The following is a 288,358-nucleotide window of genomic DNA, read 5'->3' as shown; positions in this document are numbered from 1 at the left end:
ATATTGTTGCCTTCACCAGTCTGCCTTTCACCATGAACTGTAACACACAGTCATCAATAATGTTTCCAATATTGATTATAAATACAATCTCTTCTGTCAGAATTTATAATACTAAGTTACACAAGTTCTCTCCAAATTTCAGCCAGATCCAACAGTTAAATAAAAAGTTATGATCATTTTCCCAAAAACGGGTAACCCTTGACAGGGTTTTGACAATTACTGTAAAAACAAACATATCTTGCCAAATACTCCACAAAAATGCATAATAAAGGATTCATCTAAAATATATTTTATTAATATATCATTCAATAAAATCTACATACAAAATTACATCAAATGTGATCCTCCATGGATCTATGACAGCCATAGATTCCTTAAAACCTCATGACAGTTTGAGGGTTTGATTGATAATCTTTGTCAAATCCCCTCCAAACTGATCTACCTTCTTGATTTCGACAAAACATGGTTTTATAAACCATTTAAAACTCCTTTCTAACTACTCCAACCACCTCATAACCAATGGATTTAGTTTTTACACTTTTGTTGCACTTTTTGGCAATAATGCAACTTTGCAATTTTTACAATTTTTGACATAAATGACTCTAACTCTTACATGGACACTTTTAAAACTTCAATATGGACCAAATATGATATCTTTGGACAAAATGTCTCATTTATCCTTACATATTATGATTCAATAGAATCAAATAACCTTAATACATTATGAATGACTCAATTGAAATTGCTCATATTATGACTTTTGACTTCATGGTATGCTTGTGTGCTTAGGTGCCTCTGCACCACTCCTCAACCTCTATCTCATCATCCATGGATCCTATTAATTTATAGATTACAATTTGTTTTTCTATAGCCATTGTAGGATCTCCTCCTACCCTAGCATTCATCCCTATCATTTCATAGGCTACTTCTAACTCCAAGGGGATTTCTTGAGGATTGAGATATGCATGTTGATTGTTGTTTCCTATCTCACTCTTGTTAGGACTGTAATTCTCCTAACACTTATTTTAAACTAATTGCAGCCTCTCTAACTAATCTTTCACCTCAACCCTAAAGATGTGTGTATCTCTAATAATTTTTTTGAGGGATTATTTACTGTTCGAATGGGATACTATGTTCACTTTTGGTTGAGACTGGGTTTGAATCTTCTGGTTGAGCTCTATGGGAGGGCTTTGTTGGCCTGTCCTTGTAGATTAAAAATAGAACCCACCCTTATCTTCATTAAATTTGATTATAACATCTGGCTTTGGGGATAGAGGCTTATTGCTCTAAGAGTTCTTTTGAGATTTTCTAGAAGATTTTAATAAAATATCTATTTCATCAATAAAAACCTCATAGAGGGTTGACTTTACAGTCCAATTCCCTTTGTTTGTAGTCAATACCAAGGGGTCAAACTATTTAATCTTAAGATCTAGATTAATGAGAATCTCGATGTACTTGGACTGGTCTTCCCTATCCAAGCCTTCACATCCAATAAAAGAACCCAACCTATTACCTATTTCCTCTAAAATTTGTGGGAAAAAGTATTTGACAAGGAGTGGACCTAAATCAATCCATTTAAATATTTGTTTAGGTTTGAAAGAGCTTGGATCAAAATTGGGAGTCCATTCGCAGCAACAAAAGTTATATCCTTTAAACAATTTTAAGCTACCATAAAGAATTTCATTTCTGATGTTTATATTTTGGCATAAAATGAACAAAAAGTCATTTTTCGAGGTGAGAGATACTTACCTTTCATGGGAATCTGTGTTCCCACCACTCAATTACATCCCAGAATGGTTGATCTCTTCCATTCTATTTGACCAATAGACCTAATTTGGCATATACATCCCAAGTTGGTTGGAGCAATGTCGATCCCAGATTGATGATGCCCTTCTTCTGTTGTGGCTTAGCATTGTTCTCATGTTGTTTTTGATCTAGTGCAAAAACCCTAATTCTCCCAAGAGGAATGTGGTTGGCCCCCGAGGCTGGTAGGTGAGGGTTCTTCCAAACCCTAAACGAGGATTCGATTATGCAGCAATTCTTTCTAGGGTTACTATATTTAGGGCGGCCTTGATTCTTTTTCATAAGTTTTCTAGCCCTTTTAGAATGATAAGTTTTCCATTCATCCTTTGAACTAGTGGGAATACCATGAGGGCTCATAATTTTGAGATTGTTATTTGCCTTATGGCGTAATTTTTCATCCATTGGCATTTGTCCACCCAGCGGCCCTTTTCAAAAACCCATTGAGGGCGAATTCTTCTGTCAGAACACTCGCCTTCCCTTCTTCGAGGTAACCACAAGACCTCCTACTTCTGATGGGGAGGAGGAATAGTAATATAGTATTCCCTCACAGAAGCCCTTCTAGGGATACCATGACGGAGAGTCGGACCTTAAGCTTGAGCCTGCCCTCTTCTATTGTGAGACATTTAGTGGAATTTTTTATTTCACATTTTTAAGGAAGAACATTTACGATAAATTTGGATTGTATTTCAAAATGGATAAAATAAATAAAATTTTAATAAAACAAAAAATATAAATTAAATTAATTCTAATATCTTTTAATAATTATCTATAATTCTGTAAGAAGACATAAATAGTTAAAATAAATTTTTAAGTTAATAAAAATCCTTCAAAGAAAAAGAACTAGAATACATTAAAAAACAAGATAGAATATCTAATTAAAAAAAATAACATTAAAATATATTCTTATAAAAAAAAATAGTTATAAAAGAAAGATTTTAATTCAAAATATAATTATTTTACAATAATTAAAATTCTAATAAGATAAGTAATTATGATATTTCTATCTTGATATATTCTACTTATCAAGATAATTAATTATAAATTTAAATTAATTTTAATATTTTTTAATTATTATTTATAATTTTAATATTATACTTAATAAAAAATAATTCTTGAAAGAAGAAGAAGAATTGGAATAAAGTTAATTCTTTCCTTTTTAATAATATTTTTTTAAGAAACTTAAAAAAATATTGAAAATGTAGATGTGGGGCAAGAAAAATAGCATGAGGAAGTTGGAGGATGGAATTGTGACTTTTTTTAGCTTTAATGGCTAATAAAAAATAAATTAAATATTATAGAATATTAAAAGAGGAAAAAGATTAAAACATTGTTTGTTGAAGCTAGATTGTAAGTTTGCAACGAATAAGTCTGCAATTTGAAGGACATACATATATGAAAGGAAACAAACAACACAAGAATTGGATTTTATCTATGATTTCATTTTTTCATTAAATCCTTTTAGTAGAGGAGAATTAAATCATAATAGTCTAAGAAAAATATTGAATAAATATTTGGTAATATGTTCGGGGTTTTATGACAATGGATGGGAGTTGCTAAGAACATGTTAAGTTATTGAAAAGAATTTTGTGTAATAAGAGAAGAAACTTTGTTAATAATTTTTTGTTGTGATTGATGTATTTATATATTCTTAAGCAAATCTCAAAAATTTATTTCAATAAAATAATTATTCTAGTTTTATGTAAGATCCCTATGAAGTTAGAAATGTATTAGATTGGGTTGTAAGATTCAATTTTAATATTCAATTAAAGCTACGGATAATAATTATATATTGGAATCAACTCATTAAAACTAGCCTCAACTAGGCTAGCATGCCAACAATAACATAAATAAATAAGACAAAAAGTAAAAAGAAATATCTAGCTAGAATAGGGTCATTTGTTAGTGAATCTTGTCATTGATTATGTTATGGTGAGAACTGCGGTTTCCACCTTTAGAGGGGAGAAGATGACTAATTTCTCTTAGATAACCAATTACATAAAAGAGGGGTGAAGCCAAAAGATCTAACCACAAATCAACAAAGATAGAGTTGAGAAATTTTATTGGATTCATTGGGATGGATATGGATTGCCCTATTTTAAGTTGAATTGTGAAAATGTTGAAATTAAGGTAAATGTGTCAAAATTGACTTGTAATTATGTGTGAATAGTTAGCTATAGTCGCCAGATTGAGCCACAAACCTATATCTAAGTAATGTAAGTATATTTAAATCTGTTCCCAAAAGGAGCTCCTGAAATGTCGAGATCGATATGCATGTCGCATCGGTCCTCTGCACTTTTCATTATTTAAAGGGGAATCTATTCGTCTCTATAAATAAAGCTTATCTTGAAGATTGCAGCTTCGTACCTACTTCCTACATAGAAAAACGTGGAAATAGGTTGGGAATGGGGGTTTGTGTAAGTCAAACCCCGGTTTAGGAATTAACCTTGAATGAAATATTGCAAATACTGAAATAAACAATGGAAAGATATACCTCAAATCTGCAATGATTGATAATGATGCTTTGCTTCTTGAATGTAATCACATATGTTTTATGAAATGGCATGAACATGACAAAACCCTAATCACACACACATGCTTGCATACAAATGATGTAATTTTATTCCACAATGGTTGAATGAAAGAAATGCAGCCTTGAAGATCTCCGAAAATTCTTGATGAACACTTCACAAATGCCTTAGGTTGAATGTAGATGAATACTTATGATGTTTAAAGTCTTAGGATTGAAATGAATTGATTAATGTACTTATATATGAGATCCTAGGTCAATTTACTAATCAGGCCAACCTCCAACGGTCATATAGAGCCACCAATTTCATTTCCCACCAGAGAGATAGGTCCCATCCTCCCCTTGAAAATTGGGCCCCATTGAGGGGGACCAAGGCATTGGGTGGTTCTCCTCAATCAAGGACCAAAATTAATGCCCAAAGAGGAAGACACCCCTCCAGAGAATCATTTGGTAGGTGTATATGGCATAAAAACTGGAGTTAAGGCACTAAATGGACCCGGATAGGAGATAAGGGGGAGGCGTGCTAAAGTAGGGTCACAAACATGAGGTGTAAATTGGCTCGGTGATAATTTACTATGCTACATTTAGCCCCCACTTTAACGAGTGTATGATCCTATACAAATACTCACGATAAAGTAGACGAAAGAGAGATGAGGGAGATGGAGGAAAGGAGCACAATCATATGGAGTATAAGACATCATTATTTTTCGAGGAACAAAGCCCCTAATATTAGGATCTTAACTCACTCAAATGCATGCAAGGGCACACAAAACAAGGCAACAAAAGACAAACAAAAGGCAACAAAGATAATAAAAGATAAAAGGTAAAAGACACACAACACTAAAGCTAAAGACCAAAAACAAGACCTCGATTCAACTAGCTAGAGAGACCTCGATATCAAAAATGTTTCAACCACTAATATCATTCTTGAAAAAATTATCTCAAAAACACAAGTGATCACATAAAAGAGGAAGACAATGCATCATCCATGAGCCACCAATAGAAAAGCTATGAACTCATGAGAAGAAGAGAGAGGACATTGATACACATTCTAATATGTGTTTTTCTAAGAGATCCATGAGAAGAAGAGAGAGGACATGGATACACATTCTAAATGTTTTTCTCTAGGTGATCCATGTTGGGGAGGAGAGTAGGAATAGTCTAGTTGTGTTTTTCTAGTTCCACTCATCCTCGTGTGTGTGTGTGCAAGTGATGTCTACTTTCAAGTATATCTTACCCCGTATAAGAGTTTGTTATCTTTGTTTTTGAGCGTGCTTCAACTTGTTTAAGAAAAATAATGAAATAATTCAAATGTAAATGCCAAGGGGTGAATGTTTGGCTTCGGGAACATCTCATATAAGAGTTTCTTTTCTCTAGTTTCAAGAATGTATATCGCCATTTAAGACAAATACATGCCTATTTTTAAGGACATCTTGTGTAAGATTGTGTTTTCTTTGGTTTCGATGATGTGCACCCCATCTAGGACATATATCAAATGTTGCATTTGATTCTAGGTATGAAGCATCTCATATAAGAGTTTTTTTTTTTGGTTCTAAGTCTGAACACTCCATTTAAGGCATGCAAAGATATGATACAATATGGTACAAAGAGGCAATATGCATGCCCCCCCTTAAGATGTCAACATGGCCCTATGTTTATGTCTTAAGGAAGCTAGAAACAAGGATACTCGCCTTCAACACTAAGGAGATATATCCTTTAAGAAACAATGTTCATAAATCCAAGCTAAAGAGGCAATACTCTTAAAAGCAAGGATAAGATAGCTGAAAAAGAGATATCTTGCAACAAGTGTAAAGAGGATCCTTGGAGAAGATATCTTTCTCAAAACACACCTACCTCCAAGAGGAGTTTCTTGAACAAACATAGCATCTTTTACCAAAAGAAGGGAAGGAGAACAAGAATGCCTACCTTCCCTCTATTGCCAAGTGAAAGGGACTCTTAATGAAGGATAACACACTTTTGACCCAAAGTGAGGGGCAAGTTTATAATAGATATGCATTGCCAAGTGAAAAAGAGATTGTAGCCAAGGACATACACTTCTTGCATAAGAGAGAATTATTGAGCAAACAATAACTTCACATAAATAATGACATCAAATCATAATAAAATGCCACTCAACAAAGGAAAAATAGATCGTTAGAAAGGATAAGAGGGATCAATGGCCCCAAAGCATAGAGACAATGATAAGAATTAAAAAACCTCTAAAGAGAGATTAGACATAAGCAAATGCATAATATACTCATATGAATAAATATCCAATGTAAGAAAAGACATTAAGACATGTAAAATACAAATCTAAAGATGAGGTAATATTCAAAGGGAAAGAGGGAAAATTGTAAGGAAGTTAAGTAGCGGAACAACTTCCTACACTAACCTTGAGAGGAGGATAATCTTACAAAAAATTTATAGATTTTCACAATAGTTACATAAAATAGAAAAAGATATAATAACATTCAAATGTCATAACACAATGATTTACGTGGGGAAAACCATTTCGAGAGAAAAACCCCACACTCAAAAAACCGCCCAATATATTATTCCACAATCAAAAACAAATTACTATATACTTTCAAAGAAAGCTCTTCGCAAGAGTGCCACTAATCAGAGATTCAGATAACTCAATAGTTATAAGACTATTGCACACAACCTATATCTCACATACCTCATATATAGGAGATACAATACAAGAAATCATCAAACATTATTACAAAACCATGGGTTAAAACCACCCAATAGGGTGTATCTGACCTTATCTCCCTTCTAGATGCCCTATGACATGTGTCCCTCCCTTTTACAGCTCATTTATGTGTCTGACGTATTTCATATTTCCTATTTCAGGAGTACAAACTTCCGAAGGCCATAAGTTGAGAACCGTGTGTCCTATTGACGAACTGTTTGAAGCGTCAAAAAGCTTGTGAAGTTCTCTATTACCTTGTAAACCACTACACCATTTATGCCCACTTTTTATGGTGTTTCAAGACCTCTAAAGTCTTCAAAATCAAATTTAACCTTTCATTGGACCTCTCCAAAATGAAAACTTTAATATCCTCAAAACTAGATGTGATATTGCGACGTGACTTTACCGAAATGCTTATCTAGCCAACCAGAAGCTTCAGGGAGAATTTTGCACCATTTCGTGCCCAATTGAAAACTTACTATAAATAGTAACCTCATGTAAATGCAAGGTTGAGATACCATTTTCCCAACAAATCTCCCATTTGTCAAACACCTTGCAAGAGCAAAGGGAGTATCAACACAATGAATCAATTGCTAGGGGCCATGAGGCCCATAGACTCCTAGCACCATCTGAACTTCTTTGTGTTCATAGCCTTAATTAAAGAATCTACAACATTCATCAAATTTTCTACCTCAACCAGCTTCACCCTGCCATCTTCGACCATATCTCTAACAAAATGATATGGAACATCAATGTGCTTGGTCCGAGAACGAAATGTTGGGTTCTTAGCTAGGGAGATTGGATTTTAACTTTAAAAATAAACTGTCACTGCTCCTTATTTTATTCCAATGTCTGAACCCGGTCTCTTAAGCCAAATGGCCTCTTTACAAGCATGAGAAGCTGCCATATACTTTGCTTCACTAGTGGACAAAGCAACCACATCCTATTGCTTACTCATCCAGCTAATTGCACCACCAAATAAAGTAAACACATAAGCACTGGTGGATCTTCTGCTATCAATACCACGTGCCTAATCTGAACCCACATAATCATGAATATCAAGGGAAATCAGGTCTCCAACTGAATTACCATGATAACACAAAGAATACTCTGAGATACCCTTCAAATATATGAAGACTCTTTTGACTGCATCCCAATGTACTCTGCCAGGATTAGACATATATCTAGACAGAACTCCCACTGCTTGGGCAATATCTGTTCTAGTACAGACTATAGAATACATAAAACTTCCAACTGCACTTTGGTAAGGCACTCTGATCATGTCCTCCATCTTTGATAGGGATGTAGGACAATCTAAAGAAGATAATTTCATTCGAACTGTAAAAGGAACACACAATGGTCTATAATTATGCATGTTGAACCTCTCTAACATCAAATTCTCATACTTACTCTGACCTAGCCATAGCTTTCTGTTCACTCTGTCTCTTTTAATTTCCATCACAAGAATGTGTTTCACTACACTAAGATCTTTCATTTCAAATTTAGCAGCGAGTTGAGACCTAAGTTCTGAAATCATACCTTTCCCTTTACCAATGAATAACATATCATCAACATACAATGCAATGTATAGGAAATGATCACCATCATATTTATAATAAACAGAGTGATCTGATTTAGAATGCTCAAATCCCAAACTCAACACATATGTATCAAATTTTTGGTACCACATCCTAGGACTCTGTTTCAGGCCATACAGGGATTTCTTTAATTTACAGACCAAATTACTTCCAAATTACTTTACAGAGATTTCTTTAATTTAGAGACCAAATTACTTTTACCTTTCACCACATAGTGCTTTGATTGTGTCATATAAATATCCTCCTCCAAATCACCATGAAGGAAAGCAATTTTCACATCCATTTGTTCAACCTCTAAATCATAAGTAGCAGCAATAAAAAGCAAAAATCTAATGGATGTCATTTTGGAAACAGGAGAAAATAGTTCACCATAATCAACACCCTCAACCTGATAGTATCATTTTGTAATCAACCTCACTTTATACTTCTCAATGCTTCCATCTGAACCAATCTTTTTCTTGAACACGCATTTGCAACCAATAGGATTTTGTCCTTCAAGCAATGGTACAAGATCCCATGTATCATTCTTTTTTAAAGCTACCATTTCTTCTACCATATAAATCTTTCAAGATTCTACATCATTCATACCTAATGCCTCTTCTACAGATTTTGGTTTATCCACATTAGTATTCAAAGAAAAAATATATTTCCAATCATTAGGTGAATACCTTTCAGTTGGTTGTCTGTGTCTTGTAGACCTTTGAACAAGCTGATTTGGAGGGTCTTCCTCCTCTTCTGAAGATTCAAAGCTAGATGAGCTCTCCTCAACTTCTTGCCTATTTAGGGGTCTTGATTCAACTCTTTCAGGTGTAGAAGGAAATTGAATGGCATCTTCCTTTTTATTTTGTTATGGCTGCAATGTAACAGAAGGAGACTTAATTTCTCTAAAAATAACACTTCTATTATGAATTACCTTTTGTGCAACAGGGTCTCAAAGCTTGTATCCTTTCACACCATAATTGTACTCGATGAAGATACATTTCACAACCTTGTTCTCCAAATTTTTTCTCTTCTCCTTTGGCACATGTGCATATACCTCACAACCAAAAACTCTAAGATGTCTCAATGAAGGCTTGTGACCCAACCATGCTTCTATAGGCATGTTATCAACAAGGGTTGATGTAGGAGACTTGCTAATCAAGTAGTAAGCAGTGGCAATAGATTCAGCCCAAAAAATTTGTTCTAGACCAATACCACTCAATATACTCCTAGTCTTCTCCATCATTGTCCTATTAATTATTTCTGTAACTCCATTCTGTTGTGGAGAATATGGATTTGTCTTTTGTCTATTAATGTCATTGTCTTTTGTCTATTAAAATCATTAGAGCAAAATTCACCACCATTATCAGTCCTCAAACTTTTAATTTTCTTTCCAGACCGTGACTCAACCATTGCTTTAAATTCTTTAAATCGACTGAAAACTTCATATTTACTCTTTAAAAAATATACCCATGTCCTTCTACTAAAATCATCAATAAATGAAATATAATATGTGGATTTTCCAATCGAAGGAACATCTACAAGACCAAACACATCAGAATGAATAAGATCCAAAACACCACAAGTTTTATGAGAACTCGAGTAAATCTGAACATGGTTTTGTTTTCCATAAATACAATTCTCACAAAAAATCAAAGTCAAGATTACAATCATTCAAACCTTCAACAAGGTTTTTATTTTTCAAGGTCCTTAGACCCTTTTCTCCAATGTGGTCAAGCCTTTGGTTCCATAACATAGTCTTCTCTGCATGTAGCTTTTCTTCAAAAGAAAGATCACCCTTAGGTACACAAAACCCATTGCCATCTGTGGAAGGTGAAACTCTAAAATCTTCCATAGATTTTATTTTTACAAAAGTGCTATTACAATCAACAGTGTATGCATCTAGCTTATACAAAGTGTTGAACCTGATACCTTTAGCAATTACCATATCACCCTTAATCACCTTACATCCTACTTCAGAAAAGACTACCTGTACACCCGCATCTATCATTTTTCTCATAGATAATAGATTTTGTTTTAATCCATGGAAATGCAGCATAGCATTAATCATTTTTATTCTACCGTCAAAAAACCTGATTCTAACTTTACCTCGACCAACAATGTCTAAATGTGAATCATCACCCAAGTACACCTTACCTCCATTAAATTCTTCATATTCAAAAAACCAATCTCTATTGGTAGTCATATGAAATGATGCACCTAAATCAATTAACCAGGCATCATTACCTGTATGAGTCGCCAAACTTACAATGAATGCATCACCATCTTCCTTCTTAGACCCAGAATCAAAATCAATCTTCTTCTTCTTCTTTTTCTTTTCTTCTTTTCTTCTTTGCAGTCCTTACGGATGTGACCTAGTTTACCGCAATTCCAACAAATGACTTTGGACTTTCCAGGAGATTTCAATCTCCCTCTTGATTTGGGCGTATCGCGCTTCTCATTATTCTTAGCTTTCTCCTTAGGTCTTCCATGAATAGTTAGGGCTTCCTTAGACTGTGGGATACCTTCCTTTGCATCTCCTCACCAAGTAGGACACCCACCACATCTTCAAACTTCAAAACAACAAAAGTACTACCAATAGCCATAACAAGAGAATCCCAAGAATCGAGCAAAGTACAAAGAAAGATTTGGCGTTTCTCCTCTTCGTTTATCTTAACACTGATACATACTAATTGAGTCACCAATATATTGAATGCTTCCAGGTGGTCTGCAACTCGTCCACCCTCTTCCATCTTAAAGGAATACAATTTCTTCCTCAAGAAAATATGATTTAATAAATATTTTGTTTGATACATTACACCAAGCTTAGTCCATAACTTCTTTACAGTGTTTTCTTTGTGGATATTGATCAAAATAGAGTCTGTTAGGAACAATTTGATTAGACCCTTGGATTTTTTATCCATAACATCATACTAATCCACCACAGTAGGATCTGAGGGCCTTTGGACATTTGGATCAACAACATCCCATAGATCACAATCTATTAGCAGATCTTCCATCTTCAGCTTCCACATGTGAAAATTTGTTCCATTAAATTTCTCCACCTCTATTTTCCCTGATGAACTTGCCATCTAAAAATTCTTGCAACAAGATCAAAAAGTATCTTCTGCAAAAGCTCCCACTCAAATCTGGATTAGTTCAAAAAACCCAACAACCCACAACTAAAACCAAAGGTGATCAAGCTCTGATACCACTTGTAAGGAAGTTAAGTAGTGGAACAACTTCCTGCACTAACCTTGAGAGGAGGATAATGCAAAAAACTTTTACAGATCGTCTCAACAATTACAGAAAACAAAAATAGATATAATAACATTCAAACCATAACATAGTGATTTTTGTGGGGAAAACCCTTTCGGGAGAAAAATCCCACACTCCAAAAGCCGCCTAATATATTATTCCACAATGAAATATAGATTACAATATACTTCAAGAGAAATCTCTTCGTGGGAGTACCACTAATCAAAGATTTAGAGGTAACTCATTAGTTACAAGACTCTTACACACAAACTCTATCTCATGTACCTCATATATAGGAGATACAATACAAGAAACCGTCAAACAGTATTACAAAACCATGGGCTAAAACCACCCAATAAGGTGTAGTCAACCTTATCTCCCTTCTAGATGCCCTATGACATGTGTCCCTCCTTTTTATAGCTCATTTATGTGTTCGATGTATTTTATATTTCCTATTTCAAGAGTACAAACTTTCGAAGGCCATAACTTGAGAACCGTGTGTCTTATTGATGAAACATTTGAAGTGTCAGAAATCTCGTGAAGTGCTCTATTTCCTTGTAAACTACTACATTGTTTACGCCCACTTTTTAGGATGTTTTGGGGCCGAGATAATGTCCTCAAAATAAAATTTAAACATTTCATTGGACCCCTCCAAAATAGAAAATTTAATATCTTCAAAACTAGCTGTGATCTTGAGACGTGACTTTACCGGAATTCTTATCTAGCCAACCATAAGCTTCGAGGATAATTTTGCACCATTTTGTACCCAAATAAAAACTTACTATAAATAGTAACCTCTTGTAAATGCAAGGTTGAGACACCATTTTCCCAACAAAAATTAGAATGAAGGATCACATATTCCACTAAAGAGAAAGATTAATCATAATATACCCTTCCACACAAGAAATGATATCAAAACATGAACAATGCAACACCTAAAGGGAATAGTGACATTTTAGATAGAGGGAAAGATAAGGATAAGGCTCTTTCCCCAAAAGTATAGAAGCAAGAATGAACCATGTTTCTGCCCCAAGATGTTTGATATTGAAAAAGAATCACCTCTTATGACAAAGAGCCAACATGAAGAGTGAATGGAGTGCTAAGACGTTGCCTTTTCACCAAGAAAAGAGCAAGATCAGTTTTGTGAGGTATGCGAGCAATATCATAATGGTCTTGATCAAATTCTTCACATGCTTTAAACTTTCGAAGAGAATGACAACCATCACGATGAAAAATGCAATGTTCACTACCTTCTTTATACTTATTACTAAATTTTACAAAAGGAAAAACAACATTCTTATCATACTTCAATCTCCAAAATATTCTAGTTTCTAATTGCTCTTGATCATAAATAGGTGTAGATTTAGTATTTTGAGTTGTAGGACAAGGGTTAGTAGAAGAGGAAGGATTGTTATTTATGATTTTAATAGTTTCATTATCAATTAGTTCTTGCATACTTTTTTGAAAATCTAGACAATCATTAGCATGATGGTCGTGAGTTTGATGATATGAACAAAAAGGAGTGTTTGAAGAATAAGCACCATTAGATGAGTGATAAGTCTTATGTGTTGCAAGGAAATATTTAAAAAATTTAATTTTGAGATCATCCATAGGGGATTCACGATAATGTCCTAGACCTTCATTATTATCTTGTGTAGGAGGGTTTATAAGGACTCTTATTCCTTGTTCAAATTTCCCAAGTCCTTGTCCTCTAAAACCTTGCTTTGATATGATGTTATAGCCACTAATATAGGAAGTTCTCAATTAAGGAGGAGGAACATTATAATGGATCTCTTTAAAATTTCTATTGTAAGTGTATTTAGAAGGAGAAAAGGGAAAAGTGGATGAAGAATGAATATCTTGTGTAGGGAGATTTTCCTTTATATCATCATGTATATTCGCTTTGGTAGATTGGTAAGGTAAATCCTTATCATCTAAGGCCTCATATTTACTTAATGTTATGTTGGGAGATAGATCATGAAGGAAATGCATAACACCATCTTCTATATAAATATTTTCATGACTAAGATAGGTAAGCTAGGAGAATAAGGTGGAGATAGAGAGATTGAAACACCAATAGCTTGATCTTGCCCTCCTTGCACTAGGTTATGCATATGAGAAAAAGATGGAGTCATTTTTCTCTTCAATGCTTGCTCTTCATTAGAGAGATCATTGATAGGAGTATTATCTTGTTCTCCATTCACATTAGATACCCTATGAGAGCTACAAGTATTAAGTTTTCCATTAGGATCTCTAGGATTGGGATCTAAAAAAGCCTCAATGTGATCTATATATGTAATGCATTTTCCTAAAAAATATCACAATAAAACAAAATGTTATATAAATGAAAGCTTTGAGATCTAAATGACTGAAAGGAAGGAATATGGAAATTCTAAAAATGCAATATGTCAAAGTGTTATGAATGAAAAGAAGTAATGTGAAATGAAAGAAACCATTATTCAACACATGATTATGGTAGATGTAAGTAAAATAATTGCAATAATATGTGAAATAGAAAATAAATCAAATCTATTAAATATTTAAAATCAGATTTGAGAAGTAAAGTGATGAATTGTACAACCCACAAATCCAATTAACCAAAATAAATTAGGGTTTTTGTGAATAAGCCTCTAAATTTATGTAATTTGATTAAAATAATAGCTATGAATATAAATTTTAAATTTAAAAGTTTCACAAATCAAATCTGAAACAATTAATCCAAATTAGACAATTCACAAGTTCAATTTTAGAATTAAAAATTAGGGTTTTTGTTGATTTCACCTCTAAATTTTTTAATTCAATGAAAAATTAAACTTGTAAATTTCAATTTCAATTTCAAAATTGCATGGACACTCATATCTAAGAACATAAATTAGAAATAAAGGTGTAAGGAGTCGAGTTCACCAAAATGTAATGGTAAAAATTAGGGTTCCACCTTTAGAGGGGAGAAGACTATTAATTTTTCTTAGATAACCAATTAAATAAAGAGGGATGGACCCAATAGATCTAGTCACAAATCAGCAAAGATAGGGTTGATAAATTCTATTGGATACGATAGGATGGATATCGATTGCCCTCTTTTAAGTTGAATTGTGAAAATATTAAAATTAAGGTAAATGTGCCAAAATTAAAGTAATATGTGTGAACAGTGAGTTACAGTCGTCAGATCGAGCCTCAAACTTGGATCTAAGAAATTTAAGTATATTCGGATCTAGTACCAGAAGAAGTTTCTAAAATTTCAGGATTGGTATGCCCGTCACACTGATCCTCTGCAGTTTTCACTATCCAAAGGGGAATCTGTTTGTCTTAATATATAAAGTTTATCCTGAAGATCGCAACTATGTACCTATTTCCTACACACACACAAAGGGGCAATAGGTTGGGAATAGGGTTTTCCTAAGTCAAACCCTGGTTTAGGAATTAAACTTGAATGAAATATTGTAAATACTGAAATAAACATGGAAAGATATACCTCAGATTTTCAATGACTGATAATGATGCTTTGTTGCTCGAATGTAATCACATATGTTGTATGAAATGGCATAAATATGATAAAACCCTAAGCGCACACACATGCTTGCATATAAATGATGTAATCTTGCTCCACAATGGTTTAATGAAGGAAATGCGGCCTTGAAGATCTCTGAAAATGCTTGATGAACACTTCGTGAATGCCTTAGGTTGAATGTAGATGAATACTCGTGATGCTTCCATAGTCTTAGGATTGAAATGAATTTATTAGTGTACTTATATAAAAGATCCTAGGTCAATTTATCGATTAGGCCAGCCTTCAACAGTCATATAGAGCCACCAATTTCATTTATCGATGGAGAGATAGGTCCCATCCTCCCCTTGAATATTAGGCTCCATTGAGGGGAACCAGAGTGTTGGGCACTCTGGTCCTAGCGCCCTGGTCCTTCTCAATCAAGGACCAAAATTAAGGCCTAGAGGCAAGGACACCCCTCCAGAGAATCATTTGGTAGGTGTATATGGCATAAAAATTGGATTTAAGGTACTAAATGAACCCAAATGGGAGATGAGGGGGTGACGCACTAAAGTAGGGGCACAAACATGAGGTGTTAATTGACCTAGTGATAATTTACAATGCTACATATTATAATTCCCTGATCTATGAATTAATTTATATGAGTGATGATCATAATGAATAAATAAATTGATTCCTCAAAATGATGAAAATATTCATTATCAACTAGTTTGTGGAGGAGCACAATGATATCTTAAATCTCCTCAATGAAATGTGATTTATGTAGCTTTTCTTATATTTGTGATTTCCCCCTTTTAGGCATTGCCAACCATCACCTTATAATTATTACAACATACACATTTCTTCTTGATGAAATATGGATAAGCGATTGTAGTGTCACTTGGTTGAGAAATACCTCTTTGGTGCAATCTCAAGAGATTGTTGAAGTATTCATTATCCAATCTAGAAATCACTCTATTTTTTCAAACATTTACCTCTTGAATCTTAACATCATAGTGATTAATATATTTCAAAACTAGGTTTGTGCATTGTATGCTGGTGGGAAAGCCAACCACTTCTAATAACCTATTATCTACCAAATTTTGTGTAATAGGAGACAAAGTATTAATATGTTCATTATTCCCCAAAAGTTCTCAAGGTTGACTTGTCCTAGTCTTGTATCCCCAATTTCAGGCATGTTGTTGTTGAAACCACACAAATACTTCGAGCCAAGGTATTTTGTATTTGTATTTTAGCCAAGATAAAATTACAAATAATGCAAACCAAATTTTTCAACAAACACCTAAACAAATCTATATAAATTTTAATTCTTGGGAAATAGTTTTGCACTTGAGAATTTTTTTTAAATTAGTCTACATAACAAAAAAATTCCTACCACAAATTATAAGAGCAAAAAAAGTTGTGTACCTTTACCTCCAAGAATATTATCTACACTATATGGCACCTGAAATCATCTTTCTACTTGTCAAATGCATCTTGTAAATTTTCCTTCATGTCTTCATTAACTCTCAACAATTGCCAATTATAATGTCTTCTTTTCATTTCACTTTTTCTTTATATTGGATAGTATTTAATGCTCTTGAGGTTTGTAACGTTAGCATGTGTGTAATATTATTATATTAATGATGCCTAGCTCCTTTTCAAATCTAAAATTTTTAAACCTATTTCTCATAAGTTTGATGGATTTTCAAAATCTTATTGGCCTTTGTTGATGTTTTGAAACTATTTGTTGGAGCCAAAAGAGATAATCTGAATATTGTTTCAAGTTTCAAAACCTTGTCAAGGATTGACAAGGTTATAATAACCTTATTAATATTTGACATGATGGTGAAAACCTTGTCATGGTCTTGTTGTCCTCATTTTTCTTTTCAAAAATGAAGGACCATTACATGAATTTTTGTGAAAAAAATAAAAATTTTACTCTATGGCATGGTTCTTGAGGCATAATTTCGACTAATCCTTGGACTGGCTTAATCCTCAATCCATCCTCGAACTACGTTTCAAATTTTGTCAAATTCTGGGTTCGTTTGCTATGTCTTTCCTTCAATTTCAGTTTTTAAAATCCCGACTGCAGGTGGAGAATTTTCTTCAAACTGCAAGTTTTAATGATGTCCATTGTTTTGGTCTTTGTAGGGAAATTTTCAGCTTATTACATGTGCACTTTTATTAAAAAATGAAAACTTGTAATTTGTTTTAAATTTCCCCTTTGTTGTTTTATTATTTTTATTGTTTTTTGGCTTGTTTAGTTAAAATAGGGATTTTTTGGCTAAATTACAAGTAAACTTGTAGTTCTCTCCAAAAACCCCTACTTTAATGGTTTTTACATGTAATAGGGATTTTAAACCCCTATTACATATGTGCAAGTAAGTTATAACTTGTTGTAGGGGTTTTATTTCCCCTTTACAAGTAAGTAAAACTTGCATCTCTCTCCAAAAATCCTGATTTTGCCTTGCAAGTGAAAAAGTGACAATTTAAAACTTGCACTTTGTCTCCAAAAACCCGATTTTGCTCATAAAGTGCATTTTTGACATTTTAAACTTGCTATTTGGCCAAAAAATCCCGATTTTGCCTAACATGTTGAAAAAGTGAAATTTTAAACTTGTTATATCCTCCAAAAAAACCGATTTTCATTGTTTCATGCATTTTAAACTTGCTATTTGTTCCAAAAAAGCCGAATTGCAAGGAAAAATGTTTTTTTTTAGGATTTTAGGCAAATTTTTGTGGAGATTTTTTGGGAGATAGAAGGCGTTTTGGATTCCTCCCTATTTTTATGCATTTTCAAACACCTTTCACGCCACATGGGGTTAAGATTGCTGGTTTTTAGCTTTATAACAGCAGCCACGTTTTTTCAAAAAACCACATTTTTTTGCCATTTAGAATGCCTTGAATCAACAATGTTATGAATCGTTTTGGCTTGGTATGCTAAGGTGTTGAGGTTAGAAAGAGTCTTGGCCATTTTCCATGCCATTTCTCATGCATTTTCTGCCACGTTTTTCAGTTTTGGGCATTTTTTTCAAAAACGTGGCTAGGGTTTTGGAATGCAGTTAATTTCTTTTTAAGAGTTCTCCTTCCTTATTTCAAAGATTAATCATCTTGTTGAAGAGACATTTTCAAATTGGAGCAAGGTACTTGTTTCATTTTTCTTGTTGTTTTTGTTTTCTTATTTTCCTTTCTAGTTATATGTTTTGTAAATATGTTGGTTCTTCCCCAAAAATCGGTTTTGTGAGACAGATTTTCCCCTTTGTAAAGCAATTTTAGAATTGCATTGTTCTTCCCCATTTTCCCTCTTTAATTGTATTCGGGATTTTAAATCCCGATTACAAGTTGGATGAAAATAATTGTTCTTCCCTTACGAATAAAATATTTAACCATCTTTTGTTTAAATATGAAGTTGCAAAGATGAAAAATACCCATTCTTTCAAAATCGAGTTTTTAGAACCGGATTACATGTTGAAAGTTCTTCCCATTTTCTTGAAGATGATCTTCCCAAAATATTTTCATATTCATTTACATCATCCGTACATACCATTTCATCCACTCATTTCACACCTTCATTCATTTTCCCCATTAAAAGTCTACCTGCGGTCAACCATCGAGAACCCAAAATTGGTCCAAAATGCACTAAAAAACACTTGAAAATGAGTTCTAAAGGTCCAATTACAAATGCAAACTTGTAGTTACCCATTACACATATGAAGTTGCATGTTTGTTCCCCACAATTGCAAGTTAATGCTCTTTTTTATCCCACACATGTAACGCAGCTTCCAAAACCCAAAATTCACTTGTGAGCCCATTTTTGCATCAATTTATCCCTTCCCTTGTTAGTCTGGTTTGCACACATGATCTACCAAATCAATGGATTAAGGCATGGGCCTTATTTTGCAAGAAAATTTCAAGAGTGAAGGATGATACAAAGAAGAGATACAATAAGAATTCATGGTTGAGAACATAGAATGCTTTCAAGACAAAGATGGTCATGACATAAAAAGAGGAAGGCCACCCTTTCCCTCTTGAAAAACCAGTACTACCCCAAGCAAGAAGATAAGGATGCAAGTTCCCGTTCTAGTTCAAGATGTCTTTACCAATCCAGAATACTTCAACTTCTAGCATCCTGAAGCGACATGAAGATCATCATAAACAAAGGATGATGCAATTAGAGTCGTGTCTTTAGACACATGGAATAGTTTTAATTATGCATTTGTAATTTTGTTTTGACAAGTTACATGTAAAAGTATTTTTGGTAAAAAGAAAGTTACACATTACTTGCACTTTTGTAATTACATGTAAGGCAACTACAAGTTGTGTCTGATTAGGACTGTAGTTGGAATAAGTCTTAGGTAGTTAATGAAGTCTTAGTTAGTTATTGAATAAGTCTTGGTGGTTGAGAGAATCTCTCAAGTTAGTTAGGATCCTCCCACCTTTTTCTCAAGGCCCCTTTTCTATAAATACTTGAGGGGTCTATTGTAATGTTTATCTTTTAGAAAGAAAGCAAAAACTCTACCAAATTTACAGCAAGAAGTCTTTGAGCTTATGTATGTGAATTGAAAGTTTTGAAGAATAATAAAGAAGGATTACTCAAGTTTTGAGTCTTTGAGCTACATGTTTGAGTTTGAATCTTTTTATTTATTTCATGCAAAGTGTTTCTAAAGGAGCTTAGTTTAATCTAATTTGAAGTCTTTGAGCTACAAGTAGAGAAGATTAATTAAAATAGGAAAATCTCTAGAAGGAGCAGCAAGTCTTTGAGCTTGCATCTATTCTTGAGGAAAAATTATTGTTTGATAAGAAATAGAAACAAGTCTTTGAGCTTGCATTATTTCTTGTCTTTGTGTTGAAAGAATAGATTATTCCAGTCTTTGAGTTGTTGTCTTTTATTCATTGTAAAATTTAGTATAGCAAAGGGTAAATAGGACTTCCAATAGTCAAGTCTTTGAGCTTGATATTGTTGTCACGTCCTAAAGGAAGTGACGGGAGTCTTTGAGCTTTCAAGAAAATTCATTTCCTTTCTCTCGTTTTCATTTGAAGTTGTTACCATTATTATACATTTTATTGCTATCACTTTTCTAAGGAAAGAAAAGGATATAGGCTTGCTTGAAGAAAGAAGGAAGACTATTGTCCCATCCTGTTTTTATTTCAGTTTTAGATAGATAGGGGGAGCCTTCCCTTAATTAGGAGAGTTTCATACTCACACACTATGGTTGAAGCCACAATTTTGTTTTCTTTCACGAGTGTGCAGAATTTTCAACCAACAGGTCTGAGAAAAAATTTTAAACCATGTTGAATCAATGTCACTTTGAATATCTCTTATCATCATAATAGACACCTGGACATGATAAGGAGATACCACATGTCATCCTACTTAAATATCGTGAAATACACATGTTTCCTCAATGCATTTATGTAACTTTAGGAAGCAAACACTTTAGCAAAGTTGCACTATAAAGGAATGGTGCACCACAATGAGATAGCAGTAGATGTCAAATAATTGTTCACTTTCATTTGATCAATCATATGCCCAATAAAGACTAAAAATTATATGGACATAGCAACTATGGGTGACACTTGTCAAGAAGCACATTGATGTGACTTATTGGTCAAAGGTAACATTTAGGAATTACATTGTAAAAACCTAGTGTGCTATAGTTGAGAGCTACCTCTTGTTGTCATTGCATGTTAGTGCAAAGTCAAGCTGCATTACTCAATGAAAAATGCCTTGCAAAGAGAGAGAGAATGGTTAACTGATACATAGACATAGGTAGGGAGCACCATTTTAATAGAGATGAAATTATGTAAACAATACAAATCAAATTTCACCTAAAGAAATCCAGAGGAGTTTAATTCTTAGAGAATAGTTTTGTAGCTAACAAAATTTCATAAAATTAGTCTAAAACATGTTTAAATACTTATTGATCTTTGTTGATGGTTTTAAAACCACTCATTGGTCCAAAAATATGGTTATGAACATTGCTTTGAGGTCTAACATAGTTCTGTAAACCTTTTTAGGGATCAATAGGGCTTCAATAACCTTGTCAATCTCTAATGTGGTGATGAAAACCTTGTCATGCTCTAAGAAAAGTTTAAAAACTATATAGATAGTTGTCACTTTGAATATCTCCAACCACTACAATAGATACCCACACCCAATAAGGAATGGCCACATCACCTTCCTCGAATTTCATGAAATACACATGTCACCTCAATGTGTTGGGGCAACTTTAGAAAAAAAAGATTTGGCTAAGTTTATCTTTAGAGGAATTGTACATCACAATGACAGGATGACATATGTTGAACAACTATTTTCTTTCCTTTGATTATGTCCAATAAAGACTATGAATCAGTTGGGTCTAGTTATCGTGGATGACTTCTCATTAGAGAATATCAATGCGAGTATGGTCAAGCAAGATATTTTTAAAATTATATTGCATATATTTGTGCACTATAATAGAGAGGTTTCACTTGTTTCCTTAGAGTAATAGCACAATATCAAGTCCCAACAATCAATGAGAAACTATGTTGCAAAGATAGAGCATAATTTAATCAATAATCAACATGTAGATATAGGGTGATACCACCACCACATTGCACTCTCATGAGTGTTGAATTTAGTTGTGAAGCCACCCAAGATCAATGTGATTGAAGGTAAGCAAGATAGAAACCCAAAGATGAACAAAACTCAGCACTCTCCTAGCATTTAACTAGACTTGTAATTTGAGCCAGTGTTCTTAGCATAGAGAGAGGTGAGAGTTGTTTGTATAAGAAAATATCCACATATAAATTAAAAGGAATAATAACTCCCAATAACCCAAAGTAGGTGTGATTTTTAACTAATTGGTAAATTCCAAATAAATGGTTGTGCCAACTTAGGTAAAGAAAAATAAATGGTTAGGGGGAGATGGCTAATAAATCCAAAAGAGGGTATGACATTCAACTACCCAAATGTGTGTGTGAATGACACATGTGATTGTACGATTATGCCACATTTCCTCATATTAACCATTCTAATTTAACCTAAGAAAGCTTAATAATGTGTATAGAAAAAATAAATGTTCCCTCACATAAGAAAAATAAAAAACCTACACTAACACGCTCCCTTCAACCTAGCTTAGGTGGGTGAAAATACATAAAGATGGGTCACAGTTACAAAGCCATGTTAGGTATCCATGTACAAAACAATCTCTCACAAATAGAGAAAAGGAGAAAACCGAGTGCGACAAAACTCCTCCCCAAAAGAGAGAAAAGAAAACAAGTTTCCCAACACAAGAAAGAATCCCATGCAAGGAAGAAATCCCCTCTAAAGTAGAAAGGATAAGAAAGACTATGTAGTTCCTTCCCTAAAGTAGTCAATTGTACTGATGGTTGATGCTTGAAACATGATGTAGAAGATGGACCATGAACGTCCAACAACATTCCTCCCTTTAGGAAGAAACAAAACCAAAGGTGTATGAATATGGTCTTCCCATTCCTAAAAGGAAGATGTAGGAATAAAGTGAAAAATATATTCTTTAAAAATTGTTCATGTGTCTCTATGTTGATGTCGAAAGTTGTCACATTTGAATCAGGTATTCTAGGCTAACCTAATGAAGATGAAGACATATGAACATTTTTTTAGAGACTTCATATATTTTTCACTTTCTTTGTACATCTTCCTTTCAGAAATGGGAAGACAGTCTTCATATAGCTTTGGTTTTGTTGACTTATAACCTTTATTTTTGGTACTAATACTTTTGACATGTCAATGTTGAAATTTATCTATAAAGAGACAAATGTATCTTTCTAGAATTTTGTGTGTGCTTTTATAATAACATTTTGAGGGTGATACTTAGCATTTGAGACAAAAAAATTTGTTAAGGTCTTTTTATCTAGTTGACTTGGAGCCTTTATTTTTGGTACTACTACTTTTGGTGTTTTTGCTTTTTGCTTTATTTTCTTTATTTGCTTTACTTTATTTTTCTTTGTTTGTCTCATTTATTTTGCTTAATCTTTCTTTCTTTTGATGTTCTTGTGTTAATTGATAAGATTCCAAGCTTGGCGGCTTACTTCCCTTGACTAAGTGACATCTTGTCACTTATATTTCTTTATCTCATATGCTTTCTCTACTTTAATGCAAGTATGAGTGTAAGTTCATACTCTTTCTAAAGTGGGGGCTAAATGTAGTGCATTGAATTATATTCCTTTACAAATTTACACTCTATTTGAGCCCCTACTTCAGTTTTCTTTATCCTAGAGCATTTTAAGCCTATTTGGGTCGTATCCTTCTCTATAATTTAATTTTTAATCTTGCAATGTAATTATTTCCATATGTTAATTTAGAGACTAATCTTATGTTCTGGATCTCAATACTCTACCACCCCTTTTACCAGTCCAATTTGGAGTGGACTAGGGCACCCAATGCCCTAGTCCCCCTAAAAAGGATCCAAATTCAAATGTGTGTGTGTCAGCCTCTGTCATTTATGATCCAATTTTCATTTGATTGTTGGTCATTGAATTACATTCAAAAATTCCTTGTAAACTTAATATAAAGAATATCTTCTATCATTCATAAGGGGTAAGAATTTATGAGTTTCCATTTTATGATCAAGCAAGCACTTCAAATACAAGTATTCAACATATTGAGGAGCAAGCTACACCAACCTACATTCAAGTATGATTCCATTTTGATTATGTTTTGTTATCATTTTATTGTATTAACACATGAGGGACTTTTATAAAGAGTGTTTCATCACCATCATTTCTATTACCAAGGTATAATCGTGTTATTTTAGAATTTTCATTATTATTTAGCCTTTGTCCTTGTAAAGATAAGCTCTCTCTTTTTCATTAGTCATAGCTATTGTGGAGGTAGGAACACTAACATGAGGTTTCACTTAAGAAAGCCCCTATAGAACACAACCATATTTACCTATTCTCATGTTGCAGGTTTAGATCTGACAACATAAAGTGTTATATATTTACAAAGAAGATAGTGAAAGACATTCTTAGATTTCAAAAAGGTGAAAACACCTAGACTAGAGTGCCCTCCAACCATGTCTAACACTTTTTTATTGAATTTTAGAGAGATGGACCTACAATACCTCCTGAATGTGAATCTGTAACTTTTTGTGTGCGTAGACACCATCAAATTGGGGTGCCCTCCAACTCTGTCTAACATTTTAAGGCCCAAATTATAGCTACATGTTCATTTTTATGTTTTATTTCCATATTTGAGTTACTTTTAGTTTTATGTTGTATATTTCATTATTGTTGTTGAAAGTTATCAATTTATTATCATTTAGCCTATATTTTAAACACACAATTCATAATCTCAAATCCATTGCAACAAAGAATAATAATCACAACTATTTAACTCTCCTATTAGGATTGTACCAAAACCTATTAATGATTCCAATGATCAACCATGTAGATTTGAGATCTTAGTTTACATTCCTAGACCAGGATCTCATTTCCCATGTATCAATAACAAATATTTAATATTATGTAAATAAATATTAAGTTTAAGTTTAAAATCCATAGCATGTTAATATGTATTGTATTTCACTCAAACAAAAAATTTATTTCATATCTATACCAATAATGTTCAAGTAAAGAATATTTGTGTAAGAAGAAGACTACAATATAACCTTTTAGTAGTTAAGCATCTCAATATTCTAGTATACATTTTTTATTCAAAACATTAAATATATCATTTATTTACCTCTTACATTTTGGCTCTACTATAAATGAATTAAAATATTTTTAGAAAATCAATACAAGTTTTGTATTAATCAATGATAACACTATACAAATTATATCCAGTTTTTTTGTAGAATAATAAAAATAATAATAATATATTAACTAGAATAGACATCTTAAATACATCTATCTAAAAAATGATGGATGAATTTATATACTTAAAATTTATTTTATTTAATTTTGGAACCTTTTTCTTTCATAACACACATATAAACATGGTTTTTTTTCTTTCTTATTTTGGAAATATTGTGTTTATTATTATATATTAATATATTTTTTAGATAAGTACTACAAGATAGTGGGGCAGCTCCCTTTCATTAAACATCTAATAAAGCATTATATCATTTTTGTAAAGATTAGTGATAAAGATATCCTATCCTATTTCCTATTTCCTATTTCTATTTCTAGTAGCTTATCCACAATCTCATGTGGCATCAAATCTTTGCTCTCATTCATGAAAGCAACAAAATCATCTAGATTGTATTTTTTCTCCACTCCGATTTCGTACAATTTTCATTATTTATTCATCTTAATTTTGTTCCTTCTTCATTTAAGTCAAAAGAAAAAAAAAACCCTTGCATTACACCTATATCAGGCACCATTGCCAATCTGTATATTGCTAAATAAATAGGAGTTGTTAGCTCTTTTCACACCATCCTCCTAGCCATTCTCAGATACCTTAGGTATAGCCCAGAACTTGTGCCACTTGGGAGAAGAGGTTGGCAAAGACCTCTCCATCATGGACATGTCGATTTTCTCAAAAATTGATAGCTGACATATGTTCCTCCTTTGTTCCTTTTCAAAATAGATATGCAATTTACTCCTCTGGTTTTTCATCAATGCATCTGCATTTTACCCCAAAGATCTCTATGATCTTCATTGGGGTGCAAATTTAATACTGTTAAATTGTTTATTAATAGTTGATTTCTTACTCACATCTCAAACCTTTTAATATTTGCAACCATCTTACTATAAGATATGGCTATATGATTCATTTTGAAGATGAAATTTCTAATTTGGTTGTAGTCTAGCTAATGTTGTTTTGTGATTGTTATTATATATTTATATTTTAATATGTAAATGATTCTTAAATTTAATATAAAAGGTAACAATTTAAATTAACACACTCACACCATTACACTACAAACCTTACTGTAAAGTGGAAAATTTGGGGCTTAGCCAATTCGCCACATGAAAGAAGAGGGAATTTACTAAGCTCAATTTTCACTTGAGGAAACTTTACATTAAAAAGAGGGGGATGAATCTAATAGATCCAATCCTAAAATCATACAAGGACTGAATATTAAGTAGATTGATTGTGTTTGGAATGTGTTTGACCCTCTTTTGTAAGTTGAATAGGCAAAGTGTTGGAATTGAAGATGAAATAGGTAAAACAGTGAGCTACAAATTCAAGATTTATTCATGCACCTCAATTTGAGAAGTTTGACATGACTTGGAGATGCTCTGCTAAATTCGGCAAAAGTTGTAGGGACCGTGTGTTCAGACGAGGGCACCCTCCTATCGATCCTCTGAATTTCTCATGTTATGAAAAGGGTTTTTTTGTCTCTATGAATAAAGCTTAATTCCAGAAGTGCAGTTGCGCACCTACTTCCTACAAATAGAAAGAAGAAGAAATGGGTTGGGAATAGGGGTTTGCCTAAGTCTAACCTCGGTTTGGAATCAACCTTGAATGAAATACTACAAATGCTTGAAATAAATGATGGAAAGGTATATTTGTAGATGATGATGATGCTTTGCTTCTTAGATGTAATCACATATGTTGTATCAAATGGCATAGACATGATAAAACCCTCACACATGCACATGCTTACAAATGAATAATGCAATGTTGCTCCAATGGATAAATGAAGAGTATGCAACCTTAAGGAATTAAGAATGCTTGATATTGGGAAAATGGTGTCTCAACCTTGCATTTACATGAGGTTACTATTTATAGTGAGTTTTCATTTAAGCATGAAATGGTGTGAAATTCTCCCCAAATCTTCTGGTTGGCTAGATAAGCATTTTGGTAAAGTTACGTTGCAAGATCACAGCTAGTTTTGAAGATATTAAATTTTCCATTTTGGAGGGGTCCAATGAAAGGTTTAAATTTGATTTTGAGGACTTTAGAGGCCCAAAAACTCCATTAAAAGTGGGCTTAAATAGCATAGCATTTTATGAGGCAATAGAGAACTTCGTGAGCTTTTTGATGCTTCAAACGGTTCGTCAATAGGACACATGGTTCTCAAGTTATGGCCTCTAAAAGTTTGTACTCCTGAAATAGGAAATATAAAATACATCGGGCACATGAATGAGTTGTAAAAAGGGAGGGACACGTCATAGGGCATCTAGAAGAGAGATAAGGTCGGCTACACCTTATTGGGTGGTTTTAGCCCATGCTTTTATAATACCGTTTGACGGTTTCTTGTATTGAATCTCCTATATAGGAGGTGCATGAGATAGAGGTTGTGTGTAAGAGTCTTATAGCTATTGAGTTACCTTTGAATCTTTGATTAGTGGTACTCTTGCGAAGAGCTTGCTCTGCAAGTATATTGTAATCTATTTTTTATTGCGGAATAATATATTGGGCGGCTTTTGGAATGTGGGGTTTTTCTCCTGAAAGGGTTTTCCCCACATAAATGAATGTGTTATAGTTTGAATGTTATTATATCTTTTTATTTTCTATAACTATTATGATGATCTGTAAAAAAATTTGCATCACCCTCCTCTCAAGGTTAGTGTAGGAAGTTGTTTCGCTATTTAACTTCCTTACAAGTGGTATCAAAGATTGAACACCTTTGGTTTCAGTTGTGGGTTGTTGGGTTTTTTGAACTAATCCAGATTTGAGTGGGAGATTTTAGAAGACACTTTTTGATCTTATTCTGGGAATTTTTAGATGGCAAGTTCGTTAGGGAAAATAGAGGTGGAGAAATTTAATGGAACAAATTTTGAGATGTGGAAGTTGAAGATGGAAGATTTGCTAATAGATCAAGATCTATGGGATGTTGTTGATGTGAATGTCCAAAGGCCCTCAGATCCTACTGTGGCGGCTTAATATGATATTATGGACCGAAAAAGCCAAGGGTCTAATCAGATTATGCCTGCCAGACTCTATTTTGATCAATGTCCACGAAGAAAACACTGCAAAGAAGCTATGGATTAAGCTTAGTGAAATGTATCAAGCGAAATCTTTATTAAATTAGATTTTCTTGAGGAAGAAATTGTATTCCTTGAAGATGGAAGAGGGTGGACAAGTTGCAGACCATCTGGAAGCATTCAATATGTTGGTGGCTTAATTAGTATCTATCAATGTTAAGATAAATTAAAAGGAGAAATCTCAGATCTTGCTTTGTTCTTTGCCCGATTCCTGGGATTCTCTTGTTATGGTTATCGGTAGTACTTCTGTTGATTTGAAGTCTGAAGATGTGGTGGGTTCCCTACTTGGTGAAGATATGTGAAGGAAGGTATCCCATAGTTTGAAGGAAGCCCTCATTGTTTATGGAAGACCTAAGGAGAAAGGCAAGAAGAATGAGAAGCATGATAAGTCCAAATCGAGAGGGAGATCGAATTATCCTAGAAATTCCAAATTCTTTTGTTGGAATTGCGATAAACCAGGTCACATCCGTAAGGACTGCAAAGAAGAAAAATAAAAATATTGATTTTGATTCTGAGTCTGAGAAGGAAGATGGTGATGCATTTATTGCACCTTTGGCGACTCATGCAGGTAATGATGCCTAATTAATTGGCTTAGTTGCATCTTTTCATATGACTGCCAATAGAGATTGGTTTTCTGAATATGAAGAATTTAATGGAGGTAAGGTGTACTTGGGTGATGATTCACATTTAGATATTATTGTTCAAAGTAAAGTTAGAATCAGGTTTTCTAATGGTAGAATAAAAGGATTAATGGTGTGCTTCATGATGGGATGGGGTATGGGATAGACTAGCCTAGTCTATGCTCCTGGATCCTTTCCTTGGCTCACCTGGTGTTCTTCTCACACCCTAGTGTCTCTAGGACTCCCTTTGCTTGAGTAATCCCCTCACCTTTCCCAATCCACCCACCAATGAGTTGCTATGCTGCTGCTAAGGTCTCACCTACTCATGAGACTCAAAACCCCTTACTATGGCTAATAAGGGCTAAGGCTTGTTCCACACTTTTCAAGGTCTTAGCAAGGTTAACTCAGGTCTCAAACCATGTTTTACATCCCTCCATGTTCCTCCAAGAAGTTGCAACCTTCATCCTTTCTACCGATTTCACTGTTTTGTGTTTTTGCTTACAAAACAGGGCTACAAGGTTTAGGACCAATTAGGCCTCCTAACTGGTCTTCTAGGGCTCCCTCTCACAAACGATGCACAAACAGCCCTAACTCCCAAAATGGACTACCATTAAATTTGCAAGGGCTCAAGGATTTTCTAGGTTTTGGGCCTCCAAGTGGTCGTATAGTGCCTAGGGTGAATTTTGGGTTTTTTTAAAGGGTTTTGTGGTCTGTCTGGGTCACAGTGAAGGTTTTGTGTGTTAGCCACCTTGTTTGGATTGGTGGAGGCTCCTCCTTCACACCAATGATGCTTCTAACACTCCTCTACACCTCCTCCAAAGTATATACTCTCCTCTATCCAACCTTTCTCTCCAAGACCTCTGCAATCTAACCTCTCCTAACCGGGCACTGTCCAGTCTCGCCTAGGAGTAGGTCTTTTCTTGGCCTTCCTACATTTTTAAGGGCCCTTCTTGCTTGGGACTATAGTAAAAGGTATTCACATCCATTCCCCATGGTTTCATGGTGGTTCCACAACAGGGAATGGAGTTAAGACTTCATTTACACAATCCTGTCCAAAACATAGTAAGAAGACAATTTACAAACTATTTACACACACACTCAATCTACAAGTAAAAACCTAAAATAATTGCTTGAAATGAAATTATTTACACCATGAAAGACAAACCACATAGTTTTGGATGTATCTCAATCCATTAATTTGCTTGTTTTCTTCATTCAAACTGACTGGTAACAGTTTTACAGTCTCAGTCTGATCTCTTTGCTAGGGTCGTACTATGTCTGACATCCAACCCATGAATTTAGGGTTTGCAAGTACTTATACTTCCTTTTCCTTAGTCTGTGTGCCCAAACTAGGGTTTTCCATGCTAACCTAAAGAACTTGACATCATGGTGGAAAAGTTGCTTGACAACTTTTAAAAGTTGTCATGCAACTTTTGCAACTTTTGAGCAACTTTCCTAATGTTGCTTTTTATGACTCCTAGACCCAAATTGGGCCAACCTAAGGACACCACCTTGTTATAAAGGACCCCTAAACACTTCCAGGACACACATACCCTCCATTTTCAAGAAAATCACAATCTTGACTCATGACCCCTAAGATCTCCACTAGGACCCTAACTAGGACCTAGTCTAGCACACATGAGCTCATAGCTCTTATTCATGTACAATGGCTTCTAAAGAAGCATGACACCAACTAGACAAAAAAAAAAAAGATTCTAGAAGGGTGCTCCTCCACCATACTCCCCCTCTGCACACAACTTAAGAAAAAGAAGAAGAGATGAGAGCCGGGTCTATTCCAAGTGCCTTGAATTTGCTCTCCTCCACCCATGTAGCTTCAGATACTGGTTGATCTGCCCACTTCACTAAGTGCTCCATGTAGACCTGGTGTCTAGTTGACTTCTTCACTCTTGATTCTAAGATCTCCTCTGCCTTAGGCTTCTTCACCTATGGTAAGACATTAACATCAAGGTCCTACAGTACCTTGGCTTGGTTCTTAGTCTGCCATGCTATCTCACCCTTGTACATGATCAGGTCAGCTACATTAAAGACTAGTGATATAGCTAAATCTGGAGGTAGGTCAACTTTGTAGGCATTCTTACCATATTGCGACAGGATTCTACAAGGTCCTACCCTTCTCATCTGCAGTTTGGCAGGCTTACCTCCTTGCATCCTAGCTTTGCTCAAATGGACCATCACATAGTCACCCACCTTAAACTGAACTTCTCTCCTTTTCTCATCCACTTTGGCTTTCAGTTTTTTAGTGGATTCAAGGATGGCCTTCTTAACTTGCTCCTGAACTTCCTTGATGGTTTGAGTGAAGTCTTCTACTTGCCCACTCTTCATTTCCCAACTACCAAAGTCTCTCAACTCACATACTCCTCTTGGATGTCTGCCATATACCACCTCAAAAGGACTTCTACCGGTGGTTCTATTCACACTATCATTATATGCATACTCTGCTTGAGAAATGATTAGGTCCCATGTTTGGCCATACTCCTTAGTCAAACACCTCAACAAGTTACCTAACACCCTATTGATGACTTCAGTTTGACCATCTGTTTGTGGATGGTAAGCTGAGCTAAATGACAAGTTAGTTCCTAGTCTCCTCCATAATGTTTGCCAAAAATGACCCATGAACTTGTTGTCCCTATCTGAAACAATGCTTAAAGGGAGTCCATGAATCCTAACAATCTCTTTGAAGAAGAGATGTGCAACGTAGCTTGCATCATGTGTAGTCTTACATGGGATAAAATGACTCATCTTGGAAAATCTATCTACAACCACATAGATGTTGTCCATACCTATTTTTGTCTTGGGAAGTCCTACTACAAAGTCCATGCTTAGACATTCCCAAGGTCTATTAGGGACCGGTAATGGTTGATATAAACTGACATTGCTTGATCCACCTTTGGCTCTTTGGCATACACCACACTGTTCTACATATCTTTTCACATCTCTTGGCAACTTAGGCCAATAATAGTACCTCTGTACTAAATCCAAGGTCTTGTTAATCCCAAAGTGTCCACTCAAACTGTCATTATGTTTTCTTGGATGAGGTTCTCCCTCATGGATCCTCTAGGTACACACAACTGGTTACCCTTGAACAAGAGACCATTTTGGAGAGTGTAATCTACATACTCACCATGGAAATGGTCAAACCTTGTAAGATGTTGAGAAGTCTTCATCTCCTTCATAGAGATCTTTGAAACCTTCTATTCCTATGCTCTACAACTGTAACTCTTGAATAGTCAACAACTTCCTGCTTAATGCATCTGCCACCTTATTAAGTTGCCCCTTTTTATGCTTGATGGTGAAGGTGAAGGATTGGAGGTATTCCATCCATTTCAAATGCATGTTTCTTAGTTTCTCTTAAGTGTTGATATAACTTAATGGTTGGTTGTCTGTGAACACTACAAATTCTTTTGGAAGTAGGTAATGCCTCCATTTCTTTAGAGACTGCACTAATGCATATAACTCTAGGTCATAAGCTGAGTACTTCTTCTTTGCTTCATTAAGCTTCTCACTAAAAAATGCCACAGGTTTTCCCTCTTGACTCAACAACTCCACTTGCATCACACTCCAAAGTGAATAGCTTATCAAACGTAGGTAGGATAAGGATAGGTTTTGTTACTTCCTGTTTCAACAATTGAAATGCTTTGTCTGCCTGCTTTGTCCATTCAAACTTAGTTTTAAGACCTCCTTTAATGGTGTCAAGGAATGGTGCACATATACCACTGAAATTCCTCACAAATTTCCTATAGAATTGAGCTAATCCATGGAAACTTCTAACTTTAGTCCCTGTTTTAGGTGCAGGCCAATTCAAGATTGCCTCCACTTTGCTTGGATCCATCTTCAAGGTTCCTTTAGACACCACAAATCCTAAGTAAACCAGTTCTTGCTTCAAGAAGTCACACTTCTCTAGGTTGATGGATAATTTCTCCTCATACAACCTCTCTAAAACTAGCCACAAATGCTCAAGGTGCTCTTCCTTGGTTCTGTTATAGATGAGAATGTCATCTAGGTACACTACCACAAATCTGCCTGTGAAATCCTTCAACACTTCATTCATCAACCTCATGAAGGTGCTTGGAGCATTAGTAAGCCCAAATGGCATCACAAGCCACTCATACAATCCATCTGTGGTTTTAAAAGCAGTCTTCCACTCATCACCCTCCTTAATTCTTATATGGTGATAACCACTTTTAAGGTCTAGCTTGGTAAAATACATAGCCCCTCCTAAACAGTCCATTAGATCCTCTATTCTAGGAATAGGAAACCTATACTTTATGGTAATCCTATTGATTGCTCTTGAGTCAATGCAAAGTCTCCACTTACCTCCTTTTTTTGATGCTAGCACTATCGGGACTGCACATGGGTTGATGCTCTTCTTAATCAGTCCTTGTCCCAATAACTCCTGCACTTGCCTTGCTACTTCCTTATTCTGATCAGGTGTGAGCTTATATGCAGCCTTGTTAGGTAAGGATACACCAGGAAAAAAGTCTATTTGATGACTCATGGACCTTCTTGGTGGGAGTGTTGCAGGTGCTCCATCACTCACTATATCCTTATACTCTTGCAACATTTGCTTTACCTCCTTGGGTATTTATGCCTGCAACTTATCTGCTTTCTCACTTGGCTTCACAAAGATGGCACACTTCACTATCTCCTCCTCATGTAGCAAATTTAGGAACTCTTTACCAATAGCCATTAAAACACTAGGTGTTTTTGAAGTGCCCTCTTCATCCTCTGTCAAAGACTAAATCTTGAAAGTCTTGTTGTCCTTCTTGAATGATATGGAGTTCTCCTCTCCATCATAGATCACCTTCCTATCGAATTCCCAGGGTCTTCGTAGCAACAAGTGACATCCATCCATAAGCAACACATCACAAAGGATTTTGTCCTTGTATCCTCCAATAGAAAACTCTACCCAGGTCTGCTCATTGACTAGCACACTCTGTCCTTTGTTCAACCAAGTCACTTTGTAAGGATTGGTGTGGGGTATTCTTGTGAGTTTCAACTTCCTAACTGCCTCTTCTGAGATGATGTTGTCAGTTGAACCTGTATCAACTATCACCTTGCACACTTTACCAAGAACTTTGCATCTCACCCTAAACAATGCTCTCCTATGTTTGGGTTTCTCCTTAACCAGTTGTCTGATCAAAATCCTATTGAACATCAGATTCTCCCCAACTTATGATTCAATCTGGTCCACATCTGGTGTCTTGCTGCTTGAAGAGTCTTCTTGTGCATATGCAACCCTCTTTCCACTATTTGATGTGGTAGGCTTGTTAGGGCATCTATATGTCGGGTGTCCCAATCGTCCACAATTGTAACACTTCATAGTTGCAAAATAAGAGTTACCTTTGCCGGTACCTCTACCCCTATTTGGACCACCTTGTGCACCTCTTCCTCTAGAGTGTCCTCCTCTGAGATTGGTTTCACTACCATGCTTAGTCAACTTGGCTTCTCCTTGGTTCCTCTGCTCATTTGCTTTGCTTTGGTAACCACCTCGGTGATTCACTTGATCTCTACCTCTGCCTCTACCCCTATTATTGGAGTCTCCTTTCCTTTTTTTCCTCTCTTCTACCTTGACAACAAGCTAATGGCACTTCTAAACAGTAGTAGGAGTCCATAGGCTTATCTCCTCCTGAATGTTCCACTTTAGGCCGCTTAGATACCTAGCCACCTTAATGGATTCATCTTCTTGGACCTTTGATCTAATACAAAGTTTTTGGAATTCTTCGGTGTAGGAGGTTACATCAAGATCCTTCTGCTTCAATCCTTGTCTCTTCTTATGAAGTTGGACTTCATAATCCTCTGGTAAGTAGTTCTCCTTAATCTTACTCACCATAGCTTTCCAATTGGCAATAGGTAGCTTCCCCATGCTAACCCTTTCTTCTTGCAGGTACTTCCACCATGTCAAAGTTGCTCCCCTCATTCTTGATTTGGCAACTTTAACCTTCTAAGCCTCTTTCACTCCTTCACACTCAAATTGATTTTCTATGCCCTCAATCCATTCCATAACAGTGTTTATGTCCATTCTTCCACTGAAATGTGGCAATCCTTCAAAAGCTTTGGTGTTCAAAGCTTTAATAGCCTTCACAAAAGGTTCTTCATTGAATAAGGGATTAGGTTCAAGGATAATGTCATCTATATCTATAGTCTTCTTGCCTTTACCCTTGGTGTCTTCATCCCAAGGTTCATGTGTTCTCTGATCCACCACTTCCTGCAATTTATCCCTTATCTCACTCAATGTTGCTTCAAGGAGTCTATTCTTCTCCTTCTGCTCTTCTACCTCTCTAGCCAACTTTGCATTAGTAACCATTCTGCTCTCCCCTACTGATTCACCAGTATATAGAGACATACACAGTCCAACAAGTCTTTAACCTGCTCTGATACCAATCTGATGGGATGGGGTATGGGATAGACTAGCCTAGTCTATCCTCCTGGATCCTTTCCTTCGATCACCTAGTGTTCTTCTCACACCCTAGTGTCTCTATGACTCCCTTTGCTTGAGGAATCCCCTCACCTTGCCCAATCCACCCACCAATGAGTTGCTATGTTGCTGCTAAGGTCTCACCTACTCATGAGACCCAAAACCCCTTACTATGGCTAATAAGGGCTAAGGCTTGTTCCACACTTTTCAAGGTCTTAGCAAGGTTAACTCAGGTCTCAAACCATGTTTTACATCCCTCCATGTGCCCCCAAGAAGTTGCAACCTTCATCCTTTCTACCAATTTCACTATTTTGTGTTTTTGCTTACAAAACAGGGCTACAAGGTTTAGGACCAATTAGGCCTCCTAACCGGTCTTCTAGGGCTCCCTCTCACAAATGATGCACAAACAGCCCTAACTCCCAAAATGGACTGCCATTAAATTGGCAAGGGCTAAGGGATTTTCTAGGTTTTGGGCCTCCAAGTGGCCGTATAGTGCCTAGGGCGAATTTTGGGTTTTTTTTAAGGGTTTTGTGAGGGTTTTGTGGTCTATCTGGGTCACAGTGAAGGTTTTGTGTGTTAGCCACCTTGTTTGGATTGGTGGAGGCCTGTCCTTCACACCAAAGATGCTTCTAACACTCCTCTACACCTCCTCCAAAGGATGTACTCTCCTCTGTCCAACCTTGCTCTCCAAGACCTCTGCAATCTAACCTCTCCTAACCGGGCATTGTCTAGTCTCGCCTAGGAGTAGGAGTAGGTCTTTTCATGGTCTTCACATCCATTCCCCATGGTTTCATGGTGGTTCCACAATGGGGAATGGAGTTAAGACTTCATTTACACAATCCTGTCCAAAACTGGATAGTAAGAAGACAGTTTACAAACTATTTACACACACACTCAATCTGCAAGTAAAAACCTAAACTAATTGCTTGAAATGAAAGTATTTACACCATGAAATACAAACCACATAGTTTTGGACGTATCTAAATCCATTAATTTGCTTGTTTTCTTCATTCAAACTGACTGGTAACAGTTTTACAGTCTCAGTCTGATCTCTTTGCTAGGGTCGTACTATGTCTGACATCCAACCCATGAATTTAGGGTTTGCAAGTAATTATACTTCCTTTGCCTCAGTCTATGTGCCCAAACTAGGGTTTTCCATGCTAACATAAAGAACTTTACATCATGGTGGAAAAGTTGCTTGACAACTTTTAAAAGTTGTCATGCAACTTTTGAGCAACTTTCCCAATGTTGGTTTTTATGACTCCTAGACCCACATTGGGCCAACCTAAGGACACCACCTTATTATAAAGGACCCCTAAACACTTCCAAGACACACATACCCTCCATTTTCAAGAAAATCACAATCTTGACTCATGACCCCTAAGATCTCCACTAGGACCCTAACTAGGACCTAGTCTAGCACACATGAGCTCATAGCTCTTATTCATGTACAATGGCTTCTAAAGAAGCATGACACCGACTAGACAAAAAAAAAGAGTCTGGAAGGGTGCTTTTGCACCACTTCATATCCCTTGTTTAAAGCAAAATATATTATCTGTGAGCAAACTGATAGATGTGGGTGTGCAGGTAGTCTTTTTTGAAGCAGGATGTAAGATGATTAAGGGTGCTATGGTAATTGCTAGAGGTGTCAGGTTTGACATTTTGTATAAGCTAGATGCATACATTTTTTAGTCTAATAGCACTTTTGTAAAAATTAAATTTGTTGAAGATTTGAGGTGTAGCGTCCTAAAATTGCGACACTTACAATTTCGACTGCATTTGGGTCTTCACAATGGCGACGCAACGTTGAACCTGAATGGAGACCCCGAAACCTGTTTCTAACACCAAAAACTGCATCTTTCTGCACCCTGGCCTGATCCCTCCTTGCACCCTACTGTCCTGAGAGGTGGGACCATGGCGCCCAGCACCCTGGTCCTTCAGGACTAGGGCGCCCAGCGCCCTGGTTCCTGGCCCTATTTTGGGCCCGGTCTCTTTTGGGCATCGAGTCTTTAAGTTTGCAATTCTGGAAATAATGTTTCCTGGTCGGCCTAAGGTCGGGAAAATCAGTCTATCAACCCTAATTGACAAGTATATAAACTAATTTCCCTCTCCTAGAGAGGGAGCAAGGAAATAAGCAAGAACAAGACGCGGAAGCAATATTCAAACATTCAAGCATTCAAGCATTCAAGCATTCCTTCAAGCAATTGAGCATTCTAAGTCTCCATTCAAGGATAAGTGTTGCATTCAAGACAAGGATTCAACCATTGAAGAGGAGATCACTTACAACACATAACATACAACATACATTACACCTTCGCATGTAAGAATACAAACATTCTTACAACAAGGTATCAGTACTTGTTTACATTACAAACATTTACATTTACAACATTCTCATTTCTTGGTTAATTCCAAAACTGGGGTTTGACCTAAAGGCAAACCCCTCATCCCTAACCCCCCAATCGTCCTCTCTTTTCTGTGTGTAGGTTGCAGGTACGTGGCTGTAATTGAAGATCTGGAATCCTTGTGCAGAGACGAACAGATCCCCCTTCGTTTCGCGGATTTTTCGGAGGACCGTGTGCACGCCGGGCTCCATCGTCCCATCAACTTTCACTCAAATTTGCATAACAGCACCGTCTCGACATTTTACTACTAATTCCAGGTCCGCAGCTTCATCCCGTATCCCTATCTCTGTTTATAAGCGAATCTTTCCTACTTTACATGCATTCCTAGTTCAATCTTTCTATCTACATTCTTTACAAAAGAGGGTATCCTTGATGTCTTAACCCTTGAAACTCATTTAGAATCCAATCTTGCATTGCGTGGGATTGGATCTTGTGGGTTTCAACCCCTCTTTTGAATGTAAAGTCTCCCCTAAGTGAAAACCATCAACCCTAGTGACTCTCCCTTCTCTCTCCTTGGAGTTGGGGAGGGGAGAACAACTAGGGTTCGATTTTTCCACTTTACATTTTGGTGAACCCGACATGAACATCCTCATTTTGATTATTCATGGTTAGATCTAAAAATTTTGTTTCCTTAATTACATTTCCATGTTTGATCTTTTGCAAATTTTAAGAGGTTGATTGCATAAAAACCCTAAAATTTTCTTTTTAGTAATTGAGCTTGTGAAATGTTTAATTGTTAATGCTTGTTTCAGATTTACCCTTCTATTGCAAATTGTCAATTCATATTTCTGCTTTAACTCTGAAAATTAAGTGGTTAAATGTCAAAACCCTAATTTTTAAAAACTTCTTGATTCAACCTTTGTCTGATAATTTCACTGATCAAAACACCTCCAAATCGGCTGTAACTTTGGATTCCGCAATAAAATCACAATATCTTTCATCCCTGAAAATTTGGAAAAAAGTTACGAGGACCGTGTGCACCCCGAGCGCCCTCGTCCTTGACATTTTTTCAGAAATTTCGGGAGCTAGATCTTACTGTATTTTTTCTGCTAAAATCCAGAATTTTGGCTGATTTTATCAATTTTAACACTTTCAAAATTAAAGTCAAAGTTGGTCTAGCGATTGCTTGGATTGAGGCTTCTAATCATTCAAAAATTGTTGAAATTGAAATTCATATCAAAATTGTGTTTCTTACAGTCCTAAATCTGAAAAGTGTGTTGGCATTCATTCGAAATTTCAGTGCTTTATTCAAATTTTTACAATTTGTGACTTTTGAAATTAGGTGTTTAATTGCGGCAACCTTGATTTCCACTTTCAAAGTTGAATGTTGCATGAAATTGAGTCAACTTTTAAGTTTCAAAACTTGCATTGCTTTTAGTATTCCCTCTAAAATCATAAAATTCAAAATTTCAGTTTCCCTCTCTTTTTCAAGATTCAAATTTTACATTTTTCAACAATCTTGGTAGGGTTCAATTTTGAGATTGCAACTTTAATTTGGCCTATCTATAGATCATAAAATCACTCAATTTTTTCAGATTAGCTTTAAAATCATCATAACTGTCATCCCTGAAAATTTCAAAAAAAGTTGCGAGGACCGTGTGCACTCCGTTCGCCACGGTCCCAGACATTTTTTTCGAAATTTTGGGAGATTGTCCTGACTATATTTAACAGCTTAAATCTAGGAGATTGGCTAATTTTATTGAAATTTGCTACCTCTAAAATTCAAAATCTTCTCTCTTTCTTTAGTGCATGAGTTTTACAACAATAGGTCCTACTTACACTATTCCCATTAGACGAAGCCTTAGAATTAAGTCTTTCCAAGGTGTAATTACCGAGGAGATGGAACCTAATTTGAATGGCCTTTTTAACGAGGACATGGGTAATTCCTCTAATCCGCTTAATGATGAAGAAGCTCTCCATGAGGTTTCTGTAGAACAACTTTCAAAATTGGATAACCAATTTGATGATTTTCGACAATGGATGTCTCAAGAATACCCTGATAGTCAAGCTCTTTCATTAATTGAGGGTCTAAAACGTATGGTTCAAAGTGATAAGAATGGAATTGATATTTTGCGTGGTATTGCACACATTGTGGATTCGAATGTGATGCCTATGAAAAGTTGTGCCGAAACCTTAGGTTATACACAACCTCCTACTCAAGTTAATCATTCTATTCCTTTAACAACTTCTATTGCTAGTATACCTACTTTTACATCAAACATAATGACTACTTCAATACAAGACATTCCTCCTATGATCACTAGTCATGGGGGCAATCCTTCTTCTTCAATCAACCCTCTTCCTTCATTCAATCTGACTTCTTCATTCATTCCTTCAATGAGTGTCCCTATTATATCTCCACAAATGAACATGACGCAAGGGGGCAATTCATTTAACCCTTCCATTCCTCCTTGTAGTGTTCCTCCATTCCAATCATCTCCTATGACTACCTATCATAGTGTCCCACCACCTTACTCTCTACCTTCTTTCAATAACATAACACCTCCATCACAATCTAACACGTCTAATATGAACTCTTCGACTGAAGCGACCATTAACAATCTTGCACAAACTGTCTCTTCTTTATAGCAACAAATTGCCTCTATGAATCAATCTAAGTTTAGTGTGCCCACATTTGATGTTGCGAGCCCACTTTCTCTTGACATTGCTCGAGCTATCCCCCCTAAACATGTTGAAATTCCGCATTTGGAGCTTTATAATGGTAAGGGTGATCCTCTAACACATGTTAAGACCTTTCAAACAATATGTACTGATTTTGCTTATGACCAAAGGTTGCTTGCAAAACTGTTTACTAGAACATTAAGAGATAAAGCCCTACAATGGTATTTCTCGTTGCCTTCTTATTCTATTACTTCTTTCGAACAACTTGCAAATGCTTTTATTCAACAATTTCAAAACAATATAAGTCCTAAAGTTACTTTGATTGATTTAATGCATTGTAAACAAGGTGTTAAAGAAAAAGTGACTGATTTCATTGGTAGATATAAGCATTTGTATGCTCAAATTTCCTTTCCAATACCTGACAATGATATTCAAAGAATTTTTATTTCTAATTTACAAAAAGATATTAGAGAAAAACTTCTGTTTTCTGAGTTTACTTCTTTCCAACAGTTGTGCGCAACTCTTCACAATTATCAACTGACTGTGAGTCAAATGGAACAAGCAAATCCTATGGCTCCGAGTGATAAGGGTGATAGTAGTCAACAACCATTTGGGAAGTTTAAACCGAACAGAGAGTCCATTAAATTCAATGAAAACATCATCAACAACAATGTGAATGCGGCATCAGGTGTGCCTCCTATTTCTAAGTTTTTCAAGAAAGAAAGAAAGTTTACTCCTTTGAATGAATCATTGCATAGTATTATGAATAAGTTATTGGAACAAAATGTGCTTACTCTTCCTCCTATAAGGCAAATAGATCCTGCAAAGATTAATTCACCCTATTTTGATAACAAATCTTTTTGTCAATTTCATCGTCATCCTGGGCATGATACTGAAAAATGTTTTTCTTTAAAGGGTAAAATTCAAGATTTGATTGATAATAATACTATCTCTGTTTCTGGTGTGAATGATAAAGGCAACACATCTGTAGCTCCTCCTAACCAAAATCTTCAGATTTTTACTGATCCATTACCTTCTCATACCTCTAATGCGATTGATACTACTGATTCCTCTGTCTCACCTGATGATCTTGTGTCCATGACTCCGAATGTGATTAACTTTTGTAGAGCAGCAGAAAATCCCTAAAGAACCTTCCATCACCTTTGATTCTAGTGAAACTATCAGGGCACCTGATGGTCCTTTATATATAGTTGCAAAAGTCAAGAATACACCTTGCCGTGGAGTGCTTATTGATCCTTCTTGTATGGTTAATATCATTACTGAAGAATTTCTTTTTACTTTGCAATTGAATCAAGTGATCTATGATGAAACAAATGTGGTTGTGAAACTATTTGATGCATTTTCTTCTCCTGCAATTGGTTCTATTACATTACCTATTGAGGTCCATAACAAATCCCTTGATGTGGACTTTGCTATTATTCCATCGTCCGAACAATTTCGTGTGAAGCTAGGCTATCCTTGGCTGTCTTCCATGAAAGCTATTGCTTCTCCTATTCACAAGTGTTTGAAATTTCCCCATAATGGTGAAGTTGTTACTGTCAATAATAGTCTCTTTAAACCAGCTGAAAGAACTTCTAGCGTTCCTATTGATTATTTTTGGCCTAAACAATTCCAATCTCTTCCTCCGCGAAGTGATCATCTTTTCAAATCTTATCAAAAGTGGAAGAAAGATATGATCCTATCTCTAAGTGAACCTAGAACACCCAAACTTGACATTCCTATCGTTCTTGAGAAGGAAGTTCTTCCTTTGAAAGATAAAACTAATGTCTTTCCTCAAGAAGATTCCCAACCCATTCTTATGAATGTGACTATGCCTATATCTAATAAACTTCCTAAAAGTAGACCTATACCTCCTCGTCATGATGGACTTGGTCTCCTTCCTAAACTGAATATTCCTCCCTTATATGGAGCAGTTCCTCCTCCTTCCTCTTCTCCTATTGTTCAACCTAAGAGACCACAACCTAAACACCCAAGTGATAAGGATGAGAACATTCCTCCTCCTCAATCTTCTCAACTTCCTACTAAGACTAGACGGAATCGTTCTGCACGTGAACGCCGACAAAAGCGTCATCTTAGAGCTCAGGTAGCTGCTTCTCAAACTTTGCAATCCCCAAAAACACCTTCAGCTAGTATTATTCCATTTTCTCCTCAGCCGACGATTGAGCCGAAATCTCCTAAACATAAGATGCATGATGGTCTTGATCCTGTGCGAGTTAAAGATCCTATTTTTATAAATCTTGATGATGATATAGATGGAAATGTTATTCATGATGAAAATGTTACTCCTGTTCATTCTGATAGTGAGTATGAATATGTTGATGTTGATAACCATTTATCTAACGAATTTTCTAAAGCACTTATCCTAGCTCCTAGACAAAAACAAAGTGGCTCGGAACATGAACATAGCCCTTGTTTGGATCTTGTGATAGCTACATCTGCTGTGTTGGATGTTCCTCCTCTAGCGTGTTTCCTACCATCCCGAAATATTGATCAGCAAGATCGGGGGGTAGATGACGTGCTAGACTAGTTTCATTAGCATAGCAGACTCTCTCCTCCTCTCTTGATCTCTTTTGTTACTTCTTCTATGTGTTATTCTCATTCTTCTATTTGTTGTCCTTAGTGTTGTCTACTTGAGGACGATGCAAAGCATTGAGATCTCTTTTGGTCTCTCTCATGTTGACTCAAAAGACACATGTGTTCCCTTCTTCTAGGTGACCTTCCTTGATTGGGGAATGAAGAACAATTATGCATACATACATATGATATACATGAATTATCATACAGCATACTGACCCCGAGGAAAGCAAAGTCACCTTGTGCTTTGTGTTTTGTGTCGATTATCCTTGGGCTTATCTCACACTTGGGGGCTAAATCCTTGTGATAACGTGCTCCTTTCTCATTTCTTATATGTATCACTACCTTAAAGCAATCACCCCCGGTGAGGCTTGTGTGATCGCTTTAACGTAGGGGGGCATACATCTCGTTCATATCTTTTCAAGATACTTGAAAATTTCTTGACAAATTTAGCTTTGCCTTGAAAATTTTTGATATCTTTCTTGCATGACTCATAGTGAGGGAACCTTACTACTGACAGTCATGGTTCTCCCTCGTGATCTTCCCTTTTACTTTGTCAATCGAAGTCGTAAGATCCTTAGTCCACTGGGGGCTTGGTGTATCTTGCCTCCTTGACGTGGTGAAAGTTTTTCAATGTTGTTTCCTTGTACTTTATCGGAAGTATGAGCATACGCTTATACTCCCGCTAAAGTGCGGGCTAAATGTAGCATCCTAAAATTGTGACACTTGCAATTTTGACTGCATTTGGGTCTTCACGATGGCAGCGCAACGTTGAACCTGAATGAAGACCTCGAAACCTATTTATAACACCAAAAACTGCATTTTTCTGCACCCTGGCCTGATTCCTCCTTGCACCCTGCTGTCCCGGGAGGTGGGACCATGGCGCCCAGCGCCCTGGTCCCTGGCCCTATTTTGGGCCCGATCTCTTTTGGGCATTGGGTCTTTAAGTTTGCAATTCTAGAAATAATGTTTCCTGGTCGGCCTAAGGTTGGGAAAATCAGTCTATCAACCCTAATTGACAAGTATATAAACTACTTTTCCTCTCCTAGAGAGGGAGGAAGGAAATAAGCAAGAACAAGACGCGGAAGTGATATTCAAACATTCAAGCATTCCTTCAAGCAATTGAGCATTCTAAGTCTCCATTCAAGGCTAAGTGTTGCATTCAAGACAAGGATTCAACCATTGAAGAGGAGATCACTTACAACACATAACATACAACATACATTACACCTTCACATGTAAGAATACAAACATTCTTACAACAAGGTATCAGTACTTGTTTACATTACAAACATTTACATTTACAGCATTCTCATTTCTTGGTTAATTCCAAAACTGGGGTTTGACCTAAAGGCAAACCCCTCATCCCTAACCCCCCAATCGTCCTCTCTTTTCTGTGTGTAGGTTGCAGGTACGTGGCTATAATTGAAGATCTGGAATCCTTGTGCAGAGACGAACAGATCCCCCTTCGTTTCGAGGATTTTTCGGAGGATCGTGTGCACGCCGGGCGCCATCGTCCCATCAACTTTCGCTCAAATTTGCAGAACAACACCGTCTCGACATTTTACTGCTAATTCCAGGTCCACAGCTTCATCCCGTATCCCTATCTCTGTTTATAAGCGAATCTTTCCTACTTTACATGCATTCCTAGTTCAATCTTTCTATCTACATTCTTTACAAAAGAGGGTATCCTTGATGTCTTAAACCTTGAAACTCATTTAGAATCCAATCTTGCATTGCGTGGGATTGGATCTTGTGGGTTTCAACCCCTCTTTTGAATGTAAAGTCTCCCCTAAGTGAAAACCATCAACCCTAGTGACTCTCCCTTCTCTCTCCTTGGAGTTGGGGAGGGGAGGACAACTAGGGTTCGATTTTTTCCGCTTTACATGAGGGTTTCACCTTCAGCAAATAGAAATGGTTTTTGGGTACCCAAGGGTGCTCTTTCTTCTGAATCAAAGTTACCTACAGAGAAGACTATGTTATGGCACTAGAGGCTTGGCCACATTGGAGAAAAGGGTCTAAGGACCACAAAAAATAAAAACCTTGTTGAAGGTTTGAATGATTGTAATATTGACTTTGATTTCTATGAGAACTACATTTATGGAAAACAAAACCACATTTAATTTTACTCGAGTTCTCATAAAACTTGTGGTATTCTGGATCTTATTCATTCTCATGTGTTTGGTTCTATAAATGTTCCTTCGATTGGAAAATCTACATATTATGTTTATTTTATTGATGATTTTAGTAGAAGGACATGGGTATATTTTCTAAAGAGTAAATATGAAGTTTCCAATTGATTTAAAAAATTTAAAGCAATGGTTGAGTCACATACTGGAAAGAAAATTAAAAGTTTGAGGACTGATAATGGCAGTGAATTTTGCTCTAATGATTTTGATAGATTCTGTAAAGACTATGGCATTAACAGACATAAGACAACTTCATATTCTCCACAGTAGAATGGAGCTGTAGAAAGAATGAATAGGACACTAGTGGAGAAGGCTAGGATTATGTTGAGTGGTGTTGATCTAGAACAAAAGTTTTGGGTTGAATCTGTTGCCACTACTTGCTACCTGATTAACAGGTTTCCTACATTAACCCTTGTTGATAAAATTCCTATGGAAGCATGGTTGGGTCACAAGCCTTCATTGAGACATCTTAGAGTTTTTGGTTGAGAGGCATATGCACATGTGCCAAAGGAGAAGTGGACAAAGTTGGAGAACAAGGTTACGAAATGTATCTTCATCAAGTACAGTTATGGTGTGAATGGATACAAGCTTTTGGACCCTATTGCACAAAAGGTAATTCATTGTAGAAGTGTTATTTTTAGAGAAATTAAGTCTCCTTATATTACATTGTAGCCAGAATAGAATAGAAAGGAAGATGTGATTCAATTCCCTTCTACACTTGAAAGAGTTGAATCGAAACCCCTAGATAGGCAAGAAGTTGAGGAGAGCTCGTCTAGCTCTGAATCTTCAGAAGAGGAGGAAGAATTTCCAACTCAGCTTGTTCAAAGATCTACAAGACATAGACAACCACCTAAAAGGTATTCACTTGATGATTGGAGATGTGTTTTTTTTTTTAATAGTAATGTGGATGAACCCAAATTTGTAGAAGATGCATTAGGTATGAATTATGCAGAATCCTAGAAGATTGCTATGGAAGAAGAAATGGCAGCTTTGAAAAAGAATGATATATGGGATCTTATACCATTGCCTGAAGGACGAAAGTCTGTTGGTTGCAAATGGGTGTTCAAAAAAAAGATTGGCTTAGATGGAAGCATTGAGAAGTATAAAGCAAGTTTGGTTGCAAAAGGCTACTCTCAGGTTGAGGGTGTTGATTATGGTGAGATATTTTCTCCTGTTTCCAAAATGACATCCATTAGATTTGTCTTTTTTATTGTTGTTGCTTATGATTTCAAGGCTGAGAAAATGGATGTGAAAATTGCTTTCCTTTATGGTGATTTAGAGGAGGATATTTATATGACACAACCACAACACTATGTGGTGAAAGGTAAAAGTAATTTGGTCTGTAAATTCAAGAAATCCATGTATGGCCTCAAACAGATTCCTAGGATGTGGTACTAGAAATTTGATACATATGTGCTGAGTTTGGGATCAAAACTAAAGTCTCAACTCACTGCTAAATTTGAAATGAAAGATCTTGGTGCAGTGAAACATATTCTTGGGATGGAAATTAGAAGAGATAGAGTGAACAAAAAACTATGGCTAGGCCAGAGTAAGTATGTGAATTCAATGTTACAGAGGTTCAACATGCAGGATTGTAGACCATTGTGCGTTCCTTTTATAGTTGGAATGAAATTATCTGTTGTAGATTTTCCTACATCCCCATCGAAGATAGAAGACATGAGAAGAGTGCCTTGCCAAAGTGCAGTTGGAAGTTTTATGTATGTTGTGGTATGTACTAGACCAGACATTGCCCAAGTAGTGGGAGTTCTGTCCAAATATATGTCTAACCCCGGTAGAGTTCATTGGGATGCAGTCAAAAGAGTCTTCAAATATTTGAAGGGTACCTCAAAGTATTCTTTGTGTTATCATGGTAATACAATTGGAGATGTGATTTCCCTTGAAATTCATGATTATGTAGATTTAGACTGGGTAGGTGATATTGATAGCAGAAGATCCACCAATACTTATGTGTTTACTTTATTTGGTGGTGCAATTAGTTGGATGAGTAAGCGAAAGGCAATGGTTCCTTTGTCCACTACTGAAGAAGAGTATATGGCATCTACTCATGCTTGTAAAGAGGCCATTTGGCTTAAGAGACTATGCTCATATATTGGAATAAAACAAGGAGCCGTAATAGTTTATTGTGATAGTCAGAGTGTGATTTGCCTAGCTAAGAACTCGAAAGTGTTGGCATTGTGTTTTCATTGATGTCAACCGGTATGGGATGACTATCGGTATGAGAGGAATAGGTTATGTGCAACATTGATATCATTGTGTGTTGCAGGACACCGATAAGGGAAGACAAAGCATTCCACTCAAAGTACCAATCACTGAGGTTACCGATATAGTGTATCACCGATAAGGAAAGGATGTTAACTGGTAAGTGATGTGTTGACATAGAGTAGTCATATCAACCAAGTGAATGGTTGTCAACCGACAAGATGATGTCTAGTTTACAAGCAGGATGCGCAAGGTGCTTGAGCGGTTGTTTGTGATGAAGAGGTGAAATGCTATCAAAATCACATCAACACAGGAGGAGAAGGATGAATAGGTCATCACTATGTTGTGAGGTTGCAGAACATCAGGACTCCCACTGGATGAAGATGCAATCATCATGATAAGCCACATGAGTACACTGTAGGATGTAGATTACAAAGATTCACTCTCATTGGTAAGTGGAACTTATCTTCTAGTATGCATAGTGTGCATCATAGTTCTATGAGATAAGGTAGATAAGGTGAAGGCAGGTGTTTGAAGGATCACACTGGATCTACCAATGAATCAAAAGAATGCCTTGAGTGCATGAAATCAATATTATGCACTAGACTATCTAAGAAGGCATGTTGAAATGTCGGTACAGATGATGGGTGATGAGTTTGTCACTGTGACAAACTGGTTGAGACATGGTTAGAGCTGATCAAGGAGAAGGCAAGGTTGAACAGATGCAATCAGAGGAGAATGGCCCAACTAAAGAAAAAGTTTGTTGAAGGTTGATAACATGGTGTCATCAAGAGGGTTTACCAGTATGAATGTTCACTGGTAATATGGACAAGGTACAGAGGCAGAAGACTCCCCATCAAATGAAGTTATGCATAAGGCAGGTTAGCAAGTGTGCTGACCGATTGAGTAGTCCATTGGAAGAGAAGCAGAGTGCAAGGTGGATGACAGATCGGTTTGAGGGTTTAACCGACAAGGTTAGTAAACCAATAGAAGAGAAGAATCGGTTGGGTGTTTTCTCGATGATTCCTGAACCAACACACTGATCCAAGTTGGCAGTTGGTTAACTTGGATGACACGAGGAGATGAAGTGGAAAGCATGCAGAGGTTGGTGGAGTGTCATGTAGAGATAAATGTCTCTACTATTGAGAATTCAATAAGGATCCCATGATTTGTGGATCGGATTAGAAGAGTGTGGCTCGATGAAGAATGAGCGACTAAGACAAATTAGGAAGTGGTTGACACCTGGATCAAAGCAAGAAAGTCAGTCTGTGAGAACACTTCTCTGGGGAAACAACAGAGATATTAATGGTTGTTTGACAGAAGTAGGTCGAGATGAAAAGTCAAGTTTTCTATTCTTAGAAAACATGTGATGGAAGGTGTGACCATGGCGGAGATGAACAGTTGGTTGTCCTGGAGATCAAATCAGATGAGATCTAATTGGATTTGGTTTTCCTAGAGGCAAGTGAGGAAACCCTAGCCACCCAAAGTTTGAATTGGTTTTTGGCAGGAAAACCAGGCTATATATATACAAGCCAAAATCAAAGATGATTGTTGCTGCTAACGAGAGGGTGTTGATGTTGAAGAAAGGAAGAAAGTGCTCAAGTGTTACTTTTGCATGTGAGAGTAGAGCAGTGTGAGTGAGAACCAGGTTGAAGTGTTCAATCGATAGTTGTGCAGAACCGGTAGTGTCCATACCGATAGAACAGAGGTGAAGGAAGTTGCAAAGGGAGCAGACATAAAATTGATAGAGTATTGTACCGATAAAGAGCAGAGAAGATAGGAGGAGATCTAATAGAGAAAAATAGAGGAGAGGTGAACCGCTAGATTTTATCGGCAAGCAAAGCAGCAGATGAGAGCAACAAAAGGCCACACTGGTGTAATATAGAAGGTATCTCAGTGACAGAAAAGGTATATGAGATGGCTACAAGATTCACTTGTATTAGAAGTATTAATTTTATATGTGAAGTTATTTTTGTGAACATTGAGTAGTAGCTCGGTGTAGGGGTTGGTGCTCCTTGGGTTGGTGCCCTAAATCAACAATTGTAGCCCTAAATATTGTAATAGAGTTTTGTTTATGAGGCTAGATTGGAGCAGTAGTCTACAACAACATTGCTCACCGAGGTTTTTCCTATCTTGGGTTTTCCTCATACATACTAGTGTTATGTGATGGCCCTTTGTATGTGATTGCATTTGTATTGGTCTCCTCACTAACCAATAAGTTTGTATTGTGTTAGATCCATTATTCGGTATTCACACATAAGTCGGTTAAAGGGAAAAGTTTGAGAACCACTAATTCACGCCCCCCCCCCCTCAGTGGTGCATTGTGTCTAACAAACATTTCATGCTCGGACCAAGAACATTGATGTTCATTATCATTTTGTCAGAGATATGGTCGAAGATGGCAAGGTGAAGTTGGTTAAGGTAGAATCTTTGATGAATGTTGCAGATTCTTTAACTAAGGTTGTGAGCATAGAGAAGTTAAGATGGTGCTCGGAGTCTATGGGCCTCATATCCCCTAGCAATTGATTTATTATGTTGGTACTCCCTTTTCTCTTGCAAGGTGTTCTACAAGTGGGAGATTTGTTGGGAAAATGGTGTCTCAACCTTGCATTTACATGAGGTTACTATTGATAGTAAGTTTTCATTTGAGCACAAAATGGTGCAAAATTCTCCCCGAAGCTTCAGATTGGCTAGATAAACATTTTGATAAAGTTATGTCGCAAGATCACAACTAGTTTTGAAGATATTAAATTTTTTCATTTTGTAGAGGTTCAATGAAAGGTTTAAATTTGATTTTGAGGAATTTAGAGGCCCCAAAACACCCTGAAAAGTGGGTGTAAATGATGTAGCAGTTTATGAGGCAATATAACAATTCGTGAGCTTTTCAGTGCTTCAAATTGTTTGTCAATAGGACACACGGATCTCAAGTTATGGCCTCTAGAAGTTTGTACTCCTGAAATAGGAAATATTAAATACATCAGACACATAAAGGAGTTGTAAAAAGGGAGGGACACATCATAGGGCATCTAGAAGGGAGATAAGGTTGGCTATACCTTATTGGGTGGTTTTAGCCCATGGTTTTGTAATATTATTTGATGGTTTCTTGTATTGAATCTCCTATATATGAGGTGTGTGAGATAGAGGTTGTGTGTAAGAGTCTTATAGCTATTGAGTTACCTTTGAATCTCTAATTAGTGGTACTCCTGCGAAGAGCTTGCTTTGCAAGTATATTGTAATCTGTTTTTTATTGCAGAGTAATTTGGAATGTGGGGTTTTTCTCCCGAAAGGATTTTCCCATGTAAATCACTATGTTATGGTTTGAATGTTATTATATCTATTTATGTTTTTTGTAACTATTGTGATGATTTGTAATTTGTTTTGCATTAAACTCCTCTCAAGGTTAGTGTAGGAAGTTGTTCTGCTGCTTAACTTCCTTACATTTGAATGCTTGATACTTGAATATAATCTCCTTTCCTTCTCCACTTTGTCATGCTATCTCTTATGATGGCATTTTTTTTTGCAAACGAGATGGGAATACCTCCTTATATATTTGCCTATTGTCAAATATTGTTTAATTTTTTGACAAAGGACGATATAGGGAATTATTTCCCGCTCATATTTGTCATAGTTCCAAGGAAGAGGGGCCAAGATAGGTCTCCTTTAGGAGATCCCAGGGTATGAACACCCCGTTTAAGACATGAAAAATTGATATGCAAGAGCATGGTAAAAATATAGTACAAGGAGAGTGATGTGGGTGCCCCCCCCCCGCCCCCTAAAGATGTTAACATAGTCCTATGTTGATGTCTTAAGGAAGCTAAAGACAAGGATACCTTACCTTCAACACCAAGAAGATAGCCTTTAAGAAACAATTTCATAAATCCAAGCTAGAGAGGGAATACTCTTCAAGCAAGGACAAGATAGTTGAAAAAGAGATATCCTGCAACAAGTGTAAAGGGGATCCTTGGAGGAGAAGATATCTTTGCTCAAAATACATCTACCTGCAAGAGGATCTATCTTGAACAAACATAACATCTTCTACCACAAGAAATGAAGGAGAACAAGAATGCATACCTTCCTCCTATTGCTAGGTAAAAGGGATTCTTTATGAAGGATGACACATTTTTGACCCAATGTGAGGGGTAAGTATATGATAGATACACATTTCCAGGTGAAGAAGAGGTTATAACCAAGGACTTACACCTCTTGTATAAGAGAGAATCCTTGAGCAAACAATAAATTCAAACAAGGAATGGCGCCAAATCATGAACAAACACCACTCCACAAAGGAAAAGTAGATCCTTAGAGAGAGAGAGAGAGAGAGAGAGAGAGAGATCATTTCCCCCCAAGTGTAAGGACAATGAGAAGAATTACATAGTCTTGTAAGGAGAGATTAAGCATAATGAAATGCACAATAAACTCACACGAATAAATATTCAATGCAAGAAAAAGTCCATTAGTTTATTTAAAATACATATCAAAAGAAGTGGTAATCTTCAAAGAGAGAGAGAGAGAGAGAGAGAAAGATCACATACTCCCCCAAGGAGGGATTTATTCATAAGAGACATACCATTGAAATAAAGGATAACAACACATGAAAAATGCAAACCCTAAAGGGAATACCGATGCAATAGATAGAAAGAGAGAGGTAGAAAAAGTCATTCTTGCCCCCCAATCAAGAGGACAAAGAGGAAAATTACACATCTTATAAAGAGAGGTTATTCATAAGAGACGAACCATTTCAAAAAAAGAATAGGTCCTAAGAAAGGAACAAACATGTGCTTGCATGAAGGATAACTCTATGCAAGAAAGGATGTCATATGATGAATAACACTACGTAAAAGAGAATGTAATTTTTAAAAAAAATGAAAGAGGAAGAAGAAGGTTCACAAAATGTTTCTAATAAGAGATTATTCATAATAGACTCACCATTACAAGCAAGGAATAGGTTCGGTCCAAGGAACAAATATGTGCTCGTGTGAAGGATAATTCCATGCAAGAAAGGACATTAGTTCATGAATAATGCAATCACAAAGAAAATAGTGAAACTTTTAGGAAGATGGGAGAAAGAGGGGAAATCATGTTGCTACCCCAAGATATTTGAAGTTGAAGAAGCACCACCTCTAATGATAAAGAGCCCCCAATTAAGTTAGATTCTTATGTCATAGGGTGAGGAGAAATATGAGGTGAGAGGAGTGCTAAAGCACTACCTTTACACCTAGAAAGAGAGCAAGATCTGTTGAAAGACATATATGAGCACGATTGTATTGTTCTTGAACAAATTTCTTAAATGCTTTACACTTTCCAAGAGAATGAGAACCACCATGATGAAAAAGACAATATCCATTTCTTTTTTTATTTTTATTGCTAAAATTTACAAAAGGAAAGACAACATTCTTATCATACTTCAATTTTCAAAAGATTCTAGTTGCTAAGCTTTCTTGATCATTAATAGATGTAGGTTCATTCTTTGGAGATTGAGGACAATAGTTTTTATTAGAAGAAGAAGGATTGGCATCCATGATTTTAACTTTACCACTATCAATAAGTTATTGTATTGAATTTTTAAATCAAGACAATCATCAACATGGTGATCATGAGTTTGATGAAATGAACAAAAAAGGAGTTTTTGAAGAAGAAGCTCTTTTGCGAGCAGTAATGGTTTGTTGTCTTGAAAGATTCTTTTTGAAGTTTGGAATGCTAAGGAGTTTATCCATATGAGATTTATTATCATTTCCTAGGCCTTATGTGGTTATTTATGTAGGAGGGTTTATACAGACCCGAATTCCTTGTTCAAATTTTCCAAGTCCTTGTCCTCTAAAACCTTGTTTTGATATTATGTTAAAGCCACTCCTATAAGAGTCTTTTAATTGAGAAGGCGGGGGAACAATATAATTAATTTATTTGAAGTTTGTAGTGTAATGATGTTTAGAAGGAATGAAAGGATTAGTATATGAAGAAGGAATATCTTGTGGAAGATGACTTTCCTTTCTTTCATCATGCATATCCTCTTTGGTAGATTGGGAAGGGAGATCCTTATCATCTAAGGCCTCATCTTTGCTTAATGTTATATGGGGAGAGAGATCATGAATCAAATGCATGACATCATCTTCTCTACAAATGTTTTGATGTTTAAGATAGGTTCTAAGAGAATAAGGAGGATCTAGGGAGATAGCAATACCAATATTTTGACCTTGCCCCCCTTGCGCAAGGGTATGTGTATGAGAAGAAGATGGGACCATGTTGCTCTTCAATGCTTGCTCTCCATTAGAGATATCATTGAAAGGAGTATTAGCTCTTTCTTCATTCACATTAGATACCCTAGGGGAGGTACAAGTATTAGGTTTCTCATTGTCATTTCTAGGATTAGGATCTACAAAAGCTTTTAGGTGATCTACATATGAAATGCATTTGTCCAAAAACATCACCATAACACAACATATATGAAAAATGAAAGCTTTGAGATCTAATCTATGAAAAGGAATCAACTTGTAAATTTGAAGAATGCAATATGTCAAAGTGTTATGAATGAAAAGAAGTAACATGAAGTGAATGAAGCCATTATCCAACACATGATTATAATAAATGTATATTAAAAGCAATGCAATCATATGTGAAATAGAAAATAGATTGAATCCATTAATTGCCATGATGAATGTTGAAATTTAAGTGCAAGGAAATTATTTGAAAATAAATTAGATTTTATAAAATAACTTAATTTATTTAAATTGATGAGATTCAAAAATTTTATTTTATTTTTTAATTTTTTTTAACAATGTGGAAATGAGAATTTGAATGTGGAAATTTGGATTTGAATAATTTGAAATTTCAGAAAAATGATTATTCAATTTTTTTTTAAATTATGCAACCTCCCAGGAAATTTAAATTTATAATTAGGGCCTTGAAAGTAACCTCTTAATTTATTTTTAAAATTACCCACTAGAAGATTTGAATTTAATTTTAAAATTAGGGCTTGTTAAATAACCTCTTAATTTTAAAATTTGAAATGTTGAAAATTGAGAATTGAAAGAATTAATTTAATTTTTTGTATGATACACTTATTACAAATACCAACTCCTTTCGAGCAAACTTACTACAAATACTAGCTCATTTCGAGCACCAAACTAGAAACAACAATTGGAAGACCAAGGGTCACAACTTAGAAAACCACTTTAAACAATGAGACAAATACAACCAATGGAAGACAAAGAGTCACAACTTAGAATTCTACACAAAGGTGTCCCTCATGGGAGTTGAACTTGGGTCTCCACATTGAGAACTCAATGCTTTAACCAACTAAGCTCAACCCCTTGGACAATAAATTTAATTTTAAAAAAATAGGGTTTTTTTAATTAAGCTCTTAATTTGATCCAAGATTGCAATTTTAAATTTGAATTTGAATTTAGGAACCAAATTTGAAGAGGTAAATTCAAAAATTAAACAACCACAAGCTCAATTTTAAAAATTTAAAAACTGGGGTTTTTGAAATTAACCACTTGATTTTAAAAAATTAATTGTAAAATTTGACTTGTAGATGCAAATTTGAATTTGCAAATTGAATGAATATTCAGATCTAAAATAATTAATCCAAATTAAGCAATTCACAAGCTCAATTTTGAAATTAAAATTTAGGGGTTTCATTAAATCAACCTCTAAATTTTTAAAATTTGCAAGGAAATCAAACTTGTAAATGAAAACTTGAATTTTAAATTGTATACACTCGTATCTGAAAACAAAACTCAGAATTAATGGTGTAAGGAATTGAGTTCACCAAAATGTAAAGTGAAAAATTCGGGGCTTAGCCAATTCGCCACTTGAAAGAAGAGGGAATTTACTAAGCTCAATTTTTACTTGAGGAAATTTTACATTCAAAAGAGGGGGATGAATATACCAGATCCAATCCTAAAATGATATAAGGATTGAATACTAAGTAGATTGATTGTGTTTGGAATGTGTTTGACCCTCTTTTGTAAGTTGAATAGGCAAAGCGTTGGAATTGAAGATGAAATAGGTAAAACAATGAGCTACAGATTTGAGATTCAGTCATGCACTTGGATCTGAGAAGTTTGAGATGATTCGAAGCTGCTCTGCAAAATCTGACAAAAGTTGTAGGGATCGTGTGTCTGGATAGGGGCACCCTCCTATTGGTCCTCTGCACTTTCCGCATGATGAAAAGGGTTTTTCCGTCTTTGTGAATAAAGCTTAATTCCATAAGTACAGTTGCACACCTGCTTCCTACACATAGAAATAAGAAGAAAGGGATTGAGAATAGGGGTTTACCTAAGTCAAACCTTGGTTTGGAATCAACCTTAAATGAAATACTGCAAATGCTTGAAATAAATGATGGAAAGGTATACCTTCAGATCTGCAATAGATGATGATGATGCTTTGCTTCTTAGATGTAATCACATATGTTGTATGAAATGGAATGGACATGACAAAACCCTAACACACACACATGCTTTCAAATGAATGATGTAATGTTGCTCCAATGGATAAATGAAGAGTATGCATCCTTAAGGAATGAAGAATGCTTGATGCTTGAATGTAGTCTCCTTGCCTTCTTCACTTTGTCATGCTATCTCTTATGATCATCTATTTTTTCCAAATGGGAGGGGAAGACCTCCTTATATACTTGACTATTGTCAAATATTATTTAATTTTCTGACAAAGGCCGACATAGGGAATTATTTCCTGCTCATATTTGAGATAGGTCCAAGGGAGAGGGGCCAAGGTAGGTCTCCTTTAGGGGATCCCAGGGCGCCACGTCCTGGTCTTGCCCTACTTTGGGGCATGATCAAGGTGGCCATGCGAGGTGCAAAGTGAAAAATGAAGTTCAGTTACATAATAGAGGCAAAAAAAAGTCTTGATCAAGCATGGGGATGAGACCGATAAGGTGAGGGCCCAAAATAAGGTCAAAATTGCAAGGGGTGCTATTTTAGGAAGCTACACTTACTAACATTGTACGATGTCTCTTAGCATCAATTACATGGTTTCATAATTCTAATCTTACTATAATGATTTTTAGTACATATATATTGATATAATCAATCGATCGTATTAAATAATAATATTAATTTCATATGATTAGTAATCACTTTCCAAAGAAACATATATTGTTGACTTTTCAACTAATATAAAACATAAATCAATACTCAATATCAAACACTCAAAATAGTTATTATCACACATAGCAATATAATAAATCAAAGATCAACTAACAACACATTGACTCAAAACTAATTTATTTATTTTAATGTTTAGAAACACATATAAATAATCTTGTGAATGTAATTGATTCATTAACCAAGCGATACATACGTTTAAAAACATATAAAATTTGGATACTTAAATGTTCCATAACTTAAGGTTTTTGAAATGAAAATGATATAAAAATGTTAAAGTTATCTTGTATTAGCTAATAATTATTTATTTAATTATTAGTCTATTATACTTCATGCTTAAGCTAAACTTAGGCATTTAATAATATTGTAGGTATTTAATAATTATTCTAATTATTAAATTCTCTTTATGCCTTTAGGATTTCTTTAGGGTTGCACATCTTTAGGGTTTCTATTCTCCTGTCACAAGGATTGTATTGTAACTTTTCTTTATCAATTCTCTCTTTGAATGATAATATTTTTCTTCAGAGCTTTTTTGTGTTCTGTCTCCAATCTTCTCTTGTGACAGGTATTTTGCTTGCAGATGCTCTTGGGATCTCAAAAGTTGTACTTTCTCAACTTCTTCATGGTATCAGAGCCATCATCTGTTGATGCTTGTTCCCGATTTATTTTCAGAAGATTTTCTCTGGAGGCAAGGGTTTCAGTTCTTTTTCAGATTTTTTAGTTTGGATCTGGGGTATCCTTTATGTTTATGGGCATTTTGAGCTCAAAAGGATCTCACCATTGAGCACAGAACACCCAAAATACCCCATTTTCATATAAAATTTGTCCAGTTTGGACAACTTAAGATCTGGGAATTTTTTTTTAGTTTGGCCCTTACAAGCATGTTTTTCGAGAAAAAAATTATTATTATTATTATTATTACCCTCTTTATGCCCTACAAGAGGGGTTTTTTTTGTTTTTGCCATAACTTGGGCAAACGAAGTCGGATTTTTCAAAACGAATAGGCATCGAAAATCTCTTTTCAAGCCCTACTCAGATCGGGTGGTGAGATTTGCTGATTTTTCATTTGCTACCTGTTTTTTATCGTCCAAGTCAATGCTCTTTTCTGCACTCCGGGAGCCATAAATTGGGCAAACAGACTCTATTTTTGGAAAACAAATAGGCGTTGAAAAGGTCTTTGAGAGTTCTTCTCAGATTTGGAGTTATTATTTTTCAAAAAAATCACCAGTTACACAAGATAGTGTTTGTCGCATTTTCTTTGCTCTTGTCTTCTTTTCTGGCTATCAGATTGTACTGGGTTTTTGTTTTACATATTGTGGGGGTGTTATTTTTTACTATTTTCTGTAATTTACTTCAGAAAATCAGAACACCTAAACTCAAAACAAACAAACAAAAACCCCTTCTACATCTTTTGTCTAGTCTGAAAGATAACTTAATTAAAAAAATCAAGAGCAAGTCTAGGTTCAGGTACAGGTGCCCATGGAAGACTCTTTAGTTGAGCTTCTTACATCCCAGAACTATCACCTCTGGAAATCTCGTATGATGAGGCTTCTCGGATCAAGGGGGTTGTGGTCCTGTTTGGATGCGGATCAGCCGTTGTTGCAACATCCTTTTGAGATTCTTCAACACCGGAATAAGATGGATGAGGTTATGGGTGTCATCTCCTTACATGTTTCAGATAGCTTGCTTTTTCACTTTGATGGTTTTCTCACTCCTCAGGCTATGTGGTCCAAATTTGAAACTCTCTTTGGTATTTTCGATGAGTTCAAAGCATTACAGATTGAGGTCGAGCTCTCTTCCTTGTTACCTGAGTATTTTCCTCACATTGAGGACTTTTGAACAAGTTCAAAACCACCAGATCTATCTTACACACTTGTGGTAAGAATAAGATAGACCCAAAGTATATCTACCTGATTCTCTCTAAGCTTTGAGGTCCCTATCAGATATTTGCTTCCACATTTTATTCTACTATGGATGCATTGGGTACACGCTTCACCATGCCTACTTTTGATGTATTTTGTGATTGCTTCACTCGTGAGTAGGCTCACCTATATCAGTTGGACACTCTCACAGGATCACAACCAAAAGCATTGGTTGCTTGGACATCTAAAGAGAACAAGAAGTAGAAATCGAAGCCTAAGAAGGATTCAATGGGCAGTGAGCATTCCTCCAAGCCACCACCTAAGTCGGATTACAAACCAAAGTCCTATCCCAAACAGGAGCACACTTCTAAGTCTGGTGAGTCTTCCTCCAAGACTAAGAAGAAGTTAGATGAACTTTGTAGTTTCTGTGGCAAAGAAGGTAATCCAGTTTCTCATTGTTGGAAACGATTAGAGGCCTTGGAGGCAGCCATGCAACAACATCATATTTCTCCTCCTCAACCTCCATCTTCCTCTTCTCTTGGGAAAGGACATTCTCTTTCTGCACGAGCTATTCCTTCTGTATCCACTTGGATTATTGATTTTGGGGCTTCTCACCACATGACACACTCACCGCAACTTGTTACCTCACTTTCTCACAGTAATACTTTACATATTGTAATTAGTGACTCAATACAACTTTCGGTTTTAGGTTTAGGTTTTGTTCCGTTGACAGGTGGTTGTTTTCAAGATGTTCTTTTGGTTCCTAACATTTCTATGAACCTCATATCTGTTTATTAGATTTGTCATTCTGGGTCTAGTAAAATGGTTGAGTTATCACCACATGATGTGGTTATTTGAGAGCTCCATGATCCTGATTTGGTTGTGGCTACTAGCAGTGTTGATTTTGATTCTTGGTTATATCGGTTTGATGGCTTTGAGAGTCTAGATGGTTCAGGTGTTTCTCTTATAGAATATGTAGATTTAATGAGCAGACTGTGGCATGAGTGTTTTGGCCATGTCAACTACAGATACTTACAATAAATGAGCACACAGGCACTTGTTATTGGGCTCCCTCAGATATCCTGTACTGATGGTGTATGTCAAGGTTGTGCACTTGGAAAGCATCATCCTGATCCTTTTCGAGCCACCCGTGCTAAGGCACCCTTGGATTTGATCCACAGTGATCTTATGTCATTTCCAACTCTATCTTTTGCAGGGTCCAAGTATGTGCTCACTTTCATTGATGACTTCTCTAGAAGCACATGGGTGTACTTTCTTAAGTACAAATCTGATATCTTTGATTCATTTCGAGTCTTTAAGACATTTGTAGAGAAGCAATCTAATCTTTCTATAAAGAGGATACACACAGATAATGGAAGAGAATATGTGAATTAGGCTTTTATAGATTTCTACATAGAGAATGGTTTGCAACATCAGTTATCAGTTTCTCACACCCCTCAACAGAATGGTGTTGCTTAGAGAAAAAACAAAACACTAAGGGAGATGGCCAATTGTGTGCTTCAGTCATGTTCTATGCAACCTTCTTTTTGGGCTAAGGCAGTTAATTGTGCCACCTATATTCAGAATTGGATGCCTCATAAGGCATTGCGCCAGTTGACTCTTGAGGAGGCTTGGTCCCATGTCAAGCTTGATGTTTCTTCATTCCGAGTTTTTGGTAGTGAGGCTTGGGGGTTTATTCCAGATTGTCAAAGGAAAGCCATGGAGAGGAAGAGTCGACCACTCACTTTTGTTGGCTACTGTGAAGATGTTAAGGTGTATAGGTTATTTGATCCTGATTCCAGAGAGGTCTTGTTTAGGCGGGATGTCCAGTTTGATGGGCACCTTCCTCAGATGGATTCTCCATCAGCAGCTTCTCCCTCGCTGCCTCCTCCTCCCTCTTCATCTTTTGAGGATTCCTTCTTCCTTGAGGATGATGCATATGATGGTCCACCACCACCACATGTTGCTCAGCCTTTTCCCAAGTGGGCCCGGTTTATAGTTGATGTTGTTGGTTCTATGGCAGGTGATCCTACTGACACTCATCGTACTCGTGCACAAACATCTAGTTCTAGTCTTCTGAGTCATGCCATTTTGAATGATCCTCAAAAAAATTCAGAGGTGATAGGTCACTCAGAGTGGGATAGGGCCATGGATGAGGAGTATTCTTCTTTGATGAAGAATCATACTTGGTATCTTTGTTCTCTTCTGAAGGGAAGAAAGTTGGTTCGGTGCAAGTGGGATCTTTGTACCAAGTATGTTGCAGATCATTTTATTAATAAGTATAAGGCTTGTCTTGTTGCAAAGGGGTTTTCTCAGGTGGAGGGTATTTATTACTCCGAGACCTTTTTTCCTATCACCAAGATGAATTATATTCACTTTATACTTTCTCTGGCAACTTCACAAGGATGGACAATTTTTCAGATGGATGTGAAGAGTTCTTTCTTGCATGGAGACCTTCGTGAGGAGATCTATATGGAGCAGCCTCAGGGATTTGTGTAGGATTCCTCTTTGGTTTGCAGACTTTGACGTTCATTATATGGTCTCAAATAGGCTCCTCGGGCCTGGTATGAGAAGATGGACTCCTTCTTGCTTTCCACACTCTTTACACGTTGTCATTCTGATCCTACAGTCTACATTCAATGTCAGGGGGATGATATAGTTATGTGCTCTATGTTTATGATCTTATCATTACCGGTAGCTCATCCTCCTTGATTCAGGATATTCAGCGAGCCTTGATGGAGCAATTTGAGATGACAGATCTTGGCCTTCTGCACTATTTTTGGGGCCTACAGGTTATTCAGTCTTCTGATGGGATTTCCATACCTCAGCAGAAGTATGCTCTTGATATGCTTCATAGATTTGACATGCTTACTTGCAAGCCTACTCCCACACCATTTCAGTCAGGTGTTGTTTTGTCTACCACTTGTTCTACACCTTATGTGGATTCTACCTTATATAGGCAATTGGTTGGTAGTTTGTTGTACCTGACCCATACCCGCCCGGATCTTTCTTTTGTGGTTGGTCTTGTCTCTCATTTCTCTCAAGATCCTCATGAGAGCCATTGGCAAGCAACCAAACGTATTTTGAGGTACATTCGGGGCACTACACAATTTGGTATTCACTATACTTCAGGATCCCCTCACATTGTTGGCTTCACTTACTCAGATTGGGATGGTGATGCTCAAGATCGGAAGTCTACTTCTGGATTTTTTTTTTGCCTTGGTTCTGGTCCTATCACATGATCTTGCAAGAAGCAGTCTGCTATTACATTATAATCTATAGAGGCTGAGTACCGAGCAACGATGTTAGCTAGTCAAAAGGTTTTATGGTTTTGAGAGTTGATGACTAAGTTTGGGTTTCCTCCTAATAGTCCCACTATTCTTTGGTGTGACAATCAGAGTGTCATTCACCTTTCCTACAACCCAGTGGAGCACTAGAGGTCTAAACAAATTGAGCTTCACATGCGCTTCATCAGACAGTTGATTCAGGATGGCTTTCTCATCATGGAGTACATTCCTACAGAGGAGCAGGTTGCTAACATCTTCACTAAACCTTTTGCATCTCCACACTATCTTCAGTTGCGCTCTATTCTTGGGGTGAAGGAAGTTGTCCTTGGGGGGTGTCATTGAGGCCTTCCTTCCTTCATGTTCTTTTTTGCATGCTTTTACCAACTCTTTTTGGAGTAGAGTTTTTTCCCATGCGGTTTTCTCTATTTCTCCATTTCATAGAGATTTGGTTGTGATTGGGTACCTCATCAAGCCTTGTTGCTGGGACCAAAATTTGCCTTCTTCTTGTAGCTGTATTTTTCTTTCCTGCATTAAGTGTTTTTAGATACTCCCTAAGTTCATCTTTAGGGGGGGTGTTAGAGTTATCTTGTATTAGCTAATAATTATTTATTTAATTATTAGTCTATTATACTCTATGCTTAAGCTAAACTTAGGCATTTAATAATATTGTAGGTATTTAATAATTATTATAATTATTAAATACTCTTTATCCCTTCAGGGTTTCTTTAGGGTTGCACATATTTAGGGTTTCTATTCTCCTGTCATAAGGATTGTATTGTAACTTTTCTTTTTCAATTCCCTCTCTGAATGACAATATTTTTCTTCAGAGTTTTTTTGTGATATGTCTCCAATATTCTCTTGTGATAGGTATTTTGCTTGCAGATGCTCTTGGGATCTCAGAAGTTGTACTTTCTCAACTTCTTCAAAAAATTATTTAAACAGTGTGTTGAGGTGGCACAATGTCCCTTTCCACACCACCTTAATATTTTATTGGGATGAACAAGCAATTGGGCACTATGACGCGTGTGTGAGAACTCTAACCTTGTTTGCACAAAATGGTTTAATATCAATACCAAGTTCATGGTGTTTGGGGATGATGATGTTACTAGTCCTCAACTTCCAAATTGCTTTGTCAATCTGAACATTTTTAATTTGAAATGTTGGGAGAGGGTTGGCACAATTCACCAAGGTAGTAGATCAATGTTACTCAGTCTTTTTATTACTTCTAGATTAGATTGAATGTTTGTTTATTGAAAGATTTCTCAATCAATATCTAAAAATTCTTTGATAGGTTGTTCATCAATAATTTGAGAATTATCTTCAAATCATGCATCTAAGTTAACAAATAGGAAGTCAATATGGATATTTACCTTCAAATTCCCACATTCCCTTAATAACTTGGTTTGTTTATTTATGCCTTGTTTAATTACCATTATTTTACATTCAATACTTCTTCTTCACTTGACACACTTGTTTTCATTGGTACCTTAAAATATTTGTTCCTCAATGAGCTTAACGTTTCCCAATTCAATCATCTCTTTTAGATTTTATCCACTCTTAACTAAATCATTTCTTCTTTCTTTGATACGTTGATTTCATCGTCAATTTTCTTCTTCTCACTATTGATTTCACCATATAATTTTCTATCTCCTTCAATGTATTTTGACCCTTCACATGCAATCTCATTCATTTGTCTATAATTACCTTGCCATAACATTTTTTCCTATATATTTTTTCAATCACTTCACTCCCAATTCCTGAACTAGGGTCAAAACATTAATCAATCTTATCTAATGGTCAATATAAGTTGTTTTATCTCAACTTAAGACATGAAGTCAAGGTTCTTACATGATGTTTAAGCTCATCTTCACATTACTTATCTTTCTCTACCCTCTCAACAATCTTGTAAGTTATCAATATATTCATTATGAGAGGAGGGCTTAAATTAATCCTTGTTATGGTGAAATCCTTTTCAATTACCTTTTCTGCATGTTTCTACATAGATGGATGGGCAACCTCCACAAACATGAAGTTGAGTCTTTCATCAAGGTATGAAAATTCTCTTTGCCTTTTTGCCTTGAGGTGACTTTTGGAGTAAATCAATAACAACATTAAACTAGGTAATTTTTAGTTGAGATACTTTCCTCTTATTTGATAGTTTTGTAGCCAAGAGTAAGATGTATTAGATAGGGAAGATACATAACCTTTAATAGTACTAGTGGAGGTGTAGTGAATGGACCTCCTACCTGATTAAAGGAAGATATTGTTGGCAATTAACACTCATTGGATTCATTTTGTTGTCATTGATGGCAACAAGATTAGATGGGAGTCATATACCGACATTAGGAGGCATTCACCGATAGACATCGATATTGAGCATCAAGGGTTACAACAAGCATCGACACCGACACCGACACCGACATCCAACACTTTAGGGAAGCCAACATCAAGGAAGTTTTATTTGTGTAAAATCATTTTGTAATTATTGTATAAGGTCAACATTGTATATCTTTTGTATTGTAAGCCGACATAAGGCATATTATTTGTAAAGGGTATATAGGTCAGTTTATTAGGTCATTATGATATGACAGATGAATGATAGGATAGAACATGTAGATGAGCTTGTGGATTATAAGAGAATAGGATTATGGAATGCGAAGATCATTTGTATGTGAATGTTGTATCATGCAATGACCTGTAGATGTTTGTAAGACATTCTTGGAGGGAAGGAGATATCGGTAGTAGTGTTCAGGGTTTATGAACTGGTTCAGAGTAGAGCTATAAATGGAACTCTTTTTGGCATAAGAGATGCATTTTTTAATTCATTATCATTGTTTTACTTCAGCAGAAGCTTGTATCAGTGAGACTTTTTAGTGATGAGTAGTGTGCCTTCCTGCATGTGCAAGCCCCCTCTCTATGTAATATTTTTCATATTTCCAGTGAATTGATATTGTGGGTCACAAATCCCACTATGGTTTTTCCTCTTTGAGGTTTTCCACGTATAAATTATGTGTGTTATGGTGTTCATTCATGTGGATGGTTTCTTTGCTTCAAGTTATATGTTTATTCATTTACCGGTTTATATGTGTATGTTATAAAAGCATAAAATCTTATTATACTAATAGAACACTCATTCACCCCCCCCCTCCCCCCTCTCTATGTTCTTGGATCTTAACAATTGGTATCAGAGCCTGGTACCTCGGAGGAAGTTTAACAACTTGAGGAAGATCCTGAAATAATTGGAATCTTTAGGCATGGCTATGGAAAAGCAACTTGAGATGGCTCTTGAGGATTATGATGTTGAAAGGATGAAGAACTTTAAACTGCAAGATGAACTGAATTCTACAAATGAATTCATTCTTGTCCTGCAAGAAAGGTTATCATGAGCTCAAGCTAGGAGGAAGGAACTTTTGCAAAAACAGGACGATGACAATGCACTCAAGGAACATTGTCAGAAACTGAGTCAAGCAAACATGCTCGTGCAAAATGAAATGCAAGACCTAACTATGAGGATGTCAAAGGATATTGAGGATAGAAAGAAGAAAGAAGAAAATCTTGCTACATCTCTGAAGAACAAATCTGAAGAATGTGACAAATTGGCTAATGAGAATGATATGCTGAAAACTAGTTTGGTGCAATCCTAGAATAATGAACAAGAACTTGAAAGACAAGTAATATCTCTGAGAGATTATCTGACTACTGCAAGTGAGTACAAAGAAAAGTTTAGGATCAGTGCTGCACAATTGGATGACTTATTGAAAAGACAAAGGCAAAGTGATGATTCTAGAGGACTTGGATTTGTACAAGGTGAGAGCTCTGGTACTGCAGATCAGACAACCGGTATGCAGAACTCATCAGAATAGAGGAAACTGATAAGGCAATCTAATTCTTATAAATTCAATGGTAGATGCTTTGTTTGTAATAAATTTGGGCATATGGGTAAACAATGTAGAAATAGAGCAAATCAAAACTACAATTATGTTCCCAGTCAATGCACAGATTGCAAGCAATATGGTCATAAATCAGAAGACTGCATAATGAATGTTAAATATCATGCATGTGGAAAGTTTGGACATTTGGATAATCATTGTAGGTCAAGGAATGACACCGAATATGTCAAAGCAATCCAAAAGAATAATGGTACATGTTATGCATGCAACAAAATAGGTCATATTGCTAAGTACTGTAGAAGCAAGACTCAACCGGTTAGCAATAATCAAGAAAATGAGAAAAGAAAGCAGAAGGTAGATGAAATACAACAAGATCACACCAAGAGATGGGTTAGAAAATATGAAGGACCAAGTGGAGATGCAACAACACTGGTAACTCCATTGGTAGAACAAAGCATTCCTCCACCAACAGGAAATTCCATTGGTAACTGAGGCATAAGCCTTAGGGGTTGGCAAACACATTGTAAATCTTGCATATTCCCCAAAATAGATTTGGAGAGTTGTGTTCATCATTGATGAAGGTTCACCCAACATAAGACTATAAAACCGACATCTGGTAGGATATATCATGAAGCATTTATGACAGAGAAAGATTAGGGTTTATTTGCTGATAAAAGGGGAAAGTGGATTTATTTTCACTCACCCAACATTCAAGCATTCAGAGCGAAGAAAAAGCGAATTTCAGGCAATTAAGAGCGAGCAAAGGCATTCTGAAAAGGTTTCAAGCAGTTATCTAAGAAGCACTCAATCTTCTAACTGACGTTCACTTTCAAGTATTCTTTGAAATGGCATCCAGATCTTCAACTCCTACTTTCATTGCAAATCCCACCATTTTCAAAGTTAAGGATAGGTTGAGACCCATCTTCAAGGAGGTTCCCCTGATAGCTAAGAAGGAAGACTCTGCGGGAGCATTCTGGGGTTCCCAACGACGTGATGTATGTTGAATATGTAAGGGCATACATTCACTGCACCTTGGACGATCTAGGCACAGAGGAAATCAAAGGCATTATCAATTGGTGATACTGGGCAGCTTCAGAACCATCAAGCCAGAATACAAAGCCATTGAGGATCTACAGTTAACCGGTATCTTATACATACCGAAATTCAAAGATTAGATCATCAAATATGTTTTGAGAAGGGTTCACAACAAGTTTATCTAGTTGGATAGGCCTTGCATGATCACAAAGGAGGCTATTCAAGCAGTCATCGACTTACCCAAGGTCGAACAAGAACCTGGCAAGAAAATCTCTAATACAGAGGTTGAGAAGCTCACTGGTGCAACCCATGATAGCAGATTAATGAGGATCAACACAATCACTGACACTGATGTGAAGTTTGCAAGCATGATAATTGGTTATAAGGTAACTCAATCTAGCTGATTGAATTCTGTTGCTAGTTCTTGCATCCATGTTGCATATCATATGTTGAGGAATGATGGAAAATATGATTTATGTGAATGGTTGAGGAGTGAATTGATGTTGAATCTTGGAAAGGAACCTTTAGATTTGGAAATATCATTATTTGTCTGATGCTTTACTTCATAAATGAGCTACCTGGTCTAGGGAAGAAGTGTTGGGCTAATGAAATACCAGTAGGTATGCACATCAAGGAAGCAATCACTAGTCTTGGTACCGACAAAGATGAGAAACTTTGGGGTTATTTCAAAATATTCTAGGAAAATATGAGGCAGAGGGAGAGAATATCAAAGAACATTGTGGAGAAGTACTCCACTGATATTTGTTTCATGGTGAAGATTGATGAAACCCTCATGGAGACAATAGAACCAAGGACCATATGGGTCACAGAGCTTGGATATGAGGTGGATGATAACATTCTGGATCTCTATGCAAAAATGCTGCTAGATGCCCCATTGGATGACAAAACCAAACATTTTGGCACTGTAGAAGAGAAGGCCTTTGAAGTCAAAACTGGCTTCAACGGGAAGAGAAGGGAGAAGAAAATAGATAAGATGTCTACATTTGTGCAGAATCATTCATAGGATAGGAACTGAAATGGGTTATGGATCCAAACCGGCAGTGGCTAGTACTCCAGAAGTGAAGAAGCTTGAAACTTACATTTCTACCGTCACTTCTGATTCTGATCCAAAGAAAAATGAACCTCTAGCATTCATAAGGGTACAAAGGAAGAAAGTAGATCAGCCACCGGTAGAGGAGAAGAAGGTGGAGCCAAGGAGGAAACTTGTTAGAAAAGTAACAAAACCTATTGCACCCCCACCTCTAGCAAGGAAGCCTACACAAAAGAGAAAACCAGTTACATCCACTTCGGCAACCCCCAACAAAAAGAAGAAGAGTGATGATGCTACCGAGTCTGGTAAGGCTAAAATGACCTATGCTGAATTAATTGATGAAATAAAAAAGGATGGAATTTTGAAAAATGTATTTTTTTACTATGAGATTTTAGAGGATAATGAGCAAAATGAGATAGAAGAGGCAATTTTGTTACACATAGATATTTATAAGAAAGCCCTAGTAGAAATTTTGAAGGAAAATTCTCTTTCATTGTATAATAAACTAGATGCTAGAAGACTTGACGCAGTCAAGAGGGATAGAGAGATCAAAGAGGTAGAACTTTTGAATTTGTGTGGTGCAATTAGTAATGAAGAAATGAAGAGGTGTATAGATGTTGCTAATAGGATAGTTTTTAGTAGCAAACCCCGACAAATAAGCCTAATGATGGGCATAGTTAATGAGGTTATAAATGAGACCAATGAGGGTTGGGCCAAATTCTTCCATAAGAATCCAGACTTTCTTACCTCTCATGAAGAATTTGTTAAGTCAACAACTTCCACCATTATAGATAAATCAAAAGGGAAAGGTATTTTGGGAGTTCTGAACCAATTTTGGATATACCGGTAGAAAATAAGGGTGTACAGACACCATCGATAGCTAAGGAGAGTGTACAATTTATACTGACATAAACTATTTTTTAGAAAGGCAATGTACAAGATACTGAGAATATTATGGATAATACTCCACTGACAGTAATTGTTACTACACCAAGTGGTGAGGCCATTGGTGCAAAGGAGGTTAAGGCAAAGGTAAAGGGAACTGAGACTACACCAACAATAGATATTGATTCCCCGACAAAGATTTTGGCAATTGACACTTCTCAAGTTGAGAAGAAATCAATAACTGAGATGAGTCCCACTGAATTAATGATGGTAGCCACTCAAAAGCTACCAAAGGAGGGATCAACATAGAAGGGAATAATAGATCAGTCAATTACATTTTTGCATAGATTAATCCTTGATTGTATGATTGAGAATGAAGCAAGCCCTTCCGACAAGCTTAAAACACTAACAAAGCACATATCTAACAATTTTCAATCACTGCAACAAATATCAGACCGATAGGCACTAGAAAGATTCACTGTGGCTAAAAGAGCAACCTTTGACCAAATCATTGTAACAGAGAAAAAGAAAATTGAAGATAAACTCATTCTTATTGAGAATTGTTTAAAACAATGTACAAATATCTACAGTGTCTTTTGTAACATAGAAATTCTTACAATAAATGTGGATAGCAGATTGAAGGAATTACATGATAAGGTAGCTAACATTGCAAATTCTTTTGATGGATTTATCTCTCTAACAACATCTGTTGATGGTCAAATTTTGTCTTTAGAGAATCATTTTTTTAATTTGGAGAAGGAGAGATAAAAGATCATTCGGAGAGCAAGGAGTCTTAGAGGATCGGTGAGTCCAATACTAGATTCAGTGGTTGTGCACAAGAGAGAGTGTATGGACATGATTGCAAAACCCACACTGACAAAAGTTTCAGAGAAGGAAACACTTGCACACTTACTAAGTGGATTGGTATCCATATTTGAAACCTTGAAAACCGGCTGGGATACATACTTATAGTTGCTGGACAAGGCTTACCCGGAAATTTTGAAATTAGTCAAGCTCTGGTAGAGTTATCAGTATTTATTCATTCTTTTTTTCTGAACCAAATTCTTTCAATCCTTTCGTCGGTATTTGGCATTGATGCCAAAGGGGGAGTGTATATATGTGAAAAATATAAAAAAATATCAGACAAAAACATATGGGAAGGATATCAAGAGTGTATTGCTCAGGGGGAGCATACGTCATTTTTCAGTTGGAACAACAGGGAATCCATTTTTCACATGAGTGTTGCCATCAATGCCAAAGGGGGAGATTGTTGGCAATTGACACTCATTGGATTCATTTTGTTGTCATTGATGGTGACAAGATTAGATGGGAGTCATCTATCGACATTAGGAGGCATTCATTGACAGACACCGACATTGAGCATCCAAGGTTACAACCGACACCGACATCCAACACTTCAGGGAAGCTGACATCAAGGAAGTTTTATTTGTGTAAAATAATTTTGTAATTATTGTATAAGGCCGACATTGTATATCTTTTGTATTGTAAGCCAACATAAGGCATATTATTTGTAAAGGGTATATAGGTCAGTTTGTTAGGCCATTATGATATGACAAATGAATGACATGATAGAACATGTGGATGAGATTGTGGGTTATAACAGAATAGGATTGTGGAATGTAAAGATTATTTGTATGCAAATTTTGTATCATGCAATGATCTGTAGATGTTTGTAAGACATTCTTGGAGGAGAGGAGATATCGGTAGTAGTGTTCAAGATTTATGAACCGGTACAGAGTAGAGCTATAACCAGAACTCTTTTTGGCATAAGAGATGCATTTTTGAGTTCATTATCATTGTTTTACTTCAGCAGAAGCTTGTAGTCAGTGAGTCTCTGTAGTGATGAGGAGTGTGCTCTAGGTAGTGTGCCTTCCTGCATGTACAAGCCCCCTCTCTCTATAATATCTTTCATATGGCCAGTGAATTGATATTGTGGGTCACAAATCCCATCGTGGTTTTTCCTCTTGAGGTTTTCCACATATAAATTTTGTGTGTTATGGTGTTCATTCATGTGGATGGTTTATTTGCTTCAATTTATATGTTTATTCATTTATCGGTTTATATGTGTATGTTATAAAAGCATAAAACCTTATTATACCGGTAGAACACTGATTCACACACCCCCCCCCCCCCCTCTCAGTGTTCTTGGATCCCAACAGATATGTTGGGTGAAGATGAGGGTGAATGATTGCATGCAATGGAGAGATTTGAGATGGATGTGACATGGTGAGGAAGCATGTGATATGAATGAGATGAAAAGGTACTCACATAAGAATGAGAGGATACAACATGAACCATATCCTCTTCATCTAGAACCTCTTAGATAGTAACTAATTTTGTACTTCTTCTCCTTCCTCTTTGATTGATCTTTTCAATGTGATCTGTTAAGATTTCTCCTTCTTGTGGGATCTTCACCATCACCTACTCCATCTCCTTGTGTAGATCCATAACTGGTGGATGACAATGGATGAGAAGAATAGTAATTTACTTTTTCTCTTTCACTTTGTTTTGTACTTCATTTCATTTCAAGAGACTTTGTATTTGAATTCTTAACATCATTGAACTCAATATACACTATTGTGTTCTTCTCAATACCACTTCTATTTTTTCCTTAATCATTCTTATTTCTCTATCATCCCAACTAATGGACAATTTCAACTGTCTCAATATGAACAAAATAAATGAGATCTACTAGATTGAACTCATCATCATATATGTTTTTAGTGTGCCAATTTAATTAGAAAGTTTTGATTTGTCATAATGATAGTCTCATATGGTACCTTTTTCTAGGCTCAATTTTTCTATTACAATCAACCCAATAATATTCTAATTCTATAAGATGATAGAAGCCATGTCCCAATTGCTAATTGTTTCTAATATAGTTTTTTCTATCAAAAAATATTGTCTCAAAGAATTGCATGGTATATTTCACTATCTTATCAATATTTAGTGTATCAGACAATAAATTGTATGAATAATAACCTAGACTATCGAGGAAAGGAACTCTTCTTGTCTTCCTTTCTCTGCACTTTTCACATAACTCACCCATTTACTTATAAACCTCAATTAGAAAAAAAATTTCACTTACATACCGAGGTACTTTGAATGAGAATCTACCAAATCCTCTAATTTTGGTATAGGAACATATTCAAATTATATAAAATATCTTAGGCCATATGTGTTGATTAATTGCGTAGCTTCTATAGACATTCTCATGCTCAAACCACCTTCTAGTTTGTGAGCCACACATATTATGAATGCATCATTCATCATCCTGCGATTTATATAGATATTCTCAAATTGGAGCTATGGATAATAACTATATATTGGAGTCAACTCATTGAAGCTACCAATTGAAACTAACCTTGACTAGGATCCCATGCTAGCATAACATAAATAAATAAGATGACAAATAACAAGAAATATAGATAGCTAGAATTTGGTCGTTTGTTACTGAATATTATCACTAATTACAATTCCCCGATATATGAATTGATTTATATGAGTGATCATAATGAACAAATGCATGTTTGTTCTTCAAAATGGTGAAAATCTTCATTACCAACTAGTTTGTGGAGGAGCACACTGATATCTTAAATCTGCCTAGTGAAATATGATTCGTGTAGCTTTTCTTATAAATGTGATTTTCCTTTTTAGGGATTTCCAACCATTGCCTTGCAATTATATTGTAACATACACCTTTATTCTCTATGAATTATGGATATAAGTGATTCTAGTGTCACTTGGTTGAGAAATACCTCATTGGTGCAATCTCAAGAATATGCTAAACCATTCACTGTCCAACCTAGCAATCACTTTGTTATTTCAAATTTCACCTCTCGAGTCTTAAGGCCATGGTGATTAATATATTCCAAAACTAGGTTTGTAAATTTTATGGTGATGAGAAAGCCAATTTGTAATAACCCACTATCTACCCAATTTTGTGTAATAGGAGACATAGTCTTAACATGTTCAATCTTCACCAAAAGTTGTCAAGGTTGATTTGTCCAAGTTCTATATCCTCAATTTTATGCACAATGCTCTTGAAACCACACAAATATTTGTAGCCAAGGTATTTTGTATTTGTATTTTAGCCGAGATAAAATTATAAATAATGCAAACAAAAAATTTCATCAATCACCTAAACAAATCTGGATAATCTTTTATTCTTAGGAAATAGTTTTGCACTTGACAATTTTTTATGAAACTAGTCTAAATAACTAAAATTTTCCCAAGTTACAAATTATAAGAGAAATTTTTTTTGTGTATCTTTACCTCTAAGAAGCTCATCTACACTATATGGCACCTGAAATCATCTCTCTACTTGTCAAATGCATCTTGTAAATTTTCTTGCATGCTTTTGTTAACTTTTGACAATTGTCAGTTAGAATGTCCTATTTGTATTTCACTTTTGCTTTATATTTATTCAATGCTATTAAGTTTTCTAATGTTTTCATTAATGTTAACTCATGTGTAATATTGTTGTATCAATGATGCTTGGCTCCTTTTGAAATATAAACTTTTAAAACCTATTTCTCATAAGTTTGATAAATTTTAAAAATCTTATTGGCCTCTATAAATGGTTTTGTAACTATTTGTTGGAGCCAAAAGAGATGCTTTGAATATTGTTTCAAGTTTCAACGCAATTTTAGAAACCTTCTCAAGGGTTGAAAAAGTTATAATAACCATATTAATCTTTGACTTTGTAGTGAAAACCTTGTTATGCTTCAAGACAATTTTTTAAACCATGTTGAATCGTTGTCACTTTGAATATCTCTTACCACCACAATAGACACCCAAACTTGATGAGGAGAGACCACATCATCCTTCTTAAATGTTGTGAAATACACAAGTCACCTTAATGCATCAATCTAATTTTAGAAAGCAAACACTTTAACAAAGTTTCACTTTGAAGGAAGGTGTGCCACAATGAGGTGATGATAGATGACAAATAATTATTCACCTTCCTTTGATCAATCATGTGCCCAAAAAAGACTAAAAATTGTATGGACATGAAAACTGTGGATGACACTTGTCAATAAGCATATTGATGTGACTTATTGGTCAAGAGTAACATTTTAGGAATTACATTGTAAAAACCTAGTGTGCTATAGTAGAGAGTTACCACTTGTCACCATAGCATGTTGGTGCAAAGTCAAGCCTTGTTGCTTGATGAAAAACTATATTGCAAAGAGAGAGCATGGTATACTTAATAACTAATACATAGGCATAGATAGGGGCCACCATTTTAGTAGAGACAAAATTACAAATAACATAAACCAAATTTCACCTAAAGAAATCTAGAGGAATTTTAATTCTTAGCAAATAGTTTTGTAGCTAACAAGATTTCATGAAATTCGTCTAATTTTTTTTCAAATCCTTATCAACCTTTGTTGATGGTTTTAAAATAACTTGTTGGAGCCAAAAAATATGGTTATGATCATTGCTTTGAGGCCTGACATAGTTTTGGAAACCTTTGCAGGGATTGATAGGGTTACAATAACCTTGTCAAGCTTTAACCTGTTGATGAAAATGTTGTCATGATCTAAGACAAGTTTTAAAACTATATAGATTATTGTCACTTTGAATATCTCCAACCACTAAATAGATACCCACACCTAGTGAAGATAGGTCACATCATCTTTCTCGAATATCATGAAATACACATGTCACCTCAATATGATGATGCAACTTTAGAAAAGAAAGCTTTGGCTAAGTCTAGTTATGGAGGAATTGTACATTGCAATGAGAGGACAACATCTATTTAAACAACTATTTGCTTTCCTTTGATTATGCCCAAATAAAGACTACAAATTACTTGGGTCTAGTTGTTGTGGATGACACTTCTCATTAGAGCATATCAGTGTGAGTATGGTCAAGCAAGATATTTTAGAAATTGCATTACAAAGATTAGTACCCTACAATAGAGAGGTGCCACTTGTTTCCATAGAGTATTAGCACAAACTCTAGTCTCCACACTCAATGAGAAACTATGGTGCAAAGATAGAGCATAATTTAATCAATAGTCAGCATGTAGACATAGGGGATACCACTAACACATTGCACACACATGAGCTGTCAAGAATGTACTTTATTCATTCGAGGAACAATGCTTGATCGATAACATAAAATGAGTGATCGATACAACAACAATGACTGGGACATGATTAGAACAACTAATATTATATATTCAAATATTATCATGTATGATTCAAAACAAAAAAAATAATTTAAAATTTAAATATTAATATATATCAATTTTAAGTATATTTTTTGTTAATATTAGTAACTATTAAATATTTAATATTAGCTAAAGAATAACAATTAATATAATTGTAGTAAAAAAAAATGCATTAAGAAACCAAAGCTTAGGTTCCATTAAAGCTCTCCAGAAACCCCTACCCATAAAGCCACAAAGTTAGATACTGTGGAAGGAAAACATAAGACTCCCCCGCCAAACAAGAAACAAAAAACCACGACTAAGAGGGCTAAACTCACTATCTATGAAGTGGGATTTGAGGATGGTGTGACCAAGGAAACTGGCACTCCCAGGATGTTTAATAGGCCTGTCTCTTGGCTTTCTACGAAGGGGAAGAAAAAAGACACTGAAGATTTGGGGTTTGAGGAGGAGGAAGAGCACGAGAGTGAGGAGATGGACAACAAGAGCAAAAAGGTGCTATCAAAGGAGAAAGTGGAAAAAAGAGGGGAGGGCTTAGAGACTGCTAATAGCTCGACCCATGTGTCTGAATTTGGTAAAGATGGATCCATTGACCTTACCCAGGATATGATGCCAGTCATGGTGGAGGAGACTACAAGGGATTCACTAGGGACCTATAAAAATAATCAATTGGGGACTTGTTTGAAATGCACTGAAATGAAAGTGGAACTGAAAAAAACTAATGAGGGGTTGGCCAAGCTGGAAAGCAAAATGGCTAGCATCTTTAGGTTTAGCCTGAGGGTGATGCATAGCTCGACCACCACCTTGTGCCTTCTACAATAGGAGATATTTTCCCAAGATGACAAAGTGGATGAGAACTGTAAGGAACTATTCAAGTTCCTCACTGATGATTGGTCAAATGTTTTGCAATAAGAAGGGTGCAAGATTGGGAAAGCTTGCTAGGGACGTGGTCCGTTATGTTTTTCTTTTACTGCATTAAGCTAGGCTGGCTAGACTCTATAGACTTTACTATTATTATGGTTTCCTTGAGTAGTTTGGTTAAGATTGTTAAGGTTGTTATTGGCTATGTTAGTATGTCGTGGAAATGTTGTTATGGCTAGTCTCTTTTTGTTTGTTGTAGGTGCTCTTCTGGTTTTGTTTTTTATCATCCTAGTATTTGATTAATGTGTTGTTAATGTAATGCTATTGGTTATCCAGGTTGACTTTATGCTCTCTAGGCTGTTGTATTTTGGGACAACACCCTTGTTTTGCTTCTATTAATATAATTAATCAATATTATCATTATTTTTTTGATTGGTTACAAAGAATTTTGCCACAACTCAACCATCACACTATAAAATAAACCCCTTCAATATTATCATTATTACAATATCAATTAAATTAATATGAATAATTTATTTAATTTTTATTAATCTTAATTATATTAATTTTAATATTAATATTCTAAATATTAATAATAAATATAATTTTCACTTACTTATAGTTTAATATTATAAATATTATAATAACTCATATAAAATTACTATAACATTATTAATTGTATTAATGTTTTAAATATTATAAAAATAATAATTTTCACCTACTTTTAAATTTAATATTATTACGCCGAAGGTGTCTCTTTTTTGAGATGAACAACCTCAATTTTCCCATCTACGGTTTGTATCATCTCTTATGCAATGCAAGACCATTGCAGTGATATGAGCCCTACGTTTTCATTCAGCTGATAAAGAATAAAGAAAATAAAAAATAAAAATAAAATAAAGAATGACTAACTGAATATGAATGGTCACATCGAAAGTTATGATATTTTATGCCAAAGGCGTATCCTATCTGAAGTGGACAAAGCTAACTTTCTACATCAACGGTGGACAACGTCAAACATGTTGCAAGACCATTGGAAGCAAGATGGCCGTTAGATTTCGTTGTCGGATTTGTGCTACTTTATATTTTTATCATTTGTTATGTTTTCATTTTTTTTCGTTCGCTCTATTATTCCGGGAAAGATATTTCCCCGTGTGGACTAGAAGCTTTTTTGCACCAATCCAAAACACCAAACAATCCCTATGCAAAAGTATCAACGTGAATTTGTCCGTTTTTGCGAGTTGTCTGATAGTGTTACATTTATCAGCCTACACTAAATAGTTTACTTCATTATTTAAAAGGTAGGAACGAAAGACGATGTGAATATTCCGTATTCCGTTTAAAATTTGTCTCTCACTTTATTTTCTTTGTAATGCATTAATACTAATACGAATTTCTGCATTAAAAATTAATGCAAGGTGTGGATGCAAATTCTGCTTTATAAATAGAAATATAGATTTATATTCTTGCATAAATATGAATTTTAATATTAATATTGTTTAATTTTAAATTATAGATAGATAAACAGTAATAACTTTTTAATTAATGATATTATTTAACTTTTTATTATAAATAAGTAAATAGTAATAAATTTATACTTAACATAATTATTTTTAAAATAATAATATAATAAATAAGGAATTAATTATTTTGTTTTAAACATTTTATTATAATTATGATTTTAATTATTTAAGAATTTTTTCTTATGTACTTTTCAATTTATAATAATTTTTATTTGTTAATATTAAGTTTATCTTTTGATTAATGTCAATACTATGTGTATTATATTAATTATAATTTTAGGTATAATTCATTAATATTTGAATTCTAATAAATTAAAAACTAGTTTTACTTTTTTATTTAATTATTTATTAACTTAACAATTTTATTATTCATGATTACTTTTTTAAAATCATTATTTTTATTAATATTTAGTTTTTGATATTCACAGTAAATGCATAAATACATCATCTTTTACTATTATTCTTGATGAATTCCTTCCCACTATCACACAATAAAAATACAGGTGACTTGATAGATAGACAATATGACATAATAAATATAATGTATAATTAGATAATTATATAATTAGAAAATAATTGATTTTAATAATATTATTATTTAACTTATATACGTCCCCCTCTATCTTTCCTATCTATCTTTATCTCCCCAAATTCCTTCTTCCATCTTTCCCTCTATCTTTCTCTAATTATCTTTCCATCTCTCTCTACTCCTATATCTCTCTCTTTCTCTAACTCTATCTACATATAATTTACTACCTATATTTTTATCTTTGTATATGTCCTTGTCTCTCCCTCTTAATTTGATTTATCTCTTATATCTCTATCCTTCTCTCCTCTCTCTCTTTATATCTCCATCTCTATCTCTATCTACCTACCCCCACTATATTTCCCTCTTTATATCCCTATATATTTCTCTATATCTCTCTATTTCAGACATAGCATGATACTATTGGTAATGGAGCCTATTTATCTTCCTAATTTAGAGGTTTTGTTTCATTTGTGTTTAGATCCCTACAAGTGGATGCATAGTTGATTGAAGCAATCACTTCTCCATTAAGGAATTTTTTGTACAAACAACATGAATTGTTAAATGGCCTACTGATTGACCAGCAAAATTATTTTTGGTTTCTATCTTATATCGCTTCAGTAAAGTGTTGTAAACACTAATTCAATATGCAACAAAAAGGAGGAAATATATTCACATGTTATAGTTTTGTTTAAGCCTTGGCAAGCAACTCAATCATTGTTTTTAGCATGGTTTCAACAAATTTGTGTGATTAACTTTATTTCTTCTCCATGTAAGTCTTTAATATTTTTTACTTTCTAAGCAAATCCCCATCTTCCTCTCTCCCCCTTTATATCTAGACATGTATCCCTCTATCCATTCATCTATCTCTTTATCTCTCTCCCTCTTCCTATACCTCTATGTCTATATTTCTCTCTCTCTCTCTCTCTCTCTCTCTCTCTCTCACACACACACACACACACACACACACACACACATCTATCCCTCCATTTTCTCTTTGTTTATTCTTCTACCTCCCTTTCCTTCTCTTCATATCTCTCTCCTTCTCGATGATTCAAAGGTTCTATTTTAGTTGTGTTTAGATCCATGTTTGTGAATGCAAAGTTCATTTGAAGCTATCACTTCTCCATTGAGATATTTGTTGCACAAACAACATTATGTAGCACACAATTGTATACAAAAAATATACCAAATTTTTTCCTAATTGAACTTCCACATCTATTCGGCATACCCATTGCACACCAAGGTGCAATTGCTAGTTATTGAATGTAATGGAACTTATCTCATAATTTCAAAATCAATGATTTAGATTTCGTTAAAATCAATGCAAGACGATTGCAGCTATTTAGTCTGTCAATTTTTCCTCATTGGCTTTACGGTCTTCTGAGACAAATGAACCATTTTTCCCTCTATAACGGGCATGCATGCAACTTTCCCTCACCCCGACAGTACCATTACCTAGAATTTCACCTCGTCGTTTCCACCTATCAAAGGAAAGAGATTAACCCATCAGAGCACATCCACAGATATCCTGCAATTTGTACACAACAAGATGACCAAATACATCGTAGCTATTAGATTTTTGTTGTTACTTTTTACTTTACGGATTTTTTCTTTTAATTTTTCTGTTCACCGTCATTTTTGTCATTCCTGCATGTGTAATACAGAAACAGTAGTAGCTTTTTCAAGAGCTTAACATTTGCTTCTATGAAAGTGACAAGCCTCAATTACTTATTGGTATAGATGGAATCACATGCATTTATGTCTAGAAATGGGAGATTTTTTTATTTTTCCTTTTTCATTTTGTGCTCGTGAGATTTTATTCATAGATGGGCACAACCAAATTAGTGCTCACTAATCACATCCTTGCACATTACAAACACCATTTCCTATGGAGGATACAACACAACCCCAAAATATCTTATTTACAAATTGGGTTTGGCAAATACATGGGCATTACCTAGACTTGAAAACAAACACACCAGATGTGAAGTTCCTTGCAAACTAGAATACAAAGGAAACTTGGATCTACTAGACATAGAAATTGAATGCCTTTGGATGTAAGCAATTGACTAAAATCTTCCCTATAATGATCTTGAGTCCATGGACATGGAAACATCGCTCAGTTCTAGTATTACACGAGGTTATTAGTTTAGGAATATGATGGCTAGACTAAGCACCATTTCATATCAATTATATAATGAAATTGGTAAATAAAGTTATTTAAAAATTAAATTAAAAAAATATTATGAAATATAATTTAAATTAAAGATAAAATAAAAAGTTATAATTATAATAAATATTAAATTTAATTATATAAATATTTAATAATTATTACATATGAATACTAAACTTAATTATATAAATAGTATAAGTATAAATTAGTATTTAATTGTTATTTAGAAGTTGAGATAATTGAACTTCGAAAATATGGGTTAAATGATCACTTTGGTATGTATTTTGTTTAGGGATGAAATTTTATTATAAGTTTTATAATTATGTTAGAGAAATAGATCAATATATATTTTCCTATTAATTATTATGGTAAATTAATGGTGGTGTCAAGGAGTATTATACAACTTCTCATGCAAGGATTAATAATAAAATAATAAAAGTGGTAATAGATGTCAATGTGAGGTGGTAATGAATGTCACTAAGATGATTGTTGATTGTTGATGAAGCTTGATGTATGCCAATATAAGTAGATATGTTAGATAATATATTCAAAGTGTACTTGATAATAGATATTGCTTAGAGATTGAACTAAGAGAATAATTGTTGTTGATGTAGAAAATTATTTTAACCATAGGATACAAATTCATTTTTTGAAAATGTGAGACATGATTGTATTGATGATCCTATCTATAAAATATAACCACAATTATAATTTTATCTAAACTCAATAAATGAAAAAATAATATATGTAATAAAAAGTTTAATTTGAGTCTCAATCAATAAATATTCCCTATAATTAAAATCATATTTGAAAAAAAATACTTTGATACATGAAATTAAAATAGAAAGGTCTTTTTATGTACCTTTCTACTCATAGTCTCTCTCTCTCTCTCTCTCTCTCTCTCTCTCTCTCTCTCTCTCTCTCTCTCTCTCTCTCTCTCTCTCTCTCTCTCTCTCTCTCTCTCCCTGGACCTCTATATCTATCTACTTTTATCTCTATCTTTATGCCTCCACATTTTCTCTTCTATCTCTCCTTCTATATCTATCTTCTTACCTCTCCACCCTATATATTCCCCTCTCTTTACTTGTTTCTCTATATAGCTTTCTATCTTTATCTTTCTATTTAGATCTCCCTCTCCCATTCTTTCCTTCTTTCCCTCTTTATATATTTATTTCTTCCCTCTCTCCTCTTTATATTTATCTTTACCTCTCCTTCTCCATCTCCTTCTCCATCTCCATCTCTTTACCCCCCCTCTCTCTCTTTAGATCCCCATCTCTCCCTATCACAAAAAAAAAAGATTTTATTTGCAATGGAGTCTGATTATGGTTTGATATGTTCTTAACCTTTGATTTGATTGTATATTGTCTAAAATCCTTAACATCATTTGCAAAATTTTAATCAAGATATTTGGGTCTACTTAGTAGTTTCATGATTAAGAGAATGGATTGTTAGATTTGTGTAAGACCCAAGTTTTGATGTATGATGTTTTACTTTGCATCCTCAAGATGGAAGGAATTTTTATATTGAAATAAAAGAGAGATGCTCTTTATTTTTAAAATTGATCGAAACAAATTATAGTGAATTCCAATTAGAACTCAAACTGTAAGAAAGATTATACTTTCACAAGATTTTACATTTGATTATGCCATTTTTTAATATTAATGTTTTGAATTGTACTCCATGATCCATCACAATAATGAGATATGTAAGAAATGAAAGGATGATTGCAAACCAAGATAACTTATTAATAATTCAATTTACAACCAAAAGTTAGCTTGGCAAGATTTTTGGGTTTGATTATGTAGATTTTTTTTTACTATTAATATTTTAGATCTTAATCCATGATCCATGATCAAGATAAGATATCTAGAGAAGACAAATGAAAGAATGGTAGTAGACCAAGATAACCTATAAAAATTAAAAGTATCTTCATAGAAAGAGGAGATGGATTGTTTTAAAGGAAAGAACTAGAAGTGTCTAGAAAAAAAAGAATATCAACCCTTGAAAAAGTTGCATGGAACTCAAGTGGATAATTTGATCATCAAACTAAGGGGACCAAAGATTACACATTTTTAAGAAAATTTTCAAGATTATTATTTAGACTAAAATATTTTTTAATGAATTGGAAAGGAGAGAACATTACAATGAAGATAAATCTTATTTACCACTATATTGTCAAGACCTTCTCTTAAACAATTAATTCAAAATATAATTAATTCCTATAAGTAATAAAAAATCTTGTATAATTATTTTTAAAAAATATAAATCTAAAATAACATTAATAGCTCATCATGAGAGTAAATTTATTGTGATTTTATCCTTAACAAAATTCTAATATTTTGACATGAAAGAGTCATAGGTTACATCCAGAGACTTTGCTCAATATAGATAGAGTGATAGTTAGGTATAAAACTATCAATGAAGACTATTAGCACAAATTTATACATAATGTGATAGTATTATTGGTCATTAAGAAGACTTTGAAGATTTAGACTATAAATGTAATTGTATGCCTCGTGGACATCGTTATATAATGTTACATAGATTTAATTTCATGATTGAAAGTTTTTTTGGACACTGCTATATAATGTAGTACATAAATTTAACTTCACAATTGAAAGTTTTTTTTGGTCATGTTTGGAAGGATGCCTAGTTGATTTGAAGATCTCACTTCTCCATTGATACCTTTATTGCACAAATAACATCATTTGCTAAATAGCCTAACACTTGACCCCATCTTCCTTTCTCCCCCTCTATATCTAAACATATCTCCCTCTCTATATCCAAACATATCTCCCTCTCTATATCCATGGGCATCTCTCTCTCTCTCTCTCTCTCTCTCTCTCTCTCTCTCTCTCTCTCTCTCTCTCTCTCTCCTATTATCTTCTTGATTTAGACGATCTATTTTAGTTGTGTTAGTCCACTTTTCTATATATGATATATTTTATTGCAATATATGCTTAACCTTTAATTATGTTATAAATTGCATAGATATTTTATTTATTTGTATATATTATATATTGTTAAATACAAGTAATAATATATTATTTTTCATATAGTGTTATTAAATCAATTTATATTATAAAATATATCACTCCTTATATCTCCCTCTCTACATTTGTATCTCTTCAATCTCTACCTATCCCCAAATCCTCCCTTTTTTATCTCTCCCTCTCTTTGCCCCTCTCTTTATATCACTCCTGATGTCTCTCTCTCTATCTCTCTCTATCTCTCTCTGTATATGAATCTATTCCATCTCTAGATCTATACCTTAATCCTCTCTCTTAATCTCTTCCTCTACATCTTCATTTCCATCTCGATCTCTATCTTCCTCTCTATCTCTATGCCCTTACCCCTCTCTTTCACACACACTCTTCCCTCCTCTTATCTCTTCCTCTTTTCATTCCTACCGTCTCCCCTCTCTTAAAACCTACTTATCATTTTGATTTGTAGTTTTACTTTCACCCATGTTCAAATCCTCTTAATTGGAAGCATAATTGATTTGAAACTATCACTTCTTCATTGACACTCTTCTTGCATAAATATATTTGAAAAATAGATCATTTTTTACCTTACTGCATTTCCACACCTTTTCAGCGTACCTATTGCAATTGCTAGTAATAATTACATATAGACCATTACTACAAGATTATAGAAAAACCATAAGTTCAAATTGTACAGAAATACTATAAAACAATCAAATTCCATTTTCATTTCAACTTAGTGCCGGTCGGGGCTTTTTATTTGAAAAAATTACAGTTGCTTCTTTTTAAATCTCTCATCCTGCTCGGTTCGTTGTGTTCTGGACAGACGCTGCCTTCGTGGTCGGCAAATCCCCAAAAACCAAACTCACAGTGTGTAAAAAACCCTTGCAGTCTGTATTTCTCATCGTTTGCTTGTCTCTCCCCGGGGGCGAGCGACACAGCTGTTCTAGCTTGTTACGGTTATTCTACTGGAAGTTTCTATAAGCTACAAGTTTCTATTGGAGAAAAGGGAATGCGGTAGACAAATTGGTTTGCGTAATTATGCAGGAACTGTATGTATAGTTACTGGATTTCAGAAAAAAGCTTCCCCATAGTGTAGGGTCAGAGCCATTTTCACAGTTGGGACCTCTAATTTATTTGCCACATCTTTTGAGAAACAATTAGACCAGAAATTGGAAGGGCAGCAAGTGGGAAAACATTGATTTGGAGTGAAGGGAAATAATGGAGGAGAAAGAAATAGCCAGGGTGTTTTCCGAGCTGAAGCCTCTATGCATTCAGTTGTTTAATATTTTAGGGGACTCTCAAGGAAATTCTCATTCGCTGCTATATTCTCTCACTGCATATGTGCAACAATCTCCGTCTCTGGCCTTAAATCCATTTCTCGAGTAAGATTTCTTCACCCCCTCTTTTCCAACTCATCTCAGTTCTTTGTTAACTTGTACTTTACAGTGCTTTTGTTTTATTTTGACAAGGCGTGATATCGAACAATTAAATATTGAAACATCCCTAAATAGAAATATTAGGAAACAGTAAAATCTTTTCACAATAAATCCTTCCAATTTCACACCTTACACAAATAATCTTAGAGCTACTGCTTTCAAACAACAGAACTTCCTGTACCATTCATTCAATTATAGATGCAGCCACAAAACTCAGAGAGATACCATACATGGAAAATAGAATGTTTCAGAATCAAAATTTATAGTTCTTCAGCAATAACTATACACAGGAATATAGCAGCCTCTAAGCATTTAGTAACAGAGATCTCACTCACAAAAAGGAAACTAAGAATTGCTGGAGACCTTGAAAGCATGGAGCACCAGGAGAAATCGATACCACAACTTTGATTCCTAGCGTTGTAATTCGCTGGAACCAATAGATAGCGATCATCAAATGACAAGTCAACCTTACCGACTTTTGCGTCCCTTCCACTCTAGCGATATCACCTGAAAAGTCTATTGCTTAAATAGACAAGACTGATAAGAGAGATGAACCACAGATTGGAGTTCCAGGTGTAGGTGAAACTTGTAGCTTTTGGGCATTTTGCTGTAATTTTTATACAATATATATGCACACCGACAATGAAAGCAATTAAATTCTATTAATTCATTTGTCAACTCTCGTGAGAAATCTCAATTCAACTCTATTATTATGTATTAAGCTTCTATAATGCAAATAATGAATGCCTTATCAATGTTATAATATGAATATTTGAAATTTCCCATATTTTCAATAGGTCGCCCCTGCTGTCTCCTCAAAACTGGCTTTCCAAAAAATTCTTCCCTGAAATGCATTCTTCCGCCATTTGCCATACCTGTTTGTCGTATTCCACATAAATCGCAGCCTTCACAAAAATAAATGCGGCCTTAAATAAAAATTAAACCTGGGCAGCAGCAAACAAATGGAGAAGGGCTAACTATTATCAGGAAGAAATTAAAGATTTGAAAGAGGGCTGACCAGGATTAACTGAACCATAATTTGGGGGGCCGACTTTAAATTATAAGCAATATTTAAATAATAATGATTTCTTTAAGGGCCGACTGAGACTTGTTAAGACAGCGCCCAGCTTTGGAAAGGTGTGACTCTTGCCAAAGGTACAGGGTTTCACGAAGAGGTATGACTCCCTCCAAATGGGAGATATGAAAAAAAGAATAATTCATCCAAGGAAGACATTGAATGATCAAGAAGATAAGTAAGAGAATAATTAAGGATCAGAGCTGAGTAAGAGCAGAAAATAATTACATTATAGCAGAAAGTAGATCAATCTATGAACATGATAGATTTATAGGCATATTTATATGTCCATGCTATAGTAATATTGGGAGCAATTAATGATCTTTGTAAGTAATTTAAATGTTTCCATTTATTATATCTGATAAGGGATTCGTTTAATAATCTATTTGGAATTTAGAGAAATGGATTGCAAATAGGAAGGTTGGCCAGCCTTCCGAGTTCATGAGACCCAATTATGCCGTTTCGAGATGAATGTTATGCTCGTGGGCGAAGAGGCTTAGTGTGTCCTTGGGCCTGAGGTCCCATACGCCACACTGAGACAAATGCTATGCTTGTAGGCCAAGGGGCTTAGTGTGCCCTTGGGCTCGAGGTCCCATCAAGTACGCCACCTTGAGATAGATGCTATGCTTGTGGGCCAAGGGGCGTAGTGCACCCTTGGGCTTGAACAAGGAGGATGGCCAGCCTTCAAGGTAAATTGAGGGATGGAAGGGCGGCCCACCTTCCATTCTCTCGCAAAACAAGGGCAACCAACCTTGAGACTGCGGTTTTGCAAATGTTTCAAGGAATTCCTAATGAGGTTATCATGGTAATCCACATGGGAAGGGCTAATGTCTTGATTAGACCTTAATATGAGAATGTTATATGATTTTATGATGTATACTAATGATTAGACAAATTAGATGTTATCTTGATTTATGATTTATTGTCAATGTCCAAGTGGCTAACATTGTGTGTAGGACCTAAACCAGGATTTTAAAAGGCTTTTCAATTGGTAAATTTATAGTTATACTCTTATATTTTTTATTTTTAGTCGGAATTGTGATTTTAGGGAAAAATGTAGGAAAATCCCCAAAAGGGACATCACACTGTCTTGGAAACTTGGTGGAACACAAGGAGACACTAATAAAACCAACAAAAATCTGCATTCTAGTCCTTATCTAAAAGCTTACAACAAGAGAAGAAGTGAAAGACAAAGTGAGAAGTGCTTGAATTAATGTTAGAGACTAATTTGATCAGGAAGCAAGGGATTTACAACAGGGCCCAACCCTCATACGAACCAATAGCCATCAAAAAGATTACCTTGTATAAACATGCCTATATAACAATTTTGTTACAATCAGGTCCATGGGCATATGTGCATGTGGCAAGTCAAATTACAACATCAGTAATTTGTGTTATAGTCTACCTTTGCTTGCAGGTAGAAGATTTGAAAATGCATTGTAAAAAAATTCCGCATTGGATCACAATCTAGTACCTCAGGAATGTCTTTCTCATGCAAGTGATTACTTTATTACAAACTTGTAAGGTGAATTAGTAATTTAGTACTGATCTACCTCATTCTTGTGTGCATTCATCAAAGTATTTAATCTAACTGGTAGTTTGCAATAGCAAACATTGAGTGCCAATGCCCTCCTTGCACACAAGTGTGGGCCACAATTAACAAAGATAAGCTTTGATCTATGGAACAATGTAGTGGCAATGCACAACCAGGTTAACAACCACCTTGTACAAACCTATTGCATCAAGCCTAAAAACATAACCTTGACCCACGTCCAGCCCATGCCCACAATTAACTCAGATTTGATATTCTTTGTATGGCTATGAAACCCTGTTCTGATTCTGTACATGGCCATAGATCACCATCAGGTTCAACAATGCTGCCAAGGACAAGAGGACAGCACTTGGACTCATTAGACTCAGATCACCACCAGCCAAAGAAAGAGAAGTCCAAGCCTAGGCATAGTTAGGGCATGATCATCCACTAGCAATAAAGCCTTAAACAGCTTGGAGCTCATAGGTCATGGGCTATATGCTATCAAATATGAGTTCTTAGCAAAATCCATGACCCAAAGGATGCTGGAGCTATATGATTAAATCGATACCTGATTACCCTTCATGCAAGCACAAGAAGTACAAGTTAGCTGCTCCAAGGGGTTGTCTGTAATGAGAAATAAGCATTTGTAGCCTCCACATCATTGCAAGGTAATGGGAAATGTCTTTCAATGCCATGTCGAAGAGGAGCCCCACCAATCAACATGTTTAACTAATAATATGTCACCCCATGGATGACGAGCCACATTGTTATAGCCTTGCTCCTGCGGCTGCCAAAGTTGATGTGTGGTTGGCAACAACTCATTCAAGAATCCAAGTAGGTCACCATAAAAGGAAGTATGAAATACTGTGACCAAATTTGGATAAGATCCAAAGAATAGATACATATAAAGCCTTGACATAAGTTGTCTCTGATCAGTACTCAACATAGGGCTACAAGAGCATGGAAGCACACAAATGTCATGAATTTTGACAGGCTGGGGTATACATGATTTAGAGCTGACAACTCCCAAAATCCTTAGAAGAATATTTAAATAGGAAATAGCATGGGGATGAAAGCAGGGAACTGAGGAGTGGGGATTCATCTGCATGGATCAGAGCTCTGTAGATAACAAAGCTTATTTTACCATAAATGATTTATTAGGGTTTTTAATAAAAGTGAAACAATCACCTTAGGCCTATACATAAAGGAAAATAAACCAGGAATTTCACTTCTAAGTTTTCCTGCATATGTTTTTTTTAAATTTTTCCTGTATTATTGATGTATATATGGTTACTAATGTTACTCCAATGCCTTAAAACTTGGAGAAATCAATTGGCTCACTTTATCAGTAGTTTTCTGCCACTAAGACTCACGCCAAAGATAGGTCACACCAAAGATAGGTGGATGACATATAGCTGAGTATACATGGTTAACAAAAATATATTTAGGGTAGTGCTATGTTTTACATTTTTCTGACAGCAGACTTTTTGTACATGGTTTCATTTTTCAGCTTTATACTTGCCCCTCTCTTGGTGCTTTTGGATGCTTCAATAACCTGCAGATCGACCAAAAGCATTCATTCTTCCAATAGGCCTATCATAATCAGTGACAGTGTGGCTGAAGGTGTTTTATCATGTTTAGAGGAAGTGTTGAAACAATGTTCATTAACTTCTGCGAACCAGGTAACTCAGAAGCATTAGTCATTATGTAAATTTCAAATTGGAGTAATCTTTGCGCATCTTTTGTTGAGCTATTACCATTAAAATTGTTTTTAGTTCTTTGGAGAATATGAGAGCTTGTACACTTGACATTTTGTGGATTTAATTTAAACTTTAATGACAAACTTGTGTCAACAAACTGCATTCCCTTTGGAATCCTAATATGATGATACAATGTAGATTCTTAAAAATGTTTTGTAGTTGCGGGATCATATGAAGTTGAACCTTTTTCATAGTCGTCTCTGAATTTTTTTTTTAATGCAACAGCTGTCAATGCTACTAAGGAAATTTACTTCAGGAGCTTTGCTCTCACCATCTGAGGCTGCTGAAGAATTTCGCCTTGGGATAGTGAGGTGCTTAAGAGCAGTAATTCTTGGTCTAAAGCCATGTTTGGACAAAACATGCACTTGCAAAATAATTCCTTCGTCACCTTCCCTTATTTGGGATCTAGATTCACTTCTTCAAATTAAGGATCCTATCCCAGGTCATTTGGAGACAGAATTAGTTTGCTGTGCTGATTGTCTAGTTGCATTTTTGCAGTCAGAGGACATGTCAGCAGCAGTGGGGCATTTGCTTTCACTTCTCCTTCAGGTACATTGTCATGTTTTTCTTCTAGAAGCCCATGATTTGATGGGTACGATTCATGCATATTTTGTTTTCACAAAGAGTACTTAGAGATTTTTTTTTTTGGTTATAAGACAACTATTTTTACCTTTAAGATTGCAGAAGCAGAAGCAAAAAGAGGACATCTAGGAAGTGGGAAACTTCGTGCTGAAGCTCTTTCAACTCTTAGACTGCTCATCTCGAAGGTATGACACAACCTCTTGATAATTGCATTTAGGTGGTTCTGACTAAGTTTTCTTATTGCAAGGTTTATATGATTCTGGTTTCCTTCTGCAACAGAAATCTCTAATTATTTCATTTTCTCTAAGGAAGTATTGCTTACTTGGATGTTTACCTTGTTTTATAGGTTGGTAGTGCAGATGCATTAGCTTTCTTCCTGCCAGGGATTGTTGGTGGCTTAGTGAAGGTCTTGCGTGTCTCAAAGTTTACAACGGGGAATTCCTTCCAACCGACTTCAGGTGCAGCTGGAAGTATTGGAGCAATTGAGCAAGCTGTTAAAGGTCTGGCTGACATGCTAGTTCTGTGTCTAGCAGATGAGAAGAATACCACTCAATTAGATATTGGCACTGCAGAGACCTACAATGAGGGTCTGTCAGCCGCTGCAGCCTTGGAAGCACTTCAATGTTTATCTTTTCAGACTCGTGCTAAGAAAGATTTTGAAGTAAAAAAGGAAGCACCATATCATGCATTAAATGGTAAAGATTTACAGCAAAAGAGACAAAAAAATATTGAAGTTCTAGGAGATGGAAGAGGAGCAATAAGTTCTAATTTCCGTGTGTATCGAGATAAGGAATGGCTTGAGCAGACGGCTCAACATGTTGATTCTCTTCTATCTACTACCTTCCCAGTTGTAAGTGCCAAACTTTCTTTGTAACTGCTAAATCTTTGGAGTTTGTTCTATTGCTTAGCTTTAATTGTTATATGCTTTTGACCTTCTTGAACATCATAACTTCATAACTTGTCCTCTTTTGCTTCTTGTTCATCAGTTATGTGCTCACCCAGCTAGAGGTGTTAGGCTTGTACTTGCTGAGGCTGCAGGTGCCCTGCTAACAAGATGTAACATCACCTTGAGAAGGAGCAAACCAATGCTTTTGGTAAGAAGCAAAAAGGTTTTCATAAGACATGCCTTCTATTTGGAGGTTTCACATTGTTTGACCTCAGAACTGTATAATTATTAATAGTGGTATTTTAAATTCAGATGCCACTGTTTATGATTTTCTACATTGTAGCTAGCTAATATTATGAGTTTTTGTTCACCCTTTGCCTTCGGATAAGTTGAATTTTCTTTGTTTGAACTATTGGATGTTATTGGATTAATTCTTCTTTGAAGGTGTCAGGGATAATTGTTATATATTAGGACCACGGTGTGTTTTTTGATGTCTTTTCAAGTAATATTTTGTCTGAAACAGCATTATTTCTTATTGATTCTCCCAACAAAAAGTTGCACCTTTAACTCCATCTTTTGTTTAATGAAAGACAATACCATCTTAATCACAAAGTGAAGACCACAATAAATTGTTTGGTTGCTCATAAGCAATGAATTTTATCATGGAAGCACACAAAATCTGTAAGACAACATGATAAAGAACCGTGTTACAGATTGCCTTACTTACACTTGCATCTAAATATGGAGAAAGTTGATTGCAGTTTTATCTCTCCCATGCTGCCCTAGGTTTGTCCACTCAGCTAAACTGGTCAGGGATCGATCAAGGAGGAACTATTCATCTTTTCACAAGGCCATTTTGAGTTTACAAACTTACACAGTGTTATTTACATCTAGCACATAGCAGATCTTCCTTTATTGTCATATAGTTGCATCCTTGGGGGTTTAATCGTTGCATCCTTGGGGGTTTAATCGTTGATTCTGTTTCTCATGTTAGATTGTATCTAGAGTTTTTTTTTTTCAAATTATGAACTTGCCGTTATCATATGATCATTTGGGAATTGGAAAATTTGAAAACTCTTTTTTGGTACTAACTTTTCATGATAAATGAAATCTTAATTAGGTTATTATGGCTATCTCTTGTATATTGTTCCTTATTTCCATTATTGCAATTTGAGTTGTTAAAATATGCCTTGGTAGGGACCCTACTTCTATCTAAGCTCTACAAACCGTATCTATATTTTAGTTAATATTTTCCTCCTGTGTTTTTTTACCCTAGGTTAATTTGCTCTCATTACAACCTGTCCACTGCTCTGTATTCCATCAATGTGTCAGTAGAAGTCTTGGCTTATTCATTTGCTTTTTTGTTTCACCCCATCTTCTAGCCATGATTTAGCATCATGATTACATTTTGGTATGCTTGATGAGACTCCATTCTATGATCATAGAAACACAATTATGAGTTTTTTCTTGACATTTTGTTGTGTGATAGTCTGCAAAATTGTAGTGCCATACTGTTACATGTCATGTTTGTGATGGAAATAATTGCAGCATCATTGTAATTGTCCTCACTTTCAACCCATGAACTTCTTACGTTTCTTGTTGTTCCATTGATTGGTGTCCCCCCTCTTTATGTGATTGTTTCTCGATTTCTTAATCCCAATTTTCTTCCATTGCATTTCCACTTCCTTCCAATGGGCAACATTGTTGCCTAAAAAGTGAAGGGCCGAATTTAGGAAAGGAAGATACATCTTGGGTACATGATAGCTAGTATGTCCCTCAAAGCTCGATTTGGAAATGAAAACCTTAAAGACTTGGAATGATTGTGGTAAGATAAGTGAGGGTGACACTTCTTCCTACCTAAATTTAGAAGGTGGTGTGGAGGTGCTAAACCAAGAAGATGTCGTCCATTCTCAAAGTAGTGATATCTAGGTCCGGCCATCCCCAAGACTAGGTGAGTTCAAAACTTCTTGACATGCTATAGCTCCCATCTTAGGAATAGTTGGCTGATTCCAAGTAGGGAAGAAGGAAAGGCTTTGGTAAGGGAGGTTTTTCTAGAGGTCATGCTTTCCATGCAACAAGCTATATACTCCAATTAACTTGACAACCTTTAGATCACTATAGGAGGGAGTATAGACTTTCTTTAGTGATAGGTGCAGCACATTCTAATTAGTGTGTTCCTCATCCAAGTCATAAAGATCATGAGCAGTGCCATTGGGACAATTCTCTCTAATAGGTGTGGAACCTTACTCTCCTAGAGCATAGAGAAGCCTTCCCACATAGAGAAAAGTTCAAGTTGTGATGTTGTCGTGACCAAAGTAGAGCATGGTTTGAAGATATTCCAAGTGAAAGAAGTAAATATTTCAAGAAAACAAGAGACTAAGTTTGTTGGAGAACGTCAGGATGTTACAATACATCTCTTGATTGGGGGAAGAGGTGCTTCACCCATCAAGTCATAAGTCAAGGTTATATTTCTCCATCTTAATCGACGACTTTGCTGATCAACCCACCACCTGGAATATTTCACAACTGGCCGCATCAAGGTGGTAAAGTTTGCATGCTCTGGCTCTAATCATTTGATAGGGGGAAGAGGTGCATGCTCATCAAAGTTAGGCTGAGTATACTCTACATTATCTTCCAGTTGATCAAGCACAAGAAAAGGCTCAGTCGTTCTGATCAAGTTTACTAGTAGTCTGAAAAATAGTCTTTTTCTGATGTCAAACTCATATGCAACATTTGCCCAAAAATCCTCTGTCCATTCCATGTCCGAATCTTTCTCCATTCACTGATCCAATATTGCCGAGAGGATCAAAATTAGCTCTGGATCGGTAGAATGTAAAGGGATACCACTACATTTCTAGCCTGGCACTTTCAGCCGCTTGTGCTGCCGTACAAGACTCCTCCATATTTCCAATAAAGAATGGACAGGATATTGCTGCCTTCTACTTTATTCTTTTGAAGCTTTGAAATGTTTCTAGTTGTCTGAGGACTTCAAGCGGGACCATCTGGTTGGTTGGATGGATCGGAAGTCGGTAAGGACAACCGTCAAAACCTTGAACTCTTATGTATGTAAATTTTGTAAACTGGATAAACCAGGATCCATACTTTTTGATTAAACTTTTTGCTTCAGGAGATAGCCTTTGGTGAGTTTCTCTTTGTGATGTCCTTGTGATGTACATCAGGAATGCATCATTGGCTCACTTGAAATGGCTCCTCTTTAAGCTGCAATTGAGGATAGTAGTCATAAGACTTGAATTCATTTTTTCCATTGCCAACTATGCCTCTGCAGATCAGTTCGGAATACATAAAATTTTTGGCCAATGAGTAGATAATGTAGGAGCTCATGTAGAATGATTTTGTCTTCTCAAAATTTATCAATTGTTCATGAAGATTGTTGCTGATTATGCTGGACCAATTGAACATCTTGACTCCCAAGGTAATTTCATCTATGAAGAAATACATCCATGTATCGAATGGCGCAACAGATATCACCATATTCTTCTTTGAAGTATGGGCACAACAGATTCTGACACTTTCCCTTGGGGTCTCTTCTTTTCCAACCAAGACTTGTTAATATTTGTCGTGCAAAGTTCAGACTGGCTATCATAGATCCTTTTGGTATCTTCTTTGGTCTTGTAGGAGGTTTTGTTGTAGATTGGTATTCCAAATGTCTCTTGAATGGCTAACTCTGAAAGATTAGCTAAAAACTCTTCCATCAAGTGCAATGATTTCTCTTGATTGTGTGTTGTAGTGGATAGCACATTCAACTATCAGCTCAACACATTCTTTAGCCAGAGGAAATCCGGCTGCTTGGACGCAAGCAATGGGTGTTGGCAGGTGTCCATCATGCCCGTACATTCTCTTTTTGAATTCTTCTAAATCCACATGACCCAGGTCAGTGTCTGTGACATTCTTCCATTTAGATTTGATTTTTGATTTTGGCTGTACTCCTTTACTGACAAACTTCATTGGCGCTTTTCTGGAAGGTGCTCTTTTGGTGGTCATTAACCTGCATAACACATAAAAAAATTAATATTATTTTCGAGACATTGCTAATTTTAATTCTGGTTTTCAGACCCTTTTTCTTGAAAATTTCACTTTAAGCTTGTCAAAAGGTTAATTTTTTGCGATAAAGCAAATTGAAAGTGAAGAATTTGGTCTAGGAATTGATAAAGTTTGAGAGAAATAAGACAAAATAATAGAGGAATTCGTCATATTCAGATTTTAGATCATTAAAATTACTCTTTGTGACTGAAATTCACCTTTAGTTCTGAAAATACTGTCTTAAAATCAGAAAAAAACACTCTGTTCTTGTGTTTCAACACTTAGAAAATTTTTACTTCTTCACAATTCCTCTTCAAAAATCAATTTTCACAAAAATCTAAGAGAAAACTTCTTCTCAATTGCTCTCCAAATTTCCAACTTGAATAGTGAATTTTGAAACTGACTGGTTGAAAATATATAGAGTTTAAGGAAGCTTCATCTTTGTGTGTTTTTTTGTAATTTTTTATTATTTTTTGTGTTTTAATGTTTTTAATCTTTTCCAAAATGGAAATTTTTATATATCTCTCAAAATTGTATCAACTCAGGAATCTTCTAGAACTTTATTAAAATTCTTGAATTTTTGAAAATCTTTCCGAGTGTTGAAATTATTTTCCCTTCGAAAGTAATCCCATGTGTTGGAAAATAATTAAAATATTCATGTGTCAAGTTTTATTTTCCAACCCGTTCGTTGGTTGACCCTTAATTTCATGTGCAATTTTTTTGTCAAAATTATTTTCTTTAGCCATATTTCTCTCTTTGTTATGGAAAGTTGATCTTAATGTCTAATCTCCAAGTCTTGGGCAAATTTTCATGTTTGGTTTAGGCGTCTTCACATATTCCATTTATGCCTAGGCAAATCTGGAATGTCTGTGTTTGATTAAACTTCTAAGATGTTTGGACAATTTATTTTGGCAAAATTATATTTTCTTCTTAATGTGTCTTCATTGTCAATGTCTTGCCAGAGAGGGCAGAATTTGATCATGTCTAGCCAAGGGTGAACTTGGAGGTTGCTTCTTTGTCAAAATTGTTATTCTTCTCATCCATTTTATATTATACTCCACCTAAGCGGACTTGGAGAGCCTTTAGACATGGTGGACTTTATATTGTTTGTGCCATCCTTGGGTGGGGCAGAGTTTGAAGATGCTTTGCCATCTTGTTTTGATTTCTTTTGACCATAAACATCTCCTAGAGGGTGGACTTGGAGGCTGTCTAGCCAAGGGCGGACTTTGATGTTGAGTAGCCATTTTCCCTTAAGACATGGCGGACTTTATCCTTCATTAGCCAATGTGGACTTTACTAGTTCTAACTTCTATTCCATGTTTTTAATGTGCTTTTCCAAGCTTGGGCGGACTTTGAATGTGCTATGCCAATTTATGTTTTGCTTTTGTCTTGGGCGGACTTGAGAGGTCTCTTGTCATGTATGCTTGGGTGGACTTCATGTCTTCTTGGCCATGTCGCCTTATGTCTTAGGCAAAGTTTGAGGCTGCCTTGACATGGGTGGACTTGGAGAGAGCTTGGACATCCATGTTGATGTGCCATCTTCCACGCTTCTAGACAAGGCGGACTTCAACCTTTGTCTGCCATTCTTCCCTTGGGCGAATTTTATCTGGACAACCATGTCTTCACACTTATTCAAATTTTCATGTCCATCTTTGACCTGCCATGTTCATGCCTAGATCATATGGAAAAACCCTAATTAGGTTTTTACCTTGCTTTTTGCACTTGAAGACATAATTTTTCAATTATGAGTACATTAGTACTGATGATATGGCTTGAGGAATGATCTTCTCGAACAAAACCGTAATTAGGGTTTCCAACAGCTTTTTACACAGAGTCCAAATTTTTTGAATCTGAGAACATGGGCAGTAATGATATGGCTTAAGGATCAAAACCCTAATTCCAGAAAAAAGCGAAAAAAAATATAACGTTGGTTTTCGTACTTGGAGGCAAAATTTTCGAATTTTCGAATATGACATGAGGAACAAAACCTAGGTTCTACTTTCAAAAAAGCAGAAAAAAACAAAAGCGAAGAAGCAAAAAGCAAAAGCGAAAAAGCAAAAAGCAAACCAAAAAAAGCTGCTTCCTGGAATGTGCCCAAAGTGCCAAAAATCAAACTTTCTATTTTTAGAAAAAAAAGAAGCAAAAGAGCAGAAATTCCTAAAAATAGAAAGTTGTCAGAAATGACTCAAAGCAATTGCGATCCTCGATCTTCAGACCTTCTAAGCACTTTGACAACATTCAAACACGACTCTAAGCATGATTTCTCTATTTGGCTTGGGATGACTTCAAAAACTCTAACTCAAAACTCTCTAAGAAAATAGATTCATGAAACTGTAGAGCTAGGACAAAACCTTAAAAAGCAAAAAAAGGGGGTCCCCATCTTCGATGGGGCGATATGTGAAATATGTCACAATAGGTGGCAAATTTTATAGCTTCATATTCAACCATTTGTTTGAGAGAAAGATAAGAATCTAACTTTTGCAGCCAAGCTCTTGTAGTAGTTTTCTCCAATTCATCACAAGTAGAAAGATTCAATTTTCCTGAAGTGTGCTTCAAATCCTTGGGTTTTATAGGCATCCTTGACTATTGCTTTGCTGCACCCTTGGTCTTTGTCATTGTCATGTCGTTTTTTAATGACAAGCTCCTAAATCTGTGGTGTAAGTGCTCTATATTCTGCATAACAAGCTGAAATATCATCATGTAGGGTAGTTTCAACATTTGGAATTTATTTTGTTGTTTGAATGAACTTGGAATCTGTGTCTAACTCTTTAACTTTGCATAACTTCTTCATTTCCTTTCTGTTTTCCCTTATTAATTTCATTTGTGGTACTGACTTTTCCATTGTAATTGTCATAGCCGGTATTCTTTTTCATGTAGTGGACTAACTGGTTGATTGTGTCCACAAGGCAATTTTGTCCTTCAGTCACATCCTTCATGGTCTTCACATGCTCTCTAAATTCTTTTTCATTATCCTTCATTGTCCCTTCTTGCTGCAACTTTTTGAGCTCCCTCTTTTGGTATCTAAGTTTTGAGCCTAGAGGTTTTTGTTTACGATGGATGCTCTAGTGGTGTCCACTTTGATCGATCCATGAGATCTCCTTTCTTTTGATGGGTCTATCTCTAGTGATGATGGTCATAGTTGTGAGACTCAATCTTGGGAAAAAAATTGGCATTTTAAAAACTGTAAATAATAAATAAAGATAGATTTAATACAGTCCATAGTGAAAATAACAATAATGACATGAAAGCCCTAGGCATGCTATTGCTTACGTATGCAATAAAATCTCTTAAAATGGGACAATTCCAAAATTGAATCACTTTCACAACATGACTAGCATTTTCCACTAAACAATAATGGATTAGAGCATAGTTAAAAGACTTTACGAGTATTCTGCAAGGCTCGCCAAACTCTCTAGTCTCTGAGCTGACCGAGTCGTGTCGACCAGACTCCTTTGCTGAGTTTGGCTTAGTCTTGGAGAATACCTGGCCGAGTCCTGCTCCAAGACTCCCAAGTCCTAGGCTTGGACTCTCAAGTCCTGAGCTTGAGCTCTTTTGGTGCCTAAACATAACAGACATAGTGATTGAAATTTCAAATTTTGTGAGTTTAAAGATCATATGACGTGTAATGTTTGAATTATGACAAATTGATAGTCAAATTAGACTTTTATGTTCTCTAAATGCATTGATTTCCTTTTTTTTGTGTAATTATGATGTTTTTTTTTTGTGGAGTCTATGTCAAGTCCTGTGTTTGAGTCAAAATTTTGGGATGACGTGTCATGTTCGAGTCCAAGTTGTCGAACTATGGATTAGAAAAACTAGCTGCTTAACAAATGGTATCTTAAAACAAAGAATGTGTAAAAGAATTTTTATGTATTTTAAAGTATTTTACGAATATTGTTTAACTTTAAATTGTTTTCTCAATTTTCTCTTACTCTAACCTTGTGCATCTGCAATGAGTCTTGTAAAATTGGCCTGATCTCGGTAACAATCCAAATCTCAGTAGTGCTAGTAATATATTGCCCATAAAACTTCCTGGAGTAACAACCCAGGTGATCGAAGCTTATCACAAATTGCAATAGTGCTAGTAATATATTGCCCATGTAATTTAGTAAACTATAACTAACAACCTAAATATGTTCATTGTATGAGTAAAAACACAACCACAAAATTCCAAACTCTGAAAAGTTAAACAGTAAACTCAACTGTTGGTAGAATCATCTCTTTAATTCAAATGACTCACTTTCACAACTTCAAAACACTGAACTCATAGATCTTATGAAACTCATCTTGACACCTTGGTCAAAGCTTGATTCTTAAATAGTGCTTTAGGAGTGGTTCCAAGGATAACACTTGCCTTACAGGGGTCTTATGCATGCTGTCTCTTGGCTTCTAGTGAACTTTCTACTACCCATTGACAAATCATTTGAATACCCGACAAATCATTACTGCAGAGTTATTTGAGTTTTTCTCCCGATTTTTTGTGATTTTTTCCAATAAATCTCCCCAAACTTTTTCAAAAAACTCGCACAAGATTTTTTTGCAGATTAAATCGTGGCCATCTATGCCTCGTGAAAAATCGGGAGTTCAAAGATTTTTTGCAGATTTTTCCATCTATGGTAATAACCACCCATTTTTTTTGCCAATATTTGAACAATAACATAACTTGCTAAACAGAGATTATACTGGTATTATAGAATTCTGATGTAGATTAACAGAGTCTTACAAGTGCTGGTATAAGATTATGATGCAAGTACAGTCTACAGAGTGCTGGTACAAATTAGCATTAGAGGATATAATTTACAAATTGTCCCAACTTACAAAAGCACTCACCCTCATAGAAATAACATTGAAATACCTCATTGGATCACTAAAAAGATTAATTGCAGGTCTTTAGATGAAATGGTAACAGGCTGTTACAGTCTGAGCAGCAAACAACAACATAGAAGACTCCTCCGGAACATCTCCATCTCACCCAAACAAATTATAGGCAGACATAACTCTGTCATCACCTTTTCATTCACTCCCAAAAGCATCCTAACCCTCAAAGCTAAGTTTAATAAGCTGGAACCAAACTGTGGGAATGGCTTCTTCAGGTCTGTTATGACATATAATCAATATTGCAGGTCTGCTCTTCTGAAAATAAATGTAGATCATAGCAGTTCGGAACCCCTTCAACCCCTCCGATGAGCAGGAACACATCTCAATGATCACCAACTCATTCACATACATACCCAGCTCCTTGTAATGTCCCACCTAGGTGGAACCACTGAGAACTATTCTGTAGCAACCTGCTGGTTAATTTTTAATTAAACATATTATGTTTTCTTTTCTTTCAGAGCTAGACAGAAGTTGCAGAATGGTTGGTTTGTTTGAACAATGATATTGAGTAAATGAGCTATTTTTGCATTCATGAAACAAGCTGAAAACAAACTAAAAATATGCAACCGAGTCCTTGAAATTTCCAGATTTAGATAGGGGCTTAGTTTTACAATATTTTCTGATAATAATGATAACCCAAGAATAGAAAATGACTTACAAAACTAATTCACACATACCCAGAAAGTTTACTCCTGAATCTGGTAGTTGATGTGCTTGAGAACAGCAGATAAGGAGGTCTGATTAATGGCAAGGTGACAGCCGAGTAGCTCACCCAGAAATATGTTTGCAGCACGTTAAAATCTTCTGCTTTCCACTCAAAATACTACCCAAAATATAAGTTTATTCTTGGATGCCAAAATGGATCAAAGTTGGTTCGCCAAACCCCAAGGTTTGGTAGGAATGAAGCTCCAATACCCTTGAGCTGTACGGCCTGCAAATGGACTGGTCTCTTGTGTTGGAAACCCCTCTAGTGACTGAAAATGGTTGAAGGCTACTCCACATGTGCTGAAGATGAAGTTCTGATGATAAACCAATATTGGAGAAGCAAGTTTGGGCTTCATACAACTTCAAGTTGTCAAGGAAAGGGGGCGGCTAGCCAAGCAAGCACCTCCTTCAGATTTCAACCAGCAAAATCACCTCTAAACTGATTTCTGTTAAGCCCAAATGAAATTCCTGCAAATAGGATTCCCTTGCACACCTTGATATGGTCTTTCACAGCTGCAGGTGTGTTTACTTATGGAGGATTTTATCCCCACAGGCAGCTCTAAACCCTAGGGTTCATAAAGGCTCCTCTTAGGAGGCCAAAGTAAGAAAATATTTAACCAAGACGTGTTCAAAATGAACTCCAATTTGCTTTTAAATAGTCTCCCGAAAGGTACGCCCTAATTAGGGTCTCCTCTAGTGCCCAACTTATAACTTTATTTACTTTAATTTTCTCCCTCTAATATTTCACTTTATGACATAATAGTCCCAAATAAGCTGACATCCAAATTGAGTTAAATTCATCCTTTATTATTTCCAATGACTTTATTTATAAAATTAGTTTCATAATTTAATAATTCCGATATTCAAGGTCACCTTTAATGTCATATGTAATATTACAAATAACCGCAAATTGTAGTGAGCTCCACTTTCTCTCTCTTGGGACGCCATACTCTCCCTAGAATCATATTGTAATATGCACTTTCGAGGAGTCTTAAATAAGTTAAATATTGGTTTAACTTAGCAACCTTTTACTAATATCACAAAATAATGCTCCGATATCTCCTAAACCACTTGGATATGTTGTCTGAAACCTGAGAAAACCAACCCTAATGTTTCCTCTGTCCATCTTGTTAGTCTACGAGGAATTGGTGATTGACTAACCTTGATTGGCTGACACTAGCTAAGAAGGGGACATTACACTCCTCTAAATACTCACCAATAGACTAGGAAGGAGCAGATTAAGAGTCTTTTCTGGACTGATATAACAGAGAATTAAGTTGCAAGTTGGCTGTCCTGAATACACAGGTCAAGCAGCCATGAAAGTATTTAAAAACCACCTCTATTCATGCATAAGTCACCCCACAAGGGCACAAAACAACTCCAAACTAACCCAGGTAACACCAAGTAACTTCCAATTGCCAGGAATGGTCAGAAATTAGGCCCGTTACAACAATTCAGTCATGCTTATAACTGATCGCTTCCATTTTGGGGAACACAAACACCCAGGATCAACTGCAAACAGCTGTCACTGATCACTAACTGCTAAATCGCCCCCAATTAGCTGCTTAACATCCTTTGGGTGGCAGTGCCTAGGTGGAAATAGTCTCACGCTCAGCCAGGAATGGCCTGGTACAAAGGTACGGCCTCATTAGAAAATAATGTAACCTGCAAATTGCCTTAAACACACTTCACACATGGTCACCTAGCCACTAAGAACTCTTGCATACCAGTCTCAAATGTTTTTGATCCATTTAACACCATATCTCAGCAAAGCAAGGATGTATGACCTGCTTTGGATGAGTTGGACAGATAGGTTTTTGCCTTTGGGGCCCTCTGGAACCTCTTTTAAACACCGCAAAAAACACCGAAGGCAATCACCAAAGCAAACTCTGAAATCTGAAATCAAAGTACTTAAAGTAACTTCATTTTTTGAAACCCAGAATCTGCAAACATGGTGAGAATAATGGTGATTCTTGAGTAGAATCACTTCAAACCAGCTAGGGATCGTCGTTCAGATCCAAAACCAGAAACCAAAAGAGGGTTTTCATCCTCAATCGATTCTTGGAAGAACTCAGAGGTTCAATTTACCAACATTTCCTTATGTGCACTCTTTAGAATAATCCAAACGAGATGTAATAACCCTATCGCTTAACAAAGATGAATAAAGGCCAAAGGCCACTAAATTGTAGAACAAGTCACAGAAAACAAAGACAACGATCAATGTAGCAGCAATCACCATAAAGATGGATAGTGCTTTATTAAGGAGAAGATTATTAAGACAAGTGATTATAGCTGACTTATTGGTGCCTAAAACAAGAATGTAAAACAGCTCTATTTGCCATGTTTTGATTGTCATATCAAAAGGGGTTGATGTCATTAAGAAAGAAGCGATAAAGCCAAATTCAGAATGGCCAATCATGTTGAATACATCTCTTAAGATGCTGTGATCAGATAACACAGTTTTATGTTGCATTACATATTAACGAGGCAGCAATTTTATTAAGGAATGATGTAATATGGAGTGGTAAGAATACACAGCAATTAGAATTCTTCAAGGCAGACTAAGATAAGATTATGAGCAGCGATTGAATGAACAAAAGAAGGGTTGTGTTCATGATCAATATAGACAGCAAAGTGGATTAAGGAGAGTAGTGATTAAATAAACCAATGATGACTTAAAGTGAAGCGATTCATTGAGAGAAGAAACATTGGCTTTGCAACATGATATGTTAAGATAGTGACTCATTAACAATATGCAGTTTATGGTCTACATTGGCTGTATGAGATAACCAATTCAAGGAAAGAATTTTAATTATGCAGCAAAACGAATTCATAAACAACTTCTTGTGAAGTAATACGATTTGTGACCAAGATGGTGGAGATTGATTGATACTAAGCGATTGAGATAAGTACAGCAATTCCATACTAAGCGATTAAGATAAATACAAAAACACAAAGAATTGTTAAGACAATTATTATAATATATTATGCAGCGATTCATTACTATATGCAGTAATCAGTAATATGTAATAGCGATGGTGAGAATTGGTGATTGATTAAGGAACCGATTTGTTTGGGAAACAATATGCAGCGATTACTTGAAGACAGATTTGTTAGTGAAGAAAGATTTTCTTGTTATACCAAAAGGTGTGAATAAATAAAAGATTATAAAGGTTGATACAAAGGGAGGGAGGAGATGAGATTTGCTTGGTGAAATTAATTTAAAGGTAATGTTTTATTAATTGTAAAGGAAATACTTGTAAAAGAGTTGTGATTATATTTGAAAAAGATACGACTCTTTGAAATGGGTATGTGGATAATATAATACCACTATGGCAGTGTCAGTTGAGGGCATATTGAAGACTTTATTTTACTTATTAATTTCCAGATTTGGAAGGCTCTACAGGGGCAGCAAACGGTAAACATGGAAGCACATAAATTAAAGATTTAATTCTGGGAAGGCTTCAATATTGGACTGCATATCTATAAGGAGATAAATCAGAGAAAGCGATCAGACTAAGGCCTATAAATCTATCTGGTATAGGAAGACTTATATACAATTCGATGCATGGTTTACAGTCATAAACCAGGAACAACAATCGGATTTGTATTAGGATCAAAATCATATTCATGATACATACAAATAAGACTTTATTTCAGAATTTAAGTTTTAGAGAGTTATAGAAATCTTTATCTATTCATGTAAGATTGTCTACTTACTAACTCATTGCAAATTTTATTCAATATTAGTAACAATATGACGAGTGTTCCTACAAGGGACATTACACGAGAGCCCAAGAGTGCTTTTTATAGGTTTAGAAGGAAAAATATCTATGTTACCCGGGGATGCGTCCCCGGTATTTTTTTCAGCCGTCCCCATCCCGGGGACGTCCTGAGGACAGGGGACTCCTAGGGGACGTCCCCATAAATTCTGCATATAGACAAATGAATTTTGACAATGAATTCTATAAGCAATTTGACATTGACTCTCAATTTAACACAAATTTGCCATAAGAACTCTACTAGTTCTTATATGTTAAGGTTCTATAATGGATATGTGCATGTTTTATCCATGTTTTCATATGAATATTTTAAATTTCCTTATTTATTTTAATTTTCCCTACCTTTTTATAGCTGTTCCCTAGCCGTCCCCAAAATTGGCAAAAAAAATCACCGTCCCGGAAACGTGTACCCCCGTCCCCTGCCGTCCCCGTCCCGGAAACTTGGGGCAACATAGAAAAATATCCAATTTGAAATTTAAAATAATATATTTCCCACCCGAAACACTTTTTGAAATATTAAAATGTCTCGTGTGTTAGTCCCCTTCACCTAGGCATTCACTTTAGGGAGACATAACATGATTTCATAAAAATAAAAAAATATAACACTAAAGTAATATAATATACATTAACATTAGTCTTATTGTAAATATTGAAATACTCCCGTACGAGCTGTGGAAAGTACTGCCGAGGCATCAAAAATCCAATCAGAGCATGCTAGGATGAAACTGAGACAGTGTGATGAAAATTGGCTCCAACTCCAAGGTCTGTGGAGTCCCCTTCTAGCAATTAGCCTACAGGAACCTGGAAAGTAGCTAACGGTCACCCCTGCTGACTAGCTCAAGAAGGGGACATTACGTGTAGAATCCCTATACCTGACCACTGAAGAGGGGCTTATGTGTATAGAGATAGTTGCATATGTGAAGTTGTATTGCTAAGCGGCATGCTTGTTTCTATGCTGGGATGGTTATGGACATGAGTGTACAGTACCTTCTCTGCCTTGCTTTGCTCGACTCTTCTTTTTTCAGGAGATGTAGTCATGCATGATGTTTATTAAAATCATTTTGCAATAGAAGACCCAAGTATTCCCAATAATCTACAGAGGCTTTGAACACGTCTCATTCACAGGTTTTCGGTACCAGCAATAAAGTATTATATAATGGAAAAAAGTATTGATTTTATGGCCTTTTTTAATTTTGAGAGCGTGGAAACAATGGAAGAACAATACATTCTCTTGAGGGTATCCATGCCCAACAGAGATTAGATATGCTGTTGTGTATCACATAGCAATACTGGTATCATGAAGCTGGGCTTATTCCAGATCACTCATTGATCATTAAATAAAGCAAAGAAAGTGTATCTTATTTATCAGTTGTGTTAATAAGAACAATGATAACCAAAGAACTTTAAGTGGTTATCCCTATTTCTCCTGACAACAAAGCTTACTTTATTGCTCACCACATGTAGTAAGTTGTAACTGGTAAGCCATATGAATGCTATAATTATTCCCTAGTACTTGTCTCTTATAGCTGCTTGTATGTTTGAGTCCCATTTATTTAATTTTGGTAATTTTTTGACATTTGTATAATTTCTTTATTTTCCCTTCTTTCTATTAAATATTATTGTTGTAATGTTTTTCTTTCTTTTGATTATTTCATAGTTGCTTATATTGCCAATTTTGGTTTGGAGAGCATCTGTCCGGTTTATTCAGTTTTTATGTGAGAATTTGAATTGTTCATTTTCTTTGCAGGAGTGTCTATTAGCATTAGTTTGTGATGATTGGGAAAGTGTTTCTTTGAGCGCTCATAATTTTCTCTCAGTCCTGTTCTCATCAGATGGGAAATTTATACAAGAAAATGAACTAAATAGTGTCTTTAGCAGGTTTGTTGCTACTGTGAGAAATCTGTATTATTTCACAGCCTCTAATCCCTAACAATACAATCTATTTGTTGCAAATTTTCTGTGAGTTAAACTTCATTTGTATTTTCATGGCAGACTGATGGAAAGATTGCCTAAAACAGTACTAGGAGGAGATGAAACTTCTGCATTAATGCATGCTCGTAGGTTGCTTGCAGCCATGTATTTTGCGGGTCCCAAAGGTGTGAGCTGTCAGCTGTTTGATTCCCCAGTAAGTGTTTTATGTTTAATCAAGTTTTTTAACACATTCAAATGAGTACTTTTGGGATCCTAATAAAGTGATGATTAAATTGCTAGAAATTATTTGAAATTTGAGATTGCATAGGCAAATGGATATTTTTGGGGCCTGATAATGTGCTGATTTAGTTACTTGAAGTTTGTGGAGATTTGAGCTTTTGTATTAGGTAAAATTATTCCTAAGTGGGGAAAATACATGTCCTTTTTGAAATCAGCATACACAATGGGAATATTGTTAGAGAAACAATGGAGACTGCTATCCATATGATGTATTTGTTTCTCAATTTCAACATAAATGTAATGTTTAATGGATTATATACCTTATTGGCAAATGAGATAAGACCATCAGAAACTACTATGCAATCTTGATATGCTTGGCATATGTCACAAGATTCAAATTTGTGTCTGGCTAGGATAAATGTCTGGGAAAAAATTGTGAGTGAGAAATTTTTTGTAACTAATTGTGAACAATAGAATTTTTTTCTTTTTTCTTTATTACTTTTAGTGTATTGAATAAATACATTTCTAATTCTAAATAACTTCTAATTTCATATTAACAATTGCTCATATTTATGAAGAGCACACGATTATACGGAGAGGGGGGGTGGTGGTGTGGGGAGTGAATCAGTATATTAACAAACTTTTAATCTCCTATATGTTAGGTCTATCCCATGAGGTCAGCCAGCAAAAAAAAAAAAATTATTTTGATTTTTTAAAAACCTTCTATCATGGGCACTACATAAGGAGAGGTTGGCCCAAAACATGTACAAATATTTGTATTTTTTTATTTAATTCAAAAAGCAACCCAATCATAGGGCACACCTCTTCAAGGGGTCGGCCCTTTGCAATTATAAAATGTGGGTGCCAAGAAGGTATAGATCGGCCAAAATAAGTTTAATTTATTTCTATCAAATTCACTTCTGCCTTTGGTCTGCTGTTCTCTGATTTCTGCCTTCAGTCTGCAGTTCTTTGACATCAATGACAAATTCCAACAATCTCCCCCTTTGTCATTGATGGCAACCCTGTAAAGAAATAATCTGGGAATGTAACAAAAACATACTTTACAGTGCATATCCCATGTTTTTTTTGCAGTCTTGTGTGTTTTCTATGTTCAGATGAATTGAGGTGGGAGTTACTCGACCACCTTATGAATTTACATGTACTTGGTGAATATTGAAACCCTGCATTTGGGAAGTTACAGAGCTTAACTGTGCTGAAAAGTATTTTATATGTTCGGATGAGTTGAAGTGTGAGTTAGTCGACCACCTTATGTCCGCATGTACTTGGTGAATATTGAAACCCTGCATTTAGGAAGTTACAGAGTTTAACTGTGCTGAGAAAACTTTTTTTTTTTTTACAATGCATTATTTTGTCATGGGTTTGCCTATATAGACCCTAGGAGAACCTACAGTGCACCTGGACCAGGACTTTTACTCAGAGCTATTTGTAATGGGGATGACCACTTAAAGTTATAAAATATATCTACCAGTCAGTATATGCATAAAATAATTTATTCAGTATGGTAATCTATGTTCTAGGTCTTTTGAAATTGTTATAATAGATCTAGGTAATCACCATTAGTTATTAATGGGCATCACTAAGAGATGCAAATATCACCTTGATGGGACATGTGGCCCTTTATCTTCATATATATAACTTTTCACTCTATCCGTTCATTCTCACCAATATACCATTATATTCTTATTCCTTACTATGTAAATATTACATATTTATTGTGTATGTATCTTGTAGGTATGTGATGGGTATTTTTTTCAGTTGGCGTCCATTCACATGGTGATTGTCATTTGTACTGCTTTGAGGATGATATTTTGTTTTAGTGATAGGTTGATAACTTAAAAGCTCCACTACCGAAAGTATGATCTTCAATGTCAAAACATTTGTATCTTTCATCAACTCTCCTTGCTTTAATCCATCTGCTTAATATCTCCATGTGCCCCCTATGGAATGGCTCAGTTTGTACTGCCCTTTCTTGTCTCATATTGGCCTATTTCTCTTTGATGAAGCATGTTTCTGTGGTTTTCTCAGTCCATCTCCTCGATTGTAACTTTGTAGGCCAGGAACAAGTCAAGTTCAGGTCAACTCTGGTGTTTCTAGTCGGTTCTCCACTTGCCATGAATGGTTCACCATATAATGAGATGCTTTTCTTATTTTCAATGAATTGTTTATTTCCCTTAACACCCATGGTTTTGTAACGTTTTCACCGACCTCATGCAGGGTGCGATAGGTCGCTTTTTGGATGTAATGAGGCAATGCCTGAGCCATACTTCAGCATTTACTGGTCCAATTGAAGAACTGGTGCATCATAAGACACAGTCACCAGGGCATCTACATGTGATTTCAGAGCTGAGCTCTGACATTACTATAGAGAAAACTGGTTTTTCTCTATCACAAGCTTCAAGCAAGAATTTTGACTCTCATGCTTTGCAATCAGAGGCGTCAGAGTTGATCAGATATTTGGAAAATTCACCAATAGATGAACAGCTCCCGCGTATGCCTCCTTGGTTTATCCATGTTGGTGGTCACAAACTTTATCAATTGATTGCATCCATTATAAGGCTTGCAGGCCTATCTGCTGTGGCTGGTATAGCACTTATTTTATTACTTCTCATACTTTTCAGTTGAATAAAGTGCTAATGTTCATTAAAATTTTGTAATTATATTTCTTACCGAGTTTAATCTATATTCTGAAAATCTAGGTTGTACAGATGCATTTTCCTTATCAATTCTCATAGAGACACCACTAGAGTCTCTTCGTCACAACATTTCAGAGATGCGCCTAAAAGAATATAGAGAAGAAGATTGGCAGACTTGGTATAGCAGTCATGGGTCAGGCCTTGTTCTACGTGATGCAGCTACTGCAGTCTGTGTTCTAAGTGAGATCATTTATGGTGCGTCAGGCAGGGGTACATACACATACACAAGTTTGCTCAAAAGTACCAGCATATTCCAAGGAAAGAACACAGAGAGAATGACAGGAGTTTCAGACAGTGATGAGTGTGGCCTGAATGACCACTTAAAAGAGAATATTCTATGTTCTCTTAAAAAATGGGAAATGAATGTAGGATCAAATTTAAGTCAGCATCTTATTGAGTGTGTTTGTAACATAATGCATGAATACATGTCTTCTGAAATTTGGGATCTTCCTATAGATTTTTCTTCACCTGGTCTGTTACAAAATTTAGGCAATCAGCAGTTGCCTCAGCATTTTTTGCAGGACACTGCAATGCTACAACAGGTACATTAGTGTATATGCTTATGGAAGATTTTTTTCCGCCTAGCTTTGGAACCACATCATTCGGATACATAAGAAACATTTATGTGTGCATGAAAATGTCAAAAGCAGTTCTGTATTTTTCACTTTATCTTAGTTTCTCCAGTATTATACTCTTTATTTTGACTGTGCAGGTTATATTAGAGGGTTTGGGTGTATTTGGAATATCACTTGGGAGGTCTTTTGAAGCCAGTGGGTTCTTGTATTCTTCCCTTTACTTATTGTTGGAGAAGCTTGTCTGTTCAAATTATCACATACGAAGTGCAGCAGATGTTGCACTCAGAGTGCTTTCCACATTTGCTGGTTATTCATCGGTGGGTGCTGGTTGTCATGGAACTGACCCTAAATTTTCCCTCTTTATTGAATAGTATTAACTTTATTATTTTGTTTTGGCCACAGGTAAAGGACATGGTGGTGGCAAATGTAGATTATATAATTAATTCGTTATGTCGTCAACTACGCCACTTGACACTCAATCCTCATGCACCGGACATACTTGCAGCTATACTTTCCTCTGTTGGTGCTGTTCATGATATATTGCCATTACTAGAGGAGCCAGTATGATACTGCCTTTAATGCAATTATGACTAATGGATTTATTGTTTAAACAGAATAGATATACTTTCAACTTGCAATGTTGTTGACTGCTCTACAAAAATGAATCTGGATGAGGAATATGATTGTGTTCTGCCTATTGTAACTTGCCTTGGACTAGACCATGGCTTGACAAGCTAAATAATAAAAATCTGCCTGTGACATGGCAAAAAATCTTGAAATGCAAAAGATATATGATATTAAACGTTGACAACTGCAAATACTTAAAATGTTGACAACAGAAATACTTTACAAATTTATTCAGGGAAAACCAATATCAAGTTAAACCAATTCCCTGTAATTTGGCAAACAAAATTGTGAATATACATGATCACCTAATAGTTCATAAAAGGTGGAACTTGAAGCTATAGAACTGAAAAATGAATCTCGTGCTATAGGTCAGATAATGAGAATACAAACATCCTGTCTTTGGTAGAGGTCTCTGTGGCTGAGGAACTTCTAAACAGGTAGGGTCTTCATTTGCCAGTTTCACCTTTTTAGTCTTCTGTTTTTGGTTTGATGTCCATTGTTCTTGACTTGATTAATTGCTTCAATAGGCCTACTTGACTTGAGTAGTTATAGAGCTGAAGACAACAGACAATGAACTCTAAAATATTCATTTTTCTTAGGTCCAGTCGGTTCTGTTTATTTGAGGCTATATATGTAGCAGCACAAACATGCTTTAGCTACTTGTCATTTGAAGCATCTGGATCTTTGATAATAACTAAAACAATTTAGAAAGAAAGATTCAAATATAGGCTCAATACTGAATTGCTAATGTGAATTGGATTAACAATTCAGTCAATCATATTTTAGCAGCTTTAGGGAAAAATAAAGTTACCACTAAGAAATATTAACTTAGCCTGTTTGCTGATGCATAACCTAATAGGTTTTCTAACTTTTTTGTCCCATAGAATTTTTCTGGTGGATAAAATCCTGAAATATGTAGCTAAAGAACCTCTTCCAGATGCACATATAGAGGTATGCAATGAGCTGCCGACTCTGCAATGTAGGTAGTATTATAAATTTGTGATTTGTTCATAAATTTGATGATGTGGTTGGTCCCTATTGAACTGGTGACCCCACAGAGAATAAAAATTATTCATACCATGATTGCACAGAGAACACACAAATTATATTATATTGATTTATGGGATTGTATTACATTACATTTGCATTGGCTTATAAAGCCATTCACTTCCTATACAAAACTGCCCAACCCATCCACCAACTGCCCATGGAAAAGTAACTGCATCGAGTGTACCATTTGCATCAGTTGGTTGGTTCTCATCAATCAGCAGATTTGCAGCTTACTACAAGCAGCAAAAGACATGTTCCAGTCATGAGTGACATTGCTTTGTATTGCCTGTGAGAGAGTTCTTTGTGAGATTCAACTGTTTGGTCAGCAAAATCTTTGCTACTTTGAAGTCTTATGAAGAGACTATCTTGATTAGTTTTTTCAGTGCACTTCCATCAAAATTGCCTTCATGATCAAATCCAGTGAATTTGATAAGCTAGGAGAATCTTAGGAGCGAGTGGTTAAGCTTGAGGATCACATGATTACCATTGGTGAACTTAGGAAAGACTCAATTAGGCCCATGATTCCAAGTTTTGTTACATGACAAACATGATGAGACAACTTTAGCAAAATGTTCCTGTTCAATAATACCAAGGGTATCCTCAAGGAAATGATAGGAATGGCATTCAATTTGTCTCCACTTGCAAGACTTGCTTTGGACTTGTTGCATGAGGATAACTTGTTATAATTTTCTCTCTTTCCATGAGATGAGAACATAGTTCTATAAATTGTATGAAGATGCTCCATATGATGCAGCTCATGTCTTTTTCACAATTAAAGGATCTAAGGCTTTTGGGTAACCTTCAATATCATTGATGAGCTTGATGGTGACTCTGAGTAATATATGTTTATCATATATACATAATGAGGTGATGAGAAACATGAATAATCAGTTCTAGAAGAGAAGATAAATGAATTTAATGTATGCAGATTTAAATGAAGAATGTGCCAAGTTGACAGGTGAAGTTTTAAAGGAAACATCAAGAAGATTTATGGAAATGTTTATGGCAGACTTGTGATCAGACTTATAGTAGATTGGACAAAGAATATATGTAGATTAAAGATAATTATAATGCCCATCATCCGTTGAAGAAGCAAGATATTGAAGGTGGAACAATGCTTCCTAAAGGAGAGATTTGTGTCTCTCGCTAAGTTGGTGCTTAGTAGTGGGGGTTGGTGCCTCTATTAGGTTGGTGCCTACAAACATTGTAAAAGAAGAAATATAAAAGCATTAATTTGTTGTGGTTTTTCCCAGTAGGGTTGCTACATATATCTTGTGTTCTATATTTGATGGTTGGTAGTTAGATCTCACTTGAATGATATTATACAATGAATATGTTTATGAGATAAGTTATATGCTTATTATTAAAGTTGAAAAAGTAAAAGTTTGTTAATATACTGATTCACCCCCCCTCTTAGTATATTTGTGTGCTCTTCAATTGGTATTGGAGTGGGTTCCTTCTATAGAGCCTAACTGCTTAAAGGTATATGATGTGATCACATATGGGAAAACGGAAAGGAAATAAGGGAAAATTAAAGACCAAGCAGAGCATTGATGGCATTGCACCTAATGCAAGTGATAACATAGGAGCTAGTAGATGTGAAGAGATGGCTCTTGGAATACACATGCCAATAGGAAATGATATCGTGACAAATGGAGATGAACTAGTGAGTGAAGAAAAGGAGAAGGTAAAAGAGGAAGAGAATCATGAAATTGAGTTAGAAGAAGAGCTAAATGGGGCATGCAGTGAAGAAGAGGAAGTAGATCTTGAGGAAGAAATTCACTGTGCATACAAACAAAATGAGAAACTAAAGAAGATGATCAAAAAACACAAGATACAAATTCAAGAAGTTTCTGAAGCCCTAGAGAAGTCAAACAAAATTATTGAAGACCTAAAAGTTCAACTAGAAAAGGCCAAACGAATTGAGGAAGTCATGAAAGATTAGTTCAAGGCAAAGGAATCAGATTGTGATAAACTAGAGCTTGAAGTTGTCTCCTTAAGGAAGGGAATTGGAGAAATCAATGGAACAATTGAATGGATGCTTAAAGTTTGATAAAAGTACCAACTTATTAACTCACAAAGATCTCCGCTCATCAAAAGTGGTCTTGGTTTTGTTGAAGATCAATCAAAAGAGGCTACAAATTCTAAGATTGTGGATCCACCACAAAAGAAGTAAAATCTAGAAACTGCATCAAGGATCTCATGAATTCAACCAAGAACAACACAAAGGAGGAGATAAAGGAGAAGAAGAATACAGTCCCACAAAAGACTAATCAACCTCCAAAGGCAAACAAGGACAATTTGAGAAAGCCCCTTCATCAAAGACAGCCATATATGACTAGGCTTCATCATTCCTTTGATGGCAATTATTTTTCATGCAACAAATCTGGTCACAAAGCAATGAATTGTGGAAAACGTGCAAAAAAGTTAGGTTGGAATAGAATTTCTTATGGGTTCCCATGTAGGAATTACAATTCATGTGCTTCTTTAGTGGATTATGATGTCATATGTTATAAATGCAACAACCTTGGTCATATTGCTCGGTTTTGTAGAAGTGGTTTTATAAAACCACCTAGAAAGAGTAAGAAAGTGGATGCTCTTCCTAAACAAAAGAAGAACCTACAAAAATCTGGAAAAGAAAGCAAGAGCCAGAAAATCAAAAACAGTTGAAATCTATGCTTGTGCTTCATGCACAAGAGGTATCACTATGATCATAAGAAGAAGTATGATGTCAAGGGGAGCTGATCATTGCACTATCTTTTCACCCCCATGGAGAAGACAACTCAGTGGATGAAGTTAACAAAATATTAGAGGAAGAGAAGATATGGTTGGAGATCTATGATTCTTAGTTCACTCACAATCACAGTCAGTGGGCATTTGTATTTCATGCTGGTAATAGTTTTAATTGTGACAACTTTCCTGTGTGTGGAGATAGGGTAACTACAGCCTTGATAAAGTTAGAAAAGAATGTGATCAGAGCCTCTAGTCAATGGAATGTGACCAAAAAGGGATGAGCAGATTGCTTTCAATCTTCATAAAGCTAACATTAGTGCTGTTCTAAGAGTTTGTGCATTGGATCATCTTATTGGTGTTGTCAAAGGCTTCAACTTGGAAACATCTGATAGTGGTAGTGTTCACCCAGTGAATACATGGAGATTGCAGATTGTGTTTATGTAAGGAAATATTCAAATAAAAAAAAGAACAATAGCCTTGCTGTCAAGAAGGCAAGAAGACAACAGTTGTCATTGATGTCAATAGTGGCAAGATGATGTCAATAAGTCATATATGACAGTGGAAATAACTGACAAAGTAAGAATACTTGTTTGAAAGCATGATCTCATTGTCATGTCAACATGTTTACAAGTACAGGGTCAATATAAGATATGAAGAATGCAGCAGCAGGGTTTATAACAGCAAGAAGGCCAATGGTGATAGTAGAGATAAATACCAAATTGCCTAAGGCTAAAAGAGATGTTAGTTAGGCTAAGCTTGATGAAAAGATGAAGACAATCCAAAGAAGTACATTTGCATGCTTGACAAACATGTGTTGCCAAAAGACTAAATTTGATAAAAGAAAGTTGGATGCTTATGTTCAACTTCACATTAAAAGGATGATCGCCATCTAGCAGACATGAATAGAAGAGGAATAACTGAACATGCATCAGAAAGTAATTAGATAGCTAACAAGTTCTTGACTTATGGAATTCAAGGAAATGATCCAATCTCTTTGTTCATCCAAGAAAGTCTTAAAATTAATGGGAGCATGAAAGAATATTTGATAGGGGGAGCACTAGAGAATCTCTGATAGGGGGAGAAACACATTCCTATTGTATTAAATGTGAGTATGTTACCCATAATCCATTTGTGGATGGAAGTTCATAAACATCCCTTTGCCATTGACGTCAAAGGGGGAGAGATATAGAATGGGGGAGAGTCAGAAAAGATGACAAAAAAGTATGTTGCTATCAATGACAAAGGGGGAGATGGTTGGAAATATTGTCATTGATGTCAAAGATGCAAAGACAAAGTTTTCTATTATTAAATATCATCGGAAGAATAAGGAGATTGTTGGAAGTTTGTCATTGATGACAAAGGTGATAATATATGGGTAAGATTATTTAAAAGGTTATCATTGAGTTGTCATCATTATCATTGATGACAAACAATGGTATATAAGTTATGAAGAGTTCATATGTTTAGTAAGTATGATGATACATTGATCATATTTCAAGACACTAAACATTGCATGGATAGAGGCTCTTCAAAGGTTACCTATAGTCAATGATTATTAGGCAAAGTGATTAACATGGCAAAGATGAATAGGGTATGAAGACTATTAATGACGGTGATTAAGATATTCACCAATCAAACAACAACGGCAAAGGATAAACCTTTTTTGAAGAACCAGTTGAACAGTTAACTTGAAGGAGTTTTGACTTTTGACAAAGTCAACGTGATTGTTAGAACAATGAGTTCCTTAACAACTGACTTCATTAATATTTGATCAGCAATCATAAAAAGGAAAATTTTGATGATATATGACTGATCAGAGCAAACAGCACAGTGCCTTGTTAAAAAAAACTTTTATATGATATATCAAGGGAGGCCTTAAAGATAAAATAGTGTCTTGTTATTAGAACAAGCCATCAAATCTAATGAAGAATGATGAAGAGCAGTGACCAAGTTTATTATGGATCGATTATATTAAGAGGAGCAGTAAATATATTAAGCCTTGCAAACGCAGTTTATATGTAACAGTGAACAGCAATCATCTTATGAACAAGTAGTAAATACACAGCAAATTCAGATCCTCATAAAGCAGCGATGCCAAAGAATAAAAGAGAAACGATAATATATATATAAACAAAAGAAAATGGCAAAATCAGGAAAAGACAAAAACAGGAAAAAGCTGAAAAACAGAAAAAGACAAAAGACAAAAATTGCACCGATTGCATTTAAATTAGAAGAAGCAATGACTAAGATAAATTAAAGAACATTGAATGTTTTTGAAAAGCCATATAGGACAAAAAACCGTATGAGACAAAATTCCATATAAGACGAAATGCATAAAAGACAAATTATGAAAAGCAGCGATTGAATGAGATTAATAAAGCAATGCCTAAAGGTTGATGATTAAGTGGCAGTGATGATAACAAACACTGACTAAAGGCAGCGATGGCAATAAAACACTGGGTTGAAAATATTAATTATAGGTTCAATATGACTTCATAAAGGATACGATTTCTTTGTGAAGTGGTGCGATCATGTTAAGGCAAAATCAAACAAATATTATGAAGAGGTGAAGAGGTGCGGTTTAGTGTATTCACTAAACATTCTCAAAAAGCTATGATATGTTTAATTAAGGATAAGTCAATATGATTAAAGTAATTACTAAAGAGGGTGTAATGTGTTTTAAAGAAAGGATAAGAGGTGTGATTTCATAAATGAAATCTGACTTGGTTTAATAAGGACATGTCTCTTTAATGCTGAAAGGATATGTCACTTCAAAGAATATGAAGATATAAAAAAGAGAAGAATGAGAGATAAAGTGTGTAGTGTGTTGTGTAAACATCAATCATATACATCACATTGTGAGAGTGATATGTGAAGTGTATTTGTGTGAGTGTATAAAAATTGGAGAGAAATTAAAATACACAAGGAGATTTGAAGTAAAATGAAGATATAAGAGTGCAGATTTAATGAAAAGGATTTTCAAAAGAGGAGTAATATAAGTTTATGATATATGCATGATCAGGTGATGAGAAACATGAATAATCAGTTCTAGAAGAGCAGATAAATGAATTTAATGTATGCAGATTTAAATGAAGAATGTGCCAAGTTGATAGGTGAGCTTATAAAGGAAACATGGAGTAGATTTATGGAAATGTTTATGGCAGATTTGTGATCAGACTTATAGTAGATTCAACAAAGAATATATGCAGATTAAAGATAATTATAATGTCCATCATCCGTTGAAGAAGAAACATATTGAAGGTGGAATAGATATTTGGAAGTTGGTGCTTCCTAAAGGAGAGATTTGTGTGTCTCGCTAAGCTGGTGCTTAGCAGTGGGGGTTGGTGTCTACAAACATTGTAAAAGAAAAAATATAAAAGCATTAATTTTCCATTGTTTTTCCTATTAGGGTTCCCACGTATATCTTGTGTTCTATTTGTGATGCTTGGTAGCTAGATCTCACGTGAATGATAATATACAATGTATGCTTATGATTAAAGTTGAAAAAGTAAAAGTTTGTTAATATACTGATTCACCTCCCCCCCCTCTTAGTATATTTGTGTGCTCTTCAATTCCCTTATATTTACTGCCCACCCTCCTTGAAAGATTGCAGCAATCATATGTTATTTAGTTTTCTTATTTGCAATTGAAGTCACACATCTCATTACCCGCAAATCTGAAGCTAAGCATTCAATCTTGCAAGCAAATTCTTTGTAAAAATGACATGGTAAATCATGCAAATAGGCAAGGGTTCAAATTTTTGACAAAATACCTTCATCGCTAATTAGGTTAAAGAAGTGTAAAAAAATTGGGTTGCATTTTGGGGTCGGACATTTCAAATCATCATACTTAAAATATAAAATAAATGAAATGAGAATCATAGGATGCATATATTTAATAAACACTATATGCATGGGGAAACATTTTCTAGGTTAAAAAACCCCATACAACATCTTTCTATTGTAAAACACTTATGTAATTGTCTATAAAATTAATAGGCAAAATCTGGGTATATCACTTCTCCTCATTTCCACATAGCTAGTAGTACCTCTTGTGCATTGTGATAGAATTCACTATAAAATCTTTAGATTCCCTTATCTCTCAATGAGAGAGAAGGTGCTTAAATATTAAATAATCTAATATAAGGTTATTAGACCTTATAATTATTGTGTTTTATATAAAGATTATACCATTTAATAATCTAATAATTATTGTGTTTTATATAAAGCATATACCATTTAATAATTAATAATCTAATAATCAAAAACAACATTTATTATCTAATAATCTATTAGATTATTAATTATTAAATGGTATATGCTTTATATAAAACACAATAATTATAAGGTTTAATAACCTTATATTAGAAAAATATTTAAATATTTAACGGGTATGATTCCTAATAACGTTGTGTACTAACAAAGACTAGTAACGTTTTCTAGTTGTGAAAGAAAATAAGAAAAATAAGGACTGATTGAATCAGGTAGATGATTTTATAAAGGGCACGGATTTGTCAAAATGTAGAGTTAGCAGTTGCAACAATGTTTAAAGTATTGAAAGCAAGGAATGGCTTAGTTTTTCCACCACCATGAAACTCCTCAAATTGAAAATCAAGTATCATGACCATGAATGGCAAAAATAAGATTACCATAGTCGCTATTGTGCAACATGGTATGCTGATGATTTGATTGATGTTGTACAATTGATTTTGTTTGTGTATGATACAAGGGCAATGAAAGAAGTAGCAGAATACATGACCAAAACAACAGGAAACTAATATAAATAAACAAAATTGACAAGTCATAAAAATTACTTTTTGTGGGGTTGGAGAGTTTTCTAAAATGAGACATCTTTCAAAAAAGGTTGTCATGCCTGCATGTCACTATGTGAAATGTATAGCATGGAATCAAATTACACACATGAGCTTTGAATCTAAAATATTTCAATTTATTGTTGTCTACTCAATGTTATGCAATTCTACTCTACATTGTATAGCTACTTTCTGTTGTAGTACTTACTAACAATGATAGTGTTTTCAGCAATTGTACATTGGCAGTCATGCTAGTTATTATGAAACATTTGTGTATGCAATCCTCACTTTTTAGCCAATGATTTGTTAGAATGCATGCTTTCTTAATTTAAACTTTTGCTCATATATTGTCATTTGAATCTTACAGGTGCGTTCTATTTCATTAGAGCTTGAGATACTTGCACGACATCGACATCCAGATTTGACAGTTCCTGTACTGAAGGTGAGCTTGGTAAATCAAATTTGAGATTGGATATAAGATTTAATCTTGCACAAGAAAATTATTCATGACGAGAAACTTAGTTCTTAAGGGTAGTAAGCATTGTTTGCTACATATACCATGCAAATATAGGAAGAACCTATTTGTAGATGTGTTGTCCTCAATTTTTGATTTCAAAAATTGGACTATCACAAGGAAATTTTTATTTAAAAAAAAATAAAAAATTAGTCTATGGCACGCTTCCCGAGGTAGAAATTCGTCCCATCCTTGGACTGGATCGATTGTTGATCCATCTCCAAGCTACGTTTCGAATTTCGTCACGTTTCGAGTCCGTTTGCTATGTTTTTGCTTCAATGTAGGGGAATTTTTCGATAATTACCAGTAACTGGTAATTTGTTTTTCAAAACCCCCTTGAAGCTTTTGGTCTTGTAGGGGAATTTTTCTCCAATTGCAAGTTTTTGGAAACTGGTAAAAAGGGTTTTAAAACCCCCTTTACTAGTAGAATGACTTAAAGTGTTTTGTAAAACTTGTAAATGGGTTTTTAAAACCCCTTTACATGTTTTTATGACTTAAAGTTATTTTTTATTTTTAAATAGAACTTGTAAATGGGATTTTAAATTCCCTTTACATGTTTTAAGTAAAATCACTTGTAAAGGGAATTCTATTTCCCTATTACAAGTAATTAAAACTTGTATTTCCTTTTCTAAAACCCGAAATTTGCCTTAGAGGCAAAAATATGAACATTTTTAAAACTTGTATTTCCATTTCTAAAACCCGAAATTTCTCCCATGCCTTTGCAAATTGATTTGGGTTCGAATTTTTTGGAAGAAAGATAGGGATTCCTTCCAAAGGCGGATTTGCTGCAACTTTGAAGAATTCAAACCCTTGTTCTACGCATCTATCAAACTGATTTTCGCTATTTGTCTTCTTCAACGTTTTTTTTTTCTGAATCATGCATTTGTGCCATTTGCCACGGTTTGGAGGTTCGAATCTGCTCTTACCTAAGGCGTTTTTGATTTAATCACTAATGCGTTGGATTTCAAGCTGCATTCAAACCGTTTTGTGCGCATTTTGGGGAATCGATTTGCAAAAACGCCCTAAAAACCAGTCACGTTTTTTGCAAGTTTTGCACCTTTTTCGTTCAAGGTATGCTTTCAATTCTAAATCATTTTTGCTTTCTCTTGTATGTAATGATGAATCGAATCATTTTTGAATTACTTCCTTGGCATTTTTCATGGCGTTTTTATAGTGAATCGGTTTTTCTTTGGTCACCATGCGTGGCTAAGTTTCTTCCTTTGTTTAATTTCTATTTCAAGGGTTTCATCTTCTATGTTTGGTTGACTCCACAAGCTTGGATCTCTCCTCATCTTTGCAAGGTAATTTTTATTTTTATATTTCTCTTTTGTTTCTTTCCTTGCAATTTCCTTGTTTAAGTTTTGATTTTTGTTCATGTTCGTATTGGGTTTATGAGAGGAAATTCCCCATTTTACAAAGGAATTTGTAAAGAAAAAGTTGTTCTTCCCCATTGAAAATTCTCCTTCTTTACTTGCATTCGGGTTTTAAAACCCGATTGCAAGTAAAAGGAAAATATGTGTTCTTCCCTCTTTGGACAAAGACTTAACCTTCTTTAGTCCAAAAATCAAGTTTCAAAACAAGAAAGATGTGTTCTTCCAAATATGTTCTTCCCAATTTGCAAAGAAATTTGCAAGTGTGAAAAGTTCTACCTCAAGATGTGTTCTTTCCTTTTTGGACAAAGACTTAACCTTCTTAGTCCAAAAATCAAGTTTCAATGACGGAAAAATCAAGTTCTTCCCAATTTCGGGTTTTGAAATCCGGATTGCAAGTCGAAAGTCCTTCCCATTTTGGCACGACAAAGTTCCAAGTAATCTTCCCGAAATTCATTTTTACTTATCCGCTTCCAATTCCCTCATCCGTACTTATCATCTTCGTCTTTTCTCGCATGCCTAAATACCTTTTTCCGTCCATTCCTTCGATTTTCAGTTTGAAAATAAGTTTGCATTTGGATTTAAAAACCCATTGCAAATGCGTTCTTCCCAATTTTCAAACTGAAAATTCATTCTCCTTCCATTTAATCATGCTTCGTGTTTCGCAAGTATAATTGCATTCGGAATTTAAAATCCGATTGCACGTTTGTACTTCCCTCTTGTGTACTTGCGAAACATTTTTCAAAACCCGAAATAAGTCAAAAGCTTATTTTTCCACCCCTTATATCTCCTCTCACAAAGCCAAAATACGAAAGTTGAACTTTCTCATTTGGAGGAGTGAAAATGTCTAAAGATACTGACTTTGATGTTGCCTTGATACTCATGGATTTACATTGCAGCATTCCCGGTTGTGCCCAGATGACAGATGTATCATCATCTCCCACTCCAAAAAAGATGAAATACAGGTATGATAAATACCAGAATGAAGTTCCGCAGTCACAGATCTCCTCCTCCCTTGATCATATCAAGGATACTGAGATAGGGCATGTTGACATGTCCGAATTCATACAAAGGATTGAAGATCCGAAGGAGGGGGATATGCAACGGTTGCTGGACAGCCATATCCATCATGCCGCATCCTTTCCAGTTGCTGCCCTAGAACCAGAATTTATTCTAGCATGTGCTCATCATTTTGACAAAGAGTCACGAGTCATTAGAAATGATGATGGGGAAGTGATCATTCGCCTGGATGCAGAAGCTATAGAGAGGGTTTTTAAAATACCTTCCGAAACCATTTATATAGAGATCTCCAAGCAAAGTGCAGCTGAATACTTTGCCAAAAAGGAGAAAGACTGTAAGCGTCATATCAACAAATGGATTCACGAACCTCGCACTGCGCTTACCAGATGGGCAAAGTTATATCGATCTGATTTCAAGAATGAGATCGGTGATACTATTACTCTTCTTAGCCGTATGATGGGATTGGAACATTCCAATGTTTTTGAACCTTGGATGTACCAATTTATTATGTTAGTAAGGCAGTCTCAGCACATCTGTTGGGGTGAAATCATCAGTGATGCTTTGTGTGAGCAACTTGCAGTCGTCCCTACTACCTTCACCTTCTACATGAATTCATATCTCGTGTATATTGCTGCGTCACTTAGACATTTCCCAGGTCTTTCCACCAAGGGTGACCGCATGCTTGTACCAGTTTGGGAATACTATGATCAGTTGCCTCTAAGATCAAGTAGGTCTCATTTCAGAAGGGTTCAGGACGCTTTCTTTGGTCATTATTTGTGTCAATTTGACAAGAACCTGAAGGACAAAAGAGTCTCAGATGAAGCATGGGAAAAGGTGAAAGAATATGGTTGTTTGTTTCTCCAATTTCCAACTTTTACCTACATGAGAGTTGGATGTTATGGCGGGCAGCCTTACATGCTCCCACGGTACCCAACAGATAAGATTATCCTCATGGAATTGGGAAGGCAGATCATGGCTGTACATACACACCAGTCAGTTAAGCACAAGGTTGGCATGGGTATTTCTTCCAACAACCCATTGAAGATTGGGCAATATTCTCTAATGACTTCAATCAAGGCCAGGGCTATGGAAACTGAGTTGCAGGAAATCAGACTCAAAAGATTCAAACCTAGAGCTGATTTCGATTACCGAGGCATGAAAGAGAAGATCAAGAAGACCTTCATCCATGTACATCGGATAGAAGATATTTGGGCTGATCTTCGTACCGAAAAGGAGATTCGCAAGATGGATTACTGCCGACTCACTGCAGAACAGATTGTGGATCTAAACCTCGCAAACATGCCACAAGGTATGATTGATGATGGTAACGTTCTTGATCCTGAGTTTGTCAATCAGAATGTTGATGAGGCCCCGCTTCCTTCTATCCACTGGTCCCACAAGGAAAGCACTTCTATCTTGGATAGATTTCAGTCAGTTCTTGCCAATACCAATATCTGGCTTAAGAATAATGGTGTCAAGCTCATTAAGATTAAGGTAGGGAAAGAAGATGATTCTACAGGTCCTCTTGGGCGGAAGTCTGAAATTCAACTAGACAACAAAGAAGGTGCATCCTCTTCTAGTACGAGGATTAAATTGCGGGTCAGCCGTGCGATGGTGCTTCCTCCTCAGGAAATAACAGTTCAAGGCAAGGAGAAGCCACAGTTGAAAATTCATGTGATTGATCCTGAAGCTTCAGAAGAGGAAACTCAATCTGATAATGCTCCTCAGTCACTTTCTACAGAGTCTCCACATAATTCTCTTTCTTCATTTCTTATTGAGGTACCCATGTTTCCTCCTGTGATAGATGTGAGCTCTCAATCTGCCCCTTCAGTTTCGGAATCTCCACAGAAAGTCCTCCCGCTTTCAGCAGCAGAACCATCTCAAGGCCATCCTCAGGAAAGTTTATTGAATATCTTTTCGGAAGATCCTTCATATGTACCTGTGTCTGATATTGATACTTCTGTGACCTGTTTTGATGAGTTCATAACATCTTCATCATATCCTGTCGTCACTCAGCAAACTATGGTGGCTATCCAGACGGACACTTCTCCCAAGGTCACCACTGTTATTCAAACAGAAACTGCTTCTCCCTCCATCCCACAATCAGAGTTAATGGCTTTACCTCCATGGCTCAGTTCCTTCACTGCAAAGAGGAAGAAGCAAGTGATCTCACCTGATCCCTTCGACTATCAACATTTGAAACAATCAAAACCTAAAGCTGTGAAGAAGGCAAAAATAGTTTCAAGGGTGATCGTTGATGAGAAACGGATGAGAGTGGCAGAGATTGCTGAACCAATATCAGATAAACCAGTTGAAGAAATGCAAGCAGCTGATTATCGGATCACCAAAGTTCAACTGGGTAAACAGACTCATGAGGTTGTCAAGCACGATGCTCAACAGACAGTGGCTACATTGGTGCAACGATATGATGAGGTGTTGACCAAGAAAGATCAGCTAGAAGTAGAGAATCAAAGACTCATGGCAGCTATCCAAAGTATTACTCAACCTTCAAGTGGAGAAGGCCAAGTACCTATTTCTTCCAGGGTCAGTGAACCAATCCAAGGTATCGAGAGAGCCGCCCAAAAGGTTCAAGCCTTAGACACCTGGGTTGATCAACTGCATGACTTATGCTCACAAGTCATAAGACAGGTATTTGAAATGATGGTTAAATTGGAGATCATTGAAGATAAGTTGAATCAAATCTTGACTGCTTTCAAGCTAAATTTGGAGAAGGTTGAGGGAAATTTAGTTTCTTGGCGAAAGATGCCTCAATATCAGTTGAGCGTTCTTCAAGTGCATGATGTGATACCTTCCAGAGTCATGTACATTGAATATGAGGAACTCCTGGAGAACAAATCTCTTGTTCTCAAATCACTCATTGAAGAAGTTGATGAAACCTTAAAGTTGCGTGAAGCAGTCTTTCAAGATGTAACCTCCCATTGCAAAAAGGCATCCTGCGACATTTTCAATCAGAATGATGAGCTGCTGCCCGAGGAAGAAGTTCTTGCAGACCTGCAACTCAAGATTCATGATGAATGGAGAAGTGATCAATTCTCAGTCGCTTCCATTCAAATATTGATCAAGTATCAAACTAAGTTGCAGGAAATCCAGTCAGCATTGGAAAAAGGGAATTCCACGCTATGCCAATGCCATGATGTCATCGTAAAAACTAGGGTGGTGGCTATGAACACTCATGAACCAGATCCTGATGAATTGCAGAAAGTTATTCAGAAGTTCGATTTATTCGTATCTTCAAGAGTTGCAACTTAAGTGTTTTTAACACTTGTAAATTTTTAAATAATTGTAATTTCAGAATTGTAGTTTCCCTTTCGGCAAGTTGTCATCACTTGCATTTTTGTAATTACTTGTAAGGCAACTACAAGTTGTGTCCAATTAGGACTGTAGTTAGAATAAGTCTTAGTTAGTTAATGAAGTCATAATTAGCTGTTGAATAGGTCTTGGTGGTTGAGGGAATTTCTCAAGTTAGTTAGGATCCTCCCATCTTTTTCTCAAGGCTCCTCTCCTATAAATAGAAGAGAGGGTCCTTTGTAATTTTTATCTTTTGGAAAAGCAAGCAAAAACTCTGCCAAATTTACAGCAAGAAGTCTTTAAGCTTATGTATGTGAATTGAAGGTTTTGAAGAATAAGAAAGAAGGATTACTCAAGTTTTGAGTCTTTGAGCTACATGTTTGAGTTTGAATCTTTTATTTTTTCTATGCCAAGTGTTTCTAAAGGAGCTTAGTCCAATCTGATTTGAAGTCTTTGAGCTGCAAGTAGAGAAGATTAATTAAAATAGGAAAATCTCTAGAAGGAGCAGCAAGTCTTTGAGCTTGCGTCTATTCTTGAGGAGAAGTTACTGTTTGATAAGAAATATCAGCAAGTCTTTGAGCTTGCATTAGTTCTTGTCTTTGTGTTAAAAGAATAAGTTATTCCAGTCTTTGAGTTGTTGTTGTTTATTCATTGTAAAATTTAGTATAGAAAAGGGTAGATAGGACTTCCAATAGTCAAGTCTTTGAGCTTGATATTGCTGTCCCGTCCCGAAGGAAGTGACGGAAGTCTTTGCGTTTTCAGGAAACTTCATTTCCTTTCTCTTATTTCACTTTAAAGTGGTTACTATTGTTATTCAATCGCTATCCTTTTTTGTGAAGAGAAAAGGATATTGTCTTTCTTGAAAAAAGAGGAAAGATTGCTGTCCCATCCCATTTTACTTTCCAAGTTGTAGTTAGATAGGGGGAGCCTTCCCTTAATTAGGAGAGTTTTTACTCGTGTGCTGTGGTTGAAACCACAATTTTGTATATTTTCCCAAGTGTACAAAATTTTCAACCAACAAGATGTATATAATATAAACTTCAAAAACTATGTTTCTAGTTGTGTGTGATCTAGGAACAAATAAGGTCTTTCTATATGAGGAAGCATACATATTGCTATATGATCCTTTTTAGGCATGAAAAGGTCTGGGAAATTGCCCATTCAAATGTCCTTGTTGCGTAATACTTTTGATATGATACAAATTAAAGCACTTTAATAGTAATGAATTTCATCCCCATTTATATTGGTGATATTATTGATTTTGGTATAATGCAGGCTTGTATATTTTTTTAAGTGGTAAACAAGACCATCGTTTTTGTGTGGTTTTAAGGTAATTTTTGTCAAAGTGCTTACAAAATTTTTACTTTCAGTTTTCAACCATTTTTATCCCTAAAACACATCATATTCAAGTCATCAGGTCAGTTTGGCGAGGTTGTTAGATTCATGGTGCTTGGGATTTCAAAGTTCTGTAGAAAATCCATCAATTGGAGGACGAGAAGTGGTTTTAGAATCTCAGATTGTATTCATGCATGATATTGCTATTTTTAGCAATGTCTATTTTGTGGACCAGAAGAGTCTATTTTAGGTTGCTTTATTTTATTAGTTGTTTAGATTAGTTTCATGTTAAAATCCATTCCTTTCCCTCTTTCTTATAGATTTTGTTGGAAAAATTGATATCAAATAGGATTGAAAGGAGCAGCAGATAAGAGTTAAAGAAAGAAAGGAGTAAAAATTAAAGGATAAATATAGGGGTTTCAAGGAAAGGATTATGTTTAGAATATCCTCCTTAATTGTTATAAATAGGATGTTAAGATCATAGCAGCAAAAATTATTTGGGGAAAAAATCGTTAAATCAAAAGTATAAGATTTTTTGAAAAAATCGGATTAAAAAAAAAAACAGAAAAAATTGTAGAAAAATAGACAAAAACTATATATTTTTTTAAATTAAGGGCATTTCCATAACATAGAGATATAGAGAGCAAATAAAATATAGTTTAACCCTTCAATTGTAGAAAATATTTTTTTGTTGTTTATATTCATATTGCTGATTACATAGGAAAATATTAAGTTAACTTTTTAAGAGGGCAGTCACCCAATACACCAAATAGTTTTTAAAGTTTGAGATCAAATATTAGCTAAGTCTATCAAGTAACTGAGATCAAAACTTAATAGACAAGAATCCAGCTACTGTTAGGAATTTAGTAAAAGTGGAAGCCATCTTGAAGTGATCCAAGAATTTCAATGTGATTGAGGCAAGGAGTTTTGTAGGGTTAATTCAATATTTTAGAAAGCTTATCAAATCATATTCCAGAATTGCAATGCTTTATATCATAGCAGCAAAAATCATTTGGGGAAAAAATCAGTAAACCAAAAGTACAAGTTTTTTTTTAAAAAATGGGTAAAAAAATAGATTTTAAAAAGTTGTAAAAAATTGTAAAAAAATAGACACAAACTACTTTTTTTAAACTTAAGGGCATTTCTATAGCATAGATATATAGAGAATAAATAAAATAGAGTTTAACCCATGAATTGTAGAAAATAGGTTTTTGTTGTTTATATTCATATTGCTGATTACATGGGCAAATATTCAGTTAACTTTTTAAAGGGCAGTCACCAAATACACAAAATAGCTGTCTAAGTCTGAGATCAAAGATTAACTAAGTCTATGAAATAGCTGAGATCAAAATTTATCAGACAATGGTCCAGCCACTGTTGGGAATTTACTAAAAAGTGGGAGCCATTTTGAAGTGATCCAAGACTTTCATTGTGATTGAGGCAAGGAGTTTTCTAGGGGTAGTTCAATATTTGAGAAAGCTTATTAAATCATATTCCATAGTTGGAATGCTTTATATTCCTCGATGGCAATTGGTAAGTCTTTTCTATGGGGTAGAATTCAACAAAAGGCATTTGTTTAGCTGAAGTAAAAGATTAGCAAGCCACTGGTTTGGGCAATACCTAGCTTGCAACTACTATTTTAGGTAGAGACAAATTTCAATGATTATGTGTTGGAGGCTATTTTATTACAAGCATGTAAGCTTGTTTTTTGTCATTGAGATTTATTTCGTGGAGCACTTTGGATATATTGCTCACAAATGAATTGTATGTCTTTGTTTGAACAAAAATTAACTATATCGCTTATAAATTAAAATCATATATCTATATCTATATATATTATATATGTCTTCGGAAGTTTAGTGTTGTAGTAGAATCACTCTGTTGGTGAGGCAGCCACCAAGGTTCAAACCTTTGTTGAGCCATTGAGCTTGCAGGTCTTTTTGCCTTAACTAGGCCGTTGAGCTTTTGGGTTTGATCAAGTGAAGTGTGGGGAATGATGACCCATCGGAAATGGCCTCTTGAGAAGAGATCCTCTATAAATGGTCTCTTTGGAATTAGATCAAGCTAAAAACCCAAGTTTCCTCCATCGAAAATATATATATTATATATTATCTAAGTTACTGGTTCTTCCCTTTTTGGCCTAGGTTCGGGTCCTGGTTCGGCCCGGGTTCGACCTGGATCCTTCCTAGGTGGCCGAGTTCCCTATGGGTCCTACTACGCTCGACCACCTAGGAAGGACCCGGGTGGGACCCAGGTCGAACCCATGAGGACTTGCGTGAACCCAGGCCTGTGGGTTCCCAAAAACGGGGCCCACGGGTCTAAAAAACAATAAAAAAAGACTTTTTAAAATAGTTTTTTAATAATAAAACCCTAATTCGCCCCTTTATGACTTTTTAAAAAAGACTTGAAAATTGAATATTATCTTTTTTGCAAATTATGAATATGATATTAGACTTTAGTTATTAGTTTACTAATTACATTTGCGATATATGAATATTTATTGGCATTGGCAATTATGGATTTATGATTATGTATGGAAAGTCACATTGTATATTTTATTTTTGTATGGATCTAGGTTGCCGGTTCGGGTTCGGGTTCGGGTTCAGGTTCCCGGTACGCCGGTACGGCAAAATTTTGAAAAGGGGTTTGGGTTCGTTAGTACAAAAACATGTAAATTTTATATATATATATATATCTATATATTTTGATATTTGTGAAGCCTATAAGCATGAATTAAAATTTGCATGTCACATAGCATCATATAAACAACAAAACAAACATAAACTTGTAATCATAGCATCATGATCATACCATAATTGATAATAGCATCATATACATCAAGTTTAATATCAAAATGACAAAATATTCAAGTATCATTGTTTCAACTTTCAACAATATAAACTTAAAGTTTAATCATCAAATGGATCATTTAATTCATCCTCCTCCTCCTCCTCCTCCTCCTCATTGACATTGACATTAGATGAGCCAATGCCACTTGCACTTGCACTATAAGTTGGCTCAATTTCCGAGTCATCAAGTGTCAATGCAAGAAACTGAGAAGCAGGAGCATCCAAATCAGTATGCTCTAGCTCTATATCCCACATCTTTGTTTCCCCTTGTGTGTATTCATGTTGTTTGTGAGAAAGAAGATGTAGGCTGGAATGCACATATACTAAATTCTTCGCTCTTTTTGATAGCAGCCTATTGCGCTTTACTAAGTGGATGAAAGAGTATGTGCTCCAATTTCTTTCTGAAGCAGATGAACTAGCAACCTATGAAGACAGAGTAAACAATTAAAGTTATACATTAATAAAAATAAAATTACTAGCAACCTATGAAGACAAAGTAAACTATAAATAAACTAAAACTTGTAAATTAAAAATTTTAATTAATTAAACTTACTTGCGATAAAACTTTTATAGCGAGGGGTTGTAGGTGTTGGAAGCATGTGCCATGGAAGTACCACTAGCTATGGGCATCCTTCTTGGATCTATGACGAAGTGCATCAACACTTAAACCATTCCCATTTGCGAATTCTATGAACTTATTTGTAACAACATCTCGCAAATCATCATCGGGATATAGTCTAAGAAATGCTGCCTTGTACCCATCAGATACTTCTAGATCTCTCCATGGTGGAATCCTTCCTGGTTTATCAAGAAACTAATTGCTATAGTACTTAGGTGTCAAGGCATAGGCAAGAAGGTGCAAAGGAGTGGTCATCTGATTCCACCTCTCTACGATAATTACTTCCAGTTCTTTGAAGAATTTCTCCTGAGGATCATTCTCTTTTTCATTTATAGTGACCTTTATGTTTTCAAGCATTGAGTCAATGCCATCATAAATCTCACCTATGCAAGGCCTATCCATGTCTGTATAGCGAATCATGCTCATGATGGGCTCAGTGAGACTTAGGAGATATGTAACAAGATCCTACTATTTCTCATTCAATATTCTATCCCTAATTTTTTTTGCCCTCTCAGTGCTACTTTGCTTCCATACAGTCCAATTGGTGCTGATCACCATATTACATAGTGCCACTCTAACTTTCACAAGTCGTCTTAAGACGATTGTGTTTGATGCAAAACGGGTCTCAACAACCTATAACACAAATTAATGCCAAATGATTAAAAAATAAAGCCAAACTTTAAAGAAGAATACACAATATAGCTTACACAATGATATTATGAACATTGAAAATTCAAAAAAATTAGAAAATCTAAAATTAAATTACTATTTCACTTACCTTCAATAGCTCCAAATTCGAATAGGTTCTAAAAATCCCTTGAGACATGTGGTGGTTTGTGATGAACATTTGGATGTCCCCAGCCTCTGCACACACATCTCTGATCCATTTTATTTTTTGCCCAATCCTTTGTAGCAACAACATTGAATGACAACCCATTTGCATAAATGCACCTTACTATATCTTGGTCAGCATTGTCTCTACTCTCATTTTGGAATGCGGTTTCTAAAGGCCCCTTTGTTCTTTTACGTGTCAAGGGTGGTTCACTTTGAGGTTCATTTGTGGCAAAGAAGGGGTGGTCTTCTACTACAATAGTGGGATTAGAAGGGCCTTGCATTCCCTTTGTTTTCTTTGATGCGGTTTGGTTCAATCTACGGGCTTCCCTCTCTTCTGCCGCCTCATGCTCCCTAATATATTTCATCACTGTCTCATCTGGTATAGGTTTACCATTTTTTCCAGGGCATTTTTTTGATGCCTCTTCCCTTTATTCCACACAAATGGCCTACCACCTGATAATATGAACTATTACGTTCAATATCACATCCATGGCATTTCCAACGGAATCCCCCACCTCCCGGAAGTTGTTTTATAATGTCCACATATTTCCATAAGGGAGAATTTGGATCATTTCTTTGTTTTGCAATTATTTGTTCATTGCCAATGTAGGAAGATGTAGATGTCATTCTAGTTCCTATGGCAAGAAATAAAATAAACATATTCAAAAATAAAAACTAAATAATGAAAAAAAATTCAAGTTTCATGTTTGACAATTTGTGAAACAAAAATAGTTGGAAAAAAATGTTTAAATACCTACCTCTTGCAGCCAATGGAAGCTTGAAAATTTATGGAAATGATGCTGCAACACTTGTTGAAGCTTCTAAAATCAGTCTTCAACTCCTCTTTGATCTTGGAAGCCAAATTTTGTTCACCCTTTCTTCAACCTGCTCTCATAAAAAATTTGTTTGCAACACAAATGAGGTGAAATGAGTCAATAAAATGTTTTAGAAGTCAATTTTAGGTTATAACTTTCACTTTTTACAAGGCGGAATTGAAAAAAAATAAAAATTTGCTTTGTTTTTTGACTTTACGGGCTGCCCAGCCACCCGGGTTCGACTGGTTGAACCCACTTTGGGTTTTTCGAACCCTGGTCGAACCGGACCCGTACCACGGACCCGGTCGAACCTGGACCTGTACCAGGGCGGCCTAGGGGAAAACCCAGTAACCTAGGTATGGATTGTATTTATTGAACATATATATAATATATGTGTATATATATATATACAGACGAACCCGTACCCGTACCCGTACCCAAGAATTTTGTTTTTTGCCAAATCCGCGAATCCGTACCCAAATCCGAACCCGAATCGATAACTTAGTATATATGTACATTATAAATTTTACATTTTTTTAATTTATAGTTTATTATATAACTATTAATATATATTCATGGTCTATAATATTTTTAATTTTAAAACTACTGTATAGTATTAATTATAAACTATAGGGGTTCGCTCCTTGTAAAAATGCCATCTATAATAGTGCATAATATTATTAATTTTAAAGCTAGTGTACAATATTAATCATATACTTGTTCACATCAGAATCCATGGGGTGGGGTGTGCAGAGAGCTTGAGTCATATCTAAGCCGTGATTTAGAGCAGATTTGCCAGCTGCTTCAATACTATCTCATATGCCCCCCGTGATTTAGGATGATTGAGGCCCTTTCAAATTCGGTTGAAAACTGCCATTGCTCCTCCCACAACTTTATTTAGGGATTTTCAGAGGCCGGAAAGAAAACTAAGGGGCAAAATAACAAACTTTTTCAACGCTGATTCCAAATTGATTTTGATTCTGTCTCAGATCAACCCTATTTTTGAGCAATTCAGTAATTTGATGAGTTTTCTTAGGGTTTTGCGAGTTTTTACAATGATTTTTTTCACGTTTTTTTTGCCATTCTAGGTCTGTTTAACATTATTTAAATGCAAAAAATCATTGAAAATTGGGTCAACGATTTTTTTTGGGGAATAAATCTGCTAGCTCCAAGTTTCAGGATTAATTGGGTATAATCACGATTTTTGCAGACTATTGCTTCCATGGTTTAGATCATTGTTAAGACAAAACAATAAGCAAATAAAATATAACAAACAATAGAGAGATATTTTGGTAAGAGTAGGCTTAGTATGATGTCTCATCAAAGTAGGAAATTGAATGTTGTAATTGTTTTTTACACTTGATTTAATGAAAAGAGAAAATTATTCCAAAAGTTTTGAAATGTTTTAAGATCGTGTCAATGAAATTTATTTAATATTTTTAATTTCTTGAGGATGCTGTCCTGCCTTATCCCATATGTTTTTATTAATAGTGGTATAAGAGCCAAGTTTATCTTCTAGTGATTGCCAATGTAGGTTAGAATTATGTTGGAAAAGTTCAGATCTGAAGCTTCTTCACCGTAGTTAAAAATCTTGGTACTTTGGGGGAAAATGTTAGCTCTGTTTTGGTTGCTATAATATCATGTAACAATGTTACAGTGTCAGTTCCACAGTTTTAAGGTGAGAATTTTGATTATTGGAGAGATCAGCTGGAAAGAGTATTTATGTGGAAAGGAGTATGAGAAGTGGGTATGTTGAACCTCAAGATTGGAATATATTGAAGAAAAAAGATAAAACATAACATAACTAAGAAGAGAAAAATTATATTCAAGTGTTTTTCTACTTTCAAAGTACTAGAGATCCATGTATTTATCCAACAATTGTGGTCGCAAGGCATCGATTGAAGCATGGACAATGTTTGAAACTCTATATTGAGGTGAAAATCAGGTAAGGGCTGCAAAAGTACAAATTCTATGAATGAAAGATAATGAAGGCATTACAGATTGTTGTGTTAAGAGTAACAAATATAGTGAACAAGATGAGAACACATGGGTAGATAGTGAATGATGATGTGGTTGTGATGAAGATTTTGAGATTTCTTACACCCAAGTGGATGCATATTGTTATTAGTTATTACTTAAGAATGGTACAAAGATTTGAATACTTTGAAGTTTGAAGAACTGATTGGATCGTTACTTGCTCATGATGGGTGGTCTAGATTAAACACCTATGTCAAAGACAAAGATCAAGAATAATCAAGGAGCTAGTACTAGTTTTTCTCAAGGCAATAAAGGGGAGTGCATATTAACTTTTAAGAGTTTGGTTCCAACTCTAGAGGAAGAAGACCAAGTAGTCACCATGGTTTATCAAGTGGGAAAGGTTGATATAATGTATGTAAGCAACTAATATAGTGTTACCATTAAAACAGGTTTGGTCATGTAGAGAGAGAATGTAGATTCAAGAGCTAAATGATGAAAGAAAAACAAACTATGAACAAGAATACATAGAAAGCATATGAAGGTCCAAAGAAAGATAAAAATGAAGATACATTTCACTCTCTTTCATGCAACAAGTTGAAAACACAAGTAATGAGGAATGGTTTTTAGATATAGGTTATTCTAATCATATGATATTTTGTGGAATGCATTTTCAAAGATTGATGAAAATTTAAAAAATGAAGTAAAATTGGGTGCTAATAAAGTTCTCTAAGTTTGTGAAAAAAGAGGATTGTAGATAGACACTAGATGTGGAAAAGCCGAAATTGTTGATGTATACCACTCGCTTCAACTTAAGATAATTGGATGTTAGTTAAGAGGTATAATCAGATGTTAGACAGCCTGTTAAGAAAGGACTTAAACTTGCACTTGATGATAAAGTTTGTACTATTTATGATAAAAGATGATTGTTACTATGAACATGACAGAGAATTGAACATTCCCATTGAGAATCATAGCAAGTAACTCAAATGTTTGTTATGCTACTACTATGGATGCCGGATGTTTATTGCACCAAAGATATGGACACCTAAGCTTTAGGGATTTACATGTTTCAATTAAACATGTTACATGAATAATTAACTATTCAAGCAGAATGAAAGAAAGTGTACAAGTGTTGTGCACTTGGAAAACACCATAGTTACAGGTTTCCTGGAAGTGCATAGATAGAAAATTAGTCATTTGAGCTTATTTATTTAGAGTTGTGTGGTCTTATGTTCAAACCAAGCAAAGTATGAAGCACATATAATTATATGTATTGATGATTTTACTAGATACATATGGTTTTATTTTTGAGGAATAAGAGTGATGTTACTATTCTTTAAGTATTCAAAATGTTTAAAGCTATGGTAGAAAAATAAAGTGAGGGAAACTAAACACCTGAGACTCCAAAACAAAACATCATGATAGAAAAATAGAAATATAACAATAATAGAATCAACAAGAAGCATGTTAAGCAAGGAGTATGGAATGCTATTTTGGGTTGAAATAGTTAACATTTTTGTTTTTGTCATGAATAGTTGACCAACTATTTCCATGAGAAATAAGGCACTACTATAAATCATCACTTGGATATAAGCCAAGAAAAAGAAAGGTAGGAAAGAATCTGAAATAAAGGTTGAAGACCCAAGGAAAATTTCAAGGTTGCCATGAAGATGAAAAGAAGCTTCAAAACCAGCCCCCCAATGTTCATGAGGTACAACAAGAAGCAACTCTTCCATGTCTTTTGTTTGTTCTCTTGTGTCTCCTCACGTCCAAGACATCAATATTAATCATGTAGTAACTCCTTTTGTAGCATTTGAAGTGCCACCCACTTTTGACCCTATCCAACTCATGGATATCCTTTGAACCAAAGTGGCTATTGCTTCCATTAGTGTTGATATCCCTCTGCCATTCCAAATACTCATTTTCTATGCCAAAAGAGTGCCACAAAATTCTGTTTATGGCTGATTTACCCCCTACCCCCACCTCTAAAGCTGAAGCCTGTCTTATCCTTTTTTAACGAAATTGGGTCTTACGCCTAGCTCCAATCATTAGTCAAAACATCTCTCTTTAACCCTTCATTCATTATTATAGCCCTTAGAATCCTTCCCATCAAATCTTCCCTTCATCATTCCTTTGATAGTCACCCTCATGGAGTTGAAACCCCTAAACTTTCAGATTATCAAGAGATGGATACAAATCTGCTTGCTTTCCTCGAATATCTTTGAAGCCATTCAGAATGAAAGCAAGCATCTAAATGAGGTCCATAGTCACAACCTATTCATGGAAACAAGCCTCTTATAGCTTCTTCATGTGATGGGCAAGAGAAAAGAGTGGATTGAAACAATGAATAATGCATAGAAAAGCTGAATGTAATTAGTGAAATGTGAAAACAATGAACATACATTGTAGGTGATAAACTCTTTACTTCATTCAAAGAATGCTGGGTGCTGAATTGTGCCGATCATCCCAGAGCAGGGTGAATTCTCTCAACCCACAAACATTGCTCCCAAAGATCATGTAGAAAGCTTGAAGAATCTGATAATGCATGGAGAAAATTGTCAACAGATTCCCATTCATGCACAAATTACTCTCAACCATTGGCAGCTCTACATCGAATGATGAATGTCACCCACATCCCGTCGTTGACAGTTTTTCCATAGTTAACAAATGATGTTTTGTTAAGTAATAATTGGCGATGTAATGACATTTGTTTCCGAGTAGTTGTGAGTAGTTGCCGATGGTTGGTAATCTTAACCAATTGCCAGGTACTATATGTACTTCATGGCTGTCTTGGAAACTATACTTGATTGTACGCTTTACATTGTAGAATAAAAGATACATCTTTCTGGCCATGTTATGATGTTTATTACTAATATGTTATATTCTAATGTGATACGTTTCTGTCTACTGTTTACTTTGCATAATTTAGACAGTTCTCTTTGGGAGTAAACATTTTTGGCGCTGTTGTTGATACAAACCTGGAGATCTAAGTTATAGAGAGGCAACATGGCGATAGGTAGTTTGACAATGTTATGGGTTGATTGTTTGACCAGGAAGCACCAAAAACTACTTAAGAAGAGGAAGAGACAGTTGAGGACAGAGTGACGTAGGATCTGGTATACTTGTGCGATGTATTCTTCAATTAGTATGTTCGAAGTGAGGCTCTCCAGCGAGAGGTCCTTGAGAGCATCATTCCTGACGACTTGATAGTGAACAAGGCAGTCGAACACCTCCTTTGAAGACTCCCAAGGTTGTTGGCATGAAACTTCATTGACCTTTAAGAGATTCAAGAGGAGAGGGATCGAGAGTAGTGTCGACAAAAAATGCTACAACAGTATGAGGAAAGGAATGGGAGGAAGAGGAGCATGACACCAGCAGATGCCATACCTCTGACAATTTGCTCGTATGACGGAACATGGAAAGAAAACATATTGCAAATAGTCGAGAGGAAGGAGAGGGATCAGTGAAGAGATCTCTTCGGCTTAAAGAGAAAAGTGAATGACGACGACGGTTATGGAGAATCATCAAGGAATCAGAGTCCAACAAGGAGTAGAAGTAGAAGTGTTAGTTGAAGCCGTAGTTGGGAGAGATATGCAGTGAAGGGAACACAACACCTTGTACGTGGAGTGAGTGGGAGGAAGTTGCCAGGAACCTACTAGTTTCAAACGAAGTAGACAAAGGCTTTGTGGACCAAGTAACCAACCAGTTCATATGATCGGTGTCGATCGAAGACTCAGAGAGTGAGTCTACAAAAAGTAGCTCATCCATACACTCAGTACATAACGAAGAAGATGGAAGACAAAATCTTGGGGACGAGGTTGCCGAAATATTTGAAAACAATTTGCATTGTATTGAGAATCTATCTATAGTAGAGGGATTGAGAATAGGGGGCTTGAGGAGTCCAGAACTAAGGAAGGTAACCAAGGTGTGAAGGACACAAACGGTAGATTTGTAGAGGGTTCGCACGTGGTCGAGAGTGCATGTGAAGAACCAAAACATTAAGAGCGAAACAGTCCAATTTGGTTTCAGGCACACGATACACATCATTCAAGCATGATGGTGACCCCCTCAGCAAGTCCAAGTGTGGATAGGCAGAAACTTCCCAAGTTTATTGGTAATGGATCAGAGGGTCCCACAAGACATTGCAAGATGTGAAACTATATGGTAGGCAAGTGGTCAGGATGACAAGGGCTACTGGTTAGGGTTGTCTTTGCAATGTTAAGGGGAGTGACGGTTGACTTGTTTTGTCAGAGTTGGAAGATAAACGCATGAAATCATGGGATAGCTTGAAGAAGGCATTCTAGGAGGAATTTAAACTCTTGACAGATGACAATGAAATTGTGGCTGAAATTTATAACACCAAATAGGGGAAGCATGAGAATGTGCGAGCTCATAGTTGTAGGCTCAAGGGGTTACTGGAAAGAATGGAAAACCAGCCAGATGATGAGTTGAATAAGAGATGGTTCATTGAGGGATTGATTCCCTCACTAAGCTAGAAGATGAAGGTAGTACCCCAATCCTTGTACATCGATGCTGACAATCGGGCAATGGATATTGAAAACGAAAGTAAAACATTGCAGGGAAAGAAAAAAAGCAAGTGATGATGAAAGCATAGAGGATAGTAGTAGTGACAATGAGTCCAAAATAGTACAAGCCCTTAGACAAGATATGCTATATGAATGATGAAGGAATTAAAGTTTGAAAAAGAAGGGCCAAAGGATCGTAAAGAAATGTGGTTCGCTGATTGTAAGTAGGTCACACAAAAACCATCTGTCCAAAGAAACTATTTTGTGACATCTGTCAAATACTGGGACATTCCATTAAGGAATGCATTTACAATGTAGAAACAAGAGGCACACAAGTGCTCTTTTCTCAAGGGGAACAAGCAACCTTGTCAATCACACCACCAAAATCACCTACTAATTCTAATGCATCGCCTAGCGAATACCGTAACAATAGGCGAGGGAACAATAACTGCTACAATAATAGTAACAACAGTGGGCCAAGAAGTAGAATACAATATGATGCGAAGGTGAGACCTGTTGTGACGTTTTCACACATCGCCCCATTGCAAATAGGGACCTTTTGTGACGTTTTGTTGGGTCTTTCCGCGACAGTCTCGTCAGTCTTCTCACTTTGCAAGTGTTTGGGGGTCAATTTGATCAAGTCTGCAGCTCGTTTGAGCAAATTTGGCTAAGTTTGGAACTTGTTAGGTCCATTTTAGGGTTTTGCTCTTCAAACTTAGATTTGAGGCCTTTCCTTTAGGGCAGTCTTCTCACTTTGCAAGTGTTTGGGGGTCAATTTGATCAAGTCTGCAGCTCGTTTGAGCAAATTTGGCTAAGTTTGGAACTTGTTAGGTCCATTTTAGGGTTTTGCTCTTCAAACTTAGATTTGAGGCCTTTCCTTTAGGGCATTGGAAAAAATGAGCATTGCATTGAAATCATGATCCTTTAAGGAACCTTCACTTGAAATTTGAGCGAATTTTGAGCAACTTCCTAATTTTTATGGATTTCACTGCCTCTTGAATTGGTCTAATTTTGTCAAAAATCAAACTTACTATTTTTAGTAAATGTCTTTGCATCCTTTTTTACCCTGATCCTAACATTTTGAAACACTTATTATTTTGGGAAAGTCTATTTTTGGCAGATTCTTCATAGGCAAACACTGAAGACAACATTCCTGAAATTTCTAATTTCGGAAAGTCAAGAAGTAGGCAATTTGATAAAAAAAGTGGCTAAGTGTGGACACCCATTCCAGAAGTGGAAAGCATTAGAAATCCTATAAGTATGGTAGAGAAATCCACTTTAGTTCCAAAAATGGCATCCTGATCTGAGAATGAGCAAAAAACGGCAAAGTTTGGATGAGAAATCAAGTAAGAGTTCCCCAAGGCTGAGAAATGCATCCAAGTGCAAGTAGGCGCCAAAATTGGGCCATAGCGGAAAGTTCCTACATGGCGAATCTTCCATGGCATAGTGTGTTTGGCGCCCAAGAGAGAGCATGGGCGCTAAAGAGGGGTGGCGGAGGAATTTTTCTCTATCCCCATTTTTCCTTCACACTACCTAATTAATGCCCAAGGAGATGGAAGAGTGCTAAAACATGGTTGTGGAGGAATTTTCCTCCACAACACAAATCCCTCCATGCTGGGAATCTAGCGCCCAAGGACAAGGATGAGCGCCAATCTGTAATATCCTGGATAATTTTTTTTGGTTTTAAGTGCAATAAGAATTACAAACAAACACATAACCCGTTAAGATTAGAAAATATAAACTCAATGCTTGCTGACATTGCAACCCTTCCATTTCTGATCACCAAGTGCCCAATGTGGGAAGGCGAGAGCATACAGTGATAAAGGGTTCGTTAGCTCACTAATCTGTTGGAAATTATAAAGCAAGTACAATACTGGGTGGCAAGCCAACCCCTTCCGCTTATCTAGCGGGAAAGCAAGGAACTTGGCGATGAACCAGCCAAGAGAACAACACTGCAACGCAAATCACTCTTACCACAATATTTCAGCGGGAGGACTGAATTACAAATTACTCAACTCAACCACTTATGCAGTGGAAGGATCATTACAACCAATATCACTCAACTGCTTATGCGGCGAGAGGATTGAATTACAAATTATCAGATATAGGCGGCAAGCCAACCTCTTCCACTTTTCAGCGGGATATGAAGACTACAATCCAGAATGGGTTAGTAGTACTACTACTTAATCTTACAATAGAGAAGAAAGTGAGAGTAGAAGTATATTGCTGAGCACAAGAGATAATGAATCATCAAACTAATTCAACGTAAAAAACAACAGGTTGGAAATGCATAACCAGCAACCCATAAACTCACTAAATTACTCACATCTCACTCAAATCTCTCTCAATTCACTCCAAATCACTCCCAAACCAATTCTAGACAAGCAACAACTAAGACAATCCAAAAGGGAGGTACAAAAACACTTCAAAATACCCTGCACGCATCCGAATGCACTCTCCAAAACCCACGCCTAGCTAGAATATTTCGATTTGCAATATTAAATTCAAAACTTAGAAAATGGTGGTACAAACTTACAAGATGTATCGCCAACAGCAAGAAGAAAGATTAAGTCAGTACCTAGAATGACTGGTTGCTTAGGCAGAGAGGTATGATCGAAAACTTGCTTCAGCCACAGGGAAACCAGCAACTCCAGAAATCACTCCACACTCCGAAAACACTGAAATATGCATTGAAAATGTCATAGAATACATCACACAGCTAGGTACTATATCTCAAGTACGAAATTGGAAACACTAGGGAGCCGCACTTCGAAGCTTCAAAGTTCATACGCCAATTCGGCAACATAATGATGCAATTTTCAAGATGAACAAAATGAGAGCCCAAGGCTCATATTTATAACTCCAAGCTCCCTCAAATTAAAATGCAAATGGCGCCCAAACTCAACTCAAATTCCCTTTCATTTCGTTTCAAGTCTCCTCCAACATGGCGCCCACTTCCCTCTTCCTAGGCAAGTTCGAACTCTCCCTTATGGTGGCGTTTTTTGCAATATAAAAAACATAAAACAAGAGATGTTTTATCCTCCCAAATTGCCACCAAAAAATACGCCTTTTGACTTAGGAAAATAACACATGGATATCAATTAATTATTTTTCCCTAAGTCATCCTCAATACATTTAATCGACAAATGCAAATATTTAAATATTAAACCTTTGACAAGGAAATAATATTTAATCAAATTACTTATGAATCCCATACTGATTATCAACAAAAACCAGAATGAAGAGGAGTAAAGAAGACCATAGAACTGCTGCAGGAGCAGGTGCCTGTCCATTGCCAAAAAATAGAAATGCTCCATACTGCCACTTACTAAAAGTTGTAAGTCATGACTTACTACTCCGAAAAGCATGATCTTCGCACCCAGTGACAGAGCATGGAAAGCTCAGTAAGACAACATCATCCAAACAGCCAACCCCTAACTTACTAAAAATAGTAAGTTCTCGCTTCACCAATGTTTGAAACCCTAATTCTTCATTCCACAGCCTACGGGTCTCCGGAATAGGCCAATGGACCATTGAAAGCACATCATTGAGAAGGGGACATTACAAAATCCCAAGGTGTCAAGGAAAGTTAGAAAGATGGAAGAATTCCTCCATGAGGGTCAAATAACACCCAAGTTTGTGCCTGGGCGCCAAATGGAGGGGGCCATGAAAAGTCATCAAGATAGAAAATTCCTTCTTTGCATGGAAATAGTGCCCAAGATAGTCGTGGGGCGTCAAATGGAGGGTGACAAGGAAAAAACAAAAGATTTGAAATTTTCCTCCATTATGCCTTAATAGTGCCCAAGTCCAAGTTAGGGTGCTCAATAGGAGGTGTCATGGAAAAGCAAGAGGTTTACGAATTCCTCCAAGGCATGTGTTTGGTGCCCAAGTTCATGATAGAGCACTAGATATGGGGAATCAATGAAATTGAAGATTCCTCCTCAAGGTGAATTCCACGCCTAGGTTTGGAGAGTGAATTCCATGGCATGGAAAATTGGAGTCAAGGATTGATCGAAGAAAAATTCCCCTCGGGATAAATTTTGAAAAATCCATTTTTTGGGCATAAAAAATCATCTGAATTTCAAAACGATGATAGATTTGGATTCATGTCTTCTCTCTCTTGGACCCTGAAACCCTAATTTGAAAAAGCCCTAAAAAATAGGATATGTTGAAAATTGATGGAAAATCTCCTCCAAGACAGGGCAAATTCAAAATTTCAAGAAAATTCTTCTTGGATTATTTTCTCTCTCTAGGGGTTTCTTGCCAAGTGGCAGCTAGGTCAACGCATGCTGAGGTAGTGGAGCATCTTTTTGCATGTAGTCGTCACATTTAAGGCATTATGGTTGATTCTTTTGCATGAAGCGGTCGTATGGGGGGATGATGGGCATTTATGGCAGCGTGAGCAGTTTTGCATGGATGAATCTTTATTGCACAATGGGCAATCTTTTGCATGAGGGTGCATTCATTGCATAGTGGGCACTTGTAATGGTTAATAAATGCTTTATGGGTGCCTTTTTTGGCAGGGTTGTAATTATTTGTATATGGGCATAATGTGCATTTATTTTTGATTCCCACCTTGTTGCATCATGTGTGGGGAATCTTTCAGGGAAAACCCTAATTAGGGTTTTGCATGTAGTCGTGGCTTGAAGCCTATATAAAGGGGTGACCCCCTCATTTGTAAAGGAAGGGAGACTTGTATGAAATTGTTGCGATAAGTTTTTGAGATAATAATGGTGAAACATTGTTCTTTGATGGCATCCACTTAAGTTATTTTTTAAAACTTGCATGGTTTCACATTCCTCACTTAGAGTAGAAGTAGAATAGTGCTTTTGATTTCAATGGAGAATGGAATGGTGTTTGATGAATTTCCATGGCTCATACTTTTTGCATCTTGTTGATTATAAGTTGTAGTGTAAAGTTAGCTTGAGCCACTAAATTTGTGCTAAGTTCGATTGTGGATATTCGTTTATATTGTGCCGTTTTGGGTATTCAAATGCACTTTCTTGATTTGAAAATCCTTCAACATCCTTGGAAGATTGCACCAATTCTTGTGGAGTTGTAGTTAATCTTGGCGAAGCAAAATTTGGTTTATTTGGAATTCGCCCATTAGAGCATTATTTGTTGATATCACTGCCCTTAGGAGTAGATTTCGATCTTTCTAACCCTTTTCCGTTTAATTTCAGTCCATTCCAGTTAGTTCATTTGAAGTAGAAGCATCACATAATTGCTATATCTGATGATGAAGTTCCAGCCACAACAAAGACGTGAAAGAATGATGCAAATGTAAGCTCCCTTGGTTTACTAGTATATCACATCAAGTCAACTAAGTCGCTTCCATTGCATAATCGGAACCTTGGAGTCATTTGTTTGAACTAATCACAATCTTAGCATACAATTAGACTTTGATCAAGAGAGAGTAAGGCGACCGTTGGGCAACTTTATTCTATGTTAGACATTGTCATAAAAAAACATGTCAACAAGACCCATGATTTAGTGCTGAAAATGCAATGAATGGGGCTACTTTGCTTGAGAGTGCCAAAGCGGTAAAAACAATGCAGATATGTTGTGCAAGTGGTGTGGAGCTGGGAACCATGAGCATGTCGACTGCTTGAAGCAAAAAGGGGTAAATATGCTAGTTGTGGAAAAGGCAAACGAAGTATTGGCGATCACTAGGCTGCAAATGAAGAAGACAATATAACCATACCTTCCTAGGAAGGAGAGACTTTGGGAAGCTAAAGATGATGTGTAATGGGCAATGTGGGATAAAAGAAGAGCCTCACAAGAAGCCGCTAATGCTCCATTAGGGCCAGAATTTGAAAAAAACATGGTACAAGTGCTGCAAACCACAATACCCTTAAGGGTAACTGACCTTCTACAAACTATGCCACAATTGAAAATGCTGATCACGAATATAGTCGGTGACGATGCAGCTGGCTAGGAACAATACAAGCCACAAAAGGAATTGATGGTGAAGCTGTCAAGCAACTTGGCCACTTATCCCATGTTGTTGATGGTGAGCATTGGGAGGAAGTCGACCATCATTGAGATGGAGATAATGGGGAGAAATGTGACGGAGACCATTGTCGATTGAGGCTTGGATGTCAATGTATTACTAGAGGAAGCAATGAAATATCTGGGAAAGCCAACACTTTGGCTGCCAACCTTCCACTTGGTGGGGGTCGATCAACACGACTTTAAGCCATTGGGGACATTGATGGCACAAAAAGTAACAATTGGCACACAATGCTTATTCCTAGATTTCATATTTATCCAATTGTAGAAGAAGGCGTACGACTCTCTCCTCGAGAGGGGTTGGTTGATCACTACCAAGGCAAACCATAACTGGAAGTGAAACACATCATCGATCGAGAGTGAAGGGAGGAAGTACGTCATTGACCTAAGGAATCAGACAATGAGCGAAGAACTGGCGTCCTATAACTCAGAGTTAGAAGATGGAGATCCCGGGATGGATGAAGGAGGCAGAGAAATGGAACCTAATGACGAAGGAGTACTTGAATTGGAAGATTGTTCGGTGGATGAAAAAGCTCTCTCAATGGATTATATCACTAAAAAATGGAGGACTACAAAGTCATCCACCCCAAGTGTAACATGCTATACATTGGAGAGATTGAGGAAGTTGACATGGGTACAGAGAGTGCTACCTTCCCACCAGAGTATGAAGAGTATAAGGAGGGAGTGGCACAAGTGGATGAAACTTCAACACCATTTTGAAGAGAGAAATTAATAAAGTATGAAGAGTCAAGTGTAAAGAAGGTAAACCTTGGTGATGAAGACAACTCAAGTGCAACCATGGATGGTGACAACGGTTGCAACATTGAAAAATGTATGATAGTAGATAAAATTTATGGTCTTGAATTTATTGGTACTTGTGAAATGATTGCTACAAGTAACTGCTTAGCACTTGTTTGTGGCGATACGCCTCAGAGGTAAAAGTTACATGGTTAGATGGGTATCAGGGAACAAAGAGAAAGATTAATAATGAAAACAATTCAAAGAATAAAAAATAAAAAAATAAAGGAAAAGGTAGGAAGTGGAAAGTTAAAAAAATTTAAATTCACGAAATGGAGGGGAAAAGGTAATTTTGTCATGATGAGGGTGGAAAATTAAAAAATTAAGAATACAAGAATTGGCAAATGGTGGACAAAAATGATATTTATTATAATATTGAAATTGGCAATTGTTTGGGGAATGCTAAAAATAAATACTATTGGGGGCTCCAGAAAACAAATTATTGATAGGCTTAAAATAAATAAAAGTTTTACGGTGCCAAAGGGACAAAAGTTAAAATAAAAGCCCTTAATGAAAAGAAAAGCAAAAAAATAAGACTGGGAGGAAAAAATAAAGACGATTGGCACCTCGTACGTTTGGCAGATTTGGCAGATTTGCCATGTTGGCAACTAGCAGGTTGAGAATTGGCAATTGGCAACTCGTAGGTTGGCAACTAGCAGGTTGGCATCTAGCAAGTTAGCATTTGGTAGGTTAGCAACTAGCGACTCACAATGATTGGGCAACTCTCCAAAATTACTATTAAAATGCCCAAAGCTATTAAAGTGTGAAAAAGTATTACCAAAGTGCCAAAAAATATGAAAATATGGAAAATTATTATCAAAGTGCGAAAATTAAAAATTAAAAGCAAAAATAGTGGACAAAGGACATTTTTTTCTTAAAGCACCACATTGATGAAGATATTGTCATTGATGTCATTAATATATACAGAGCCGCCTACAGGGGCAGCATATACACAGAGCCTACAGGTGCATTCAGGAAATTCATAAATTATATACAGAGCCTACAGGTATATTATACAGAATACTAAATATGATATTTAGCGGCACATGTTTATAGAGGCGGCACATTCTTATTACACAGCAAAAGACATCATACATATACCGTATATATATTTTGTAGCGGCATTTATATATATTTATCGGGCCTAAATTAAAAACGGCAGAGACTATATTAACAAAGCAAATATTAAAATGAAGCGGTACCTATATATATATATATTTATCGGGCCTAATAAAAAACGGCGGAGTATTAAAATGAAGACATTAGCAAAGACTCACGGTGGAAATAGTTTATTATCGGCAACAATGAAGCGGAAGATAAATGAAGCGGATGTGGCGGCTCATTTTCTACAAATTATAAAGTTTGGCAGATACATATTAATTGAAATTTTATCAGCACATTAAAAGAACATATTAATCGAACTTTGTAAGGCGGCTTTTATTCAAACAAATTAAACTGACTTTGTTTATCAAATATAAATGAAGCGGACCTTTTAATAGCGGAAAGAAAATATATTATCACCGCTAATAAAAACTTGCGATAAAATTATATTATCATTTTTGTAAATGAAAGTTTGCGATAAATAAATGAAAGCTTGCGATGTTTCCACGAAGAGTTATAATGCTTTGATAATATATATAAGGCAGACAAGAAGATGTGAAAGTTGAGTGGTGTTAGATAATAATGGAAGTGTAGTGCGATACTAAGGGAACATTAACACATATATGCTGAAAGTCTCAAAATATATCAGATTCAAGGAGGAGATATATAATGAAGTGATCTTAAGAAGTAAAAGAAGATGATAATTATCTTGTAGCAGATTTAAGATAAAATCTTGACAGATTTATGGAAGGAGTGTGGGTTATATAAAGGTTGATCAATATTACATCAGATTTGATAAGAAGCATACGTGCAGACATACATAAAATTGTGCAGGTTTTAGAAGGGAATCATAACAGTTTGAACAAAAGAGTGATAATCAAATTTGTTGAAAAATTATCCTTCATTAGTTGGTACAGCAACACATCAAAATGAAGATTTCAGATTCAAAGTGAAGTGAGTTGGTGCTCATTGTTTCCAGATTAGGGGGTTGGTGCTTCCAGTGGGTTGGTGCTCACAAAACAGAGTTAGGAGGTTGGTGCTTCCAGTGGGTTGGTGCTCACAAAATCAGATTGGGGAGTTGGTGCTTCCAGTGGGTTGGTGCTCACAAAACAGAGTTAGGAGGTTGGTGCTTCCAGTGGGTTGGTGCTCACAAAATCAGATTGGGGAGTTGGTGCTTCCAGTGGGTTGGTGCTCACAAACATTGTAAAAGAAATTTATATATAGCAAGCATTTTCAGTGGTTTTCTCCCGCATTGGGTTTCCACTTAAACCTTTGTTTTATTGTGTTCATATGCATAATTATTTTAATTACAAAGTATTAAATTGAAAAGTGTTATTATATTGATTCACCCCCCCCCCCCCCCCGCCTCTCTCAGTATAATCGCGTGCTCTTCAATTGGTATCAGAGCAGGTTCCTTCAGAGGTAGCCTTACAGCTTGAAGGTAGATCCTTAAAAGAGCACAATGGTAGATAACTATGCAGTTAGAAATCCAATCTTCGATGGGACAAATTATGCATTTTGGAGTATCAAGATGAAAGCCTATCTGAACGCACTCGGTTATGATGTTTGGCTGTCCGTGGTGGATGGGTACACACCTCCGTCAACTCCTCCGACCGATATGGTAGGAAAGAGGAAGAGTGAGAATAACGCTAAAGCAGAACATGCCCTTCTATGCAGTCTAGCAGATTCCGAATTTACGAAGGTTATGCATTGCAAATCAGCCAAAGAGATATGGAACAAATTAAAAGGTATCTATGAAGGGGATGAAAAAGTAAGAGAAGCCAAGCTTCAATCACTTAGAATGAAATATGAAAGTCTTAAAATGAAGGAAGATGAAGACATTGCTGCCTACTTCTTGCGTGTGGATGAAATTGTGAACGCAATCACAGCATTGGGAGAAGAAGTTGAAGACACACTCCTTGTTCGGAAATTGCTAAGAACTTTGACAATGAAATTTGATCCTAAGGGATCAGCCATAGAAGAAATGAAGGATTTGAAAACATTGACAAAAGATGAATTGTTTGGAATTCTCACAGCCTATGAAATGAGAAGAGAAGACAAATGCTCTCTAAAACAAGCAGCTTTCAAAATATCAAAGAAAGGCAAAAACAAAAACCATGCACCAAAGGAGAGCTCAAACAGTGAATCAGATGAGGTTGAAGCTTATTTCATGAGGAAATTCAAAAAGGGCAAAGGCAAATATAAAGGCAAATTTCCATTTAAATGTTTCAATTGTGGTAAGGTAGGGCACTATGCTTCAAAGTGTCCTCAAAATGAAAGCGATAGTAATGAAGAGGAAAAGAAGAACTATCCAAAGAAAAAAGGAAAGAAATACTTCAAGAAGAACTACTCAAAGCATAAGAAAAGCTTCTACTCTAAACAAGCTCTAGTTCATCAGAAGAAAGCTCTGAAGATATGTCCAGCAGTGATGGAGAAGAAATTCTTTTCATGGCAATGAAAGTTGAGGATGATGAAGATGAAAAAGAAGAAGAACAAGAGGCTATGGGTGATGAAGAAGATGTAGATCTAGAAGAAGAGTTACATTATGCTTATGAACAAAATGAAAAACTAAAAGGAAGGATTTCAAAATATAAGACAAAATTACAAGAGTCAAGCAAGCTCATTGAAGACCTAAAAATACAATTAGAGGAAGCGAAGAAGAATGAGAAAGAGATAAAAGATCAGCTTAAAAGTAAAGAGGAAGGATGCAGTAAATTAGAATCAGAAATCGTCTCCTTAAAACAAGACTTGGAGAAACTTCAGAAATTTGAAGACAGTACCAAGAAAATGGATAAACTTCTCAAAACACAAAGACCTACCTTCATTAAATCAGGTCTAGGACATAAAGAAGATCAAACAGCCAAGGCTACTAGTTCAAAAACCTTGGATGAGTCATGGAAGATAGTAGAAAATAAAAGAAGGAAGAATGATACCCATAAATCTCATCCTCCCACTAATGTGTTGAAAACATCCCACCTAAAGAAATCACATGTAACTAATAATTATTCATTCAAAGGACATTGTTTTTCATGTTATAAGTTTGGTCACAAAGCAATACATTGTAGGAGTCATACTAGAAATATTTCTAATTTTACTCCAAAGAACCACAATTCATTTTCTCCTTTAATGAATTATGATGTAATATGCTAGAAGTGTCACAACTTTGGACACACAGCCAGATTTTGCAGAACTATCTTTCCTAGTTTACCAAGAAAGGAAGATGTACCCATCAAAAAGGAGGAAACGTCTAGAATGACTTGGAAAAAAAAACAGCAAGAAGATAAAGAATCCCTATTTGTTCAAATAGCTCTTCATGCAAAGAACAAGAAGGATAGGTGGTATGTAGATAGTGGATGTTCAAGGTATATGACAGGGGACAAAAACAAGTTCATCTCCTTTGAACCAGCAGATGAAGGAACAGTAAGATTTGGTGATAACACAAAAAGAGAAATAAAAGGTAAAGGAACACTTAGCCTAGATTATGGAAAGACTAAAACTGAAAATGTGCTATATGTTAAAGGATTAAAAGAAAATCTGTTAAGTGTTAGTCAACTTTGTGACCAAGGACATAGTGTAACATTCTTGTCTAAAGGATGTGAGATTAAAAAGGATGGAAGAATTATTGCAAATGCTCATAGAACGACAAATAACTTGTATATTCTAAATGAAATAAATAAAGAAACATGTAATTTTGTTCAAGAAGATGAAAGTTGGCCATGGCACAAAAGACTAGGCCACCTTAACTTTGACAATATTGTCAAAATCAGCAAAAAGGAAGCAGTGAGGGATATGCCTAGAACTGCAAAACCATCAAATATCATTTGCAAGCAATGTCAATTTGGAAAACAAACTTGAGTAAGCTTTAAGTCCAAAGAATACTCTTCTTCAAAACCTCTAGAGTTTATACATACAGACTTGTGTGGACCAACCAGAACAAAAGGTTTGCAAGGTGAAAGGTATTTTATGCTACTTATAGATGATTATTCCAGGATGACTTGGGTTGCTTTCCTAAAAGAAAAATCTGAGGCTCTTGCAAAGTTTAAAGCTTTCAAAAAGTTAGTTGAAAATGAGATGGATGCCAAAATTAAGTGTCTTGGATCAGATCGAGGAGGAGAATTCACTTCAAATGAGTTTGAAGATTTCTGCACAAAACATGGAATTAGAAGACAACTTTCAGCAGCAAGAACTCCTCAACAGAATGGAGTTGTTGAAAGAAAGAACAGGACAGTTCAGGAAATGGCAAGAGCTATGTTGAATGAATCAAAGATTGCTGACACCTTTTGGAAAGAAGCAGTTCACTCTGCAGTGTACATATTGAATAGAGCGCAAATAAGGGTAAACAATGACAAGACACCATACGAACTATGGAAAGGAAGGGCTGCAACTGTTGATTATTTCAGGATTTTTGGCAGCACTTGCTACATTAGAAGAGATGAAGAGGACTTGGGAAAGTTTGATGCCCGGTCAGATGAGGGAATATTTCTTGGATATTCCACCAGAAGCAAAGCTTATAAATAATACAATAAAAGACTTCACAAGATAGTTGAAAGTGCTAATGTGAAGATAGATGAAGGAAGACAATTTGAGAAAGCTATAGAAGATCATCCTAAGGAACAAAGTGAGGAAGAAGAATTAAAAGAAGAAAGTGAGAATGAGGAACAAGAAAGTTTTGAAACTCCATCAAAAACACCATCAAAGACACCTTTAAAAACACCATCAAAAACTCCATCAAAGTTTGTTCAGAAAAATCATCCAGAAGGCTTGGTTATTGGAGAGTTGGATACAAATATTCAGACATGGAGAAGACTGGCTACCACCACAGAACATGCTCATTTCTGTCTACTTTCTAAGATAGAACCAAAAAATTTTGATGAAGCTAGTGAAGACAAGTATTGGGTAAATGCTATGAATGAGGAGTTGGACCAAATTGAAAGAAATCACACATGGGAGCTTGTTCCAAGACCCTCAAACAAAAATGTCATTGGAACCAAGTGGGTTTTTCGCAACAAAATGAATGAGGATGGTGAAATTACAAGAAATAAGGCAAGACTTGTGTGTAAAGGTTATGCACAAGTGGAAGGAGTCGATTTTGAAGAAACCTTTGCCCCAGTTGCCAGGTTGGAAGCCATTAGAATGTTTCTAGCTCTTGCAAGTCATAAGGGTTTCAAAGTATATCAAATGGACGTGGAAATCAGCCTTTCTAATTGGTGATTTAGAAGAGGAAGTGTATATTGAACAGCCCGAAGGATTTATCTTGTTAGAAGAGGAAGATTATGTATGCAGATTAAAAAAGGCATTCTATGGTCTCAAACAAGCCCCTAGAGCATGGTACTCCAGATTAGACAACTACCTTCAAACACAAGGGTTTAAAAGAGGAGCAGCAGACAATAATTTGTATTTCAGATGTGAAGGTAATCATTTGCTGATTGTAGTTGTTTATGTAGATGATATCATTTTTGGTGGTAGTAAGAATCAAATGTGTGAAGAATTTGCTTCTAACATGCAAAAAGAATTCGAGATGTCTATGCTTGGAGAACTTTCTTTCTTCTTGGGATTGCAGATTTCACAAACAGATGAAGGGATATTTCTCTCACAGACTAAGTATGTTAGGGAGATGTTGAAGAAATTCAGAATGGAGGATTGTCATCCTGTCAGTACTCCTATGGTTACTGGTTGCAAACTTAGTAAAAATGATGAATTCCTTGATGCAAATCAGACGCAATATAGATCCATGATTGGAAGTCTCTTATATGTAACAGCTACCAGACTAGATATAATGCAAGCTGTTGGTGTAGCAGCATGGTATCAAGCAACACCAAAGAAAACACATGTACAGGCAGTAAAAAGAATCTTCAAGTATTTAAAGGGTACAATGGATTTTGGATTGTGGTATCCAAAATGTGATGATTTCACTCTCAAAGCATACACAGATGCCGATTGGGCAGGTGACAAGGATGATAGCAAAAGCACTAGTGGAGGAGCCTTTTTCCTTGGCAACAACTTTGCATCCTGGTTGAGCAAAAAACAGGCTTCAACATCTCTGTCTACTGCAGAGGCAGAGTGCATTGCAGCAGCAGCATGTTGTACGCAAGTATTGTGGATGAAACAAACCTTGCAAGATGTTAAGATTGAGTATGATCATCCTATCTCTATCTATTGTGATAATACAAGTGCAATCAGTATGTCAAAGAATCCAGTGATGCACTCCAGGACAAAACACACTCCTATCAAGATTCATTTCTTAAGAGAACAGGTTCTTGAGTAGCAAGTAAAGTTGGAATATGTTCCAACGAAAGAGCAGTTAGCAGATATCTTCACAAAGCCTCTTCCAAAAGAGACTTTTGAGTACCTAAGGGAGAAATTGGGAGTAATATCACTCTCATCCTTTCAGTAAGTGCTTTGTATGAAACATACATTAAAGAAGGGCAGGTTGCAAACAGCAGAAAATCTCTTGCCATTGATGTCAAAGGGGGAGAAATTGGAGACAGGGGGAGTATTGGATTGAGGGGGAGCAATCTAAATTGAAAGGTTGCCATCAATGACAAAGGGGGAGATTGATGAAGATATTGTCATTGATGTCATTAATATATACAGAGCCGCCTACAGGTGCAGCATATACATAGAGCCTATAGGTGCATTCATAAATTATACACAGAGCCTACAAGTATATTATACAGAATACTAAATATGATATTTAGTGGCACATGTTTATATTAGAGGCGGCACATTCTTATTACACAGCAAAAGACATCATACATATACCGTAAATATATTTTGTAGCGGCATTTATATATATTTATCGGGCCTAAACTAAAAACGGCAAAGACTATATTAACAAAGCAAATATTAAAATGAAGCGGTACCTATATATATATTTATCGGGCCTAATTAAAAACGACGGAGTATTAAAATGAAGACATTAGCAAAGACTCACGGTGGAAATAGTTCATTATCGACAACAATGAAGCGGAAGATAAATGAAGTGGATGTGGCGGCTCATTTTCTACAAATTATAAAGTTTGGCAGATACATATTAATTGAAAATTTATCAGCACATTAAAAGAACATATTAATCGAACTTTGTAAGGTGGCTTATATTCAAACAAATTAAACTGACTTTGTTTATCAAATATAAATGAAGCGGACCTTTTAATAGCGGAAAGAAAATATATTATCACTGCTAATAAAAACTTGCGATAAAATTATATTATCATTTTTGTAAATGAAAGTTTGCGATAAATAAATGAAAGCTTGCGATGTTTCCACGAAGAGTTATAATGCTTTGATAATATATATAAGGCAGACAAGAAGATGTGAAAGTTGAGTGGTGTTAGATAATAATGGAAGTGTAGTGCGATACTAAGGGAACATTAACACATATATGCTGAAAGTCTCAAAATATATCAGATTCAAGGAGATATATAATGCAGTGATCTTAAGAAGTAAAAGAAGATGATAATTATCTTGTAGCAGATTTAAGATAAAATCTTGACAAATTTATGGAAGGAGTGTGGGTTATATAAAGGTTGATCAATATTACATCAGATTTGATAAGAAGCATACGTGCAGACATACATAAAATTGTGCAGGTTTGAGAAGGGAATCATAACAGTTTGAACAAAAGAGTGATAATCAAATTTTTTGAAAAATTATCCTTCATTAGTTGGTACAGCAACACATCAAAATGAAGATTTCAGATTCAAAGTGAAGTGAGTTGGTGCTCATTGTTTCCAGATTAGGGGTTTGGTGCTTCCAGTGGGTTGGTGCTCACAAAATAGAGTTAGGAGGTTGGTGCTTCCAGTGGGTTGGTGCTCACAAAATCAGATTGGGGAGTTGGTGCTTCCAGTGGGTTGGTGCTCACAAACATTGTAAAAGAAATTTATATATAGCAAGCATTTTTAGTGGTTTTCTCCCGCATTGGGTTTCCACTTAAACCTTTGTTTTATTGTGTTCATATGCATAATTATTTTAATTACAAAGTATTAAATTGAAAAGTGTTATTATACTGATTCACCCCCCCCCCCCTCCCCTCCCCCTCTTAGTATAATCGCATGCTCTTCACACATTTGGCAACAATTATTGAAGTGCCAGTGCTATGAAGCAGGGAGGGAGAACAATTAGAACATGCTGTCAAAATTAAAATAGGGGAGGATCGACTTAACCCTTCAACTCGTCAACACTATAAAAAGCATCACGAAGAAAGGTCATCAACATTCCAAGCAATTGGCGTACAGTCCATAAACACTCTCATGAATTATACGTTGAAGGGTTTGTACGACAAAGTAATTTGCAATTCTCATGGAGCAGGGTACAGACTCCCCTAAGTGGCGTGGTACGACATCAACATCTCTTTCCTTGCTTCTTACGACATTGTCAACACGTATGACACTCAACTCTCCAATACATACATCATCAAAGTGTGCATTCTTATCAAGCCGTATGGCTTCCTCTAGACACTCCTCATGTGCAACATCTCTTCCATCATGCACGACCTAACTTCTACCACGTATGCCACTCTCGCATACGACATCACATTTTAAATCAGCATGTGCGGCATCATTGTTCTCTTCATGGTGTATGATAAGGTCCATGCATAGGGTGGTATCGACAAATTGAGTTCTTTGTATGGGGCTACATTGTTGTATGACAACCGTCTTTCACCGTACGGGTTGCTCAAGAGTGGGTGCACAACCACCAAACACAAAGCATACTTCATTTGGGCATGTGCTCTTGCATGGACTAGTTGTATTTGGACTTCACAAAGCATATGCGTACGGCTAGAATGTTATTGGCAACTTTACAACTTGACGGGAAGTGGAAGACGACTCACGATGAAGACTAGTTTTGGTAATTTGTCAAAGAGTAGTTATCCTAATGTAATACCAAGAAATAAAACTAGGAAGGACAAAGGTCAGCCATCGGTTGTTGCATATATGGTGAGTAGTTCAAATGGGGAGCAACACGTTAGGCCCCACATTGCAGGCTGGAAATAGAAAAATGATGATCTAGTTACCACCGACACCATTACCTGGGAGAACTTGTTAGGGAGCGAGTATAGAAGCTAGCGGATAAACACAGAGGATGACAATCACATCTTGAAGCACATGCCCCAAAGTGCATTGGTAGAGAAGGTTGTGCAGTTACTGTTCTTAACCCCAAGAGTTTGAGCTCCACTTGAGAGCGATGGTGATACGTTACAATCGGGTGAGAAGGGAGTTTGTCATCAACTTTAATGGCTATGAGGTCACTATCCAAAATTAATGCTCAAAGTTTACTAGGGTGATAGGTATTCCATCAATTAGGTACTCCATTGAAAAACCCAAGCAAATAAATGCAATTAAAGAGATGCATATTTAGTGGGTATGCAGGTGAGATTTGATGCCAAAAGAATTGGCGATCATTTGGAGTTCAAGCGGGTATAAGGGTTTGAAGAAAAACTTCCCCGCCAATGCTGAGTGGAAGTGCATACTAGATTTGTTGAAGTGCTGCCTAATGGGTGCGAGTCGTGCCTTCGATATAGCCTTTTGGATGGCCGAGTGCATGCTGAACATAAATGTGGAGAGAATGCACAATTGTGCAAGAGGTTTGTTAAACCAAATTCATGATTTTTTGAGTCTCCATCACAAGGCTTTTTATATGAAACGACACACTATTTCCTTATTCTTGGACGCTATCCATACACATGTGGTTGTAGATAAGTGGGGGAAGTTGCAACCATTTGCGTAGATAGAACTAGGGTGGCCTACAACATTTTATTGGGTCAACTTGGCAGCAAGGCAAGAGACCATTCCCTTAGGTATGTTGCAACAAAGGAAGAACTAATCAACAAACTAGCTAGCTAGCCCACTAGCCACCCACCTATCAGCCAACAATGGTGAGGCTGCCACCATTATAGTCTCATCATCATCCAACGGGGATGCTTCCCCAGATAACATCAGTTCAATTTTAGGAGTTGGCAAAATAAGGTACTATACCGGTTTGACCACTACCACCATCGTGCCACTACCACTACCACCAATGTCGCCTTTGCACTTGCCATGCTCTTGCCCACTACGTGCATACTCTTACCCAACACATCGTTGAGAATTACTATGCCACAAGTGGTATAGGAAGCCACACCACTCGCCATCATTGCGAAATGGAGAATGTGTCGGTCGCCACACCTACCAGTGTTGTGACAGAGAGTTCTTCCATTGTTTCATATCTCGTAGATGGTCTGTTACAGAGATCCCCAAGATGCAAGATGCATGGCATCTAGTGAGGCCCACCATAGTGGGTATGTATGGTCAAGTACTCACCGCACTCCATAGTATGGAGAATTGCTTCTAGGATGTTTTCTACTAAATGAAGAGAGCACACACTTCTTTGGAGGAAGCAAAGATAGTGAAGGTAGGTGCACTTGCCCAGGCGGAGGCTGCTTGGGAGACAATGAGGAGGGAGTTACCTGCTTAGATGTCACTTGTGCAGGAGCAGCTTGCTCAATAGACACAAGTTACCACCTTTGAGCGAGAGTGTCGTATGGCTTTGGAGTAGCTGGAGTAGTAGTAGGCTGTCTTGGCAGGGAAGGATGTCATGTTGGCAGAATTGGAGAGCCAGAAAGTCATGGCTCAAGAGTTGGATAAGTCCAAGAAGGGTTTGATGGAGGTAGCGCAAATGGTGAAGAGGTCATGAGAATGAGAGCTAGTGGCAGAATCCGATCTGTGGCTTTGTACAGAGAAAGTGCAACATCTTCGCTAGAGGCTTTGCACCTCCAGGGCTACATCCATTCCGACCTCCTCTACTTGTCCAATAATGTCCTCTCATCCTGCTTCTTAGTAAATTGTTGTTGTACATAACCTCAATTTTGTTTTCCATCGTCTGGAAGACTTCTTCTTTTTTGGTGGGGTTGATGTAGTCGACAACTTTGCCGTAGTTAATAAATAATAATTGGCGATGTAATGGCATTTGTTTTCGAGTAGTTGTGGGTAGTTGCCAACAACTAGTATTATTAACCAACTGCTAGGTACTATATGTACTTCATGGCTGTCTTGGAAACTATAAATTATTGTACACATTAAGATACATATTTTTAGCCATGTTCTAATAGTTCTTGGACTTGCTAGGATTCACTTGGACTCGGTGAGTCTCGAGTTGGGTGACCTTGGGTGAGTCCCAGGGCCTGAACTCGAGTGAGTCAGAGTCCAAGGTGAGACTTGCGTAGACCTGGGACTCACGGACTTGGCTGGGTTTCGATGAGTTTGGATGCCCGGACTTGGCCGGTGGGACAAAACTTAAAAAGTGGAAAAAAACATAAACTTAAATGTTTTAAGTTGTTTTATTTTTGTTGTATATTATCATTACAACCCTAAAAGTGAGTTCATTTCATTTTGAGCCAAATCTTCAGAGGATAGCCATTCGTCTTTTGAACCAACCATGTAGTGCTTCCGGTTGTGAGCACAATTGGAGTATGTTTGAGCACATACACTCCAAGAGGCATAATAGATTGTTTGTGGAGAGGTTGAATGATCTAGTCTTTGTTCTTACATCCTCCATCTTACACATAAACAGGTTTTGGACCATGACTCCACCCCGATCATGCTATAGGAGGTTGATCTAGACTTTGAGTGGATCATTTAAGCTATGGATCCTGTCTATAGTGACGAGGGCCTTGATTGGGTTGACCAAATAGATAGAGAGGTTGAGGCTGTATCCATGGCAAATGAGGATAGAGCATGAGTAAACACATGCACATTTGATGTTGGTGAGGGTGGCATGGATTCATAGGCAAAGATTATGACTGCTGAATCATCGAGGACCTACCTTAGACACCTTTGTAGGAGGGCTGCAGGCTCCTCTAAGCTATAGACTTGTTATTGTTTTGATATCTGTTTGGAATATTTGATGTCATGGATTTCCTATTCCATGAGTTTTGTATACATTTGACAATATTTATATATCTAAGTTTTCTGTTTCCTTCATCTACAATTTGCGCTTATACTTATGTGATCGATGTATACTTGTGTATGTGATCAAATTAGCTTCTCGTTTCTATGCATGTTCTGATGTTATTACTGTTATGTTATATTGCTATGTGATATGTTTCTGTTTACTGTTTACTCTGCGTAATCTAAACTTTCCTTTGGGACTAAACAATCTCCCTCTTGGTTGTCAATTCTTTTGAAACTATTAAATGTTTCCAAAGTCTTGTTACTATGTTTATTGCTCATTCTGATAAAATAAATACATGAATTAATACTAGAGATGACAATGCATACTTGTTGCAGGAGCAAAATATATCTTTATTTCTACATGAATTATTATAGAATAAGACTAGAGAAAGTCAGCTAGGGATCATAGTTGATCTGACTAGATCATCTTGCTTTCCTTGATAATGCACAATCTATTTAAAAGACCCGATGGCTACCAAAAACACAATTGTGAACCAACTAATGCTTATAATTACCTGAAGGTGAAAAACAATTCATACATAGTCGGATAACCAATATTATTGAAATGTAATAATAGACATTGTATGTTGACTACATCATCCCCCCAAAAGGAAAAGGTGTCTTCTAGATGACAAGGAAAACAAGTAATCATCAAGTGACATTCAACAAAATTTAACAAACTAATAACACTATTGTAGATGAAGGATTGTAGACAAAGTTGGAAGTGTATTGTGTAAACTTGGACATGAGAGTACTTGGCAAATCAAATGAATTTGATGGGGGATTGAGGGTAGTGCCCCTAGTGAGGTTGAGGGGTATATCAAATTAATACCTTTAAAACCACAGACCTTCATGATTTTTAAGAGGCAAAAAACAATGTTGACAAAGCTAGAAAATAGAGATTTCAAAGTATTTAACCAATGTATGATGTCAACCAGGGAAGGAAATTGTTGTATGATGATTGATTGTTGTGTGATGGAGAATTGTGTTTGCCTAATGATGAAACCAAACCATCATACAATGCAATTAACATATCTTTTCAAGGGCCATATGAGGAAATGATGTCATATGTCATGGAGTAATAGATGCAAGAGGTGAAGCCATATGTTAGGGGATCATTGAAGCTATACAATTTGAAGTTGTGCCCACTGTACTCTTTGATGGTTGACAATGATGATGATATTTGCCTATTGTACGATGTTGAGTGCATGATGTTGTATGTTGGACCAAATGTCGTATATGATCAAATTTTGTCTTTCGTCTTAAGTTGCTACCATGCTTGATGGTGAGGAAACAAATTTTTTGCTGAAGCAATGCAACCTACCATATGATGTGCCAAGGGGAACAAAATGCTTGTGTATAGCTTGACGTGTGATGGAGAATTCTAGTTGTCAAACTTTGTGAAGAGCCAAACATGCCAATAGTATGATGTCCTTATAACCACAAGGTTGTATAGCCACTGTATGATGTCAACAAAGGGTTGTCATGCGTTATAAATTTAATGCCGCTTGATGTTACGCTGAGGGAGTGGGTGTTGTATGACTACCACTGCCTTTAAATTTTTTACTTCTAACTTTTGAGTGAATGAATGGTTTGATTGTACAATGAAAAGAGATTTAAGAACCTGCAGTGATATGTAGATTGGACGTACGACATAATATAACCATTTAATATAGTCGTCCTATGTAGTTAGGACTTTTATTATTTTCTTTTTCCTTTTCGTTGTTTCTTTATTTTCTATTTTTCTTTTTATTTCTTTGTAAATTTTTTGTGAAGTTAATCTGACTTGACAATATTTGTACGTTCCACGTTTAATATTTTGCTTAGTAGTTTGAGATGTATTGTCCACAATTTTGCACTCTTTCATTGGTTTTTCTTCACTAAGAGATATAGCTTTGAGAAAATTACATGTTCGTTGGAAATACCTCATAATCCTTCATATGCCAATGAACTATGCCATGTAGAAACTTATTTCATTCTTTAAACATTATTGTAACTTCAAAATTCCTTTGTTGTTTGGTTCCATTGGACCTTGACTCTGTCCATTCTTCTTCGATAACCAAATCTGACGAATCCGAGGAAGTTGCTTCCTCATCTACTACATGGTTTTTCAAATTGATTATACATTTCCTACCCTTATTCTCAATGGAGATTGTATTCTTTATCTAATGGTGATTGGCTTTGACTACTCCTAGCCAACCTCGACCCCACAATACATTGTATGCTTTTTTCCTTAATGAAATGACCACAAAGTTTAGCAAAAATGATTGGGTTTCAATAATTACCTTTGTCTCATTAATATTCCAAGTACCTTATTACCTTGCCGATTTGCACCCACTAGTTGAAAATTTTGGGGCCAAATAGTTGGTTTGTCGAGACTTCACCAAGTGTCTTTCGGAATTATGTTTTGTAATTTTACACCCTAGGTATGTTAATCAGATTTATATAATTAATTATGCCCTAGATTGTAATCAGATTTGCAGTATTTTAATAAGCCAACATTCAGTAAAATCAGAAATAAAAATACTAGACAAACAAGCATACCCTGGGAAAACCTCCAAGGAGGAAAAACCCAGCATGAAAGACCCACAGGTCAGATTATATATTCTCCTCTAAATGATAAGTACAATACTTAGCTTGAATCTGATCTTCACATATCAGATCTGTCCCTTTGCATGCTTCAAAACTGCATCAAAGTACACCATGCCCTCTTGGACAATTTTGCACAAGTCTGGATAAGTTCGCACCCTTCGTTGAAAATTCGCACCTTAGCAGCAGAGCTAAATTCGCTTTTGCTTGAGATTGAATTGATGATTTTGACTTGAGAAATGTCCTTTATTTATATGCGCTTTTAACCTTTATTTCAAGTCGGCCTCCTTTAGGTTTTGGCGCCAAATTTATTATGGCGTGAGTGTTTTAGGATAGCGTGAGAGATAGGGCTGGGCCTAGACTTGGGGTCACGTTACCCTTTAGGGCCCAGCCCTAAAAGGGTTCGGATGTTGCCTTAAGGCAATCCGAACCCTATAAAGCCCTAGTTATAAACAACACTCCCTCTTAACTAGGGAAGAGGAGAATACATAATCTCAACCTTTAGAGTTCCATCTAGCACACATGCATAGAATGGATCTAGCACGCAAGCATAGAATTACATCTTCCACCTAGCACACAAGCATAGGATGGTTCTAGCACACAAGCATAGAAAGTGTAATACACAAGTGGGTCTTTACATAATTACAATCATCCATCTAGCACACGAGCATAGATTGGACATAATTCATTCTTGCACACAAGCAAAGGATGATTCACAGTGCTGCAAATAGAGTCACTGAGATTGCAACTCCCTCTCAATCAGGGTCCCGTTTTCCACAACACCAAGTCTGTCTCTGAAGTATTCGAAGTTCACTCTGGATAAAGGTTTGGTAAGGATGTCCCCAATCTGTTCATCTGTGCTAATGTACTTTAGATGAATGGCACCTCTTTGCACCATGTCCCGAATAAAATGATAGTGTGTTTCCACATGTTTGGACTGATCATGGAATATAGGATTTACTGACATCTTTATACAGCTTTGATTATCACAATGAATGGTGGTAGGATCACTAGCTTGACCAAATAATCCAACAAGGAGCTTACGAAGCCACACTGCTTCTCTGGATGCAACAGATGCGGCAATGTACTCAGCTTCTGTAGTGCTTAATGCTACCGAAGATTGCTTTCTACATGCCCAAGAGATCATTGCAGAGCCCAAGTTGAAGCAAATACCTGAAGTACTTTTCCTGTCCTTGACACTTCCTGCCCAATCTGAATCTGAGTAGCCTTCCAAGAGGATTGAGGTATTAAGTGAATACTTCAGCCCATAGCCAATCATGCCACGTAGGTATCTTAGAATGTGCTTGGCAGCAACTAGGTGAACAAGTTTAGGTAAGCTCATGAACTGACTGAGAGCATTCACAACATAGTAGATATCTGGCCTAGTATTGACTAGGTACATCAGGGAGCCAATCAACTGCCTGTACTCAGAGGGATCTGCAAAATCAAAGTTAGCTGCAAAAACACTTAACTTCTTTAAGTTAGATTCCATAGGGGTATGCATAGGTTTACAATCTAACATTCTAAATCTTTTCAAAATATCAATAGTATATTTTCCTTGACTTAGAAAAATTTCATTAGCTCTTTGCCATACTTCTAACCCTAGGAATTAATGCATTAGACCTAAGTCCTTCATTTCAAATTCTGAGGCTAATTCCTTTTTACATCTTATGATTAATTTAATTTCACCAGTGAGAAATAAATCATCCACATACAAAACTAAAATAAGCATCTCATCATTATAAACTTTCAAGTAAATGTTAGCATCAACATCATTCTTGGAAAATCCTAAACTTAGTAAGTACTTATCAATTCTTTCATACCAAGCACGAGGAGCCTGTTTGAGCCCATATAAGGCTTTCTTCAACTTGCAAACATGAGAATCTCTTTTATGGATTACATAACCTTCTGGTTGCTCAATGTAGACTTCCTCCTAAATGACACCATTAAGGAAGGCTGTCTTAACGTCCATTTGATGCAGCTCCCAACCTTTGGCTGCAACAATAGCTATTATAGACCTAATAGAAGTATATCTAGCAACAGGGGCAAAGGTTTCTTCATAATCTATTCCTTCCTTTTGAGAAAAACCACGTGCTACAAACCTAGCTTTATATTTTCAATACTACCATCAGCATTATGTTTAATTTTAAACAACCATTTAGAGGAAACAACAGACTTACCTTTGGGTCTGGGTACAATGTCCCAGACATCATTCTTGATGATAGACCCATACTCTTCATCCATGGCTAATTTCCAAGCATGATGGGACATAGCTTCTTCGATATTGTGAGGTTCAGACTCAATTATATTGCACATCACATAAATGTAGTTGGCGTGATTTTGGAAACTCTTGCTATTTCTAAAGGTTCCTCTGGGAGCAGCAAACCCTTCAGCATCTTGAATTGTGTTTCTAACCCAAAGTGGTCTCTTCTTGCAGACCACAATATCCTGAGGTATATCGGTAGAGTGCATGGGTTCTGATGGGTCATTCTGAACTTCCTGATCTGGAAGGTCAGTAGACACCTCTTGTAACTCAGGGTTAGCATCAACTATTGAATCTTGATTTTCAATCACCATATCATTATTGTTGGTTAATGAACCTTTAGATCTTTTGAAAGCAATATCTTCTTCAAAAGTTACATCTCTACTTACCTCAACATACCTTTGACCTGAAATGTAGATCCTGAAGGCTTTGGAAGATTCGCTGTATCCTACTAGGATGCCTTTGTTTCCAGATGGATCCAACTTGGTTTGTTTTTCTTTAGGCACATGAACATACACAGGGCTTCTGAATATCCTTAGGTGACTGATGTCAGGTTTGATTCCTGAAAAGGCTTCTTCAGGTGTCACATCCTTTAGGACGCGATGAGGACATCTATTCTGAATATAAACTGCGGTTTTGGATGCTTCCGCCCATAGAAAAGGTTGCAAGTCTTGATCATGGATCATGGCTCTTGCAGCTTCAACAATGGTCCTGTTCTTTCTTTCAGCAACTCCATTTTGCTGAGGGTTGTAGGGAACATAGAACTCCCTCTTAATTCCTGCGTTAACACAAAAGTCATAGAAACTACCTGAGGTGTATTCACCTCCATTGTCAGACCTCAAACATTTAATTCGATTTCCTGTAGTATTTTCAACTTAGGCTTTGAATTCTTTAAATCTGTTTAGGACTTCTTCAGACTCTTTAGATTTAAGAAAATAGATCCATGTTTTCCTAGAGAAATCATGTATGAAGATAACATAATATAGGAAATCGCTAGGAGATGCTACAGACATAGGACCACATAAATTTGAATGAATAAGCTCTAACCTTTCTTTAGCCCTACTATCGCTTTTATGAAAAGGATTCTTTACATTCGTACCCATTGCACAACCTTTACAAGCATCATCATGAGATAAACTGAGTTTAGGCATACCTTTGACCATTTTACCGAGAGTGGGAAGAGCTTGAAAGTGAAGATGACCCAATCTTCTATGCCATAGCTTGCATGATTCAGGGGTCTCATGAATGAGAGCTTGAATTGGATTAGCTGCAAGCTTATATAAACTATCACATCTATTTCCAATAATACGAGCAGATTTGAAATTAGATTTCTTAGGCCAAGCGAGTACTTTCCCTTCATAAAATGCTATTTGCAAACCCTTATTTTCTAAGGCAGAAATGGAAATAAGATTTCCTTTAATACCAGGTACAAAGAGAATATCACAAAGTTGTAAGGAAATACCAGAATCTAGTTTTAAAGAGGTAGTGCCAAAACCTTTTACTGAGTATCGAGCATCATCACCGATTACTACATGAAGATTGGTGTCTTTTTCAATCAGATCTGAGAGATGCTCACGAAATCTTGAGATGTGTTTGGAGGCACCACTGTCAAGTATCCACGTATTGCTATCTGTAGGAACATTGCTGGATAGAGCAGAGATAAGAAGGTAATCTTCACTTTGTTCGGCAACTTCATTTAAATTGGCTTCCCTTTCCTTTGGGTCATTCTGACAATCTCTGGCATAGTGACCATACTTATCACATCTGAAGCAACGAATGTGAGAGGAATCTCTTGACTTTTTCCTTGGATCATAGGAGGAGGATCTAAAATCTTTGCTTCTCTTCTCTTTCTTCCAATGACCACCTTTCCTAGATTTAGTTAAGAGAACATGATTATCTTTGAGAGAGTTCTTGAGTTTTCCTGTTACCTCAATTCGAGATTCCTCTTCGATGCAATCAGATTGAAGACGCTCAAAGTTTGGACGATTGGCTCTTCCACCAATGCTACGAATGAATGGTTCCCATTCATCAGGTAGACCATTTAATGCAATCATAACAAGATCTTTATCTGAGATTTGGCAATCAAGAGTGATTAGCTTGTCCTTTAGTTCATTGATCTTCATGAAGTAGGCTATGATTGAGTCTTCTTCTTTCATTTTCATGTGAAGAAGCTGCTGTCTTAGAGCAAGGGCCCTGTGAGATTGTTGACTTCATACATCCCTTCCAAGTGTTTGATCATTTCTCTGGCAGATACAAACTTTGATATGACAGTGATAAGATGATTCTTGATGGACTCAATTATGATCCTTCTAGCCTTGAGGGAATCTTTCTTGAACAGTTTCAACTCTTCAGCATCTTCTGGAGGAGACAACCTTTCTTCTTCCACAAATTTCAGTAGATCATTCTCTCCAAGGATCAATAGAATACGAACTTTCCAAGCAGCAAAATCAATGGCTCCCTCAAGTCTATCTTCAGCCTTCAAACCTGACATTTTTAATCTGAAAACAAACAACAGCTATATGCAACAATTGATTTGTTAAAATTAGAAGTTAGTGACACCTTAGCTCTGATACCATGTAATTTTATACCCTAGGTATGTTAATCAGATTTATACAATTGATTATGCCCTAGATTGTAATCAGATTTGCAGTATTTTAATAAGCCAACATTCAGTAAAATTAGAAATAAAAACAGTAGACAAACAAGCATACCCTGGGAAAACCTCCAAGGAGGAAAAACCCAGCATGAAAGACCCACAAGTCAGATTATATATTCTCCTCTAAATGATAAGTACAATACTTAGCTTGAATCTGATCTTCACATATCAGATCTGTCCCTTTGCATGCTTCAAAACTGCATCAAAGTACACTATGTCCTCTTGGACAATTTTGCACAAGTCTGGATAAGTTTGCACCCTTCCTTGAAAATTCGCACCTTAGCAGCAGAGCTAAATTCGCTTTTGCTTGAGATTGAATTGATGATTTTGACTTGAGAAATGTCCTTTATTTATATGCGCTTTTAACCTTTATTTCAAGTCGGCCTCCTTTAGGTTTTGGCGCCAAATTTATTATGGCGTGAGTGTTTTAGGATAGCGTGAGAGATAGGGCTAGGCCTAGACTTGGGGTCACGTTACCCTTTAGGGCCCAGACCTAAAAGGGTTCGGATGTTGCCTTAAGGCAATCCGAACCCTATAAAGCCCTAGTTATAAACAACATGTTTATGCTAGACCCCCAATCAACAATTGCATTGGTGAGATTCCTTCCAAAGCTCTCTATATTTACCACCATTGGTTTGTTTGTTGTGTTAATTGTTAATAACATTGGCTCAATCGCTTGGTTGCTCAATAATGGAGGTTTGGTTATTGGATATTCATTCTCACCAAATTCCAATTGGGTCGTAGCATGCACCATCTCATTCTTTCTTGACACAATAGCTTTGAAGTTCAAGAATGCAATAGGTTGAAGTACTTGCCTTGCAATGTTAGCTAGTACAATAGGTTGAATTACTTGCCTTGGATTGTTTTTCTTGTTTTTTAATTGACTTGTTATTGTACTTGTGTTTGCATTTGAGTGGCAACGTTCATTATTAATTGCATTCTCCACTTTAGCCCTTGCTTCATGGAGCCTTTGTTTTTCTATACATGGGTCCGAGTACACCACCTTCTTTGCTTGGGTAGCAGTAATGGCTAGAACTTCATTTTTCTTGTCAACATCAATTAGGTTGATGCTAGTCTTTTTTCTCGAACATCTTGTGTCTTCATGGTCTTCAAGTTCTCACCATTTGCACAATAATTTTACTTTGTCTTGCTTGTTTTGGCACTTTCTTGCAAAGTTTCCCCTTTCATTACATTGTTGACACTGTATGGTAGGATGTTCTTTGGAGTCGTACTGTATTTGATTTCGCCCTTGTCGTTGATTTCAATAACCTACTTGTGTACTTCTCTTCAAATTGTATGGGCACTCCTTTATTGAATGACCCATAAGTTGACAAATCTTACAAAACATCTTTCTAGGACAACTACTTTTTGTGTACCCCTCAATTTTGCACTCAATACACTGTTACTTTGTTGGTTTTTTCCTGTGCTTTCAATTTTTTTATCATTCAGAGTATGCCCTTCCAGAGTGCTTGTAGCGTTCTCAATTTATTGGCATTGTTGTCATCTTAACTTCCATCTTCTACTTTCTTTCTTCATTTATGGGAAAGTTGGAGTGTCCCTATACCAAAGATGATCAGGGCAACGAGGAAGATTTCAAGAAGAAGGATAAAGGTAAACGCTCCTACAAACAGTGAAACTTCTCGAAGAAGAAGAAGAGTTTGTGTGTTAATGAAGAAAGTTCAAACTCAGAGGACAGTAATGAATCTGATGGTGAAGTATTGTTCATGGCAATTGGTTCACCAAATTAGAGTGATGAGGATGATGTCGAAGAAGGTGAAATTATTCTTGAAGGAGAACTACTATGTGCTCTTGAAGAAATCAACAGATTGAAGAAGGAGAACTCTTAGCACAAGGTTTTAGCATTGAAAGAAGTTGAAGTCCTAAAGAAAGAGCTTGAAGAAGGGAATCAAACGATCATCAATCTAAAAACCAAAATTGAAGAAGCCAAGAAAAGGGAAGAGGTAATAAATTCAAATTTTCCATCTAAGTTTGAAGAATGCATGATTTTAGAAGATAAGTCCTTGGCTTTACAACATGATCTTGAACAATATAAAAGTGAGTTAGATAGAAAAGCAAAATTTGTTAAAAGCTCTGACTTGTTGGATGAAATGCTAACTAAGCAGAGGTCAAATAAGAATAATCTGGTTTGGGTTTTGAACAAGGTCAAAGTTCTGATGACAAAGACAAAAGCAATAAATTTGTTAGAGTTCTGAGACAACAAAGGTATTCACAATGGCATTCTCCTACTAGAAGATTGACAACAAACAAATATTATTCCTTTCATGGCTATTGTAATTTTTGTAACTATTTTGGTCATAAAGCTGTTAATTGCAGAGTTGTGCCATGAAGGAATGTTAATTTTATCAGTAGAAATTCTTTTGATTATTTAAAATATTTCAGTGTAATCTATTTTCATTGTCAGAATGTTGGTCATTTTGCAAAAAACTGTCACATGCATATTGCAGAAAAGAAAAGAGCCGAGGACAGGTTCTTCAGGACAGAAACAAAGAAAGTATGGAAGAAGAAACAAGACAAGAAGTCAGAAAAGTCTATGGTTTCTCAGTTTGCTCGCCATGCGAATAGACAAAACCTTTAGATCATAGATAGTGGTTGCTCGAATCACATGACAGGTGATAAGAGTAAGTTTATTACCTTTACTGATTGGAACAGTTGTGCAATAAAGTTTGATGATAAATTGTCCATACAAATTTAAAGTAAAGCTTCTCTAAGCATTAATGATACTTTAAAAGCATGCAATGTTTGGTATGTAGAAAACCTGAAGTACAATTTGCTAAGTGTCAGTCAATTATGTGACAATGGATATTTGGTGAACTTTAATGCTCATCGGTGTCAAGTTAGAGAAGTTGATTCAGGAAGGTTGATCACTGAAGGAAAAAGAACAGAGAGCAATGTCTACGATTTGAGAAAAGTAATAGGTAAACAATGTTTGTTTGGGCAGGTTGATGAAATTTGGCATCGGCACAGACAGAAGCCCAAGATTTTGTCTTCTCTCTAATTCTGTTTATATACGAGCATCTGCTTTGGGGGAGTGTTTTATTGTTCACATTTACTGTCCCTGACCCTTTGTCATTGATATCAAAGGGGGAGAAATATATATTTGTTTGCAGATGTTTTGGGAGTTTGGTGTTGTTGCAGGGATGCATGATCAGATTTTGGTTTGTTGCAGGGATGTTTGGATGATAACGTTAGTTTTGAGAACTGTTTCAGGTGTTCCAAGTCTAAGAGTTGTTTCAGCTTTTGTTTTGATCAAAGTTTTGTTGCAAATTTTATGGGCATCAATGCCAAAGTGGGAGATTTTTAGCCATTCTTACAGTTGTCATTGATGTCAAACATTTTCATTCTGAAACTTCAGATTGTTTTTAGATACAAATGCTATGATTGCTGTACATACTAATCCTGAAACAGATTATATTTATAGGGTCAATATTATATAGAATAGTAAACTGAAATAAAGCATACTATATTTCTGTTCTAACAGCATTACCTTAGTGCTGTAAGTTATTGACAGATACGACTTCATGGTTAATATGGATCTCCATCCATTATCTAATCTTTTGTAATAGTTGTGTTCTTTCTGCAAAGTATTTAAACATGAGTTGTGGTCTCATGCTGTTAGACTTTCTAAGGGTTAAGTCAATGAGCTCCAGTTGGTTGAAATCTGGTATTCCAAAGCGGTTGTTTGTTAAATTGCTTAACTATTTTGTTAGCCAATTCAAGATCTTGAAAGTTCAATGCTCTAAATAACAAGGTTGCATGGGTACTCGTACCCAGCCCTTGGGTACTCATACTGGAGACTCGGATGCGTATCCCGCACTGTAAACTTGGTTGGAAACGTCTCCATAGAGAGGAGACTTCCCGCTAACGTATCCCGCCCGTCTCCCACCGTCTCCAAGCCAAACAAAAAAAAAGGAAACCTTAAAATGTTTTAAAAAAAAAAAAACACAGGCAACAAAATAATCAAAATGTAGTACAAACGGAAAAAAAACAATGCTCAAAACAAATGCAGGTCACAAGGATTTCTTAAAACGTTGCAATAGCCATTACTAAATTATTATATTATATTTAATGTCATTATATTTTCAGAATTTCTATAAATTTTTTAAATTATATTTAAAAGAAATTGGCGTCTCCAAGTACCCACATCTCCTATTTTGAAAAAAATGCCGTACCAGTACCAGCACCAGTCTCCAAAGTCTCCAAGTATCCCCGTACCCGTGCAACCTTGCTAAAAAATGAAACCGCATTCATTTGTTAATTTGTTTTAACACTGAGGTGGTTATAAGAAGTTACAACTTCTTTGAATTGTTTATATCTAACCGGCTGCCTAAAAGAAATATATATGCTGATTGTAAAGTGGTTTTTTTGGTGAGAGAGAAAGTGATAATTCTGAAACACATGAAAAGCAGAGACATCTTCAATGGTCAAAAATTATTTTTCTGAACTATGACCGTTTTATCATATCACTGAAAGTAACAAGTGTGAAGAATATTTGCAGTGGCATACAATATGAGTGCAGGTGTGTGCTTTTGTAATATACAAATGCTGTAAGGGTTATGGAGATACAAGTACGAGTTTGGGAATATTTTCCTAAGTTCGATGAGTTGAGTGTGGTATAAGTAAATGATGAAAAGTATAGAAGACTATCTCATACAGAATATCAAAAGTTCGCAAACAATGTAGAGACTTTGAGTTAATAAACCCGATCAGTATACGTTGCAAATGGTATACAAATCATGGTAAATGTGTAAGGGATGCCAGTATGGTTTGATTACACAGTCTATTTTTTTTGACGGAACATAACAGTGCTGCAATTATATTTTATTGATTCAATTCAGATTGTGAATAAGATCAAGCAGTAATATAAATGATGTACATTGTCTGATGAGATTGTGCTAAGATGGTGTGAAAAGGAGTTTTCTCTCATATTGCAGACAAAATACAAAAGCTAATTTGCAGATTGACTACAATACTGGGTCATATATCTGAGCATTAATAATGTTTAGTTTGGAATAAATGTCATTAAATCTTCAGTATTATATTGCTCAGATTATTGAGTCGGAGAACTTATTTTGCAGTAACATTCCTAAGGTTGGTGTCTCAAAGATTCTGAGTTGGTGCTCAAAATAAGAAGATTGTGTTTGAAAGAATTGGTGCTCATAGAAAAGGGGTTTGGTGACTCCTTAGGGTTGGTGCCCTCAAACATTGTAATTAAAGTTTCAACTGTGAGGCTGGATTAGGAGAGTAGATCCTAGCAGCATTTCTCACTGTGGTTTTCCCATCTTGGGTTTCCACGTAATCTCTTGTGCATTGTTTCTTTGTATGGTGCATGTTTCAGATTTCAGTTTGGTGCTTTCATTTCAAGATTAAGTTTATAAGCTTTGAATAAGTTTGTAAAAGGTTTAATTGGATAAGTTTTTAGTTTTATTTAGTACTGATTCAACCCCCCTTCTCAATAGTAAATCTGTGTTCTACAGTTCTCTTGTAGTTTCGGCCATGTAGGAATCCTCAACTCTTCCCTCCAGGGAAAACTTTAAGAAACCCCTCCCTTGGACAAGGTGTAAAAACCTGGCGAAAGTTGTATAATTCCGAGGAAAATTTTAATTTTACTGGCGAATTTTTGCGGTTTACAGAGAAAAATAATAATCCCCATTGGCAAATTAGCCATGATCGCTCAAAGTTTGTGAAAAATCCTGGCGAATTGTAATGTTTTTAAAACCCAAAAAATATTTGCATGGGCGAATTGTAATGTTTTTAAAACCAGAAAAATATTTGCATTGGCGATTTCAACCTATTTTCAAACCATTAATAAAAAATATTGGCGATTTCAACCTATTTTCAAACCATAAAAATAAAATATTGGTGATTTGAAACTATTTTCAAACCATATAAAAAAATATTGGCGATTTCAAGATATTAACTTTAAGTCATTAAAACACGTGGCACACAGTCGTCAACTATCTGCCTGGAAGACTGTCCATTAGAAAATCTCGCGACCTAGCAACAAGCCCTTACGACTCTCTCTATCTCCAACTCGCAAGCTGAAAATGCTAAGCCTTCGTAACCTCGAGATCTAGCGACTGAGGGAAACTGAACTGGCACTCGCCAATTCTCGGCCACAAATGTTAAAGTCCTCGTCACCGCAGCGACTTGGAGATAGTGGTAACTTTAACCCTTGTCGCACTCGCCAACATAAAACTGTTTATCTCTTAACTGCTAGCACTTCACTCGCAAGCTCACGACTTGATCAGGTCTTCAGACATTTAACTTTGTGAGTTGGCGATAACCATTAAACCTAACCACAAACTGTTTAGTCGCTAGCTCGTGACCTAAAAATGCTAACATTAAACAAACATGAGAGCTAGCGACAACTGTATGAAATGAGTTACTCGCTAACTCTCGCGGCTATAATGTATGACATCAGACCAACTCGAGACCTCGCGACCAAAGCAATTTCACTAACAATCTCTAGCTCAGTAACAAAAAACGCTAATACCCAAAAAGCTAGAGACCTCGCGATGTAAACCCAAACCAACTTGTCGCCAGCTCGCGGCTTGATCACGTCTTCAGACATTTTACCTCGCGAGCTGGCGATAACCATAAAACTTAACCACAAACTATTTGGTTGCTAGCTCGCAACCTAAAATTTTTAAGGCTTGGATGCTGACTCGTTCCTGAGGGACTAGTTTGAAGGTTTCTCTTGAGTCAAGGTTGATTAGACAAGCGAGGATGATGGTTTCAGAGGCATAAAATGATTTGATAGCTTCTGAGTTAGAGATGGGAGATCACGGATTTCTCTAAGAAATAAGAGAAATCCGTGATCTGAAGAAGAATTTGTCCAATCAAGGAGGAATAAAATCAGAACAAAATTGTTCACAATAGATGAGCCTTAGCAGGATGCAGTGGATTTGATAGGCATGACTTCTAGAGTCTACAGTCATGTTGAAAAACACCAAAATGATGATTTTTCACGTGAATGAGCATCACCAAATGAAGTGTGAAAATGTTATAAATACAATGGAGTGGTGACTTAATTGGTAGAAGAGAAACTGAGAAAAGAAACCTTTTTCATTTTTTGAGAGTGGTTTTTTCCTCAAAAAGGAAGATGATGTTTGAGCAGGATTGTGCATGGAGTTGTTGTGTGCTCTGTGATACCAGATGGGTGTTTTTTTGTTTTCTTCTGTGTGAGTTTGTTTATTGTCAGAGGGGTTGTGAAAGTGAGAAGGATTGCCAGGGGGGGTGTGAAAGCCTTTTCTTTTTCAAGAAAGGCCAAGCATGGCACATCGTCTACTTCTACTCTGCCATAGGATGGCAAGGGGTTTGAAGAAGGAGCCCGCAGAGGAATGAAAGAAGGATTTGTTTGGGTGGGGAGTGGCAGCCAGTCATCTTTGTGACGACATGGAAGCTGCAACCCCTCCCCAACATATTACATTTACCCTAAAGCTCCTGTTTCCACTTTCCCTGATCGTGGGCATGAAGGCTCGAGCTCCTCTTTCCATTGTCTCTGCTCCTGGGCATGAAGGCTTCCTCCTCTATTTGGAAACGATCCGTTGGACAGAACGTAACATCTCACATTCCATCCGAAGGCATCAGGGTGATAATGGCATGGCTCAAGCAGTTTTGCAAGTTGTATAGTCATTGGGGTTCCTTTTCTGGTTCCAACAGTGATTCTAGACTCTAGGTAAAGGGAGCAAGTTGTATACTGTATAGTCATTTATAGAGCAAATGAAAAGCATTTAGTGTCGAGCTTTGTGCAGGTTCTTGAAGGAGTTATATATAAATTTATTTTGTGTATAATTCTATCATAGTTTCAATGAATATTTCATTCTACTATTTTATTGATCACACAGAGCAAATGAAAAGCATTTAGTGTCAAGCTTTGTGCAGGTTCTTGAAGGAGTTATATATAAATTTATTTTGTGTATAATTCTATCTCTTTCAAATGATCAGAATCATGAGATTTAACTTTTTTCATTTGTTGCATTGTTATGGTGTATGCAATTTTTCATTTAATGCTTCCTAATCCTATTATGCCTAGGAATGCAAATTTTTTGTTAGTCTGGAATCATATTAAGGATTCACCTCATTGTAATTGGTGGGCGGATTATAGACATAGTCATAGAACACCTCCATATATATTACATAAACATCCATAGCATATAAAATCATAAGAGTATTAAGAATGAAAGTATTAAACACCACAATAGATATGAATACAACATAATTAGTAAAACATCAAGACAACAGACCAGTGCCTTATCCTAGGGCATAGAGTCACTTACAATTCAAAGACAACTTGATAATAAACTTCAATAAGATTCATTTGCAGATAAATAGGAATGCCGAATGAAATTATGAATAATGCCATTACATAGACAACCCAGATTCATATGTAAATTGAAAAACCCTTGACCATTCAATTCATAGTGAAAACATAAATTCAACACAAAGACAATTATGTGAAGATCTCAAACTGCAAATGATATTGATATTATATTCATAATGATATCAGAAAGTAAATTCACAATGCGATTCAACTATGCATTTATCAAATTCTTGAACAGTTGAGCTATTATAACTATATAAGAGTTTTCAAGTTCAACATCATTGATCAATAAAAGTGGCAACCTCAACCTGAGGATTCAACAAGCTTAGGATTACTGTGAGGAATCTTGGGTAGCAACCTCAACCTGAGGATTCAACAAGCTTAGGATTACTGTGAGGAATCTTGGGTAGCAACCTCAACCTGAGATTTCTTCTTTGGCTTTAGCATGGCTTGCCACCTGTCCACCTCTTTGTCTGTTGGGCAACTGAATGCCTTTACCTCTTCCAACTTTGCAACTGAATCTGTCTGTCTGGCATCTGTAACTGCCCTGGACTCAACAATAAACTTTGCATGGTCAACCTCAACCTTGAACAGTGAATCAAGCAGACCGTTAAGGAAATCAGCATCAACCTGTTCATTTACATGCTTGATTATTTCTTCTTACTCCAGAATCAAATCAAATTCGCTGGTCCAATCAGAAACTAATTTCAAATCTCCATTACTACCATAAATTGAAGGCACCAATTTACTATAACCTTCCCCAAATGTCTGCAATTTTTCATTTATAAGCACATCCGTCCCTATGAAAAATGCATAAGCTGCATTCATTACCTCCACCATGTCTTTAGTGTCACTGATCTTGGGAGGGAACTCCTCACTATACATCATTGCAGTATCTAGCTTATCCATTAATCTGCTTCTTCCTGACCAAACATTGAACAAAGGTCCAAGAAAAGCGATAGTCTCAGAGGATGTTTTGCTTGCCTCTTTCAAAGAAATGTGCAAATCATGCACTACCATCAATTTGCCTTTCAATACATTAATCCTGCGTTTCAGAATTCCTGACACAACAGAGAGCCTTGACATTTTGTTTCTTTTCAAGCTTTTCAATTTTCCGTGTGTATTCCTCCATTTTTGTTGTCACATTAGCTGGTATTTCTTGTACTTGTTCTGTAATCTGTATTGGAGGGGGCTCATTTGCAATTTTTTCTTTCAACTCCACTAACTCTTCCTCCAGAGCGCCCTTCTTCATCAGTGTCTCTTCATATTTTTTAGACAATGCAATCAATTGGGTATATGTTTCTGTGTATCGTCTTGACAAATCCTCTGTTTTTGATAAGTTCATGAAAGAAACTTGAGTAAAAAATGAGGCAATCTCCGTGTCAGTTGTATTCTGCAAGTTCCAGATCATTCTGTCAGCTTTCTTTTCTACTTCGATATTTAGAAGGTGGGGCTTTTGAGTGGAAGGGGCCAAAGACCAAGCAACAAGTGTCTTTGACTTAGGATTAAATCCTGATCCTCTTATTACATCTCCAATTTCAAATTCAGTTTTAAACATTGGGTCCTCTTGCTTCCTAATCTGATCAATAATAAAAATAGACTGGATATCCCAGTCAGGCATCATAATCATACCAGTGCTCTTTATCAATTGTCTTGCCTGTTCCACAGATATTTCCTCCCTGTCAGGATCATATTCCTGCAGTGCCTTGTTGATCTCCTCTTTCTTTTCTTCATTTGCTTCCTCTATGATCAGATTTTGTTTTAATTGATTTTGTTTCAACCTTGTCAAAAAACTTTTAAATTCATCTGACTTAATAAAGTCATCATCTTTCATGAACTCATTTGACAACATCACACGCTCATCAAAGCCTTGAGCAAGGGCTTCGTTTGTTTCTCCCTGTTCTTCATTCTGCCCTGCTTCTCTGAGATGTGTCCTTATTTGATGAAAGTAGTGTCCTTGTTCTGTAACAATTGCTCTAGCAGGGTCTCTCCTCACAATTGTACCGACCTCAGTGGTTTTTTGTTTCTTTGCAGCTGGCACTCGGGTAGATTGAACTTCATCCCTACTCTCTACATCATCAGCATACACACTAAGTGGCCTCTTGCCATGTGAAGAATGTCCATCTTGGGGGTCTTGTTGCTGAGCAACCACTTCTAGAATTTGAGGCATTTGTTCCATCAAAGTTTCATATAAACTCAATATTTTGTTAATCCTCTCCAGATACGGGCTATCAGGGCAAAAACCTGAGAAACTAGGGTCAGCAGCCTTCAATTCTGCTTCAACTCATCAAATTTTTCCATTTTCTTCTCCTTTCTTGTACTTCATCTTTTCTCAGCAAATTTCTAACCACATCTTCATCATCGAATGGTTCATGGTCCTTTATGTTGGCCCAAAGTGTCATTTTTGGCAATGCAAGTTTAATAAATTGTTCAGGATCATAGAATCTAGACACAACATTAACCAACCTATATTGTTTAAGGAAATTGTTTACTTCATGAAAGGAACTCTTACCAATGGTAAAATCAGACGCAACCCAAAGCCTAGGAAGAAGAGAACCGTTCCTGTGTTTGTCAAGGTATTCTTTTTCAACTAGGGTCAATTGCCAGATAAACTCCATAAAATCAATCCTAATTGGAACAAATTTTGGTAAAATATGGGGAGGCTGAGGACACCCATAGACTTTGATCACGGTAAAGTTATCAAAAAAAAAAAAGTCCCCCCAGTTATGTGAAATAGGCCAGTTTGGAACATACTGGTAAGGTCTCAAAACTCTCCTAACATTAATTGACAATCGTTCCCTATTTATTCCTAGCATTTCCATAATTGGCGAAACAATCCAATTTTCAAAGAAAAGGAAGAAGAATGGGGAGAACTACTGTCCCAAACTTGGGTCCATCTTTGTATTGGCATTAAGACACCCAATTCTTCTTTGAAAAGCTCCAATTCTTTATCCATGAACTCAACATTATAGAACAAGATTAAATGCATCATCAATGAATAATGCTTGAATGTAGGGCTGGGTGCACCACCACTCTGAATTTCAACTAGAGCATTATGAATGTGTTCAACCACATAGCCCACATAATCGTAATCTTTGTTAACATATGGGTGTTGAATGTCCATGGCCATAATTAGTAATTCAGCTGACACTGTTGAATCTCCATCAAAACCCAACACTCTGCTTAATCCATAGATTGTACAATGCATATAATGGTGGAAAGGTGTGATGTCAAATGGTGGTTCGATACTCTCTGGAATTATAACCGGCTTCCTATTCACCCTAGGCATGTATCTGGGCATTGCATGCTTCTTGATAACATCTTTGTATTTGTCATAATCCTCTGCAATCCGCTCCAAATCTATATCTGTACATGCAGCACCAATAATCTGGAAAGCTTCAACAAAGCTAGCTCTGTTAATTGAAACTAGGGCAGACTAGTTCTTTCTTCTGATTACCCTAGATACTGGGCAATAGTGTTTGGCCAACTCTTTGATCAAATCCACATCAACATACACATCTGGCACAATTAACTTTGCCATATTTAAATCCCAAGGGTTTGACATCGGGACACCCTTAACCCTATTTTTCCAGAAATAATGAAATAGAGCAGAACCAGTCATATTAAGCGTGGTAGGGTTTCTGCATTGGCTCCATAAATCTCTCCATGCCAAATGATTTGTATTCAAAGCAACGAAAGTCCTTGGCATCAAATCTACAAATTCTTCTTTGTATTTCTTAACCATGGTTTCCTCAGTGGCACTGGCCTTGGAACCTCCAGGTCCTCCTGCTCCACTTGTCGTGGCCTTGGGCTTGGGCTTGGAGCCTCCAGTACCACTCGTCGCCTGGCTCATTTTAGCTGTAGGAGAAAAACTTAATCAATTTTTTGAAATTTTCTCACACCCAACACTCTAAATTCTCCAACGTTGTTGCAGAGCTCAATTCACTGGATTACCTCGAAGATAGATGCATTAATGCAATTATACAAAACCTCGGCTCGATCATGCAATTTATGGTATTTACTATTTGGGCGCCGTCACTTCTCTCAAGTCTCAAGTCTCATTAATTGCCACACTTGCATGAACTAGCTACCGTGGCATTAATTCAAACTTCAAACTGAAGCACTCGAGCGAAATTTGAGTTCATGCCCTTCTATTTGATTGGCGATTGGCATTCAAAACTTTTACAGAACCCGGCAAACAAGTCCGCGTGTTAGCGAGTTAGCGACAATGCTACCAAATCCTCTTAATCGCAAGCTCGCAACCCCTTTTACGAATCCTCAAAGAATCTTGCGAGTGAGCGACAACCGTTGATCTAACAAAACAACTTATTTCATCGCAAGCTCGCAACTAGAAACTTAACTTGACTTAAACCCTTGCGATCCCGTGACAACAAGACACTTAACCGCCGTCGCATGCTCGCGACACTTAACCGCAGTTGCATCGCATGATCGCAAATTAAAATGACTTAACCGCGAACACCTCGCGACCTTGTGATAACATAAAATCACACCCAGTCGCAACCTCGCAACATAAAATGGTATTTGGGCGCCGTCACTTCTCTCAAGTCTCATTAACTGCCACACTTGCATGAACTAGCTAGTGTGGCATTAATTCAATTAAACTGATAGAATGCATTAATGCAATTGTACAAATGTCAAAATCTCGGCTCGATCATGCAATTTATGGTATTTGGGCGCCGTCACTTCTCTCAAGTCTCATTAATTGCCACACTTGCATGAACTAGCTACTGTGGCATTTGATTGGCGATTGCCATTCAAAACTTTTACAGAACCCGACAAAGAAGTCCACGTGTCAATCCCCATCTTTAATCACACACTCTCAACCGGTTATAACAATTAGAAAAGGAACCGGCGAGTTAGCGACAATGCTACCAAATCCTCTTAATTGCAAGCTGGCAACCCCTTTTACGAATCCTCAAAGAATCTTGCGAGTGAGCGACAGCCGTTGATCTTCATCAAGCCCGTCAGTCGCAACCTCGCAACAACATTTGTAATATTCTTTCTTTACCTACGAGCTGGCGACCACTGCAAATCTAACAAAATAACTTATTTCATTGCAAGCTCGCAACTCGAAACTTGACTTAAACCCTTGCGATCTCGCGACAACAAGGCACTTAACCGCCATCGCATGCTCGCAACACTTTTTGACTTAAGACTTACAAACCCGCGAGCATGCAATGACCACAAAATCAAACCAAAACTTACCTGTCACCAGATCGCAACTTAAAATGCTAAACAACTTCAAAACCTGCGAGCAAGTGACGAAACCAACTAAGCTGCGATACCAACTACATCGCATGATCACAAATTAAAATGACTTAACCACGAACACCTCGTGACCGTGCGACAACATAAAATCACACCTAGTTGCAACCTCGCAACATAAAATGGTCAAGTGCAAAACATTTTGCGAGGTAGCGACAACTAAAATCTCCCAGTACTCGCAAGCTCGCGACTTCAACTGACTTGATGATAAAGGACTTGCAAGCTAGCGATAACCATAAAATCTGAAAACTGCTTATCGATGTCTTATGTTAATTACCGTCATAAACAGGTGCGAGCAGTGGCACACAGACCATTAATGACTTAGTACTTACTCGCTAACTCTCGCAGCTATAATGCATGGCATCAAACCAATTCGAGACCTCGCGACCAAAGCGATTTCATTAACAATCTCCACCTTGCTAACATAAAATGCTAACACTCAAAAAACTAGAGACCTCGCGATTTAAACCCAAACCAACACTCGCTAACTCGCCACTTAAATTCTTAAACATGAAATTTATTTGCGAGTTAGAGATGAAACATTAAACATGTTTGACCAACCGTTTGACCACACTTGACGTTGACATGGACAAATAAAGAGAGGACAACTCAGATTTTCAACGCATGACAACTTCGGTTTACTAGCCAACTAAGACAAAAAACAAACACAAAACCCTAATCGCCATGAACATCATTTTAAGCATTTAATGTAGAACAGTAGAAAGGTTCTAGCAGTAACAGTTATGCAATATGAATAATTTTATGGATCTTGTGACACAAATTGTTGCATTTCTTGTTCAACATAATGTGGAACCAAATACCAATTTACTAATAATTCAATTGTTTAGTAATAATTCAAATTCACAATTAAAAATATGAAATAAGTATCCTTTCTACTTCTAATTGACAAATTCAAGGAATACAATATCAAAAATCATCAATGACAACTATAGTATTGCAATTTTGCAAATTGAAATTGTAATATGACTCAAGAACTGTAGTATAATTATAAATACCTATAAATTGACTGCTAATTCACTTCAGTGACTCAGTTCGACTGTCCGAGGCTTCTATATCCCAAAAGGACTCAAGATCCGGAAACTGACTAGTACTAACAGGTTCGTTTTCATTTTGAGTCCGGTATTCAAAAATGTCTTTGTCTTCATGCTGACTCTGAGTCTGCGATCCATCATATTCATTTGTCTCAGCACTAGCACTAGCAGTAGCACCACCAGCTTTTCAAGTGTTGCACACCCCTCGTCTTTCACGCATGGAATTCTAGATTGCCAGTGCCCTATCATATGGAAAATCTCTAACATTATACTGGGTTGCAAACAACCTCAAGCAAGTTTCCAAATTCTTGTCTAATTTGTTTCTAATCTTTGATTTCAAAAGCCCTAATGCACTGAAAACTCTCTCATCTTCCACCGACCCCAATATCATTGTTTGACATAAATCAGCAAGTTTCAAATATTCTGGTATTGCAATACGCAACGCTTCACTTTGATCTATCCTTTTCCAAAGCCTTGTGATTGATCCAGGTTCAAATGGATTCTCCAAGTTAACCAATTGTTGTTTCATAACCAATGCAAACTGTTTACATTGTTTTCTAAGATGATCTGAATTTAAAATTCCTTCTATTGGCTGTCCATTGCAATATGCATCTTTTGAAAATGTCAATATCAATTCCTCTAGTTTTTTATGAAACATCTTTGCGTCATTTGGATTATCTCCAATTGAATGCCAAAATTGAGGATACACACAACCCATGGCTTCAAGTATTTCTTCTCGAGGGAATCTTTCACGAATCTCAGTTGAAAGTTCATATGCAATAGACTTCAAATTATCACTAACAGATTTAACAATCCTGTCAAAATCTTCCTTTTTAACGGGTAGTGCTCTACTTGGCTTGCCCGTCTTAGATTGGTGCATTGGTATCTGAAATCCTTTTACAAAGACACATAACTAATTTTTTGTATTGAAATGTAAAAATTTTTCAGCATGATTCAAATCTGTAATTATCTGCCACCTAAAAAAATTTGGGCTTCGCCCTGTTAGATCTGAATATAGACCATCCAGGCTCAAGCATGTCATTTTACGTAGAGTGCTATACTCATTGATATACATAGTTTTGTCTTGGGCTTTCTTAACAAGTTTGTTCATTGAATCCAGCATGGGGAGAAGACTAGCTAAAGTTAACAGAGTCTCTATATCACTTAACTTATGTAAGAGATCAGGAGCTTTGTCTACTGTGAGGCGTTGCTCATACATTAGTCCGATCAAGGATTGATATTTTGTTAGAACTCGTTCCGCTGGTCCATGCAAGGAGATCCATCTGGTCTCAACATCCCTGAGAAGCTTGTTTCCTCCTGTTACTCCCTCAGCAAAAATTTGAAATTCTGCAAAACATTTAGGACTTTGGTAGAAGTATGAGTGGAGCTCGTGGACCAGATCTTCAACTTTTGACACTGTTGGGAAATTGCTTACAATTCTATATGTTATATTCATTCGATGGGCCATGCAGTGAATGCCAACCATGTATGGTGCAGTACTAGTTTGTAATCTTGCACAAAGACCGATCCTTTGACCGTGCATTACTGCAGCTCCATCAGCTCCAATACACACCAACTTCTTGGCAATTGTCAAGTCATCCATACCAGCAATTTCATTCAAAGCTTTCTTAACTTCCAAATATAAATTTTCTGTTGTTGAATTGCCCCTCATTTTACGAACACAAAGTAGATGAACTCGGCGGATGTGTTCTTTTACGGCATGCACATGCATACAAACCCAAGCAGTGTTATCTACCGCAGTAACTTCATCTATGGATAATGAAATGAAATTTGACTCTTTTACACTCTCTTGTAAATTTTGCTTTTCCACCTCAGCGAGACAGTTTGCCATTTCCCATCCAGCGTTTATTGACCAATGTGACATTGGATAGTGAGGAACATTCAAAAAAGATAATAAATTACTAAATTCTGGGAAATCTTTCATAGGACGCCCTCTCGACATAATATGAAAAACAACACTCATTGGAACAGTCTTTGTCAGGTTTGCATCTTTCGCTGCATGTTCAAGCCCAGCCTTGATTGTATTTCCAAATCCACTATTACGAATCAGTGTCATATTCCGCGGCATACTTAACATGAAGACATTCTTCCTTTGATTTCCATCTTACTACTTGTGTTTCCTTTCTATCTATGATCTGTTTTTCATAAACCTTACCAATATGCTTTTCTATGGTGTCAAGCTTTAGCTGCATCTTCTTCTCTCTTTTAGTTTTTCAGCTACAAATCTTACACCTGCATTCTATTGGTTGTTCATCATTGTTTGGGACCGGTTCAATGAATGGGTACTTTGCTACCCAATCAATCTTAAAACTCCTTGTCATCTCCCACTCTCGCCCTAGTTTTACTTTCCTTTTTCTTTTCTTCCTACCAACATCATCTTCAGTACTAGCATTTGCATCCGAGTGAATTATCTCATTGTGTGTATCCCTTAGAACATCTTCTGTCGTGTCGGTATTGTCATCCTCATTTGATGCATTTAACTCAATGACAATCCCACCTTGTGGTGGTGGTGAGCTACTGTGAACGGGTTCTGCAACTGCAGAAGTTGATGGACCAGAAACTTTGCCAATTCCAAAAAAGGACTTTATGGTACTATCTTTAAGTTTAAGTTTTGGGCATTTTGATGGCCTCCCAATCCCTTCAGTTTCACCACCCTGAGGAGTGTTACCCTTGTGTGACATCCCAATCCCTTCACCACCTTGAGGAGTCTCAGTCTCACCCTTGTGTGACATCTCAATCCCTTCACCACCCTGAGGAGTCTCACCCATGTCTGACTGTGACATCTTGAGTCTTGACCTCTCACTACGAATTAAAAGTTAAAACTAATACTATCAAGTATGAAGAAATGATTACTCACCTTTATGCCTTCTCAATTCTCTGAATCAGGAATCAGGAATGAATGCCTGGGCCTGTGTTGCAGGATTGTAACTTTGGCCCTACACCCTACAATGAACTTCGACTTTCCAACTCAATTTGCGGAATGCGAATTGAGACTCGAGAGCTCCCAATTTACTAATCAGACACGAACAAATTGTAAGAAAGAGTGTAAGAAATAGTGTATTTATAGCAATCCATGATTGCATTTTTGGCGAATTGTGCAGGGCCCGGGCGTCGCAATTGCCAATAAACATTTAATTTAATTGCATTTTTGGCGAATTGCGCGGGCGTGCAATGAACATTTAATTTAAGTTGGGCGAAATGGGTCCTCAAATGCTTATAATGTTTTAATTGATATTGGCGAATTTGGCCGACGCGTGCAATGAACATTTAATTTACCATTGGCGAATTAGGTCTTGGGTACGTGGTCGTTTTACTATTGTTGGCAAATAGCGGAGGTGATCTAATACCCACGTCCGAGTGATTCCAGGCGAATATTACGGGCATGAATGTCGACGGTGTGTGGTCAATGGCGAAACCAGATTACAAATATTTGCATTGTTCTTCAAAGTTCCGGGTGATTTGACCACGATTGTGCCCCTCATTATTCCGCGCCAACAAACAATTAATAGACATTTTACACTTGCTACACATAACACAATAATAGACATTGTACACTTGCTACATATAGGAAAACCACTATTATCGAAACATAATAATAGACATTGTACACTTGCTACATATAGGAAAACTTCATATAAATACTCTAGTTGTTTATGGCTCAGTTTTTACCTGCCTTCTCTACTATATGACTTATATGTTTCTAACAACAGCCATTTTGCTTACTATGTCTGGCTGTTATCATGATCCCTTAATTCCTGTGGGATCTTTAGCAGTAATTCTTTATTGCTCATCGTAGTCTATGTTGATATCTGATTTCTGGAAGCTGCTCTAAATTTGTTTGTAGAGCCTCTCTAATTACAACTTACAATAAAAAGAATATGTTCTTTATTAAAAAAGCACTTGATCAACAGGTCAAAATTCTTTGAATTTTCTCTGTTGCTAAAGTGTGATCTCATTCAATTAATCCTCACTGAATGGATTTCCTTTTTGATTTGTTGTTGTGATTGTTTGTCACTTTGGCAAAGCTAGATTTTCTTGAGGGCCATGTTCAGCCACTGTTTACAGCATCTCAAACATCTTGAGACATGGCTCTGTATGAGAATCCATGTGTAAAGGAGTTGAGTTGCTGAATTAGTGTTTTATAATAGATATTGGAATCATGAGTGTATTGACATAGAATTGGAGGAGACATTCAGTATTGGCTATCACATACCATATTTGTTTTTGCATTAACCATGGCCCACACCCAAACTGATTTTACATTGTTATATTTCATTTTTATGAGCTGGTGTATTGTCTTTTTGCCTGCTTGTTGATATTTGTCACCAAACAAGAATAGGGAAGCTGAGGAGTGTCTAGTATTTGATACATTATGCAGCATATGAAGAACATTGAGGATATATATAAGATTAGACAGAATGCATATATATCAGAAATATTTCAAAGTGAACTATTAATACACTATGCAGCATATGAAGAACATAGTGAGGATATATATAAGATGATATAGAATGCATATATGTTGATGAACTCCAAAGTGGATCATTATTTGACAGTTCTTACAGGCAACAGAGCGTTAGAAAGAGCTTTCTTTTGCAAAGCTATCTTACAGACGCTGAAAAGGGTTAAATATTTGATATGGTGTGCTCTTTATTGCCAAATTTCTAGATCTGTAGTGAAGTTCTGGGTTCCATGTTTTTTCATTTTTGTCAGCTTGTATATGTGTATAGAGGAATTGATTTATGGTTTACTAGTGGAAATATTTGGTAATATGCTCATGTTTTGTCTGTTTTGTGCTTATCAGGCTTTGGATGAAATTGTTAAAGCTTTAAGGTGGGAAACAAATTCAATAATTGAAAAGACATCATATTATTGTCAGCATATTCAATCAGAAGTTGAATGCCTTAAGGAGAGGAAGCAGAAATTTCACTCAAGCTATTCTGAATTATCTTTGGGCAAGCCTTCTGGTTCTTGCAACAAAGATGTAGATACCACCCTTGAAACAGGTATGCAAGGCAGATGAGTCTTTATTTTCTTTTGTACAGTGCATGGTTTTGATTGACAAAAATCCAGTAGCAATCACTTGGCTTGTAGACATCCTTGGAATATTGTTCGACAAATGTGTATGAAATTCGAGGATTTACTCATTGTTTTCGATGGATCTACTGATGTAACCTTTGCATCTTCTTCTAAGAATTGATAAATTGTTTCCCCTCCTTTAAATGAAGTAAAGTACTTCTAATTTAACAGAATGTTAAACAGGTAGATTTGTTGTCACAGATTGTAGTGAGGGCACCAAAGTCAGTGAAGATGATTTATCTTTGGAGCATTGGGAACGGGCTTTGTTGGCATTAGATGAGAGGAAAAGATATTGTCTTTCACTGGGGGCTGTTGTACAGTTATGCTTGTCAGCATGTATTCCACTTCTAAGTTCAAAGGGACAAGTGTCTTCTCTAAAATCGCTAGGAGTTGTTGAGGTATGGAGCTCATGTGCCTTTTGTCTTGAAAAATATGTTATGGATGGCTTGTTCAACCTCTATGATCCGTGTTGTTCATATGTGGGATTCTTTTGTATTTTCTTGATTCTCAATAATTTGGCAAGTCAAAACAACTTCATCCATTCAAATTTTCAAAATTATGGAAATGATTGCAAGTTAAGTCAATTATAAAAGCCTTAACGAGGTGATTTTGATGTTGTGAACAATATTTGAAGCAAAACGATTCACATTGTTTCTAATCCAAATTGCTAACTGCTACTAGAACTGGAAGGAGGTGATTTTGATGTTGTGAACAACAATAGAAGCAAAATGATTCACCTTTTTTCTAATCCAAATTGCTAACTGCTATTAGAACTGGACAAGGTATCCTAATTGTTTGATTATGCACTATATGTTCTTACGTGCCACCAAAATAAAGAAAGAAATAATAGCAATGCCCATAAATGACCAAAGTAGGGTACAGGGACTAAATGCTACAGAAAATTGATTGATTAAAGTAATCTGAGACAGTTTGGTTAGTGGTGAATTAAATTGTCTATTACAAATAATCATCAAATAAAACAAGGCTTTTTCATGGTTTTAATAATAATGTTTCAATGCTGCTTTCTTTGCCTGCAGTCAATTTTGACATATATCGACAACTTATGCTAGATCAGTTCTAAAAAAAATTCATGTTAGGATGCTTTCTATTGTTTTTGTCGACCATTGTCTGTGACCACATCGATCTTAAGTCCAACAAATTGTTGTCTTCTTGCTATGGCATATACTAGATATGAAGTCAAATAGGTGTTTGCTTAAATCACATTTCTTAACTGTTCAGGGTGTCCTGGTTGATAAACTCCTTGACAAGAAACTTTGTAATGTACTAATACATCCATGTTAGGAATTCGCTTTCCGTTTCTTGTGGTGATCATAATATCATCAACTCCCTCACAAAATTAACTTCTGGAAGCTTAGTAGACAATAACTTTGGCTTAATGAACCAACTTTTATTTATAGTTTTTGAACAATTGTTCACACATCCTTCATGATACTTTACTGGAGGAGTCCATGGCGATCTTGATATACTTTTTCCTAACAAGGAGATCTAACATTTCTTTGATGTTTAGTGATTGAATCATTAACACTACATTGTCACCCACATCTCTAATCTGCCTGTTGTCATTATTGTGGAACTGCGCATTGGCCATTACTATGTCAACAAATTGAATGGTCATTGGGAATATTGCAACTTCAACTAGATCACTTGACTTAAGGGTTTGTCCTTTGATTGGTTTGATTGTTTTCATTCACACACTTGTGGAATGCTTCTAACTCTACATGACCTAAGTTTTTGTTAGTTATATACATGAGCTTGGTCACTATCTTGGATGTTGGAGCGACACCCTTGAACTTGTATTTTATCTTTTTGCTCTTTGAAGGTGACTGTAATGTCCCCTTCTTAGCCAGAGTTAGCAGATCGGGATCAGTCTATTAACAAGGTCTTCGTAGACTGATAAGGACGGGCAGAGGACACTGGATTGGTGATTTTCTCCTATTTCAGAGGGCGCTTTAGGGTAAACATGGGTGGAATCGGTCGACAATATTGTTATCTTCAAGTTGCCAGTCTAAAATTGCAATCAACCCTAGAATATCTCCTTCAAAGGCATACATTAGTCTAGAGAGAGTGAAGCGCTTCCTTTCTAGACATCCTAGGAGAGAGAAAATGGAGTTCATTCATTTTGTGGTTATTTGTAATATTATAAAAGATATTAAAGGTGTCTTGGAAAGCCAAAATTATTAAGTTATAATGAAGTCGTTGAAAATGATAGAAGGGTGAAATTAAGTGACTTATCTTGGACGCTCTTGAGGAGAGAGAAAATATTATTAAAAGGAACTGAGTGAGATATTAAAAGTTTTAAATAATCTCAAATTAAAAAGGAGTGTTAAAGAGAAAAGCAAAACTCATTTTAAAAACATAAAGTGGGTGTTGGGAAGAAACCCTAATTAGGGCGCATGACTTGGAGGCTATTAAAAAGGCTATTTGGAAATCATTTGGCATGCTATTGTTGCTATGTTACCATGCCTCCTTAGAGGAGCTTCCTGGACCGGGTTTGAGCTGCTTATTAGATATGAAAATCTCCATAAGTAAATACACTTGCAGCTGTGAGAGACCAGCCAAGAGTGTGCAAGGAGATTCTACTTCAGGGATCTCAGTTGAGTTACAAAGAAACCAGTTTTGGAAGAGGTATTTGCTGATAGAAATCTGAAAAAGGAGCTTGCTTGTTTAGCTACCCCCTATTTGGCTTGTTGGAAGTGAACAAGAGTCTTTTGATGCATTTTCAGATTGGGGTTTGTATGAAACTCCATTTCCAGCAGTTTGAAGGTATTTGTATCAGCTTTTGGAAGGGTTTTTGGACCAGATTAAGGAGTCTTCAAGTAGTGTCTGTAGAGAGGTGGCTACTTGCTAGGCCGACCCCCTTTGCAGCTCATTTGAAGGTCATCCCAGCCCCAAACTTCATTCTAGGTAGCTGTCCATCAGCAGAATCAGATCTCCAACACAATGGTTCAGTCTACAAGGGTTGCAGCAGACAAGAGGGATTTAATATACATAAAGAAGACCTATAAAAGGCCGTACAAGCTGTAGGATGTTGAGTCCCTAAACATCCCCAAACTCAAGGGTTAATCATAGCTTATATCTTCCAAATGGAGCGTCTACATCAGACCTCTGTCTGACAGCAGTTTGGAGAAGGAAAGAGCAGATTTCTAAGTCACTGTGAATCATTTTTGAGTGAACACCCTGGTTGTTTGCTTGCCCAAAGATCAGTTCGTCAACTACTCTTATACAAAGGAGCCACCGGGTATGTGAGAAAGTGATTTGGAAGGCATTGCTTGTCGTAATAGCACCATTAACATAAGAAACTAGTGTATTTGTTTACAGCAGAAATCTGATTGAAATAACAAGCTTGATTGTAATTCCCAAGTTAGTTTTAATTTGCTTCATTAATTGCAAAAAGATTATAATTGTTATTTCTCTTCAAAAACTACAAACACAAAACAAAACACATCTTCTGCAACTTCTGTCTAGCTCTGAAAGAACACCTTGAAAGAAAAACATAGTTTTTTTAATCTAAACAAATAAGCAGGTTGTTCAGTGGCAGTTCCTAGTGTTCCACCTGAGGTGGGACATTACAGTGACCTATCAAGATTTTTTAAGTTTAAAATTTAAGAATTAAAGACATTTCAAAGTTCTGTTGTGTTTGCATTTAAAAAGGATCTAACTTCGAAGGAATTTGGGCTTTATAGGATAAAATGCTAAAGTTTTGGTGTTAATAGGCTGTTTTATAATATAAACATTCCAAAGTAACTTCACCAATTTGCAAGCATGAAATTTGTACTCATAGCTTGGGGTTTGGAGTATAACAAGCATTTTACATGCTTGAATTTCAGTTTGCAAGTTTAGGTTGACATAGGCTCCGGGTTTTAGATTGATGAGAGCATTTCACTTGATATGTTTTGGAGTTCAGACTCGGGAAAAAGTAGCAAGTTTGGTTTCAGTTTGCATTTTAAATTGTGTCCCAATGTCAGAGTTGCCTTGGGCTTTGAGTTAGGGCTTTGGATGACCTTACATTTTTTAGTTTAAGCTTTAATTAATATTTTTGACTTTAAGTCCAAATTATGATGAACTTGAAGATGATGTGTCTTGGAGTGCAGAATTCAAAGGAAACTTGTAATTTGCAATTCTAGTTTCATTTTGCAGTTTTAGCTCAAAGGCCAACAAACTTGGGGTTTCAACTCTTAAGACAAAATCAGAATTTGTAATTCTAGATTTCATTTGAATATTTACTCTGAAGTATGATTTGTGATGTGCTCCTAGTTGATAAAAAATATATATATAGAAGCTAATTTAAGTCCCAGACTTAGAGGGGTTTTAATCCAACTTTAGTTTCTAATTTCCTAATAAATCGTGGATGCCCAATCACTTCACAAGGCCCCTTTTGACACCAACATAAAAAGCAACATTGACAAAGATCAGAAGTGGCAATAGAACACCCAAAACATAACTAAGACCAATGATGCAAAAATCAAAACAAAAATTAAAATAGGCATTTGAAGCAAAAAGTTCCCCAAATTTAAATAAAACATGGCCATGTAGTGGAAGTCACAACAACTCGGTTGCTTAGGGATGGTGAGGCAAAATCTAAAGGCATACTTCTAGAATCTATGGTGGTTCATTTCGATATGTTATCCATTGCTAGGATGGATGTTGTGAGGGGAATAGGTTCTAGTAAAGGGAAGAGGAAGGCCATTAGTGATGGGAAAAATATAATTGTAGGATTGTTCAACATGCAAGCTCATGTAGCCAAATTTTTTTATACCTATACCATCTTGTTTCATGTGGCACAATCTCCGCAATTCAAGAAAGTGCTGAAAATGACAAGCACAATGATGGCATGCCACCCTTCTTGACAAACAATATATGAGGGTGAACTTCTTAATATAACATGAGACAAACATGGACAAGGACATTTTGCTTCATTATCATTTATGGGTGGAGTGATATTAGATATCGACCCCTCATTATTATCTCTAAATGTTCATATGGTTCACATTTTTTTAAATTCGTTGATTGGTTTGTGAAATGCAAGATTGCAAGCTTCCGATTTTATCTTTTGAGGGACTCCATTAAGGAAGTTGGAGCTTCAAATGTTGTGCAAGTTATGGTTGATTAAGTTTGTGTTTGTAAGTTGGTTTGATGATAGGTAGATTTGCAAACATATTTTTTTGAACACATGTTGAGTTCGTGTGTTGGAAAATGCTTTAAAAGACATTAAGAAGATAGCTTATGTGAAGACAATGATGGATGAAGTGAGATACATATAGATATTTGTATTTGACCACCACACATCACTTGTATTCTTCAAGAGGTTTTGAAGGAAAGAATTCTTCAAACTAGTGGAAACTAGATATGCTAGCTATTGCCTCTTGCTGGAAAGGACATTGGAGATATGAAAGGCTTTGTAATCCATGTAGAGAGTAGAAAAGATGGGCTGAGGCCTTATTAGAAGAATGGAAGAAGGTGAGATCAAAGGTACTTCATAATTTTTGGTGGTCCATTGTGAGGTAAGAACTTACAATGTTTGTAAGTTGTATATTTGCTTTGTCGTGACCCTTGTTTTAGGGTGAATCAGGGGTGCTAATACAAACTCTCCTAGTCTTGGTGAAATTTATGAGACATTTGACAGCATGCTTGATTGAATGAAGTGGGCAGTTGTAGTGGGGATTCTACATTGAAATTCAATGAGGAGCATTTTAGGTCTATTATAACATAGAGATGGAGCATAATGACATAATGAATACCCGACTTCATATGGCAACTTATGCTCTTAACCCCATGTGGTATGCATGTGGGGACGAAGAAGTTTCTCCTTTTGATGGTGATGAGGTAAAGCAAGGCTAAATGAAGGCCCTTGGGAAGATGTATAGTGTTGAAAATGTATCTAGACTTTGGGACTAAATTGCATTTTTCAATCTTTAGGGTCTAACATTCAATAAACCAAAGGCTAAGATATATAGGACTATTCTTGCTCAAAAAGATTTTATTAAATGATGTACATAGCTTGAGAAGGATATGTCAGAACTTTGGTAGTTTGTCATTTGCTTACTAACGCAATTAATTAGTTTCTTTCTGTCAAGTTAAATTGGTCTCTGTATCGTTTCATCCACTTAGTCAAGGGGAATAAGCTTTACCTCCAGACAAATAGAGAAGTTAGTTACAGTTTATGGTGCCTTTCAATTTTAGGATTGTTATCCCTATAATTTACCTACATAGATTGATTTAGGGCAGCATGTAGGAGTAAGTCCCTTTACTATCAAGAGTAGGTTTTGTATATTTAAAACTTCTTAAAATTTACAAGTGGTAGAATATAGAAGAATATGTACACATAGAGAAAGATTAACCATTAGGTGAATCATTTAGTGACATGTAATAGTAGCTTGGAATTAATAGTATTTGAAGTAAAATATCCAGTAATAATAATGCAAAGAACCAAATGGAAGTTGATCTATTTCATCAACCAATATACAGTAAACCAAAGAATCTACAAGATAAAAGAGTCCTCTCATGATATAAAAATATCGTTCAATATCTTTATTCTATTGTGACAAGTAGTTATATTTATGAGAATTAAGCTTTAATGGGTGTACAATATGTAAAGAAGGGCCATGGATTCTTGTGGGAAAGAAGGTTGTAGGCCCTTTGTAGGGCTTGGTCCTCATAGAGGCTGCAGCCCACATCAGGGCATAGTCCTGTAATATCCCTTGCCCAAACTGACTGATTTTGGCTCAAGGAATATTACATTGGTATCAGAGCGGTTTCCTGCCAACCTGTTGGGTGATGGTTGCATTCAATTGGTGGGAAAATCATCCGTGTACAAATCAGTTGTGATTTGGTTTTCAGTTGGGTAGTGAAAATGGGCTACATGACAACATTGTTCAGTGATAAACAGGCACTGAAAGAACTTGAACAATCACAATACAAGCTCAGCCGAGAGTTGTTGCGTTTAGAGCAAACGCTTTCAAAGTTTGGGTTGCCTAAAAGATTCAATTCACTTCCTACCATCAAAGGTCGAACACCACAAAACAAAGAAGAAGAAGTGATTAGCATGTTTAAGGAGTATAGCACTCTTCCTCAAAAAATTAAGAAGGAACTTCCTTTCATAAGTTACATGGATCTGCACCTGAGTCCTTGCCATAAGACAGAGTTTGCAAGGAAGAAATATCACACTATAGCTCATGAATTGTTTACACATGAAATGGATAGAGAATCTACACATAAGGATGATACAACTCTTCATCAAAATGATTTGGTATCTTCAAATTCCTATGAAGTATGCAGAAATTTATATGATGAATTTGATAGACATGCTGATTTGATTCAAGAAGACACTAGCACAGCTTTGGGTAATGATTTATCTACATCATCCTTGCAAGAGGTGACTCAAGAAGTTTCTAATATAGAGGCTACTTCTGATTTTCATGACAGCGATGATGAAACTTTGCATGAGCATGGGACAACAGTGTTTTCACATGTGCAAAATGATCCTATTGAATTGTCACATGAAAGTACTCAGAAATTGGGTACTAATGATGCATTGTATGTGGAGAATTCATGCCATGGTGAGTCTGATTTTCCAGATCAGACCTTTGAAAACAAGCTAGGAGATTCATATGTTGATACGAAATCCCAAGATCGTGCTTTGGATGGGCATGCAGTTACTTTGAGAGTGGAGGTGTATGAAGATACTGTCATACCAGCAACTTCTACCTTATCAGTTGAGCCATCCTTTGAGGTACAAAGCAGCAGTACCTTAGATGTTGAGGTGTGCATGGATGAAAGCACACATGATGCTGCTTATCATGTAGTGAGTGATGACGAATCAGCCTCATATCATAGTGCATATTGTGAACCAGAAAACTTGTATGGGGGTCATAAGCTACAGAATCCTCATCATTTGGTTGGGCAACTAAAAGTGAATGACAATATGATTGCCACAACCATTGAGCATTTTAATGTTGCTCGTCAGATGTTGGCTACCTATGGTTGGAGTACTCCTTTGACAGATGAGCATGGTGATAGTGGTTTTTCCCTTGCAGAGATACATGCACTTCGAGAAGCAATTGGAATGATGAAACAAAATTACCTAAAACTACTTGCGGACAGGGATTTTCTTCTCGAGTGGGATTGCATTTGTTATGATGCATTGAAGGGAAAGGAGGAGCAGGTCGATGAGCTCACTCATGAGCTTGAGGTGACTATGGACTCATTGCAGAGTGCCGAGTTGGCTCTTCAAGAGTCACAGTTACAGATTGAGAAGCTTACCCAGGAGTTGAGTTTGGCACAGTCTCCACCAACTGCAGATATAGTACAGTTATATACAGAGGCAGTTGATGAGGATTTTATATCCACTAGTTGTAGTGAGGATGTGGTTACATCTATCATAGATATAGGTACGAAAGTTTCAGCTGGGATGAGTACCTTGGTTGAGAGCAGTAGAGAACCACTAGTTGCATCAAGTTCTCCTGAGGTCAGTACTGTGACAGTTGATGCAGGACAGTTTACTGGTAGCTCTTGTGTCACTATGGTGGATTCTCTTGAGAGTTGTGTGGTAGTACACAACGCTACTCCGTCCTCACAGGGCATTTGCAGAGTGTCATCTAGTTGGGAGTATGGCTCCCATGTTGATTTGTTTCCATCTCCTGGAAGCAAATCTGTCACTTCATCCCATGCAGCTGATTTTGGATGCCAGCTTGTTGTTTTTCAGAATCAAAGGGATCAGCTGCTCGATTCAAGTGTTGTTAGTGACGAGCCATTGACAGAGGTTGGAGCATTTTACCGTGACTACACAGTGAGGAGTGCTCATCATTTTTCTTTTGATCCACACACAGAGGACTTGATGATGCATCCGTGTGGATTGGCTCCGAGATGCCATCCTTTGTGGGATGGGTATTCATCATCTTCAGAAGATGGGATTAGCAGTTGCGAGCGCCCAACTCAGCAGTTTATGGGGGATTACTTGCAGGGACAGCTGTCAGTTATACATCATGATGATATGTATCCAACAGGGTTTGCTACTTCTATGTCACAAAGTTTTCTTATGGGTACATGGTTACAGGATGACTATGGTGTCAGTGGGCATGATGGTTTGGTTAGTTATCACATCCATGGGAGTTTACCGAGAGCTGTAGAGAGATATTGTGTTATAGACGCTTCCAGATATTTTTATCTCTATATGGCGAATGGATGTGGGGTTCAGTTGTTTTGGGATCCAGGAGGCGACAGGTTTGGCACAGTGTATTGGATGGGTCCCATTGGTTTGCTTCACCACTTCTGGCATGGTGAAGTTGAGATCAGAGTAGCGCAGAGGAAGTCAGAGGGTATTAGGCTTGGCAGACTTCCATTCCGGGTTTGGGATCCAGGGATATTGTGCGCAACTATGTTTATGTTGGTGCTACAGGAGTCGGTTAAGGATGTGTGGGACATTTCACAATTCTTCTTTTGGGCCTCCCGAGGATTGGAGTTTCTTTGCAGTGGAGATTGCTTGGGGACAAGCAATTTCAGGGAGGGCGGACTGTAATGTCCCCATTTTGCGAGCATCAGAGTTTGTAAGAATTAGCCTATCATTTGACCCTCGTAGGCTAATAATTATTGATAGAGGGCCTCGTGTGGCAGTTACTTGGTGATTAGAGACTTTACTCTTCAGTTGGATTCAGGTTTTGGCCTTTGCACAGGTTTTTTGACTCAGATTGGCACACTTACTATTTATAGTAAGTTACTATTTTGGGAGAGTAAGGGTTCCTATTAATAGAAAGACACCTGAGCAGAGCTTATTGGCAGTGTCGACCTTGATTGGGCCTTTGCAGCTATTTCTAGACTCAGTTCTACATATTTACTATTTATAGTAAGTCACTATTCAGGGTTTCTATTTTTAGACAGGCATCCAATCACATGGAGAACAGGGAGAGTCGACTCCTGGCTCAGACGGTTTAGCAATCAGACAAGTACATCAAGAGATATTACAGTTTAAGTGACTTAAGTGATTTATTTAATATTTTAATATTATTATAAAGTTCTAAAGTAACTTTATAATAATAAAGTCACTTTAATATAATAAAGTGCGTTAAGTGAATAATTTAATGTGGGAATAAATCTTTTATCCCACATTGGCCAGGAAGGTGTTTGAGCTCTCTTAAGGAAAGAATAAAAGGAAAGGCAAGAGTTCATTCTCAGCATCCAGTTGATGAATAGTATTTTGATTGATTTTTATTGTGGAGCCTAGGGCTTTCGCAATTTTCTTCTTTGATCATAGGAAACGAAAACTTCCTATTGATAGTAATTTTGAAGGTGTGAAATAACACCTGAATTATTGCAGTTGTGGGAAAGAATACTTCAGTTCTTTCATTTGTGCAAATTGGTGAATTTTTCTACAAGGGTTTGAAGTTTATTGTTGGAGAACATTTATAATTGGTTGTGAATCATCCTTCTTTGGCACATGGAGTTATATCATTCTTGTTGGGAGAGATTATCAACAAGTTATTCAAGGTTTTAAGAGCAGATTGCAAGTTATTTCATCCACTGCTACAGTGCCGTGAACAGTGTGCATGAACAGTGCACGTGAACAGTGCGCATGAACAGTGCGCGTGAACAGTGCCGCGCTACAGTATTTTGCTTGATTCCGATTGCAACTTTCATCTCCCGCACTCGCATACTAGTTCATTGTAACAGGTATTGTCAACACCATTGGTGAACTTCCTAAATTTCTTGGCAACTTTCAAAGTGTATCTATTCTGATTTTTGTATTTCAGATTGTTTGATACACTTTGAAAGTTGCCAAGAAATTTAGGAAGTTCACCAATGATGTTGACAATACCTCTTACAATGAACTAGTATGCGAGTGCAGGTCTTTTTGGTATTTTTAATGCATATACATGAAAACTAGATATGGAATGCATACCTATAGCCAACTGACATTTCAACAAACAACTGGCATGCAACTATTATGCTGATCATATATGCTATTAAAAGGACATTTCGTCAAACAAATGGTATGCAACATATATCTTCTTTATTGAATCCATTCCTAAGTACAATGCTGCTATGGATTTGCCAAGACTAATTGGCTTACAAAAAGACTACATCAATGCCAAATCTGATTCTAAGTTATCACTTACAATAGCAAAATTATATGCCCAATATTTCAATACTAGCTACTAATAGTTGCAAGAGGAACCTGATAATAGTGATGCTTAATGATGGAGATGAAAGTTGCAATCGGAATCAAGCAAAATACTGTAGCGCGGCACTGTTCACGCGCACTGTTCACGTGCACTGTTCATGCGCACTGTTCACGGCACTGTAGCAGTGGATGAAATAACTTGCAATCTGCTCTTAAAACCTTGAATAACTTGTTGATAATCTCTCCCAACAAGAATGATATAACTCCATGTGCCAAAGAAGGACGATTCACAACCAATTATAAATGTTCTCCAACAATAAACTTCAAACCCTTGTAGAAAAATTCACCAATTTGCACAAATGAAAGAACTGAAGTATTCTTTCTCACAACTGCAATAATTCAGGTGTTATTTCACACCTTCAAAATTACTATCAATAGGAAGTTTTTGTTTCCTATGATCAAAGAAGAAAATTGCGAAAGCCCTAGGCTCCACAATAAAAATCAATCAAAATACTATTCATCAACTGGATGCTGAGAATGAACTCTTGCCTTTCCTTTTATTCTTTCCTTAAGAGAGCTCAAACATCTTCCTGGCCAATGTGGGATAAAAGATTTATTCCCACATTAAATTATTCACTTAACGCACTTTATTATATTAAAGTGACTTTATTATTATAAAGTTACTTTAGAACTTTATAATAATATTAAAATATTAAATAAATCACTTAAGTCACTTAAACTTTAATATCTCTTGATGTACTTGTCTGATTGCTAAACCGTCTGAGCCAGGAGTCGACTCTCCCTGTTCTCCATGTGATTGGATGCTTGTCGAAAAATAGAAACCCTGAATAGTGACTTACTATAAATAGTAAATATGTGGAACTGAGTCTAGAAATAGCTGCAAAGGCCCAATCAAGGTCGACACTGCCAATAAGCTCTGCTCAGGTGTCTTTCTATTAATAGGAACCCTTACTCTCCCAAAATAGTAACTTACTATAAATAGTAAGTGTGCCAATCTGAGTCAAAAAACCTGTGCAAAGGCCAAAACCTGAATCCAGCTGAAGAGTAATGTCTCTAATCACCAAGTAACTGCCACACGAGGCCCTCTATCAATAATTATTAGCCTATGAGGGTCAAATGATAGGCTAATTCTTACAAACTCTGATGCTCGCAAAATGGGGACATTACAAGTCCCTATGGGGTTGTGGATCTTGTAGGGTGCAACTGCCAGAGGGCTATCACTGCCTTCAAATATTCTCACTTTGAAAATAAAAAATATTTTTGATAGAAGCTAATTTAAGTCACAGACTTACAGGGATTCTAATCCAACTTTAGTTTCTCATTTCCTAATAATTGGTGGATTCCCAAACACTTCACAAGGCCCCTTTTGACACTAACATAAAAAACAACAATGACAAAGATCAAAAGTGGCAATAAAACACCCAAAACATAACTAAGACCAATGATGCAAAAATCAAAACAAAAATTAAAATAGGCATTTGAAGCAAAAAGTTCCCCAAATTTTTAAAAAACATGGCCATGTTGTGGAAGTCACAACAACTCGGTTGGTCAGGGAGAGTGAAGACTAAAAAAAACACACATTAAAAAAATAAAAAAAATACGTTTTTTTATTTTCAAAGTGGGTCCCCACGTCCCAACTCGCCCTAAAAGAGGAATAGGGCTTCGTTTTGCTTCATTTCAAGATTTGTTTGTGAAAAAAAGAGGAGCAGCAGGGTTTGAAGGAAGAACAACATTTTTTTAGTGGGGATATGAGTAGCTGCAAAAATGATTGAATCTAGGGCAATGGGATTGCTATTTCATCAAATCGGTAAGTCAGTCATCCTTTTATTTCATTTTTTTCAATTTTTTTCAAAGTTTGAAGCATGAAATATCTGTTTTTTTTTTCATTTTTCAGTTTAAAGTTGCGTTAAATCTCAGAAAACAACATGAGCAACATTGAGAATGATAGTAGTAGTGACAATGGAGTGGAAGAAATTGAAACAAATACAAGTGCAAGTGTTTAGCGTGGAAGTGGATAGCAAACAAACCCATTTTGGTGCCCTACAAAAGTCTTGGAAAAATATGCAAAGGGCCCTTCTAAAAAAAATTCAAGGGGGAGTAGGGTTTGGTTTTTACTTTTTGTCACATTTACAAGCAGTTTAGAGGCAGCTACTCAAGGGTTCGATCTCTTTTTTTGGCTGTTACAAGCCGTGGGGTCAAAGTTTGTTCAAAGATAAAAGAGAATGAGAAGATAGAGGCTCATATATTACACATGGAGGCAGAAATGAGGAAACAAGGTGTGACAAAGCCGGCACATTCTTTTGCAAGTACACAATCATCTATACTTATGTCATCCACAATTGGTAGTAGTGAAATTGCCACAAGAGGAAAGAGGAAGATTAATCGTGGTGAGAAGCTAGGGACAGTTGAAGCTATTTTTAATGGGCAAGCACATATGCAACAAAGTCTTCCATTGCCACATTCTTTATTGCTCATGCCATCCCATTTCATGTGGCCTGTTCCTCTAAAATGATGAGGAGGTTTTAAATGGTCTAATGCGGGCATTTGATAAGATGTATTCAGAGGAGTCTTTAGTATTTTGCACACAATTCCTTGACTTTGCAAATCTTTGTGGTCCAACATGTAGTAGAGCACAGGCGAGGTTGTATAGAGCTACATTAGCTTAAACTAATCCTATTGGATGGTGGACATGGCACGAGAAGGATACACCACAATTGAAGATGCTTGCCACTCACCTCCTTGCACAACTTGCCAATTCCTTTATTTAGAGAGGAATTGGTCTACATAGGCTTTATCCACTCCATTAGGAGGAATAGACTTACCTCTAGACGAGTAAAGAAGCTAGTGGCTGTGCATAGGCTCCTTGACTTCAAGATCATCAAGCTCCAAAGTATCGATAGACTTTAGCTTTATGGTGGTATGTTGATCGCAAAGATGTTGTCCAGGTTGATGAGGAGGAGACACTAGAGGAATTGGCTGGGTTTCTGTTGGAATAGGTAGAGCATCACAGTGGCATTGACTTAGAGGAGTTAGAGGACTCTGATTTTGATGCAGTGTTTAGAGATGCAGGTTAGGGGGCAGTAGTGTACTTTGTTTTTTTTGTATTTTGATTTTCATATCGTAGGAGAAAGTGAAACAATATGGCAGTATTGTAGCCTTTGGGCATTTTTTCACAAGTTTATAACTTGTATACTCTAGCCCCCCTACCCCCCCAGCTGCTATAGTTCTATGGTTCCCCCTAAAATTCTATTAGGGGCTCGCCCGCCCAATTCAGCTGGGAGGAATGTAGAACACAGAAGTACTACTGAGAGGGGGGTGGAGGGGAGGGGGGCCAGGGTGAATCAGTAGTACACAAAAAACTTTAATCATTTTAACAACTTCAAACTTTTACCAGGATTCAATCTGAAAACTGAAAGACATAAAAGAAATGCACAATAAAACAAGACACAAGAATTACATGGAAACCCAAGATGGGAAAAAGAACAGTGAGAATGCTGCTAGGATCTACTGTCCTAATCCAGCCTCACAATTTATCCTCCAATTACAATGTTTTAAGGGCACCAACCCTAAGGAGTCACCAAACTCCTGTCTTCATGAGCACTCACTCAATTCAAAATTCTCTTTCAGAGTGCCAACTTTTATAGTAACACAACTACAGTTCACATACTCAAAATTAGAGTATTAACTTTAATGCCTTCAAACCAATTACAAAGTGAAACAATTATAAATGTGCTTATTGTGAACTAAAAAACAAACTGAGAGTTATTGCATCAATTTGAACATTAAATACCACAGTATCTCTGCAACACATTACATATGTTTTAATCTGTAGTAGACATGCTGAATCAAATATTATTATCAAGATGTTTCTGTATATTTGAAACAAAACTGCATTAGAGAATATTCTGAGTCTGATATAAATCTGCATTTGAAGATATAAATCTGCACTAGATAAAAGCCTGTACACTGTTAATGTGGAATCTGCAACTAACCAATAGTCCTTCCACAACAATCAGTCACCACTAGATTGAAATCAACTGTATATCAAGAATGAACTATGAACATCAGATTATACAAAATAAAATGGCAAAGATTTATAATTTTATATCATTCTTTGTCAATCTGCCACCAAACTTTTTACTGTTTATGTGCAATGCAGTCCTCTTATTAGGATCTGTATATGATTATATCTTAGAAGATATTTTGTTGTATATGATCTATATCATAGTTTTAAGATTCGTGGACTCGCGAGTCCAGTGGCGCCACAAGTCAACTCGCCATGGACTCGCGAGGCGTGGCGAGTCTTTTTGAAAGACTCGCTTTCACTTGGACTCGTGAGTCTGTTGACTAGACTCGTGCAACCCAGGAAACACATCAAAAAACTATCTAAATCTTTTTTTTCAAGGCAGTCTCATTCCCTTCATCAGAATATATGCATGAAATATAACATTTAAGTATAAGTGGCATTTCAATGTCTTTTTCCTTTTTGGCAGGATGTTTGAGAGTGGTTTCAGATTTCTAGGAATTATAATGCAAATTCTAGGTTTTAGAAGATCTTTTAAATTTTCAGACTTAGTCAAATTTCAGTAATCAGTAGGCTCCTATTAGTATTCTCTCGCTCTCTCTATCTCACTCACTTTATCTGTCTCGAATTTTAGACCTATCTATCTCCCTATCACCCTTCCTTTATCCCCTCTCTCTGCTAGTCTCTATTTCAGTTTCTCCTCTCTCCCCCAAGATCTAGACCTATCATTATATGTAATTTTGTAAAAATTTATAAACTTATGCTTCTATTATACATTTTAAAGTTTGAACCTATGAGTATGAAGGATGAAATTTCAAATATTGAGTGTTTGGAGATCATATGACATGTGTAATGTTTCAATTATGGCTCTTATGTTCTCTAAATTCATTAATTTCTTTATGTTTTTTTGTAAAACTACGGTTTTTTTTTGCCAAGTCCTTGCCGACTCTTTCGCAAGTCTTTCACATGTCCGAGTTCGAGTCCAATTTTTTGGTTTGTCGAGTCCGTGGTGAGTCTGAGTTTTAAAACTTTGATTTGTATATTTCATCTCAGATATTGAAATATCCCTTGCAGTTGATAGATTGAAATGCAATGAATATTTGCTGACAATCAGACTTTCCAATCTGTGTGTTATGCTGATACGTTGTCTCAGAAGTTTTCAGATTGTTGCAGATGTTAGCAGCCACATATTTTTCATGATTGTGATTGCTAAGAATGCATATACAACTGTTTTATAATGTGCTATGTCAAATTAGACCCACAATCATGAACTTGCAACTAGCTGACATTATTACAAACAGTTGACATACAACCTTAGAAATCCATGTATCAAGATGCAAACCTCATTCCTTCCTTTCTTATTTCAAATGATGATCAAATGGGACATTACGATGACAATACTATGATCAAACTCTACCCCTTAACACTCAGAAATTCTGAAGACTATTGACAGCCATGATTAATTCAACTAACTGAAATGAGTACATAGATTGTTTGGTAATGAACCTGGAAAGGATCGCCTAACTCAATCCTTGAAGAAGCAAGCAATATCGTTGATTAAGAAGCCTCCAATCAGCTGATCGAACCTTGTCTTCAGAAATCGCCCCTTGCTGTAGTAGAGTGGACTGATAATGATTAACAGCCTGCTGCTAGCCTCCAATCTTTCTCCCAAAAAGATTACCTTGGCCTCTCGAATGTAGCGCTACCCCTCTTAGTGATGTTCGATGCCAATATAGGGAGTTGTGAACCAAAATTGAAGGTGATGGCAGACTGCTACGATTTTGTCTCAGACTGATTAGGCACTGATTTTGCTCTGAATATTCCCTCCGAGTTTCTCAAAAAGCATCACCTCTCTTCTCCATTATTATAGCTGACCTCTTAAGGAAGATTTGATGCTTGAATGATGAAATATGAGCCAAATCGTGGGTTAAGAGGAAAGGATACGATTTTGTTTTCAGACCTGCAATTCAATCAGCAAACCCACAAATTCGCTTCTAAATGTTCTGCAATAGGATCGCCTTCCTACTTCAATCAAAATCAATACACAATGGGCATTCAATCTGACAATCTGAAAATACCATGAATCCCATCCACCATGGAAAAGTAGCAAACTCAATAAGCACACTATGGAAGATTGATTTGTCTCCCACTTTCAACTGGAACCTCTGGAAGATCTTTCACCTCCTCAGTTATGCTAATCATAGGGAGTTTCCATTCCCAAATGATTGTTTGCAGAAACCGTCGGCTCCACAAGTCTACACAAGAAGATATTCAATACAATTGATGATCAATAATGAACCAACCTCCTCTATTTATTCTCTTCACAACCAATCAATCGATTCCTTCTAGAAGATTCTCTTCTTATCCTTTTGTTACACTTCATTATTTTATTACACATTAATTCAATTGCACTTTTAAAATATTATTACATTATAATTAAAGTGGACACGTCTCACAATACGTGTAATCTTGTTTCGCCATAAAATCAAGTAGACAAAAAATAAAAAGCCGTAAATCACTGGAAATCGCCCCCCTAATCAATCTCCTTGGCCTACGAGGGTGAAGTGATAGGCCAATCCCGTGAATATACGCGAATTAATGAGAAGGAGACATTACAGTCCGCCCTCCTTGAAATTGCTTGTCCTCAAGCAATCTCAATGTTGGATGCTGTAGAATATCCTCTCTCCCAAGTAGCATCCTCAACCGACAAATCTTTCTACTTCACCAAATATTCCCCGATGACTCTGTTCCTCAATCTGCGCTCCTTGGAATCAATGATGGCCTCAAGTACTAATATCAATTTCCTCTCATCATTGAGGGGAGGTAGCACTATGGAAGGTACAACATGATGCCCTATTGCCTTTTTAAGGCATGATACATGAAAAACATTATGTACCTTTGCATTTGCCGGTAGCTCAAGCTCATAGGCCACCTCTCCAACTCTCCTGACAATCCTAAATGGCCCATAATAGCGCGGCTTGAGCTCTTCCGCACCACTCTTCTTCAGTGTGGATTGCCTATATAACTGCAACATCAAATATACCATATTAGCTACATCAAATGATCGCTCAACTCGCTTTTGATCTGCATACTGTTTCTACTAATTCTGCGCCTTCTGTATGTTCTCATTCAATGATCTCACAATGTCCTGACTCTCCTAGAGAAGATCTCTGGCACTCGGCACTCTACTGTCACTCAACAAAAGATCCAAGAAGTTGGGCGCATCATACCTATACAAAGCCATTAATGTTGTCAACTGGATGGACATGTGGTAAGTAGTATTATAACAATACTCATACAGATGCAACCACTTTACCCATGCCCGCTGCTGTCTGGCTATATAATTCCGAAGGTAACCTTCTACCCATCTGTTCACATTCTTTGTCTGTCCATCAGTGTATGGGTGGTAGCTTGTACTAGGGGTGAGCTTGGTACCACTAAGTCTAAACAGCTCGTGCCAAAAATTACTCATGAATTTGCTATCGCTGTCACTAACTCTAGTTCGAGGCAACCCATGAAGTCTAAAAACCTCTCAAAAGAATAGATTTGCCACCTATCTTGCTGAATAAGTAGCTGAGATCAGAAAGAAATGAGCAAATTTCGTAAGTCGATCAACAACCACATAAATACAATCACTGTCGTGGACTCTAGGCAAACTAGTAATGAAATCCATCGATAATCATTCCCACTTCCTGTCAGGAATGGGAAGTGGCTAGAGAAGTCCTGCTGGATAAGTGTGTTCCACTTCTTGCTTGTTCTGCTGACAAACAAGACACTCTCTAACATGCTGAAGAACATCGGACTTGAGCCCTTTCCAAGTGAACCGTTCCCTGACCTGTCTATATGTCTTATAATAACCCGGATGTCCTGCCATGGGAGAATCATGTAAGACTCTCAAAATCCTGTTCATCTCTGATCCTGGTACAAGAAATATCCTCCCTTTGTAAATCATGAGATCATTCACAATGGAGTACTTGCTATCCTGCACTGTACCATCCATGATGCTAGAGGTCCATGAGTCCCTAGCATATTCTACCGAAATCAAACGTCTCCAATCTTCAGTAATCTCAATCATAGCACTCAAATGTGGCCTGCGAGACAATGCATCAACAACAACATTATTCTTCCCTTTGACATAGGTGATGTCAAAGTCATATGCTTGTAGCTTACCAACCCACTTCTGTTGGCGGTCATTCAAATCACGCTGCCCAAAGAAGTGTCTCAAGCTATTGTGGTCTGTTTTGATGCTGAATTTAGAGCCCACCAAGTATTGCCTGAACTTGGCCAATGCATGCATAATGGCCAACATCTCCTTATCATATATGCTATAAGTCCTCTCAGGCCCTCTCAATTTCCGACTCTCAAAAGCAATAGGGTGCTTATCCTGCATGAGCACTGCACCAATGCCCTCACTTGATGCATCACACTAAAGCTCAAATGGCTTAGAAAAATCTGGTACAGCCAACATTGGACATGTGGTCATCAATTGTTTGAACTTCTCAAAACACTGCTGTGCCTGATCAATCCAAACGAAAGCCCCTTTCTTCGTCAAGTCTATCAATGGTGCTGCCTGTTGAGAAAAACCCTTGACGAAGCGCTTGTAAAAACCATATAATCCCATGAATCCTCTAAGCTGCATAAGGTTCTCAGGAGTAGGCCATTCTATAATGGCTTGGACCTCATCTAGATCCATTCGCACCCCCTCAACACTGATAATGTGTCCAAGGTATAATAACATTGTCAATCCCAAAGCACACTTGGACTCCTTAGCATACAAGGACTTCCTCTCTAAAATACTCAATACCTCATCCAAATGTGCTAACTACTCTTGCCATGTCCTACTGTAAACCAAAATATCATCAAAGAATACAAAGACATATTTCCTACACTGGTGTTGGAAAACCCTGTTCATAGTGGATTGGAAAGTAGCTAGCGCATTGGTCAAACCAAAAGGCATAACGAAAAATTCAAAGTGTCCACAATGGCATTGAAAAGCTGTCTTTTCTATATCTTGCTCCCTTACTCGAATCTGATGATATTCTAACCTCAAGTCAATCTTCGAGAAGTAGCAAGCTCCATGTAACTCATCAATCAGCTCATCAATGCGTGGAATAGGGTATCGGTTCTTGATGGTTCTCTTATTCAAAACCCTGTAATCTATACACATCCGAAGAGTACCATCCTTTTTCTTAACCAACACCACTGATGAAGCAAAGGTAGACTTACTTGGACATATGTGGCCCATGTCCAACAAGCTCCATGATATGGTCAATGCCCCTATCAGGAGGTCTACCTGGTGGAATAGCACTAAACACCTTGGGGTGTTTAGTCAACAAGCTCTGTATATCTATCAGGTGCATACTCAACCTTCTACTGCTCTGTCTGTGTAGGCATCATTCTACATGCTGCTGCCCACTCTAGCTGATCATGGCGAATTAATCATGACGGGTTTGGCACCCTCCTCAAACTCCATGATATGCCCAATGCCCCTATCAGGAGGTCTGCCTGGTGGAATAGCACTACACACCTTGGGGTGTTTAGTCGACAAGCTTTGTATCGGGTGCATACTCAACCTTCTGCTGCTCTGTCTTTGTAGGCATTATTCTACATGCTGCTGCCCACTCTAGCTGATCATGGCGAATTAATCTCTCCATCCTCCTAAAAGAGATCATCCGCAAGCTCGTGTCTGTGATTGCTTTGAGCACATGCTTCTTTCCATTTGCTTCAAACCGCAGCTCCATATGTTTTACATTAAGTGTGAGCTCCTCAATATCGTGAATCCATGTCATCCCAAGTACTACATCCATATCTCCCATATTGACTACATAGAAATCAGCCTTGAATTCAGTCACTCAAATGCATAGGGAGATCAGTAATATCTTATTACAAGTGAGGGCAAAACCATCAGCTACTCTAACTCGAACTCGAACTCCCTCAAAATCCTGTTTCTGAATCCCAGGTCTTGCCACCAGCTTCTCATCAATGAAGTTATGTGTTTCTCCTGTGTCAAAGAGAGTGATGACTCGCTGCCCTACTATTATTCCCCTCATTCGAAAAGAATCCTCACGATGCAAAGAAGTAATTAATAGAATATTAAAATAATGTTAATTTTAGTATTAATGCTCAATAGTGTATATTCTATTTTAGTTAGATCGTCTACGATCTTCTCAGCAGTTTCTTATTAGAAACTTGCTATTCTTGTAAATATTCTTGTATTATTTATGAGCGTCTTGCTCATTTTGTTAATGAATCAATTCTCTGAAATCCATATGCTTCTGCATTTGTTTTATGGTATTAGAGCTATAGGAGAAATTTTTTCGAAATTTTTTTAATTCTAATTTCCAATTAGTGGAAATTTTCGAAATTATTTTCGGTTTTTAAAAATCCATCTAGGGTTTTTCAGTTTCCTAGCTCCTGTGACTACCTCGCGGGTTTGTACAATCGCGTTTTTTTGCGACCTGTGTTCGGCGACGTTCATGGTTGGTGCGCGACCTGCAGAGTCGTCGCGACCTGTGTCTGGCGGCGTCCGCGGTTGGTGCGCGACCTGCAGAGTCGTCGGGACCTGTGTCTGGCGGCGTCCGCGGCTCTGTGCGTGACCTGCAGACGTCGCACTGTTTTAGGCTCGTTACTGTGGGTTCTAAAACCGCGTGAGGACATCTCTACTAGTGGCGCGACTTCTTTTTTTTTCCCTGTGCCAAGTTTCTTCTGTCTGCAGATTTTTTGGGCGTATCATGGCTTCCACGACCCTCTGATTTTTTCGATTAAGGTGTTTACCTTCAAGTTTTTATCGAAAATAAATTTTTCTTGCAGATTCTTGGTGGGTTTTTCGAAACCTAATCTGGGTAGTTGCCTGATTTTTTTGGGTGCATCGTTTTTCGTGCCTCGATTTTCGAGCCAACGGATTTGAATTTGGTTTTCAGATTCCTTTTGGGTTTTCTCTCATCTTTCAGTACATTGGGAAACGTGCAAATGGCTTCTCTCACCAATCTGATGTTAGAAGGCAGTCAATGCTTTAATGGCCACAATTACAACATCTGGAAACAGCGTATGTTGACCATTTTTGAATATAGGCGTCTTGACCAACTTGTTTTGGGAAAAGAGCTCAGTCCTGGTACACCTGGTGCAGATCAAGATAAGTTTGATGAACGCAATCGGGAGGCAGTTATGCTTCTCAAACTCTCAGTGACTGATGATCAGTTACCGCAGATTCCTTCCGGCAAGACAGCTTCCGACATTTGGAAGCATCTGAAGGAATTGCATGAGACATCCGACAAGAGCCGAGCATTCTTTCTAAAGAATCAGCTATTCTCCATTATGATGGACGAACGTATGTCCTTACAGGAACACCTCACGAGGATTAAGGACATTCGAGATCAGCTCGAAGCTATTGGTTGGACTATGGAGGAAGAAGACATGGTAGTAATCACTCTGAAAAGTCTTCCGAAATCGTATGAACACTTCATTGAGACCCTCAATATTACTTCCACTAATGTTGATCTGAAGTTTTCAGAATTGTGCACCAAACTTCTACAGCAGGATCGCTGGAAACAACAGTTTGGTAGTGGTACTACGTCAGCCTCCTCGGAAAATGCCTTCACAGCCCAATCCTTTCACAAGGATAAAGGCAAATTTCAGTCCTCTCAGTCTTCTCAGCAGAAAGGCTCTTCTCAGACACAGGATGGTGCTAAGAAGAAGAATGTGCAGTGCAATTACTGTCACAACTACGGCCATATGAAGAAAGATTGCCGTCAGAGGCTCGCTTCTGAACAAAAGAAGCAAGGAGGGTCACACCAGAAGGCGCATGTTGCTGAACATTCCGAGCAGAAGGAGTCTGCCTTTTATGCCTTTATGGCTAAGAGGTCTTCAGATCATGCCAGGTCTTCTGCTTGGTACATCGACTCTGGTGCATCACGTCACTTTTCTCATCAGCGTGACTGGTTTACAGACTTCTCATCTTTCAGTGATTCCGTTGTATTTGGCAGAGGTGAGGGGTATACAGTTGTTCGCAGAGGCACTGTTCAGATACAGTCTGGTGGCAGGACTCTAATTTTCCTGAATGTGTACTATGTTCCTATTATGCAACTTAATCTGCTCTTTGTCAGTCAGATTATGAGGAATTCTCCTCAGCTAGATGTGGTGTTCAGTGCTCACAAGTGTTCCATCATTGATCGGGAGACTCGTCTTACTGTTGCTGTTGGTCTAGAGGATCATGGCCTATACAGGCTTCTTGACACTGGTGATTCTCCTGAAGTGGCTCTGGCAGCTCGTGTTTCTCCTCTCAGCACTTTGTGGCATCAGAGATATGGACATCTCAACATTCAGTATCTCTCTCAGCTATCTCGGGAGGGACTTGTTTCAGGGTTACTTGATATTCAGACTCAGCATCTTGGAGTATGTGGCGCCTGTCAAGCTGACAAACAGCATCGGACTTCATTCACACCTAGAAAGTCTTGGCGTGCATCTAAGGTACTTCAATTACTTCATGCTGATATTTGTGGTCCTATGAATACATCTTCTGTTACTGGTTGCAAATACTTTTTGCTTATTGTAGATGATTTTAGTAGAAAGATGTGGGTGTACTTTCTTAAACACAAATCAGATGTATTTAGTATCTTTCAGAAGTTTAAGTCCTTTGTTGAAAAAGAGTCTGGACATAGCATCATTACTCTTAGGACAGATAATGGGGGGAATTTTGTTCTTCTACATTCTCCAACTTCTGTGATACCCATGGCATCAAACGCCAATTGACTACACCCTACACTCCTCAGCAAAACAGTGTTGTCGAGCGTCGCAATCGTACGGTTGTTGAGATGGCTCGCTCTATGTTACAACACAGGAGTGTTCCGAATAAGTATTGGGCTGAAGCAATGTTTACTGTTGTCTACCTCCTTAACCGTTCCCCTACTCGGGCTGTTAAGGGGAAGACTCCAAAAGAGGTTTGGTCTGGTCGAAAGCCTAAGATCAGCCACCTGAAGGTTTTTGGCTCTGTTGCCTATGTTTGGATTCCAGATGCTAAGCGCTCCAAAATGGATTCCAAAAGTCAGAAACTCATGATGATAGGATACAGTGATCACCATAAGGCCTACAGACTGATAGATATAGACATTGAACGTCTTATCTTCAGTCGTGATGTTGTATTTGATGAAGACAGAGGATTCTTTCAGTCCCCTTCTTCTGAGCAGAGTTCTGAGGATCAGCCTCACAGTGTTCTTATTCTATTAGGTTCGCCTGATGGGAGGGATGATGGAGAATCTATTTTTGATGATGCACTACTTGAGTTCCCTTCGGAGAATAATCCTCCTCCTGCTGCTCCTGTTCCTGATCCTGAGCCTCTTCCAGCTCCTCCAGATGTTAGCACTTCTACTCTCCGGCCTAAATGGTGGGCCAAGACCATTGGCGATCTCAGGGATACTGAGCTCATTGAGGGTAGAACCTCCCGTAATAAGAGCAAACAGCAGCATACAGTCAATTTTGCTCTCATGGCTAACATACACAGTGTTTTTGAGCCTCAAACATATTCAGAGGCTAAAGGTATACCTGAGTGGAAACAGGCTATGGAAGCTGAGTTCCAGAGTCTTCAAAAGAATCACACTTGGGCCCTTTCTGATCTTCCTTCAGGGAAGAAGCCCATTAGCTGCAAATGGGTGTACAAAGTAAAATACAAAGCTGATGGAACCCTAGACAAGTATAAGGCTCGTCTTGTTGCTCGTGGGTTCTCACAGAAAGAAGGCATTGACTACGAGGAGACTTTTGCTCCTACAGCCAAAATGAGTACCATACGGCTCGTTCTTGCCTTGGCAGCCCAGTTCAGTTGGAAAGTCCATCAGATGGACGTCAAGAGTGCTTTTTTGAATGGTGACTTACAGGAAGAAGTCTACATGACGCAACCCCCAAGATTCAAGGTTGCTGGTCAAGAACAGAAGGTCTGTAGACTAGTCAAAGCACTCTATGGTCTGAAACAAGCTCCTCAGGCTTGGTACATGAAAATTGATAAGTACCTAATAGATCATGGTTTTCAGCGGAGTCCATCTGATGCAAACCTGTATATCAAGCATACTAGTAATGATGTTCTGTTTGTGGTTGTCTATGTGGATGACTTAATCATTACTGACAGTTCAGCACATTTGATCACTGGGATCAAACAGGATTTGTGCCGCACCTTTGATATGACAAATTTGGGACTTCTACATTATTGCTTAGGAGTTGAAGTCTGGCAGACTGAGAACAGTATCTTTCTCTCTCAGTCCAAGTATGCTAGAAGTCTTGTGGATAGGTTCAGAATGCAGGATTGCAAACTTGCCTCTACTCCTATGGAACCCGGGCTCAAACTTTCAGCTCAGTCATCTTCACCAGTTGTGGATGAATCTCTGTTCAGGCAACTAGTGGGCAGCCTCATCTATCTTACTGCCACTAGACCTGACATGAGTTTTGCAGTGAGCTACATTTCACGCTTCATGACAGCTCCCAAGGCTGATCATTGGATAGCAGCGAAGCGTGTGCTGCGTTATGTGAGTGGCACTCCTGATTATGGACTTTTGTACACTCGGAGTTCTAATCCTATACTCAGTGGCTACACAGATTCTGACTGGGCAGGTTCGGTTGATGACTGTAAGTCTACAGCAGGGTATGTGTTTAGTTTGGGATCTGGTGTTGTCACATGGACTAGTAAGAAGCAGCAGGCAGTGGCTCTCTCCTCGACAAAAGCAGAGTATCGGGGAGCAGTTAAGGCATGTTGTGAGGCGGTTTGGCTTCGACGAATGCTTGCGGATATGCATGTCTCCCAGGCAGGTCCTACTCCCTTGTTCTGTGATAATCAGGGAGTGCTCAAACTCGCCAAGAATCCAGTCTTCCATGAAAAAACCAAGCATGTGGAAACTCATTGTCACTATATTCGACAGCTGGTTGAAGACGGATCCATTCAGTTGTTGTATGTTCCTACCTCGGAGCAGCCATCAGACATCTTCACCAAGCCCCTTGGTCCTGATAAATTTGTAAAATTTAGGGGGTCTATAGGTGTAGTTAATAGATTGAGCATTAAGGGAGGGTAATAGAATATTAAAATAATGTTAATTTTAGTATTAATGCTCAATAGTGTATATTCTATTTTAGTTAGATCGTCTACGATCTTCTCAGCAGTTTCTTATTAGAAACTTGCTATTCTTGTATTATTTATGAGCGTCTTGCTCATTCTGTTAATGAATCAATTCTTTGAAATCCATATGCTTCTGCATTTGTTTTAGTAATGCACATGGTAGTTCTCTTACCTTTTGACTCAGTTTCTGACGCTTTTGAAGCTTTTTCTGATTCAATATCATCATGGTCACTCTGCTGGTCTGAAAAAAAAGAATTATCCTCATGCTCATACACCCATTCCATCTGCTTTGCCTTGGCCTTGGGTCTCATGGGACACTCGTGCTCGGGTGTATAGGGTGCCTTACACCAAAAACAAAGGTTTTTCCTCCTTAGATCATTCAAACTTTCTTGATTTTTGCCCATTGGAAATTTGTTTTTGAAATCTGATTTCTCATGTTTCTTGTGAGGAAATTTGCTATCTTTGTTGGAAGAGAATTTGGATGGGAACTTACTTCTAGGTGCTGCAAGCTCCATACTGCATGCTTTCTTCATGGCTTCCAACAATGTAAGTGGGTGAAATGCCTTAACCCAATCTCTCAAAGGCTCCAATAATCCTTCAATGAATAGTATAACCAACCTCCTTTTTTAAATGCTAGGCACCATTTCCGCAAGCCTCTGGAATTCACCAATATAAGCCTCCAAACTACCAACCTGTTTCAGCAGTGCTAATTCTTTGAAGTACATCTCCGGATCCTTACGATCAAACCTCTCTATCAACCTGTCTATGAATTCAGCATAGGTGGTGATGTGATTATGACCGAGCTGGATTAATCCATGATACCACCATTCATGAGCAACACCCTCTAAATGAAGTGTGGCGAGCCTGATAGTGTCCTCTTTGGGCATCGGTCTTAATGACAAGTAGTTATCCAACTTTTGCACCCATGCTCTTGTTGTACATTTGTCGCTCCCGTCAAAATATGGCATGCATAATCTTCCTAAGAGTATGCTAATAATCAGTCCGCGCCGGAGTGTGGTAATCATTCCTCCCACTGTTTCTCCTACTCCTTTGATTCATAAACTGATTGAATGACCACATATCTCTCAAGTCAGGGGGCAAAGTAGTATACTCCAGATATGCTTGCCGTGCTTCATCCGCATAAGGTACAGGTGCAGCAACTTGTGGTTGTTCTTCCTGTGGAGTGGATGTAGGGAAAAGAGGTCTAGAGGCTGATCCTCTAGTGTAAGTATCACGCTGATTAGCTGTCCTTTCTCTCCCTTCTACCTCATTGTCGCTCCCATGAACACCACTGTTTTCCCCTGAATTATTTGTTTGATTCTGTTCAGGTTGCTGATTATGGTGTGTTTGTTCCAATTTTCCAAGCAACCGTGACATCATATCAATCATAGTATTGAACTTTCGTTCGATTCTAGCATCCTAGTCATCCTCAACCATGTTTGGAGCTGCCTTATCTTTTTCTTTCTCTCTCAAAGCTTCTGAAAATGTCTCAACTTCAGGTATCCGTGGGATATGATATTGTTGTCTTCGCTGTTCCCTGTTGTAATATCTGATTTCCCTTCCACTCATCAATCACATGATGACAGGATTTTAGCTCTGATACCACTGAAATATCCCTTGCAGTTGATAGATTGGAATGCAAGGAATATTTGCTAACAATCAGACTTTCCAATCTGCGTGTTAAACTTAGGCGGTTTTGAGTTTTGCGTGTTATGCTGATATGTTGTCTCATAAGTTTTCAGATTGTTGCAGATGTTAGCAGTCACATATTTCCCATTATTGCACAACTGTAAATGACTGCTAATGAATGAATGATTGCTAAGAATGCATATACAACTGTTTTATAATGTGCTATGTCAAATTAGACCCACTATCATGAACTTACAGTTAGCTGACATTATCACAAACAGTTGACATACAACCTCAGAAAACCATGTATCAAGATGCAAACCTCACTCCTTCCTTTCTTATTTCAAATGATGATCAAATGGGACATTACAATGACAATACTATGATCAAACTCTACCCCTTAACACTCAGAAATTCTGAAGACTATTGACAACGATGATTAATTCAACTAACTGAAATGAGTACATAGATTGTTTGGTAATGAACCTGGAAAGAATCGCCTAACTCAATCCTTGAAGAAGCAAGCAATATCGTTGATTAAGAAGCCTCCAATCAGCTGATTGAACCTTGTCTTCAGAAATCGCCCCTTGCTGTAGTAGAGTGGACTGATAATGATTAAGAGCATTCTGCTAGCTTCCAATCTTTCTCCCAAAAAGATCGCCTTGGCCTCTCCAATGTAGCACTACCCCTCTTAATGATGTTCAATGCCAATATAGGGAGTTGTGAACCAAAATTGAAGGTGATGGCAGACTGCTACGATTTTGTCTCAGACCGATTAGGCACTGTTTTCGCTCTGAATACTCCCTCCAAGTTTCTCAAAAAGCATCGCCTCTCTTCTCCAGTATTATCACTGACTTCTTAAGGAAGATTTGATGCTTGAATGATGAAATATGAGCCAAATCGTAGGTTAAGAGGAAATAATATGATTTTGTTTTCAGACCTACAATTCAATCAGCAAACCCACAAATTCACTTCTAAATGTTCTTGAATAGGATCGCCTTCCTACTTCAATCAAAATCGATACACAATGGGCATTCAATCTGACAATCTGAAAATACCATGAATCCCATCTACCATGGAAAAGTAGCAAACTCAATAAACACACTATGGAAGACTGATTTGTCTCCCACTCTCAACTGCAACCCCTCGGAAGATCTTTCACCTCCTCAATGTTGAAAAATATAGCTAGAATCGGATTCTAACCTGATTAAATTTTAATGTTGCCTTTGGCAATTAAAATTTAAATATATTGTCATAATTAGAGCGATCAATTATGTAATTGGGCTGGGCCCAAACTCATGTAACTTGTAAATGGGGTAGGCCCAATTTGGGCGGTAAAACACAGATGTATTTAAATATATAAGTATTGTTTTTGGCGGCAAGATATAAGGCTGACTTGGGAGATAATCAGACTTGTGCCTTGTATATAACAAAGGCATATTGATGCCTTACAACGAGATGATAATCAGCGAATGATCTCTGCCTATATGTGATCTGGCATCAGCGAATTTGTTACATTGAATTTGTGACCTTGCACTTCAGCGAACAGCATTAGTAGCACATCGAACACCATTAGAGGCATAGTGAACATTTTCTAAGGACAACAAACCATTTCAAGATATAGCGAATCCAGTCAGGGGCAGCAGGCACCTCAGTATCAACGAACTGTGTTCATATCCTTCTTGATCAGCAGATAAGTTCATCACACTGCTGTGCCCTAGCCTGGTTTCATCTGTGCATATATATTGTTGTTTTGAGTTTAAAGATAGCTATAGATTATTGCTAATAAAGATTTGAGAAGTGTTCTAGGTTTTTCACCTCCATGAGGGAGTTTTTCCCAAGGTATTTGTGTATCATGTGTTAATTTTGTATTTGTCTATCTTGTATTCTGATTTTCTGTTTCTTAATGCTTATTTGTTTACTAAAACAGTAAAAAGTAAAAATTAACATAGTATCAGAGCTTTAGGTTCATTATAAAGTAATCAGATTATCAGTTATCCTTCACTTTCAGTTTGCTCTTTTAGTTTTGCAAGATGGTTACATGACTAAAGGTAGAGGACAGACTTGATGGTGCTCTCAACTTTACTTCTTGGAAAGTTCGTGTTCTTCTTGGCCTTGAAGAGGTGGAGCTGTTATAGTTCGTGGAAGACAAGGATTTGCCTGAACCCTCAGATCCAGAAGAGTTAAAGCAGTTCAAGAAGAATGCTCTTAAAGCAAAGAAGTTTATAATTGATTCTGTGAAGGATCATCTTGTTCCAGTCATCTCCAAGTTACCTTCAGCCAAGGAGATGTTCAAACACCTAGAAGGAATGTTGGAAATCAATAACATCAACCGAGCTCTTACTCTGAGGCAGCAACTTCTTCAAATCAAGATGAGCAAGGGAGATTCAGTCATGTCCTTCTTCATGAAAATTTCTGAATTGAAGGACCAACTCAGTTCCATTGGAAGTGAAGTAGTGGACAAGGATATTTTCCTAATTGCATTAAATGGTCTCCTTGATTCTTGGGATCCATTTATTCAAAGCATAAGCGAAAGAGCTTAATTTCCTTGTTTTGATTGCCTCCGGTTTGATTGCATTCAAGAGGAATCTCGCCTAGCTGCAAGAGGAATGCTAAAAGGCACTCATGGAGGTGATCATCATGTGCTTGCATCTCAACATGTCAAAAGAAAGGGTGATCATTGGAAGAAGAACAACTTCAAAAGAGATAGAGACTTAAGATCTCCTGCTGCTTACGATTCAAGGAAGAAGCCAAGGGATCTTTCACGTGTCCGTTGCTTCAGATGCGATAAGTTTGGACACTATGCTAAAGAATTTCAAAATCTACCCAAACAAGGAGAAGCGAACCTGAATGAAGTTGCAGATTCGAAGGATAACGAAGACTTCCTCTTCATTTCTGCCTTATCCAGTAATGTGCCAACTGACATCAACACTTGGTTGATAGACAGTGGTGCATGCAGACATATCATGGGATACCGGGAGCACCTCTCAGGCTTAATGGAGAAAGAGTCCAATCTTCATGTGGTAATTGGTGATGATGCTCAATATTCGGTAAAAGGTTTTGGCAATACTTCTTTAAATTTGGAATTTGGTATCTCCTTGCATCAAATTTAATCTCCATTTCTGCCCTAGACGATAAAGGTTATCAAATAGCATTTTTTGAGGGTAAAGTACTTGCTTGGCCTAATAAATCTAGTTTTAAATCTACTCGTGTTATTGGAAATAGATATGATAGTTTGTATAAGCTTTCAGCTAATCATGTTCGAGCACTCATCCATGAAGCTCTCGAATCTAGCGAACTATGGCATAGAAGACTTGGCCACCTTCACTTTCAGGCACTTCCCTCACTTGAAAAGATGGTTAAAGGTATGCCTAAACTTAGTTATTTTCATGATGATACTTGCAAAGGTTGTGCATTAGGTAAGAACACTAAGAGTCCATTTCATAAAAGTGAAAGTAGAGCTAAAGAAAAATTAGCACTTGTTCATTCTGATCTATGTGGACCCATGTCTGTTCCTTCATCTAGTGGATTTCTATACTATGTTACATTTATAGATGATTTTTCTAGAAAGACTTGGATTTACTTTCCAAAATCTAAAGAATCTAATGAAGTGCTAAGTAGGTTTAAAGAATTTAAAGCCTTAGCTGAAAATGTCTGGTAAAAGGATTAAGTGTTAAGATCTAAGAATGGAGGTGAATACACCTCAAGTAGTTTCAATGACTTTTGTGTAGAGATAGGAATTAAGAGGGAGTTCTGCATTCCCTACAATCCTCAGCAAAATGGTGTGGCTGAACGAAAGAATAGGGCCATTGTTGAGGCATCTATAGCAATGATTCATGATGAGGATCTGCAGACTTCCTTATGGGCCGAAGCATCCAAGACTGCAGTATACATTCAGAACAAATGCCCTCACCGTATCTTGAAGAACATGACTCTTGAATAGGCCTTCACTGGAGTCAAACCGGATATCAGTCACCTAAGGATTTTTGGAAGTCCTGTCTATGTTCACGTGCCAAAGGAAAAGAGAACTAAGCTAGAGTCATCCGGGAAGAAAGGTATCCTTGTTGGATACAGGGAATCCTCCAAAGCATTTCGTGTCTACATTCCAGGACAAAGGTATATTGAGGTAAGTAGAGATGTTATGTTTGAAGAAAATATTGCATTTTAAGAAATCTAAAGGTTCCTTTGTAAATGATGATAGAGAAGTTAATGATAATCAAAACATGGACATTGATACTAACCCTAAGATTCAGAATGAGTCTATTGAGCTTCCCGAACCTATTGAGCATGGTAATCCTCCTGAGCCTCTGGATCCAATTGATGGACCTAGAGATATTGCAGTGAGCAAGAAAAGGCCACTTTGGGTTAGGAGCACAATTCAAGAAGCAAAAATGTTTGTAGCTCCTAGTGGCACTTTCGGAGAAAGTAAGAGACCTCAGAAGTTCTCCAACTATGTTGCAATGATGTGCAACATCATTGAGTCTGAACCATCCAGCATAGAAGAAGCCATGAACCAGCAAGCATGGAAATTAGCTATGGACGAAGAGTATCAATCTATCATCAAGAATGATGTCTGGGATATTGTACCTAGACCTAAAGGTAAGTCTGTTGTTTCTTCTAAATGGTTGTTTAAAATTAAACATGTTGTAGATGGTAGTATAGAGAAATATAAAGCTAGATTTGTAACTCGTGGTGTTTCTCAAAAGGAAGGCATATATTATGAAGAAACATTTGCCCCTGTTGCTAGATATACTTCTATTAGAACTATTATAGCCATTGCTGCAACTAAGGGTTGGAAGTTACATCATATGGATGTAAAGATTGCCTTCCTTAATGGTGTCATTGAGGAAGAAGTCTATATTGAGCAACCAGAAGGATATGAGACTCATAATAGAGAATCTCATGTATGCAGATTAAAGAAAGCTCTTTACGACCTCAAGCAAGCTCCTCGAGCTTGGTATGAAAGAATTGATAAGTACTTAGTTAGTTTAGGGTTTTGTAAGAATGATGCTGACCCTAACCTTTACTTTAAAATATTTAATGGTGAAATGCTCATTCTTGTTTTATATGTGGATGATTTATTTCTAACTGGCGAAGATAGTCTCATCGTTAGGTGTAAGAAATAATTAGCTACTGAATTCAAAATGAAGGATCTAGGTTTAATGCATTACTTTTTAGGATTAGAAGTGTTGCAAAGACCTAATGAAATCATTCTAAATCAAGGAAAATATACTGTTGATATTTTGAAGAGATTTGGAATGTTGGATTGCAAACCTATGTCTACTCCTATGGAAACTAACTTGAAGAAATTGAGTTTATCTGCAACTAACTCTGATTTTGCAGATCCTTCCGAGTACAGGCAGTTGATTGGATCATTGATATATCTAGTTAACACTAGACCATATATTTGTTATGCAGTGAGTGCACTCAGCCAGTTTATGAACAAGCCAAAACATGTTCACCTTGTTGCAGCCAAACATATTCTGAGATACTTGTGTGGAACGGTTGGCTATGGGCTAAAGTATCCAATCAACACTACCATTACCTTGGAAGGCTACTCAGATTCAGATTGGGCAGGAAGTGTTACCGATAGGAAGAGCACTTCAGGTATCTGTTTCAGTTTGGGTTCTGCTATGATTTCTTGGGCCAACAAGAAACAGTCCTCAATAGCCTTGAGTACTGCAGAAGCTGAGTATATTGCATCGAGTGTTGCATTGAGAGAAGCAGCGTGGCTTCGAAAGCTTCTTGTTGGGTTGTTTGGACAACCTTGGGAAGCCACAATTATTCATTCTGATTATCAAAGTTGTATTAAAATGTCTGCTAATCCTGTGTTTCATGAGAGATCAAAACATGTGGAAACTCACTATCACTATGTTCGTGATATGGTACAAAGAGGTTCCTTACAGCTAAAATATGTTAGCACTAATGAGCAGGTTGCAGACATTCTCACCAAGCCCCTTGCTCGTGTGAAGTTTGAATACTTCAGAGATAGGCTTGGAATTGTGGAGAATCCAGCTATGATTGAGAGGGAGTCTCAGTCTTAGTGATGCATTGAGTTGCACCCTCTGCGGGCAATACATGGTGGAGTCATCCTCTGCAGGCAATGCAAGGTGACAATATTTCCTTCTCTGGGAGAAGGTTGAGGTGAAAGACCTCTTCCATCCTCTGCGGGCAATGCAAGGTGGATCTATCCTCTGCGGCCAATGCAAGATGGAAAGTTTTGTTGTTTTCTTGCAGGTTACTTTCATTCTCTGTTGGCAATGTAAGATGAATCTATGATGCACGATTACACTATTTGCTAGGACCCTCCCTAGCTAAGAGTGAGTGTTGAAAAATATAGCTAGAATCGGATTCTAACTTGATTAAATTTTAATGTTTCCTTTGGCAATTAAAATTTAAATATATTGTGATAATTAGAGCGATTAATTATGTAATTGGGCTGGGCCCAAACTCATGTAACTTGTAAATGGGGTAGGCCCAATTTGGGTGGTAAAACAGTTATGTATTGTTTTTGGCGGCAAGATACAAGGCCAACTTGGGAGATAAGAAGACTTGTGCCTTATATATAACAAAGGCATATTGATGCCTTACAACACGATGATAATCAACGAATGATCTCTGCCTATATGCGATCTACCATCAACGAATTTGTGACATTGATTGGTAAACATAAGAAACTTGCTATCCGTAGCCTAACATCAGTGATCACTGACGAATATACCTTGCACTTCAGAGAACACAATTAGCAGCACAACGAACACCATTAGCAGCACAACGAACACCATTAGAGGCACAATGAACATATTCCAAGGACAGTGAACCAATTCAAGTGATAGCGAATCCACTCAGGGGCAGTATGCACTCCAGTACTAGTGAACTGTGTTTATATCCTTCTTGATCAGCAGAAAAGTTCATTACATTGCTGTGCCCTAGCTTGGTTTCATCTGTGCATATATATTGTTGTCCTGAGTGTAAAGATACCTACAGATTATTGCTAATAAAGATTTGAAAAGTGTTGTTGGGTTTTTCACTTCCAAGAGGGAGGTTTTCCCAGGGTATTTGTGTGTCATTTGTTGATTTTGTGTTTGTCTATCTTGTATTCTGATTTTCTGTTTCTTAATACTCATCTGATTACTAAAAATTAACATGGTACCAGAGCTTTAGGTTCATTATAAAGTAATCAGATTATCAATTATCCTTCACTTTCAGTTTGCTGTTTTAGTTTTGCAAGATGGTTACAGGACTGAAGGTAGAGGACAGACTTGATGGTGCTCTCAACTTTACTTCTTGGAAAGTTCATGTTCTTCTTGCCCTTGAAGAGGTTGGGCTGTTACAGTTTGTGGAAGACAAGGATTTGCTTGACCCCTCAGATCTAGAAGAGTTAAAGCAGTTCAAGAAGAATGTTCTTAAGGCAAAGAAGTTTATAATTGATTTTGTGAAGGGTCATCTTGTTCCAGTCATCTCCAAGTTACCTTTAGCCAAGGAGATGTTCAAACACCTAGAAGGAATGTTCGAAATCAATAACATCAGTCGGGCTCTTACTTTGAGGCAGCAACTTTTTCAAATCAAGATGAGCAAGGGAGATTTAGTCATGTCCTCCTTCATGAAAATTTCAGAATTGAAGGACCAACTCAGCTCCATTGGAAGTGAAGTAGGGGACAAGGATATTGTTATGATTGCATTAAATGGTTTCCCTGATTCTTGGGATCCATTTATTCAAAGCATAAGCGGAAGAGCTGAAAAGTAGCAAACTCAATAAGGACACTATGGAAGACTGATTTGTCTCCCACTCTCAACTGTAACCCCTCGGAAGATCTTTCACCTCCTCAATTATTCTAATCATAGGGAGTTTATGTTCCCAAATGATTGTCTGCAAAAACCCTCGGCTCCACAAGTCTACACAAGAAGATATTCAAAACAACTGACGATCAACAATGAACCAACCTTCTCTATTTATTTTCTTCACAACCAATCAATCGATTCCTTCTAGAAGATTCTATTATCCTTTGTTACACTTTATTATTTTATTACACATTAATTTAATTGCACTTTTAAAATATTATTACATTATAATTAAAGTGCACACGTCTCACAATACATATAATCTCCTTATTTCGCCATAAATTCAATTAGACACAAAATGTTAAGCCGTAAATCACTACAAATCGACCCGCTAATCAATCTCCTTGGTCTACAAGGGTCAAGTGATAGGCCAATCCCGTGAATATCCGCGAACTAATGAGAAAGGGACATTACAGATATATGATCTGTATATGATCATATCATATGTTATTTACTTTGGCCTTATCGTATTTATGTCTAAGCCTAAACTTTTCTTTTTAAAAAATGATCAACTTTTTTTAAGAACTCACTCCTTATCACACAGCAAGCCATATATACAATCTTCTTAGATCACTGAACTAAGATAATTGGTTGTAAAATGGTTACAACTGTTTTGTTAACCAATTATAACTTCCTTACGTTAGCAACCAAACAAAACATTTATTTCTTAATGCATATAAAGTTCGGTCAACAACATATAACTGTTTTGAATAGTTCTTCCTTAATATAAAGTTGAACATTCTTTACTATGTGCTGGCATTAAAACCTATATCTAGCAAACTCCAATATTCAAATCAAAGCTAAAGAACATTCGTCAGAAATGCAGCTACTATACACTGCATTATGTTGGTAAGAATTGAATCATCTGTGAAGTTATAGGATGGTCTTGATATGTTTCTTTATATGAATATAGAACATCTAACTTTTGTCATGTTTGAAAACACAGGACAGCAAAGACGAACAATCTGATGTAGAAACCATTACTGTGACATCTCAGTAAAACTACAGACATCAATGACAAATGCCAACAGGGAGGGCTCCTGCCCAATTCAGCTGGGGCTGATTAATTAACCCTTCACTCCCTACGTCCTCCCACCCGGAAAATAGTGTGGATTCCCTTCTTCAGTGGCAATAGAATCCCTATTTTTTTTAATGTCACATGCATACTGAGTTTGACAATGAATTCTGAAAACAATTTGAATTAAGGTTTGAGTTTTGATAATTTGTTTCGACTTTGACTCTCATGTGAACTCTCAGTTCAACACAAATGTTATATGTTAATGTTTTATGATGTATATAGGCACGCTTTATCCATGTTTTTATACGAATATTTAAAATTCACTATATATTTAAAATTTTGTCTATATTTTATATAACTGTCGCTTTTGCCATTCCCAAAAATGGCTTGAAAAATTGGGGACTCAGAAATGCGTTTCCCTGTCCCAGAAAATCAGGGTAATATAGCATTTTGTGATTTCCTCTGTTTACTCTTTTTTACAAACATTATTGGACATGGAGCTGTGAAGGTCCAAGAATAAGATGCATTAATATCTGTTTTTTGAAACTGTGAAATGAGATAAGCTATTTTTTAACTTGTAAACATAAACTTTCATACAATAGCCATTTGAAAGTAAATGTTCATTACAAATGAGAAAATCAAATTTCTGTTTACACTGTTCTCTTAAAACATACAAATCTGAGCAACAATTGAATATCAAAACTTAACATTGTTTTACTTAATGTCTAAATAAATGGAGGGAAAAAGTATCTGATTTTGTTATATCATTCATTTTCTGTATCAATTATTATGTTAGAACTCAGAACTTTTTTAATCAATCCATACACTTTATACCTGCTCTGCAATCTTGTAAAATAAGATGTAAAATGTTCCAGTTTGCTATTTTGTAACATAGGCTATTAGAGGATTGCAGAATTATTATGGAATGCATGTTTATGAAAAAGAGATGATTTATGTATTATTAAAAATTGAAATGGCTGCAGAACGGGATTACCATTCTTTCTATAATAGAAGAAGCACTCGTGAAAGAAAAAGAATCTAGAGAAGCAATTGAGTGGGTGGCAAATGAGTATTCCTTTTTAACGCTTCAGGATACCCTGAATCGTGTAGATGCAGGGAAGGATGGTAACATGCTGCTACCTGCTATGAACAAAGTATGGCCATTTTTGGTTGTTTGCCTTAAACACACACAGCCTCAGGTAAGATAATATTTTTTTTGTGTCTGCATGACTTTATGCTGTGTATCTCTATTACTTGATACTTTCATATTGCTTTATGATAATAATATTGCATTTTCATCATCACAAATATTGTACCTAACAGATAAATGTAGAAAATATTAAACCTATTTTGTTCTAAAATCTTCATATGTTGCCGAGTGAGATCTGACATTTTAAGATAGTTATATTTTTCTTCTCTTGGTTGAAGACTTATGGTGATCCTTCTAAGTCTTTGTCAGTGATTCTTTAAGCTTCAAAATTTCAAGGATGGGGAGTGTGTGGATGGGAGAACAGGTTTTGGGGATGTCAATCTTTATTTTTGGGTTGGTGGGTGAGATGTCTTGTATGATAATATATGAAAATTGATAATTGATAATTTGATAGTATACAATACAAATAAATAAAATGTGCCAAAGGATTTTAGACAAGTGAAAAGCAACTAAGAATTTTAAAATGTGAACATTTAAATATATCTAATAAAAACTATAAGCATGAGCCCATATAATGTCAATCTTGATAATGTGTTTCTTATGCACATGCGAACATAGAATAAAATTCCATAAGTATCTTATCCTCTCTTGAACAAAGTTATTCGAATGCTGAAGATTTGCCTAAGGATCAATCGAAATAACTCCAAGGTTCTTATATGTAGGGTCTCTACGTGTGGATAAGCTCATTGGTTTGATGTGATTATGCTGGAATAACAAGGGGACTTACATTCGAATGTCTGAATGCTTGATTTGCTGGAACTTTGTAATGTCCCCATTTTAGCAGACTTGGATTTTGTGAGATTAGCCTATTATCCTGACCCTCGTAGGCTAATGTGTTGGATAGAGGGTCTTTTGAGGATTGGTATCATCTCCAGTGTTCAGAGTGCTTCAGTTTGGTCTTCGTTTGGCATCATTCGGACATCATTTGCTCTACTTCTTATTTTTAGTAAGTCTTGGGATGTTAGAGATGGACCCCTGCTATTTTTAGTAAAGGGGGTATGGTCATATGCAGTTTCATCATGTCAGCTCCCAGTTCAGACGGCGTTGAAAAATGTTGAATATTAATGGAGATATTAATGTTTATTTAGTTTAAATAAACATTAATGTTTTGAGCTTATATTATTAAGTTATAATATAATTTTATATTATAACTTAAGTAAGGGTCCAAGTATCATTAAAGGGGACCATTTAATTAATTAATTGTGGCTCTTTTACCAAGGTGAAATATTAAATGACAAAGTGAAAATATTATATCATTAAATGTCATTTAATATCATTAATTGATTTAATGCCTTATTGGAGAAAATCAAACCTTCATGGGAAATATATATAAGGCTTTTGAAAAGAAGAGAAGGGGGATTGATTATGTGATTGGAGTTTTTGATTGAAGTTTCTCTGGAGCATTGAAGTGTAGAATACCAAGGGTTTCTATAGGATTCAAGGCTTGTCGGCATTGGAGAGTGTGGCTTCTTCATTGTAACAGCATATAGAGGGTGTGCAATATCATCTGATTATGCTTGTGAGAGTTGGCTTCATTCAGAAGTCAATATTGAGCTGATTGGAAGGTTTATTTCAGAGTTTGTTTGCAAATTGAAAGAGACTACAGTGCCGTGAACAGTGCGCTACAGTGTGCATGAACAGTGCGCTACAGTGCTGTGAACAGTGCACTACAGTAGTTTGAATTCTATAGAAGGGGATTTAGAAAGGTGAACAACTATATATATTTGACAAGGGCTTTGCGTATGAGGAGAATCAAACCAATATATCAAGGCAGCCATTGAAATTCCAGGTTTTCTATCTATGGTCATTGTATTAAAAAATCATTACTTCATTGCATCATTTTCTATTATGATTATATCATGAAATACTTGGAGGTTGCATATGTTTAATGGAGATATAAGTTGCATATTCCACATTCATGGTAACATTCAACATTGATCAGCCACTTAGCTTTCATGACAAGTGTTTGTCTTAATGTCAACTAGCTGTACTAGTTAATTTCAGTCATTACATGTGTGTGTAAAGGTCTAAAACAGCTAGTATATCATTTCTATAACAACTTTGCATTGTTAGAAGCTTTCCATAACTTCATTTGCAGCCTACAAACCCAAAGAAGACAAATAAAGAATTCACTACAGCGGCTTCAAACATTGTATGCCAAGTGTTTGACAATTTTCCTTGGGGCTCAAATAAGCGAAACAGGGTCAGATTAGCCAAGGGATATTACAGTGGTATCAGAGCGGTTTCCTGCCAACCTGTTGGGTAGATTGATTCAGCTAGTTAATCATGGTTACTTCAAGTACCCAGAATCAGTTGGACCAGAATAGGAAGCAAGTGTATTCCTCATTGGAAAAGTTAAAACAAAACCAGAAGAAGCTGGATGAATTGATTTCACACCCTGCAAAACTTGATAGAATTGCTCGGTATATGACATCTATTTTTAAGGATAAAAAGGTGAAACTTGAAGAGAATGTGGTGATTATTGACACTCAAGAAGTTGTTATCAGTCATGATAACAAGTCTGATTTTCATGACAGCAGCCTTACACTTGAGCGTAATGATGATTTGAAAGTCATGGAAAGTTCAGAAAGTGTTGTGGGAGTGACCTTGAGTATTGACACTCGTGATACAAGTGTCAAGAATGAGGATTGCATGGGAATTTTGGCTCATAAGAGTTCTGATCTACATGACAGTAGTGATGAAATTTTGCATCAGCATGAGAGAGCAGTGACTACACATGTGCAAGATGCTTCTATTAAGTTGCCGCATGAAGGTACTCGAGATTTGGGTACTAATGGGGTAATGTGTGATGTGGATTCATGTCATTTAGAGTCTGATTTTTCAGATCAGACCTTAGAAAACAAGTTTGAAGATTCATGCTTTGGCATAGGATCCCAGAATCATGAGTTGGATGGCCATGTAGTTACATTGGAAGTGGAAGTGTGTGAAGATATTGTCATAACAACAACTTCTACCTTGCTAGTTGAGCAATCCTACGGGGTACATAGCAGCAGTACCTTAGATATTGATGTGTGCACAATTGATTGCACACATGATGTTGTTGATCACGAGGTGAGTGATGTTGATTCAGTTTCATACCATAGTGCAGATTTGGGTGGAAAGAATGAGTCACAGGGGTATCATCATCTGGCTGGGCAGTTGAAGGTTAATGATGATATGATTGCTACAACTTTGGAGCATTTTGATGTCGCTCGACAAATGTTGGCGACCTTTGGTTGGAGTATTCTTGAGACATATGAGCACGGTGATAGTAGCCTTTCCCTAGCAGAGTTCCATGCACTCTGAACAACTATTGGGATAATGAAACATAATTACTTGCAGTTACTTGCTGATAGGGATTATCTTCTTGAGTGGGATTGCACTTGCTACGATGCACTGAAGGGAAAGGAGGAGGAGGTTGATGAGCTCACCCATGAGCTTGAGGTGACTATGGACTCGTTGGAGAGCGCTCAGTCAGCCCTTCGTGAGTCACAGTCACAGGTTGAGGAACTTACCGTGGCGTTGAGTTTAGCACAGTCTTCACCATCTGTGGATACAGTTGAGTTTCCTATAGCATCACTTGGTGATGAGTTTACACCCACGGGTTGTAGTGATGGGTATGTTGAGGATGTTGTTACATCCGTCACTGATGCAGGTACAGGTGACTTAGCTGGGATGAGTAATTGGGTTGAGAGTAGCAGAGAACCACTTGTTGCATCAGGGTCTCTCAAGGTTAGTGCTATGACAAATGATACAAGTCAGATTGTTGATAGCTCTTGTGTGGCAGTGGTGGACTCTCCAGAGAGTTGTGTGTTAGTACGTGACATTACTCCATCCACTTCACATGGAACTCGCATAGTGTCATCTGGTTGGGAGTATGGCTCTCATGTAGATTTGTTTCCCTCTCCTCGAAGCAAATTTGTTACTTCATCCCATGCAGCTGATTTTGGACGCCAGCTTGTTGTTTCTCAGAGTCAGAGTGATCAGCCGCAGGTCTTAGAGGATAAGGTTGACTCAGCCTTATATTGTTTTTACTGCACAGATTCATTTATTGAGTACCTTCTTGAGAGTCCTGAGTTTCGAGAGGGTCCGTTTGGAGCCACCAAGGATACTCTCATCCGAGGTTCTCTCGCCATCAGGCATGGTGTGGGAGTAATTATTGATACTCTGACTACAATGCTTCCTAATAGAGATTTTGTGATTGGGTTTGCAGAGAGGGTTACCAGAGCCCCTACCCAATCAAGTGTTTGGGGTCAGAGATTGGAGCCATCTCATGATTCCAGTATTGTTAGAGATGAGCCCTTGACCGAGGTTGGAGCGTTTTATTGCAACTACATAGTGAGGAGTGCTCATCACTTTTCTTTTGATCCACACGTGGAGGACTTGATGATGCATCGATGTGGATTGGCTTCAGGATTATACCATCCATTGTGGGATGGAGAGTTACCATTTTCAGTAGATGGAATTAGCAGTTGCAAGTACCCGACTCAGTTAATTATTGGTGGCTACTTGCTCGAGCAGTGTTCAGTTTCCCATCATGTTGATGTGTATCCGGTGGAGATTGTTACTCCTATGACACAGAGGCTATCTTTGGATACATGGCTTCAGAGAGACTATGGTGACAATGGGCGTGATGGTTTAGTCGGATATCACATCCATGAGGGTTTAGCAGAGGTTGTGAGGAGATGTTGCATAGCAGATGTTTCCAGGTACTCCTATCTTCACAGTACAGATGGATGTGTGTATAGATTGCACTGGGATCCAGGTGATGACAGAGTTAGTGTTGCAGTTTGGATAGGTATCATGGGTTGGCTTCACCACATCTCGCATGGTGAAGTGGCGATCAGTGTTGAGCAGCGAAAGTCTGAGGGAGGTTTACATGGCAGATTTCTACCCTGGATTTGGAATCCAGGTATACTATGTGGGACACTAGCGAGTATGTTGAGGGATCCTTTGTGTGCATCCGAGTTCCGGTTAATGTTCCCTGTTTTGGGAAGCAAACATTGTCAGTTTTCAGAGTTGCTTCCACTTGATGTTCATGTTCTTGTGACACCTACTGTTGAGGTTGATTTAGTTTGACAGGTCTTGTTAGTTGTGCCCTTGGTGTGGGCATTACAAGAGTTGCTTGGTAATACCAGGGACATTACACAGGTCTTCATTTGGGATCCAAGTGGAGGAGTTTCTTTGCAGTCGATATTGCTTGGGGACAAGCAATTTCAGGAGGGGTGGACTGTAATGTCCCCATTTTAGCAGACTTGGATTTTGTGAGATTAGCCTATTATTCTGACCCTCGTAGGCTAATGTGTTGGATAGAGGGTCTTTTGAGGATTGGTATCATCTCCAGTGTTCAGAGTGCTTCAGTTTGGTCTTCGTTTAGCATCATTCGGACATCATTTGCTCTACTTCCTATTTTTAGTAAGTCTTGGGATGTTAGAGATGGACCCCTGCTATTTTTAGTAAAGGGGGTATGGTCATATGCAGTTTCATCATGTCAGCTCCCAGTTCAGACGGCGTTGAAAAATGTTGAATATTAATGGAGATATTAATGTTTATTTAGTTTAAATAAACATTAATGTTTTGAGCTTATATTATTAAGTTATAATATAATTTTATATTATAACTTAAGTAAGGGTCCAAGTATCATTAAAGGGGACCATTTAATTAATTAATTGTGTCTCTTTTACCAAGGTGAAATATTAAATGACAAAGTGAAAATATTATATCATTAAATGTCATTTAATATCATTAATTGATTTAATGCCTTATTGGAGAAAATCAAACCTTCATGGGAAATATATATAAGGCTTTTGAAAAGAAGAAAAGGGGGATTGATTATGTGATTGGAGTTTTTGATTGAAGTTTCTCTAGAGCACTGAAGTGTAGAATACCAAGGGTTTCTGCAAGATTCAAGGCTTGTCGGCATTGGAGAGCGTGGCTTCTTCATTGTAACAACATATAGAGGGTGTGCAATATCATCTGATTATGCTTGTGAGAGTTGGCTTCATTCAGAAGTCAATATTGAGCTGATTGGAGGGTTTATTTCAGAGTTTGTTTGCAAATTGAAAGAGACTACAGTGCTGTGAACAGTGCACATGAACAGTGCGCTACAGTGCCGTGAACAGTGCGCTACAGTGTCGTGAACAATGCGCATGAAACAGTGCGCTACAGTGCCATGAACAGTGCGCTACAGTAGTTTGAATTCTATAGAAGGGGATTTAGAAAGGTGAACAACTATATATATTTGACAAGGGCTTTGCGTATGAGGAGAATCAAACCAATATATCAAGGCAGCCATTGAAATTCCAGGTTTTCTATCTATGGTCATTGTATTAGAAAATCATTACTTCATTGCATCATTTTCTATTATGATTATATCATGAAATACTTGAAGGTTGCATATGTTTAATGGAGATATAAGTTGCATATTCCACATTCATGGTAACATTCAACATTGATCAGCCACTTAGCTTTCATGACAAGTGTTTGTCTTAATGTCAACTAGCTGTACTAGTTAATTTCAGTCATTACATGTGTGTGTAAAGGTCTAAAACAGCTAGTATATCATTTCTATAACAACTTTGCATTGTTAGAAGCTTTCCATAACTTCATTTGCAGCCTACAAACCCAAAGAAGACAAATAAAGAATTCACTACAGCGGCTTCAAACATTGTATGCCAAGTGTTTGACAATATTCCTTGGGGCTCAAATAAGCGAAACAGGGTCAGATTAGCCAAGGGATATTACAAACTTGAGTCTTAACTACTCACTGGGAGATAAAGAAATATCAAAAGCATAAGGTTTAGAGAATCTATTCTAGGACCTAGAATGTAAGAATATGGATGAACGACTAGGTGGAATCCTATAGGGCTAGGTCTCACCATCAAACTAAACAATTCGACACCAACTCAATGCAATCTTCTAAGGGAATTTTGAAGATGTTCAAATAATCACCATCAAACACTGATCACCATTCAAGTTAATGCATAAGCAATGGACGCATAACAATTTGAAGTTATGCTCATTCAATGCCAGTTGACCACGCATGGCACACTTACAATCAGTAAGAGGCTAGTGGTATGGACTAAGCGGATTCCACACGAGTGCATTCAACAATTTTCTCCATTCAATCTAATTATCTACCATCTAATATGAAGATCCAACAAGAAACCATGCGTATTGCAAGAAACAACACATTTCACCATAACTTCAATGAAAAATGAAGTTTATTTACAATTTTGGGCAACAATCTCTTGCCTTCTCCTCCTACTTTATTCTAACTTCTATTCTATTCGCTATTCTTTTGCTACTGACTATTCTACTAACTATTGACTATTGCTATTAGCTATTCACTATAAACTATTCCATTTTTACAAATGAAGAGCCAGAGCTTTATATAGAGAGCTCATTACAATTCAATGACTTAGATTGATTTACACTCAATGGCTAGGATTACAAGATGGAAACCCTAATCAGGGGTTGTTAGAACAAACTCTCTTAGCCAATGAGAAAATTACATTCAATGTTTGTGAACCAATAGGAAATCGGGGTAGGTCCATTGGAGTTTGTGCCTTCATGTATAAGCGTGGTTCGCTGAATCTAGACATGTTGATGTTGACCTTTCTTGATTGGTGAGTGGTGATTGGGATGATGACTAGGACGCTGCTTCAACTTGCACTTGTAGAGTTGACTTGTCACCATGAAGGGATATTGAGAGATATCTCTTGATACTCAACATTATCTAGCTCGCTCAAAGTAGTGGTGTTGGGAAGTATTGATGCAGCTAATTCTTTCTTCCTTGTATTTGAAGTGTCCTTGATGATGATGAAGCTTGAAGAGATCCTCTATGTCCTTGCCCGATCTCCCTCGAACTTGATCTTGTTGATCTGTAAGACAAACAAAAGATATTGTTGAGTAGATGATATATTCGTCTTAGAAGCTTGCATCTTCAAATTAACATGATAAAACCCCTTCTTGATGAATTTGGCTTCAAACTAGAGGCATGGGACAAATCTCCTAGCAAATTCGCTATTGTACCTTTGCAAGGTACATACCATTAGTGAAATTCGCTCTGGTCCTTTGGAGAGGTACCCTCATTCAAGGAGATTCGCTCTGGTCCCTCAGAGAGGTACAAAAGTGATTTGGACAATAAGGCTTAAGTTTTGATAAGGTTTCCACTTAGTTTGCTTGTTTAAGTCATTTAAGCTTCAAATCATCTTAGGAAAAGACCTTGTGGGGAATTTGCTTGAAACTGGGGGCAAAGGACATGCTTTTGAGAAATTCGCTCTTGTCCCTTCGCAAGGTACAAGGGCGAATTTGGAGGATAGACCTTAGGTCTTGGTGAAAACCTCAATGTTCTCACTTCATTGCCTTGGCTTCAAACTTCAACTTCCTCTCACATGAAGACATCACTAAATTGATCCCAAAGGTTGTCTAAGACTAACTTTGCTCTGGACCCTCTGCAAGGTACAAGGCTCATTGAGAATTCGCTCCTGTCCCTTGGAGAGGTACATGAGCGAATTTGACACTTGGGCTCAAATTCTTCATTACTTTATGATCAAAGTTTGTTTTAATACATCTTCAAAAGCATGTCTAAGTCAATCTTTTTTCAATCAAGGCTTCAGAGCATGAGTTCGATTCAAATTGGAAGCAAGAGGGAGGCTTTAGAAGAATTCGCTCCTGTCCCTCAGAGAGATACAGGTGAATTTGACACTATCACTCAAATTCCTTTACATTTAGTTCAATCATATCATGATCACATCAAGTTTAGATGCTTTGAGAAGACCTAGAGCAAGGATCCATTTCAAATTCGCTTGCAAATCAAAGACCATACTAAGTTCACTCCTATCCCTTGGCAAGGTACAAGAGCTTAGAGAAATTCACTCCTATCCCTTTGAGAGGTACAAGAGCGAAATGCACAAATTGACTCAAGTTTTGATCACTTTCTAATACTTCACTAACTCAGACCTCATGATTATGCTCTGTTAAGGCGTAATGAAGTCAATTCAACCATAGGAAAGGCCTTGGAGAGAGAAATTCGTCCAATTTAGGAGCTACACATGTGCCTTGGAAGGATTCGCTCCTGTCCCTTTGAGAGGTACATGAGCGAATTTGACATTTTAGTCTCTCTGTCAGGACTCATATATGGAATATAACATTTAAGTATAAGTGACATTTGGTTTTCAACCAATGCTTTGAACTTGACAAAATTTCCAAAGCAATTAGACTTGTTCTTCAAAAAGTATACCCACGTTTTCCTAGATAAATCATAAACTAGCAACAAAAAGTACCTCATACCAATGATTGTTGATGATTTTTAGGATGGCCCACATGGATCTATATGAATGAGATCTAAGTCCCTTTTGCATGCCACACCTATTCAATAGGAAATGGCTTTCATTTTTGCTTAACATACAAAAATTATCCACACCTATATTGTGTTTCATTTGGGTAGATGGTGATCCATTGCTCACCCTCACCCAACTCTGTGTGAAACAACAATTTTTCAAACTCGAACTTGTTTAATTTGTTGAGAAGTTTGATACTCGTTTCTCAAGCTTTCTCACAAATCTCTATTGGAATTGGCATTTGAACTCATGGGATCAATTGATGAAAAAGGGACGAGTGATTTTGGGCAACTTGTCCAAGGCTCAACATTTTTTAGTATGTCATTATTTTTAATGTCAGTTTGGACACCGATTGGTCAGTTGGGAGTTTTGGTCGACTTTCTATTTTTAGTAGTTAGTATTTATAATAATTTCTATTTTTGGCAGTTTGTCATAGCTTTGGTCCCCTCAGCTTCTATGTGCAACATCTTGATTTTTAGGGTTTGACTTTGGATAGTTATGGCTATTTTTAGTAGATACTATTTTTAGCACTAGTTCTTGGCTTTTATCTCCTCTCATTTAGAGTCCAATGCTTTCCAGTTCTATGCCTTGGTGGTTTCTAAGATTGACTGTTTGATATCTGATTTATTTAAGGTAAGAGTTCTTTTATTAAGTTACTTTATAACCTAGGTGAAGGGTGATGTGTTCATAAAGTGTTATCCTATTCGTATGCCTAGGAATGAGGTCACTTCAAGTTGTCTTTAAAAAGCAAGTTAGTCTTCAAATGTGACACCAAAGCATAGGAGGAGTTTTATTAATTTAAAGATTTATATATTGCCTCCAAAAAGTGATATCAAGACTAAAGGAGATATAAAAGTGTTTTGAAAAAGTTTTGTCGTGAGCTCAAAATAGGTTCCTACCTCTTGGGGATAATCATGTTATTTCACAAAGTGAAATGAGGGGGACAAATATTCAAATTCAAATGCAAGTTACCCTAATTCTTCCCTCACTTTATAAATATGAGTTTGAGCTCTCATTTGCATATAGACGAATTGACAATTTAATGTTATGCTGCTGGAATAAGCTCAAAGAGTTCTTTTTCCAGCTGAGGACAAATTCCTCTTTCCTGTCTTGCTGGTTTTGGTGGTGAAAGACCCACCTTAGCTGGTTGGTGTTCATAGTTCAAGAATTACAGAGATTTTGGCTTTGTGTGTGTTTTGGGCTTAAAGAAGATAAATATTTATATTGTTTTCTGATATGGGTTTCATGATTTTGTTGTGGTGTGATTTTTCTTGGAGTGTGTTTTGAGTTTGATGAGTTTTGGAGGCTTTTTCAGAGTGCTGTTGTGCATTTTCAAAATATTTGGAAACTATATTCATAGTTTAAAAACTCGTTGACTCGCCACGGACTCACGAGTCCGTGGGAGCCACGAGTCGACTCGCCAAGGACTCGCAAGGCGAGTCCATTTGAAAGACTCACGAGTCTTTTGCAAGGACTCGCACAAGTCTTTTGCATAGACTCGCGAGTCTTTCTGATGGACTCCCGCGACCCAGAAAAACCATCAAGCAAGCTTTAAAAATGAGTTTTTTTTCGTTTTTTTGGCATAACTCCCCCCCTTTTTGACTTTTTTGGGGGTTAAGGGGTAACCCTAATTGGACGTGGGCCAATAGAAAAATAACACCCGACGCCTTTATAAAATAATAAAAGTATTTTTGGCCTCACGGGGTGCTGCCCCTCGACCCCGCCTTGTATCGCGACAGGGAGCACGCAAGGGGTGCTGCCCCTTGACCCCAACTTGGGGGTGCTGCCTCCAAACCCCCGTCAAAAAATATAGGGGGAAACAACGGTGATGGAAGTAGGGAAAATTTAACCTCCGAGTCTGATTAGGCTCCATATAACAACATAATTAGCATTGAAGAAATCTTGGTATTATACATTTTAGAGTTGAAAGTTTGAAACTATGAGTATGAATGATGAAATTTCAAATATTGCGCGTTTGTTGATCATATGACATGTGTACTGTTTCAATTATGGCTCTGATGTTCTCTAAATGCATTAATTTCTTTATGTTTTTTTGTAAAACTACGGTTTTTTTTTTGCCGAGTCTTTCGCGAGTCTTTCACGAGTCCGAGTCCGAGTCCAAATATTTGGTTTGCCGAGTCCGTGGCGAGTCCGAGTTTTTGAACTTTGACTATATTAATGTTCATAACTTGGTGAGTAAGCTGTGTTCCATTTTGGGTATCATTTCTTTGTATTCCTCTTTTCTGGGCAATAACTTTTGAGCTATCACATGTTGGATTAGAGGAAGTAGTGATTTATTAAGGCAAAATCTCCCCTTTGCTTTGGGCACACCTTCTTGCTAACATGTACGAATGTGGTGAGGGTTAAATCTGGTATTTGAAGGTCTGAAAATTCATCTTTGGTGGCACTTTATGTTGCTGATTGACTTAACAATGAGCTGGAGTGGTTTGGAGATTGTTAGTAGCTTGTGAAAATCAACCCTTAATTGGCCTTGTCATATTTGGATGCCTAGTTGATGCTGGGCAAATTTTTGAGCAATCTATTACAATGCATGGTGATCATATCAGGTCTGCAAATTAATTGTTAAGTCTGATTTTCAGAATACTATTCATTGATATCTTATTGTAATGCTTGAACAAGTTCTATGAAGTTTGAATGAAGTCTGTGTTATCAGCACTATACTTTCTATGCTATGTTGCAAGTATCATGTTTTATGTTTGGTTTTCCTACCTTGAATGCAATCTGAAAGTTTCAATCAGAAAACATACTTCAAAAACTTACATACACATATTTTCAAAAGAAAGAAAATAGTGGTGGTTATTATATTACTCCAGATATTAATGTTTTGTCCTATCTTCCGTCTCAGTGCGTGGGAGAGATGTCTCTCCCAAAAGAGATGCCACAAAGAGATGTCTGGACATCTCTTGTCCCTCGACAAGGAAAAAGACGTCTAGGCGTCTCCCATGGCGGCAAGGAAAAAAGGTGTTTTTAAAGTAAAAAAACATATTTTTGCCTTGTAAATGTAACCCTAAAATGATACAAAGTTCATAAAAGAGACATCTAGTCTCATTTCAGTCATTTACAACAACAAAAAAGCTTAAAACATCTGATTTGCTCTAGCTTGGAGACCAGGGAGGTGGATTGCAAGTTGAATCAGCAAGCTTGGAAGAGGATTAAAGGAAGCTTCTTCATTCTTGCTTCAAGATTTCAAACTTGTTAATGTGTCAAATGTTTTGATTCATGAACCAAATTGTAGCCATTATTAACAAAACAATTTAGAAAATGAAATTCTTTTGTTTGCTTGAAGTTGAATGTTAATAATCAACATCATTATTAACATTAACTTCAAGCAAACAAAAAATTTAAATCTAGTTTTACAAACATTTCTATGTTCTTTGGAAAATAAAAAAAATAGTTTGCTTGAAAATTTTCTGTTTTTTTTTAAACATTGTTTGTTGTAGCATCATTATCACTGTCAAAATGAGCTCTAACACCATGAGTGAAGATGCAGACGTTGAGATTCATAGTGAAAATGAATCATCCGATGAACCTAGCACAGAAGAAGTGGGGACAATTCAAACTGAAACAAGTTCTATTGGGAGTGGAAATTTCAATTGCCCTTCTGAAATCCTCAAAAAATGGGCCAAGGGTCCCTTTAATTCAAAATCACCCTTAAAGCAATTTGAATCTAAGGTACTAGCACAACCTGGGACAGCTGGGGGCACTAGAAAGTGGAAGTGCAACTTGTGTAATCTTGAATGGTATGGTAGCATTACTAGAACTAATGCTCATTTCCTTCTTGTTCAAGGCAAAGGTGTAGGAGTATACTAGAAGGTGAATAAAAATTTGAAGTACAGTGCTGAAATGTTAAAGTTATGGGGCTGCAATGAAGACAAAATGCCTAAGTCATGTACTTTGCCACATAGGAGTAGGGCTTATCAGGTTTTTGTAGTTTCTTCTTCTAGTTTGCAAACTCAAAGGCCACCAATTCCATCTAGTTCAAGGGCATCAAAGGCTAGGTGTAAACGTAAGATGGCTAGTTCATATTCACAACCATTTGCTGATTTATTTAATGTGCAAGCAAAAGATGAGGCAGATGATGCCATTGGAAAACTCTTCTTTGCCAATGGCATTCCATTACATGTGACTTGCTCTCCTTATTATAAGAAAGTAGTGGCAAAGATAATAACGGCAAGACCATCATATGTGCCACTTGGTGAGACTAAATTGAGGACAACAATCTTGGATCAAAACTATTTCAAGATTAATATTTTGATGGAGAAGATGAAGAGAACTTGGGTCACAAGTGGTTGCAGCATAGTCATGGATGGGTGGACAGACATTAGGCATCATCCACTCATCAATATCATGGTTACATCTACAACGGGTCCTTATTTCCTTAGGGCTATTGATTGTTTAGGGCATACCAAAGATGTTCATTTTCAGTTCCAGAACCTCAAGGATGCTATAGAGGAGGTTAGGCCACAAAATGTGGTGTAGGTAGTGACAGATGCGGCCCATGTGTGTAAAGCAGTAGGGAAGATGATTGAGGCAGCCTATAGACATATTTGGTGGACTCCTTGTTGTGTGCATGCCATGAATAATGCACTCAAGGACATAGGTAAAATCCAGTAGATCAAATCAATTGCTAGTGATGCCAGAGATGTGTAGATGTTTATCTGCAACCATCATACTTCACATGCACTCTTTAGGACCTTCTCCAAGAAGGAATTCCTAAAACCTGTAGAAACTCAGTATGCATCATACTTTATTCTCTTGGAGAGGATGCTTGAGTTGCAAGAACCATTGCAACTATTGGTTATGACAGCAGAATAGAATAGGTGGCCTGAGTCGAAGACACACCAGGGGTTGAGGGTGAAGGAGGTGGTGAAGAATGATCTTTTTGGACGGATGCCAAAAATCACTAATGGAACTGGCTTTTTGAACTCATGGGATCAATTCATGAGAAATGGACAATGTCTACAATAACAAGGCTTCTCTATGATGGTTATCAAAATCTGAAAGATTTGAAAACCATTCTAGTTTATGCTTTGAGAATTATTCTATCACAATTACTTTTCTCAACAATGGTGAGTATTTTACGAGTCCAGATGTTAAATGTTTTGGCCTGTCAACTTTTTAGCTTTGGGCAACATAATTTTAATATCGGCCATTGCTAGGGTTAAACTATAACGGAAAAAAATCAAATGACAGAAAAATAAGCGATTGCAGACTGATATGATGCAGGCTTTTGCAATTTTTTTTTGTAGAATATTGGTTTTATTTTATAGTTTTGAAAATTTAAAAATTAAAAACAATGTACCCAAATTTCTGACATCAAGGTTCACATGTTCATCCCTTGCTGTTCATCTACACCATAGATCTTTTATACAGCCTGCTCTTCGTGCTGTTTCGCGTGTCTGAACCTGCATCGATTTCTGATTTCTGTCTGTAGTTGTTCTAACAGTAAGGATTTGATGACAATTTCTCCTTTTTCCTTGGACAATAATTTGAAGGCACAATGGATATAGCAATAATTTCTCTTTCCTTTAATCTCTTTTACCCTTAATTTTGTTGTGTCAGATCAGTTTGTTGTATCTTTCCTATGGTTTAATTGGTTTGATGGCAAATGTTGAAGAATGACTGTACTTAGTTTGGAAGAAGTGAATAGTTTAATGCGTGTATGCTTGTACTTATTATTGTATTTGGAAATTACATGGTAGTTGTATCTTAACATGATGGAGACAAGGCAGTCCTACTTATGGTACTGTTGACGTGTATTTTGTACACAATCATACACAGAATAAAATACCCAAGGGTACCTTATCCTCTCTTGAATAAAGTCTCTGATTGCTGAAGATGTCGCAAGAAAGGATCAATCAGGGTGACTCCAATGTTCTTTTATGTAGGGTCTCTACGTGTGGATAAGCACCAGTGGTCGTTGTGAATGCTGTTTCATCAAGGGGCCTTACGTCCTCCGAGCTGTAGGAACAAGATTTCTCTAAACTAACAAGTTCTCAAAAAAGATCAAAGGGTAGAGTTTGCAAGGGATAAATTCTAATCTAATCCTAAGAATGACCCAATGTAGGCTAGACTTGGCAAGATTCTACCAATTTCAATATTGCCATGAAATAACAACCCAACTGAAATTGATGCGATCTTCTAAGGTAACAAATGATTTTTCAATTCATCAAGGATCATTGACACTACCACAAAGGTGCATATCCAAAGCTCAATGACGATTGAAGGTTTAAACAATTCAAGTCTCTCCAGTTGACCACACAAGGCGTTCCTACAATCAGTAAGAAGCTAGTGGTTTGGAACGTGAATCTCACCAAAATCAAGCCCAACACTTAGTCCTTCAAACTTAAATACTACTTCGACTGAGAATGATTCAAGAAAACAAACAACCATGAAGATAGCCACAAGAATTGCAATAAAACACCATAACTTCAATATTTTATTGATCTCAAAGCCAAAATAGACAACAATTGCTTGAAATTCTTTCTTCAAAACTCAATCTTGCTACAAAATAACTTTCTTCTCTCCAAAAGCTCTAAACTCCTAACTATTTCTTATTGCTCTATTTCTGAATCTCCATATACTTGTAATATTTTTGCCTTCTTTCGGATAGCCATCAGTAATCCATGAATCAAGGATTCATATTCAGCTACATTGTTGGTACAAGGAAATTGTAATCTATGAGCGGCAAGGTAAGTTTCTCCTGTGGGGCTAATTAATTCATAGCCTACTCCGGATCCTTGTTTGGACTTAGATCCATCGAGCCTTAGTGTCCATATTACATTCCTTTGGCCTTCGGTTTCTTGGTCTTCCTGGCCTCCGGTTGATGTGTCGGACAGAATCTCGTCTTCTGGGGAATTGTCATCTTCTGAACGTTCCATTCCTTCCATAATTAATGTTTGTGGGACTCTTTTGTATACTTGCTCTAATGCAGTCTGACACAAAGCACAGGATAATTCTGAATGGACGGCATTGTGTATCCTACACCAGTTGGGAAGGAGCAAATCTTGAACGGATGCCAAGTTACCAAGTTGCACACTTTGCTGTATGTTTCTATGTACCAACTTTCTGAAATTTTCAAACATTCCGTCATCTTCTTGGTCGGATCCTTGGTCACTTTCCACAACAATTTCTGTAGATTCTATCACTTCTTGCTGACCATCTTTGTCTTGTATGTTTTGTATCATCAGGACCTTACCTATTTTAGGTTTGTATGTCCCTAAATCTGATTCTAAGAACAAGACTTCATTGTCTTCCCCATACTCGGTTATCATAAGCCTCAATCTCGGAGTGCTGTCGATTTTGATTTGATTTGGGACTCCTCTCCATGGCAGCCACATATGTGCAAAGTCCGTTGACACATACCCATTCAATTTTCGTGACCAATCTCTACTCAGAAGCATCCCATAGGAGTCAGGGATATCTACGACTGATATGTCTATGAAATTTTGAACCCTCGAGTCCGCAGCTAATTGCATATGGATATTGTTCAATTCTCCCATGACTGGAACTTCTGTCTTGTCAAGCTGAGTGACTTTTCTTTTGGTAGGAGCGGGAGTTATTCCTAATCTCTGGCAGACAGCTAAGGGCATCACATTGCTAGAAGCTCCTGAATCATAAAGGCAATTATGTAGTAATTTCCCAAAAATTCTGACTAATAGCAGGAACGGGGCGGGTTCGTCTTTTCCTTGGGAAAGGACTGAGGAATCCCTACTGTGTTCTTGATGTTCTACTTCATTGACCTTCGGATTGTCATCCTTTACTAGGCCCTCCTCTTTTGAGTGATCGGTCTTGGTTGGAGATTTCCCTTTCTTGACCACATCCTTCTTAACGGCAACTTCCTTTCCTGGAAGATTTTGACTAGTGGTGAGACTTTCTTTGACGGCGGGTTGAGTTTTCTTTGTCTCGCCCCTTTTTAGTAACACCTTTCCTTCCAACATGTCTTCTTTTTTGGCTAGGAAGGTTATGGTCTGGACCATGCATTCGTCTTGTTCGGACTGCTCTTTGTTATCGGCTTCCTCTTGGGTCATATTGATGGTGGCTTGAGCTTTGTTGGCCGAGTTCTGAATATTCGACCTTAGTGTGCTTGACTCACTTAAGCTATCAATCACAGCATTTTTAATCTCTGAGACCTTGAGTAGCTCATAGAGTGGTAAGCTAACTTTGACTCTCTTGAGTTCTTCCAACACCAACAAGGCCAATCTTTTCATTTCATCGCCCATGGGAGGTGCAATATTCTTTTGTCTATATCCTTGCGTGTGTTGTGGATATTCTGGATTGTTACTGGCTTGTGGATCCGGAGGAGTAGAGAAATTGTTTGGAGGAGTTGATGTAGTTAGGGGTTCTTGATTTCTCTGATTTCTATGATAAACTCTTTGATCCACAACTCCTGAGGACTGGTGGAATACCTCCTTTATTCCTTCAACTAAGACACTGTTGTTCAAAGGTGGAAAATAATACTTTGAGTCTTCAATGGGTCCATTTGCGGATGCAGGTGGGAACTGGGAACCCGGAGGTACCATTGGTCCATTAGCAGATTCTGGTGGGAATCTCCCATTTTGAGTCTGATTATCTTCTTCTTGTGAATATCTGTAGCTTTCCACAATCATGGCTTGGTCATACCGTGTAGTTGGGACCATTTCGTATCCAGTCGTGGGTGGATTTTCAGGTGGATCATTACTACGCATCTCTTGCTGGAATATGTCGGCTACGATTTTGAACTCAGGACATTGCAACTCAGAATGCTGGTTTGTACTGTGTAGTCTACACCAACTGGATAGGGCCGCTTCTGCTAAAAACACTTTACTGATAGGATGACTTTCTTGATTTTGGGAATTTGATGGGTTATCTAGTGGCGTCACCACGTTTCCATTATTAGGAGCAGTATTCCATGGTCTCTTCTGAAAGCCTTGGTTGTTATTTCCCTGATAATTGTTCCTGAAACCTTGATTATTATTTCCTTGGAAATTTTGATTGTTTGTATGTTGGCCGTGGTTGGCCCTCTGCATGCTTTGGAGTTGATTATTTTGATTCCTTAGATGAGTTACTTCGGTTGACAGCCTTTTGACTTGTTCAATCAACTCTTTCATTTCATCCTTTTCTTCCTGTGTTCTTGATGAGTTTGTTGTGTTTTGCAGGTAGACAGGTTGTGCTGGCGGGGCTTGTGAAAGTGGAACTCCGGGATGAGGCACCAACTGGTTTGCCGGCTACACACTAGGATGTGTTGCTTGTGGAATGGGATTCATAACTGGAGTTTGGTTGGCCAATGCCATACCAACTGCTTGCATTTGATTTGGAGCTGCGACAAGTCCCATATGTAATAGTGGCCCAGTAATATTCTGTCCCATGTGCTTACTGACTTCAATAGCTTTTGCATATGTTGCATTCAGATCATTTGGTATAGGATGTGTCCTTACGAACATGGCGGTAAGATGATCTAGGGCTCCATAATAGATTTCCCTTGGGTCAGCAATGAGGTAGGGATGTCGTAACATCGTGTATGCGCGATGGAATCTATTGTTGAAAGAGGTGATTGGTTCATGCTCCCTCCTTCGGATTTCAACAAATTGTCTATACAACTCGGCCGGCGTGGTTGGTATACCAAACTTAGCAATAAATGCATCCTTCATTGCGTCCCAAGACCTGATTGACCCTATAGGCAAATGAATGAACCAGAAGTACGCCTCTTCTCCCAATGAGTAGGAAAAAAGCCTACATGCTACATCTCCATATTCGATTTGTCTGTTACGAAGATGATCCTCGAACATCTTGATATGATCCTCTGCTGTACGATTGAAATCGATGACATTGAATTTGGAACAAAAGTGCTCTGGATTCTTTGGCATATCATGATAGACTACAAATTCCAACGGTGATGGATTGTTGATTAGCCAAGTAGCGCCATTAAGTGCATGAGCAGAAGGAGGAGGAGGAGCATGGTGTGCCATCGTTTTTCTCGGAATTTGAAAACTTGATAAGAGACTTGACGAACTGGCTTGGCTTGTCGGTTGAGAAATTGCTTGGATACTTGCTTGAATTGCCGCTTGTACTTGTTCTTGAAGGGACAGAGCTTGTGATGACTCAGGAGATTCCTCCAATCTTAGCTCGAATTCTTTGGGAGTATCTTCTCTCTTGACTCGCTTCGACCTTGAAGTAAACGGAAGCTCACTCAGATTTTTGATGCTTGGTGTCGACCTCAATATCCTTTGATGTTTCTCGGGCGAGAAAGAACCAATGCGATCCAGCGTGAAGTCTTGGTTTTGCGGAGACTACTATAAGTTCCTTTGATTGCGAAGCTCTCTAGCTGCGATTCTTCGGTGTTCTTCAGCCCTATCTTCTTCTTGTTCCAAGGTGATTCTCACTCTGTTATACTCAGCTTCACTTCTCCTTACGTTCCACGCTAGGTGATTCAATCCTGAAGTAATATCTTCTTGAATATTGCCTATCTGCAAATTAGGTTGCACTACTTGATTCAACCCTTCATGTGGCAACACCATCGTGATTCATGATCATGTTCGGAATGTATTCCTCTTTTTTTTTTTTTTTTGGGTAAATTTTCTGGATAGCACTGTTCCTTTAGATTTGTGGTTCAAGGCCCTCCTTCTAGCGCCAATTCTGTTGACGTGTATTTTGTACACAATCATACACAGAATAAAATACCCAAGGGTACCTTATCCTCTCTTGAATAAAGTCTCTGATTGCTGAAGATGTCGCAAGAAAGGATCAATCAGGGTGACTCCAATGTTCTTTTATGTAGGGTCTCTACGTGTGGATAAGCACCAGTGGTCGTTGTGAATGCTGTTTCATCAAGGGGCCTTACGTCCTCCGAGCTGTAGGAACAAGATTTCTCTAAACTAACAAGTTCTCAAAAAAGATCAAAGGGTAGAGTTTGCAAGGGATAAATTCTAATCTAATCCTAAGAATGACCCAATGTAGGCTAGACTTGGCAAGATTCTACCAATTTCAATATTGCCATGAAATAACAACCCAACTGAAATTGATGCGATCTTCTAAGGTAACAAATGATTTTTCAATTCATCAAGGATCATTGACACTACCACAAAGGTGCATATCCAAAGCTCAATGACGATTGAAGGTTTAAACAATTCAAGTCTCTCCAGTTGACCACACAAGGCGTTCCTACAATCAGTAAGAAGCTAGTGGTTTGGAACGTGAATCTCACCAAAATCAAGCCCAACACTTAGTCCTTCAAACTTAAATACTACTTCGACTGAGAATGATTCAAGAAAACAAACAACCATGAAGATAGCCACAAGAATTGCAATAAAACACCATAACTTCAATATTTTATTGATCTCAAAGCCAAAATAGACAACAATTGCTTGAAATTCTTTCTTCAAAACTCAATCTTGCTACAAAATAACTTTCTTCTCTCCAAAAGCTCTAAACTCCTAACTATTTCTTATTGCTCACTATTTCTAATTACAAAATGAAAATGAATGAGGGTATATATAGCATCCTCAATTACAATGAACGACCCAGATCAAAAGAAGATCAACGGCTGAGATTCTGACACCTAAACCCTAATTAGTGTTTTATTACAAAAGTTCCCTTTTTATTGAACAATATTAAATGCATAGCCAAATATTTAATTTGGCACAAAAATCTAGGAAACATAGACCAATGACAATTAAGGTGCCATGTCATCTATAACAACCTCTCTTCTAGAACCTTATTCCCTTTCCAATGCTCCTTTTTAGCATATGCAATGAATCTGGACATGATTCCTTCAATCTCAGCAATAGGAATCTCGGGAAGATTCCTCATTCGTTCCTCCAAGTGAATAATCTGATCAAAGGCCTTGAGAAGAGCTGCGTCCCATTCAGGTTCGAGTTCCTTGATTTTCTCAATCAGGAGCATAGTAGCAAACATTTGATCTCTTTGCTCATCTGAAATAACATTCTCATCTTTGCAAAAGATGACCTTGACCCTTTCTTCCAACTCTAGAAGATCCACATCTGTCTCAACTTCGATCCTTCTGCCAAGAATAGTACATAAAACTCCAAACACCTTGTCCTGGATGGGATGGATGACCTCCTCCACTTGATTGCATTTGGCGCTGGTGTCCTCAAAAAGAACTTCCTTCATCTAGAGTAAAGTAGACCACTGGAGTAAATTATGAGCTCCTCCATCCATTATCTTTTCTTGAGCTAAGGTCTTCCTTGGTGTTTGCCTGATTACTTGAAGAACAGGAATGATAACATCTTTAGTATGAGCAAAGGCGGCTACTGTTATCATTAGGTTGTGGATGATCTCAAGGACCTGGATAGCCCGATGAATGGTCTGCATCATTCTTGTTGCAAACTCAACGGCAACTGTATGGGATTTGTCAATCCAAGAGCTCATAAGCTGGACCAAGCTCTTAACTCTCTCTGCCTCACCAACTGATTCAAGGGGAAGTGCTTGCACAGGAGATACTGCTGGATCCTGACGTCCCAAAGGTTGACTGAGGTGGCTAAAGTAGCCTCTCCAAGCACCGACCTCTTTCTCAAGTTTTCTATTCTTTTCCATTTCTCCTCTAAGCTTGTCTTTAAGTGCCTCAAATGAATCAGTTGCCTCATCCAATGCCTGCTCGGTGGTGAGTGGACCAAGCTCAACGGTTTCTACATCATATTCTTCTGCAAGGATTTCACCCTCGTACTTGTCCACTGCCGGTGTAGCTATCTGCAACTTCCTGGACCCTGCCTCATCTCTGATCATCTTGGACATTTTGGTGGCCTTCTTCTTTTTTGTTACTCCCTGAGAATTTCCGACAAGGCTATCTAAATCAATCACATTATCTTCGTCTTCGATCACAATCACCCTTGTTAGTCTCTCCTTCAACCAATCTGGAATGGCGGACCTTGTCTCTCTAACTTGTATTTCTTTAGGTAGTGGCTCTTCTTTCCGGAGAGGAGATGTCGCTTCATCGTCATTCTTGTCTTCATGTAGCTCATTGACTTGGGGAGATTGACTTGATGAACGTTGAGATGCCTGTCTTTCTTCATGTTTATCATTCTGAACCATTGATTCAATAGATTCCTCCACTTCAAGTGTCCTCTTCTCTTGTCGAGAAGATGTGTCGGATGAGCGATCCCGATTGGCTTCTCGCTTCTTCTTCGAAGATTCTCTTTTCTCAGGTCTTTCCTTCCTCTTCGCACCTCTAGGATGAGGATTGCCTTCACTTACGCTTCTGGGGTGAGGATTGCCTTCGCTTGCGCCTGCTCCTCCTTCTGCCGATCTTTCCTCCAAAGTAAAAGTCATAGATATGTTCTGCTCTCTCAACTTTTGATGTTGCACATCAACCCATCTGCGAGTACATGACAAAACTGGGGCCATCAAAGCCTTTAAGTCCACAATCTCAGGTTCATTCCAATCTATCTTTACTGCCTTGTCCTCTCTATCATAAGAGGATTGGAGATGCCTGCCACTGTCTTGAGCTTGATCGGCCACCCTGTAAACTTTGCATTTCCTGATAAAATCTAAAGGCAATTTGGAATGCATCTTTCTTTTCACTTCTAAATCATCTGAGAGATTCATCCAAAAGTCTTCTACCTGACATTCATGCTTGTATTTTCTACCAACTGTCTCTTCTATATACCCATAAGGATCAAAATTCTCCCTCAATGAAAAGAATGAAAATGAATATAAGGCCAACTCTCTTTCTGCATCATCTAAAGCTGGAGCATTAAGACATACCTCAACTGAATTTCCTAGTATGATAGGTACAAGAATCCCATTTCCATGCCTGTGTCTGAATGCCTTCGCATAAGCTGCCAACTGCCTAGTCACCTCAAGTAGTACTATCCTGTCTGTCGGATATCTTGGCAACATATATGGAGGTGAAGGACACCCATGAACTCTAATATATGTAAACTTCTGGAATTGGATAAACCAAGCACCATACCTCTTTACAAGTTCTTGTGCCTCTTGAGATAGCCGATTGTGAATCCCGCCTTGCAGTGTCCTGGTGATGTTCATTGTGAAGGTATCATTGACTAACTTGTAATTACTCCCAGGTGGATGATGCAAATGAACATAAGAGTCACAAACTCTGACTTCTCCAGGTCCTCTTCCAATTGCTCCTCTGTGAGGTAGTCCTGCATACTCAAAACTCCTGATCAAGGCATATATGATGTATGAGCTCATGTGGAATGACTTGGCAGCCTTCAGTCTTCTCAACTGCACGTCCAAGCAATGGCTAATAATTCTAGCCCAATGAATTGTTCCTTTTCCTTGAACTATCACTTGGATGAAGAAGAACATCCACTTCTCAAAATAGAAGGCTTGAGGAGCCCCTGTAACTCGATTGAGTAAGGTTATCAAATCTCTGTACTCCTCCTGGAAGTCGATCCTATGTGGTGTGTTGGGAATCTTGCTCAGGCGAGGACGACTTTTGAGTAACCAATTCTTGTTGATGATGCTCAAGCAAGTGTCTGGATCATCTTCGTACATGGATCTAGCTCCTTCCAAGCTTTTGTAAATCATATCTTTATGTTTTGGCAGATGGAGAGCTTCACTGATAGCCTCATCTAAAAGATAAGCCAAAGTGTTTCCTTCCTTGGACACGATCGATCTTGACTGTGGGTCATAATGGCGAGCACACTCGATCATCAACTCATGGCACTGGATTGCTGGAGGGAAGCCGGCCGCCTTGATAATGCCACTTTCAATTATTCTCCTTGCGACAGGTGATGGCTTTCCAATGTAAGGGACCTCTCGAAACTTCTTCACACTGAAGTTTCCCAAGTTGGTATCTCCAATGTAGCTCCATTTTGACACGATCTTGGTCTCCATTTCTTCATTCCTTTGATCTTCCTTCATAAGGGATGGACGACTGGTGGATGCTCTTGCCTTTGGGGTCGCCATCTTGACACCTACACAACATTTCATAATGAGCAATATACCTTGGAATGTAGAAATATAGATTGGATTTAAGCTTTAAATTTAGGAAACTTCATGATAAATCTTTGAATTATCATTTCCCAAATACGATTATGCAATTGGAAATTCAAAATTTCAAAATTTAAACAAGGGAGATCTTGCCATACCTCTCTTTGAGAACTAGCTCTAAAAAACGATGCAAAAATTAAGAGATTCGCTAGGCAAAATGAAGATCGAAGTCTTCTAGCAAAGGTGCCTCCTTCATCAACTTCACCACCCTTTGGGTCTTCAATGCCTTGAGGGAAACTCGCTCCACCTCTAACCTCCAACAAAGTTCGCACTCCTTCTTGGATCAAAATTTGCACTTCTCCTTGGATGAGATTTCGCTCCTTCTATTGTTTCTCCAAATCGCATTTAAACAATGATTGAATGATGGATCAAAATGTTTCAAAATACCTTTCTTATATAGGCGCTCATGCATTGCAATTCCCATAGGCCGACTTGGAAAATAAGCCTAAAAATAAATAAAAATTAAATAAAGAGGAGGCCGACCTTTATTAAAATATTAAAATAATACCCCAAGCACACTTTTTTCATTTAATTTTAATAATAATTAATTTAAATGCCTTTACAATTAAAATTTCGATTTTTTAAAAGGCTAAATTAATTATTAAATGCCTTATGCGAACTCATTAAATGCCATTTTAATTAAAAAATATTCCAAAGTTTTAGCGAATTTAGCATTTAATGCGATTCAAAAAATTTGGCATCTAAGCATGGGAGATATTTGGGACATCAACAACATCGCTCTGGGCCCTGGGAGAGGGACAGGAGCGCCCATGCATTTTGGTCCTCCATCCTTCATTTTTTACGTTTGAAACTTCATCCTTGATGTTTAAAATGGCCTTTTCGCTGGAACTTTAAGTTCAATTCATGTGATCTTTGGAAGGGGCGAACCTTGGAACATTTTCGCCCTGGTCCCTTGGAGAGGGACAGGAGCGATTTTCTACTCTTGTCCTTGATCTTTATCTTCTAGATCACCAATTCACGTTGCAGGGCAATCAATTATCTTCCTCGTTTGTTCTATGCATGCCTAACTCGTTTCTCCAATACCAAATGAGCTCTTCCAAGGATATTCGCCCTGGTCCTTCAGTGAAGGACAGGAGCGATTTTTTGCTTTTGAACTTAAAATTGTCGATTTTGAGGTTAATTCTTCGTTCATTATCTTCCTAAAGACATTTTTGACTTTGCATCATCTCACCTTGACGTGGTTTTGAAAGGGAATGATTGATTCTATGAAAATCGCCTTGGTCCTTGAGTGAAGGACAAGAGCGCCATTTAGTTCTTGGTACAAACCCTTGATCGTGTCAACTTCCAATTGCCTTCAAGGCGAAAAACGTCATTGCTTACTTCATCTTGAATGTTGGAAACGAAAGTGGCATTTTAAAATTAGGCATACTTGAATATTTCGCTCTGGTCCCTTGGTGAGGGACAGGAGCGCCTTGGCCATTATTCGTCCAGTTTTGCGGTCTTTGCAACTTTGTTTTCCCTTGAAGCTTTTCAAATGTCATCTTCATCATGTGCCTTGGCCTGGATTCGACCAAATTTGGAAGGGAAGACTTGATAATGCATTTTTCGCCCTGGTCCCTGGGTGAGGGACAGGAGCGCCTTGGCCATTATAGGCTTCACTTGTGTTTTGCAAACCTTCAAAATTATCTTCAATGGATCGATTACGCCTTCCTTAACTCCTCTCAAACGAAAAACTTGCTTTTCCTTTGCCAAAAACTTGTCTTGAGGGAAAAATCGCTCTGGTCCCTGGGAGAGGGACAGGAGCTACCTTTGAAATTCGCCTTGGTCCCTGAGAGAGGGACAGGAGCGCCTTAGCCAATTTGGATCGATTTTCTCCATTGTGGTCCATTCAAGTTATATTCAACGAATAAAACACACTTTCCTTGTCCTTCTCAAATCGCGAAATCATTTAAATCTTGCAAGGATAAGGCAAACTTGGAATTCAAGCTCCGGTCCTTCAGTGAGGGACAGGAGCGATTTTTGTCATCTTAGCATATTTCCTTGCTAGTTGGTTACTCAAATTATATTCAATGGACAAAACATGCCCTCCTTGATCTCTTCTAATCATAAAATTGTGTTGATCCTGCAAGAACAGTGCAACTTTGAAAAACAAGCTCCGGTCCTTCAGTGAGGGACAGGAGCGATTTTGGTCCTCAAGGTCAAATCTTCATAATTTTCATCTCAAATTTCCTTTCTGGGGAAGATACCATCATTTCGCAAGCTATGAACAAAAGTCCAAATCCAAAAAATGTCCAAGAAGGTGTGCTTGAGGAAAATCGCTCTGGTCCCTGGGTGAGGGACAGGAGCGAACTTGTCTTGTTAGGCCCAAAGTTCAATCTTTCGTTGTCAACGACGAAGTCTGGATACTCCTTTATGCTCATTTCATCCTTCATTGCGTCCTTGATGCTTCAGTTCGATCAACCAAGGCCCAAAATGACCTAAGAAAACCGTTTCGCCCTGGTCCTTCAGTGAAGGACAGGAGCGATTTGGTCTTAAACTTTAAAAACTTGTCATTTTGAGTCTTCAAAATCTTCAAAATCTTCAATTCATGTTCGATCATATCCCCTGGCGACCCTGCACAAAACAATTAAAACAAGTCAATAATCAAGATGCATAAAATATCACTTTCGCCCTGGTCCCTGAGAGAGGGACAGGGGCGATTTTGCCCTTATAAGCCAAAATATCAAAAATTAGGTCTTCAAATCACTTCATCATGCAGGGTTAGGTCGTTTTTAAGTCCAGGAATCGGTTACCTTGCTTCCAAAATTTTGGTTAGAGTTTGCCCAGACAAAATGTATAATTCCATCATTAAAATGCTAACCCCTAGACCTAACTTGAATTTGCCTTCAAAATCTTGACTGGACCCATCCTGAGACATACTCAACTTCCTGACAAACTCAGGCTATTTCAAAATTGCAATCTCAGCTAGGATGCTTAATAATCTTTCAAAATTAGACTGGACTCGGCTTGAAAATATCAAAAAGGCAACTCCTAAGGCTTAACCTTAGTCCAGACGACTCACTCACTTACTCAAAATCCTAAAAGTAGAGAGAAGAACAGGCAAAACAAAAGCAAAAAAGAGGGGGTCCCCATTTTAATGGGGCGATGTGTGAAATGGTCACAACAGGTACAATGGTGTATTCCTTTGTTAAGAAATTGCAGTTTGTGAAATACATGTTTAAAAGGTTTAATAGGCAGTGCTTTGGTAACTTGCATGTTACTAAAAGGGCAATTAAAGTGCGTTTGGATGATATCACCCGCCAAATCTGGGATCATGGTTTAATGGAGGATCTTAGGAGAGTAGTGTCTCTGGTTGTGAAGGACTTAGAGGAGTGGGAGCTTCGTGAGGAAATATTTTGGACGCAAAAGATGCGTGTTGATTGGCTCCAAGAAGGTGATAGAAATACAACTTTCTTCCATAACTCTATTAACACTTGTAGGCATGGCAGTTATATTTCCTCTGTAGTAAATTCGAAAGGAATTCAGCCAACATCCTTGCGGGAGATGTCACGGGAGAGCTACATAATTCTATTCAGCTTTGTTTATTGAGGATTCTCCTCCTATTGGAGATTAGGCGAATTTGATTTTGGAAGGTAATATAAAATTTGAACTGTCTTACTATTTTATTTTTAATAAATAATAATTTAGATGATCTTCTTAATATAAAATTTACAAGATTTAGTTTTCAATAAAGTAAATATTAATAATAGTTGTAATTCTATTGTAAAGAAACTTGTCTTTGATTTTTTATTTTTATTTAATTATATTTCGTAAGATATTTTTCATTTTATTATATTTTGTAATTCTATTATATTATTTGTTGTCATTTTAATACAATTATTTTAAGTTCATCTTTACAATATATGAATTATCTTAATATTTTATCTTTTATAAGTAATAATTTAGATTGTTATCTTCTAAATATAAACTTGACAAAATTTAGTTTTGAAAGGAAAGATTAGAGCAAGGAAAGAAAAACAAAATCCAAGTAAGTTTATTGATGAAGTAAATGTTACCAAGAGAAATGCAGAAACCTTGGAGCAATCACCCAAATGTGAAGGAGGCACAAGAACTTTTGAAAGGGGAAAAACAAAGAAAAACCCCTTGTGATATTATGAATGAGACAATGCCTAAAATGTGTGTGTGAGAGAGAGAGAGAGCGCAAGAAGCTCTTTACAATAATATCATTAAGAAGAAATGAGAGAGGAGACATCTTTTAAATAGAGATGAGGAGAAGAGTTACAAAGTGACTCCCAAATCTATGAATGCCACCATTCATAAAATGTGTGTGCCATGTGTCCACATCCTCTTATGGAGGAAATCTAATATTCCTTAATAAAGGAAAATAAAAGAAATTATTTGTCCTCACACATGTACTAGAGGACAAATTACATGTAGGAATTCCAAAGGAATATCCTAAACTAAATACAAATAAACCTAAGCCAAATAAAGATTAAATATTCTAACACCCCCCCTTAAGCTTTACTTGGGGAGTTTACATCAAACCCTTCAATGGTTTGCAAACCAAGATTTTTACAATGAAATTGGAACTTTTCTTTACAAAGTGGCTTGGTCAAAATATTTGCAACTTGGTCTTCCCCCTTGCAATAAGGGAGTGAAACTTGTTTGTCTTCAATTTGTTCTCTAATAAAGTGGTGTTGGAGAGAAATGTGTTTTGTCCTTGCATGAAAAACTGGATTTTTAGCCAAGGCAATGGCACTTTGGTTGTCACAATACAATTGAGTTGGTTCATGTTGAGGTAGACCCAAATCTTCAAGTAGTCTTCTAAGCCACAAGACTTCTTTGGAAGCATTAGTGCATCTTTTGTACTCAGCTTCAGTGGATCCAAGAGAGGTAGATTGTTGCTTTTTACTATTCCAAGAAATTGCTCCTGAACCAACAAAAAAACAATAACCACAAGTAGATTTCTCATCATTGGGATCTCCACCTAGATCGGAATCAGTAAAACCTTTTAAAGTAAAATCAGAATTTGCATCATAAAACAAACCTACATTAATAGTTCCTTTAATATATCTTAAAATTCTCTTAGCAACTTTAAAGTGTGTTTGTTGAGGTTTAGAGATGAATCTTGAAACCAAACAAACACTATAAGCAATATCCGGCCTAGTAAGAGTTAAATAATTCAAACTTCCAACTAATTGTCTATACAAAGTAGGATCAACAAGAGGAGTTTGCATATCAAGCATTAACTTAGTGCCTGATTCAATAGGAATTGAAACATGGTGAGCATCATTTATGTTAAACTTATCTATGAGATCTTGAACATATTTACTTTGAGATAAGATATTTCCTTTAGAGGTTTGCCAAATTTGCATTCCTAAGAAATAATGTAAAAGACCTAAATCAGTCATTTGAAATTTTTGATTAAGTTGAAACTTAATATCAGAAATCAAAGTATTGGAACTTGAAGTAAAAATCAAATCATCTACATACAAGATAATAATGATAATATCATCTTCACTATGTTTAATATACAAGTTAGGATCATTTTTACTTCTTATAAAGCCTTGAGAAAGAAAGAATGCATTAATCTTTGAATACCACTCCCTAGGAGATTGCTTTAATCCATAAATTGATTTCTTTAATTTACAAAGTGTGCATTACTTTCTTTAATAAAACCAGGAGGTTGAGACATATAAATTTCCTCATGTAAATCACCATTAAGAAAAGCACTTTTAACATCCATTTGGTGAATAGGCGAATTCATTCTAGAAGCTAAAGCAAGCACAAGTTTAATTGTAGGCATTTTAGCAACATGAGCAAAAGTTTTAGTATAATCTAAGCCTTCAATTTGAGAAAAACCTGTAGCAACTAATCTAGCTTTAAATTTACTAACTTGATTATTAGCATTCAATTTAGTTTTATAAAGCCACTTGCAAGAAACAAGATTTTTACCATGAGGCAAGGGAACTAAATCCCAAGTTTGGTTAGAAATTAAAGTATCATATTCTTCCTTCATTGCTTTTTGCCAATGTGGTTGATTTTTAGCTTGATCAAATGTTTTAGGATCATTATAATTCATAATAGTAGTCATTAAAGCATAATTACAATAATTAATTCTTCTAGCTTGAAGTTTATCCATTCTAGCTAAGTATTCATCACTATCTTGAATTAAAGATTTAAACCATTTAGGTCTTCTTTTAGAAGTAATGGATTCATCACTAGAAGAAGAGTCACGAGGAGTAGAGTTATTATTATCATCATCACTATCACTAGAAGGAATAGAAAGAGACGCATTAGGAATAGGGTTAAGAGAAGGAGGTTGGTCTTCCACAAGCACAACTTTGCTTTGAGTAAGTTCATCATCCTCCACTTTAGAACAATCATGAATGCCTTTTTCTGCAATACAAACATCTCTTGCAACTTTTACCTTGTTAGTAATAAGATTGTAAACTCTATAACCTTTAGTATTTTCATCATAACTAGCAAAAATAAAAGGAGAAGATTTAGCATCTAATTTTTTTGTTTTCTCCTTAGGTTGTGAACATAAGCTATGGAACAAAAAATTCTTAAATTCTGCAAATTGGGCTTTCTACCAGACCAAGCTTCTTCAGGAGTTTTATCTTTTAAGGCTTTGGTAGGTGTTCTATTAATTAAATAAGTTGCACAAGCCATAGCTTCATCCCAAAACTTGTAATCCATAATTTTTGCATGCAATAAACATGTAGCCATTTCAACAATTGTCCTATGCTTCTGTTCCGCCACACCATTTTGTTGTGGTGTATAAGGAACGGTAAGCTCATGTTTAATTCCAAAAGATTTTAAATAAGCATTAAATGCATTATTGACATATTCTCTTCCATTGTCAGTACGAAGAATCTTAATTTTAGAACCAGATTGCCTTTCTACAAACATATGAAATTCAGTAAACACATCAAACACTTGATCCTTACTATGAAGGAAATATATCCATGTTCTCCTTGAAAAATCATCAACAAAGGTAAGTGCATACCTTGAACCTTGGATGGAGGGATTCTCCATGGGACCCAAGAGATCACTATGAACTAGATGCAATTTAGTATATGGCCTCCAAGATTGACCATGAGGAAAGGGTTCCCTATGCATCTTACCACTCATGCAACCATTGCAAATAATTTGAGAAGGAACAATACTAGGCAATCCATCAACCATATTTGCTTTTTGCATCAATGAAATATAATCAGAATTGAGATGGCCAAGTCTTTCATGCCATATAGTAAAATCAACAGTAGTAAGTAAAGAATACTTTGGAGGAGCAAATTCATAGAATTTGAATAAGTTATCACTATCCATTTTAGCAGTAGCAATAACATGATTAGTTTTTGGATCAATGATATAGCATATGCCTCTATAAAAGTTAATCTTATAATCTTGACAAAGTTTAGGAACTGAAATCAAATTTGATTTTAATTCAGGAACATAAAGAACATCATGTAATTTCCCATTAGGAACATTCACATCACCAATAGCTTCAACTTTGCAACTATGATTATTAGCTAATTGAAAAGGAATATTAGAAGTATCAAGATGCAAAGATTCAAAACATTCTTTATGAGAAGTAACATGCTGAGATGCACTAGAATCAATAATCCACTCAAGTGGTTGAGAAACTTTATAAGTACATGTAAATGCATGACGAGATGAATTGCCATTATTATTACCTTTCTTATAATGAGGTTTATGTTGTTGATTATTTTGATTATTTTGGTTCATGGGTTTTTTACCATTTTGCTTCTTAAAACAATTATTAGTAATATGTCCATCTTTCCCACAATATGTGCAATGGGGTCTTGTTTGAGAATTATTCCTTTGATTATTGTACGTATTATTATGATTATTATTATGAGAATTGTTATGATAGGATTTAAAATGAGATTGATAATTAGAAGATTTATGATTATTATTATGATTATGATTATTGGATCTAAAATTATTGTTATGATTTTGATTTTTAGACTTAAAAGCATGTTCACTACTTTTAAGAGTACCAAATTGAATTAATTTAGCTTCCTCTTGATGTAATAAATTACGAAAAATATCATAAGTTAATTGAGTAGCTAAGCTAGGAATAGCAAGTTGAGCATGAATATTCGTAATAAATTGTTGAAATTGACGAGGAAGACATTTTTTAAGAATAAGATGAATTAAGCGTAAATCAGCTAGAGTAACTCCTAAACTAGTTAATTGACTATTAACAGAATCAAACTTTAATAAGAATTCATCCATGGTTTTAAAATCTGTATATCTGAGATCTTCAAGTTGATCTTGAAGCTGAATTTTTCGGGATTTATTTGAACTATCATAAGTTGTTTTTAAAATTTCCCAAGCTTCATACGCTTTTGTACAATTTCTAATTAAAACATACAAATCAGGAACCATTGAAATACCAATTAAACCAAGTGCTTGCTCATTTTGAGCCTTAAATCTATTTTGGTCGGCTTGAGGAGCAGTTGTAGCGGGCTCAAAGGTTTTATCAGTAGCAACATCCAAAAGGTGTTTGAAACGAAAAATAAATGAGATATGTGTTTTCCATGAATGATAATTGGAACTATTTAATTTAATTTCTGGAATTAAAGTAGACATAATAACAAAATAATTGTGAATAAATAATGGTTAGTAAAAAAAAATTACCCCCTTTTGATTAAAAGACAAAAAAATAACCTCTTTGATGAAAATAGAACTAAATTTCAATTATTAATTTTTTATCAAAAATATTGTTTTGAAAAAAATAAATTTAAATTTTAAAACTTTTATTTTATTTAAATAAATTTTATATTAAAAAATATTTTTTTTAATAATAATAAATTAAATACTATTTATATGAAAAACTTTATTTAAAAAAATCTTTATATATTAAAAACTCTAGTTAACTTTTTAAACTTTCTAATATAAACTTTTAAACTTTTCTTAGATATTAAAAGCTAAAAGTTTATAAACTTAAAAACTTTTAAATACGTTAAAGATATAAGAATGAAACTTTTTATGTTAAATAAAGGCAACGATATTTTATAACTTTATTTTGAATGAAGTTTTTAAACTTATGTTTGAATGATAAGATTTTAAATCAAGCAGCATAAAATGAAAATAAGAACCAATACAAAATGATCAAGAACTTAAAGCGTTGAAGTCACAATGAGTCGTAACGCAGGGTGAGAATGATGGTTTGCACAGGCGCTTCAAGAGCAGAAGAATTATATAATTAGAACAGAATGAAATGTTTAATCATAACTTGCAAACTCCGAGAGCGATATAGAAGCTGCAGAGACGTTACATGATAAGGATAAGATATAAACTAAATTCTTTAGCCTTACCAACCGCAGGGGACAGAAAGAAAATGTACAACACAGAAGAAAACAACAATAACGATACTGAGAATAAAAAATAATGAATACGTTACAAATTGAAATAAATAAATATGAAACAAACGATAGAGAAAACTGGAAATGGTGAATAAAAAGTTTGTGAAATAACAACCAGCAACCCCACACTACACAGACAAAGAACAGGTAAACAAAACAAAGTCTGACATAATGTTAAATGTTTAAACATAGGCAGATAGTTATCTAAAGAAATATGTTAAATCTGAATGGTATATAATTTAGAGCTGCAAACACAAAGATTTATGTCTTTTATAAGTTATAACCTGTAGAAAATGTTAGACTCTGATATTTTTTTGTAAATACACAAAGATTCAATGAAGTATCAATATAAAAATGATTTTTATTAAAAAAACTTGCAAGTAAATGAAATGTTAGAACTTGCAAACAAATAGAGGATGCAATTTAATAATAAATCAGATTTGGCGGCAAGCCGACCAAACAGATTAAGGAGGCTGAGTTTGACGGTAAACCTTCCAAACTATTTACAATAAAAAAAAACAGAAACTTTGGCGGCAAGCCTTCCAAAGCTTTTCTTTTTTTTTTAATAAAAAAACTAGAATAGAAGATTAAACCTATAGGCAAACTTGTTAACCAGTTTGAAAAAAAATAAAATTAAAATCTGAAATAAGAAACCTGCACAGTAGAAAATATTAGAGAAAGAACTTCTTCTCCTCTCAAGAATGCCTCCAAGAAGGTGAACTCCACAAAATGGTAACCTTCATCAATGTCAACTTAAAACAAGGATTAGAAACCTGCTCTGATACCATGAAAGGAAAGATAAGAGCAAGGAAATAAAAACAAAATCCAAGTAAGTTTATTGATGAAGTAAATGTTACCAAGAGAAATGCAGAAACCTTGGAGCAATCACCCAAATGTGAAGGAGGCACAAGAACTTTTGAAAAGGGAAAAACAAAGAAAAACCCCTTGTGATATTTTGAATGAGACAATGCCTAAAATGAGAGAGAGAGAGAGAGAGAGAGAGAGAGAGAGAGAGAAGCTCTTTACAATAATATCATTAAGAAGAAATGAGAGAGGAGACATCTCTTAAATAGAGATGAGGAGAGAAGTTACAAAGTAACTCCCAAATCTATGAATGCCACCATTCATAAAATGTGTGTGCCATGTGTCCACATCCTCTTATGGAGGAAATCTAATATTCCTTAATAAAGGAAAATAAAAGAAATTACTTGTCCTCACACATGTACTAGAGGACAAATTACATGTAGAAATTCCAAAAGAATATCCTAAACTAAATACAAATAAACCTAAGCCAAGTAAAGTTTAAATATTCTAACATGTTTAAAAAACAATATATATTAATAATAGTTGTAATTCTATTGTAAGTTTAGATGTTTGGAAGGTAATTGAGGTGTGCAAGAAGATGCGTGTTAAGCTAGGGGTATTAGAATTAATATTCCTTAGCTCTTATCCCTGAGCTAAATAATTCAAACCCAAAGGGGCTTCTCACCATTTTGCTAAGGATAGTTGTAGGTTATAGGGGATCCTCATCGACACTTTCCAGTCTCATTTCCACATAAGATGACATCATGACTGAATTGATTCGTAAGTTAAGGTTTCTACTCTAAGATAAAGCTTAGGTTAGGGTTAGAACTATAGTTGAATTAGGGTTAGGGTTAGCATTAGGTTTCAATTATTATTGGAGTTGGTGTGATTTAAACTAGGATTAGAGATAGTGTTAGGGTTAGGGTCCAATTAGTATGAGAGTTAGGGTTATTATTATGGTTAGAATTAATGTGTGTTATATTAAGGTTAGGGTGTAATTAAGGTTATAGTTCTATGTACAATCCTAACTATGGTCATAATCCTGACCCTAACCTTAAGCCTAACACTCACCTTGGGTTCAATTTCTAACCATATCCTTGAACTTAATCCTCTAATCAAATGCTAACTCTAATCTTAATTTTAGTTTTAACTCTCGCCTTAACACTAAATCTAACAAGGAAGACATACCAATGATCAAGATCGAATCTATTCAGTGTAATTTATTTCTTAAGTTATTTGTTTCCTTATTTTCTAAAAAAGCTATGGTGTACAATGAAGAATCCTAGAGGACTTATGAGAGGCATCTCAATTGTTGATTTATGTTTACTATGACATACTATGAACTATTATTGCAATTTCTTAAATTGGCACCTTCAATATATTATTTAATGTAAATCTTACTATTGGCGTAACTATTGCACCTCCTTTTGGTGCAGGTGCTAGTTAATTACAAAATGGAGATATGAACCTTGCATGGTGAACAGTTTTAACCATGTATATATTGAAGAATAGAATGATCGAGTAAAAAGTTATAAACCTATGATCACTTTTTATTTTTGCAATAGTTATTGGGATTCAAAGTCAAAGATGACCTTTTTAGTCTTCAACTACAATTGGCTGCATGGGATTTACAATTTGTCAATGTTTATTTTCAGCCAATATCTTTGTGAACATTTTTTTTTTTTTTGCATTTGAGATGCTATTATGGTTTAAAATTTCATTCTCTGTTTCAAATGTTTGTTATATAACAGTCGATAAATCCTTATATATTTTTACCTCATAGTCAGCGTTAATTTTTTTAATGTGAAACTTTGAAAGTACAGGGCTAGCATTGATGTCTTCTAAACCTATTGAACGGTATTTGAAAAAACTGTCTAGCTGATCAAATGATTGACAATAAGTTGGATGTGAAATTTTAAATCTGACAATATCAAAGAATTAGTATAGGGAAATTGGCATGTTTATGTTCTTTCATTGTGTTGAATAACATCAAACCTTATTAAATTACTCTTATTTGAGATTTTATGTGTGACAGTTTTGTCACTAAGCTCATCTTAGTGAGGTTTCTGAATAGCATTTCTTGTGTTGTGCAACAGGTTGTCATTCGATGTTTGGATGTAATAGCCAATGTAATTCATGTATGTGGAGGTAATTTTTTCATCCGCCGCTTGAAAACTGATAGCTCCCAATTTTTTAGATTGTTATCTAAGGGTGCATGCCTGAGTAAGGCTTCATTTCAGACCGAAAAATCTATGCTGCTTCCTTTTAGAAAGGGTAGCAATCTTATTGACCAGGCAGACATGGCAGAAGGAACCTTGCTTAAGGTGCAAGAAGCATTTTTTTTAATGATTGCAGCCATTGCAAGTGACAAGAAAAGTGCTTGTGCTCTGGAGGCAATATTCAAACAAGTGGCTGGGTTGGCTGTGGGTTTTTCTTGTGGTAGTCGAACATTGGAGAAAGCTGCTATAGATGCCTTGCTTGGTCTATCAAGCATTGATCAAGATCTTGTTTGGCTACTTCTAGCTGACATTGTTTACTCAGGAGATGGCAGAGAGGTACCAAGTCCTCCTTGTACAGGGTTGCCAGAGATTGCTCGACTTCTCCCAGAGTCACCCCAGGAATATATTTGGGTTCAATATGCAGGTCAAAATTATGGTTTGACTTCTGATTATTTACTGGCACGAAAACTGCTGGAAAAGATAGATGCATGCCATTACGTTAATGCAGGGCAATAGATGCAACCTTGTAAATTGAGCGTGAATACATGTAAATACATTTCATTACTGTCAAGCTTATCTTTTCTTGGAATTGGTTTTAGCTTAATGCTGTGAAAATGTATTATATTCGTACATGTAAGAAGCCTTATAAATTGTGTGAAATTTATGCAGAGCCTTACAAAATGAGTCTATATGCTCCATTTTTGGGTTGGTGTTCTTGAGATGTCTGTTGATCTAGTTTTGTCCTAAGATTTGTTATATGAAGCATAGATAACAATTTTGCACCAAAAACTTGCCTGTCTTGCAAGTATTGGCTAGCTAAAATGCTGTGAGTTGATGCAAAACTTTGCGTGGTCACAGAAAATATTTTGCAGCTTGAAATGCACATAAACACGGAAGTTTCACATTTTTTATTTTTAGCTGTCATTCCTTAGTTAAACTTTTAGAGCATTTACTTGGTCATAATCTTCAGCCATCAGAATGGTAGGGGTGCGGATTCCCTTTCAATATAACCCTCTTTTGTGTTTAATAATTTTTTACCCCTCTTGGAAAAAAGAAAAATTATGTCACTAACATAAGCAATACTTCTATGCCTACAAAGTGAAGTTTAACATTATAAGATATCGAATATTATGTTAAATTTTGGATTAGTTAGAAATCTTTCTTGAACAAAGGGTTGTGGCATGAGTGAATGGTTTTGTTAACTAAGGTTTTGAGACCATATGAATTACATCGGTCATGCTAGTGTTCTAGGACCATATGCAAATTATCAGCATTATGAAACATTCAGGGGCTCTCTCTCTCTCTCTCTCTCCACACACACACGTATCTGCACACAAACACACCCACACGTGTGTTCATGAATGAATATACAAGAAGGGATTGATGTAGTGGAGTTGCTTACCTGAAATTCAGATAGGATGCAGGTGATAAACACTAAATGGTACTTGTATGTGGATAGGTTTGGTGATAGATATGCACTTGTTCTCATACCCTATAGTTGGATAGAAATCGTCATAAATCTTCGTATTCTTCTTCTAAATATGAGTAGCTGCATCATAATGCTAACATTATTGGCATATATTGTTATATATATAGCAATATATCTGGAGATATGGTTTGTTTTCTCTACCATATTTGTATGGGGGTACAGGTAAATTTGTATGAAATCCTCTTACTTGCATCAACGAGTGTAATTAAACAAATTTTATCACACTTCTTTGTCAAGCCCATTCGAGGTGCTCTATTGAAAATGATGAACAGGCTTTTGGATTCCTCTTATTTGATCGAAAAATGTTGGATCACTAATAATACATTAAGCTTCTCTCATGTATGTATATCAAAAATTTGTTGGTAGTAAAGAATTTATTAATTTAAGGTATGAAAAATAATGTTAACTGTTTGTTCATGAATATGAAGTAAATTCAGAAAACCTCCTAAAGTTGATGTGATTTCATGTCCATTTTGTCATGAAGCCTGTCAACTTCGAGTCAAGTCAGCAAATGAATAACTTAAACTCGTCCCTTGTAGGACCCTGCCACTTCACATTAAATACTTTTCTGGAATTTTGTCCCACAGGACTTTTTAAATATCAAATGCATAAATATGTAATGGAAATCATATAGAAGAAATAATCTATTTTTTAAATAATTATAATTAGTTTGTATTTTTATATACATAGAGTACCATCTTTTATGAATTGAATTACAATTCTCAATCTAATGTAAATATTAAATATATATACCAAAATTAAATAATATGTACCATCTTTTAATTGTAGTTAGGGTCAAGATAAGACTAGGGTTAAGATTTCATTAAAATAAAGTGTTCATTATAAGATAAAGCTTAGGTTAGGGTTAGTATTAGGGTTCAATTAGGGTTAGAGTTAGTGTTATTTAAATTTAATTTAATTATTATAATAAAATATAAAAAATAGTAATTTTTAGTTTAAAATTATTATACAAATGTCTACACATTATTATGTTAAAACAAATAAAAAACAATCTACAAATATTTACAATGTAGTATATATATATATATATATATATATATATACAATTATCTTATTTTATGTTCATCTTTACAATATTTGAATTGTTTTACTATTTTATTCTTTATAAATAATAATTTAAATTATTATCTTCTTAATATAAAATTGACAAGATTTAGTTTAAAAAACATAAATATTAATAATAGTTGTAATTCTATTGTAAAGAAACTTGTCTTTGATTTTTTTTTTATTTAATTATATTTTGTAAGATATTTTTCATTTTACTATATTTTGTTATTTCATTATATTATTTGTTGTCATTTTAATACAATTATTTTATGTCCATTTTTACAATATATGAATTGTCTTAATATTTTATCTTTTGTAAGTAATAATTTAGATTATTGTCTTCTAAATATATACTTGACAAAATTTAGATTAAAAAACAATATAAACAAAACTTTCAGATGAAGCCTCTCAAAAGATTTTTAAAAAATGGACTTTATGGGATTTCATACATATTCCTGGAGTAGGGGCTTTCGGTGATATTTTGAACTTGTGAAATACCAGGACAATCAAAGCAAACATTTTGAGCCAAAGGACAAATTGGCATCTTATTCTTATTGAAAATTTTGATTTATCCTTTGTTCTCTTTAATATCTATGGCCCAACAACTCTTCAAGAGAAACATGCTCTTTGGAATACTATAACTTGTCAGATCCAACAACAGGGAGTTCAGAAAATCATCTTAGGAGGTGATTTTAATGCCATCTTGTCTCATGATGAGAAATAGGGAGGCAATCCTACAACGTCTAAGGTGATTGCAGACTTTAGATCTTTCATGTCTGATAACGCCCTTTCTGACATTTCACCTTCTAATGGTCAATTTACATGGACAAATCGGAGAACTTCCCTTTAAATTGCAAGTAGATTGGACATGTTTTTCACTTCATATGAATGGATCCTTCATAAATATACTTTCAGCTCTAAAATTCTATCATTCTCCGGGTCTGACCATTTTCCTATCGAATTATGCCTAGATAAACATAAAGTTACTCATCATAGATCTTCTTTTAAGTTTGAAAGAATGTGGTTTCGGCACCCACATTTTCATGCTTTGCTTTTTCAATGGTAGGTGAGTGCCCCCTTCTGCAGAGGGAACAAAATGTTTCAACTTTATATGAAAATACAATTTGTACAAGCAAATATCAAAGTTTGGAATAGGGAAGTATTCAAAAATATCTTTGCAGAAAAAACAAAGGTAGAGAAGGAATTAAAGGACGTCAATGACCTTATCTTTTCTATTGGGATTAATCCAAAAAATTTATCAAAGCAGAAGCATTTACAAAGCTACTGGGAAGAATTGTGCTCTAGAGAGGAGGAATATTGGAGACAAAAATCAAGGGAATTATGGCTAAAAGAAGGAGATAAAAATATTAAATTCTTCTAGGCATCTGCAAAGATTAAGCAAGCTACATCTACTATCTTTTCTATAAATGTCTCTTCTTCGGGGGAAAATTAACTAATGAACAAGAAATTAGGGAAGAGGGTGAACTCTTCTATAAAAATCTTCTTGCTCCCTCCCCTCCTTTTGTTCCTGAGGAGTCCACTGTCGACATATTGTTAGACTCCATTCCTTGTCTGATTTCACAACGTGATAATGATTATCTGATGCAACCTTTCTCTCTTGCTGAATTACAAGAGGCGGTAGTTTCAATGGCTCCTGATAAGTCTCCAGGCCCTGATGGTTTCACCATACTATTCTTTCAAAAGTGTTGGGACGTTTTAGGCTTTGATCTCTTAATGGCTTTGGAGGAGTCAAGACAAAAAGCTTTTATTCTCAAGAACTTCAATTTAACCCATCTTGCTCTTATCCCCAAATCCAATAACCCTCAATCTTTTGCAGATTTTAGGCCTATCTCTTTGTGTAATTCAATGTACAAGATTTTCACAAAAGCTATCTATCTCCGGTTAAAATCCTTGATACCTAAAGTAATATCTCTTATGCCTTGCTTGTGGCCCATGAAGTTTTGCACTCAATTAACTCTTCACAGTCCCCTGCTTTTATAGCTAAATTAGACATGTTGAAAGCATATGATAAAGTATGTTGGTCCTTTCTTTTGAGAGTGCTTAAAAAGTTTGGCTTTTCAGATAAGTGGTGCAAATGGATCAAAAATTGCCTCTATGGAGCACATTTTTCAATTATTGTTAATGGTAATCCTTCTGGTTTTTTTCAAGCCACCCAAGGGGTTCGACAAGATGACCCACTATCACCTTTTCTTTTCATTATCATGGTAGAAGCTTTTAGCAGATTGGCCAATAAGCAGTTGAGTTTGGGTTTTTGGAAGGCGGTATGCATCCCTAATACCTCAATTTCTATCACACACACTTTATTTGTAGATGATACACTTTTATTTGGTTTTTCCAATATACAATAAGCAAGGCATATTAAGAAAATATTGGACATATATACTTTTGGATTTGGATAGAAAATCACTTCGCATAAATCTAAACTATTCATATTCAATACTTCTGAAATGGTGTCTAACAACATTATCCAGACATTGGGCTTTCCAGTGGATTCTCTTCCATCATCGTACTTGGGTATCCCTTTCTTCATGGGAATAGGGAAACCTTCTTTTTGGAATTTTGTGATTGACAGATTAAAAAGAAAAATTTATGTGTGGAAAGCTAGATGGTTATCTCTGTCAGGTAGAATCCTTCTTGTCAAAAGTGTTTTGGCTACAATTCCAAACTACTACATTTCAGTCCTTCAAGCCCCGAAATCTATTGTGTCTCATATCGAGAAAATTATTTGAAATTTTATTTGGAAAGGTAATCTTTCAGAAGATAAAAAGATCCCGCTTATGTCTCTCAACAAAATGACTCCAAGAAAAACTACGGCGGGGTGTGTCTGCGCGATCTTTCAAAAAGGAATAATGCCTTTGGGGGAAAGCTAGTTTGGAATATGTATGAAAAACCACATGCTTTGTGGTGTCAAATTATGCAAGCAAAGTATTTAGATACTCCTACCCCTTCACGTATATTTACTATCCTTGATCCTCCATCAGGGTCTGCAGTTCGGAACTTCATGATGGACTCTAGGAATGTGATTACTAAATGCTTATCGTGGCAAGTACATAGTGGCAAAGAAGTCAACTTTTGGCATGATTCATGGAGTGGTCTCCCCCCTCTTAATCTTGAGGAGTCCCTAGTAGCTGTGATCCCTATATTTACTGCTCATTGGGGTTCTCACCTTTATGATTACATAGATGATCTTGAGAAGCCTTCAAATCGTGTGATTTGGAAGAAGCCAACTCTACTCCCAATCTCCCCGAGTCAAAAGGTATATTTTTCTTTGATTCTCAAGAACCGCATTATCTTTATCTCTAATGGTTTGGACAAATTGATATGGTGCCCTGCGACTAATGGAAAGTACTCTACCAAGGAAGGGTATAAGGCAATTCATCAAATGTCTGTTCAATCCTATTCACAAAGAGCCTACAATTTCTGTTGGAACAACAATGTTCTTCCCAAGGCAGGGATGTTTGCTTGGCTTGCTCTACATAAGAGAATACTCACCAGTGAGAGACTAGTTAAATTGAATATTGCACATCCAATTGCTTGTGTACTTTGTGGTGAACACAGTGAAATGTTAGATCATCTCCTCCTCCAATGTGATTTTGCTCACTATTGTTGGATGTTTGTGCTTGATACTCATCCTCTCTTTTTGCATGTGTTTGGAAAGTGATCCCATCCATAGTAGTATGGTCACTTTGGTGGGAAAGAAATACGCGTATTTTTAGAAAGAAAACATCTCCTCTTTCTGATGTTTTCAATTATATTGAAAAATCAGTATCAGAACTGGTTAATACTTATGTTTCAAATCAGTTCAATTCAAATAGAGAATTTACTTCTTGGGATGGTCAAGTTATTAATTGCTGGAAGGGCATCTCTATTCCTGTATCACCTTGTCTTCCGAGAGTGAGAACTAGTAAAATTGATAGAAATAAAGTGAAATGGTGTCCTCCGGAATCAATGCATTTCAAATTAAATTTTGATGGCTCCTCTAAAGGGAACCCAGGTGATGCAGGGATAGGAGTATGCATAAGGGATCACACAGGATGTGTTTTTGCTTTGAAATTTGCTTTTATTCCACCGGGTACTAACAACTTTGCAGAGGCATATGCTTTACTTGAAGGTATCCTACTACTAAAAAAATTGAATATCTCTTATATTCACATTGAAGGCGATTCAACTATTATTATCAACGCTTGCATAAAGATAAATATTGATAATTGGCAGATAAGATATTTACTTGAACAAGCATGGACACTAATTGATACATTTACAAACTTCACCATTTCACATGTGTATAGAGAAGGGAACTGGGTTGCAAATCATTTGGAAAATATGGGAAGTTCCAAGGAGGAACTTAATATGATGGGTCCGAATTGTGATTTTGATTCTTATCCAATTCTTAAGGGGAAAATTTTGGAGGATATGGGTACATGATAATATTACATATAGCTATGCAGTGGTCTTTTACATAATGATATAAATTGGTATGTGTGGTATTATAAGTGCAGGGTCCTGTGGTTTTGCTGTATCAGTATATTGTGAAGGCATGTCAATTTGAGAAGCGTGTTGGATTGTAAGTTGGATAAATGCATAAGTGAGATAGATTGTGGATTGCTATGGAAATGTGTACAACTCTCGTGATGTTTGGTTCAGACTGCATCTTGTTCAATATATTCCAAAAAGCATTTGATACTGGGGGATGTTTTATGGCACTCGGTATTCTGGACACTATAAGATATTGTATTTGTTGGTATATTTGAGATTTAAATCTCACGACCTTTCTATGTATTGTAGAGCAAGGATCAAAGTTTTTCTTACTGATTCTTTTCTACGGGAGCTCTTTGAATCGACTTTATATAATAAAATATATTAAGTGGCACTGCCACCTTTTTAAAAATAAAATAAAATAATAGTTGTAATTCTATTGTAAGTTTAGATGTTTGGAAGGTAATATAAAATTTGAACTGTCTTACTATTTTATTTTTAATAAATAATAATTTAGTTTTTTCACTCTTCCACCAAGCTAAAAAGGAGTAGAAATAGGATATCTTGTATAGAGGATCCTAAGGGGAAGTTGCTTACTGAATCAGAAGACATTGCATCAGAAGCAGTCAATTTTTTTAAATCATTATTGACCTCGGAGGGTGGATGTGGTTCGAACGATTTTTTTTAAGATATTCCCTCCATAGTGTCCATGGAAGATAATAGGATGCTGATGTCTCCTTTCTCTTTGGAAGAGGTTAAATGTGCGGTTTTTGATATGAACCCCGACAAGGCTCCGGGGCTAGATGGGTTTACCACTTTATTCTTCCAAAAGTGTTGGGACTTTGTGGGCAAAGATGTTTTTTTGGCCCTTGAAGAGGCTAGGAGAAATAGGTCAATCTTAAAAGAACTTAATACCACATTGATTGCCATTATCCAGAAAAAAGATGTCACTAAGACCTTTGCTGACTTTCGTCCTATTGCTCTATGCAACACCCTATATAAAATATTTTCTAAGGCAATTTCCCTTCGATTGGCAAAACTTCTTCCCAAAATCATCTCCTTAGAGCAAGGTGGTTTTGTTCCTGGTAGGGAAACACTGGAGGGAGCCATTGTGGCTCATGAAGTGTTGCATTCTATCTATACTCAGAGGGTCTCGTCTATGATTCTCAAATTGGATATGATGAAGGCCTATAATAGGGTTGAGTGGGAGGCGTTAGGTTGTGTTCTTCTCAAATTAGGTTTCTCCAAGGCTTGGGTCAAGTGGATAAAGGCTTTTATTTCCACTGCCAGATTTTCAGTTTTAATTAATGGTTCTCCTTGTGGTTTTTTCTCCTCTTCAAGAGGATTGAGGCAGAGGGATCCTCTGTCCCCTTTCCTGTTTATACTTTTAGCTGAATCCTTTAGCTGGGCAATTAAGGCTGCAAAGTCAAAAGGATTATGGAAGGGAATTGCGATCCATGGGGTTCCTTTTCCTAATTCACATTGTTTATTTGCAGATGACACTCTACTTTTTGGTCAGGCTTCCTTAAGGGAGGCTAATACTATAAACAAGATTATTCAAAAGTATGCGGCTTTTTCTGGCCAAAAAGTCAATATTGAGAAGTCAAAAATATTCTTCCTTAACACATCACAGTTAGTTCAGCAGAGATTGCAAACCTTTTGGGGTTTTGAACCTAGTATCCTTCCTTGTAAGTATCTTGGTATACCTTTTTTCACTAAACAAGATAAACTATCCTTTTGGGATAAGCTCATTTCTGTCATCTCAAAGAGGATTTTATCTTGGAACCATAAATGGTTAAGCCTTGCAAGGAAACTTGTCCTGATTAAATCTTTGTTGAATTCGGTCCCTATTTATCTTATGTTAGTAATAAAAACCCGTAAATCGGTGTTAGTAAGCCTGCAGGACACTCTTAGGTCCTTTCTTTGGAATAGTAATAAAGATGGGAAGAATAAACTACCTTTAGTAGCTTGGGATAAAGTCTATCTGCCCAAGGATTGGGGGGGTACAAGAATTAGGAACTTGGAAAAACAAAATCTGGCTCTGGGAGCTAAATTGGTCTAGAAGTTGTGTGAGAATTCTGATTCTTTTTGGGCTCAAATAATGTTTGCAAAATACTTGAATAATGGACCTAGGGATTATGTTTTTCAAATTTCAAATTTACCTTTAGGTTCGGTTATGTGGAATTTTGTTTGCAAATGTTGGAATGTTATTTTGCCACACCTTTCTTGGATTGTTCATAATGGGAAAAAGGTTAGATTTTGGGATGAGGTGTGGAATGGTCATACTCCCTTACGAAATATAAGGGATTGGTCCCCTTTGATATCTACCCTTTCTTCCCTTTGGAGGGTCTTTGTGGTAGATTACTTTAAGGTAATTCATAATGGTGATCTGAAGTTGGCTAAATGGAAGTCCATTGAGTTCTTGGATGCTGAGAAAGATCTCAAGCTGCATTATGCAAAGGTTTTGGAAGAAAGAATGATTATCCTATCTGACTCTGAAGATGAACTTGTCTGGACTAGGAACGTCTCAGGCAAATATACGGTTAAGGATGGATATAACTCTCTTGTGTCGGCCAAAGACTCATCCTCTTGGCCACATAAGCTTTTTTGGCATTTGGCCTATCTACCGAAAGCCGGGGCTTTTGCCTAGTTAGCAGTCCAGGACATGGTACTTACAAGCATGCGCTTGGATAGATTTGGTATCACTAATGTTTTTTCTTGTGTGTTATGAAATTTTTTTTTGGAATCCTCCTCTCACCTTTTCCTTCATTGTGATTTTATATTTCAATGTTGGCAGTGGCTTTTCGACAAATTGAATCTGTCTTTTGTTATAGGGAAAGATCTTATTTCACACTTCAGAGCCTGGCCTCTTATGTTTGCTTCATCCTTCTATGCTTGTCTTTGGATTGTTTCCGCTTCTATCTTAATCTGGAATATTTGGTTAGAAAGGAAGAATAGGATCTTCAAAAAGACTAGCTCTTCTCTTGAGGAGATTTTACTGAAAATTGAATCCTCTATTTCAGAAATTGTCTTGTCTTATATCTTCAAGAACCTTGAAAATATTTCTTCTTTCTCATACTGGGATAGTAGGGTGACTAGGGTTTGGAAGCAATTATCTATCTTGCCTTCTCATGGTTCCATTTTGAAAAATAGTGATGTTTTAACCAAAAGGAATGCAGCGATTTGGAAGCCTCCTCCTAATGTGCATTTTAAATTGAATTTTGATGGTGCTTCTCGTGGAAACCCCGGGCTAGCAGGAGTAGGTATGGTGATTTTTGATCATCATGTTAATATTGTCCAAGCTAGATGTCACGCTATTGGGCATAAATCCAATAACTTTGCAGAATTTAATGCCCTATCTCTGGGCTTGGACATGGCTATATCCTTGGGCATTAAGGATCTTGTAATTGAAGGGGATTCGATGGTAACCATCCAATGTGTTATGAAGAAGAAATCTAACTGTTGGAAATTACAATACGTTCTGGAGTTAATTTTACAATAGTTGGCTTTCTTTGATTCCTTCTTGATCACTCATTGCTTGAGACAAATTAATATAATAGCGGATTTATTGGCAAATTTAGCCATTGACATTAATGCAAACTTGTGGGATATAAATATGGAAGAGATTCCGCCTTGCCTTCTGAAACATTTGCATTAAGTCTTTTTGGTTTTTCCTAAGTATGATTTCATAAAAAAATTTAGCGCCCTTATGCCTTGAGAGGTAAGCATGTTTGGTGTATATGTGCAAATGGTAAGTAATGTTCCCTTGCCAATGTACGGCAAAATTGAGAGCGTGTGGGTGTGACCGTATGGTGAAGGTGAGGGTGTACAATGGAGGAATGACGTATGGTGGGGCATACGGTTACGGTGGAAGGTAACGTGTACGATGGGGTGTACAGAAGGCGTATGGTGAAGGAATGGCGTACGGTGGAGGTATGGCGTACGGTGGGCGTATGGTGGAGGAATGGCGTATGGTGGAGGTAAGGCATATAGTGGGCGTACGGTGGGTGTACAGTGGAGGAATGGCGTACGGTGGGAGGTATGGCGTATGGTGGGAGGTATGGCGTACGATGGGAGGTACGGTGAGAGGTAAGGCGTATGATGGGTGTACGGTGGAGGAATGGCGTACGGTGGGAGGTAAGGCGTATGGTGGAAGGTAAGGCGTACGATGGGAGGTAAGGCGTACGGTGGGCGTACGATGGGAGGTAAGGCATACAGTGGGTGTATGGTTGAGGTAAGGTGTACGGTGGAAGGTAAGGCGTACGATGGGCATACGGTGGGAGATAAGGCGTATGGTGGGCATACGGTGGAGGAATGGCATACGGTAGTGGTACGTATGGTGTGTATGCTCTGCCTTCGAGACCTTTAGATACTTAGTCAATTTGTAAAGTGTAGTGGAATTTATTATTATCACAGGCACAAGAGACTTAAGAGTTGATGATGAATATCCACACATGCACGGGAAATTATATTGATAATGATCGCATTGCAGATTACATAGATTCGGAACAGAAGCAGACTAGGGTGAGGAGGACTCCCACCAAAACTGCGGATGCCAAGTAGGGAGGATCTCTCACCTCCGAAATGATTGACAAGCTGAACTCCAAACTGGAATTCGCACAAATAAAGGAAAAATACCAAATTCGCATGCCTACAATAATGACTAACACGGCCATATATATGGGCTCCGGGAAACTTCCCGAAGGGTTACAAACGGGCCGACACGACCAACCAAAACTTGCCTAATCTAATTAAATAAAAGGGGCCCGAAAGATTTGTTATTTAATTTGGGGCCTTACAACAAGGTAATTAGATTTATTATTTAATTATATTGGGGACATCATAGTCCTCCCGGGTCAAAAATTGCTTGCCCTCAAGCAATTGCAGACTTGGATGCTCCAGAATTTGCTCGCCTTCCCAGGTGGCATCCTCGATGGGTAGATTCTTCCAGCGTATAAGGAACTCTTTGACTGTGCATGTCCTCAACCTCTTTTCTCTGACATCGATGATCTCAACCGGCTCCATAATTAGTTGCCCTTCTTCGTTGATGGGTGGCAGATCCCTGGAAACTGTGACGCGCTGCCGGACGACCTTCTTCAGACATGACACGTGAAAAACATTATGAATCCGACTCCTCTCAGGAAGCTCCAACTCATAGGCAACTTCACCCACTCTTCGAACCACCCTGTAGGGCCCATAGAAATGCGGCTTCAGCTTCTCCTTACCACTTGTCTTCAAGGAGGATTGTATGTGCGGTTGAAGTCGGAGGTAAACTAGATCACCAACCTCAAAATTCTGCTCAATTCGGTGTCGGTCAACATACATCTTTTGTTGGTTCTGAGCCCTCTGCAGGTTGTCTTTGAGAGATGTCAAGATATCTAAACTCTCCTGAAGCCAATCTTTGGCCATCAGTGCACGACTGTCTCCCAATGTCAGGTCAACAAATGAAGAAGGCTCATACCCATATAGTGCTTTGAAAGGTGGCATGCCTATTGACATGTGATAAGTGGTGTTGTAACAATGTTCACCCAAATGCAACCAGTGAACCCAAGCCTTCTATTGCGCTGAGACGTAGTTCCTGAGATAACCCTCCAGCCATTTGTTCACAATCTCGGTCTATCCGTCTGTCTATGGATGGTAGCTCGTGTTGGGTGACAACTCGGTTCCTGCCAACCAAAATAACTCCATCCAGAAGGTACTCAGAAAACGGCTATCCCTATCACTAACTATGTTTCACGGCAAACCATGTAGGCGGAACACCTCACGGAAGAACAACTCGGCTACTTGAATTGCTTGATATCCTGTGGGGATGGCAAAAAAGTGTGCATACTTGGTCAATCGGTCAACTATGACAAAAATACAATCCTTTCCTTGCACTCTAGGGAGTCCAGTAATGAAATTCATCGAGATGCTATCCCATTTCTGGTTGGGAATTGGCAGTGGTTGTAGCAGTCCGGCCGGTAGGTTATGCTCAGATTTGTTCTACTGACAGGTGGAGCATTCCCGCACATACTGCAAGACGTCGTTCTTAAGCCCCTTCCAAGAAAACCTTTCATGGATCTATCTGTAGGTTTTCAAGTATCCCGGGTGTCCAGCCAAGGGAGAGTTGTGCAATTCCTTCAGAACCTTTTCCCTCATCTTGGATTTGGGTACTAGATAAATTTTGTCCTTGTAATAAATGATGTCATCAACCACCTTGTATCGGTCATCCTGCACTTGACCATCCATTAGTTCATAGGCAAAAGTGTTCTTGGAGTATTCAACCAACAGGTATTCCTTCCAATCCACCAAAATCTGAGATAAAGAACATACGGCAGGCCTTCTTGACAGGGCATTAGCAACCACGTTATTCTTTCCCTTCACATATTCAATGTCGAAATCAAATGCTTGGACTTTGCTCACCCATTTCTGTTGTCGTTCATTTAGATCCCTCTACTCCAAGAAGTATCGTAAGCTGTTGTGGTCTGTTCGCACAGCAAACTTTGCTCCGACGAGGTATCGTCGAAACTTTGTCAGTGCATGTATGATGGCGAGCATCTCTTTGTCATAGATGGAGTATAATCGCTCAACTCCAGAGAGCTTCTAGCTCTCAAAAGCAATGGGGTGACGGTCTTGCATCAACACTGCTCCAATGCCTTCCCCCGAGGCATCACACTCCAGGATGAAAGGGCGAGTGAAGTCTGGTAGTGCCAGAACCGAACACGTACTCATAACTTCTTTTAATTTGTCGAAGGTCTGTTGCGCTTGCGCATTCCAATGGAAGGATCCTTTCTTTGTTAGAACTATCAGTGGTGCCCCAAGCTATGAAAATCCTCTCACAAACCTTCTATAATAACTACACAACCCAAAAAATCCCCACAGCTCCGAGAGAGTCTTGGGTGGAGGCCAATCCAGAATGGCCTGAATCTTCTCCTGGTGAACTTGTACCCCTTGGGCACTGATGACGTGACCCAAGTACAGGACCTTGCTCATTCCAAATTCACATTTGGACCTTTTGGCATATAGTGATTGTGATTCCATAATCCCCAATACTTCATCCAAATGCCCCACATGTTCCTTCCAGGTCTTGCTGTAAATGAGTATGTCATCGAAGAATACCAATAGGAACTTACACAGTTGCTTGTTGAAGATGTGGTTCATGTAGGACTGAAAAGTGGCCGGAGCATTGGTTAATCCAAACGGTAGAACCAAGAACTCATAGTGTCCGTAATGGCAACGAAAGGCCGCCTTTTCCACATCTTGCTCCCTCATACGGATCTGATGGTAGCCGGAGTGGAGATCAATCTTGGAGAAATAGATGGCGCCATGTAGTTCGTCCAATAGCTCATCGATCCTGGGAATGGGGTACCTATTCTTGATAGTCTTCTTGTTTAGTGCATGATAGTCGACAGACATTCTGAGAGTCCCGTCCTTCTTCTTCACCAGAACCACCGAGGATGCAAAGGGGCTAGAACTGGGCCGGATCCATCCTTTATCGAGGAGTTCCTGGATCGTTTTCTCTATCTCATCTTTGAACTTCTTCGGGTGGTGATAGGGTGTGGTGATAAAGGGTTTGGCTCCCTCCTCCAACTCGATGGTGTGCTCAAACCCTCGGTGTAGGGGTATACCAGGTGGAATATCAACAAAGACCAAACTATGCCCATCCAGAACCGACTGAAGTTCCTCATCCTGGTAGTAAGTCGGTTGCCCTTTCATAGGTTTTGTTGAGATCAAGCAATGTGTTGCCCAAACTACTTCATCATGTCTGAAGATGGCTTCCATCCTTTTGGCGGAAATCTCCCTTGGGCCGCCATTCGATATTCCCCTGAGAACCACCCTCTTGGCATCCACCTCGAATGAGAACTCCATCCTTTTGAAGCTCTATGTGTACTGGTCGAGGGTCTCCATCCATTGAATGCCCAATATGACATCTATGTCATCTAGATCCACCACAAAGAAATCATCGGTCACCGTGTAATTTCCCATGGTGATGCTCAGTTGCGGAACCAGGTGAGTGCATGATAGGAGATTGCCTCCTGCCACCTTGACATCGAACCCTTCATGCTCCTTTGTACACAAGGCCCTTCGGTTGACAAGTGATGAGTTTATGAAGTTGAGCAAGGCTCCACTGTCAAGCATAACAAGAACTCGTTGCCCTTGTAGTGTGCCACATACTCTAAATACACTGCACCTTGGGGTACCCGCTAGTGTGGCAATGATGCCCCCCCTCCGAACCAATGTGGAGATTCTCTCTGCCAAGCTGGTTTCTTTGACCGATTCTTCCCTTGGAGTTTCGCTTTCTTCATGCTCCTCTTCTCCATCGGACATCACTTCAATATAGTGAATCTTTCCTTTGCCCAAACATCGATGACCTAGTTCCCATGGTTCTTTGCAAGTGAAACACAACTTCTTCCTTCTGAGTTCCTGTCTTGAGGCTTCATCGAGCGATGACCCCTTCGGATAGGGTTTATTATCCTTCTCCCTTAGAATGAAAGGTGGTTTGGTGTGCGCAAAACTTCTGGAAGAGGCAGATGTTGCCATGTTATGGGCCTTTTTTATTGCTTCCGTGAGCGTGTTTGGGTTGAACCCTTTCACCCAACCTTTCAGTGGTTCCATCAATCCGTCCATGAACAAGACCACCAATCTCCGCTCTGAGATGTCATTCACCAACATGGATAGTCTCTGGAATTCTATGATGTAACTGTCCACAAATCCCGACTGCTTTAGTTGTGCCAACTCCTTGAAATTGAGTTCTGGATCCTTCCCGTCAAATCGATCTATGAGCTTCTCTGTGAATTCAACATAGGAAGTTATCTGGTCATGGCCAAGAGTGACCATTCCATGGTGCCACCATTCATGCACGACCCCTTCCAGGTGGAGTGCTGCAAACTTGATAGCTTCATCTTCAAGCATCGGGTTGAGTTGGAAGTAAGTATCAGCTTTTTGAACCCAGACACGTGCTGAGGTCGCTCCAGCCCCATCAAAGCATGACAGGTTGATCTTGCCAACCTTCCGCTTGACGTCATTATTATAGTGTCCATAATGGCCCCGACTTCTGCCACCCAAGTATTTCATCCGGAGCTCCACATAATCCTTGAAGGATATGTCCCCTTCGAGATTTGTATCCCTCCAATCTTGACTCAACTGTGCTTGCATCTCCTGAAAGGTGGGTTCTGGCTCCCCCCGTGGTGCTTCTAATTTTTGAGGAAAAGTTGGCATTAGCAGCCGTGAATGCGAGCGTTGGATGTTTGACCTTCCCGTGACCGAATCATTGCCCTGTCCATTCTGTTCTCCATTCATTTTTCCCAAGGCCAATTGTCGTAAGGTTTCCTCCATGATTTGTTGTCGTTGCTCTCCTTTGGTTAGGGTGTCGTTGAGTTGAGCTTGGCTTTTCATTATCTCCCTTAATAGTGCCATGACTTCTCTTGTAGGGTCCTGAGGTTCGCCCATTTTATCGACTGAAAAGTACCTCCTTTTGGTGTACACTTGCATCCGCTACATGATAGGCTGGCAAGATCACAAGCTCTAATACCACTGTAATGTTCCCTTGCCAATGTACGACAAAATTGAGAGCGTGTGGGTGTGACAGTATGGTGAAGGTGAGGGTGTACAATGGAGGAATGACGTACGGTGGGGCGTACGGTTATAGTGGAAGGTAAGGCGTATGATGGGGCATACAGAAGGCGTTCGGTGAAGGAATGGCGTACGGTGGAGGTATGGCATACGGTGGGCGTAAGGTGGAGGTAAGGCGTACGGTGGGCGTACAGTGGGTGTACAGTGGAGGAATGGCGTATGGTGGGAGGTATGGCGTACCATGGGAGGTATGGTGTACGGTGGGCATACGGTGAGAGGTAAGGCGTACGGTGGGTGTACGGTGGAGGAATGGCGTACGGTGGGAGGTAAGGCATACGATGGGAGGTAAGGCGTATGGTGGGAGGTAAGGCGTATGATGGGCGTACGGTGGAGGAATGGCGTACGGTGGAAGGTAAGGCATATGGTGGGCGTACAGTGGGAGGTAAGGCGTACTGTGGAGGAATGGCGTACGGTAGTGGTCCGTACAATGTGTATGCTCCGCCTTCAAGACCTTTAGATACTTAGTCAATTTGTAAAGCGTAGTGGAATTAATTATTATCACAGGCACAAGAGACTTAAGAGTTGATGATGAATATCCACACATGCACGGGAAATTATATTGATAATGATTGCACTGCAAATTACATAGATTCGGAACAGAAGCAGACTAGGGTGAGGAGGACTCCCACCGAAACTGCGGATGCCAAGTAGGGAGGATCTCTCACCTCCTAAATGACAGACAAGATGAACTCCAAACTGGAATTCACACAAATAAAGGAAAAATACCAAATTCACATGCCTACAATAATGATTAACATGGCCATATATATGGTCTCCGGGAAACTTCTCGAAGGGTTACAAACGGGCCGACACGACCAACCAAAACTTGCCTAATCTAATTAAATAAAAGGGGCCCGAAAGATTTGTTATTAAATTTGGGGCCTTACAACAAGGTAATTAGATTTATTATTTAATTATATCGGGGACATCACAGAGGTAAGCATGTTTGGTGTATATGTGCAAATGGTAAGTATGCTTAGTAGGCAATTCCTAATTGGCTATTGAGTATGCTTATGATCTTTCATAAGCAACAAGGGTGGGTACTTGTTATGGTAGTAAGGTGGCGCCCATCAATAGTTATGATTCAGTATATGTTACTATGATTCAACATGTTTTATTTGATTTGTCCTCGCTTGTGTGTTTTAAAAGTTTTATTGTTATATGAAGTACGAAGGAAATGTGCTTCAGTTGCAATCATTCACGATTTTTATGTAGCCATTATGATAGGAGTAAGTAGCTTAGTATGTGGCATTGGCTGGGATATGAAGTACTATTTTTTCAACTGCCACCGTCATGCGAAGTCCTTCATTTATGTGTTATCTTGTATGAGCTTTAATCTTGCTTTAATTGGCTTTATTTGTAATCATGAAGTAGCATGATTTAATCGGTTCACGTTTTTTGGTGGCGATTGGTCTTTAAAAGCCGATATCTTTCTCAATACAACACTAAACATTTGAATTGATCTTATTTGGGCTCTGTTTCATATGTCGAGTGCTTCGGCTCTTTCAAGATATAGGGTCATTGTCGAATGCCCGATTGAGAAGGATAATGAGGTTCCGAGTAATAATTCTGAATTGCTTAGGGAAGTGTTTTGTTTGCTTACTCCTCAGGGGGATTTTGAGGTTAGCAAGTTGTTGGGAACTCTCTGGTTGCAGTCTGGTCCTTCCTTTTCTGGGTCTGAGATTTTGTCTCGATTTCTTACTATTTGCCATGACATTTTGCTTGATAAGGATTTACTCCAACTCCTGGTTCATACGTTTATCCCTCCCTCGATTTGCTCCTGGGAGCTTGTTAGGTCTGCATTGGATAATTATCATTTTGAGTTGGGCTCTTTTTATTATGGGGGTTTTCTTCCTCATTCTGATCTGTTGGATAATGAGAAGTGTGGGGTTTTATTGTTTGAAATAAGAATGGGGTTATTATGTGATAAATTGGGGGACACCTTGTATGCTTTTGAAACCTTGCTAGAATTGGTTCCCTCACAGTTTGTGGATAAAGCATTGGTGGTGCTTATGGGTTTTTGGCCTTAGCTCCTCTACGACTGGAATCTCCCTTGCAGACCATTCCTCCCTTGATCATGGATAGAGAGCCCCCTGTTAAGAGCTCAAGTTCTTGGTTTCAGAATTAACTATGTGTGCAGATATGTTGTTGTCTTTTTGGTGTAGAGTTTTGATCGGTTGATATGTTTTTTGGCAAGCTTGGGAAGCCTTGAGGCTGCGAACGTCCTCTATAGATCACATCTCATGATTTTTTGGGTCATATGGATAAGATATGTATATCTTTGAAAGCCATGTAATGGGAGGGTGATCAAAATCAAATATGTAATTGGGTATATGGGGTTTTTAATTTTTTTTGCTTTCTTGGACCACAACCAGAGGTTTTCTTGTGGGTTCTTTCCTGCCGGTATGCCCTTTGAACCCGTTTGTATCAAAATTCAAAGTTAATAAAATATAGTTTAGTGGCTTGCCCACTTTTATAAAAAAAAATAAATAAAAAATAAAATTGACAAGATTTAGTTTTAATTAAAATAAATATTAATAATAGTTGTAATTCTATTGTAAAGAAACTTGTCTTTGATTTTTTTTTTTTATTTAATTATATTTGTAAGATATTTTTCATTTTACTATATTTTGTAATTCTATTATATTATTTGTTGTCATTTTAATACAATTATTTTATGTTCATCTTTACAATATATGAATTATCTTAATATTTTATCTTTTATAAGTAATAATTTAGATTATTATCTTCTAAATATAAACTTGACAAAATTTAGTTTAAAAAAATATATATATTAATAATAGTTGTAATTCTATTGTAAGTTTAGATGTTTGGAAGGTAATTGAGGTGTGCAAGAAGATGGGTGTTAAGCTAGGGGTATTAGAATTAATATTCCTTAGCTCTAATCCCTGAGCTAAATAACTCAAACCCAAAGGGGCTTCTCACCATTTTGCTAAGGATAGTTGTAGGTTATAGGGGATCCTCATCGACACTTTCCAGTCTCATTTCCACATAAGATGACATCATGACTGAATTGGTTCAAAAGCGCTAAAACAATGTCAATAGCGCCAAACTTGGTACAATAGCGCTATTGTAAGAACAATAGTGCTAGAATAACAAGTTGCAATAGCGCTACAACGCGATAAAAAACGCTAAAGCGCGACCTGTGTGCCAATTTCAACATTCAAACATGTTAGTTGGTTTTATTAAAAAAAATCAGATACTTGGATTCACGTCGGGTTCACCAAATGATGCTCTGCAAAAAGACCCAAAGGTTAGACTAGAACCTGTGGTCGTATAACACACAAAAACACACAAGAAATAGTTATTGTTATTCAACCAAGAACTAATCTAAGCAGGCATATCAAAAGAGATACTAAGATCATGCTAACATATTTAACAAATGACACAAATGTAAGAAGGCATCTCCAAATGCCTCTTAACATGTTCTTAGCTCCTTCTCCTTTGTTCCTCTCCTCTCCAAGTTCCAAAATAGTGTAGCTCTCAGTAGCTTTTTGCACTATGGATGCTTATGGAGATTCAAGATTGTAGATGATCTCAAGCTTATGCTATGCAAGTGTAAAACGAACTAATAAAACATATTATGAAAAAGAACTAAGATTTATTTTAGTCCAAGATGACAATATATGAGTTATTTATGCTAAATGCATACAAGTTTTCAGGATCTGGATTATGAAGAAATGGGCTCTATTTATAGGAAAAAACGGAGCAATGGATAGTTGAGATTGAGTAATCTCAACAAGGGTCAGGATTGAATGATATTCAATCCATGTGAGGTCTTTCAACCCAATTCCTGGTTGACAAGTGTCAATGTGAGATAGGTTGAGAGGAGAGGGAATAAGCATTAAATGTTTGACATGACTTGAGAGTTAATTCGGGGGTTAGGGTCAAGGTTAGTTAAATGAATAAATTCTTTATTGAAAGAATAAAACTTTTATCCAAGGATAAACTCTTGTGCAAAAGGCAAAAGGGATAACCATGGTTAAAGCAATAAATGCTTGAGGAGACACATGAGTGCAAGTTGAAATAACCATAAATGGTTATGTAAGAGCCATTAATGGTCATGTAAGAGCCATTAGTGGTTTTGGAAGACTTTGGAGGTTAAATTGTTGAACACACAAAGCATTAAATGTTTTTCAAAGACTTTGAAGTCTTTGAGAAGTGACTCCAAGTTGCTTAGGAATGTGACAATAATTAGGGGATGGATTAGGTTAATTAGGAAGGGTTTAGAAGAATCTAGAAGGGGGTTTAGGAATGCAAGTGGGTTTGGTGAGTGAGGGAAAATATGATTTTTATTTAAAATAAATTAATTTATTTCAATAAATAGGTGCAAGTTGCATTTGTAGGAAAATGCAAGTGGGGGGGGGAATAAATGTTTTATTTAATTTATTTAAAAGAGGAAAAGGGTTAAATAAAATAAATAGGATTTATTCATTTAATTGATTGGAATTTGGTTTAATGAATTAATTAAAATAAATTGAATAATTTATTTAATTAATAGGAGAATGTTTGAAGATGCATTAATTAAATGTTAATTTAATTAACTAACGGCTAGTGGATTTTTAATCAAATAAATAGCAAATATTCATTTAATTAAACTGGACATATTTATGTGACTACAGCTAGCATTGATGTCTTCTAAACCTATTGAACGGTATTTGAAAAAAATGTCAAGCTGATCAAATGATTGACAATAAGTTGGATGTAAAATTTTAAATCTTACAATATCATAGAATTAGGATAGGGAAATTGGCATGTTTATGTTCTTTCATTGTGTTGAATAACATCAAACCTTATTAAATTACTCTTATTTGAGATTTTACGTCTGACAGTTTTGTCTCTAAGCTCATCTTAGTGAGGTTTCTGAATAGCATTTCTTGTGTTGTGCAACAGGTTGTCATTCGATGTTTGGATGTAATAGCTAGTGTAATTCATGTATGTGGAGGTAATTTTTCCATCCGCCGCTTGAAAACTGATAGCTCCGAATTTTTTAGATTGTTATCTAAGGGTGCATACTTGAGTAAGGCTTCATTTCAGACCGAAAAATCTATGCTGCTTCCTTTTAGAAAGGGTAGCAATCTTATTGACCAGGCAGACATGGCAGAAGGAACCTTGATTAAGGTGCAAGAAGCATTTTTTTTAATGATTGCAGCCATTGCAAGTGACAAGAAAAGTGCTTGTGCTCTGGAGGCAATATTCAAACAGATGGCTGGGTTGGCTGTGGGTTTTTCTTGTGGTAGTCAAACATTGGAGAAAGCTGCTACAGATGCCTTGCTTGGTCTATCAAGCATTGATCAAGATCTTGTTTGGCTACTTCTAGCTGACATTGTTTACTCAGGAGATGGCAGAGAGGTGCCAAGTCTTCCTTGTACAGGGTTGCCAAAGATTGCTTGACTTCTCCCAGAGTCACCCCAGGAATATATTTGGGTTCAATATGCAGATCAAAATTATGGTTTGACTGTTGATTATTTACTGGCAAGAAAATAGCTGGAAAAGATAGATGTATGCCATTACGTTAATGCAGGGCAATAGATGCAAACCTTGTAAATTGAGCGTGAATACATGTAAATACATTTCATTATTGTCAAGCTTATCTTTTCTTGGAATTGGTTTTAGCTTAATGCTATGAAAATGTATTATATTCGTACATGTAAGAAGCCTCATAAACTGTGTGAAATTTAGGCAGAACCTTACAAAATGAGTCTATATGCTCCATTTTCGGGTTGGTGTTCTTGAGATGTTTGTTGATCTAGTTTTGTCCTAAGATTTGTTATATGGAGCATAGATAACAATTTTGCACCAAAAAATTGTCTACCTTGCAAGTTCTGGCTAGCTAAAATGCTGTGAGTTTGATGCAAAACTCTATGTGGTCAGAAAAAATATTTTGCAGCTTGAAATGCACATAAACATGGAAGTTTCACATTTTTTATTTTTAGCTCTCATTCCTTAGTTAAATTTTTAGTGCATTTACTTGGACGTAATCTTCAGCCGTCAGAATGGTAGGGGTACAGATTCCCTTTCAATATATTATTCGGATCGGCACATTGAGAGATGACCCCTACTATTCATTGGGAGAGCTTGATCTCCCTTATAATAGTGGGGAACCTCTGTAATAAAGGCTATCACTAGGAGATAGACTTTTGGACTGGGTTATCAAAGGAAATAGCTACTTCGAGGTGTTCAGGTGGATCGATCATGGATTCGGGATTCAGAATGAACATATGAACCTCTCTTTCTCCCCCTGGCGAATAGTATAAGTGCCATAGAATTTTAGGGGCCCTCCGGCACACTGCACGGGGGCTTTCTATCCATATTTGAGGGAGTTATTCCATGATCACTAATGAGAACATCCATTTCGTCGTGATTTCAATGGATCTTGCACGATCTTGGGCTGATATAAATAAAAAAAATTTAGAGCATTTGAAAGATATGTAACAATGTACTTTCTTGTTTTCTGTATTTTTACAATTTTGATTTATTTTTCCTTCTCATTCTAGGGTTTTATTATTCTACTTTTTGTCTTTTTTTTAGTAGTTGAGATAGTTGCTAGGCTTTATGTTTGATTGTTTTTGTTTTTGTGTTTGTGTTTTTTAGTGTTTTGACATTCGATTTTATGTATTGAGATAGGCATGAAAGCCATATAGAAGTTGGCAAGATTGGGGGGACCTTTCTTGGATGTAGGTAACCTAGGGAAATAAACAAGAGTAGTCGAGTGTAATTATTGTGGGGTGAAAATGACATGGCATCAATTGCCACAAGTATCTTGCATGGGTCCTTGGATGATATGTTTTTCTTTATTATAAAGTAGAGCAAGGTTATAGGAGAGGTTATACAGGCCTTATTTAATATGAGAAGAGGTGATTATAAAATAAAAGCATTGCTACGACAATGGTTGTGTTTGGTGCTTTTGATCATGTTGAAGTAGTGAGCTCTTGCATCGGCCCACAACTACATGGTTATTCTATCATAGATAGTTCTTGTTAGCCATTACATTTAGATATTCTTTGTTTCTTTGTGCTGCATAACATTTCTGGTTTCCAACCTTTGCTAGAAGCTATTGTGTAGAACCAAGAGAAGCATAAGGAGGTGAGGTTGGCAATTACCATTTTTTGGTCTTAAATGTTTTTAGCAACTCTTGTTGGGAGTTAGCTATCTCTACATTGATAGTGGTGGGGAGATCATTCATGTCTTTGGCTTATGATTTTAGATAGATGATCTTGGTGGATGAACAAAAAGGGGTTTGGCAAATAAAGGACTTTACTATTTTGCTTGATTGATAGATGGATGGTAGGAAATATCATTGGAATCGTTTGTCGTTGCGCCAAAAGTTTGAACTATTAACATTTGATACAAATGTCAAATTTAACCCGACCCACGGGAGGTGGTTAAGCCATGTCACGAGCTCCCAAGGAGGTGGTGACCACCAAGTCAACAGTCTCCCCCTCAGCACTGATTGAGCTTTCAACACCCACTGAAGGGAGACTCGAACCTGTGACCCAAGGATCTGATACCAATTGTTGGAGTACAAAAACACTGAGAGGGGAGAGGGGTGAATTAGTGTTTCAACTACACTAATAGCAACAAGGATTGCTTTAAAAGTAATTGTGAAACTTGTAAGACAAGGAAAAAAGACAATTCCCCAAGCATTGACATTTCGAACTCATATTTCATAATCTTAGGAAAGGATGTGCCCATATCATTATCATTGCTACCAAAGATGATATCATCTACGCAAATAACAAAAATAAGTATGTCATCACCTTTAGTTTTAAAAGAAAGATTGCTATCAACACCACCTTTTGTGAAACCTTGATCCTGCAAATATCTGTCTAGCCTTGAGTACCAAGCTCTAGGAGCTTGTTTAAGCCCATACAAGGCCTTTTTCAACCTGTAGACAAAATCACCTTCACAAGAAAAGCCTTCAGGTTGTTCCATGTAAACTTCCTCATCAAGAAAACGATTAAGAAATGCAGATTTAATGTCCATTTGATAAACTTTAAAATTTGTATGAATTGAAAAAGCAAGGAACCATCTGATTGCTTCTAATCTTGCTATAGGAGAAAATGTTTCATCATAATCAATACCCTCTACTTGAGAGTATCCTTTACAGACCAACCTAGCTTTGTTTCTTGCCACTTTACCATTTTCATCTAATTTTTTCCTAAAAACCCATTTAGCCCCAATGACATTTTTGTCCTTAGGCCTATGTACTAATTCCAAGGTTTTATTTTTCTCAATATGAATAAGGTCTTCTTCCATTGCCTTGATCCAACAATCATCTTTACTTGCTTCAATGCAATTTTTTAGGTTCCATTTCAAAAATCAAATATTTATTAGCAAAATGTATACTTGTTTTAGAAAGCTTTCTTCTTGTTTGAACACCAACATTTTTATCACCTAATATCTGACTTTGTGGATGATTTTCTTGCAAAGATTTTGGCAAAGGTTTTGAGACATTTTCAGGACTCTCAAGAGCTTCACTTTCTTCTTCTATCACCAATTCTTGTTCAGAATCAAATTGCTCAAAATTTGATTTCATTGAACAATAGTCTCTTCTGGCACAAGAGGTTGTAGATTTTCATCCACCTTAACATTAGAACTCTCAACCATTCTATGTAGTCTTTTATTAAAGCATATGTATGCCTTTGAATGTATTGAATACCCTAAAAATATACCCTCATCACATCTAGACTCGAAGCTTCCTAGATTTTCCTCATCCCTTTTTATAAAGAATTTGCTACCAAATATTCTAAAATATGCAACATTGGCAGATGGCCATACCAGAGTTCATATGGTGTATGTTTACAATTTAGTCTAAGTTGAACTCTGTTTAAAGTATAGACAACTGTATGAACATCTTCTTTCCAATAAATGTTAGGCAAATTGGCACCCTGTAATATAGTTTTGCAAGTTCTTTAACAGTTCCATTCTTTCATTCAACCACACCATTTTGTTGTGGTGTTCTGGTTGTAACAAATTGGCGTTTTATACCATGATGTTCACAATAATAAACAAATTCCCTATAGAGAAATGTGCCTCCTTTATTAGTTCTCAAGCATTTCAATTTAAGGTCAGATTCTTTTTTCTACCATTTATCTAAACACTTTAATTCTGTCAAAAGCTTCATGTCTGTGTTTTAGAAAAGTGACCCAAGTAATCCTTGAGTAGTCATCTACAAACGACATAAAATATCTTTCACCATTTAGAGCCTTAGTCCTAACAGGACCACAAATATTAATATGAACAATCTGCAAGGGTCTAGTAGAAGTATTCTCCTTAGATTTATAACTACTTTTTGTAAGTTTGTCATGCTGATAAGAGCATATGCCATTTTCAGGTTTACTAATGATAGGTAGATTTCTAACATCTTGATATTTGCTTACTTTAACAAGATTATCGAAGCTCAAATGGTCCAGTCTTTTATGCCAAAGCCAACTTTCCTCTACTTGTCCCATTAGACATACACTAGAGTCTATATTAGACTTAGTTTCTAAAATACTATACAAATTGCTCTTTGTTCTTACACCTTTAGCAGTTGTTTTACCTGACTGCTTTTTAATCTCACAAGCATTTGTATCAAATGTGACAGTCAATCCACTATTACAAATTTAACTAACACTCAATAAATTGTGTTTAAGTCCTTCAACAAAATAGGAATCATGGATTTGAGTTTTACCATCGAGTAATAAAGTACCTTTTCCCTTGATTTGAACTGTGGTGTTTTTTATTAGGGGAAAAACAGGTTTTGAGGGGACCGGAAACCCCATACAACAGGTTTTGGAGGGGCTCGAAACCTAATAGATTTTACCGGGATCTAGAACCCAACAAAGTAGGCTGCTAAAAGAAATAAACTATGAAAAACCACAGCCAAAATCTAGTAAAGATGACTAAAACCAGCAACAACCAGCATAGTCACGCCACACCCAACAAAGCTACAGCTCCAAACTATAGCACGAAATAGTAATAATCGAGGGTATACCAAGCACCCTCAGCCAACTATTAGGGTTTTGAAAGGTACCCCTAACCTTCAATAACAACACCAGATTACAGCAGATATTCATACAATTTGAATCTGGCCAGTAGGGGTTTTGAAAGGCTCCCTCAACCTTCAAACTGGGTTTTAAAATGGAACCCAAAACCAGCAACCAGGGGTTTTTCCAGGCACCCTCAACCTTAAATGATGAGCTTAGAACTCCAAACACAGGATTTTCCCCAAACCAAAGACAGCAGAAAGATAGACTATGCCCTTTAAAACTATTAGCAATCGTCCTGCCTATAGGATAAACCAGGAACCCACAACTAGAAAAAGGGGGAACAAAGACCCCAAAAACTAGAAGGAAGGAGGCCAAACCGAGAAACAACAAAAAGGAACTAGTCTAGGAGACAAGCTGTGAGTCTGGAAAAAAGAACTTCCAGCCCCACCCAAGGAGACTCCCAAGAGAGAAGAAACCGACATCCATAGCCAACAGCAAGAAGAGCACCAAAAGTTGAAAATCCCCAACATTCCATCTCTCCACCTCGATAGGAAAGAGCTCCACCTCTACAGGACAGAGAATGAAGTAGAAAGACAACAACCAGCACTCTCCAGTAGCAAGCAAAAACCAACCCTTTCCCCTCCACCAAATATCCACCTCCATAGGAAAAATGGTCACCTCTAACAGACAAGGAGGGGAAGAGAGCAAGAGCCAAGAAACCCCTCTCAAAGGTTCACACCAAAGACAACTTTGCAAGAGGATCACCAAAAGTTGAAAATCCCCAACATTCTATCTCTCCACCTTAATAGGAAAGAGCTCCACCTCTATAGGATGAAGAATGAAGCAGAAAGACAACAACCAGCACTCTCCAGCAACAAGCAAAAACCACCCCTTTCCCCTCCACCAAATATCTACCTCCATAGGAAATATGGTCACCTCTAACAGACAAGGAGGGGAAGAGAGCAAGAGCCAAGAAACCCCTCTCAAAGGTTCACACCAAAGCCAACTCTCCACTTCCATAGGAGGGTAGCCTAACAGAGAAGAACCGAAAAAGGAAGCTCCTTTGAAGAACCAGAGCGCCAAAGGTCAGAACAACAACAAATCCTCAGCACAAAGGAGAGGAGAGAACACATAGAGCCTCTCCACAAGAGATCCACCAGGGTCCCAGATCCGCCCAAACACCATCAGGATAACACTCCCCACCAAAGAAAGAGCAGAAAAAAGGCCAATGACAGGAACCACCGCACACCCCTGATGACCAGAAATAGAGGCCGCAAAAAACCCTTGCCAAAACGCCTCCATTGTTGACGTAGCCTCCACTCCTTCCTCGGTGCCAAACTCCTCCACCCACCATTCCAACAAAGAAAAGCCACGAAGAGCCCCATCATACGGTTTAGAAGGTGAAAGGAGGAGAGGGATGAGATCATCCTCATCTGCAACATCGTCTTCCCCATCTTTTGTAACTCCTACACAGGAAACCCCTCCCGCTCCCGCTCCCGCTCTCCCGCTCTCCTTCCCCATCGCTCGTCGTGCTGAACTGTGGTGTTATCACCAAGTTTTGTTAGAATATTTAATCTTTACTTGGATTAGGTTTATTTGTATTTAGTTTAGGATATTCCTACATGTAATTTGTCCTCTAGTACATGTGTGAGGACAACTCATTTCTTTTATTTTCCTTTATTAAGGAATATTAGATTTCCTCCATAAGAGGATGTGGACACATGACACACATTTTATGAATGGTGGCATTCATAAATTTGGGAGTTACTTTGTAACTCCTCTCCTCATCTCTATTTAAGAGATGTCTCCTCTCTCATTTCTTCTTAATGATATTATTGTAAAGAGATTTTCTCTCTCTCTCTCTCTCTCTCTCTCTCTCTCTCTCTCTCTCTCTCTCTCATTTTAGGCATTGCCTCATTCATAATATCACAAGGGGTTTTTCTTTGCTTTTTCCCTTTCAAAAGTTCTTGTGCCTCCTTCTTCACATTTGGGTGATTGCTCCAAGGTTTTTGCATTTTTCTTGGTAACATTTACTTCATCAATAAACTTACTTGGATTTTGTTTTTCTTTCCTTGCTCTTGTATTTCCTTTCATGGTATCGGAGCAGGTTCTAATGCTTCTTTCAAGTTGAGATTGATGAAGGTTACCATTATGTGGAGTTCACCTTCTTGGAGGCATTCTTGAGAGGAGAAGTTGTTCTTTCTCTAGTATTTTCTACTGTGCAAGTTTTTTTTCTTTCAGATTTTTTTTTTTTTTCAAACTTGTTAACAAGTTTGCCTATAGGTTTAATCTTCTTAGATTCTAGTTTTTTTTTTTTAAAAGAAAGCTTTGAAAGACTTGCCGCCAAAGTTTCTTCTTTCTGGTTTAAAGTTGTGGCTTTGGAAGGCTTGCCGCCAAAGTTTCTTTTTTTTTTTTTGGTTTTTTTTATTGTGACTAGTTTGGAAGGTTTACCGCCAAACTCAGCCTCCTTAATCTGTTTGGTTGGCTTGCCGCCAAAATTGATTTATTATTAAATTACATTCTCTATTTGTTTGCAGGTTCTAACATGTCATTTACTTGCAAGTTTTTTTGAAAAAAATAGTTTTTAATATTGTTTCTTCATTGAATCTCTGTGTATTTACAAAAAAATATCAGAGTCTAACATTTTCTACAGGT

At 36.8% G+C, this 288,358-nt stretch overlaps 2 protein-coding genes across 4 annotated transcripts; both read left to right on the top strand.

The window, feature by feature from the left end:
- The first annotated feature begins 83,421 nt into the window (after positions 1–83,421).
- Positions 83,422–259,723, top strand: LOC131031017 (uncharacterized). Of its 3 annotated transcripts, XR_009102962.2 has the most exons (18): positions 83,422–84,120; positions 88,294–88,465; positions 88,769–89,092; positions 89,221–89,310; positions 89,472–89,975; positions 90,112–90,219; positions 105,165–105,295; positions 105,410–105,542; positions 107,804–108,170; positions 108,286–108,824; positions 108,995–109,174; positions 109,260–109,418; positions 118,445–118,519; positions 184,099–184,300; positions 184,557–184,771; positions 222,117–222,332; positions 258,260–258,344; positions 258,920–259,059. XR_009102962.2 is itself a non-coding variant. In XM_057962019.2 (17 exons), the coding sequence occupies exons 1-17, from the start codon at positions 83,957–83,959 to the stop codon at positions 259,556–259,558; spliced, it is 4,218 nt and encodes a 1,405-aa protein (XP_057818002.1). In that variant the 5' UTR covers positions 83,426–83,956; the 3' UTR covers positions 259,559–259,723. The 3 variants fall into 3 exon arrangements, 2 of the variants coding, with proteins under 2 accessions (XP_057818002.1, XP_057818003.1); XM_057962019.2 differs by lacking the exon at positions 258,260–258,344 and having other exon boundaries at positions 83,426–84,120; positions 258,920–259,723; XM_057962020.2 differs by lacking the exon at positions 258,260–258,344 and having other exon boundaries at positions 83,429–84,120; positions 184,575–184,771; positions 258,920–259,723.
- Positions 259,724–280,619: 20,896 nt separating this feature from the next.
- On the top strand, positions 280,620–281,162 carry LOC131031041 (uncharacterized). Its single transcript, XM_057962053.2, has 2 exons — positions 280,620–280,674; positions 280,767–281,162. The coding sequence occupies exons 1-2, from the start codon at positions 280,663–280,665 to the stop codon at positions 281,121–281,123; spliced, it is 369 nt and encodes a 122-aa protein (XP_057818036.1). The 5' UTR covers positions 280,620–280,662; the 3' UTR covers positions 281,124–281,162.
- The last annotated feature ends 7,196 nt before the right edge of the window (positions 281,163–288,358 follow it).

The sequence above is a fragment of the Cryptomeria japonica genome, chromosome 3 (genome assembly GCF_030272615.1).
Source record: "Cryptomeria japonica chromosome 3, Sugi_1.0, whole genome shotgun sequence".
Classification (NCBI taxonomy): Eukaryota; Viridiplantae; Streptophyta; class Pinopsida; order Cupressales; family Cupressaceae; genus Cryptomeria; species Cryptomeria japonica.
This window is presented reverse-complemented; position numbering and strand designations above follow the sequence as displayed.

What these genes read in the sequence shown, in the direction of transcription:
- LOC131031017 (XM_057962019.2), top strand. Translation starts at nt 83,957, where the DNA reads ATGGAGGAGAAAGAAATAGCCAGGGTGTTTTCCGAGCTGAAGCCTCTA. An exon ending in GTCAGCTGTTTGATTCCCCA is followed by an intron (nt 105,543 to 107,803) that starts GTAAGTGTTTTA and finishes GACCTCATGCAG; the next exon opens with GGTGCGATAGGTCGCTTTTT. An exon ending in CATTTGCTGGTTATTCATCG is followed by an intron (nt 109,175 to 109,259) that starts GTGGGTGCTGGT and finishes TTTTGGCCACAG; the next exon opens with GTAAAGGACATGGTGGTGGC.